Source organism: Eumetopias jubatus, unplaced genomic scaffold, assembly GCF_037043125.1.
Source record: "Eumetopias jubatus isolate StellerSeaLion01/CBP00866 unplaced genomic scaffold, mEumJub1_p1.0 scaffold_3, whole genome shotgun sequence".
NCBI lineage: Eukaryota > Metazoa > Chordata > Mammalia > Carnivora > Otariidae > Eumetopias > Eumetopias jubatus.
In genome coordinates this window covers 59,536,073-59,824,430 of record NW_028274809.1, presented here as the reverse complement: position 1 = coordinate 59,824,430, position 288,358 = coordinate 59,536,073, and the positions used below count along the sequence as shown (strand labels likewise).

The window sequence follows — 288,358 nt, the reverse complement described above, 5'->3', positions numbered from 1 at the left end:
TTTAACTTGTCCCCAAATTCCTAAATGACTGTTAGAGCTTAATTTGATTTTTGGCAGAATGTAACCAAACAACTTCTAGGCATAACATTTGTTGTGCACGCCTACCAGAGACAGGCCCAAGGGACATGTGGGGCCAACCATCCAAGTTTACCTGAGTGCCTTGGGATCTCGGCCCCCCTCCCCCAGACCCTCAAACCTCAGTTCTGCTTGTGGCTCCACTACTCCCCATTCTTAATTGTGTTTCTTTTCATCATGCAGGTGATGGAAGCCCAAGCAGCTCCTGGGTTCAAGGCCAGACTTCGGCTTATCATTCCCTCAGTCACCACTGATCACCATTCTAGCCCACTGGCTTCGCCTCCCTGCTTCCAATCATGCCTGCACTGCCTCCCCATTCCATTCCCGCCCTTCCTCACCCCTCAGGAGAAACTCTCCCCTGGATCCCACACTCGGTGACCAGTGTGGGTGTTCTCACCTCAAGCCATGGTAACCTTCCTCTTCATTCCCTTTTAAAGGGGAAACGGGAAAGGTGAGCAAAAACCGCCAGCAAGTTTTGACAACCGCTGAGGAAGACTAATGGGTTTCTAAGGAAACAGGGAGGCAGCAGCCATTTTGGTGGCAATCGCTGTATGAGAAATATATACACTGACAGCCACCCCCCCGCCCCCTCCCCACCCGTGGCGCCTTCCCTCCGTCCACGCTTCTGAGGCCCGGAGGTGAGGGGCGCGGCCCAGGTCTCCCCGAGACGTGGCGGCCACCTGTCGCAGGTGGCCGGCCACGCAGGGTCGCCCCTCGTCCCCTCTCCGCAGCGGGCGGGACCGCGGGACTCCCCACCCCCTGGGCTCCGCAGTGCAGCGGAGGGCGGGCGGCTCGGGCCCTCCGGGTCCCCGCGTCCCGCCCCTCGAGTCCCCTCCCTCGCCGCCCCCCCGCCCGGGAGGCCGCGGGAACCCGCTGGGAGGGCGGGCCCGTCGCCACCGCGCCGGTCGCGAGGCGGGCCGGGAGGAGCGGGTCCGCGCCGCGGGCTAGGCGGAGGCAGAGGCAGAGGCAGAGGCAGAGGTAGAGCGAGCGCGGGAGGTCGCCGCAGCCGGGGACACCGCGCGCCGCTGCCCAACATGGTCGCTGCGCACGCTGCCCATTCTTCCTCTTCAGCCGAGTGGATCGCCTGCCTGGATAAAAGGTAGCTCGGGCAGGGCCCCCCGCCGGGCCGGGGCTCTGCGGCGCGGCCCCTGCCCCGAGACCGCCGCGGGGACTGCAGCCCCGGCCGCGGCCCCTCACCTGGGAGCCGACTGCCCGGCCCCGCGCGGGGGAGGGGGCTGAGGAGCGGCGTCCGGGCCGGGGGGCACCCGGACCCCCGCCTCCCGTGGGCGCCACCCGCACGAGATTCTTCCACGTGGTGGAGAAAATGCAGCGCAGTGGGGTGTGGAGGCAGCGCCGGGCGCTCCAGTGTCCCCCCAGCCCTCCTTCACCTTCTCGCCCCCAGCGCGCGCCCGGCCGCCCGGCCGCCCGCCGCTCCAGGCTGCGCTCTTGGGTGGGGGATTATTTTCCCTCGGCATCACGGGACAGAATAGCTTCGTACTTTCTTCCGGCTGTTCAGGCCGTAGGGGTAAATGTATTTTAAGTTTTAAGGAGGGGTGAGGGGGAAAAAACAGGTGCGGAGTAACATTCCTTTTTTGTTCCTGAAAGCAAAGTGTTTGGGGACCCAGCGGAGCTGTCAAGTGCCTCGCTGAAATTCTCAGCTCCTGCCCCCGCAGTCGCTTGCTCAAGGTCTGTGTTAGGAAGGTCACGCGGGAGACCGCCTTCGTCTCAATACCTGCTTCTCGGGAAAAGACCCTTACTCTAAAAAATTAAAACCATAAAGCCGTGTTACTCCCGACGACAGCTCTGTATAAGGAGGGTGCCCCCGTGTAATTGCGGACTGCAATTGTTTCCAGGCTCTGACAGCATAATTTTCTGTTTGTCCAGATTGTGGGTTTAACAGTAAACATTACACAGTATGTTAGCAATTATACTTTATTACCCTGATTAAAAGGTGATGTATCTGAACTTTTAAAAACTGAGCGAGAGATCTTGCAGAGTGAACTGCCTCTGAATTTTTGAGTTTGATGCGGCAGGGCAATGATTCATGTCCTGCAGCTATCTGCATGACATCTCTATTTGCATTTGTGTGAAATATTTTGGGCTCTGCCATATTGAAATTTTTACAATTAGCAGATTCGTAACCAGATCAAACTTGAAAATCTTCAGTGTGACATGCTCTGAATATTTTACTATTATAGGCCTTCGTTGAAAAAAATTAAGTAATTTGAGAAAAGCTTAATGTGGCTCATTTGAAAAATTAATATATCTGTGAAATAATCTTTACTTTCAATTACCACACAGTAGCAAGATTTTTTGGCAGGCAGTGCCCTATTTACTCGAAAATGATATGTACTAATATTAGAAGAATTGCTTGCAATAAATAGTAAGAGAATTGAAGTGATGGTTAAATCATTCAGAATTATGTAGAGGAACTAAGAGTATATTTAAGTGAAGAGCCTGCTAATGTGATAAGTAATCTAAATTTAATAGTTTAGGGAAGATGAGTTATAAAAAAAGAGAAAATCAAGCTCTTGTGCTTGACCTATAAATAGTAGTGCTTCTTCATGAGTGAATTTTTTTATAATAGATTACATATTTCTATTTTCAGAAATGCATGGCATGCCATTTTTTTGCACAGTCGGTGATTCACTGGAAATCCTTTAGTCAATAAGTACTTATGGCAAAATCATAGAGCAATACTAACACAAGTGGGGTATATTTGATTCTGTCTTTTCATAATGTGTATCTGCCCAAATGATTTTGTTTGAAATGTGTTTTTAGAACATAGAGCCACAATCTAATGCCACCATTCATAACAGGGAAAAAGAATCTACCAGAGGTGGAAAAAAAAAGCCTCCACAAATACTGAGCCTAGCATTCATGGAGTAGAGAAAGTGGATAGATCAGTAAGTTAAGGGTTTTAGGCCCAGGACTGACAGCTCCGATCTTGGAGATGTCACTTTTATTTCCTTGAGAGTCTGAAAAATGAGGATAGAACTATCTGTCTTACCAAGAATTAGTGGACCAAACAACAACAGCAAATGGTGAAAGTACTTTGAAAACCTGAAGTGCCATGTAAATATTTTATTTTGTGGTGTTAAGATAACCGTGCATTTTCTGCAGTGTTGATGCTGGAATTCCTTTGAAGAACAGTTTAGGAGTGGCAATCTCATTTTAAAAGGGCCATGGGGTACTTGTTTTGAAGTTGCATTTTTACTTAAATTGTCTGTTAATTTTGTGGGGGAGGAGGAAGATTCAGGGTGCTGATGGAAGTTAGGACTGCTCTCAGTATTTCTGAGAATTGCAATCTTGTTACCTTATTCCAGGTACTGTGTTGGGCATTGGGGATGCATGAGCAGTGAGGGGGGCAAAAAAAAAAAAGATGATTTGCTCTTGACTTGGGGGATGGGTGGTGGGGCTGGGACAGCTGCATAATCAACTAACCACAACGCAATGACAAGTGCTTTCACGGAGATGTATGAAATGCTTTGGGAATGCAAAGGAGAGAGTCATCAGCTGTGCTTGGGAGGGATGCTTCCCACAGGTTCATGCCTGGACCTTGGAGGTTGAGGGAAATTTTATCAGAGAATTTGGGGAGGGCGTGCCAAGCAGAGGGAGCAATGTGAGCAAAGACACACAGGTGTGTCATATAAATATGCCAATTTCTTCCCAATTACAAATTCCTCTTGTGACCAAATCCAGAGCATAGGAATGTATGCTGCATTTTTCTAAAACTTTGGGTTACAGACATTTCAAGCATAAAACACACAAAAAAGAGGGAATGGCACAGTGAACCCCTGTGTACTGTTTGGGGATATGATGCTGGGACCTTTTCCATAGCTGCAAAATGTAGTTTAGGTCTATGCATCAAGCAAGTGGCACCTGTTGTGGACAGCTAGAAAAAAAGGGACCCTGTTGGAAATAATAAGAGGAGTTAAAGTAGAAAGTGCATCAGTAAAGAAGTACACAATACAAGATGAAACAAACAGAACAAGGAAAATAAAGCCTTAGAAATGTTCTGTAGTCATGCCTAGAAGGTTATCATAGACAGGCAATGCTATATAAACTTGCATGGGGGGAGAGGGCTGAAAAATATATAGATATGCAGATCAGGTTAAAGAAAGAAAACCCAAAATTTTTCATGTATCAAGTGTCCAAGTTCTTGGGCTATGGTGGGACTGAGGAGATGAGATTGTATAAATACTGATCTTACAATTGGAAAGACATTGAACATTTGGATGGATAAAAAGACATTGAAAAAAGTCTCAGCAGACATATTGTTAAAACACAACAAACTTACCTCTGTTTCATTGATCTTACAATTTTTTTGTAAGCAGGGGCGATAATTAGAAACGTCTTCCATGGTACCCACTGTTTTGGGATTTAGGATATGTAAAATGTCTTTGTGTATGCTTGGGTGTGTCTTTGTGTGCTGAGCATTGTTTAATTTTAGTGAAAATATTTTTCCCATAAGAATTTAAGTTTGCCACCTATGAATTTAAGACTCATTTATAGGTCATAATTCTCATGGTTGGTAAGGCAGTATTACAAAGATACCGCACACATTCACATATGTATAGTGAATCACTGCCGGTATTCATCACTATGGAGCAGGGGCCAGATCCACCAGCTGCTAGCGTGTCTCCTGAGCTAAGAATGGTTTTTACATTTCTGAATGTTTGGAAATAAACCAAAAAGAGATCACTGTTTTGTGACCCATTAAATTTATATAAAATCCCAATTTCAGTGTCCATAAACAAAGTTTTATTGGAACACAGCCACACTCATTTGGTTACGTGTTGTCCGTGGCTGCCTTCACACTACACTGGCAAGAGTTGAGTAGCTGTAATGGAGATTGTGTGGCCCACAAAGTTTAAGATATTTACTGGGGGGACGCCTGTGTGGCTCAATCGGTTAAGCGTCTGTCTTTGGCTCAGGTCATGATCCCAGGGTCCTGGGATCTAGCCCCACGAGAGCTCCCTACTCATCAAGGAGTCTGCTTCTCCCTTTCCCTCTGCTCCTCCCCATCCCACCCCCGCTTGTGCTCTCTCTCTCTCAAATAAATAAATAAAATCTTTAAAAAAAAATGAAGTATTTACTCTGTAGATCTTTGAAGAAAAAGTTTGCCATGTCCCATTACAGATGAAAGAATTTGGCTGATGGACAGAGAATCCACTGGAAATGAGAGAAATTGTCTTCATCTGGGAAGGAGTTCACACTATTTGGTTTCTCATTCTTCGGTTAGAAGTGTAGCTTGGGGGACATCCTCAGTTGATGGGCTTATTTGAGGATCACTGGTGATCACAGGCCAAGGCAGAAAATGAAGTTAACGTGGTATGGATATATAAAAAAACAAAACAGCTGAGGAATTTTTTAAATTACTGATGTTTCATTTTTAAAACATGCTTCTTCTACAGTGTCATTGCATCTGACAATCCCCAAATAGATGTGGAGTTAACTATATTGATGTGATTGAATGCAAGTGAAAGAAATCAAGGAACAAATTTGTTAAAAACCAGAATGTTTTGAGGCAGACATGCTGAAGAGGATGATGACTCAGAATCAAAGAAGCCTCAGACATGGCCCCACCCTTTAGGAAGACTGAAGATCAAAGAAGCATGCAGAGCAGAAGGCTGTCACTGGGGAAGGCAGGTGTTGACCCAGACCCAGGCATGTCCCAAGGGGGATGATATTATCCTGGTGAATTCCCAACGTTCAGAGCTGGTCTTGCAATCTCAGATTCCTGATTTGTCAGCACATCAAGAATTAATACATTTTTTTCAGGGGCATATACAAAGGCACCAAACTCTCAGAGACAGTAAAACCAGACAGACAGTTCATTAATTTGAAAATAAGATGAGAGGAGTGGACACTCACATCCTTTGGCTGATGTACTCCTTTTCTAGGCAAGCTGTGTGGGAGATCCACTTGTTACCAGAAGCCGGTGTTATACATTTACAGTGAGAAGCAAAGCTGCCAGGAGATTAGGACACTTACAACTTTTGGCCAGCTCACTCTCTTCCTAGAGCGACAGAGCCGGGGAATTGAATTATAATCAGAAGATAGTTCTGGGAATCCTTCAGGACAGCTTGGCTGTCCTCTCTTCCAGTTAGATGACCATTACATGTGCTCCCATAGCACACTTTGTCCAACACTATAATATCACAAGCCAGTCTCCATCACAATTTCCTATTTACTTCTCTTTTGCATCCCTTGATGTCAGTTTCTGTATTTTATTCATCATTTTATCTTCCATTTCACTGCAACACCTTGACTGTAGAAGGTGCTTATGGGATGAAGGTGAGATGGCCAGATGCATCCTCCTCCTCCAGGATGGAGTGACCTCTGCAACCTTGCAAGTAAGTCCTTGCACTGGCCCCACCTTTGTCTTGGAAAAGGCTTGGATGGGCACCATGAGCATCTGTCTCTGCTGCTCCTTTTGTGTGTCTTTGCCCGATGTGACTACTTTAAAAAAAAAAAATGACATCGCATAACTCTATTCTGATCTATTATAGAAAAAGATTATTATGGAAAATTTCAAAATATATAAAAAGAAGAGAGAACAGTATATTTCTCTTATATAGCCCCTCCGCCCTTCAACAATTACCAACTCACAGCGGATCTTGTTTGATTAATCCCTCCATTCATACCCCACTACCTCCAGGATTATTTTGGTGCAAGTCCCAGAACACAGTATTATTTCATCTGTAAATATTTTAGTATATATCTAAAAGGTAAGGATTCTTTATGATGAAAACAATACCACTATCACACATTAAAAAATTTGACATTAGTTCCTTAATATAATCAGATATCCAGACAGTGTTCAAATTTCCCCATTTATCACATAACTTTTTCTTTCTTGCAATTTGTGTTAGGATTTACATTGGTTCTATTTAGTTGATAATGTCCCTAAAGCCTTTTTTTTTTAAATTTCTGGGTTCTCTTTTTCTTCCTTAGAATAAATTTGTTGAAGAAACCAATTTTTTTTTAAAGTCTGAATTTTAATTATGCCCCCATGGTATCTTCTGATATGTCCCTTTATCCCCTGTATATCCTGTAAGTTGGTATTTGGATCTAGAGCTTGATTGGATTTAGATATGATTTTCTGGCAACAATACTTCACAGAAGTGTTATATACTTGCATCATGAGGCACATGATGTCAAGTGATCACTTTTCATGATGTTAGTGATATACTGATTTTAAAGTTTAATGCTTGGTGCATGTCTTATATGCAACTTATTGGAGGACATCTCACTGTAGCCCCAAATACATGGGAGTACATGACATATATGTATGGAGCAATTAGAGGACAACACAACCTATTATGTAATCATGGTTAAATTCTGTGGTGCTGATTCTACCTGCCCTAAGATTTTCAGAAAGGAAAGGGTCAGCAGAGCTGGACTCAGACTGGAGCACATGATGGATGGTGTGCCTATGGAGCAGTGGGCCAGGAGAAGGGTGCCCTGCAACCTGGTCTCCTGAACATAGCCTGGGAGCCCAGAAGAGTCTTCAGAGGAAGAATGGTACTCAGCAAAGCAAATTCTGCCTCCTTGGTTTAGTTTGTATTTCCCCAGATATACTCTGGCTATTCCAATGAGGGCAAGAATGGCAGATTCCTTTTAGTTCAAATTTCCTATTAATTTTCCATGAATTTTTAAGATTTAATAGCCTTTTCATAGTAGCTACTTCTTTTCCTGGACCACCTTTCCAACCTAAGGCAACTAGTTTTTCCTTAGATTTAAATCCATCTTCATGCATCTTGATCAGTGGCAGTGAAGAGTGAATTTTCCTTCCAGTACCTCCAGTTCACAGATGAGGGAAAGAGAAAGAGAGAGGAGAGAACTTGTTGGGAGTACTGAGAGCCTGAGGAAAGAGAAAGAGGATGGAAGTTCCTGGGTGGGGAGGATGACGGAGAAAGACCCACCTAAGCATACAAAAGCAAACACTCTGCCTGTAGCGGAGGGACCTGGCTACCATGTTTACTCAGCTGTACCCATGTACATCCATTTGCCTCCCCTGCACAAAAAGAGAAACAAAGTGCTGTTATTACCCTTTTTTCTTTTCATGCATGCTCTTTCCTGGAGTACCTTTCATTTCCTGTGCTTTTAGTATGCAGATTACTTAAACCCTGTATCCTTGCTTTATCTTCTAGACCAGATGCGTTTTTGTCTCTCCGTTGGATATTCCCACATCAGTGCCCCATTCATATTTTGGAGCAGACATTGTTTTTCTTTACCTGCCTCTGCTATAGGGTTGGGAAAGCAAAATACCTACCTTTTAGGCCACTGTAGAGGCTAGGTGACTGTGTGACATAGTTCTGGCCTGTGAGACATAGCAGAGTTCTACTAGAGACTTCTAGGAAAGATTTTGCTTTACTGATGAAAAACAGATGTATTTGCTACCCCCATTCTTCTTTCTGTCTGGAATTATGACCTGAGGCCTGGGCCTTTGGCACCCATACTGTAATCCCAGAAGGAAGGACCAGGAGAAACACAGACTCTAGTTCTGACTTTGTTCAGCTACTAAATTTAAATTAATCATTGCCTACCTTCAGATTTGGGGTTTATAAATCCTATTTTTATAAACCACTTTTTGTTAGGTTTTCTATTATTGCTGTCAAAACTATGCCTAACCTAAGAAAGTTGGTATTCAACTTGTCTAAAACTGACTTCATCTTCCTTAAACTTCCTCTCCATTAGTTTCTCCTCCTTACTATTTTATTGACACTAACCTAACTCTCAAAACTTTGACCTTTCCTACGTCCCTTTTTACTACTAATCAGTCACCAGTTCTCTTGGCCTTTCTATTCTACTGCATTATGTCAGGACCCTGCTATCTGAATCTGGATCCTCATTGTTTCCCTCTTCAAATTTGGAACATGTGATATATTCAGATCAGCTTTGTTTTAGGGTCAGCCAGACCTATTCAAATTCTGTCATTCTCATCCCTTAGCCATGTGATCTTGGTGAAGTTATTAATCTTTTTGAATCTCTGTTTCCAAATCATCAAATGAGACTACAGAGACCAAGTATATGGCTGTGTTGAGGTTTGTGGGCTAATGCAAGTATAGCTGCATGGTCCTCTCTAAGTAGAGAGCATAGTGTAGGGGTTAAGAGTTTGGGAACCAGACTGTATTGGTTCACATTCTAGTTTTGATTTTATTAGTGGTGTAACTTTGGGCAAGTTATTCAATCTAGTAGTTGTTTTGTAGATTCCTCAGGGTTTTCTATGTAGACCATCTTGTTGTCTGTGAATACTGGCAGTTTTACTTATTTTTTCTGATCTTTACATCTTTTATTATTTACATTTCTTGCCTTATTACATTGGTTGGGATTTCCAGGGCAAAATGGATCAGAGGGGTGAGAATGAACTTCCTTGAATCAGGAAATACTTCTTTTTCTTCTATTTTTTTTCTTTTCTTTCCTTTATTTTATTTTAAATTTTATTTATTTATTTATTTGACAGAGAGAGAGAGAGAGAGAGAGAGAGAAAGCACAAGCAGGCAGAGCGGCAGGCAGAGGGAGAGGGAGAAGCAGACTCCCCACTGAGCAGATAAACTCGCCATTGGACAGAGAGCCTGATGTGGGGCTTGATCTCAGGATGCTGGGATCATGACCAGAGCCAAAGGCATACACTTAACCGACTGAGTCACCCAGGTGCCCCTCAGTTGGTAGAGCCCGCAACTCTTTTTTTTCTTTGAGATTTTATTTATTTATTTATTTATTTGACACAGAGAGAGTGTTTCCTCTATTTTAAAAAGAGATTGGGCAATATTGGTGTTATTTCTTTTTTAAATGTTTTATAGATATCATCTGGCCAGGAGTTTTCTTTGTGGGAAGCTTTTTGATGACAAATTCAATCTCTTTAGTAGAGAGCTACTCAGATTTCCTATTTCATCTTGTATCAGTTTTGATAAGTTGTTTCAAGGCGTTTAGACATTTTATCTAAGTTATCAAGTTTATTAGCATAGACTTGTTCGTCCTATTCCCTTATTATTCTTTCAATGTCCTTAGAATATGTAGTGATGTTCTCCTTTATATCTCATATTATTAATTTCTGTCTGCTCTTTTTTTCTTAATCAGTCTTGCTAGGAGCTTCTCAATTTTGTTAATCTTTTAAAAAAAACCAACTTTTAGTTGATTTTCTCTATAGTTTGAGAAATTCATTGATTTATGCTGCCTCCCCTTTATTCTACTTTTTTTTTAAAGATTTTATTTATTTATTTGACGGAGAGAGACACAGTGAGAGAGGGAACACAAGCAAGGGGAGTGGGAGAGGGAAAAGCAGGCTTCCCGTGGAGCAGGGAGCCCGATGTGGGGCTCGATCCCGGGACCCTGGGATCATGACCTGAGCCGAAGGCAGATGCTTAACGGCTGAGCCACCCAGGCGCCCCTCCCCTTTATTCTACTTACTTTTGGGTTTAACTTGTTCTCTTTCTGGCTTCTTTAGGATGGAAATTTAAATAATTAAAAATTTTCTTTCCTAATATAAGCATTAAAGCTATGATTTCTTAAGGTCAGCACAAAGAAGGAAGCACAGTTATTTCATTATATAGCATTTATCAATGAAAACTATTTCTTCCAGAGAAGAACAATTAATCAAGAACAATTAATCAAACAATGAGAAATGCTGACCCCCTCAACCTCATGAAAAAGAAACTGGGCAATGTGGTGAATAGTATCCTCCACAGTATCCCAACAGTGAATTCAGCAGTGGGTTTCATAGGGCTTTCAATATATCATGATAGCATAATACCAAAGAGATATTAAAGGAGAGTATTTCTCCCATGGGGCCAATATAATAATACAGCTTTTTGATGGTCTGATTTAATCCCAGGATAGATTTTAGGATATTTTAGAAATGGATGGATTACTTCAATTCCAGGAAATCCTCCATAAACACTGTTTTTCACATCTGAGCTATTGATAATTAACTGAGCAGCAATGCGTTGGAAGTAATATTTCCAATAGATACCTGGAATGCAGATATTTTGTATTATTGGTTAGATGAAGAGTAATATGACTTTGAACTCAGCCAAACTAGGTGGAAAATTACATCCTCATTTGACAGCCAAATGAGGATGTATGTCTTAATTGTGGTACAGTGCTTCTTTGTCAGGATGTGGGGACAAGAGTGTATTCTCAAGGAGGAATGTTGATGCCACTCTTAAAACACAGACAAATGGTGGTCGACAACCCATGGGTTATGCCACAGAGCATGTTACCATGTTTTTTAATTGTTACCATGAAAACCAAGGAACATATGTTAATTGCAGTGAAAAAGCTTTTTTTTTTTAAAGGGTGGGAAGAGGCAGAGAGAGAGGGAGAGAGAGAATCTTAAGTAGGTTCCATGCCCAGTGCAGAGCCTGATGTGGGGCTTGATCTTATGACCCTGAGATCATGACCTGAGCTGAAATCAAGAGCTGGATGCTTAACCGAGGCACTTCTGCAGTGAAACAATCTTAAAATGGGTAGTATAATTTTCCGAAAACCCTTTCATGGAATGAAATTGTGAAATGTAAGCATATTAAATAGGATGAATTGCTCTGTAGGATTATTACCTATAAATTGGTTTAAAGTTCAAGAACCTCTCTTTTATCTAATTAAATGTGGAAATAAGTTTTAAAGGCCCTTAGAAAAGAGTTAACTGTTGGAGATGTTGAAAACAAATAGATGTTGATGGAAAGCAGACATTACTTGGAACCTAATAATTTGATTCTTTTTTTTTTAAGATTTTATTTCTTTATATGAGAGAGAGAGAGAGAGAAAGAGAGAGCATGAGAGGGGCAGAGGTAGAGGGAGAGGGATAAGCAGACTCCCTGCTGAGTGGGGACCCTTATGTGGGGCTCAACCCCAGGACCCTGGAATCACAGCCTGAGCTGAAGGCAGATGCTTAACCCACTGAACCACTCAGGCGCCCCAATAATTTGATTCTTGATATTATATATGACATTTCAATTCTGTTTAAATCCCAGATGAAGGCATGAATGTCTTGCCTTCAGACATTCAGACTCAGGCATTCAGGTGTTCAGGCTCTGACAAACTTATTCTTCTAGTCATTGATTGGTTATATATTGAACATGTTATAGAAAAAGTTGAGTTCTTGAATCTTACACATTTTCTTTATCAACTCTTTAAACAAACTTGGAATATAAGAAAGTTCTATCTTTGGCATTCCTTGTCACTCCTTTTATCACTACTCTACCTGTATCCTTCTCCCTGCTTCCTGCCCTCTTCCTCTTTCCTCAGCGCAAATGTGCTATAGGGAAAAGATCCAGTCTTAGTTTTCTACTTTTCTGCTGTTCATTCATTCATTCATTCATTCATTCAGAGATTTTATGCTCTGCTTTCCAAGTTCATATATTCTTACTGGGGATAGATTAATAATAAAAACTGACAAGGCCTGTGACCTCATGAATTTATTTTATTTATTTATTTTTAAAGATTTTATTTATTCATTTGCGAGAGAGACAGAGAGAGAACAAGCAGGGGGAGAGGCAGAGGGAGAGGGAGAAGCAGACTCCCCGCTGAGCAGGGAGCCCGATGTGGGACTCGATCCCAGGATCCTGGGATCACTACCTGAGCCGAAGGCAGACGCCTAACCATCTGAGCCACCCAGGCGCCCCTGACCTCATGAATTTAAATACTAGCTGGGAAGACATTAATTAATTCGGTCAGTCCTTAAAATTGAGTATCTACAATGTGCTGGTGTGTGGTAGGGATGGAGTAGCTATTATGTGCTACTGTTCCAGGTGATAAGGAATCCAGTGATGAAGAAAATAGGAAAAAGCAGGTGTTAATAAATGCTAGGAGGCCAAAGATAACAGGATATGGAGTGATGGAGTAAGAGCACAAACAAACGTATATGACAATGTCAGATTGTGATAAGAGCAGCAAAGGAAAACAAAGCAGAGGACAAGGGAAGAAATTCGGGCATGGTGTTATTTTTAAAAGGGTGGTGAATTCTTTCTACAAAAGCAACTTCTCATCAAAGAGCTTGAATGAACTGAGAGGCCGCCTAGTATGTATTTAAATCAGTGTAATCCGTGCTTTACTAAATAGGCAAATGAAGTATTTTAGTGCCCGATATAAGGACACAAGCTGAATAAATACGATGCCACCCTTTTGTTTGGTAGCAAGGCCTTATTTTGCAAAAGTGCTTTATATAATATATTAGTGCCTATAGTAATATTACAATATATTATACAGAAGCAATATATATACTACAAAGATAATTTCAGAAATTGGTGAAAGGGATAAATTTTGAAAGTTTGGTTTATTCCTTAAATATTATTATTTAAAGCTATTTGAGGATGTCTGGGTGGCTCAGTTGGTTAAGCAACTCCCTTCAGCTCAGGTCATGATCCTGGAGTCCCGGGATGGAGTCCCACATCAGGCTCCCTGCTCAGCAGGGAGTCTGATTCTCCCTTTGACCCTCTGCCCCTCATGTGCGCGCTCTCTCTCTCTTTCTCAAATAAATAAATTCATAAAAAACAATAAAGCTGTTTGAAATACTGTCCACTTTAGTTTTTTTTTTTTAATAATAGTAATTTTGGGGGAAAAAGAAAGCTATCCCTAGAGAACTAATGAATGTAATACAGATCAGGAAAAGTATGATTATTTAAATGAAGTTGAAAGGATTTTGTGTGTGTGCTTTTGACTGGATGCTGACAGCTGAACAGATAATGGTATCAATATCCCCATTCTACTGATGGAGTTTTGGGTTTCATAGTTAGCCAATTTAATCAGGGATGAATTTGTCTGATAACTCTGTGGGGTTAGTGTTCTCTAAAACAGGCCTCTCAGATAAATATACCAGAGTAAGAAAATGGTCCTGGATACTTAGAAATCCCAACAATTTCTCATTTTGGGGATTTGTTTGCTATCTTAAACAACTTTTCTGTCATTATTCCATCATCTGCTTTTTGATAGTGTTTTTTAATTGAATTCTTATCATATTTTCCTCACCAACTGATTAAATGATATGGCAACATGGTTGTAAGTTTTTTCATGTTAAAAATTGAAGACAGTTTGAGAATAGTCTCTGTGGTGATGCAGCACTTGTTGTAAATATTCCCTGGTGGTATTTAAAGATGTGATTTGTAGATTTAGAGCTGTCTAGTCAGTAACCAGGTTTTACATTTTATTTACTGAAAATAATTCAAATACTTAAACCAGGAGTCCCTGTTTAATTATCCAGATCATCAGAGCATAAAAGAGGAGCCCTCTATTGATACAAAAAGGCACAATTACAAAAAATAGCAAGGGGATCATATAACAAGGCAGCTTTATCTATAAGGTAGACCTCTGAAGCATGGACAAAGTTGGATGCCAACTGAATGGGAGTATAATTTTATTGTGCTTTTTCATCTCTTTGTGCTGTAACTGTACATTATCAGCTTGTGAATGTACCTTATCTTTTCCTCAATTGAATTTTACATTATCTCTGTTGCTTTGTTTCCTACCTCTTCAGTACTACATTGGATATTTATCTTAATAGCTTTAGAGGTTCATTTTAGAAGTCAACATTCAACAGATTATGGATATCAAAGTGAAAATCATTAGAAAAAAAACCCTTTGTGTTTAGATGACTAATACTTTCTGTTTCTATCACTAGAAGTCCTAACCTTGAATATCCACAGGTAAAATAAGCAACAACGCTGCTCCTCCGAGGAGCTTACAGAAATCAAATGTGGACACTGCTGAAGTCTGATACTGTTTGGAATTATCTGAAGGAGAATCAAAGATAGTCAAATTGCAAATTGAAATAATTTAAAAATATGTATATTTTATTCATCACTTTTAGGGAAAGAGTGTAAGTATTAGGGAGAAGGGAGCATAAGTAGTAATAAAATAAGATAATAGGATGGAATGACTGAAAATTTGGGAAGTATTTGAATAAGTAGAATAGCATTTGAACCTATTTCTTTTCAATCAGGACAAGCAACCCAGTCATAAAATTGATGTTGTGTGCTGAATTCTACTTATTTCTATAATTATATAGCAGAAACTTCATTGATGGGAGTTTTATCTCATAGGATTTATATTGAAGGAATTAAAAGAGATTTAAAACAATGAAAAATGAGCAAGGAAGGAAATTATAGGGGAAAAGGAAAGCATTAAGAAAATAAATGAAAGCCCACTAATGTTTACATGCTAAAACAGGTATGTGAGACAGCAGCATGGCTCCTTGACGTGACATGTGACATGCTTACTACTACACCCACCTCCACCCTCCCCTTGATCTGTGAGAGCTGTTGCTGGCTTGCCGCTGAGAGCGACAATACACACATCCCCTGCTTCTTTCTGTGTGTTCCCAGTTGACATGTATTGACGTGTATTTCTCCATCCCAGAAGAAAATGACAGGAGTTCATGGAAGGTAATGGATTATGATTTAAACTATATTTTAATTGGGGCCAAGCCAAAGAATTTCTGCCTTATAATTAACTTATTAATTTACTTTTACAAACCCTATCACCAGGAATTAAATGATCATGAAATTTTAGGGTGTTTTCCTACAGTATTTTTTTTTTAAAGATTTTATTTTTTATTTATTTGACAGAGAGAGACACAGCCAGAGAGGGAACACAAGCAGGGGGAGTGGGAGAGGGGGAAGCAGGCTTCCCGCCGAGCAGGGAGCCCCATGCGGGGCTCGATCCCAGGACCCTGGGATCATGACCTGAGCCGAGGGCAGATGCTTAACGACTGAGCCACCCAGGCTCCCCTTCCTACAGTATTTTTTCTGAGTATTTTTTAAATTGTTTGAGCTCATACTTTAAGACTTCATGCCTCTTAAAATTAACATTATAGGATGATCATTTTCAGGGGCGCCTGGGTGGCTCAGATGGTTAAGCCTCTGCCTCCAGCTCCATGTCAGGTTTCCTGCTCAGCAGGGAGTCTGCTTCTCCCTCTCCCTCTGCCTCTCCCCCTGACTGTGCTCTGTCTCTCTCTCTTTCAAAAAAATAAATGAAATCTTTAAAAAAAAGATGATCATTTTCCTAGGTTATTAAAATTCTTTATAAATATAATTTTTATTGACTGAAATGATGTGGATCATATGGCTTAAGTTTTTCCTTGTAGGACCATTAAGACATTTAAACATGACTGTTGCTGTTATCAATAATGCTATAACCTTTTATATTAAGTTTTTCTTTTAGATTATTTCCTTAGGTTAGAGATACCCATAGAACTAAATTAGTTAATGTGTGTGAAGAGATTTAAGATTTTTTATACATATTTTCAAATTACTTTTCATAAAGACAATAAGATAGCTGCTATCATCCATATTTTACAAATAAGGAAACCAAGGTTTGGAAAAGTTAAATTGTCCAGAGTCACACAGAAGGTAAGTGCCAGAGACCAACATGGGATGAAACCCCATTCCCTTTTGACTATAATGGTGTTTCAAATATGTTCCTTGGAATATTAGTAGGTAGTGCAAGGAAAAAAAGGCTCAAGATAAAAAAAAAAGGTGGGGAAATGTTGAGTTAAAATTAAGTAAGATCTTTTTAATTTTTTTAAATTAAAAAAATATTTTATTTATTTATTTACAGAGAGTGAGTGAGCAGGGGGAGGGGAAGAGACAGAGGGAGAGAGAATCTCGAGCAGAGTCCACACTGAGTGTGGAGCCCCACATGGGGCTTGATCTCACAACCCCCAAGATCAGCCAAAATCAAGAGTCCAACGCTTAACTGACTGAGCCACCCAGGTGCTCCAAGTAAGATCGTTTTATAAAAGTCCTCACAGCCCTGGACATCACCATAAAATGATCTGTGACTGTAGAACAGTGGAGAACTGTGTGCTCCAGTCTCTCTTCCTTAGCCCTATGCTTTCTTACTGCACTCTTTCTCACCTCCCTGAATCTCCTTTGAGTGTCTCAGGTGCCCTGGGGTTGCCAGGATGACAGTCTCCTCTAACTCTTACTCTTAACACTGCTCTTCCTACTCTGAGTGAGCTTCCAGGGGCCATGTAAGGAACCATTGTCAACCCACTGGATTTGCCCAGGTAATTCCTAATGGCTTGTTTCTTGTCTACCTCTCTGTCTAGTCTTTTTGGATTGACATTTCTCCCCTGATCCCTGTCTTGTACCTCTCTTGAAGGCCAATCTCTTAAATAGGACAAGTAAGACAGACACGTTGGCCCACACCTTGAGGTGGCCACGGAATGGTAGGGCAGTGCCCTATATTTCTCTTTTTTATCTTGCATCTGTTTCTTTAGAGTCTTACAGGCACAAACTCCCTAACAATTGGTAAAGTAATTTGAGCTAATGTGTTAAAGAGGTTAATGTTTAAAGGATACCAACAGACGTCAAAGCTTTAACCTAAAGGAAATTGGGATGAAACTCACACAATGAGAATATTTGCCTGGTGGCTCTTTTGGAGTCACATCGTCCAGATGTGCACCTTCCAATGTAGCCCTAATCCTAGCCTATCTACCCAGGACATACCATGTCTCAAGTGTTTTGTCCCATTAAGATTTTCTGTCCATGGCTTCTAAATTATAAGAACCTCAAGTTACTCAGAGTGCTGAAAACCTGATGAAATCTTAAAGTTGATGAGGCTGATCTGTTTTAGAATACAAGATTCATTTCTGGGTATACAACAATAAACAAACAGCTGAAAGCCAAACAGTATAGTTGTCTACAGTGAGTCTTTAGTTATCCAGCATCATAAATTTTATAAAACTTTATTTTTATTAATCCTTCAAACTTGGTGTAATTTAATGATTCTGGTAGAAATGGTCTTACTGGTATTCACAAGTGGTATTTAATATGATTGCTTTTCTAAAGTATACTGAATATAATTTTTCTTTTACTTGGTGATTGAGGCTTAGTGTACTGAAGATAAATTGGTAACCTGTGTTATAATGTGATTTTGAAGTATGTGGATGACCTGTTTCAGCATCAGATACCCCAGTGTTGCTTTTTCCCTTTTTATTATTTTTTATTTTTTTAGTCTGCTTTTGTTTCCTTTACCTAACTCTTCCTTATCGCCCAGCAGCTGTCACTCTAGGTGTCTCTGCTGTCTCCTTCCCTTGCACAAACATGATATCCTGCTTCTAAGCCTTTGGACTTAGAATTCAGGTTAACCAAGTTTATTGGAGTTGTATGTATAGTATTAGTGTATCTATTTTGCCCCTGAGGATTTCTCTTCTTAGAAAAGTATATGAATTTCAGAGTGTTGGTATTGTAAGACTGTAATTTTGGTTATACAAAGCCTTTTAAACTTATTTGCTATATGATCTCACATCTGTGATTTTTTTTCTTAATAACTGAGATTTCCAGATAAATATCTTTTGAATAGTTGAGGCATTACTTAATTCAGCAAATATTTATTGAATACTTAGGAAACACCCTTCTAGGTGCTTGGCATTCTTTAGGTAAGCAAAATAGAGGATACCTCCTCTCCTAGATCTTACATTCTAACAGAGGAAATAGATAAAAAACAATAGACATGGTAAACAAATAAGTTACGTTGTGTTTGAAAGTAATATGTGTTATGGGAAAAAACACATTGAAAATAAATAAGAGATCAGAAGTGCTAATGGGGGTGGTGAGGATTGTAATATTAAATAGGTTGGTCAGAATATGGTTCATTGGGAAAGTGTGATTTAAGCGAAGAGGCAAGGGATTTAACCAAGCCTATGTTTAGGATAAGAATATCCTGGCAATGAGAATAGCCAGTGTAAAGACCCCAGGGTTGGTCATGTATGGATTGCTCAAGGAACAGTAAGGAGGCTATTATGGCTAGACTGTAGTGATCAAGGGAAAGATTAGGAGAGAAAGTGAGCAGAGAATGAGGGCAAATCATATAGGGACTTGATAGCTATTACAAAAGCCTCGGCCTTTACTCTGAGTGAACTAGGGAGCCACTGAAGGGTTTTGAGCAGAGGAATGGTATAATCTGACTTTAATTTTTACAAGATCACTATGATCACAATGTTGAGAAGATGCTGTGGGGAAGGGAGCAATTGTGGGAAAAGGGAGATTGTTAGGAAGCTATTGTAGTAATCCAGGAGAAAGGTGATGGTGGTTTGGATCAGAATGACAGCAGTGGAGATGGTGAGAAGTAGGAGGCATTTGGGAAGTAGAACCACTAGGACATGAAATGAATGTGGGAATATGTCAGAAACAGGAGTCAAGGATACTTTGAAGGCATCTTTTTTGGCCTGGGAAATTGGAAGGATTTTAGAGTCATCTGTTATGATGGAGAAGGCTAGAGATAGGGCATATTCAAAGGAAATGAGTTCAATTTTAGACATGTTGAGTTTGAGATGCCTATTAGACATTCACCTGGAGATGGTTGAGTAAGAAATTTGACATGTGACTCTGGAGTGTAGAGGAACAGTCTGAATTGAAGATATAAATTGTAATCATTAATACATAGATGATATTTAAAGCCATGAGATTGGGGAACATTAAGGAAGTGAGTGTTAGAAGAGGACCAAGGACTAAACACTGCCATCTTCCAACAAGAATTCAGGGAGAGAGGAAACGACCAGCAAAAGAAACTGTGTGGGAGTAACCAATGAGGTAGGAGGAAAACAAGAAAATGTGGAATATTGGGGCACCTCACTGATCTCAGGGTCATGAGTTCAAGCCTCATGTTGGGTGTGGATCCTACTTAAAAAAAAAAAAAAGAAAATGTGGAATATGTCTTGAAAAGCTAGTGAAGATGTTTTCAAATATTCAGATCTTCAAACATGCGGAAGAGAAGAGACTACAACCTGGGTTTGCGTTTGAAGTTTTATATCTTACAGATGACATAGCTAATAGGTCTACTTTTCTAGCCTGGTTGACAGTTGGGAGGGTTGCAGACTCTGTGCCAGGTCTTGGAATGTTGTTGTGAGGAAGACAGAAGGACTGAAAACAAAAATAAAATACCTCTCACACAGGGTGCAGGGCAAATGCAAATCCTGTGGCCTAAACTAGAATGAGGTCATCTACCTAAAACGTGGTTAAATGGGAAAGTCCATGTAGGGAAAGATGAAACATCAAGGTACAGAGGTGTAAAAGACAAGAGGTAGGATGACATGAATACAGTTATGAAAACAAGGGTGTTATTTCTCCCTAACAGATGGAGAAAAGAACAGGGAGTCAACATCACCGTGATAAATACTGAACAGCAAGGAAGCAAACGATCACAGCTGAGGCATGCGGGCTGCTGTGAAACTCAGAAGTGATATTATCAATAAAGCCAGAGTTGGCAAGTATTTAACAAATAAACAACATATGGCTCATTGGTTGCTATGTCCCTGGAAACATCTCCTCTCAGGAGAAAGTATGCCTCTGTAAATGAGTTTCTGGTTGGTGCACATTGCTTTTGATACATATGACTGTTGTGAAATTGTAACTACCCAGTTTACCTAAACAAAAGTTCTGCTTAAAAGACAACTATACAGTTGTGGACAAAGGGACTCAATTCTTCCTATTTCTTCCATTAAATACAACTAAAAACCTTGGACATTATTTATAAAATAAACAGCAAAAGACTCTGAAAGGTGGAAAGAAGAAGGCAGACTGGCTTGGGACTTTTCTATCTGAAGAAAACATAGTAGTGAGTTCCTTGAGTTTCCTTTTTGCCTTATATATTCCGGAGTGGATGCTGGGAATAGACAGCAATCCAGAAATGCCAATGGACACGAGACCTCCCCACCCCAAAAAAAGCTTTCAGAAAAGCCTGCTGTCTTGTGGTAAGCAAAGGAGCAGCCTAGCCAGACAGAAAAAAAATTTAGACAATAACTGCTCTACATAAACAAACAAGGAGCAGCCTAGTCAGACAGAAAAAAATTTTAGACAATAACTGCTCTACATAAACAAACAAACAAATGCTCTACCAGACACCACAGAAAACACTGTAGGCTCACTTCCACCTCCATCAGTGAAGACAGTATGGAGCTTAAACTTTGACCTTTGCCTAAACTTGCAGTAATTAAGCAGCCCTTCCCACCTGGATTTTAAAGCAGCCATCATAAAAATGCTTTGGTGAGCAATTATGAACATAGTTGAAACAAATGAAAAACAATTTATAAGCAAAACAACCTAGCAAATAAATACAAGAAATAAATAAGAACCACATGGAAATTTTAGAACTGAAAAATGCAGGAACTCAAATTAAAATTTCAATGGATGGCTCTACACCAGAATGGATAAGACAGAGGGCAGAATCAGTGAACATGAAGATACAGTGAACATGAAATAGAAATTACCCAATTTGAACAACAGAGAGAAAATAGATGAAGAAAGGAAAGAGACTCAAGGGCCTGTGGAACTGTAACAAAAGATCTAACGTTCATGTCCATTGGTGTCTTAGAAGATGCGGAGTGGTGCGGAAAAGGTGCTGAAAATTTACCAAATTTGGCAAAAGAAATAAAACTACAGATTCAAGAAGATCCGAAAGAGGATGAACCAAAAGAAATCCATGCCAAGGTAATCAAACTTCTGAAAATTAAAGACCAAAAAAAAAAAAAAAAGTATTTCAAAACAGAAGAGAGAAGTGATGCATTATTTAGGGGAAAAACAATTAGAAAGACAGTGGATTTCTCATCAGAAATCATAAAGAAGTGGAAGTGGAACAGAATTTTTTCAGTGTTTAAAGAAAAAGACCTGTCAACCCAGAATTCTATACCCAGTGAAAATAGCTTTTAGGAATGAAGGGGAAATCAAGACATTCTCAGATAAAAGAAAACTAAGAGGATTTATCATTAACAGATCTACTTTAAAAGAATGACTAAAGGAAGCTGAGAAAGGAAGGAATCTTGGAATATCAGGAAGGAAGAAGGAACAATGGAAAGAGTAAAAATATGGGGCACAGGAAAGAAAGGAGATTGAATTAAGGCTGCATACCCTGCAAGACAAATGAACTTGGAGATCAGTGGATATTAGGTTGATAACTCTTAATGCAAGTGCCCTCCTGTTTGCACTGTCTTTATAAAACATACTGCTTTTTTCTAATGCATCCGAACCCCATCTTTTAAAGAAACCACCCCAAAATGTTCTTGCACCACCTACTTGGGGTACAAGAATGATGTTAAGTGATGAGTGTGTGCAACCTCTTCTGTATCCTGTCTTATATCCAGCAGTTCTCCCTCTTTAGCAATCCAGCCACCCCACATGTAAGTTTCCCTACTCAGGTATAGACTACCCTCACCTCGGCTCTTCTGTTTCATCTGCCAGACTCTGATAAGGGTCACACTTTCATCACTGAGAACTCTTTATGGAGTCTCAAAAGTGGTTAAAAATAAGTTCTTTGGTCAAGGGGTGTCTCTCCGTTCAGCCCTTGTTCTCGCATACCCTCTTCGGCTAATAATTATTAATTATTTCAATTATTTATGATGTGGGATTTTTGGAATCCCCAGAGACTGAATTTGTCTGTATAGTAAGACCTTCTGTCTGGGACTGGGGCTCCACCTGTCCCCCGTCAGAGACAGAAGACATAAGGAAAGATGGCCAACAATGGACTCTCCCAGTTGGTAGATGATAATTCCATTTCCCCCTGGCTTTAGGCTTCCCATAACTCTACTTTGCATTTGGACCCTGCCACTGTCTAACTCAAGATCATGGATAGGAATCGCATGGTGTAAATTGAGGAGTGGACATCTTTGCATGTGCATGGATCCACTGTCTTAGTTGATGTGCAGATAAAGAAGGGAGGAGTGCACCAATGACAAAACATTGGCTTTTGACCTGGGAGCTTCTGCCATGAGTGACTATAGGATACACAGTGAGGTAACAACATGCCTCTGGGACCGTGGAGGCCAGGGTGCTATTATGAGAGTTGAGTGGTAAATTCAGCCTTGTCTTCTAGTTATTAAAGAAGACAAGGCTTTAACTTATGTTTTTTTAAGCCAAGATCTCCAAGATGAGAACCTAGCAAACTAAACCTTATTCTGACTGGAGGAGCCAGTCAGTTAGAGAGATCCTGGAAGAAGATCAAGGCCTCAAATCCCAAAACCTCACTTTGGCCTCATGCCTTCCTCAGTAGTGTATACCCTCTTCTGCACCATCCTCACACTGTACAAGCCATTTTCCTTCTCTTTACTCACACAGAAACAAGGAAATAATTTTTAAGTATCCTTTATAAAATGCAATGCTTATTAATTCGTTAACCTTACATCAAGCAATACATTATGTGTGTGCAATGCATATTAATTCATTAACCTTACATCAAGCAATACATTTTCTGTGACCCAGATGCTGAGGCTCTTTCCTGAGAAAAGAACAGAGAATATACCATTATGGAAGTTGCCTGGAACACAGACAGTGAATGAGTATCAGAGGAGTGTTTAGTATAATGCTCATATTGCTATGAAGGACCAGATCAGGCAATGAGAACATCCACAGGGTGGTCCTAGGTCTGAGAGATCAGATCAGATTTCCTCAGAGTAGGTGGCATGAAAGCAGGAAACTCTATTTATCCAGGAAGACAGAAAATGTGAATTGATTATTTTGACTCAGTGATATATGGATTAGGAAAAATAGCCCTGCAAATTTCTATGGCTAGGTAATATAGGCAGATTGTTCAGAGGAATTTGTTATAAAGAATTAATGTTGACTTTTCTGGTTGTATGTGATGAAAATATTGTCTAGTTGTTCCTTTTTTTAAACCTTTGTTGATATATATTATATATAATATATATATGTTGATATATATTATAAAGTTTTGAATGTATACATATTAATATTTTTTGGTATTTTTTGATCACGCTAATAAAGAAACTCTATATACAAATTAGTGGAAATACTACTCAACTTGTGAAAACTAATACTAACTACCATTTCATGAACATTACCATTCAAGACTTCCTTGTTCACCAGTAAACACACTTTATTTCCTTACATACTTCCTAAACAAAGTAGATAAATTAAAAAAAAATTTATTTGTGAGAGAGAGAGAGAGAGCATGAGCAGGGAGAGAGGCAGAGGTAGAGAGAAAGGGAGAAGCAGACTCTGCTGAGCAGGGAGCCCAGTGAGGGGCTCCACTGGGATCGTGACCTGAGCTGAAAGCAGACACTTAACCAACTGAGCCACCCAGGTGCCCCAAAGTTGATAAATTTTTATTTGTTGGTTGAATAAACATGGAACCTGGAGAAGTACCATCCCCCAAAGCCTGTAGCCCTAGAAAGATCAGTGAGTTCCTTGCCTTTACTTTGTTTGGCTTTCCAATGGGAATTCATTCAAACGATGGTAGGTGAGATAGGTGTGGCAGAATATGGGTGGAAGATGTGATCTCACCTGCCCAATAAAAGGGCAGCAGTTAGTCCAGATCCTGTCAGATACAGCTGAGAGTCTTCACATCGTATACCTGTGGAGAAGACCTTAATTTAAGATCATCTTAAATGGCTGAACTCCAGAAAGCATTGACCTGCCCCCTTTTCAAGGACTCCTTTGGAGAGCTGTACTCTATGATGTGTGGACACAGCAACTGTCTAAGGTGCCTTCCTTTTTGGTCATGGAGACTGACATAAAGCTCAATCTGTCCAGAGTGCTTTCAGTTTTGTGGAAGAAGCAAACCCATGAAAACCCGGCACTGGGCAATACAGTCAGCCTCATCAGAGTTGGACAAGTTGGAGTCAGCAGTGAACAAGGGTCTGAGCATTTGCTCTGGAATGGTGAATTTCTATGTGACTGTGTATTCGTTTGTATAGCTGCTGCAACAATACCACAAAGTGAGTGCTCTAAAACAACAGTGTTGTCTCACAGTCCTTGAAGTTAATAGTTCAAAATCAAGATGTCTGCAGGGCTATGATTTCCCCTAAAGATTCGAGGAGAGGATCTTTCTTGCTTCTTTCTAGCTTCAGTGGGTGCTGGCAATCCTTGGCATTGCTTAACTCGTGCTGCACCACTCGTTTCTGCCTCCACTGTCACGTGGCCTTCTTCTGTCTGTGTCTGTGTTTCTTCTCTTCTTATAAGGACGTCAACCATACTGGATTTAGACTTCACCCTAGTCTAGTAATGACCTTCTCTTAACTTTACATCTGCAAAGACACTATTTCTAAATAGGGTCACATTCTGAATTCCAGGTGGACATAAATTTTTGAAAGACACTATTCAATCTAGTGCAGACAGTGATAGTAAAACTCAGAAAAGAATTGACCTGCTTCATTTGCCCAAACTATTCTGAAGAGCTCTGTTTACTATTCTGCAAACCCAACTTTTGCTTCACTTGTCTCAGGAGAGAGAACCAGGACGGTCTTTTTGTCTCCAGTGCCTTGTCATCTCTCCCATCCAGAGGATCCAGATCAACATGGCCCTGGGAGGCTGATAGCAGAGATCAAAGTGATTGTGCCCATGCTGAGTATGTAGTGTTGGCTGCTGAAGGTCTGTGTGTATGGGAGTCTGGGTCCAGCCATGGCAATGACTTCCTCATATTTTCTACTGACCTGAGGAGCATCAGATGTGGGTATATCTAGCAAAACCAACCAGAGAACCTGGAGATGTTCACGTCTACTGCTTGCATACTGGGTTCCCTTCTCTTACATTCCAGCTGCCACTGTGAGCAGGAGGAAGTGGGAGAGATAGCTGAGTGGGCTGTCGGTGTTTGTGGAGAATCTGCATATTGTTAAGAAACTTTCTGTAATCTTCAGACCTTGGATTCTGGGTTGTGAGTGTCAGAGGAGGACATGAAGTGGCTGTCACTTTTGAACCCTGTGCATAGCCAGACTTTCAGAAGGTCAGGATTTTCCTGGACTGTGATCTGAAGGCCATTTTGTGTTTTAGTGCTGTATGTGAATTAGAGTTCTTGTCCCTTATAATTTCTAATTAAAAAAGACTTTTTGCAAATTTATTATATCTTATATTTTGGTTGAATTGAGGAAGTTCTCAATTTTATTTTATATGTTTATTAGAAACAGTATTAAAGCAGAAGTTCATACAATAAAGTACACACATCTAAATTATGCAGTTTGGTAAATTTTGGCTTATGTATCACTTGTGAAACCATCGCCACAATCCAGATAGAGAACATACCCCTCACCCCTAAATTCTCCAGTGCACCTTAATATCTCCTTTGGTCACTACAGACTTGTTTGCATTTTCTAGAGTTTCATATAAGGAGAATCATTTAATAGGTAGTCTTCTGTGGATGGCTGTTTTCACTCAGCACAGTTGTTTTGAGATTTACCAATGTAGTATGTAGCAACAGCTTATATCTTTTTATTTCTTTTTTTTAAAAAAAAAAACTAAAAGTTTTATTTAGTAAGTCTAACATCTGGCTTTTTATTTTTTTAATTTTTTTTTAATTTTTTTATTGTTATGTTAATCACCATATATTACATCATTAGTTTTTGGTGCAGTGTTCCATGATTCATTGTTTGTTCATAACACCCAGTGCTCTATGCAGAACGTGCCCTCCTCAATACCCATCACCAGGCTAACCCATCCCCCTACCCCCCTCCCCTCTAGAACCCTCAGTTTGTTTTTCAGAGTCCATCATCTCTCATGGTTCGTCTCCCCCTCTGACATACTCCCCTTTTCTTCCTCTCCTGTTATCTTCTTCTTTTTCTTTTTTCTTAAAATATGTTGCGTTATTTGTTTCAGAAGTACAGATCTGTGATTCAACAGTCTTGCACAATTCACAGCGCTCACCGTAGCACATACCCTCCCCAATGTCTATCACCCAGCCACCCCATCCCTCCCACCCCCCACCACTCCAGTAACACTCAGTTTGTTTCCTGAGATTAAGAATTCCTCATATCAGTGAGGTCATGTTATATCTTTTTATTTCTGATTAGTATTCTGCTGGGTAGGATATGCACAATTGGTTTCTTCAAACATCCATTGATGGACATCTGGGTTATTCAGATGGGGGCTGATACAAATAAAACTACCAAGAACATTCATGTAAAATATATGATAGACAACTATACCATAGAGAAGTGCAAAAACTAAAGTGTTGTGTATACCTAAGGACCCATACTATTCTCACTTTTCTACAGAAGCTACTCTGGCAAAAGTTACCTGTAAGCTCGTTATTGCTGAATCCAGGTAACCTGTGTAGGTGCTTATGTTACATTCCCTCCGTAGTCTTCGACTCCTGCAGACCCCGCCACCCTCAGCTTCCGTCAATTTATCTTCTAACTCTCCTGCAGCCAGTACGAACTATTCCCTATCTTCATTCTAGCACCTGTATGTGTGGGTGGTTTTTTTTTCTTTCAGTAATTCTCTTCTTTCGTGTTTCAAACTTCTTGTCACTGACTGTTGCTTTCTTTTTCTTTTTCCCAATTTGTGTTTGATATTCATTGATAGCTGACTTTGAGATAAGATTTTAAAAATTCTTGCACCCTCCATGTCTATGGACCCTTATTTCTAAGGTGTTGAAAATTAAAAAAAAAAAGAAAACTGGCAACATGACCACTGTAATCTTTGTTTTCTGAGAAAGCAGAAAGAAAATAGCATTCTCTGGGGTTTCATTTTCAGCTTGTTTTTCTTATTAGGCAAATTTCTTTGAACCATTTCACCTTCCTCATGGATTTAACTGACGTGTCACTGGAACTCCCAAGGTCGCATCTGTAGCCCAGCTCTGCCGAAACTCAGGCTTCCTGATAGTTCTGTTGTTATCTGTCACTAAGATGTATGTTGTTGAAAATTCACAACCAAGTGTTGTTTGTTTGTTCATGTGTTTATTTTTAACCCTCGGTCACTGTTCATGTCAATGTATGTTTAATCTACCCCATTTTAGCTATTTGGGAGAAATGATTTCTGTTCCTGTTCTTATCCAACTGCTTGATAAAAAATCATGTTAACCTCTGTCTTTCAGCCAGTTCAGCCATGCGTTTTGAACATAGGTCAGTTTGTTGTTTGATGGAATTGATCATACTTCTGATAGGGGTATCTTTTCATTGTGTCTGCCTCTTTTTTGGCCAAGAAAATATTTGGACATAGCTATTGGGTAGTGTGTTTTACCCACTCTTTCCTGTCATATGGGTTTTACCTTTCAAGATGATTCAGAAACCATCCTTGAGGAAAGCTGCAAGTAATTTCTGCATTTTCTTGTTTGGTTTTGGTTTGGATTGTTTTACTTTTAGCCAAGTCTGCTGTCTTTAGCTGCAAAAAATTCTGGCAACTTTCCTTCAAAATGTGCATAATTGGATGTTGTTGTAAGAGTCACATTTCTGTATAGTTATAGCTCAGGATTTTCCCAGGGAAGATATAAAAAGGTTTGGGTTCATTTGTATCTCCACAAAGATAAAACATCTATCTGAAATAGACATATAAACACATCTTATGCTTCTTAGGTCTATTCTTGTACATACCACTAAATAACTGTCTGGGGCCTGGGTGTGCCAACATCTCACTGTCATGTTCATTGTGGAAAGCTTAAAGGGTGTCATTAGGTGCCACAGTCTTCAGTGATTCCTGTTGTTTGATGCATGAATTTTTTATTGACTTGGACAAAGTGTATGCACTCCTTGTGCACAGATGGGTCTAAATTTCTACCAGGTGAAATCTTGGAAGCTATTTCAGTCAAGGAGCTCAAGGTCATTGAAGGATGAATTCACCAACAGATAGGCATTCATACAAGAAATGCATTGCCATTCTAAGATGGAAAGAGGAAAAATAAACCCATCATTAAAAAAAAAACCTCTTTTAATTTTTATTGGTTTTGTTATATAGACACTCCCTAAAACAGAAAAGGGAGCTATTTATAATCTCGTGTTTGTAAACAGAACATTTGATTGATCACATTTTAAGCAATTCCAGTAGGAAGTTGCACTAGTTTGTGGAAGCCAGTAGATTTTTTGCAGCCAAAAGGGGGAAAAGAAAAGCTTCTATGGATTCATCAAGAAATCACACTTCCTGGCATGAACACTCGGGCGGAAGAGTGCCAGCTGTATGCGTGACGATAGCATAATCAGTTCTCGCCAAAGACATTGCTCACTGTTTCCGCACTGCAGGGTTGATTGTGGGGATCCCCGTAGAACATCAAAGTACCAAATGTGCAGTATTTTTACCACACATAAAAATATTTATGGCCTACTGGTTTTCAGGAAGAAACTTGACATTGGCCAAGATGGAAAACCAGAAATCTACTGCGTATTCATGTGATAAATTCTTAAAAAAAAAAAATCAAATCTCAAGAAATTTTTTAATTTTAAATGAATTTTAAAAATCTCAAAAATCTTTCAGTAAGATTTATGCTCTGGATAGAAGCTTCCTCTGTCCCACGCTTGTCCTTTCATTCTCAGGCAGTACTGAATACCACTAGGGATGATGAGCAAGTTCCCCGAGAAGCACACACAGCAGCGGGGAATACCCAGGCTTTGGATCTCTATTTCCATTTCCCGTGTCTGAGACCAAGGCAGTTGTCCTGGGGCACCAATCTAGAAGAGGTTCTAAAACATCAGCAGAAATAAGAGTTGGAGAAAATTGAGCTTACCTAGGTTTCCCAGATAAAACATAAGACACTCAATTAAATTTGAATTTCAGATAAATGACAAATAATTTTTAAAATATAAGTATGTTCTGGTTATTGCAATGGGACAGAGTTTTTTTCATTTTGGAGAATGCCATTTATTTATTTATTTTTATTAACATATAATGTATTATTTATTTCAGGGGTATAGGTCTGTGATTCATCAGTTGTACACAATTCACAGCGCTCACCATAGCACATACCCTCCCCAATGTCCATCACCCAGCCACCCCATCCCTCACAAGCCCCTCCACTCCAGCAGACTGCAGTTTTTTTCCTGAGATTAAGAGTGTCTTATGATTTGTCTCTCTCTCTGGTTTCATCTTGTTTCATTTTCCCCTCCCTTCCCCTCTGATCCTCTGTCTTGTTTCTCAAATTCCTCATAACAGTGAGATCATATGATAATTGTCTTTCTCTGATTGACTTATTTCGCTTAGCATAATACCCTCTAGTTCTATCCACATCGTTGCAAATGGCAAGATTTCTTTTTTGTGATGGTTACATAATATTCCATTGTGCATATATATATATGTGTATATATATATATATACATATATATATATCTCACATCTTCTTTATCCATTCATCTGTTGAAGGACATCATGGCTCTTTCCATAGTTTGACGATTGTGGACATTGCTGCTAGAAACATTGGGGTGCACATACCCCTTCGGATCACTACATTTGTATCTTTGGGGTAAATACCCAGTAGTGCAATTGCTGGGTCATAGGGTAGCTCTATTTTCAACTTTTTGAGGAACCTCCATACTGTTTTCCAGAGTGGCTGCACCAGCTTGCATTCCCACCAACGGTGTAAGAGGGTTCCCCTTTCTCTGCAACCTCGCCAACATCTGTAGTTTCCTGACTTGTTAATTTTAGCCATTCTGACTGGTGCAAGGTGGTATCTCACTGAGGTTTTGATTTGTTTTTCCCTGAGGCCAAGTGATGTTGAGCACTTTTTCATTGGCCATTTGGATGTCTTCTTTGCAAAAATGTCTGTTCATGTCTTCTGCCTATTTCTTGATTGGATTATTTGTTCTTCGGGTGTTGAGTTTGATAAGTTCTTTATAGATTTTGGATACTAGCCCTTTATCTGATATGTCATTTGCAAATATCTTCTCCCATTCTGTCAATGGTCTTTTGGTTTTGTTGACTGTTTCCTTTGCTGTGCAAAAGCTTTTTATCTTGATGAAGTCCCAGTAGTTCATTTTTGCCCTTGCTTCCCTTGCCTTTGGCGATGTGTCTATGAAGAAGTTGCTGCGGCTGAGGTTGAAGCGGTTGCTGCCTGTGTTCTCCTCAAGGATTTTGATGGATTCCTGTCTCACATTGAGGTCTTTCATCCATTTTGAGTCTATTTTTGTGTGTGGTGTAAGGAAATGGTCCAGTTTCATTCTTCTGCGTGTGGCTGTCCAGTTTTCCCAGCACCATTTTTGAAGAGACTGTCCTTTTTCCATTGGACATTCTTTCTTACTTTGTCGAAGATTAGTTGACCATAGAGTTGGGGGTCCATTTCTGGGCTCTCTATTCTGTTCCATTGATCTATGAGTCTGTTTTTGTGCTAGTACCATACTGTCTTGATGATTATAGCTTTGTAATAGAGCTTGAAGGCCGGAATTGTGATGCCACTAGCTTTGCTTTTCTTTTTTCAACATTCCTCTGGTTATTCGGGGTCTTTTCTGATTCCATACAAATTTTTGGATTATTTGTTCCATTTCTTTGAAAAAGTTGATGGTATTTTGATACGGATTCCATCGAATGTGTAGATTGCTCTAGGTAGCATAGACATTTTCACAATATTTGTTTTTCCAACCCATGAGCATGGAACGTTTTTCCATTTCTTTGTGTCTTCCTCAATTTCTTTCATGAGTATTTTATAGTTTTCTGAGTACAAATTCTTTGTCTCTTTGGTTAGATTTATTCCTAGGTATCTTATGGTTTGGGGGGCAATTGTAAATGGGATCGACTCCTTAATTTCTCTTTCTTCTGAATGTTGTTGGTGTATAGAAATGTCTGATTTCTGTGGATTGATTTTCTATCCTGCCACTTTACTGAATTCCTGTATGAGTTCTAGCAGTTTTGGGGTGGAGTCTTTTGGGTTTTCCACATAAAGTATCATATCATCTGCAAAGTGTGAGAGTTTGACTTCTTCTTTGCCGATTTGGATGCCTTTTATTTCTTTTTCTTGTCTGATTGCTGAGGCTAGGACTTCTAGTACTATGTTGAATAGCAGTGGTGATAGTTGACATCCCTGCCATGTTCCTGACCTTAGGGGAGAAGCTTTCAGTTTTTCCCCATTGAGAATGATATTCGCTGTGGGTTTTTCATAGATGGCTTTTATGATACTGAGGTATAAACCCTCTATCTCTACACTGTGAAGAGTTTTAATCAAGGAAGGATGCTGTACTTTGTCAAATGCTTTTTCTGCATCTATTGAGAGGATCATATGGTTCTTGTTCTTTCTTTTATTAATGTACCACATTGATTGATTTGCAGATGTTGAACCAACCTTGCAGCCCGGGAATAAATCCCACTTGGTCGTGATGAATAGTCCTTTTCATGTACTTTTGGATCCTATTGGCTAGTATTTTGGTGAGAATTTTTGCATCCATGTTCATCAGTGATATTGGTCTGTAATTCTCCTTTTTGATGGGGTCTTTGTCTGGTTTTGGGATCAAGGTAATGCTTGATCCCAATACCAAAAAGACTGTTCTTTTGGTTGTGTGTGGTGTAAGGAATAGGTGTTGAAAATTAAAAAAAATGAGTTTGGAAGTTTTCCTTCCGTTTCAATTTTTTGGAACATTTTCAGAAGAATAGGTATTAATTCTTTTTTAAATGTTTGGTAGAATTCCCCTGGGAAGCCATCTGGCCCTGGGCTCTTGTTTTTTGGGAGATTTTTGATGACTGCTTCAATTTCCTTACTGGTTATGGGTCTGTTCAGGTTTTCTATTTCTTCCTGAATCAGTTTTGGTGGTTTAAATGTTTCTAGGAATGCATCCATTCCTTCCAGCTTATTATTGCTGGCATATAATTGCTCATAATATGTTCTTAGAATTGTTTGTATTTCTTTGGTGTTGGTTGTGATCTCTCCTCTTTCATTCATGATTTTATTTATTTGGGTCATTTCTCTTTTCTTTTTGGTAAGTCTGGCCAGGGGGTTATCAATCTTATTAATTCTTTCAAAGAACCAGCTCCTAGTTTTGTTGATCTGTTCTACTGTTCTTTTGGTTTCTATTTCGTTGATTTCTGCTCTGATCTTTATTATTTCTCTTCTCCTGCTGGGTTTAGGCTTTATTTGCTGTTCTTTCTCCAGCTCCTTTAGGTGTAGGGTTAGGTTGTGTATTTGAAAACTTTCTTGTTTCTGGAGAAAGACTTGTATGCTATATATTTTCCTCTTAGGACCATCTTTGCTGCATCCCAAAGATTTTGAACAGTTGTGTTTTCATTTTCATTGGTTTCCATGAATTTTTTAAATTCTTCTTTAATTTCCTGGTTGACCCATTCATTCTTTAGTAGGATGCTCTTTAGCTTCCATGTATTTGAGTTCTTTCCGACTTTCCTCTTGTGATTGAGTTCTAGTTTCAAAGCATTGTGGTCTGAAAATATGCAGGGAATGATCCCAGTCTTTTGGTATTGGTTGAGACCTGATTTGTAACCCAGAATGTGATCTATTCTGGAGAATGTTCCATGTGCACTAGAGAAGAATGTGTATTCCGTTGCTTCAGGATGGAATGTTCTGAATATATCTATGAAGTCCATCTGGTCCAGTGTGTCATTTAAAGCCTTTATTTCTTTGTTGATCTTTTGCTTAGATGATCTGTCCATTTCAGTGAGGGGGGTGTTAAAGTCCCCTACTATTATTGTATTGTTGTCGATGTGTTTCTTTGATTTTGTTATTAATTGGCTTATGTAATTGGCTGCTCCCATGTTAGGGTCATAGATATTTACAATTGTTAGATCGTCTTGTTGGATAGACCCTTGAAGTATGATGTAGTGTCCTTCCTCATCTCTTATTATAGTCTTTGGTTTAAAATCTAATTTGTCTGATATAAGGATTGCCACCCCAGCTTTCTTTTGAGGTCCATTAGCAGCGTAAATGGTTTTCCACCCCCTCACTTTAAATCTGGAGGTATCTTTGGGTCTAAAATGAGTCTTTTGCAGACAGCATATTGATGAGTCTTGTTTTTTTATTCAATATGATACACTGTGTCTTTTGATTGGGGCATTTAGCCCATTTACATTCAAGATAAAAGATGTGAATTTAGTGCCATTGTATTGCCCGTGAGGTGACTGTTACTGTATATTGTCTCTGTTCCTTTCTGGTCTATGTTACTTTTAGGCTCTCTCTTTGCTTAGAGGACCCCTTTCAATATTTCTTGTAGGGCTGGTTTGGCGTTTGCAAATTCTTTTAGTTTTTGTTTGTCCTGGAAGCTTTTTATCTCTCCTTCTATTTTCAATGATTTTTCATTTTCATTTTCATTCATTTTCAATTGATATTTTCAATATCCAACTAGCTGGATATAGTACTCTTGGCTGCATATTTTTCTCGTTTAGTGCTCCTGAATATATTATGCCAGTCTTTTCTGGCCTGCCAGGTCTCCGTGGATAGGTCTGCAGCCAATTTAATGTTTCTACCATTGTAGGTTACAGACCTTTTTTCTTGAGCTGCTTTCAGGATTTTCTCTTTGTCTCTGAGACTTGTAAGTTTTACTATTAGATGTCAGGGTGTTGACCTATTTTTATTGATTTTGAGGGGGGGTTCTCTGTGCCTCCTGGATTTTGATGCCTGTTTCCTTCCCCAAATTAGGGAAGTTCTCCGCTATAATTTGCTCCAGTATACCTTCTGCCCCTCTTTCTCTCTTTCTTCTTCTTCTGGGATCCCAGTTATTCTAATATTGTTTCATCTTATGGTATCACTTATCTCTCGAATTCTGCCCTGGTGATCCAGTAGTTGTTTGTCTCTCTTTTTCTCAGCTTCTTTATTCTCCATCACTTGGTCTTCTATATCACTAATTCTGTCTTCTGCCTCATTTATCCTAGCAGTTAGAGCCTCCATTTTTTATTGCACCTCATTAATAGCCTTTTTTATTTCAACTTGGTTAGATTTTGGTTCTTTTATTTCTCTGGAAAGGGATTCTGTAGTATCTTCTAGCTCTTTTTAAGCCCAGCTGGTATCTTTATAATCATCATTCTGAAGTCTAGTTCTGACATCTTACTAATGTCCGTATTGATTAAGTCCCTGGCAGTCATTACTGCCTATTGTTCTTTTTTCTGAGGTGAACTTTTCCATTTTGTCATTTTGTCCAGGGAAGAATAGATGAGTGAGAGAACAAAATGCTAAAAGGGTAACAACAACCTCAGAAAAATATACACTAAACTAATCAGAAGAGACCCAAAACCAGGGGGAGCAGGGGGGAGGGGGAGAAAGAGAAGAAAAAAAAAGAATATGATCAGGTTGGTGAATAAAACAGAGCCACACACTAGATTTTGGGTGTATTTTGGTCTGTTAGAAGAAACTACCTCCCAAAATTTTAAAGAAAGAAAAAAATAATAAGGGTAAATATGATGAAGGGATGGAATATGACTGTAAATATGAAAATTAAAAAAGATTTTAAAAAAGGAATTGATAAGAAGTTGGTTGAAAAAAGAAAGAAGAAAAATTAGAAAAATAAAAGGAGAGAATGTGATCAGGCGGGTGACTAGAACAAAGCCATACACTGGAGATTTAGGGTATATTTTGAAAAGAAGAAACTTTATCCCAAATATATATATTTGTATAGAAGAAACTATATCCCAAAATTTTAAAGAGAGAAAAACATATATAGAAAAAATAAGGTTAACTACAATGAAGGGCTAGAGTATGACTCTAAAAGTGAAAATTAAAAAAGATTTTTAAAAAAGGAATTGATAAGATGTTGGTTGAAAAAGGGAAAAAGAAAAATTCAGAAATAATAGAAAAAGAAAAAAATAAAAATTTAAAAAATTAACTTTGAAAGACTAAAGAATCATGGGGAAAAGGCCATGAATTCTATATGCTGTATTCCCCTAGTGCTGGAGTTCTGCCGTTCTCATTGATTGGTAAACTTGGTCTTGTCTGGATGTTCTTACTGATCTTTTGGGGTAGGGGCCTGTTGCCATGGTCCCCAAATGTCTTTGCCAGAGGCAAAATTGCCCCACCCTTGCCGGGTCCAGGCTAAGTAATTTGCTCGGGTTTGCTCTCAGGAGCTTTTGTTCCCTGCAAGCTTTCCATACAGCTTTGGAGGACGACAGTGAGAATGGTGGCCTCCCAATCTCTGCCCCAGAGGAGCCGAGAACTCAGGGCCACACTCCACAGTGAGCCCCCAGAGAAAAGCAGTCAATCATTCCCGTCTCCCCAGTCTCCGGCCACACTCCATGCTCACCCGGCCTGTGACTGAGCATTTCTATCTCTGGCACACCACCCCAAGTGGAGTCTCCAAACCCAGCACGTTCCTGCAGTGCACTCCCACACCACTCCTCCCGGGGGAGGAAGGGGAGTCTCCCCGGATCTGCCACTTGTTGGGTCCCTGCTGGAAGAGCAGTGGCCCGACTGTGCCACAGATCACAGTTTATGGCAACCCTGAACTGAGAGCCCACTCCTCGGCTCCATCTCTGCAGCCGGCTTCCCTGCTCCAATACCTGGGAGCTCTGCCGCACTCAGGCACCCCTGGTCTTTCTGTGACCCTGAGGGTCCTGAGGCCACAGTATCCCAACGAGGGTTTTACCCCCCCGATTAGCTACTGGAGTGATGCCCCTCAGCAGAGCAGACTTCTAACTAAAAGTTCTGATTTTGTGCTCCTATCACTTGCCGGTACTGGCTGACGGAGGCATCCTCCCCCCGCAGTCTGTCTTCCCAAATATCACCTTGGATTCACTTATCTATACGTCCTACCTTCCAGAAAGTGGTCGCTTTTCTGTTCATAGAATTGCTGCTATTCTTTTCTCCGATCTCCTGTTGAGTTCGTAGGTGTTCAGAATAGTTTAATACCTATCTAGCTGAATTCCTGGGACCAGACGAAATTTAGGTCTCCTACTCCTCCGCCACCTTGCTCCTCCCCTGCAATGGGACATAATTATACTAAAAATTATTCATCTTTTACCTGAAATTCAAATTTAATTGGGTGTCCTGTTTTGTATTTGCAAAACCTGGCAACCCTAGGCTTACCTCACTCTTAATACAAAGAATGCTGTTTAGGGGTGGCAGATCCACTTTAATGAGGTGCTGAGAGAGTGGATTAATAAGGTGCTCGTGACTAACCACAGGTAGTTTAACTGTCTTCTAAACAAGGTGGCACTGGGGCACCTGGGTGGCTCAGTCGGTTAAGCGGCTGCCTTCGACTCAGGTCATGATCCCAGGGTCCTGGAATCAAGCCCCGTGTTGGGCACCCTGCTCAGCAGGGAGTCTGCTTCTCCCTCACCCTCTGCCTCTCTTCCCAGTTTGTGCTCTCTCTCAAATAAATAAATAAAATCTTTAAAAAAAAAATTAAAAAGGTGGCACTAATTAAATGCAGTCTTAGTTTTTGTTGGCATTGTTGGTGGTGTGTGTATGTATAGTCACTTAGTTTGGATGTTTGCTTGTATGTTCACTGAATAGGATATGCAGATCTGGGCCATGGCTGAGTTGCTTGAGGGAACACAGGAGTAGCTAAGGGTTGCCATTGGCTGGTCTTCCTATGTCTTCCCCTGCCCTGTGCTCAGCCTTTCTGCTAAGTAAACAGTGAACTAGCCAGAGAATGTCTGAAGTGGCCCCCAGTTATCAGTCTGCCTAGGGCAGTCACACATCTCTGTGGACACGATTAAAAATATGGTGGGTAAGAGTGCAGTCAATGGACCAGGTTCCAGTTCTGACTCCTTCCTCTGACTGAGAGATTGGGGGAAAGTTACTCAATACTTCCAGGCTCAGTTTTCCCATCTGCAGGATAATAATACCTACCTTAAAAGGGTATTGTGAGGATTAAATGAGTTAATTTATGTAAAGCAAGTGTTGGCCTCTAATAAGAATACAATAAATGGCAGCTGCTATTTTTACTGTTATTTTCCAAAACAATGCATGCCAGATTGTATTGAATTGGCTACCTAGGGTATTTCAATGTACCAACCTTGAGGAGAGTATCATGGTGACATACAGTAGGCACTGGATGAATGCTAAGGTGAAGAATGTTGCCATTTATCATAACCCTCACTCCCCATTGGTTCCTGAACAATCACACTTGCAGAACTGGTTCCTTAGGCCAGAACTTCCCAACTGAAGTGCAGGTCCTTAGGCCTGAGGGATTGATTCCCTCAGCCTTCGAGGTGGCCTGAGCATTAGCAGGTGGCTTGGGAACATGGATCTGTTTATCTCAGCCATTTTCCATGAGCGCCATGACTTTTAAAAAGGTTGGAAGGCTCTGTTAGGCTGTAATGTAAAATGTTCAGTGGTTACAGAGTTATATCTATAGTTTGGTACAATTTGTGAAAAGTAAAACAGGTTTTAGATTTTAGCTAGCTAGCCTGCTAGATAAAGATTGATTGGAAAGACATGCAGTAGATTGAGGCTGTTTGAGGAGGTTATAATTGTGGGTGATTTTTTCCCCTAATGATTTCCCCAAATGCATTTATGTAATTAAGAGAGGAAATAAGTGTTATTTTTAAAACTTTTTAATTTTTAGTGTTACTTTTAAAATGTTAATTTACATGTACCTGCAGGCAAGTGGACGCCTAACAATGAGGTAAAAGTACAATTGTTATATCATGAACAATAAAGCCACCTTCAGTGAGGGTTAGATAAAAGTATACATTTAATCTATGAAGAAAAATGTGTTTCTCAAGGAAAAATAAAAAACTTTGTCCATCCAGGAGAAACTAATAACTGTTGAAATTTAGACACCGATACAAAGAGAATTTTTGAATTCAAAGAATAAAAAAATCAACATATTTAAAATAGACTAAAAATTATTTTAAAATTCATTATAAAATGAATTTAGTGAGCTAAGGATTCACTAAATACTACTGTGTTTGTTGAATGAATATGTGAATAACCAAGCACCTGCTGTATGCCAGGGCTCTGCTAAGCAACCAGTGTCAGATGTGTGTGGTCCCTGTGTTAAAGTTGCCGGTGGTCTGGGAGAAGAGTCAAGTTTATTTTCTTACCAAAGCATTTTGTGTTTTTTATTTATTTGTACTGCTGGGTTATAAAGCCAGGATTACTAATTTGTCTTAAACACCTGCTTCCTGAATTTGCTAAGTACCCAGCTCTTCTAGGAAATGTCAATAACCACTTTTTGATCTCTTTCTTAAACTCATTAAATTGACTTCCATCTGAATGGCTGGAATCTTCTCCTTCTTATTTAGTATTCTTGGCCCACCCAGAAATGCAGTGCCACTCTTTGTGCATTTTCATTGCTTTTCAAAGATCATTCCTATTGGCTTGGCATTTTTTTCCCCCATAAAAGTTTATCAGTGCCTGAAGAATTCAGATCTTTTATTGTATAAGATGATGTATTAATATGAGAAGGAATCAATATTGTAAACAAGTGGTCATGCCACATGAGAAACAAACCATAATGATAAACACATATAAAAAGATTACTATTATAATCAAATAAAACCACAATAAAAATGATCTGGCACCTTTTATGATTTACATATTTGTTCTTGGACAGCAGTGTAATTAGGGACAAATGGTTCATATGATGTTCAAGTAAATGACTATAATTAGGATCACTTCCATGCAGTTAAGCCACATTTTTAGTTTTCCTCATTCCATGTACCCTTTCATCATCTTCACACACCCCCTGACACTTGCAGATGGGAAAAGACAAAGGTCTGGAATCTTACTCATCAACAGCTGGAGTGCCCTGTTGTCCATCTCTCCCTGCCTTAGCCCTGAGAGTCCCTGTGTCCTCTTGCTGTGCCTCCTCTGCCATCCCAACCCCCCTTCTCCCAACACTCAGAGCTGCATCCTGCTCTGCCCCACCATCCTGGAGTGGTGGAATGGGGCAGCAGAAGCTTGAAAGCCAGAAGAATGAAGATTGCCTAGTTACATGGGGAGGGAGACAAACTGACCCATAATCACTCATTGGTGAGTGAGGAAGGGAGAGGACTGTGAATTATACAAATTGTCTCTGCTTCCCTGATATCGAGGAGAGTACCTGCAGACAGGTGGAATGAGAGGTCATGTAAGTAAAGTACGTGTATAATTTATTGTCCAAACTAGGCTACTTTTGAGAGTGCATGGGGGAGTATTAGTAATTTCACTGGGACTATAGGTATGAGCCATGATTGTCTCAGGGAAAACTGGATTTAGAGTCACGCTATTTCTAAGTGGGCATTGGAGAGAGAAGGAGAAGAGAGTTATGATTACTGTCACACCTGAATAAACATGACATACGGAGCCCTAGGGCTCTGTCCTAATTAGTCTCTATACCTTTTGTCACTTTCTCTTTTAGTTCATTCCCTGTGAGAAGATGGGTTTTCCAAATTATGGCTCTAGTTTTTTTCAGTGTCCTTCAAATCTCCACTGGTCCCCCATGGTTAGCAGAATAAAGTCTGTACCCTCACCAGCTGGCATTCCAGCCCTGTCCCATAGGGTTCCAATCTTATTTCTCAGTTTTCCTCTTTGAGAAACCATTGGAACTTCAAACCATTGGGACTACTGACTACTCTTGGCCTTTAATTTCTTATCTCCATGTCTTTGCTTGTGCTTTCTCATCCGGTTGCCTGGAAACCTACTTTCTGTTTGTACTTACACAATTTCTGCCCACTTTCCATGACCCAGCTCAATTTTCAGCTAAAATGCTGTGGGAAGCTGAGAAGTGGAAGAAAAACATTCTCTGTGAAGCCTTCTCTACTCACTTTTGTCTTGTCTAGCTTTCAATCCCCAGGAGTTTTTATATAGGTATCTGTGTACCTTTATATGCACCCACAAGACTGCTTTCATCCTTGCATTATCATCATTTAGATAGAGGTCTTAGATCCCCTTATAGATCAGAAGTTGCTTTAGGGCATAATCAAAGTATCATTCTTCCTGTAATTCTCAAAAGCTTTGCACTTGGTCCGTACACAGCAGACTTGTTGAATGAAAGAGATTAGAGACTGAAATTCAGAATTCTAATGTTCTTTATCTTTGCTTGGGTGAAGAAAAGCTGTGGGACAAGGGTACTTCCTGTTTTGCTTGCTCAGAGACTTGGGACTGGTGTGGGTGTGAGCATCTAATTCTTGCTGGCCCTGGGAAGTGGCTCCTTGTTCCTTACAGGAGGACTAGAAGAGGTGGACCAGCTTCTGGCATTTAGGAAGGCTGTTATGACCTCTCAAACTAGAGCTACGTGTTGGGTATAGACAGAGTCACAATATCCTGTTACTAAATGGACTATACATGGCTATAGCAAGGCCTCTCTCTGATATAGGCATTGGTCAGCCACTGGCTTTGGGAACTCTGTCTCTAGGCATCTTATTGCCTGGGTAGTCATAATTTCTGGATGCAATCATTCAAACTTGACTGAAATTATATGCAAGGGTGGCTTTCTTTTTATTAAACCAGCATTCTAGACACCAGCCTACCTGGTTTGGACTATTAATTCTGATCACGTTGAAAACCAAAATGACTAACAGTATAAACAAAGACTGTCAAATTGAATCTTCGCCCCTGACTAATCATAATCCCTGCCATATGTCCTTGGCACAAATCGTGTTGCTGCCTGGGGCAGTTCATCCTCCGCAGTGAGGCGTGCTGGAAATTTGTGTTGGTGAGGACTGCTCTTGCCATTTTACACTCCAAAAGGGTACGAGAAGCTGTTTCCAAAAAGAATTAATTTCAAGGCATCTATTTTCCCTGGTATTCCTAGGGTTGGAACTATAGAAATAAGGTGTCTTAGATTTGGTGGGTATGACACAAGGTTTTAGTCTAACAAAAATCCATCAAAAAAAAAATCTATTTTCTCTACTAGCCAACTCTAGATTTATTTAACAGTTTATTCACTATTAAAGCTTAAGCAGTGTGAAAGAAAAGAGAATTTGTGTCTGTAAGAAATGCATCCTACTGTGCACTAAATAATCTTTAGTTTACTAAAACTTTAGCTGACAGGACCCTATACTACATAATCTCTAGTTTATAGGCAATAGCTAGCTATACCATATAGAAAACATTATTCCAACCAAATTCCTGAGTGTATTTTGACTTAGCAATTGATCTGGAAGCCCCAGTCCTATTGGGTCAAGGTATTTAGATTCTAAGATGCAAAGTAATTATAGAGCATAGCACCTGACTTATTTTTGTTTATTAATTATTTGTTGGCTCTCTACATAATTTCTCTAGACTTTTCTAAAGATGGACAACATCGAGAGATACTTTACCCTCATAGCTCCGTTTTAGATACGAGGAAGCCAAAAGTAGAGAGGTTCAGTAACTGCTTGAGGTAGTACAGCTTGTTAGTTGTAGTGCTAATGTGAGTGACGTAGTATCACTTCTACCACATTCCTTTGGTCACAGAGTCAGCCTAGATTCATGAGGAGGGGAAATAAGTCCCAATTCTTGACAGAGATCATGGCAAAGCATGTGTGGCCATCTTTAACATACTATACTTATTAAGTAGAAATTTTGCTTCACAACATTTTTGCAGGTATTTACTGCCTTTTAATTGAAAAAATTTTAGCCATTCCTTCTTCATTTTTTTTCTTTTCTATTTTCTCTCTCTTTTCTTTCTGAACCTTCAATTACATGTAGGTTAAACTCTTGATATTATTCCACAGGTCAATGAATCTCCATTTATTATTTTTTATCCTTTTTTTTTTTCTCTTCATGCTTTAGTTGGGATAGTTTCTACAGCCTGCCTTAAGATTCGCCGTTTTGTTTTTCTGCAGTGCCCAATCCACTCTTAAGCCCATCTAGTGAATTTTTTCCTTTTTTCATATTTATAATGGTTGTTTTAAAGTCCTTGTTTGGTATTTTCACTATGTCTGGGTCATCTCTGGATCTGTTTCTCTTGACGTTTTCTGCTTATGAGTCACATTTTTTGTTTGTTTGTTTGTTTCCATGCATATGTAGTGATTTCTGATTGTATGCTGGAGATTATGAGCTCTCATACTGAAAGTCTCGGATTTGTTACTTTCTTTTATTAAAACTTATTTTTGAGCCTTGTTAGGGTAGTTCTAGGTCTAGTTCTAGAATGGCTTTTTTGGAGTCTCAGTTGAAGGTCCAGGGTGATCAGTGAGATCTGTCTACTCTCGCTGGTTAGAGCTGCTATATCTCTCAGCACTGTGTGACCTCCAGAATCTCCATTCAGCTTCTACTCCTTAGGAACTATTGTCTACCAGGCCTCTCCATGAGTATTGACCTGCACATTTGCCGTTAATGACTCAAGAAGACCCCTATGCTGAATTTTGGAGCTCTTTCTAAGAACAGCTCCCTTCTCTTTGGTTTACTTCACTGCAGACTCCAGCCATGTCAGCATCCATCAATTGCTGCCCCACCAGCTCCATGAGACTGCCATGCTCTACTTGGGCTTTCTTTCCTTGCCTGTGTTCCAGAAAGTGACCCAGGCAAAGCCCCAGAGCTATCGTGTGGATTACCACTTGTATTCTCCTTCTTTCTGGGATCATAGTCATGTGTTACCTGTTAGCCCAACATCTGAAAGCAGTTGCTTCATGTGTTCAACTTTTACATTGTTTACTGTGGAAGGGTTAGTCTGGCACCAGTTATTCATCATAACAGAAACAGAAGTTCTCTTCTTATATTGAAACAATAGATTTTTTTTAACAAATAGGACATGTATTATATTTTATTTTATTATTATTATTTTTTTAAAGATTTTATTTATTTATTTGACAGGTAGAGACTCGGAGAGAGAGGGAACACAAGCAGGGGGAGTGGGAGAGGGAGAAGCAGGCTTCCTGAGGAGCAGGGAGCCCAATGCGGGGCTCGATCCCAGGACCCTGGGATCATGACCTGAGCCGAAGGCAGACGCTTAATGACTGAGCCACCCAGGTGCCCCAGGACATTTATTCTATTTTAAAAAACATATATTGCCATTCTACATTATGTTCAATAAATGACTCATCTGCAGCATCAAATATAGAGATGATTTTGCTAGCAAACTAAAGACACCTATAGGGCTTTCTTTGACTGTTGGCTTGAAACCCCTTGGTTTTAGGTCAAAATGGTACCTACCTTGACATGCCAAGTTCTTTATTCTGTCTTGGGTTCTTTGCTGAAAGCCCTGGAATTCTGTTATCTAGTCTTATGAGAACTGAGCACTTAAGCTTCCATAATCTCATCACTGATCTAGAGATCTGTCTTCACCCAATGGGTCCGCATACCAGTTTTTCTATTCCTATCTGTTATTTATCAATTAAGGTAAAATTTAGGCCCACTCCCCCTAATTTAAATATACTTATATCCATTACAAGTATTGTGGGGCAGGAGAGATTAATTACCACAACAAGAGCCTGAGTATCTCCATGCAATAATAATAAACTCCCTTGTAGTTGTTGCTGTTATATTGTGTATTCTAGTTTAGAACTATTTTGAATTTAATGGACTGCTCTGAGTGCATCTCTTTTGGAAAATCGTATCTGTTCTCTTTGTTTTTGGGATATGGCTTTAGAATTGCATTATTTCCATTTCCCATGTAGTTTTTACCTTCAGAAAAGGCTGAGTAATATCACATTTTTGAATATTTAGGTTTCCTTAATTGGTCATGAAAATTAGCATAGGCTCACATGAGAAAAAATAGAAATGGGTCCTCTAAGAAATCTTGGTGTATACATAGGCTGTTACTGAAGTGATTCTTTGTGCATTTTTTCACTTGAGAACACCAGTAGTCTGAGAATTCGTTATTACTCTGATTTGGTAAGGGTGGTAGAGAACAGCAAAAATTTTGTAGACAGTTTCTTATCCAAAAAGTAATCTCATTTTCTTTGAAATACTAACTTTTTAATAATAATACACTCACATATATAAATACAACAAGCACAAAAGTATATTTACTCTTCAGCAGTGTTCATTGGGCACCTACTATATGCTAGACACTGTTCCAGGTACTGGAGCTATAGCAGTAATCCAAACAGAAAAAAATCCCTGCCTTCCTGGAGCTTACATTCTAGTGGAGGCAATCACTATAATAGTAATTATTGTTACTATAAATACTATGTTAGGAAGTGTTAAGTGCTGTAGAAAAAAAAAAGAATGTTGGGTGAAAGTGGGTCAGGTACTGCTGAGAGAGCTGAGTTAAGCAGGGCGGGCAGGGCAGGCTCACTGAGAAGAGAATCTGTGCTCAGACTCGCAGTAGGCGAGGGGTGAGTCGCGCCGGCATCTGGGGACAGAGCGTCCCCGGCAGAAGGAATAGCCGTGGCAAAAGCTCTGAGGTGGCCAAAGGCCTTCAAGGTGCAGCAAAGACACCTGCGTGTCTGGAGGAGGAAGAGGGGAGTAGTGGAAGATGAGGCTCCAAAGGAAATAGGTATCAGGCTTGGGGGACAGACTATCCACTATTGTGGTACCATACCCACTTCTCTTTTAAAGCCAGAGATTTCCAACCAGCTGATCCAGTAAGGGGAGGTGTTTTCAAAACTCCCTGCTAAATAAAACCTTTAAAAGGTGGGGAGGGGCACCTGGGTGGCTCAGTCAGTTAAGCATCTGCCTTTGGCTCAGGTCACAATCCCAGCGTCCTGGGATCGAGCCCCAGTGTTGGGCTCCCTGCTCGTCCGGGAGCTTGCTTGCTTCTCCCTCTCCTCCCCGCTCATGCTCTCTATCGCTCTCTCTGTCTCTCTCTCTCAAATAAACAAATAAGTAAAATCTTAAAAAAAAAACCTCCCTGCTAAATCTTTAAAAAACAAAACAAAACAAAAACTCCCTGCTAAAAATGCTCTTCCCTCCACTGCTTCTCATGGGCTTGTTTCCTGTGCCTCAGGCGGGTTGAGAGGGATAAAAGATTGAGAATCACTCTTCTTAGGTAAAGTAAATTCCTCCTTGCCTCTGCCCCCATCCTCCCTATTCTTCCTTTCTTTCTCCTTCGAGGGTGTCCTTCTGGGCGCCCAGAAATGGAGAGCACTAAGAAAAGAGGATTATCAGAAGGCTCCAATTCAAGAGATTCCTATTTTCTAATCCTCATGACCTAAGGCCCTGAGGGCTCTCCAAATATTTACTTATAGCAGTGGCAGTTTTCTGAACAGAGTCATCTCAAATTTGAGTATAGCACTAGGTACTGTGGAGTGATTTTTGAGAGCCTCTGCTTACTATGGTGACAATTACATAGAAGAAAAAAAGCCATCATCTCAAAGTTACCTGGAAAGTATTTTAAAGAAGCATCAATTATCTGAGTCATGCCAGAAGCCATTTTAAAAATTTAACCAAAAGAAATTATTTTCAACTTAATGCTGGTAGAGCAAGTGTATTGCCTAGGGAAAATATGAAAACTTTATGTGCTCTTTGGGGTCCAGTAAGCAATTTGGCTGGGGTCCTGGACCTCTGGCTGGGGGTGTGTTGTAGAGAGACTTATGCCCAGCATGAAGATCCTGTACTGAGTTTAGATGCTCATGTACCATCAGAGAAAATTTTTTAAAAGGGTCTGTTAAAATTGGACAAGCCTGTACTTTGATTTTATATTTTCATTTTAATTGTAATAAGACAAATGGCAGCACACTGAGCCTAGTCAAAAAAGGTTTCTCTCTTTCTCTTCTCACTAACAACAGCAGGGTTGGCATTATTTAGATGTTAGCAGGGCTATTCCTGCCCTCTGCCTGAAGGCAGGCTCTTTCAACTGCCTGAATAGTCTTGGGCCCCAGACCTGGCATCTCTCACCATGGGACAGATGACAGAGTGGTCTTCCGTGAAAGGGAGGTGGCGGTATTCTGACCCCTTGTATTGCTCTGCTAGGGCCAAAATGGTAGTCCAGAGTGATCTGCAGGCACAACTCTCTTATTTGGGACACCAAGGGGGCAGTTTTTACTTTACTCTTTCATAAAGACATAAAAGCAAGCAGGCCTGATTTCTAGACAGGAAGGCATGAAGTCCAGGAATTTGCAGACTTCACGTGCTCTGTTCCCTGATGGCAGATGTGCGGGCCATATTTTGGAAGGGTCACAGAGATCTTGGTGTGCCTTGTGACAGTCAGTCTTAGCTGTGAGGATAAAAAGCTGCAGTTGTTCCTGGGTCTCAGGATCCATCAAGGGGATTTTTTTTGAGTCACCCTGAACACGGGCTGAATCAGGAGCGTAGAGATGATTTTGGCCATTGAATGAGTTGAGGGATGTGTGTGTGCGTGCGTGTGTGTGTGTGTGTGTGTGTGTGTGTGTTTAAAGAAAAAGAGATTTTCACTGGTACCTGTTAAAGATGGCAAGCAGACTTTATACAGGACAATAGGATTTTACAGTTGGGGTGGGAGATTAGGCTCAACTCTGAGTATAGCTTGGGCGAGTGGGAATTTATGGTCAAGGAGCGGGGCAGGGGCGGTGGTCAGGGGGTAGAAAATTACTAAGAGGAAACATCAGCAGTAAGGGGAGATTTGGCTAAACTGACCTAACAGGATTCTTGCTGAAGACAAGGCTGATCAGATTATCACCTGGGGGATGTTGGAGGATGAGAAACCAGATCCGATGTCAAAGTGGTCATATATGGAGGGTGGGAGGGTCTGGTTACATGGACTTGGCAGGGTTCTTGCTAAAACTGCATTTTACAAGGAAAGGCACAGATGGGCCTAAGAAAAGTTTTGGAAGTCTAAGTAAATTTGGTCAACAAACAATCTTGGTCAGCATGTATGTGTGTGTTTGTGTATGTGTGTTTGTACATTTGTGTGTGTATGTGTATCTGTGTGTGTATGCATCTCTGTATGTCTGTGTGCCTGTGTGTATGTGCCTCTGTGTGTGTGTGGTGTGTGGTGAGGGATTGGTGAGTAAGAAACTCATTCAGCCGATCTCCAGGGGAAGAGCTGTAGCAATACACTACATTTTTAGGACTAAATGACCAAACAGTGGTGGGTCTGTAGTCATAAAAAGACAAATTCAAGAAAGGACTGATTTTAGGAAGAATTTACAATAATGCCTGCATTAAGTCTTTCTAGAACTTTCATCCTTCAATGATGTCTTCTTAAGCGATCACTTCTTAAGTGATGTTCCTCTTCCTCTTCCTATTCCTTTTTCCTATTTTTTTTTAAAGATTTTATTTCTTAATCTGACAGAAAGATATAGCGAGAGAGGGAACACAAGCAGGGGGAGTGGGAGAGGGAGAAGCAGGCTTCCCACTGAGCAGGGAGCCCGATGCGGGGCTCGATCCCAGGACCCTGGGATCATGACCCGAGCTGAAGGCAGACGTTTAACCATCCGAGCCACCCAGGCGCCCCTCCCTTTTCCTATTTTAATCGTGATTCTTACCACATTTCACCTTGGTAATTGATGTACGTGTACAAATCTTCCTAATTCAGTTTTAGCTTCCTTGGTGCAGGAGCCATGCCTTGAGTGCCTTATTCTCCTCTCATATACTAAGTAAATATTTGCAGATTGAATGAATGCATTTTCAACACCTTCTTTCTGAATTTTGTTGACATTGTTGGTAAAACTTGTAATTAGTAAAGAGTAAACCTTTCAGTATTCTAAGTGGTTAATGATCATATAATTAAAATGATAACATGATAAGTGGTAAACATCTTGAGTTTCAAAGATTTTTGATATATCCATGTCATCATTGGCAGTATAAATACACATGATTTTAGTATATTAATACTCATCTAACCTCTGTGTCAAATGTTTTTGCTGGTAAAATAGGGTTCATAATACCTGCGTCATCTAACAGGGCTGTGATGATGAAAATTTTCAAAGCCCTTTGGAAAGTTAATTGTGTTACAAAAAGACCGAGATTGTCAAGCACATAGTGTTTGAGATCTTACGGTTGTTATAATAGAGAAAGAGAAAAACATACATGCACATCTCTCTATAAAAGCTTCATAAAGGCACATGAGAATAATAGTACATGTTTTTAAGTACTTTTTTCCTTGTTTTCATTGAATACTTTTTTAAAAACTTCTTTGTGGCTAATGATGATGAAGATGATGGTACTACTACTAATAATAATAGCTTCTGTAGCCTTTTATAATTTATAAAATTATAAAATTACTGCATTATCTTGGATTTAACAGTTTCTTTAGGGGAGAGGACTGGCTCTTATACCCAAAGTTACGGTTGAAGAAATGAGTCAAAACCAACCGCAGTCATTTTAATACAAATGTATTTGTTAACATTACACCCAATGTTCTGAAATACATTTACTAATTTTCACAAGACGTCTGGAAATTAAAAAAAAAATACAAACAAAGTATTTGAGGAAATAAAGCATTCCATACATTCCCACAAGATGACAGTACTACTATAGTATATGTTAGTGTTGTCCATTTCCTGGCTGAGCCTTCTGTTTATGATTGTGGGAAGGCAGCTGGGCAGAGCAGTTCTCCCGCCCCCTCTCCCATTCCCTCCTCTCTTCCCATACTTTGCACCCCCACAGTTCTGACTGTTGGGTGTTGGAATCCGCTGTCCTGGAGGTTCCCCAGAGCTTCTGCAGGTGTTAGCACTGAGGGGTTTACTTAGCAGATTGACGAGGGGGTGGCCTTCCACATGGCAAGGGGTTTACCAATATTGATTATCACGTAGCCAAACAACAGTAGTCATCTAAGGGGAGATGTTTTTGCTAATTTTGTGGTTATTGCACATTTTTTCTCACAAATGCCTATGTGTTATTATTTTGTGCTTTAATTAGTGCCTAGATAATCCTAAATTGACTGGATTAAGATTCAAGGGTATATTAAACTTTCACATTACCTAATGAAGGCAGGCAGCACTGAGAATCCAGAGCCTTTGCTATCTCTTGCACACCTAACTTTGGTGGTTCTGATGTGTGTCTTCTCTGTGCAGTAAAATAAGATCCAGACCACAATATAATGGATACCGTCATTGCAGTACTTACCATACAGTATTCTAATTTTGGTTACATGACTCCCTTCCCCAGTGGATTGTAAGCTCCTTGTGGATAGGGTTGTATCTTGTTTACCCTTGTTCTTCTAAGGAAAGGTATCTAATGTACAGCAGGAAAGCAGTAAACGAATGTGCATTCATTAAAAGATGTGTTTGGCAGAGAGTCATTTAAAATTCCATAGATTTTGATAATTCATACCGCAATGTGAAGTCTTATTTATTTGAATGCCATTAATTTGAAATCTAGATGTGATAAAAAGTTACGTGTTAAAACCACTCTTCTCAAGATCATACATGCATTCTAGGAAAATGATATTTTTTGATCCTGCTAAATAGACATTATTTACCATTACAATTTTTACAGTATTTAAAATAATTACATTTTATCAGAAATATTTTTAGTTTGTGCCTTTTGCTAACTTAGATGGGTTAACATCTGTCTCACCTTGCTATCGGAGTTAGAAAGTTTTCAATGACAGACTGAAATTCATTCTGGAAGAACCGAAGAACCACAGAAGAAAAATACCAAAACAAAGTAGGAAAACAGTGAATCGGTGGTTTATAAAAGATGAGACCCAAATAGTATATACCAAATGAATGAATAAATGAATGACAGTATCTCCAAGAAGACAAAATTTACATGCATAAAATGTGAACTATTCACATCATGAAATAAGAGACCAAAAAGCAATATTATCAATTGGATTTCAGAGAAGAGAGGCAAGGTTGTAAGGAAAAGCTCCATGAAGGAAATGAACCCTAAGCTGGTCATAAGGAAATGAGTCAATGTGAGAAAATAACTTCATATCTGCATTTTCTTTATTGCGGTGGAACACATTACCACAAACTTAGTGGCTCAGAACAGCATACGTTTATTATCTGGCCATTTCTATGGGGCAGGATCCAGGACATGCTTGTCTGAATCCTCTGCTCAGGGTCTTAAAGGCTGAAATCACGGTGCTAACGGGGTGATGTTCTTTTCTGGGGCTTGGGGACATCTTTACACGCACATAGTTGTTGGTGGAATTCAGTTCCTTGCAGCTGTAGGATGGAGATCCCTGTTTTCTTGGCTGGCTGCTAGCCAGGGGTCTCCCATACTCCCATATTCCCACCTTGCCACTCTCCTCCAACATGACAGCTTCCTTCCTCAAGGCCGCCAGCAAAAGAAGCTCCTGCTTCTTCCACCCTCTTTCAAGTGATCCACTTGATTCTGTCAGGCCCACTTGGGAAAAATCTCCCTTTTGATGAACTTGAAGCCAACTGATTAGAGACCTTCATTATATCTGCAAAATCTCTTTACCTTTGCCATATATCATAACATAATCGTGGGAGTGATAGCTTACACTTTTGCCGTGCTCTATTGACCAAAAGCAAATTACAGCTCCTGCCCACACTCAGGGGGATTGTACAAGGATGTGGGTCATTGGGAGTCACCCTACGTTCCTGCCTACCACAGTGTCTTCTTTTGTAAGAGCATGTTTTAAAAGTGAGGGTCTTTCTTTCTTTCAATCTCTCTCTCTTTCTTTCTTTCTCTCTTTCCTTCTTTAAAGATTTAAAAAAAAATGAGCCCTGGGTGTCACATGCCAGGCTAAGGAAAAGAACTTCTTTGAACTTGGAGCCTTTACTTATTTCTACTTGGGGGACCAGCTGTACATAGTTATTAAGGGAATGGAAAGGATCCTAGAGTGAGTTATAATTAGAGAAGCCCACATCATCATTTTGAAACACTGTAAGAGCTTCCTAACTGGTCTCTTACCTGCTGGTCTTTACTCCCTCACATCTGCCTTGGCTTGCCAAGGTGATCTTTTCAAATGCACATCCAACCCTGCCACTACCCTTCTTAAAACGCTTGTGCTGGCTACTAGATGGAACCAAGCTCTCCATCCTCCTAGGAAGGGGCTGCCATGCTGTTTAGCTTCATGTCCCAACACAAGCTTCATGTGCCCTTCATTCACAATCAACTGAGGCAGTGGCAGGAGAGGCTGAGAGGAGGAGATGGGTTTGAAAGGCATTGAGTAGGTAGAACTACCTGGGTATGCTGAGGTTGAGGATGAGGCTGCTCCGTGCATGCCAATAGGAGTGCGGATGCAGTAGCAAATGTAGGAGAGAAGAGTTAGTTTGAGGTCACCCTAGAACATCATCACACACTAAGGATTTGTTGCAGGCATGACCTCCACAGAGATGAGAATCCATGCGGCATTAGGAAATTGTGGAGTCACAAGAGAAGAGGGACAACAGAAGGACTCCCCCCGGTGGTAGGTTACAGAGGTGGGATAGTAAAGATGTTAGTTAACAGCTGAGTGCAGTTTTCCGCATTCCAGGAAGTACCGAGTAAAAACAATGACAGATAAAACATTGCTTTTCATTGTTTCTGTGGGCGACATTAATAGGACCTAATTTGGGGATGCCTAAAGAAAATATCAGGAAGAGAGGTTTCAAAGTTGTCCTGGTTATCTCAAATTAACTTTGTCTTTTCAAGTGTCTTTGGTCATGTGGCCTTTCACAGTCTGGTTACAAATCTTGAAGTTCTTTTATGCTTGTTTTGGACTGTATGGAAGTACCTAAGTTTTTCTTATGCTGCTTTCTATTTCTTCTGGAGGGTGTTGGCCCAAAAATGTGTTTAAGCTGTCCTGGTCTGCCTTCCTGAGATGGGACACACGCCAGGGAGAGTGCACAAAATGGGATGCTGCTTTTCTTCTTGATGGAAGATGGATTCTAATCTCCACTTACCTTTTTTCCTCTGTAACTAAGTAGAATCTACCGTATCAATGCCCTGTCAGTTTCCAGCTCATGTGGTTCTTGTGATTCCTCCCGTGGTCATTTGAATGCTGTCATTGCTTTGGGCCTGCAGACTAGTGCCAGCGCTGTGGTGGCAGCAGCCCGTGGAGTTCACACGCTGCTTGCTGGGCTGAGCGTGACTCCCTGCTGGTGCCAACACTGCTTCCCACCAAGTGTGCCCCGCTGGCATGATTCCTCACCAGGGGGCGCCTCTGCCGGTTGCCCTCACTGCCTGTGACATGCATTCTCATTGGGCACACAAGGACACTCGCTGAAAGTCGTTTGTACCCCTTGATTAACTGCTGAAGTTGTAGCCACTGTTTCAAAGCCCCTTCACTTTGGGAACATACCTTCTGGTAGGGAGTCGATAAAGCCCTCACAAAGGGCCAATGAGTGGAAGGAGGCACTGGTCCTGATGTGCTATACCTTCCCTGGTGAAGGAACTTTTACTTCGGGAACTTGGTTATCTCATAAACTGGACACTAATGCATCAGGATTTCCCCTCCTCCTCCCTGGGAAACAGGGTCCAAGTCCTTTCAGTAGAGGTTATTGGGAGGCTAGTTGTAGGCATACTCTTTGAGTCTAATTTTCTTGGGCCTGAAAGTGTCATGGGGATAGGTGAAAAGCCTCTTAAGTAAGCTTTCATGAGTTTAGGTCTTCCCCTTAGTGACAGGTCATCTTTAGGATGTCCTGTCCCAAAGATGTCTCATGTCCTCCAGAAGTGGTCATCTCTCATGGTGGGATCTGTCTTCCTCCTACAATGTCCCAAGTTCCTTGGGACTCTGGCACATCCAGTCCTGACCTCTTTGTTAGTCTAGGTGATGCTAAAGGATGGTGTGGTAACAATCCCCCAACCCTAAACACACACACACACACACACACACACACACCAAATCTCAGTAACTTCACACAATGAAGTTTTATTTGTCACTTGCACAGTCTCCATCTTGTGGCTATAGCATCTAAAACACATGTCTTCTGTATTAATTTCCTAGGACTCTCAAACAAGACACCATAAGCTAGGTGGGTTTAAAAAATAGAAATATATTCTGTCACAGTTGTGGAGACCAGAAGTCCAAAATCAAGGTGTCAGCAGGGCCCTGTTTTGAAGGCTCTAGAGGAGGACCCTTCCTTGCTTCTTTCTAACTTCTGGTAGTTTCCATCAGTCCTTGGGGTCCCTTGGCTTATAGACTCATCATTTCAGTCTCTGCCTCTACCTTCACATAGCCATCTTCCCCGTGACTCTGTGTCTCAATTTCCTTCTTTTTATAAGAACGCGAGTCCTTAGATTATGGCCCACCCTAATCAGCATGACCTCATATTAAGTTGATTATATCTGCAAAGATCTTATTTCCAAATAAGGTCCTATTCACAGGTATCAGATGTTAGGACTTCAACATATTTTATGAGAGGGACACAATTCAACCCATAACACTGCAAAGTTGTGGCTGAGGAAAAGAGAGACGGAAGACATCCCATGGCTTTTAACAGTCTCATCTCAGAAGAGATACCTGCTAGTTTTGTTCACGGCCCACTAGCCACAGCATGGCTCCAATATAACTGCAAAGGAAGATGGTAAATTTAGGGAAGCACATGGATATTTAGTGAGAATTACTGTCTCCGTCAAGTCCTTGACCAGCTCATTTCTTCTGATCCTAGAAGCCTCGGGAGCACACATGAGGCTGGATAGTTTCTGTGTAATGTGAAATATCTATCAAGGAATACCATATGATCCTGCAAAACATATTGAAGGAACAGACTTAGAAAACTGAGTAAAGGAAAGAAAAGAAACAGTTATGTAATCTGCAAAACTATCCCATATTTGTTTGGTTCTTTGGTTCATCTTAATCCAGAGAATACGAAATGGTGGGCAACAAGTTGGATCTAGTCCATAGATGTTATTTGTGTGAACTACACAATGTTTAAGGAATGTGAACAAAATATCTAGATATCTTTCCTTGAACAACTGGAAGATATGACAACATCTGGGCCCATGTTTCCACAGAAAAAAACACTAATAAGGAAAACAGCCAAAGAAGGCCTGCTCCTTTTAGACAGTCCCATCTTTGCAGTTAACTCTGCTCTCCACCATTCCCTCTAGTATTGCCCACATTGAGGCTCAGTATCAGTTCTCATTCATCTTTGTGCTTTCACCATTGTTTTCATGTAGGAGAGATTTTTTCCCCCCTTATATTTGGCTCTTTTTACCCACTTGATTTATCTGATTGGCCACTTCAGGCCAAGACTTGGACTCTGATTCCTGCTTTAGCCATCTGCAAAGGAAACACTCCTCCTGTGTTTCCTTCACTCTCTCCACTACTGTGGTAACCCAACACTCTGACACTGACCTGTGGGTTTTCCACACCAAGCAATTTTGAGACACTGGCTGGATCTCCTACAGTTCAACTCAATTCAGTTCAATTCTGACACTGTCTACCTAGAGATAGCATACAATCCCACAGGTTATGGGCTCAGTCCCACAAAACTGCCCCATTGTACATGCCTCAGATGCCAATCACAAGTTCAGATTGTCACTGTGCTTCTGATGGGCTATAAATCGAAGAGGTTCCTACCATTTCCTCCTCCGATTTGATTAATTTGCTAGAGTTGCTCACCAGAACCCAGGAGAACAGTTTACTTATTAGATTGCTTTTATATATATATATATATATATATATATATATATATATATATATATATATATATGGATATAATTTAGGAACAGCCAGACAGAAGAGATGCATAGGGCAAGGTATGGGATGGAGTACAGGAGCTTCCATGCTCTTTCTGAGCATGCCATGTCCCAAATCTTCACATGTTCACCAACCTGGAAGTTCTCTGAATCCCATAGTTCAGGAATTTTTATGGAGGCTTCATTATGTAGGCATGATTGATTAAATCATGGACCTTCAGTGATTGACTCAATCTCCAGACTTCTCCCCGGAGGTTAGGAAGTGGAGCTGAAAGTTCCAACCCTCTAATCACGTGGTTGGTTCCTTTGGCAACAAGCCTCCCTCCTTAGGTTACTAAGGGTTTTCCAAAGGTTACCTTAGTAACATAAATGCAGTTGTAAAGAGAGGGTCTTGTTATGAATAGCAAGACACCCATTTTACCTTTATGTCTCTGAAATACTTCAGGAACTAAGGACAAAAGATCAACTATTGTAACAAAAGATGCTCCTATGGCTTTTATATAGGAAATCACAAGACTTTTAGGAGCTGTGTGTCTATCCACAGTGGATAGAGACCAAATATGCATTCCTTACTCTAAATCAGAGTATCGCACCATCTGCAATAGTTGTGACTTAAGGTGAATGGTTGACAAAAGCCTGGAAATACCTGTGATGGGGATAGGTGTATAAATGTTTGCAATGAAATACTTGCAATTGGGATGGTTGCATAAATTTGAATATAATTAACATAATGAGTGTTGACTGAAGTAAATCCTTATTGATACAGCTTTTTGTGCCTTTTCTCCCCTTTATAGACCATTGGAACGATCCAGTGAAGATGTGGATATAATCTTCACAAGGCTGAAAGAAGTTAAAGCTTTTGAGAAATTTCACCCAAATCTCCTTCATCAGATTTGTTTATGTGGTTATTATGAGAATCTGGAAAAAGGAATAACATGTAAGAAATGTAACTCCAGTGGTGTATTTTCATGTATGGTTTGTGATCATTTGTAGTTATCCCATGGAGATAGATTTCTTTGACTTTTCACAGCATGTAAATGTTCTTCCAGGGTAGCCTGGAAGATGGAACTGGAAGGATGTACTGATTCATATATTCAGCTAAATCCTTAGAAACTCAAATAGTTATTTTCTTTACCCCAAGAAATATGTGAGTCAGTAGGATATTAAATAAAGATAAAAGGACTCTTAATGAATGTTAATAGTAATGTTTTGAATCAACCTGAGTGATATCATCTATTTCACGTGTGAATAATGGGCACGGAAAGAGAACAAGAGGGTGGCAGCTGCATTAAAGTTTTTTTTCATTAAAAAATAATGCCTTTCCATCTGTTGGGACACTTTTATGATACAATAACAGAAAGCTCCCACCCAACTGGCTTGAATATCGATTACTCCTACAAGGAGGGAAAAAATCAGTTACTCATATTCAAGGAAGTCTTGAGATAGGATGGCTTCAGAGTTGGTTAATTAAGTGACTTGAAGACATTACTAAGGTCACATGTCTCTCCCATTTTGTTTTTGTATATGTTTTGCTATGCATCCTCAGGTGTTGGCTTTTGTTGTCAGACTTGACCCAAGTGATTCTAAGACACCTATAGCAATTAGAGGCATTACATGTGTTAGGAGGGGAAAATTTCCCCCTACCCCTCGTAGTTCTTTTGGCTGGGCTAATAAACTGACAAGAGACAGACTAATGGGAGAAAAAAAAATCAAATTAAATTTTATACATTATTCATACATATGGTCATCTCATAGGTATGGGACCTAAGAAGCAGGCTGTTTATATGCTTTTTAGATAAAGAAACAATAAGTTTGTGGAAAACCAACAAGACAAAGAAACTTAAACTTGGGTACTAATTAGTGAAGAAACTAAGCAGAGTTTGTTTATATAGCTTCTCAGCCCTGAATTCTCTATGTCTGGTGATAATGATGTCTACATCTTGGTGCAGGAAGGGTTCCTTTCACATGGGAGACTTACTTCCTGCTCTCCAGGGGACAGAGAGGAGGGTCAGAGTGTCCTTGCACTGGCTGTTTCTCAAGTAACTTTAATTCAAAATAATCAATACACCACTTTGGCATATTTTGGGGTAACTTGCCCTGAGCCTCATCACATGACAATACAAAGATACCCTGCTGAAGGACTATTTCATCTTGTGTCTATTTTCAGAAGTCCCCCAGCAGACTTCCTATTTCATTAGCCAGAATTGCATCACATACCTGCATCTAAACCAGTCACTGTCAAAGATAATGGGATCACCATGGTTGATTTGGACCAATCCTGATTACTCCACTGGAGCTAGGGAAGAAACTCTATGCTCTGAGCTCTTAGTCCTGTGGAGGAGGGTGGAAACTTGATAAAATCTATGTTAACTTAGATAAGAGGAGGGGGGTGTGTGATTCTGAGTGGGAGACCAGCAGGGTCTGTCAAATATAATTGTAGAAAATTTGGAAGACAAGCAAAAGAAAAATGATGTACAATCCCCAAATGCAGAAATTGCTATTAACACCTTGTATCCTTCAAGATGTCTTCCTACATTCCTACATGTGTACACACATAGTCATACTTATATTTAAAAATCATCCATACATATTGTTTTCAAACCAGTATATATTTTTTTCTTACTGACATCAGAAACTTCATTCTTTTGGGGGTGAGACTCTTACTTTCTGTTTCTTAAGGCCATTTTCAAAATGAATCTTCCATGATTCATTTTGTAATGTAAAATTGATTGGCAGGTGATGATGTCTTTTGGGGCCAAGAAGTTCACGAAAGGCAAAACCCTAACTCTAAACTAAGTCACTTACAAAGGCTAGGAATAGCAGAGTTACTGGAGAGGCCAGCTATAAACGCATCAGTCTCTCATCTTAAGCTTATTACTGCACCTGTGTGGGATGCCATTGTTCTTCTTGCCTTTTCACAGCACGTCTTGGGGAGTTTAGAGCAGCTTGTCGTCATTATTGTGCTCCTAGAAGCTTGCTCTTATGCAGGGAGCACTAGCCCTGCCAGAATTCAACTGTTTCACTGGGTTGTCATGTGATTTTATATTGAGTCTCTTGATCTCTGACTCTAATTGTGAAAAGAATTTTAAAATATTAGATCATTCAATCTATTTATTTAGCCAGGATATTTAAAAGGATATTCGGATTTGTATGAGAGTTTTGAGCCAGTGTTTCAGAATGATTTTCCAAAGTACTGGTCTTAACATGATATGAGAACTAAGGTTCTCTCTAAATACCTAAATGTTTTCTCTCTGAGATTACCAAAGTGAAGCAAAGTCAGGTTCAGAAATTTCTGATGAGAGTCGTTTCCAAAGAGTAGTTAACTCTTAAGGCCTAAAAGCAATGAATTTATAAAACAAATAAGAAAAAGGACAGTGATAATACTGGTTAAAATTTTTAAAACAGATTTTATTTTTCTTACTCATTTATTGATGAGCTTAAAAGGGGACATTCTATTCTAAAAATACATTGCTTTTAATATAAGTAGATTTAGGAAATTGGGGTGGTAGACTAGTATTTTGTTGAATCAAATAACCTCGTTAATATGTACCCCATCTAGAGTAATTACTTTCTAAGAATCACAATACTATGAAATATATTTAAGGTAAATTACATAAAACATCAGTGAATTCTTCTTAAATTCAAAGGATCTTATAGCATTTAGGGTTATCATCCCTTATTACTACTCTGTAAATATAAAAGAGTTCCCTTTAATAGAGTTCCACTTCATAGAATAAATAGGATATAGCTTTGTTGACAGAGGGGAAAAGAGAAATATGTCATGCTTTTATGGAAACAGATAGAGGAAAGGTGGAGAGCTTTGCTAGAGCTTTGCTAGATCTTCTAATGACCAGTGGTCATACGGTAAAACCAACTTATATTTGGTGTATTTACCTTACTGTTTCTTTTTCAGTATTTCGCCAGGGTGATATTGGAACAAACTGGTATGCTGTCCTGGCGGGGTCTTTGGATGTTAAAGTGTCTGAGACCAGCAGTCACCAGGTAAGATAACGTATTCTTTTTTTTTTTTTTTAAAGTAGGATTTATAATTATTATTTTTACAGACACATTAGGTCTATATCTTTTATGCCATCAAAATTACATTTTCAAACTCCTCTCCTCTTTCCATAGGAAGGAGTTAGACAAGTGTTTGTTGAATTCTTTTATTAAGTTACTCAACAAACATACATACTGCATGTCTCCCATGGTTTGAGTATGGTGACAGGTGTTGGAACACGACGCCTGCCTTCCAGGAGCTTGCTATCTCTTGGGAAATGCAAACGATTCAATTGCAATGTGATAAATTGCTGTTGCGTAAATTGAAATGTGAGCAAAGGGGACAGAGAATCAAGTTTTTCTAGGTTTGTCCTCAGATCCTTCCTCCATCTGGTATCCTGTCTGACTTTTCTTTGTTGTCGAAGTGGTCCCCTTGTCAGCCTTGTAGGCACTACAGTGATGCAGGGGCAGTGTGGTTGATGCAGTCTCCCTATAAATCGCGCTCTCTCACTGTTTCTCTGCCTCATCTTATCACATGTGGAAGGGCCAATAATATCTTTTCTTTCTAAAGTGTGGAACTTGCTTGCTTGATCTTCATTAGTGACCTCTGAGGAGCTTAGCATCCTAGTAGATAAAACTCATTTTGTCTCCTTTCTCCTTCCCCCACCCACAATATTTGTGACTATTTAAAATTGGACCCAGACTCTCCTTTCACATCGGCAGTGAACCTTGCTTATCCTTATTCCATGGGGCCCAAATGTTTGGAGCCAAAAACCTTGAATCTCAAAAGGACAGCCCCTAAACACCACCTTCAAGCCTCAGTATGAAAATGGCCCAAGCTTTCTATCTGCATATTCAGGATTCATATAAAAACTGCAGGAATGGAATTGGCTAATTGTAACATCAGAAAGAATTATCAAGAAAAATTTATAAATCAGTTAAAGGGACAAATAAATAGCCTGCAGCCAAACACCATGTTTAAGGCAGTGCTTCTGAGCCTTCTTCATATGTAACACACTTCAAATGTGAGAAACATTTATAATGCCCTAAATTTGAGATTTAAATTTTGTAGGAACGTGTGTGCATATTGAAGTTATGGGAAGCCAACCATCTAAAAATGGAAAAGTATCCTAAAAATGGTTGGTAAGTGGGCATTTGGAATTTGGAATATAGTTGCCAATGTTATTCCCATGGTTATGGATGGTTAGAGTGCCCAAGTCCAAATAACCTATAGGTACTTTTTCTGTGGATCACTGCATAGAAAGTCCCATTAAAAACTACCTGGGACCTGTGCCTTTCAACCTTGTTGGGACGACCCCTCTTCTTCTCTCTCACAGAGCCAGTTTTCTCCTGGAGTTCAGAGGGCCAAGGTAAGAAGTGAGTTTTTTATTCTTGTAAGCTGCCTTAGTTTCTCAATGGAACTGAGAACAAGCTAGCATTTCTTGGGTATCTGCCATGTGCTGGGCGGTGTTCTAAGCACCTAATAGGTATTTATTTACTCCTTTATTCCTCACAACAACCCTACAGGGTAGGTCAACTTACTGTTCTTGTCTTACAGGTAAGGAAGTAAGGCCCTGACTGGTTAAGTAACTTGCCCCAAATAACCTAGAAATTAGGGGAACCAAGATTCAAACCCAAGAAGTCAGTCACCTGAACATAGGCTGTCAGGCACTACTTCTGTGCTTTTGACTCAAAAGAAATATGGTGACTCCTGCACCTTCCCTCTCTCTGCTATTCGTCATCTTTTCAGATTTCACCATGTCTCTTATCTCTGCACACACCTTCCATCTGCAGACTGCTATCCTGGTGGGGACCCTTGGGCTCCTTGCTCAGAGCTGTTCCTGATGCTCACTGTAACCAGGTCTCACCTGTGTGGAGGTGTGGAGGGGACAGGGCCCTAGTAGAGGATGGTGCTCCTCACTCCTCCGGGTGGTCCTGAATGAGTGATGATGGAGAGAGGGGAGGAACTGAAAAGAGAAGGTGAGGAAAGGGAGGAAAGGGGAGGAAGATGAGAACTAAAGGGGAGAGAAGGGAGAAGGGAAGGAAAACACAGGGAGGAAAGAGAAGAAGAAAGGCAGAGCAGATGTACCTAAGGGATGATAAATAACATCAGCATAAATGTGCTGAGACATCAGATGTTCAAAGCTGGCCTGAGATTTTGATGGCATTAAAATAGGATTTGGCCAGGGGCTCCTGGAATATTGCCCTGGACCAGTTCTCTCTCACCACAGTGTCCAAGCAGAGAATAGCTGAGTAACACTTTGTTATTAGCTGTGGGGTTTTTAAAATCTTAACAAACCTTTAACTTCAGCTGTAGTTTTGACCTCAAACCCATGCCAAGAACTTTCCTAAGCTGAGCTTGGTCTTGTCTTAAGTTGTCAGGAATTTTAGCTTTATATCAAAGCTGGCTTACTGCCTTCTCTGTGTACATCACCCCACATTGTCCAACCAGGGTTTTCTGGACTGATTTACATCACTAAGCCATAGAGAAGAGAAAGCTCATTGACTTCTATATCCTCCAACCCTCCAGAGAGGAGTCTGAGAAATACAGAGGGCCCAGCCGTCCAACCAGCTCAGACAGTCACCTGCAAAACATGGTTGCCACCCCCTGGGAGGAAGAAGCTAAAGAGAATGAGCAAGATGGCTGAATCTCCTCCCATGGCAGGCTGTTTGACAGGGAGAAACAAAAAAAGCCATTTCCACCTGTGCTGGCCTTGTAATGGGCTCTGGATCTCTGCCCACTATTGACGTGGCCAAATCAGGGTGATGAGTTAGCCAATCAGAATAGTACTGTCTCTAAGTCAGAGTTCTCCAGAGAAATAGAACAAATAGAAGATGGATAGATAGGTAGATAGATAGGTAGGTAGGTAGGTAGATAGATAGATAGATAGATAGATAGATAGATAGATAGATAGATAGATATTTTAAGGAATTGACTTATGTGATTATGGGGGCTGGTAAGTTTGAAATCCATATGGTGCAGGGTGAAGATCAGGCAAAACTTGATGCTGCAGTCTTGAGTCTGAAAGCTGGAAACCCAGGCAGAATTCCTGTGTTGCAATCTGGAAGCAGAATTCCATCTTCTTTGGGAAACCTCAAGGGAAACATGTTTGCTCTTAAGTAAGTCCTTTGATTGGATGAAACCGACCCACATTATGGAGGATAATCTGCTTTGCTTAAAGTCTACTGATTGTAAATGTTAAACAGTATCTTTAGATTACAACAAAATGTAGGCTAATGTTTGACTAAGCAACTGGTTATCCTGGTTAAGCCAAGTTGACCATAAAATTAACCATGAGTTACCCCAATGGGGAGTGAAATGAGCTTGGGCCATGGGAAGAGAAGCAAGGGAAGGCCTACAATTGCTACCCCTGGAGACCGGCAGCAACTTTGCTAAGAGCCTTCATTGTAGCTTACTCGCTAGGGATTCTGTGTGCATCATCTTTAGGCATTCATGCCCTATTTTACAACTGGGCTTGAAAACAAGGCTCAGCGACATTAGGTGAAACTTTCCCGGGGCCACACAAATGTACTTAGCCAAATGAAGACTTAAATTCAGGTCTGACATACTCCAAATTTCATGTTCTTCCTACTGCTCACACAGGAAAAACGGTAAGCAGGGCAGGAAAAGAAAAAGAAGAAAAGTTAGAAGAGACTAAGAGCAAATTAAGGAAAGAGAAAAGAGGTAACGGCGCAGAAGAGTGAAATCTTTAAGTGAGTAGGGCGGTTGCTAGCCTGCCCCTCCATTTTCATTCAGGTCTCTCCCTGACCTGTGTGCCTTTCTTCTCATCTGAGAGTCAGAAGTCAGAGATGGGAGTGATAAATTCCCAAACTTACCTCTGAGTTTCTGAGATACCCTCTGCCACCCTCGGTGGGGTGTTAGTTGAGCAGGAATGGTGGGAATAAGAGCAGACGTAGAGCATGGTAATGGAGCGCCCACTACAGGTAGCTGTGTGAAAAGCACTTTCCATGCATTATTTCATTGACTGCTCAACTACAGGGCCCTTCCTCGATTAGTGCTATTATAAGTGTCATTTTACAGGTAGATGCTAAATAAAGATCACACAGCCATTAGGTATCAGAGGAGTTCTTTGCGGTTCTGGGGCTCAGGTTCTTGACTATTACGGTTGTACAGGTGCCAACCAGCAGTAATAATGAATGTGGGGAGAAGATTTTCCCCTATAGCTCCCGAAACCACCTGCCCGGTTCCAGCTCAGAGCTCCACACGTCTTACCTCCAAGCCCATCTTGCAGGTGTTTGCTCCACCTTAGACAAGCTCTGCTGGGATGCGGGGCCCTCTTTACACCACCTTTCAGATCATCAGTTAAATGAGCATGGCTCATCTCTTCAAAAAGTTTTCTGGGTTTGAGGGTGGGATAGATACGTATGGATGCTAAGGGAGGGAGATTAAGGCCCTATGTAGAAGGCGGAGGTGACAGGATTGGAGTTTGTGTTGATGGGATGTATGGGGGCTGAGGGAAAGTGGGGATCCTGACTCAGAGGAAGAGGTAGGGGGTGATGCCAATAATTGAAATAAGGAGCACATAAGAAAGAAAACCCTTCACAGATTCTGATATAGTATTTTTATGTCATACATTTATTAGGCATTACTGATTTGATGGAATTTTTTTCTGAACAAAATCACCCTATTTCTTTTATATGGCGAGAGGAAGATAAAACTACACATAAATTTGAAGAATACAAAGAGCACAAATACTTTATTTGGCTCATAAATTTATATTACCTTTCTGCCTGCTTTAATATAATACTACTTTTTCTCCTTTTCCATCATTCCCTTATACTTTTTTGCTCACCAGCTTAAAAAAAACACAGCTTCTTGCCTTCTTTATGATTGGTTTGCCAGATTCTTCTTGAATTCTTTGGACGGTAGGTTGAGGGTCATACTTACTTCTCACCGGTGACATGCTAGAAGCATAGTGGTAGTAACTCTCAGCGTTTAGAAAGCATTTCACTTACCTTGTTTTGTCTGAGCCATCTATTAGGCAGACCCAACTGTGTTGTATCTTGCTCCAGCCCCAGGTGAATGAGTGGTCTGCTCAGGATGACATAGTGGTGACCCACAGAGCTGGAGATCACCATGCCTTCCTTACCCAATCCATGACCTGCGCTTGCCATCCTTACATTTAGCCAGCATGTGTGGCCATTTGCCTGGGTGCCTGTAAGGGGTCTTCAGAGGGCACTTGCTCCCGAGAGCCTCTAGTGTCTGTGGGTGATGGTGGTGGCGTGTAGATCCTTCTTTGCCCCCCTTAGATCACTGGTGCCTAAGATTCTGACAAAGAAAGCTGTTGATTCCACGTTTGGGAAAAGTATCAAAATATAAACACTCCACTAAATGGTACTAAAAACTTCAGGCCCTTTCCTGGGAGGGGAGGATAGAGACAAAAAAGCCATTGGACTCTGGGGAGTGAGGATGTCTCACCTCCCAGTTTTGCTTGGAGCTGGCCCACCCAGTCAGTTTAGACACCACAAGTCTGCCAGCTGGGGAGGCATGACCTAGCAGACAGACTCCGTCTCACCCTGTGGGTCTGCTCCTGACTCAGGACATATCAGACAGTGGTATCAAATCCTACTGAGTGCTGGTTGGAACCAACTTCTCTCTCTCTCACACATGCCTTTTCCGCCAGAGCCCCAAGCCAACACTGTCCTGCCTCCCAGTTTCCCTCCACGTGAGTCCCTCCCCCCCCCCAGTCTGGGGTTCGAGCGTGGACTGGAGGGGAGAGACAAAAGTCTCTGGATGAAGAAAGAGAGAATGGGCCCTACCTCTCAGAGACCTTCCTTGAGGAGCTGGTGCTACATTGCTTTCATTTCTTTTGCTGTGGCCTTGAAACTGTGTTTGTGCTGAGAATTCTGGGAAAAACATGGACTGTTCTGTTCCTGTCATTTTGATGAACTTTAGAGGCTGCTGTCCTTGGAAATATCTTCCAATAAATTATATTGCTTCCACTACTCCATAAACAAAACCTACTCCCCAAACACTCGTACCCCATGTCCATGTGTAATTGTCAGAAGCACCTCTTCCAGCTTTCCGGGTACTTTTTCTGCCTTGGCCATTCTTTGTCTTACCCCTTGAAATTCAGAGTGCTCAGCAAGGGGACCTGCTGACAGACCTCGCCACCAACCCACGGCATCCCAACTGGCTCACATGCTCATGTAGATTTCCACTTGGCAACACAAATCCTACCAAGGATTAATCCTCCCCATTCCCACTGATACCTGTCCCCGCACTCGGTCTCTTACCTAAGCCTAACTGGGACACAAACGCCTTCAGACGCCCACAGCTGAACTCTGGTGCTCCAGAACCTGCCTGTCTTGGGTACCTATTTAACTTAATGGCCTAAAAGTTAGAGATTTTACGTTCCCACTAGAATGAATAATGCTGTGGGTGTACTTTTATCTCATTAATATTTGAATGGATTCAGGGTGAGAAGTGAGCATTGGAACAAGTGGTAGTAAGTAGTAAACTTAAAAGCAATAAATAGGCAACCATACTTAACTCTGTGTGTATGTATATTTCAGAAAGAGAGAGAGAGACAGGGTCCTGTTTTTCTCTGCAGATTTTATAAATGAATGGCTTTTTTTTGGCATGGGGTAAATATTTAAATCCTAGAAATATATCAGATTTAATAATTAATCTTTGCACCCAAAAAGTATATGTTTCCAGTCACGTGAGAGGAGAATTTCTCATGGCTGCTTAGTGACTAGGAGTCCATGCTACGAAACAGAGAATAAGATGGTTTATTAATTCATTAAAACTTCTACATCTCTGTAATAGATGCTTATTTAAAATGTGTTTACCTAATGCAACATAGTGGTTAAAATCAAACCTCTTCTCAAATCCTCTCTGCTACTTCATTGCTGTGTGACCTAGGCAAGCTAGATTACCTGTAAGTTGGGGATAATAATTCCTACCGTAATGAGTTAAAGTCTATAAACCACTAAATGCAAAGCTTGCCACAGAGCAGGGGTTCTGGTACTTTTTTCTTACTAATTCCAGAAGGAAAAATTTGTTGCTAGAGTGGAGCGCCACTGTTCCAATGCCTGCAATGCTCTCCTTTTATCACAAGAGGGCAGTGCTAGCATAGAGAAAGCAGGAAATGTACCCGGTATTGGAATGGCCAACTTCAACTGTCAATATTGTTCAGCCGTTCCGTGGGATCAGACAGTCCTGGCTGCTGTAGGCACTTGTATGTTATCCACCCTCTCATCTGTTTCTGTGACATTATCTGGCAATTTTTAGTCCAGTTTTGGAAAACACTCTCTCACTGGTACGTTCCCCCAAAGTAAAATGTGCTTTTATTTACCCTCTCTTTGTCTCTCCATCAAAGATGTTTGTAAAATGTTGGATTTTTGTTTATGAAATTTGAAGGACAGGCATGTCTCTCTGTCATGTGGCTCTCTCTGTCCTTTTCTGTCTTTCTGTCTTAGCCTGTCTGATGCTCTCATTTACTCTCATTTCACCCCATTATTTTCAGACAGAGAACATTGCTGTCACCGGGGAACATTTTCTGAACACATTTAATGAGCCCCTGAAACGTGAAAGCTGCCAACTCTATAGTGGTTGTTTGGCATCTCCTGTGACTTGTCTGCTCAGATCATGCTATTGGTTAGGAACCGATCAGAAGGTTGTCTAGCATCCTGCGTGTGGCACCCACACACTGTAGTTAGTTTTGTTGCCATGTAATTCTTTGTTTGGGTGGATGCAGGACCGGCTCTGCTGCAGGGAGGCCAGCCTCTCTGATTCAGTTACCAGAATGCTAATGCTAGTCCGTTCTCAGCGCAACTTCCTCAGCCAGCTTGAATGATCTTGTTGAGCTGTGTCTAACACTCTGATGCTAGCGAAGTGCTGTCACAGTGACAAACCTGTCTTTGCTGTCTGTTAGGAAAGAACACATGTGACTTAGAAGTATTTTGCGTCTGCGCTTGGCCGTAAATTCTTCAGACAGCTCATACAATTTTAAATGTCTTGACAAATTCAGAGATTAGGTACTGTTACATTTTTATTTCTTAAAAGGACTTGGAGCACTCAGTAAATTCCAGTACTGAATTTGAGCTCGTGAAATAAACCCAGGCACTACCAAACTTAATGGCAAGTATTGCCTATAGTCCTAAAATAAGAATCATCAAAATATGTGCTTTGTAAGAATTTATGTTTCAGGGTCTACGCACTTAAAGGACCAACTTGTTCCTTGATGTTAAACCCAACGGGTGGTCAAAACAGTAGATATGCTATGAGACAGTTAATTTTTCTTGAACCATTAATAGAAATGATTTAAATATGCTTACTAAAAAATCTGATATCCCTTGAAGGTACAGGACAGTTAAGAAAAAATCTTGATGTACTTATCACAGAGAATTCTTACACCCGTTTTGATGATTGTTAGTTATTTCAAATTTCATCCGATTGTCTGTAACTCGTGTGAGTTGGATTTCAGCGGATGTGTATAGACATTTGCAAGACACGTTTATTACCTCAGTTATCAGTGATACATAGCCATTGGCTTTCTTAACGCCATTCCTATTTTCTTAGTGTAGCTATGTTTATAATGCAACAAACAAATAAAATGCTTTCATATGAGAACGCCTACTTTAAGAAAACCTAATATATCATAATTCAGATGTACAAAGCAGACAAATTAAGGGGTGATTAGTAGCAGCACAAAAGGATTCTTTGATTTACAGCAGGATTCGTCAGAAGGGTTCCTTTGAATACAAGCTCCCCCAGAGAGCTGAAGTGTTTTGCAGATCATTCAAACCACTTGACATCCAGACCGGGAGACAGAGAAACTTGGATTTTAAGTGTTGAAAAACCATCATCAGTTGAAGATTAACACAAAGTGAACGTAGAAATTCTCTGTTCTTTGAATAATAGAAAAAATATAATTTGCTTTTTAAGAACGTAGTTAACCTATACATGTATATCAACATGACTAAGTCAGAAATAATCTTTTCCATGTATGGAGCATCTACTATGTGCCAGGAACCATACCAAACTCCGTCTATATATTATTTGTATTGAGTCCTGCTAATAATCTTATAAGAAAGATTATACCCATTTCATAAATGAGGATATGGAGCTTCCTGGGATCATTCTACCCAAAGCTACAAGACTAGGAATTGGCAGAGAAGAGTTTTGAATGCTCTACAAGGCTATGCTTTCTTTACCGCACTGCCTGGAGCGGATTTTCCCCACCATGGACAAAGTGTTCTGACTCTGGGCGCTTCCAGGTGTGTGCTTTGCCCAGTGTTCCCTGCCTTCCATCAGGGAGGCTTTGTTGACATGTTTGCTAACTTACTTGACACCAACCTTTATGAATGGAGATAACCAGACCCGGCTTATCTCACTGAAACACATACGGTGCCAAGAGAGTGTTCAGGATTTCAATCGGTGCTTAGCTGGGTAGAGGAGGAGAGCCTGGAAACTGGACGCCACTCATGATGGAGGTAGGAGCTGTCTCGAGGGCATGTTCAGGCACGCGGGGCAGGGCATGGGAGGATGCTGAACACTGGAGCAGCATGGCCCCCAGGTTACTAGGGTAATGGGCTGAGTAGGTCTAACTAGTGGTCACATGATGGGCAGGGAATCAGGAAGCAGGTCCAGTGATGGAAGCAGGCAGCCAGGTGTGCTGATGAACAGGCCTGGCTGCAGAAGGGTGCTGGAGAGGGACTGGGGCCCAGGGAGGGCTGTCAGAACCAGGCAGTTGGCCATGTTGAAAAGAATTAAGATACCCAGCAGGTAACCAAAGGAGAGTCGTAGAAAGACAGAAACTCCGTTTCTCCAACTGAGGTAGGAACTCTGTTATTAGAACTGGGGCACAGGATCAGAGTGGGAAAAACTAATGATTGTTTACATTTCTTCTAATGAGAAAGAGGGTTGGTGCCCCAGCCTGCACTGGATTTGATCCACTAGGTGAGGGTCAAGCAGACCCCAGTATTGGAATTGGAGTTAGAGGGGGAGCAGTGCTGTTTTCTATTTTCCTGGAGACTTGGACTTAATATATATAGATAAATATATATAAATAAATATATAGATTGGCTGATTGAAAAAAAAACCTATGTGGGTTTAATTATTACTTTAATTGATTTCCCTATTCAACCTGGGCAAGCAGTACTTCAATTTCCTTTGATAATTGAAGAGGTATATGGAGAGGTGATTAAACTGACTAGTTCTAGTCTTAACTCTTCTGCTTGCTAGCCATGCTCCTGCACAGGTACCTGAACATCTCTGGGCCTGATTTTCCTCAACCTATGAAATAGCAATAATGTTGCAGGATTGTTTTAATATTACCATCGATAAGAATATCCACAATTTATTAAGCATTTCTTTTGAGCCAGGCTCTGTGTGAAGCAGTTTAAATAAATTATCTCATTTAACTGTTTTGAGGAATAAATAAGGCATCATAGTCAAGACACCTGACCCAGTGCGTGGCGCACGGTACTCCACTCACACACACGGAGATCCACTTGCATGCTGACGCACCGTAGAATGTTTACTCTTAAGGGTAAGGGGGTGATTAAGTGTTCTAGAGGATAGGAGGAGTGATCAGGTTGGCTGACAGGTGAGAGAGTCGCATCAGGTAGGAGGAAGAAACCAGATGATATGTCAGTGACACGCCACAGGTCACTCTTTTCTTGAGCGCCCTCACCCCTTTATGGAGTAGAATTGGCCTCCAAGACCCAGTGTACTTTACTAACACAAGGAAGTCTTTCCATGTGTCACCCAAGGGATATTACACTTACTGTGTGTCTGCTGCAAAGCAGGAAGTGAAAAGCTGGGGTCTGTCCCTCTTACAGAAGTCCCTTTGAGAATGCTGGGGCAGCCCAGCACCTCCCCAGAGGTCTCAGGGTAACCTAGGACTCACATAGCCATGTCTGGCTAACCCACTCTCTTGGTTTGGGTTTCCCTAGAAGCTGACCTAGAGACTAGTATTGAGTTGCAAGTGGGTTTTTTGAAGATGCCCCCAGGAAGCCTTGTAAGGGCGTGGGCACTGAGACAAGGAGGAAGGAAAGCCAATAAAAATGTGGTGAGAAGGTTTCAGCTGGGCTCACTCTTTCAGGCAACTGTCTAAGAAACCGTGGAGGGTTAGGAAGCCGGCGTACTTTTCTCCCTACTCTCCTGCCTCTTTGGTGGAGGTTGCCCCTTCCAGGCCTTGACTGCCCAGCACTCTGCCCTCAGGTGGAGCAATGCAGATGCCTGAGAGAGGAAGCTGCACGTGCGTGTGGCAACTGTCCAGCAAGCTGTGATGACTCTGGGGGTGGGGTGAGGTCAAGAGTGGGGGGAGTCTGGCAGGACTCCAGCAGCATCTGCCACATCTACCATCCTCTGCTGCAGACATTCAAGGTTCTAAATCTACATTTCATGTTTGCAAACCCTTAAAATAAATTGCCATCTTATCACAAAGTAGAACCTTTCTTTGCTGTTGTTATGGTCCCTGCTCAGGGAATATAAAATATTTCTTCAGCCTCTGTGTCACTGTAAATATTTTCTGACAGGTGGCCTTTCTGCACCTTCATCTGCGAATGAGCAGAAAATAAAACAGCCTGAGTAGTCTCTATTAAATAAGTACGGAGACATGAGAAGGTCTCTAGAGTATGTGTAAACTTTAAAGAAACAGTAATATTACATTGAGAAATGGACACTTTCAGCCCCAGGCAAAGGCATGCATTGAGCCTACGTGCAGGGCTTCCAGCTTGGAATTCTGACCGTAGGGATCTGGTCAGATGTTAGTGTGGACCGAAGTAAGAGTGCTTCCGCCACACGGACTCACATTCATCCTGCCTTTCAGTGTACATACTGAGCAACCTATCTTGGTTCTGCTAAATGAGAGAACACTGGAATGCAAATTTCTCTTTTTGATAATTCTCTTCTTAGCACATTGCAATGCCCTGTCTGGGATTCAGAAAATAGCACCCATGGACTCTAAAGGTACTGATTGATCTTTAGAGTGAAAATGTTCTTCTTAGGACCTTCTTCTTCCCAGTGCCCAATCCATACTTCCCAAATCCATTCAGCTTTCTAAGTGCATTTGTCTTAAAAATACTGAGTCTGCTGAAAGTTAAGTTTGGACTTAGAAGCAATACTCCTTTCAGGTGAGGTTTTCCAGTCCTAATTTCAAGATCCTCTCTTGTATTTATAACTCCCTGTGTCCTTAAACTGAAGAGGATCACGTATGAAGGAGGAAACATGGGAAGGACGGATCCCACATTCAGTTATGGTGGGAGAGCGAGGGACACTGGAAATGAGCCGAGGTGCTCGATCAAAGGGCCGAGGCTGGGACTGTCCCCTTGAAGAGGTCCTGACCCGTGACTTGCGCTGACAGTACTAACAGGACTAATGTTAGCTATGGAAGGCACAGGGAATGTTAAATTCTCCAGGGGACAGTCAAGAATACTTTCCATTTTTTGTCCATCACAAGAGCTGTTCACGAGCAAGAAGCTGGGCTCATGTGACTTTCACAGCCTACGTCTTTCTTTGTATACCTTTTGGTGACAAACTACGTAGTCAGGGATAGGAGGTGAGAGAGGAGAAGATAGTTCAATCCAAAAAAGTCTATAACTCGCTCACAAATAACAGATCTTCTTAGTTCCTTTGCATTATGCTTTGCGGATAACCTTAGATATTTAAGCCATGTGGAGGGTGGCAGGACTAATATTAATGGTGCATCCCTGTCAAGTTTTAAAATAGACTTTTACACTGAAAAGTATAAAATAGGCAAAAGAATCCTTTCTGAGGGGTTCAGATGAGAAAGTAGGCAAGTGGGACTGATAGTCTAGAGAATTTATGGAAGTCTGTGATTTATCATAATCCCTTTTGTGCTTTTACTAGAATTTTAAAATTACTCAGAGGTAACTAAGTCACTGAATATTGATATTTCGGTTCTGGGGATATTTTTCTGACTGAATTTGTTTGCACCTGCCTCTCTGGAAAATTTATTAACAGGCTATTCTTATACTTCCCCCCATTCATTCTTCCTTTTCTGAGTCATTATTGATTTTATTTTCCTGAACACAATTTTATATGGTAATATCTGGGCAGAAGAAATTTGCTATGGTTCAAGGAACTGGATTCTTACGGGCATTTGTCTTAGTAATATGATTACGGAGTCACTAACTTGATCTTAATAACATTTGCCTATTATCGTCTATTAGATGCATGAAAGGAAAACTATGCTTTCTCAGAGGATTACCCTTGTGTATCTCCGTTAGTTGATAATGCCCTGCAAAATTAATGGCCAGGTGATTTTGAGGAGCTATTTGCATTATTTGAAATTAGTTAGGATTAAATACAAATACTATCACCAATGTCACATGCAGATTGGAAATTACTTTTTTTAGTATACCTTGAGAAACGTTTATATCATTGATTCACGGTATTTTATAAACTAGCCACACTGCGCCTCATCTGAAGCTGTTTTGACTCTGTTGTGGCTGCAGGAGGCAGCACGATACAAAAAGCTTGGAATCTACAGTCACCCGTGGTTAGACTCTTGACTGCATCCCTTACTGTGTGCGTGGACTAGGGCCGTGTTACTTGACCACCCTACCCTCAGTTTCCTCATCTCTTCAAGACAGGCTGACGGGGCAGCATCCCAATTCCAGTTACCTATTGAAATATCATAACTGCATCCCCTCACTAAAAAACTCTGTTCATTTTCAAAAGATTCCCTCCTTTTTTTCTTAATAGTAGTCATATAAAAAGATAATCCTGTCCACAGAAAGACTTGAACAAGGGTACCGCTAGCAGCTTTATTCATAATATCCCTAAACTAGGATCAACCCAAATGTTCACCTGTAGGACAACGGATAAGCAAATTGTGGCATATCCATGCAATGGAAAATTACTTGTCAGTAAGAGGAAAAAAATTACTGATCCATGCGACAATGTGGATGAATCTTACAGACATTATGTTGAGCAAAAGAAGCCAGACACCAAAGAAGGCATATTGTCTGACTCTTTTTTTTTTTAAGATTTTATTTATTTATTTGAGAGAGAGAGAGAGAGAGCACGAGCAGAGGGGAGAGGCAGAGGGAGAAGCAGACTCCATCCTGAGCAGAGAGCCCAATGTTGGGCTCCATCCCAGGACCCTGGGATCACAATGTGAGCCGAAGGCAGACGCTTAACTGGGACTGAGCCACTCAGGTGCTCCTTATTTGACTCCTTTTACATGAAATTTTAAAACCAGCCAAACTCCAGGCACCTGGGTGGCTCAGTCAGTTAAGTGTCTGCCTTTGGCTTAGGTCGTGATCCCAGGGTCCTGGGATCGAGTCACACATCAGTCTCCCTGCTCATGGGGAGTCTGCTCCTCCCTCTACCCCTCCCTCCTACTCGTGATCTCTGTCTCTGTCTCTCTCTCTCTCTCTCTCAGATAAATAAATGAAATCTTAAGAAAAAAATAAAACCAGCCAAACTCCTTTATGGTGATAGAAATCAGAACACTGATTATCTCTGATGGGAGGTTCTTGACTAGAAAAGGGTACGCGGGGAATTTCGGGGTGATAGGAATGTTGTATGCCTTGATTTTGTTGGTGATTACACCGGAGTATATATTTGTCAAAACTTGTCAGACTGTGCAATTGAATCGAGCGCTTTATTTTGTATAAATTATGCTTAAATTCAAAGAAAAGACAACTCACGCATATCAGTTCAATGTTTAATTTTCTAATGACCAATTTTGGGGATTCTCAGGATGCAGTGACCATCTGTACTCTGGGAATTGGGACAGCCTTCGGAGAGTCCATTCTGGACAACACACCCCGCCATGCGACCATCGTTACTAGGGAGAGCAGTGAACTGCTCCGCATCGAGCAGAAGGACTTCAAGGCTCTATGGGAGGTGAGCCCCAAGGCTTCTTTGTCAATTAATGTAGTTGCAGAAAAGAAAGGGAGCTGCCACATGGATAATGGCATTACAGTCAAGCCTTAATGCGTTCTGTTCTGAGCCGGTGGATGGAATTTAATTTTCGAAACTTGTTTTTGAAATGAGTGAGTGAAAAAGCCATTTTGACACAAGACATCCCCCCTTTTTTTTAATTTAGTGCTTGCTCAATTTTCTGTAGTTTGACATACCTTATAATTATTTCTTGAATGACCATAGAGTTTTTTATGTATTTCCTCCCTCCTATTCCACAGATGTATTCTTAACCAGGGAACAAAATACTTTGACATTTTCTTTTGCATTTTAAAAATCATCGTTGACATGTTCCCTGGTAAAGTGGAATGAATGGGGTTAACATCTGCTTCGGTTAAATGCTTTTAAAAATGATGGGCCCTGTAATAAGGTATGGGAAATGAGGGACATAAAAATGTCTGGTTACTTGCCAACCTCAAAATGCATAGGTGGCACAGCAGTGGATGGATCCAACGGGTGCTGGTGGCTTTTGCATTTACCGCTGCTTACCAGCGCCCCTTAGGGTACTGCACTCATTTACAAGAAGTAGGGGGAATAAATCATCTTATATGCAGTAATGGCAAGTGGAGCACTTAGAAAGGCCCAGCTAAGCCTTGCATCTTTCACGCTCATTCCTTTTCAGTTCTGCAAGCTTCTGATTTTAACCTGTGGTTGTTCCTTATCTTTGTCCTTGACTCAGTATGTCCAAGTGTTAACCCATCGAGCTGGCAGGCTTTGCAACTTGTCCCGGTGTGGCTAAGATTTTAAACTTGATCTAAAAAGAATTTTATGTAATCAAATAGTTTCCTCCAGAGCCAAACAAATGACAGATGCATTAAGGGAGCAAACCTGCAGGTGAATGAGTGATGCTTTGCCTTAAAAGTCCTGCAAAGCCTTGGAAGGCCTTGGTGGTGAAACCTGTTACTTTTATTCTTGGCAGTAGTGAATAAATTGCAGGGTTGCTTGTTTGAAATGTTCCTCTTAGAAAATATTAAAGAGCTCCAACTGCTCTGTAAAGTTCAGAGACAAAAGCTAGTTTTAGGAAGGCAAAGTCAAAGTAGGTTTGCATGAGGTGTGTGCGGAGAGGTTTTCTGTCAATTAAAAGGGACCAAGCTTGAGGCAAATAAGTCTTTTTTTTTTTTTTGGATCTTTCATGTTTAAAAGGTAAACTGAAAAAGTCTTTTCCAAAAAAGAAAATTTGGAAAACTGGTTTAAGAACAAAAATGATTTCCACCTGTGATGTATGTCATTATAACTGCTTTTGTCTGTTATGACTTTTTCAAGTTGCTCATTGAGGATGGTTTGTGGAAATATTTAAAGTTTTATTTTAATTAGGAGCCCTCAGTACTATGAAGGAAGTTCCTGAGAAGTTGCTACCTGTGAACATTTAAAAAAAATTTGTTATTAGAAAAATTGTCAAACATACAGAAAATCCAAAAGGATAGATAATACAGTGAACACCCAAACATCCCCACTTACTTTGGCAGTTGCTAACATATAGCCATATTTGTTTCATCTTTGGGTTTTTTTTGCTGAACCACTTCAAGGTCAATGACAGACATTATGACATTTCATCGTAAATATTCAGCATAATCTCCAAAAAGTTAGAATACCCTGCTACATACCCATAATACCATTATTTCACTTAACAAAACTAAAGATAATATCCTAATATCTAATACCGAGTCCACAGTTCAAACTTCCCCATAAATACCCATAAATAAATAAATATTTATTCAATAAATATCCTTTATTTCTGTTTTATTTCAAACCAGGTTCAAATAAAGAACCACGTATTACATTTGGTTGTTATAGCTCCGTCAATCGGTCTCTCTCTCTCTCTCTCTCTGTCTCCTTCCCTCTCTCTCTCTCTCTCCCTCCTTCCCTCCTTACCCCTCTCTGTCTCTTCTCTTTCTCCCCATGACATTGACTTGTTAAAAAGGCCAAATCAGTTTCTCCTAAATTCAAGATTTGTTTGATTGTTTTCTCATGGTATCTTTTTGTACCCCTACCCCAGGGCTTCCTATAAATGGAAGTTAGAGCTAAAAGCTTGATGAGATCAAATCAAACATTTTTTGGCAAGAAAACGTCAAAGGTGATACTGAGTACACCAGGAGGCTCATCCCGTCTGGATGCTTTACTGATGGGTGACGTGTTAGTTTGATTAGTGTGATCCTGTCGTTAGATTGCATTTGAGTACATTTTAGGGCTGTTTTCCACAGATATTTCCCTTAAAGGAAAATTACTAAATGGGGGTGTTGATATTGAGGGTGGTCTTTGGTATCCCAAACCTTGTCATGTGGTTCTCCAGCTTGGTGGGTCCAACCCTTCATCTGTGACCTCAGAGCAGACTTCTGATCTCCCCTGTCAGTGACTTAAGTGAGCTGAAAAGACGGAACAGAGTTTTTGTCTGACTTATTTTACAGGTGGAGGACTGAACCTCACAGTGAGTAAGAGATTAGTCAGATACTTCATTTTATTTGCCTGTTCGTGGAACTAAATGCAGAGTGCAAACTACATGCTCAGTCAACATTTTAACTGGCTAAAATGAAAATGCAAGAAACTCCATTATCTAGCAATCTCTTTTGAGTCAGAACTTTATTAATGGGCACAATTGTGCACCTACACTACGTGATAATCCTAAAACCTCATAAAATTCTAAATTACCTTCTAAATAAAAAAGATGGACTTAAGTTTATTCTACCATTCGTTTTTCAACAAATATTCATTGAGTATCTCCTGTGTGTCAGGTGTGGATGTAGCAGCAAATAAGATTGGCCAAGTTCCTGCTCTCCAGCAAAGGCTTCCGTTCTACTTGGAGAATACAGAAAATAACCTACCAAGTCATAATATTATTTCAGAGTATAATATATCATTATCATTAAATAGATTTTATTTCTATCTGAATGAGTGGTCCATTGATGACATATATAGCACTGATCTGCTAGCAAAATATCTGATATTCAGAATACCTGTTCCTTGATTATGTCAGGTAATAGAGTTTATGAGTCAGCCATTTATTACACTAGTAAATAATACTCATTAGCAAAATTAAAATTCAAGCTCACACTGTCAGCTGAAACCTAAGTTAGATCTGCCTGCCAAACATTAAAAGGAAAGGATTATGTCAGGAAGGGTTCAGGTAGGAGCCTCACTGAACTGTGAGATAGTGGGAAGAAAGCAGCAGAAAGGTTAGCTGGATAATGCCTCTCTTGTTGGCAACGTAAGGAGCTCAGTGTTGGGCTATAGGTTAGAAATAGTAAAAATTAGATAACCTGAATCAAGCATCTAAATTTGCTACTTATTTGTTCATCTCATTTGACTACTTACTTCTGAAGGATGTTACGGGTGGGTCCATTGTATATCAAGCACCCTCTTGTTTAGCTTTGTCTCCTTATCTATGCCCTGTTGTCACATAAAGGGGCCAAAAGATAAAACACGAGGGCCAGAATTCTGAGTTACTTCTTCTAACTCAAAAATTAAAGATCTGTAGCCACTATCAGGTAGCACAGTCTAAAAGTAGCTCTTTAATAGGCTGAGCAAATAGTTTATTTTAAATCTTCCACTTGGGACTTTAATGGCAACACAAAGCTAGGGAACCCTGCTCCCTTTCCTGACCAAAGGCAAGTTTCATCGGCTCTCTGCAGGAAGAGAACATACTCAGAGAACTACATGTGAGATTTTGAAATCCTATTCAATCTCATCCCAGAAACCTCTTGCTTTATATTGTCTATTATGTTGAAAGTTAAATTGGTAGCACCCAGTGTATTTAAAAAAGTTATTCCCATAAATGTAACCAGAAGCATTATTCAATAGCCTCTACAAATACATCAAAGAAAGTATTCCCCAAGCTGAGGTAGCAGCTTGATGCTTTTCTTTGCATTCTGTGTCTTTCCTAATGAAAGCTGCTTTCTTTCCTCCTCTCCTTCCATGTTTCAGTTGCTAATTTATGGTCAGATTTGAGAGCATTGTGTTGCTCCATCTTAAAACAAAGTCATGTTTTCTTAACATAAGTGAATTATGGTAAATTTATTCAGAGTTGGTCAATAATGCATCCCCCTTCTTACACCTCTGTGGTATTGGAACTTAATAAAATATATGAACCAGGGTATAAAACATCTCATTTTTCAGTAGCATATGGGGGATGGAGAGAGAAGGAAGAGGAGAGGAGAAAGGAGATAGTTCTGTTTCTGAATTTCATGGAAGAAAATTAATTGAAAAGTCTTGAAATACCATGTTTAATTCTTTTTTTAAATTCTTTTTTTTTTTTTAAGATTTTTATTTAGTTATTTGACAGAGAAAGAGAGAGAGACACAAGCAGGGGGAGAGGCAGAGGGAGAAGCAGGGAGCCTGATGTGGAACTCCATCCCAGGACCCTGGGATCATGACCTGAGCAGAAGGCAGACATTTAACTGACTGAGCCACCCAGGCGCCCCCAGCATGTTTAGTTCTGGAGACAGCTGTGATTTCAACTCTTTGGCATTAGTGGCATTGCATACCCTCAGTGAGAAAGTTAAATGGCAGAGTAGTGGAAGGTAGGTTTGCGAGTTTTAAGCCAGTTATTAATATTTGATCCAAGATTGTGGGCATTTATGACTGCTGGTAGCTCTTGGACTAAATAAAGAACTGATTTACTATCCAAATCCATGAATTTCTTCACAGCACATATAGGATAAGGTTTCCAGTAGTTACAAATGACTACAACAAGGGGTTTTTTGGCTTTTCTTGTTGACCTTCTATCTAACGTCATGTGTGTATGAAGATGCTTTCAGCTTTGCAGCATGTTTTGACATCTGTACATCGACTATTCCAAATACATGAAATTGAATGATGAGGTGAGTCCAGTGTATTCAGAGAAGTAAATTCAAGAGGAACTCTCAATCGAATTCATAAGAGACACTACTGAGAGGTCCTTGAAATAGTGGTCTACCATCTGCCTAGCTGTGTTTCAATTGCATGAACATCATCTGGCCAAAAGTTTTCCTTCCTTGTGAGCCATGTTTGAGCATGTTCAAAGTAATGATACGTATTTATGAATAAATCATTTGAAATTTAAAGACAGCAATAAAACTACAGAGCCTAAAAATAAAAGCAATATTTTAAATTTATAGTCTGACCCATTCCATAATAAAAGTGATTTCTTAGCTGTAATTGTTACCTTCTTGGCATACATTGTGATTTTGTTCTAACCAGGGGATCCCATGACACAGAGAACCATTGCTCAGATGTAATGATTGATACAGGAGCGTTTATTCCCCGAATGTGTCTGTGGCCTCAGTAAATATCATTAAGTAACCAAAAATCTGTTTCATGCTTTATGGGATATAAAACTGAATGGTAAAATGAGGAAATAAGTGCATGTTCTGTCTTAGCAAAAGAATGCAATTTGTAAACAGGAATATTTCTTTTCTTTTTTTTTTTTAGATTATTTATTTATTTATTTGTGACAGAGAGACACAGAGAGAGAGGGAACACAAGCAGGGGGAGTGGGAGAGGGCTCCGCAGGCTTCCCGCGGAGCAGGGAGCCCGATATGGGGCTCCATCCCAGGACCCTGGGATCATGACCTGAGCCGAAGCCAGATGCTTAACCAACTGAGCCACCCAGGTGCCCCAAAACAAGAATATTTCTAAGAGTATGAATATTGTTGCAGAAATATTTTTACATCTGTCTCTACTCCCTGATTTTCAGAGTGTTTTATTTCTCTATTCTATCAGATATGTTGGCAATTGTGGGACTGAAAAGCTTTTTAATTATTTCCATTCACTGCCTCTTCTTGGACTATTCAGGGAAAAAAAGTTCTTTTCCATTAATAATCTTTCAGGTCACTGTGAGAATAGGAAGTATTGAAATAACAGCAGCTTAGTCTTTGTTGATGTGCTTTAAAATCCTTATTAGAATAATATACTTCTCAGAGGCATCCTCTCCTGCTTGAATAGACTTGATGTTCCTGTCTGTCTCGGGCTGTCAGAAAAATTAAAGCCAAATCTTAAAACATAATATCAGAACATAAAAATCTCCGAAGTCCTTTTGGTGGTTTTATTACTCTATTTAGCATGCACACAATTTCAAATTGTTTCACTTTTACTTTAATGGGAGGCTTCCAAGGTGGGCTGGTATCTCAGGTAAATGTTTTAGTGGCCCTGGGCAGTGAGGCAGGACTGCATGACCCATCCTCAGACAGGCAGCCCCTTGCCTGCCTGTTAGTGCACAGGGACCCACACTCTCATCTGAGGACTGGCTGGAACCTAAAAGCCAAGGGACGTGCTTTCTCCCAAGTCAGAAGTCTGTGCTTACTTTTGGCAACTTTGGAGCTTATACCGTAGGGTTATTTCCCAGGCCAGAAATTTGCATCAAAGAGCTAAGAAAAATACATCCAAAAATAAACATGAAAGCCAAGATTTCATGCCAGGAACTCCAGCCACACACATCCTGTTGGCTGGTTCTCTTGACTCTCCTCGCAGTTGTGATTCTTTTAAACCAAGCGGAAGCCTGCTCTGATGACTTGGACCTTATGTCTGCTCCAGGGTCTCACTCCTCTGTCCTCAAATCCAGAAAGGAAGGGAGTGAAGTTATTAGGAGGTAACTAAGTTAAATATATGTGTATGTATATAGGAAGTCTTTTCCTATTGTCTTTGGCTGCCTGAGCTTTTCTAGAGAACCACCAGCACCGGACTGAGATCCTTTTAACACTAATAGATACAAACAAGGAATTATCGGTGATGAAGGTGTATTTTGCTGTTCAAATAAAGGACAGATATTCACTGGATATTCGGGAACTTTGAGAGACAGGAAAAGAAGGACATATGCCCTACAAGGTCAGAATGGTTCTTTTTCTATTCTTTGGTGGGGAAATGTTATATGTCACAGTTTGCATTTTGGTTTGAGGAATTATACTGTGAAACATCTCTGGCTTTTCTAATTATGTTCCACCAGACCTAAATATATACAACGGGACTGACATAATTTGATTTCATCTTTATTTGTGATGCGTGTGTGTGGAGGGAGGAATGGCGGCTCATCTTTTTCTGATTGTGAAGGGTATGTTTGTTTAGCCTGATGATCTTAAATATGTTTCTGTATAAACAAAGATAGTTGTTCATAACTAGTCAGTTACATTTATCACATTAATATTAAATGTATGTATTTATCTGATGACATATTTGAATGGCACATATTAAAAATGAATTTGGGGCAAGGAAACAGATCGGAAGTGATGGTATTTCATCCCCTGGCCGCTCAGTGGGTATCTTGCCTGCAGCTCTGACTATATGAATTCCTTAGTGTTTATGGGAACTCTGTTACATTATTGATGACTTGAAGTCATACCAGCTCCACAAGCTATGATTTCACTATTTCTCAGAAGATGATCAGGGGGTCTGAGCAGATCAAGGCTTGGCTGGCAGGTGCCAGCAATGTCCAGATGCTGCGGGTAGGCCTGTTGGCCCCATGCTGTAAGCAGTAGTCAGCACTTCCTAAGTGGTGCTCTTCTGGGTGTTCATTTCAGGAGTGTGCACTGGATACTAGGATCTTGTAGAAGCTGTTGTTAGCAGAGATTCTGAAATGCCTCGCATGGCCGTGCATTTGCCAGTCACCTTTGACCCCTCACTGCCTCCCACCACCCACCCCACCCCATACTTTTATCTTGCAGTGGCCCTCATTACTCTCCCAGTGAACCTACCACTCTGTGTGGCTGCTAAGGAGCTTCTCAACTCCATGTTAATTGATGCCACTTTGAAAATTTCATCTTTTAGAAACTCCTGTCTTATTCAACAAACATATACTTCGTTTCCACCACGAGGAGGTGCAAAATGTATCATGTCTGTCCTGGTTTACAATCTAGTGGAGAAAACAGACAAGCATAAATACAAATCACCCTAATGTAAGACAAACTGGAAAGTACTCTAAGGAAGATCCAGTGTGCCGGAGGACATCCGGGGGAGGGCAGAGAGAGATTCATTTCCATCCAGAGTATCATTTCCAACGAAGACAAAGAAATCGGGGTCTGAATTCTTCTGTGGCTAACAGGGCTGTTTTTCAGCATCCCTAAAGGATTGGGGTCAGTTAACCAAATTATAGCATTTGAGGCTGTTGTGTCCCAAGGGGCTGACCGCACAGTAGAGGCAGGGCTTCTTCACTCCTATTGTGCTCTGTGTTCTGTCTTCTCCTCCTGTGATAGGCCCCTGGGCAGGCTTGGATAGGGGTCGGCCTGCCCTCTGAGGGTGTCATGTGTTGCATTCCCAAATGCCTTTGTGTTTTGTTTGTTGTTCAGTCATCATCTGGAGAAATCCGCTCTGAGGTTTAATGCGTCCCGCAGGCAAAGGCAGTTCTAGCTGGGAAAACTTTAAGAACTTGAGACTCAGAAGGAACTCGTGGTATGGACTGGGGGATATTGTTAAGCTCTTTATGTGTAGGAAGCCCTGTGGTCATGGGACTTTTCTGTTCTCACTGGGCCGAATTCCACTCCTGCGTAGTCTCCAGGCTGCTGCGGAGAGGTTAGAGCCCAGTCACTGGGGCAGGGTGTCTGACACCGAGGAAGGAGCAGCAGGAAATCCTGTCACAAAGTCAGCCTCTCCGAATTCCTGTAGGTTTGCCTGTCGTTGATCTTACTAACCTCAGGGTCCTGAGCTGTCTGGCCCAAACCTTAAATGCAAGACAGACCTTCTGAAGGTTCTTGATGTGGTCAGGTGGTTTGGCCCGAAATTCTGATCTATTCCTGGTTTAACCCAGCTCTGCTAGATAACTTTTTGGAAAGCTCTCCAGCTCCTGGGCCACCTATTTGTAAATGTAAAGATAGGTTTACTTAAATCCTGCCTTGCTGTCAGGAGTGCTCCAAGTTAATGTTAATTGATAACTGAGGTGCCTTATGAATTGGAAAATTTAGTGCCCCCCTCCTTCCCTTTTGGTTTGCAAATTCAAGAAGGCAAAGCCACAAATTATGTGACTGTAAAGTATAAAGTATAGGCAACAGTTCATACTGAATCAAATGATATCATTAGAAAGGCAAGAACTTTTTGGTATCTTTCATTTACAGTTGTCATTCTTAAAACTAGTTCTACATTAGAATTACCTGGAAAGCTAGTTAAAAATTCCCATGTGTGGGCCCTCCCTAGAACTATGAAACCAGAATCTCTAGAAGACTGGCCCTGGGCATCAGTGGCTTCTTCAAGCTCGCCAGAGGGGCTGGCTGAGGGCCTGCCAGGGCTAAGAACCTCTGTCTTCCAGCAGTGGGCTTTGCTAAATGGGCACCGTGCCCCTTTGCATCTGCTTCTGCATTTACCTGCCTGGAATTTTTTTCTGTGCTAAGGCTCTGTGATTGAACAATATGCTTATTCCTTATTTGTGTTAAATCTCCTAGTGTAATTTTTCCTTCTCTCATATAGACATTCTACTTCCAAATTGGGGTTCCTGCCAGATTTAAGTAATAATGGCAATCAGTACTTTAGAGATACAGTTAGTGGTGTTTTTTGTTTGAGTGTTTGTGTTTAGAGGTTGCCTGTGTGGTCTGGTTATTGAAAGTGTGAGAATCAAGCGCAAACCCCCCCCCCAAATTCCACCATCCTACAAGCACACATTCTCTTATCTGTCAGAACAATCTTGTCGTTACACATCATGTAGCTCCTGGAAAATTCCACACTGTACCTTTGTGAGAGAATGAGAGTGAAAAAGGCAAATAATATAGCACTATTTTGAAGAGAGTTTTGAGCTCATGGGCCCCCTGAGAATGTTAAGATCCCTGACCTGTCCCTGGACTATACTTTGAGAATCACTTCTCTAAGATAAATTCCCAGAAAAAGAATACTAAGTTGAAGGGTATGAAAACATTTATGTCTCTTGATAAATATGACCACATTTATTTTCAGTAGCTTTTATTCTGCCACCAGGAGTAGTTGAGCATGCCTATTATATCCAGCCATGGCCAGCATGACCGTTACATATTTTCCTCCATTATAATAGACATTTTATTGTCATTGTGTTTCTTTGATTACTGCTGGGATGGTTGAGATTTTCTTATATATTTCTTTTCTGATTATATTTCCTCTTTCAGCGACCATGTTACTCACCCATACATTGGCATTTATTTATCAGTTTATATGAATGCTTTATTTGGCCAAGACATTAACCCTTTGTTGTAATTCCTGCAAATATTTTATCTTGGTCTTTTGACTTCTCATTTTTCATGAATTTAAAGTACATAAATTCTAAATCCATTAAATCACCAACAAAAAGGCTATTTTGTGGCTTAAAAATTTTTTAATTTGTTTTATAAAGATATTATCTTTCATTTGTAGATGATTTGAAAAATCACATGATACAGGCAATAATAGCGTTTAGTCAGTGGTGCTGTCTGCATGAATTGAATGAGTTTTAAAAATTTTTTTTATTGCTTCTCACTTCTGCTTCAAAACATTTATAAATGCTCTTACAAATTCATATATTGGCTCCAAGTGTTTCTTATAACATCTATGTCATAACCTATTTCTTATAACTTTATTTTAGCAACTGCAACAAAATTTTCTTAAGATTTCTTTTCTGGATATTTGTACCATTTGTTCCACTGCTCTCCTGCTTCAGTTTCTATGAAGATCTCAGTGATTTGATGGTGGGCACTGTGATCCTCCATCCTTAGATCCCACTGTCCCACCCCCCCCACACATACACTCCCTAAACACTGCTCTAAGCTTTGAGTCTGAGTGAAACATGAGTGTTACTGGGATACCTTCTGAAGTTAGTGAAGTGAGTGCTCTTTTTTATTTCTATTCTATTTATTTATTTATTGGGGGGTAGGCAGAGGGAGAAGGAAAGAATCTCACGATGACTCCCCCTGCTGAGCATGGAGCTCGACTTTGGGGCTCAATCTCATGACCCTAAGATCATAACCTGAGCCGAAACCAGGAATCGGATGCTTCACTGACTGAGCCACGCAGACACCCCAAGTGAGTCCTGTTTTTTGAGCATCTGTAACTGTTTGTTTTCTTTTCTTCACTGTCCAGAATTGTACCTACCTCTTTAATAGTTCTGGGGCAAGCACAGCTCTTAGCAATAAGTGTTAATGAAAATGGCTTTTCATTTTTAGGTCTTTGCTATTTGTTGAGGGTTTTACTTTATTTGTTGTTGAAGCATTTTTGCCTGTGCTTCACTTTGTCTAAAATTCATACAATTGCCTAGTACAAATATACTGAAAAAGGAAAAAAACCTCCCTATAAAAACTTACATTGTATCTAATCCCCGTTAAAAGCATAACAGAACTCGGAAAAGGGAAAATGTAGTAAAATTATCAGATATGGCATTTAATAAAAGATCTACCTAGTCAGGGTGCCTGGGTGGCTCAGTTGGTTAAGTGTCTGACTCTGGATTTCGGCTCAGGTCGTGATCTCAGGGTCGTGAGATCCTTCCCCACGTCAGGCTCCACGCTGAGCATGGAAACCACTTCAGTTTCTCTCTCCCTCTCCTTCTGCCTCTCCCCCCTCTCAAATAAATAAATCTTCAAAAAGAGAAAAGATCCACCTACTCAGGAACATATACAACTTTGTGAACAACACTGTAAAAAGTACTTACTGAAAAGTTCTAAGTTTTAGGATAGCTTTAAAAATGTTAGTGTTCTACTTCTCTGAAAACTGTATTGCAGATCACACTGTCCATCGACATTTTCGTTCCTTAATTATAATCAAAGGTTTTGTCATACATAGCAGATGGCACATTCAATGAGGTGATAATTAATAAATGAAAATTAATAAATTAAAATCATTGCATGACTTCCTGATAGTAATAATTGCAAGCATGTGCATAATAGTCTAAACTATTATGAGTCCTGGCATGGTTAAGAAATTTTTAGAGACGTTTCAGTAGAGTTGGCATTCCATCTTCCTGAAATTCTCTTTCTTGCTTTCTGCCTGTGGCTTTATACTTTCTTCTCCCTCATCCTAGCCCCTTCTCCAGACTTCATTTAGGTCTGAAATGTCAGACTTAGCTTTTTTTCCATCCAACTTTTTATTCAAACTTTTAAACATTCAGAAAAACTGAAAAAGACTAGTAGGAAATCCCAAGTTTACTTGAATATTTTAGGTTGATTTCTTTCTCCCTGCTTCTCCCTGTCCTTGCCAGCCTCCTTTTATAATCAATTGTGTGTTTACCTCTTCCCCATCCGTTCCATCCCACCATCGCTGGGACCTACCTCCCTTTTCTCTCCTCACATCTAGCCAGTGTTAAGGGAGGCAGGCGTGGTTTTTAAAGACCAGGGACTGGAATCAGCCAGATCAGGGTGACAGTCTAGCCTTTCATTCATTCTGTGTCCTCGGGCAAGTTACTTTACTGCCTAAACCCGTTTCCTCATTTGTAAAAGGAGGTTAACAATAATCTTATCACAAATGGTTGGGAGGAAGAAATGGTATAATGCCAGCAATCCCTTAGGCCCCAGGAAGCACCAAGAAAAGGTGCAGAGGGTAGAGACGCATAGATAGGCCGGGGGAGTTGGGGTACACGAGTGCCTGCTCAGACACCTAGTGCTGCTGTCTCTGCTGCCCAAGGATAATGTTTGGACTCTCTATGTTGGCATCCAGAGCTTCCTAAATGTGCCCATACATCCTTTTCCAGCCATATTGCCTCTATTAATTTATCCGACTATTTTTCTCAACCTAAATCCTGTCAGCAAGCACTAGTCGGGCGCTGGCGAAATGCCAGGTGCTGTGCTAGGCACTGGGCACACAGATGCGAACAGCGTGTAGCCCTCAAGGAGCTCACAGTCAATTGGAGATAAATACGGGACAATAAATTTTAAAAGCGCGTGATATGCACTGTCGCGGAGGTGCGTGCAGGGGCTGGAAGTGGGAGGAGGAGATGGTAACTGCCAGGGAGAGTCAGAGGAGTTTCCAGAGAAAGTCCCCTTGTGTGTCTTGTCCTCCTAAGGCTGACAGGAAGGTGACTGACAGAAAGAAGTCACCAGACACGAGCAGAGGATTCAAGTGCTACCGTGGGAACATGTCTGTTGTGGTGGAACATGGAGGAGGGGTCATAACAACCCTCTAGTTCCACGGCAAGCTTGCCTCCTTGGGTTCTTCATGGAAGGAAGAGCCTGTCAGAGCTGCCTAGCCTTTCCTGGGAACAGCGCAGGATTTTTATCTCCTTTCCCCTCCCTGGAGCCCCCCTCCCCCCAGGTCTTCTGGACACTAGCACCATGCCCACTTGCTCCCTGGAGCAAAAACACGTAACAAGCCCAAAAGTGTTAAGGTCCCTTTACCTCCAGTCACCTCCTTTCTCCACCTGTCCCAAGACCCAGCCCAACTGCTGTCTCCCCTAACACCTCCTGGTCTCCTGATCGGGTGAATAACACCAGGGAGGAACAATGGCAGCCCCTTCACGTAGGTGTTACCAGATCTGTCTGTGAATGAAAAGCCAAGAAGAGGCTGGTTGCCTTCTGAGGAGATGAGGGTCCAGATGATGAAAAAGAGCATGACTGTAAGACAGGTTGAGATCAGGTTGAGGGGATGGGGAAGATCTAACACCTGGGATGGCCAAGATTCAGGGAAAATGGAGGCCCAGAGCACCGCTATTCCTCTAAACAGACTGAGAAACCTGGAAGCTGAGAGGTTCTGGGGCTGAGAGAGCCCCGAGCAAGAGGCAGAACATGGCTTCAAAACCAGAGGAAACTAAGGACTGTTAATAGACACACTCTGGGAATCCATATGGTTTCTCCCAGATTTGGAGGCCATATAAGTCTTTATCAGTTGGGGCTTTCAGTGGAGGCTGTGCTGATGCTGGTGCAGTCAGGGTTCCTAGTAGCCATTAGGCCTGGGTCCTTGGGTCACAGAAGGCACAGAGCACTCTGGGTCACTCTTTTTAATCTCTCTGTTTCTGTGGGGCTTGGCAGGGTCTTCTCTGTTCTGATAGAGAAGGAAGGTGAGCTCCCTACAGTATCCCATTTGTGGTAATCCATGACATGATCTAAGACCAGATCTGATTAAGAATCATTGTGGTCATTTGGACTTTACATTCACATGATGGGTCTCTGCATGTGAATAATAACTAATAGTAAAAGATGAATTGTACTGACTACAAACTAAGAGCCAGAAGTCATTCTTATCTTTTCACATATATTAGTTCTTTAGTCATAAGTTATTACCAGCTTAGTCTCAAGAATGTATTTTAAGTATCCAGAATTCAGTTTTGGGAGCTTTTGAAGTAAAAAGAGCACCGCCCCCTTTTTTTTTATTTAGGAAGAATTCAAGATTAGACCCAAATGTTAGCATTTTTCCCTGTAGTAACAGGATATCTTACTTGGTCCATTGTCAGATGAGTTTATGTGTAGTGTCAGAAAAGAGGACTCGTCCACAACAGGTGACTGATCTAATCCAGATTTCATGAGCTCTGGGGAGTTCACAGATCAGCTACTGAGAAACCTGCCAATCTCTGATAATTTTTATGTGTGTGAGTTTTCTGAAAAGAGAACTTTCATCCTAATTTGAAAGGGTCCCATTGCCCCCCCTAAATGATTAAGGACCATTTTCTATAGAATCAGGATACAGATCAGACCATATAGTCTGTACCGCCTTTATGTGGGAGAATACTGAACATTTACTCTGAAAAAATCTTTACAGAATTTGTGATGTGAAAATGGAGATGGTGGATAATTTTCATTGTGGCTTTCAGGCTGAGACATTGGTATCCAGAAATTCTTCTTGTAGTGAAAAGAAATCATTAGGAAAAATGCCAAGTTCCAGCCTCGAAACAGAAATGCTTTGCAATAAGAGGTTCTACCAAAGCCTGTTTTAAAATAAGTATTTCTAATTCATGGATCCATCGCTCCTCTAAATAGAGCACATCTGAGTATTTTGTATCCAGTTCCAAAACGATTGGACTTTAATAATAAGTTTTCATGGAAGTGTGGTTTTGTATTTTCAGTTCCATACCTCTCCCCCAAAACCACCCACATATAATAATGTCCACACTGCTAACTGGACACCTTCAGACAATGGTACTTCTAAAAATTAGCTATAGCATGGCCCATCATGCAGAACAATAATTGTCTTTGTTTTTTATTTAAAGAAATTTAGTTTATTGAGACTAGGTAATACATACACATGGTAACTAAATTGGCTAATTGAATTTAAATTTTAAAAAAACTACAACAGAATATATATAATGAAAAACATGCTTTTCTCTCACCCCTGCCCTAACCACCAGGCCCCTTGCCAGAAGCAACCCACCATTACTGGCTTCTTCTGTAGACTATTTTACGCACAATATTCTCTTTGGTTGGTTATTGGGCAGGACTTCCAAAACTTACATTTGATTCTTTTTCTCAACCTCTTGAGAAAGAAAAAAAAAAAAGCTTTAAAATTTCTAAAAAATCAAGACATTTTGAATCACAGTCTTCACACAAATTGACAAATTTAGGTTACTTTTTCCTTTTCCTTTACTATTTGTTTAAATTCCAACAACTTGAATCTCCTGTCGGCATGGTGTGGTGTTGCAAATCTGAAAACATTGCAAAATGTGACTGTGTTTCAAATAGAAAACTTGTAGGAGACTTTTTAGTATAATTCGTTTTAATTTTTAGTTATTACAAACTAGTAAGTTTGTTGAAAATTCAAATATACATGATGAGTAATATTGAAAGTATAAGAGGTAAATGAAGAGGTAATACCTCCCTCAATTTGAATAGAGGTGTTTAATCATCTTAGCTATGGTATTATCACATTGATACCATGCTAGTAAATAAAAAATGGGAAATTCTTTTGGCATTAATTTTCCAAGAAGTTCTCCCTGTAAATAACCTCTACATATCTTTTACATTTTCTGAGTTGATGTATATGTACCAATCAAGACAGGCATCCCTTGTGGTGTAGATGACCTTGCATCCATGGCCCTTGAGAGAATAAATATGTATGTTGACAGTGCAGCTGTCATGAATTGAGTTCATAAAATTGGATTTGTTTTTTTTTAATATGACATATTATTCTTGCTTAATTTCATTGTGCTGACCATGGTTTCAGTGCTATAAATCAGGGAGAATGTTTGCCCACAAAAAAAATAAAAAAGAGAGAGAGCAGCAATAACAATATGAAATATTGCCTTTGTTTTAATAAAAATGTTTCTTCTTTGGGGTACCTGTCTTCTTTCAGCTGTGTTCCCTGGGTCTTATTATTATTTTTTATAAGTTTTTTCTTTAAATAAATCTGTGTTGACTTGATGTAAGGAGTAACATAAAGCTCATAAAACTTAAATGTGAAATAAAAGAGTGGGTGAGGTATGGTAGAAAGAAACCTATTTTTTAATGCAGAAAAGCAGGACGTGTATATACATGTTCAAACAGTGCAAAGTCGACTACATAATTTGTGGGGCCCAGTGCAAAATAAAAATGTAACATCCCTTATTCTCCCCGGAGGAAGAAAGTGTCACTAATGGTGCTAAAATACAAAGCTTTTTCGTTTCTTCTGCATTTTCTATCTCAGCTCATCATGTTTCTTATTTGCTCTTTAATGTTCTAAGGAAAAATTAAATTATTAGCACAAATTTTCTGTTTGTCTTTCTATGGTGCAATGCCAATTTTAAATGCAAATGTAAGGACATTTAACTTGTATGTGGAATCACCAAAGTGATAATAATTTCTGTTTCCTGGCTTGTACATGCACATGTATTATATTCTTACTGGAACAGTAGAAACCATGCACAAAACTAATTCAACTGTTTTTATTTCAGTTCTTGATGCACACAGCTTCTACCCATACTCTCGATCTGCAGCTGACAGATCGCTAAGGCAGGGCTCAGGAAGAGGAACTATGAGTTGCCCTAGCTTTCTTTTCCCTTTATGTCATTATTTTCTGTGTAAGTGGTTGGCTCACTGTGCTCAAAGCAAACTCTGATTAGCATGGGAAATGGGGCCTCTGGGGCTGTCAGCACCTGGACTTGCTCTTTGGAAGATGTAACATGCTCACCGTGTACTTGCGTTGAGTTGTGTTGAGCTCCCATGCTTTACAGTTGCACCTGAATCCTGTTCTCACGAGGCATCGTGAATGCTCTGTGTGAAAGGGATGTCAAGGAACAGTGGACGTGCACATGGCCTGTCTCTGCTCACATACCTGTTCCACTGTTCCATTGCACTTCACTTACAGAACACAAGCTCAAAGATAAAATTACTAAGAATTTCAAGATTGTGATAGCAGAGCATTACACTGAGGGCTCAGAGCCCTTGAGCATGGGGCCCTATGTGCCTGCACAGGTCTCCCGCCTGTGAAGCCAGCCCTGAGTATAGAAATGCATTAACTGAATGCCGCTCACATTCCCAGCTCCTTTCCCAAGGGGAATTATTTCAATAGCTTTTTCAATAACATTTCTGATGGATAGAGCTATAGAGAGGTAGATATGTACATATATAAGGTGGTAGATTAAATATGGTCACAAATTCGGCCAAATTTGTTTTTCCAACTGAGAGGTGGAGTCTGCTTTCCTCCTCTTGAATCCAGACTGGCCCTGAGACGTGCTTTCATCACGAGAATACAATAGGAATGACTGTGTTTGACTTGGAGTGTTAGCTTACAGAGGCCTTGCAGTTTTAATCTTGCCCAAGGGGAGCGCTTCCTCTATCGTGTGAAGACACCTGAGAGGAGGAACCATGTGGTCATTCCAGTCATTTCAGCCATACCAGTTGAGGGCCCAGAGAGGTGAGTCCATTCAATCCCAGCTAACTCCCAGCTGGCTGCAGCCACCTGAGTAAGCCCAGGTGATACCAACAGAAGAACTGCTCAGGAAACCCACAGAATCGTGAGAAATAATAACAGTCACGGTCTTACGCCACTAAGCTTTGGGGTGTTTTGTTATAAGCAATAACTATATAATGGTATTTGCATTAAAAACATTTAAACCTATATACTTCCCACAAATGAGATTACATCATTCATATCATCTGTATCTTGCTTTTTTCCATTTAGTGGATCCTAGAGATCCTTCTGCTCAGTGCATTTGGATTAGCCACATTATGCTAAGAGTTTTTCATTGGCTGGATTGCCATAGTTTATTTAACCTATTCCCCTGTTCATGGACGGTTACATTGGTTTTTGTTGTTGTAAACAGTGCTGCAGTGAACATTCTTCTACATATATCTTAATGTATTTTTATGGAGTAAGTCCTTACCTATGGTCATTTTGTGAAATTTACAAGTTGATGAATATTTTCCAATTACACTTTAGAAAGTTGGCACCAATTTATACTTCACTGTGTATTTATTTCAACAATGTGTAATTTCAAACTTTGAAAATTTTGCCAGGAAAAAAATTGGTATCTTATTATTATTTTGTTTACCTAATCATGAGTGAGGTTAAGCATCTTTAAAAATATTTCTTGGCAGTTGTGGTGTTTTGTTGTTGTTGTTGTTGTTTTGGTCTGTGAGTGAGTGACCAGTTTATATCTTTCGTCCAGTAGTCTACTGGGTTGTATCTGCAGTTTATAAGATTATAAGAGCTCTTTGTAAATTAAATGTGCCTCCTTTTTACCATATGTATTAAAATATCTTCCAAGTTTTTTGTTCAAGATGCATTTTGTGACCAGGCACTTAGGACTAGAGAGACATTTTCTGACTTGCTTTATGATTTTTTTTCCTCAAGACATTTCATTCATTAATTTTTTTCTTCTAATCTCTTTCCCTTGAACTATGCCCCAGTTGCACATCCTAAGGATATATTACTATAAAACAAAACTTTTAGAAGACATTTTGTTGTCTATCACTTCCCTTGGAAATTATTTTAATTTATCCATTTAATGTTTTTATCCTTTTGCTACTTCAGGGAAGTATGCTTCTTCAGGAGGTTAATCCTGAATTCGTTGGTTGCTAGGTCTGTTGACTGCAAAATACAGTTCCCAGCAATGATTCATCCTTATCTCTTTGGGGGAAACCAAAGCGAAGAATGCCTTTTAAATTATATCACATACTGTTTTTGTTGGCCAGATCAATGGCTTAGCCGTTTCAGTACATGGTCCCTTGTTCTCTTTACAGATCAGATACTTCCAGTGGGACTATCTTACAGGGCTGGAGCTAAAGAACCCTGGATGCAGAGACGAAGTAATTCCACCTTCATGTCTGGATCTGATCATTCCCATACCCAATGCATTGCTCGTCACTGGTTCTAGAAAAATGGGATAGAGTCATTTATGGAAAATAGCAGAGGCAGCTCCAAAAACCTTAGGGGAGGAGATTGATAGGAATGTCTATCATTTGGGTGCATGTTATGAAGGAAGAGGAAGAGAACTACTCTTAATTAAAAACTTGATTTGGCAAGGCAAGCTAAAATGGTGGTGAAAAGTGCTGGAAAACAGTAAAGCAGAGCTAGTGAGCTCCTCTTCCGGAAAAGCTTGGAGACCTCTCTTAATACACAGCAATCCCCTTGGAAATAGATAAGATGTTTATTTGTCAAAACCAAACATACATTCAAAGCTTTCTCTTTGAGAAATGAGAAGCCTGTCTTAAAGATTGGTTTTCAATAAAGGGAAATATTCTTCCTTTAAACATCAAAATATTTGGCAGGGGCGCTTGGGTGGCAGTCAGTTAAGAGACTGACTTTTGATTTTGGCTCAGGTCATGATCTCAGGGTCATGACATTGAGCCCCGCGGAAGGCTCCACGCTGGGCTTAGAGTCCATTTAGGATTCTCTCTCTCCCTCTTCCTCTGGCCCTCCCCCTCTAACTTAAAAAAATATATTTTTGGAAGAAATTTTTATAAATTATAATCTCCTCCCATTTTGTCTTAGGTAAAATACTACATTTTGTTTTCCTCTATCATAATGACTGTGTCATCCTGGTAAGTTTATGATCTTGTACTGTACTTCAGTTGGCTGGTAGAAGCCCTCAGGGGCTTCTAAGCTATGTAGTTTTTGCCCCCACACTGGATGGCACCACTATGTAACAGAATTCTATAGTTTTTCTGTTTTCCCCCTTGCTCCAAATTCCTGGCTCTCACTCTTCATAGCAATCAATATTCTTGTCTGTAGAAACCCCCTTTATTACCTGGCCCTGGTGTTTTTTCTCTGGTAAGTGTTGGGAAACAACAACAGCCACGCTTTCAGCACGATGTCTAAAGCAGGAGTGAACAGACCTTGAAGAAGTGAGCTGTTCACGCTTGTAGCAGTGTCATCTACCAGCTCTGATGCGTAAAATACATGTCACATTTGGTTTGGTGGCTTAGGTGACTTATTCGCAGCTCTTAATTATGTTCAGATTGATTAGGAGATCTGTACAAGGGACCTCTGGATTAGTGACGTGTGGCTGAAGGGATTTAAATCTTTATAAAACATTATTTCTAAATTATGTGTCAACCTGTAAACATTATTCTATGAATATATATATATTCTATGAATATATTCATATTCTATGAATATATCTATTCTATGAATATATAGGATTATATATTCATTAATACATAGAGGGGGGAATTTCTAGGGTGGAAAGTACATGGCCTGGCTGTCATATAGACTTGAGTCAAAATGAGATTTTACTGCTTCCTAGCTGTGTGATATTGGGCCAAGGGTTTGTACCCTAGTTTTCTCATCTATAAAATAAGATAAAATATACTTGCATGGTTGTAGAGTATCTGAGTGTCTAGCACATAGGTGGACATTGAGTGAAAGAATTTCATTAAATGATAACAAAAATTATCTTTTATAAATGTAAATCATTAGAGTACATTCTCAATATTAATGATAAACTAGTCTGTTACCCTTATTAATAAATAAATATACAGTTAGAAATCACCAGAACAAGACTCCACACAATTGTATAATAATAATAAACTCTCTTAACAATTATCCATTTCTAATTCAGAAGTCAAATTATCAATGGCCGTGAAAGACTGAAGTCATGAAAGAGCTCAGGCTAGCCAGTTTTTCATTCCTCTAAAGTTTCCATTTCCAGATTGGAATGTCAGTCTAGGGTGAAAAGAGGATGAGATTGAGTATCACTCTTCCAAACTCTCCCTGACCTTGAATGAAGGTGGTATAAATTGAATGAAGGTGGTATAAATTCAATAAAGGGAAATATTCTTCCTTTAAACATCAAAATATTTGGCAGGGGGCGCTTGGGTGGCAGTCAGTTAAGAGACTGACTTTTGATTTTGGCTCAGGTCATGATCTCAGGGTCATGACATTGAGCCCCGCGGAAGGCAACTCCAAATCTTCTGAATAGAAGTGGGAGGCAAGGTAACTCCTGACCCATTTATAACAGAAGTAGACTCTCCATGCAATTAAAGATGTCACATCTCAGTGTAGATGCCAGGCTTATTTTGAAAAATGCAAATTGATAAATAGCAAACAATCTTGGCACCAAAAAATTTCACAGTGGCTTCCTTTGGGTGCCAAAACTTTCTCATGTATAGACATGTAGGCTTGCATAAGTATGTGTAAAACACACCCACTTCTATCTACCTACATTTAGTTCTGTTCTGTGCCAAGAAGGCTTAGGTCTCAGTGCTTTGAGGTTAGAGGTTTGGTGCTTTGGAACCACCAGAAGTCAGCTGGGTAGGGGGTCAGTGGAACAGCCTTTTGGTTGTAGCTCTTGGTCACATGATGTCTCAGATGTGAAACATGAGCATAAACTCATAACCCTGATCTTCCTTTCTGTTGATGTGATAAAACAGGCTGTGTTTGGGTGTTGCCTGGTAGATGAGAATAATAACACTGTTTGAGTAAGAACAGTGTTGTCCTGAGGCGTGGCGTCCTTTTGACTTCCTCCCCCAAATGGAGCACTTCCTGCTTTCCAGCTGAATGGTGAGTCATGTGAAGAGACTTGAGGATGTGACACAGGAGATGGGTCAGGCCCTAATTATCTGAATGGTATGAATGACAAATCTGCGCATATCCCATCCAGGTAAAGCCAGGAAATGCAAGAAGGGCTGGAAATAGCTCATGGCTACATGGCAGCATCTCCCGAGGCTAGTCGTTTAGTGCTTTCAGCGTCCCAAAGTGCCACATCGAAGTAGTAGCATTTACCAGCATTCTCATTGCAAATATGAACATTCTGATGCTTATTTCTATTTCTTGCGATTTCTGGTCACTGGGAAGCATTTTTTGAGTTAATTCAGAGTGACAGATTTGTGAAGTGTTGGTATACCTGAGCTAGACCTATGTCTGTGTTCTAATAGCAACATGTGGCCAGAAGAACCATCATGCAAGAACACTCCCTGGGGTGTGTAAGGAAGATGGCTCATACTGCCTATTAAATCATGTTCTTCTAGAACATAAGCATTAGCATTTGTTGTCTGTCAAGAGGCACTTATATATATTATTTTGTTTTATCCTAATTATGACTTAATGAGGTAATAATAATAACAAAATTAATGATATGCCTAATGCTTACTGTGGGCTTGTCATTATGCTAAGTAGCCATTTGTCTCATCTAATCCTCCTAACAACCTTGGCCAGTAGGGATTACTGTCCCACTTTATAAATTAGAAAACTGAGACTTAGACTGAGGAATTAGATGGCTAATAAAGTGAAGGAGTTAGGACTTAAACCAATCTTGTCTGACTTCAAACATCGTGATTTGTACCATGTTGTTTCTCTCTTACTGTCCTAAGATCAAGAGGATCAGTAACAAGCTAGCCAACCAACCAAACAAGGCAATAACCAAATAAGCAAACAAACAAACAAACAAAACCAGTTTCAACCTCCTTTAATGGAATATATATGAGCAAAATGCTTATATTCAGTGGGAGAGCAGTAGCCCAATATAGCATAGGGTACTGTTCTCACTGACACTGAGAAGAAAATGGAATCTGTAACATTGAGTTAAATTCAACAAATATGAAATGCCTACTGTGTTGGTCATGCTTCTTATGAGACCCTGAGGTGAAAAATCAAGAGATACTTAAGAAAAAAACATCCTCTTATATAAGAAAGCTACTGTTCTTATTTTATCCCCTCATGCTATTACATAGCATTTCCTACAAGAAGTGGCCTGTTGGAGGGTATTGCCTCTGGTTTGCTGAGAAACGAGACATGTTTATTGTTCTGTATATATCATAATATGAAAGAACAGCCTTCTAAAAAATGGCTTCCCCATTTCAATCTCAGCGCACATCACAGAGAGAGTCATGTTGATGGCCCATCATGCTAAGATGATCAAATAGTCCAACCTCTAATGCACTGGGAAATCTGGGTGAAAGGTAATCTACCATTTCCCACCTTTGTTTTCCCTGCAACTTGATTTTTGTTGTGATCGACTTAGAGAAAATGAATTATGATATATTATATGAGTCAGCCTTTGGATATTTGATTTATGACCAAAAGTAAAGAAGAATCCAGGGACAGTTTTGTCTAAGGAACTCTCATGTATTGTATAAAGTGAATATCTTCAATAAATGTAAGATCTTTCTAAGCATGCCAATGATGAAAAGTTTAGCTCCAGAGCGCCTGGGTGTCTCATTCGGTTAAGCGTCTGCCTTCTGCTCAGGTCATGATCCCAGGGTCCTGGGATTGAGCCCCATGTCAGTGGGACCCAGCCCCATGTCGGGCTCCTTGCTCAGTCGGTGGTCTGTTTCTCCCTCTGCCTCTGCCCCTCCACCTGCCCATGCCCTCTCTATCTCTGTCTCTCAAAGAAATAAAATCTTAAAAAAAGAAAAAGAAAAGTTTAGCTCCTTTTACCACATAGGCATATTTTTTATTGTGGGAGCTCTCTTTGGAGATGATTCCAGAGGACTTTGTATGTACATTTTGATACAGTTTGAAGATACTGTACACACCAAACATTTTGCTGCCCTATGCATTTTGTTTACACATGTGCAAATTTATCTAAAGTCCAGAATGGTATGGCACATACACAGTACACCAAACACACAGTCATGGGAGAGGTCAGGAGGAAGAATTACATGAACCATGTATTGGAGAAAATCAAACCCCATTTACTTGTACCATATATTGTTCTTTACTACTCTTACTTTTTTCTTAAGTGCCACAAATTATGCCAGTTTCCAAATATGGGCAATTAAATAAGATTTTCTCCTTACCCTCCCCTGATCCCCATACACCAGAGAACAGCCCCCTCCTAATATAGATCTCCATGTCCCCAACTCCAAATTATCAGCAACAAATTGAGATCTCCATTTATACTTTTATTTTCATGAAAGAAATATATTATGGAAATAATTTGGTGAGTTAGAAGAGATTATTCAGTTTCCTTATAAAGTCAGTCTTTTCCACCATCTTAAGCTTTAAGGAGAAATTTCCGTTTATTCATTCATAGAATACTTACTGAATATTTAGTAGGGGCACATCATCGTTCAAATGACCTTCAAAAACTATAACATATGTGCATTGGGCCCAAGGAGGTGACTGTCTAATTCAAGAGATAACTCACATATATATGAAAAGTTGAATATTAATATAAAAATTAAAAGTACTAACATTAGGGGGGAAATTAATGGTCCACAGAATGATGAAATGATCTATGTCATACTTTCCATCTTCTTAAGTGCTGAATACCTGTTTTCTTTCTAGCACTTTGTCTTGTGTTTCATCTGTAATTCAAAGCCTGCATAAAATCTCACTTCTTCCATTGAAAACTTTGAGCATGAGGAGAACTATGGTCAGATTATCCTTGAGTCCAAAGTACTCATTATGTGCCTTCTTTTCCATTAAAGCATTTGTGTTTACTTGCTTTTTGCTTGTTTATGACTCCATTCATGTGAGAACTGGTTCAGAGATCCTGAGCGGGAGTGTAGCTACTTCCACATCTTTAAAGAAAGATTTTCCTCTAGGGAAAAAAAAGCTATGCTTTTAACTGAGCATGCAGTTCTGGAAGGCAAAGGAGCAAGTGGGCATCACCTGACAGAACAGATCAGCCAAATCAGCCTGGCTATCAATGGAGTACTACTATGTTTCTGGTTGATCTCCTACACAACACTTACTCTACCCACTTAGTGATGAATCACTTGTTCTTTGGTCCTCTGTGCCTTTCTCTTCATTGTTGGTACTTTTACTGTCCACTTTGTACTTCCTGGCATTCTGTTCAGTGGTGGGGTGGACTACTCAGTAATGGTCAAGTCTGAAAGGACTGAGTGGACTGTCCATAGCCAGTGATTGTCAAATCATGGGCACTCAGTTAATATTTGCTAAATAAATAACTGTAAACACTTAGATGTAAATTTTAACCAAAATTAATGTTATAGTTCTTTTATAGGAAAGAAAATCCAATGGAAAAACACCAGGTGAAGTAGCCCTTTCCTTCCTCTTTACGCCGTTTCAGGGAAACTATCTTGAGATGTCTTGGTAGTGCATCCTCCTGTTTTCATAGTTGAGAGGTCCAGAAGCAGCTCCAGAGAGCTAATAAGGATTTCCCCAAGGCTGCCATGCAAGGAAGTGGCACAGCCAGACCAGCCTTGGTATTTCCCCATTGCTGGCCCACACCTTGTCCCTTTAGCAGAATCTCTGAATAGGAGTTAAAAGTACATGTGATAAGGTAAAGCTTTGAATTAACTGTGTTTCCAAAACTATTTTGAGAATCTGATGAGAGTCATAGACTCTCCCTCTCCTTAGAAAAATGCATACATACAAAACTTTGTATATAATTTTAGGCATGAACTTCATGAGTCTCATCCAATGACAACCATCTAGGTAGGGTTCGTGATGCCCATTTCAAGAAGTCCTGATATGGATAGTATTTGACAGGAAACATTCTGCCTATTTCTAAACTTTCCTATACTCTAATTACACTTGAGTAATTATAAGACCATACAATGTGGATGGTTACTACCACTTCTCAAAATGCCCATTTAGAATTTAATTATTAACGAGGGAACAGTTCCCAACGCAGACATCCATATCTACGTGTTGGCCGAAAACATCCCCCCCCACACACACACCCACTCCTGAACATAAACTATTAATTTAAAAAGCATCTACTTTACTCAATATAAAGGCAATTTAATGACTTGAAATTTTGGATTTCCTATTAGTACCTAATCCTCCATTTAGAATTTTTTATTGTCCCTCTCTTTCTATCATTTTTTATATTAATCACCTGTCCTAGTGTGTATCATTTATTAAGTACCTACTCTGGAGGCTAGAACATTAGTTATGCAGCAAGTATATATAGACCATCTGTTATGTGTAAGATATCCTGAGAGATGATGGGAACGGGTTCCCCAGAAGATACAGGCGTGGTCTTTTTCTCAAGGAGCTTATGTAGGTCTTAGGTCTTTATTAAGTGCTATTTGAACTTCAAGCAAGAAAGACAGAGACAAAAATCACTTTTAGGTGAGGTTAACAACATGAAGGAAGTGAGGGGTCTGTATTGGGCTTTGGAAGGTAAGTGGGATTTTAGAAGGCCAAAAAGAAGGGGAGTGTATTTTAGTTGATTCCAGTTATCTGTTGCTACATAACAAACTACCCTAAAACTAGTCACTTAAAACAACCACACTTTTTTTATTATTTAAATTCAATTTAGTTAACATATAGTGTATTATTAGTTTCAGGGGTAGAATTTAGTGATTCATCAGTTGCATGTAACACCCAGTGCTCATTCCATCAAGTGCCCTCCTTAATGTCCATCACCCAGTTACCCCATCCCCACCCCCCCCCCCGCAGCAACCCTCGTTTGTTTCCTAGAGTTAAGAGTCTCTTATGGTTTGCCTCCTTCTCTGTTTTTATCTTATTTTATTTTTCCTTCCCTTCCCCTATGTTCATCTGTTTTGTTTCTTAAATTCCACATCTGAGTGAAATCGTATGGTATCTGTCTTTCTCTGACTGCCTTATTTCGCTTAGCATAATAGCCTCTAGTTCCATCCGCATCGTTGCAGATGGCAAGATTTCATTCTTTTTGATGGCTGATGCAGAGAAAGGGGAACCCTATGACAGTGTTGGTGGGAATGCAAACTGGTGTAGCCTCTGTGGAAAACAGTATGGAGGTTCCTCAGAAAGTTAAAAATAGAACTACCCTATGATCCAGCAATTGCACTACTAAGTATTTATCCAAAGGATACAAAAATAGTGATTCAAGGGGCATATGCACCCCAAGGTTTATAGCAGCAATGTCCACAATAGCCAAAATGTGGAGAGAGCCCGGATGTCCATCAACAGATAAATGGATAAAAAAGATGTAATATACAAAACAACCACACTCTTATTTTGCTCACAAATGTGCAATTTGGATAGGGCATGGCAGGGGGTAGGGGTGGGAGAGAACAGCTTATCTCTATTCCACTTGGGTTCGTTTGGGGCAGCCTAGAGGATAGCTAGGGGCTGGAATCAGCTGAAGGCTCGCTGCTGGCATGTCTGTTGGTTGACGCTGGCTGTCCACTGGCCTTTCCGCATGTCTGCGTGGCTTTCCCCTAGCAAGGAGGCTAGTAAGTAACAAGAGCCAGTGTCCTGAGAGAAACAGGCAGAAGCTCCTTCAATTTTATGACCTACCTTGTAAGTCATCCATTGCCTCTTTGATCATATTCACAGGTACACCCAGATTCCAGGAGAGGGAACATAGGCCCAACCTTTAACTGATTAATGTCACATTGTAGGAAGAGCATGTGGGATGGGAGATATTGTTGTGGTCCTTCTGGAAAACACAGTCTCCCACATAGGCCATGGAGTTATAGCAGTGAGGTTTTAGAGGTGGTGAAGTTAAAGGTGCTGGGGCATCAGTTTGGGTGGAACAAGAGAATCTGGGGATAGGAGCCTGGGAAAATGGATAGGAATCTAAGCCAAAGAATCTGGACTTGGATCTCTTGACACGAGTGAGGCTTTAGAGTTTTTGCTAGGATCACAATGACAACAAGAATGCTCAGTTGTATGAGGGGAGATTGAAGGTGGCACAGTAACCAGGCATTTATCACTGCAGTCTAGATACACTGTGATAAGGCCATGCCTAGGGTAAGTATGGTCTAGAAAAAGCGAACAGGTATGAGAGATGTTGTCAGGAACATAGGATGTTAAAAATAATTGGATAAGAGGAGTAAAGAAAGAGAAAAAGAGATAATGTCACTCTTTAGAGCTAAGTAGAAATATAGACCCTATTCTTGAGGACATGAGGATATTTATCATCCCTGTTCCATTTGTGAATATTCATATTTATATATTTCATTGCAGCCATTTTGATTTTGACTTTGAGATTGTGGGCCTGAATCCCCATTTATAGAGGAGAAAATAATTACCCAAGTGTCCTATACTAGGATCTCTTCTCTGTAAAGGCTAATCTGTGAAGGCCTTCTCTGTGACCACCAGCTAAATCTTGAAATCTGTACACATTTAATATTTACAGAAATAGATCTTGTTCTGACACCAGGTGGCTGGCTAGCTTATACCTGACAGCAGCTAGTACTTTTGCTATTAAATTGTTAATCCTTTTAAGGCAGGGGTTCGTGTAGTGTTTGTGTTAATTGCCTCACACATAGAAGAAGCTTCATCTTTGAGGTTGAATGCAATTGATATATATGTAAAGCAAAGACTCTTCTTGTACATACAAGTTAGGCTGTATTTTCTGATTGGTCGGTATATGCTGCTAAGTAAGTCTGCGTGCTCCATCTTGCCCAGCCCCCAGGGAGACTTGGAGCAGGCACAGCCTCCCAAGGGCACAATGGCTGTGGCCCTGTCCTCTCTTGGAAATCTCATCTCAACGTCCTAGGCTGGGGTTGTGAGACCTGGGGCAGAGGCTGGGGTTCAGTCTGTAATGCGTGTTGATAGTTTTCAGATGCCACGTGGGAGAATGGATCTGGAGAATAAGCACTTCCATCTCAGGCTTTTCTACTGTGAAGGCAGTCTCTGCTTCTCATGGAGTGAAAATTACTTCTGGACTTCTCACCTCCTCTTATTTGCCTCCTTCCTCTCCTACACCCCATGGTGAATCAGCTGTATGTTCTTAAGCATGAGATTCAATTACTTTTATTGTTAGGCTTGGCTATGATTGTCTTTAATAGTCAGAAAATTATCCAGCATCTAAAAAGCCCAATTAAAAAATTCAGCCACAGTGTGTCCCTGTGAGTTTTGGCTGGCAGCAAGGAAGTAATTCTTCTGAGGAGTTCTTCTAGACACTTGGCATTTAGTACTTGCTCTCCAAATTTTATTTTACAAATGGAAGCCTGAGGTTTTGTTTCTTTTTTTCCACTCCATTCAATTGCAGGCATATTTTAACCAATCTCAAAATGAAAGTATCAGTTTAAAGTCATCTGTGAGGTAGAAAATATTTTGTAGCTGATAATCCTTACTTTCTATGTACACCACCAATCAAACATACGAATACTGAATGTTCAGACCCTGGTTCTAGCCCTAAATAAATTTGCATCTTTGGGATACTTACTTAATTTGCTAGCAACTTGTCTTCTTATTGGGAAGAAGGAAAGAACATTTTAACCAGCCTTATAGATAGTCTGATAGGAATACTAGTGCAAATGATATTGGTGAAAACACTTTAGGAATCATCGTGGATGATAGTGACTTAGGGCATTTGCAGAGGGATCATGTGGAAGTCATTCCAGGCCAGGCTAGAGCTGCTTTGGATTATATGGGAACAGGGAGTCTTAGAGCTTTATGGACCTAAAGTATTTCTGACAGCAAGTGTTTCTCGTAATATGCCATGGCTCAATCCGTGACAGGAGAAGTCATTGCCTCCTACACTTTCAGGGAGCAGGAACCCATGGTAGCAACACTTAATGAATGGCCTGACAGCTCAGGGAACGTCCCTGCCTGTGTTGTTTTGAATGATGCCAACCAGTTTCAAATGGGCAGGATTAACAATACAAACCAAGCCCAGATTTTTTTTAAATTAACATCTGATGTTTGCCAATCAGAGGAAAGGTAATAGAGTACAGCAATCTTAGAGCTATGCCGTCACCTGAACTAAGACATCCTGCCATGAGATAGCTAGGGACAGCAGCCGGCCCCCCTGTGGCTACCAGGGAATGGATCTGGCAAATGAAAGGGAAATGTGGAAATATTCCTCAGACATGGCAAAATGCATAAACATAAAACTGACCATTTTAGCCATTTTAAGTGCCACAACTCAGTGGCATTAAGTACATTCATAATGTTTTGCAACCATTACGACTATCTCCTTCCAGAACTTTTTCATCACCCCATAAGGAAATCACATATCCATTTAGCAGTCATTCCCCGTTTCCCCCTCCTTCCAGCCTTGGCAACCACTGAGCAGGTTCTTTAGGAAGGGCCCTGAAGTTGGGAATTAGGAGATGGCGGTTCTTTTCAACTCTAAGCTGACTCCTATCTTTGTGTTTTCCAACAACATAGCAGTCCCCTCATAACAGCGTGATGGCAGACCTATAATTTATGACTCCCTTTGCAAAGCTTTTAAAACAACTGTAGTGAGGTGTATTTATGTATCATAAAATTCACCCATTTCAAGTGTATAATTCACTGAGAATCTTTACAAGGTGGTGCAACTATTACCACTGTCTGGTTTTAGAACAGTTGCATCCTCCTGCTTAGATCCCTCATGGCTTTTTATAGTTAATCATATCCCACCCCCATCCCCGGGCAATCACAGATCTACTTTCCATCTCTATAAATTTGCCTTTCCTGGACATTTCTTACCAATGTAATCATGTGATGTGTGGTCTCTATTTCTGGCTCCTTTCACTGAATATCATGTTTCTGAAATTCATCCATGATGTAGTATATGTCAGAAGATGTTTTTTTCATTGCAGTATTCCATTGACTGTGCCACCTTTTATCTACCCATTCACTTGCAAGCATTTTATGGACCCGGCATACTTTCTTTGTACAATTCTGCGACTCTGTGCAAACATTTTAGAGGAAGTTTCTTGTCTGCAAATTCTAGAGGGTTAGGTTGTTGGATGTCCTCTAATATGCCACTCGCTAAGGTTCTGTCCAACAAAAGTCCCCAGGGCAGTTCCAAATTCTTAGATCATTCATTTATTCAGCAAATATATGTTGAGACCGCACAGCATGCCATGCTCTGACACAAGGGATATGTTCCTGCACTCTGGAAATTTTTGCTCTAAGTCGAGAGACAAAGCTCTCTTCACACCGTGCACAGCTCCCCTTCTGGTGGGTGAAAGGAGCGGACACATTCTATTGGGACAGATGTTTAGTCACTGGCAACTTTCTCTGTTTCCCCCCTTGAACTTCTCATTCCTCAAATACTCAATGCTCCTCTGCGGGGCTCCCATTTCACCCTGCATTTCCAGCACATTTTGTTTGATGTCTCTTCTATCTCTGGAATGTGAGCAACTTGGGGATAGAATGGTGTCTCTGTATATGCCTTGAGCGTAGAAATGAATGATGAATGAATGACTCTTACTGATGAATGCATGAAGGAGCAAATAGAAGAATTAGGGACACACTGGCCTCTTCAGATCTCTTGACTTCTAGACATCCTTCCTCCCTCTCTAGTTGGGGTCAGCAGTTACATGGTTGCCTCTCCAGAATGAAGGCATGAGTATACAAGAGAAAACACAGTAATCTGGAGGTCTCTCTGCTCCTTGGAACACAGGCTTGGCATAAACTTCTTACCCCTGTCATTGATATTTTAATAGTATCCCTAGGGTCTCTCTCCAGGCAGACTATTTAGGGAAACAATATGAAAATGATCGTGCATGCCAGGGTGATCGGCCCCAGATGCCAAAGGTAGTGACTTAGAATGGCTTCTCCAGCCTGTCTCCAGGCCCCTCCCTGCTCTGTTCTGCCACCACTGGGCTCCCACGCTTAGCTTCCTCCATGACTCCTGCCCTGGGTCATCCTGCCTGACCAGAAAGCCAGGAGTGGAGGGGACAGGACACATCGTGTGTATTCCTGCGGGACACTGGGCTGAAGGTGGAAGAAGGAAGACCCAGGAGGCTCCACCAGGCAAGGTGTTTCGTGTGGAGAAGAGAAGAGGTGGTTCTTAAGGGCTCTACTGCTTGCCAGTTCTGGTGGCTGGGGTCTAATCAGAGTCCCATTAAAATTGCTGGGATAAAACATTAAAAAGGGAAGAGACATGGAAATGTCTAGTCTTGGAGATTAATTAAGGTTATTTGAAGCTTTAAAAATAGGCTATAATTATTTTTAAGATTATGTTATTTTGTAGAACTAAATACATATGTGTTATCTACTTTAATAGGACCACGTTTTAGCCTTGTCCATCTCAGGATAACTGTGGAGATTTTCCTTTATTTGCATGACCATTGGTTGGGGCCCATTGGTTTAGTCCATCATACAAACGTACTTCATGGCTGGTGACCATTATACTACTGGGGAGGGTCTACTATGGGCTACTATGTCCCTCCACCCATTACAGAAGGACTCTTCATCCCTGGATGAACCATAGCCTGCTGGGTTCCATTTCTTATTGGCAGAGAAAGATTGAGATGCTAGTTGGAGAGAAATTACCTTGGGTTTGGGTTGATTCTATTTTGCTTACCATCTTTGCCATTTAAATTGTGCTCATGCTTGAGGCACCCCAAATACATTTGATCAATTCTAAATTCATATACAGAGATACTTCTCTCTGAGTCAGCGCTAGTGAAAATGCAGTGACACCTGGTACTAATCTTGTGAATCAAAAGTCAAAGTGTACATTCTTTTTTTTTCCTTCTTGACACTTTGCTTTTAATTCGCACTGGATCCTTTCTGTTGAGTTAGCAATTTCATTTTAAGTATAGAAATCAAGTTTAATTAAAGCTTTCTTGCCATTTAAAATAATAATTTGTTTATTTAGCATTCTTAATTACCTTGAGTAAATTGCCTATAGAAGCTCACCTAATTCATTTGTTTGTTCAAATTATTACTGTCATTTGCATATTTTGAAAGACACCACTTTAATGAAACACTGGGGTGAAGTCAGGGCAGATGATACTTTCTGTGGCAAATGCTAAGGCAATGGTCTTTCTGCTCTAGTCTGTTTGTTCAGCTGGAAGGTTTGCATCATCCTACTGAGTTTTCACAAAAGATCAAAGTTTTAAAAAGCTTCAGTACTGGAAAATCATTAGTAATGAAATGCCTGGGGGGGGGCAATATAATGAATGTGAGCAGCATTCAAGTCCAGTTAGGAACTGCCACTTATGCATCTCCCTTTACCTTCTTATAATGAATTCTTGCAGACTTGAAGGTATATATAACATTTCTAATGCATTTGAGGAACTTAAAATAATTTATTGAAGGGCCTTCTGTTAATAGTGAAAAAATATGATGTTGAATAAAGGCAACAATTTTATTCTGAGGGTATTATAACCATTTATCAGTGTTAATAAATGACCACCTACAGGAGACTTTAGAGAATTTACATTGATAAATAGGTAAGAATGATTTTTTATTTGCTTATCAATTACTTTAGGTTTTAAGAATGGGTCTTAGCTCATAATCTTTGGGAGTGCTATTTTGACTGTTCTTTGGGAGCTTTTCTTTCTTTTTCTTTTTTTTTAGCATGGAGGAATAAGGGATTTCTTCATAGTTCTGCACAAGTTTGCAGGATAATTTGATTGAATCAGTTTCTGATTTATTGACTTTAAGTAAATCCCAAGCCTCCTAAACTTTAGAAACTGACTCATAGTTCCCACTATAAAAAACCCAATTTGATAGAGCATACTAGAACACATTGCATTAATTTAAGTATCTCCAGGTTTCCTATTGCCTATAACCAAAATGTGGAAAACATTCTAACAAAAGCCCTTCATTAGTGTTAGTTATATACTAAGAGCATCTCTGAATGATGTGACCAGAAGGCATATCTCAAATAGGAAACATTCTCTCTTATGTACTAATGGATTATTTGTAGAGAAAGCACATATGCATCTTATGGAACACTAGTAATGAAAGTAAATGAATAACAGAGCCAGTTTTTGATGTTTGCACTCCACTTTAAAGGTCTATGATAAAGGCAGGAAGATTGCTCTTTTCTGAGCCTGGTTGAGCCTTCATCCTACTCTTCTTTCTTTGTTCATGAAGGCACAGCCCCTGGTCTGCCATTAATAGGGCATGCACTTTTAGACCTTCTCCCTGTTGTAACAGAAAGGATGCTATCCTGATGCTCAAGAGTCCTGCTGTGGTGACTTAGTAACCCCATGACCTTGGGCAAGTTACTTCCCTGGACTTATTTCCTTATGTGGAAAGCAGCTGTCTATGGATGAATTAGACATTTTTTTTTTAAGGTCATTCTAATTAAAATTCTGTGCTTCCAGTGGTAATGGATTATCTCTGATCCATATTCCTACCCATGGTCTCCATCAACTGGGTACAGGTGTGGGAGTTGGAGAAGCCAATTCCTGGAGTCCAGGTAGAGTGTGATGGTATGAATTAGGGTGAAGCAGGTCGGCTGATTGGGGCATCAAGCCTACTGCCTTATCACGCTCTCAGTCCTGATGAGCCCGCCTATGCCCACACACTGAAACTTTGACCTCACCTGGGTTTGTAACTCTCCCCACTCCCCACTTGGGGTAGAGGGAGGTGGGGACACTGGGAAGGATGTTAGAGATGCAAATATCTGGAATATGCTCTTGATGTCTAAAATAAAACTCTACCTTTATTTAAAGAACACAAAAGAAGAATTCTTTTCCTTTTGTTTGACTTAGAAAACAAAAGGACTCTAAACATTGTGACTTGTAAATGTTGATTTTTTTTTGCATTAGGGGATTTTATTTTATTTTTAAAGTTACAAAAGAAAAATATCAATAAATATCATTAAAAATTCAAACCATATACAAAAGATGTTAAGTAAAAAAATGAAAGTCCTTTCTACTTCCACTATCAAGGGGCTATCCACTATTAACACTTCTTTTGGATAGTTCCCAGATACTTTCCTATGCACACATCAATGCAATTATCATATATACCTATCTTTTTGCCTTAAAAATTGAATTATACTGTAAATACAATTGCCAACTCCTTTTTTTACTTAAATGTCTTTCATAGATATTCTGCTGTGAGAATACTTATAGATCACAGCAAGGTATGTGTTCATTAAAAACAGCTGGACTTGTTTGTATAACTATGTAGACATAGTTATAAAAGCAGTAACTCAGTAGACAGTGTCAAACTATAACATACTTCATCTTTCTGTTTTAGGAATGTTAGTGAGAATTGGCCAATCTCTAGGTAGCCTGGTGTTACTTGCCCTGAACTTTGTCATAACCTGGTTCCCAGAATGAAGATAACGTTATTCCTTAAAGTAGTTCTCTATTAGCTATTCTGATGAATAAATATATGCTCATTGTCAATAAGCTAATATATAGCCTTTCCAGATTTTATATTTAGGTATATGCATTTTTAAATTTTGCTTAATGCTTATGCAGTGCTTACTGTGTGTCAGGTACAATTCTAAACACATTTCAAATTTAAACTCATTTGATTCTTTTAACAACTATATGAGGTAGGTACCATTATCCCATTTTAGTTTCCTTGTGATTTTTCCATCTAAACAATTATGTTATCTGCGGAAAATGGGAGTCTTATTTCTTTCTCTCCAAGCTTTATGTCTTTTATTGATCTTTCCTGACTTGTGCTGGTTAGGACCTCCAGCACCAGGTGAATAGAATTGGTGAGAGTAGACATCCTTTTCTTGTTACTCATCTTCAGGAAAAGCATTCAATATATCACCATTAAATAAGATTATAACTGAAGATTGAAGAAATCCCCCTTCCATTTTTAATTTACTGAGAGTTTTGATCATGAATTGGTATTGAACTTTGTCAGATGCTTTTCTGAGTATATTAAAATTCTATATGGTTTTTCTCTTTTATTCTGGTAGTACATCTATTATAATAATTGATTTTTAAATGTTAAAACTGTGTTACATTCCTAAGATAAACCCTAGTTGGTCATGATGTGAAACAGGATAATTATCTTTGTATATTACTAAATTTTATTTGGTAATATTTGTTAAGGAATTTTTGTATCTATATTCATAGATACTGAGCTGTAATTTTCTTTTCTCATTGTATCAGATTTGGTATCAGGATTAAGCTGGCCTCATAAAATGAGTTGGGGAAGCTTCCATCCTGCTCCATTTTCTGAAAAAAAAAAAAACGATTTGTGTAAGATTTTTAATATTATCTTTTCCTTAAATGTTTGATAGAAGTCACCATGAAACTATTTGTCCTGGAGTTTTCTTCATGGGAAGGATTTTGATAGTGTATTCAATTACTTTGAGATTGAGCTATTAAGATTTTTAATTTCATCTTGTGTTGATTTTGGTAAATTCTATTTTTTAGAAAACTTGTCCATTTTATCTAAGTTTCCAAGTTCATTGACACAAAGTTGTTTATTATAGTTATTTATTATCCCTTCAATATATTCAGATCTCTGGAGACATCTTTTTCATTCCTGATACTGGTAATTTTTATTCCCTCATTTTAATTTTTCTTGATCAGTCTAGCTAGGAATTTGTGAAATTTGTTGATCTTGTAAAGAACTAACTTTTGGTTTTCTTGATTTTCTCTATTGTTTTTGTGTTCTTTTTCATTGATTTATGCTCTTTTAAAAGAATCATTATTTCCTTCCTTCTGTTTCCTTTGGATTTAATTTGCTTTCTTCTAGCTTCTCAGGTAGAAACTTGAGTCACTGCTTTTATGCCTTTATCCTTTTCTACTATAAACATTTATAGCTATAAATTTCCTTCTCATTACTTAACTATGGCACACAAATTTTGATATGCTGCATTTTCATTACTCTTTACTTCAAAATACTTTCCCTGTGATTTCTTCTTCCGTTCACAAGTTCTTTAAAAGTGTGTTCTCAATTTCCACATATTTGGGGTTTTCTAGATATCTTGTTACTGTTTTTTGGTTTAATTGAATTACGGTCAGAAAACATATTTGGTAGAATTTCAGACATTTGTAATTGATTGAGATTCTGTTTATAGCACACCAAATTGTCTGTGTTGGTGAATGTACCATGTACCCTTGAAAAGAATGTGTATTCTGCAGTTGTGGGGTGCAGTGTACTATAAATGTCAGATAAGCCAGTGTAGTTGATGGTGATATTCAGGTCTTCCATGTTCTCACTGTGTTTTGTGTGTGTGTGTGTGTTTTTGTCTTGTTCTTCTATTAATTACTGAGAAAACAGCCTTAAAATCTCTTACTATGATTTTGGATTTGTCTATTTATTCAGTTATTCTGTCAGTTTTGTTTCAAAATGTTCTGTTATTAGGCACATATCCATTTATTATTTTTAACTCTTTCAGGTGAATTGCCTTTTTTGTCGTTATGAAGTGTCTCTATGTCTGGTAATACTCTTTGCCTTAAAATCTAGTTTGTATGATATTAATATAGTCACTCCAACTTTCTTATGCTTTCTCTTTTTCCATGCTTTTATTTTCAGACTATCTATTCCACGTATTTAAAGGATATGGAGAACACATAGATGAGTTTTAATTTTTTACCCATTCTGGCAGTTTCCATTTTTAACTGGAGTGTTTAGTCTGTTTACATTTAATATAATTATTTATATGTTTGGATTTAGATTTACCAGTTTGCTATTTGTTTTCCCTTCATCCCATCTACTTCTTTGTTCCTCTTCCTTCCTTTCCTGCCTTATTTTGATTTAATGAATATATTTTAGAAATCTGCATTAGTTTGGTTCTTCAGGAAGCAGGTACCAAGATGAAGTTATCTGTGCAAGAAGAAGAGGAGAGAGACAGGCATCTGTGAAAGGAGGGAGGATAAGGTAGAAAGAGCCTCAAACTGCATTATGACTTTGAGAAAGTCTCTGCCAGCCTGATGGAGGATTTTGGTCAAAGACTGTTGATAGGTGAGTGTTGCACTGGGCAGAATTGGCCAAGTGCGCATATCCCTGTCATATTCAGTCATTGACTAGCTGCAAAGAACATAGCTTTGAGTCACTTACAGTGGATCCCAAAGGTGCTGCCGTGGGATGCTGTCAGCTAACTGCACTCCTCACAGCTGACTGTCAAGTTTCTTCTAGAAGGGAAATCCAAGTGAGGCATCTTCATGGCTAACACAAATTCCATTTTAATTTTTCTATTGGCTTTTTAATTGTCTCTCTTTTCGTTAATTTTTAGTGGTTGCTCTAGAGATTACCATATACATTTTTAGCTTTTCCCGTTCTACTTAGAGGTAATACTATACTGCTTCATGGCAAACATTGGAACATTGCAACTGCATCGTTTCATTTACTGACTCCTCCATCCTCTGTGCTGTTGTTGCCATGTATTTATGTTACATCTATGTGTGTTACAAACCCCACAATATAGTGTTATAATTTTTTAAAAAAGAATAATTGTATGTCTTTTAAATAATTTCAAAGGAGTGTGTGTGTATGTTTGGGTGTGTGTTTTATACCACTCACATATTTACCATTCACCATTTTCAGTGATCTTCATTCCTTTCTGTAGACCCAAATAACCATTTGTAGAGTTTATTTTTGTCCCGTAGAACTTTCTTCAACCTTTCAAGTAGTGCAGATCTGTTGGCAATTAACTCTTTTAGGTTTTGTTTTTCTTTTTTTTTTTTTTAAAGATTTTATTTATTTATTTGAGAGAGCGAGAATGAGAGAGAGAGAGAGCACATGAGAGGGGGGAGGGTCAGAGGGAGAAACAGACTCCCCGCTGAGCAGGGAGCCCGATGTGGGACTTGATCCCGGGACTCCAGGATCATGACCTGAGCCGAAGGCAGTCGCTTAACCAACTGAGCCACCCAGGCGCCCCTAGGTTTTGTTTTTCTGAAAATGTCTTCATTTAGCCTTCGTTGACTAAGAATATTTTTGCCAGATATAAAATTCCGGCTTGACTGTTTTTGCTCCTGTTGGCAGTTATAAAGATGTCATTCTTCTACATCCTAGCCTACATTACTTTTGATGAAAATTAGTATAGTTTTATCCCATATATAATATGCCATTTTTTCCCCTGGTTGCTTTCAAGATTTTCTCTTTGTCTTTGAATTTTAGCAGTTTGAATATGTGCCCTGGCATGGGTTTATATTTTGTTTTGTTTTTATTTATCCTGTTTGGGGTTTGCAGAGATTTTTAAATTTGTAAATTTATATCTTTGTTTTTATCAAATTTTGGCAAATTTGGATTATTATTTTTTCAAAATTTTTTTTCTTGCCCATTCTCTCTTCACCTACCATTCTGGGATTTCAATTATACATGTGTTATACATGCTATTATATCCCACTGGACCCTGAGGCTGTGTTCATTCTTAAAGTTCTTTTCTCTCACAAATTGGATAATTTATATTGTTCTATCTTCTAGTTCACTGATAACATTTTGTTACCTTTTTCCTAATCTGCTGTTAGATCATCCAGTGAATTTTCAGACTTTTTGGTTAGTTTTGGAATTTCCAATTGGTTCTTTTTTTTTTTTTATAATTTGTCCTTCTCCACTGAAATTTCTTTTATATCCTTTAGCATAGTTAATAATAACTGCTTTAAAAATACTTGTGTGCTAATTCCAGTGTCTGCATCATCTCCGAGTTGTTCTCTATGGATTATCTTTTCTTTTGAGGATGGGTTTTCCTGTTTCTTTGCATATCTAGTAATTTTGGAATGTACCTTGGACATGGTGAGTGACATGTTATAGAGATTCCAAATTGTGTCACATACCTTTGAAGAGTATTGATTTGCTGTTTTAGTAGGCAGTTAATTTAATGGAAGTCAAATTCCAAGTTTGTCTTCCCTGTGATGGACAGCAGCAAAAATCTATTTGGTTTTTGTCATCTTAGCTGGTCTACTTGAAGTCCGCTCCACACATGTATAGTATTGGGAGGAGTCAGAAATTTGCTCAGATTGTATGTACTCAGTTTGGGGCTTTCCTTCTGTGGCTATCTTCTTTCTGGGGTTTCCTCCCACATTTTATAGCTGCTGTCATCTCTAATTTCTCAGCTAGTAAGATGGCAGAGACCTAGCTACCATGTGGAACTGACTGACTGGGTCTCCCCTTAGATAAAAAGCTATAAAACATGAATAATTTTATCAAGAGCCATTCTTCCGAGTGTTATCCTCCTCCCCTACCCCTGCCATTAGCTCTTGCCTGATCTTGATCACTCTCCAGTGCCTTCAGATAGCTATTGTTTTTTAATATTTTATCCAGAGTTTATGATTGTTGTCTGTGAGAAGGTTGGTCTGATATGAGTTACTTTTATGACCAAAAGCAGAAGTCTATTATCCCACTTTATAGATGAATTTGAAAGACACATTACATTAAGTTTAAGTACCTTACCCAAGGTCATACAGTTGGTAAGTGGCAGGGCTGTGATTTGAACACAGGCAGTTTGGTTCCAGAGTCTTAGGATTTCTTCCAAGGGTAGAATTTAATAGCATGAATTTTCAGGACAATGGCAGGAAGTATAGGAAATAACTCTTGGACTTGTGGGACCTTACAGTGTTAATCCCTTATGCATTGGGCCATTCTCAAGATGTTACTACTCAGTGGATACTTCTTATATATTTGGATGTTTACATTATTTTATGTATATGTTTACACACAAGTCGTATTAAAGGATTATGTTGTTCTTGGTTAATATGTTGTCTTTGGTTATGAGAAATCTCATACTTTCAGGATCTTGTGATGTGCTCCTGGGCCATCTTACTTAGAAACTGGTGAGCTTTATCATGTGGTTCTTTTAGTGCTTAAAATAAAGAGAACTTTTGAAGGAAAGTAATATAAACAGTAATATAATGAATGTATAGAAATTATTTATTGAAGAAACTCAGGACCACAATGATGGGGTAGTTGGCTTTTAAAAATGTAAATCTGAGATTAATTTAGCTGATGCAAACCATAGACCTTGGAAGCCTAACAATAGGACCAAGCTTGAGTATAACTTGTTTTAGAGTTTCTGCTCCTTCCCCCTTGTTTCCCTTTCCCTCCTCTGGCCTAAGTCAGTTTCAGTTAACATTCATGAAATGATTCATTTCATCTTATTCCTCTAACCCTTGATTTTATCTTCACTTTGCATTTTCGAATCTGGCTTGCTTCATGTTCATTTCACCATAGTTTGTAAGCTGATGTGTAGTGATATCTTATTCATGGATGTTACTTTCAAACTAAAGGAAAAGACCTATGTAATTTGCTTTTGGAATTTTCTCACATCCCACACCAGTGCTCGGATACCATACTCACGCTGACTGGCCAATAAAGAACAGGCGTTCAATTATCAATTGATGGTTCTGAATCCCAGCCAGTCAGTTCTGGGAAGGTGGGCTTATCTTCTGAGTTTAATAAAACTGAGTCCTTGAAGGCCATGATAAAGATTTTGGCTTTCATCCTAAGACTAACTGGAAGCGATGCAGAGTTTTAAGCAGTAGAGTGGCAAGCCCAGATTTAAATTTTTTAAATAATTACTCTGGATGTTTGTGGAGCAGTTCAGTATAACCAAGTTGTAGAGGATAGAAATTAATATAAATGATTAAAGTTTCACGCAAGGATATAATCCAGAGGAACGGATACCCCAGATAGTCTTCAAGCAGAACTCCCAAGTTTATTTCTCTCAACTGCAATGTTGAAGAATGTTGAGAAGCAGAAAGTTAGAGACTGATTTTCTTTTTTTTGGTCAAGGGCCTGGAATGTGAGTATTTTTCATTTCTGAACAGAGACATTTTATTTTTATAATGAAAAAATAAAGCAGTGCAAATATCAAGGAATTAGGGAATTGAATATCAAAAAGCTACTAAAAATAGCAAGTCTATATTTTATGCCCATATAAAATAGATGTCATAATTTATTAATTTTAAAAAAGCAAAATTAGAGATGTAAAATACGTGTTTATAATTATGGAAACAATCGTGTTTTCTCTTAACAAAAATACACAAAATAAAGACAAAACTTGTTATACTTTATTATCCACCAAATTCTATTGCTTAACACCTGTTAAAAAGTTATGCTGCTTAAAATGAGAAAACAAACCTAATATTATTTCAGTAATCATGAAAATCTGGGCTAAAGGCTTTGAGGTGCCACTAAGAGAGCAAAATTTTCGAGAGATTAAAAACTTTCATATGAAAATGTACTCTGATGTGTTTCTTCTTCCCAAACATTTGTGGGGATTGAGAAAATTCTAAATGTGTCTTAAAGCAAGGAATTGACAACTCCTGAAATAAATACAGTCTGGCTTCTGCTTCAGCCGCTACTTATTGACGGGTTATAACAAGGTTAATAACGATTTGTTGATTGATTCCCCCAAATTTTTGTAGATTTTTGTGCTTCTTGTATGTAACTTGCTAGATCATAGCACTCACATTCCTCATTAAAATTCACATTAAAGGGTGCATATGTAAAACGATCATGGATGGGGAAAAAAAAGATTTCTCAGAAAAAAAAGCCAGCAAAAGGTGCACTGCACTGTGGGCAGTAAGTGGGGTATCAAGTTACTCTGTTTTTGTAAACAGTGTCAAGTCTGTATTCTGGGCTGAAAAACTGGCAAATGACAGCTCTCCCTCGTACTTCCTGAGGTCATTTGTACCATTTTAAAGGATAAATCATAAATAGACCTTTGAACTAAGACAGTCTCGCTGGACCTATCCTTTTGCGACTGACTTCCAGTCTCAATGGGATATTGAAGGGGAGGCTCGATAGAATAAACAGTGGAATCCTTGTCCGGGAATGACTGCCTGGCAATTGTTTCATGGAAAACAGGGAGGGGTGGGGGACAACAACCCTGCTCTGTTCACTGGCTCTTTAATTTAGATTACCAATGATAAAGCCGGGGCTCCGGCTAAAGAAAGGTAGGATGCATACGCAGAAACATTAGTGCTAATATGCTGCAGAAAGACAAGATAAATCAGCCCAGCTCTCATACATCACTGAGGGAGAAGCTGATTGCAACTTGACCATGTGCCTGAGTAGTCCCATCAGTGAGAAGAACAGAAACATGGATTAAAAAAAACTAGAATGTACCCTTAGGGCTACTGCCGTGCTGGACCTGGAGGAAGTATCTGGTGTAAGTTTCAGCTTGTTTTATCCACGTATTTACCAGTGTGTTCCCACGCAGGGAGCTTGTTTCTCTTTCTGGGTTTTCATGAAAGCTTCAAGCATGTTTATTTACAGTCGTAGACTTCATTTCGCATGGATGTAATATCAACCTAATAAAGTTCTTAACAGAGGACAGTTTAGCCCAGTGTTTATCCAGGAGAGAGAGAAACGTGAAAAAGTGATGGTTATCTTTACTGTCTATAGGAAGCCTGTGGGTGAGTTTTGTTTTTTTGTTTTTTGTTTTGTGGGGAGGTGAGGGGTTAGAGAGGTGGATTTTAAACTAAAAACTCAGTTCTTTTGCCATTCACTTAAAAAAAAAATACGTATTGGTAACCCAGCATTTCGTTCCTCCTGTGGTCTTTTGTTTTGGGAAGAACTGTGTTTGAATATGTAAGCCAGACTGCTCGGAACGCATTATATTTTATGACTGGGATGTTTGTATTGTTTCATATCTGTTATTAGACAAAATAATCATAAAGGGTGTTTTCTATGGACCTTTTTATATTCCAAAATTAAATACAGATGGTAATTTCCAGCAGTTTTAAAAATTTGTCAATTATTTAATTTAGCATCACTTAAGCATCTGCACAGGGAGAAAGCTGAGATGGTACAGAAGCTGAATAAGCATTGATTGCTCGTCTGAATTGCATCTTTAAAGTTTTTGCCTCAAATCTCTGATTTCACAGTTTATTTTTACCAAATTAGATTATCATATTTCATTATCAAGACTGCAAATGGGTGGAACTCTCTCAGATATCCTACATTTCCCGTTAAAACAGGGCGTAAAGCGCCTGCTGATTGTTACTCTGAGGGAAATTCTCATGCCGGCTCCCCGGGAAGATGGCTTAAATAATGCATGGGCAAGAGTGAAGCAAGATGGAATTTATGGCCCAGACACTGAGGTCGGGCTTTTGTTCAGAGGAAAGAGTACATAAGTGTGAGCATATAACATACTCCCAGGCTCCAGGGGAAGGGTGTAACTGAATGAAATTAGTGGCCACATGGTGCTGTCCACATGTTATTCAAAACAAGCCTTAAAACAGTCCACTGAGCCTAAAGTGTGGTTTGAGGAGGGGAGGTGGGGGAAACTGGAAGTGTCAGCGGCAAACAGAATCCCCTGACTGAAAATTCCATGGGACAGACACAGGAAGTGAATTTTCTGTAGGAGGCAGGGTGGCCCTAGAGAGAATGGATGTGTGACTGATGAAAAGCAGCATGGCAGTCTTGTTAGGAAAGAATAAACCTTGACCAAACTGCAGCATTCTATATATTATATCTTCCATCTTGTCCTAATTAGAGGAATATGTCTGCTGAATCCTAATCTCTTTAATTGTTGATAGAGCAGGCATGCGATTTGCTATAAATACTCATGAGCATTCATTTCTGAAATAATGGCTGTTGCCAAATATATTAGACCGACAGGAGTGCTGGACTAGGGAAGGCTGTGCTGAATGGTTGAGTTTTGGAGGTAATGGACCAGTTGAGAATCATTGCACAGCTGGGCCAGCAGCTGCACCCAGTGCTCTGTCAAGTTTGGCCTCCAATTTCCTTGAACTTGTCCTTGTTTGCCAAAATGATGAACATAGCAAGAGCTCATTTCAGATGAGCCTGCCGCGAGCAAAAAAGACCCTTTCCGAGGAGTCTTTGTCAAGGTATGTAGTCAACAGCAGCAGTGGGCAAATGAGGTATTGATTAGGGAATGGGAAGTTTGAATGGTCATAAAAACAAAAAGCAAAGGAGAAGTGGTAGCATGAGGTAAGCTGGCAGAAGACCAGAGTACATTAAAACGCTGCATTGGGTCATCACTGTCCTAACTAAAGGACATATGGAAAAATCCCATAATAATATCCAGCAATAATTATCTTGTAGTTAGGAAAAAATAAATAGGCCCATGGGTTGGAAGGCAGCCCAGTAATCTCAACGCCTTTTTTCCTAACATTGTATTGTTCTGATATTCCTTGGGACCGGGTCAAGAGGAAGTGTCATAGAGAGCATTTTATATTAAGAAGCGTCCAGTGACTAAACAATGCGATTAGTGGCAAGCCAAAATAAGAGTAGCAAGGACTCTCCTTCCATTTCTTGGTCCTGGCTTGAGCAAGTATTTATTTAGCACGTGCTATGTATCCAGCATGTTCTAGATACATACTCTAACCAAGTAGATTATAAACTCTTTGAGAACAGACTAGTGGATTATACTTCTCTTGTATAAAGCCCATTTCTTGAAAACCATTGCCTTGATATGGTAATAATTGCAAGTCTGTCTACTTCCTTGACTTTGAAGAGATTAAATATCAAATCTTTGCCATGCAAATGCTTTATTTTCCTGCTCCAACAAAGATGACTCTCCTCTCTTCAGATTTGAGAGCTAGTGACTTGAGCACTTACAAGATAGGTGATTTGGGACAAAATACTTAACCTCTGGGAGAGTCTGTTTCCTCATGTGTGAAATGAAAAAAGTAACACTCATCAGGCAGGACTGTGAGGAGGAGAGGTGCCTAGTGCAGAGGTAGTGCTCTCCTCCTTCAGAGGGTATAAGCAGGATAAGTTACCGTATGGACTGAGTGGCTGCTGGGTGTGGAGGTGGGCATGGGGAGAGGATGAGGAGGGCAGCAGGAAAGCTGGCTAGGAGTCTGTAACAGAACCTTTGATGAGAATATGACCTGAGGCAGGACGGTGCCAGTGGAAACACCGAGCAAAAGGATGAATCTGAAATATGTTTTAAAGGGAAGCTGATTATATTAAAGTAGGGTGGAAATAACCATGGTGCTAAGGGAAAAGATTATGGGTTTGTGATAATGGCAAGGTTGGGTGTGTGTGCATGTGCGTGTGTGTGTGTGTGTGTGGTATTTGTTTGTTCTCCAAACCCAAAAAGCTGAAACAATACAGTTCTTCAGGGACTTATAAACCAAGAAAACCTAAGAAGAGAGAAGAGGAAGTTGGAGTGCCTAGTTAACTTATGTAAAGGGAAAGAAAAAAATCAATAATAAACCAATAATATAAGACTGTTGCTGACAATAGAGTGAGAATTCAAAAGAATTGCTTAAAATGGCAAATCTATGTTTGGAGTTTTTCCCAGACAAGACCCACAATCATCAAATAATAAGGATCTTCTGCAATCTTGGAACTTATTTAAGTTTTCCTGAGTTAAAAAAAATGCCACCGAGAGGATACAAATAGTGTCAGGGTTGGGAAGAAAAAGAGCATGAGGAATGGAAATTCTCAAAATAGCTTGGTTCTAAAGAGGAGATGGAAGCCAAAAGATAGCTGGTTGACCTTTCAGAACTTAACCATTCATTATGACTTGTCAGAAAGTGTCAGGAAGTATGACAACCGTTATTTCTTAAGTAATTTATTGTGATTTTTCAGGAAATTCAAACAGGAATCAAAACTACGCCAAACCAAATGGTTGTGGACTGGCAAATAGGTTGTGGTCCAAATGCTCATTTCAAATCCTTTATCGGAACAATGTTGTAAACGTCTTTGGATTACTTTTCAAAAGTCTACCCAACTCATCCTATAGTAGAAGTCCTGTACATTTGCAATAAAACATTGATAGCAAAAAGACTTTATGTTAATAATTAAAACACAAGCAATACCATAAGAATGGAAAATGTTTTGAATGCCAGTAATTGGAGAAGTGCAGCTTAATTACAAGATGGTATGGGATGTAGCTATTTTTTTTTTATTTTATTTATTTGAGAGAGAGAGTGAGAAAGAGAGAGCACAAGAGGGGATAGGGTCAGAGGGAGAAGCAGACTCCCTGCTGAGTAGGGAGCCCGATGTGGGACTCGATCCCAGGACTCTGGGATCATAACCTGAGCCTAAGGCAGTCGCTTAACCAACTGAGCCACCCAGGCGCCTGGGATGTGACTATTTAAAAACTTATGTCCACTTTCACTGGCTTTAAGAGACTTTGATTTCTTGAATTTTGAAATGTAGGGATTTTCTTGTCCTCGTTTCATGAATTTTACCTTTAATAATACCTGCCACGATCAGGATTGTTTTTCACCCATTGAAAAAAGAAGGGGAATGAGGATGAAATAAAAAGGGGGGAAGGAAAGAAGGATGTACCTAAGGTAGATGGGACAAAAGTTAAAAGAAAGAGGAGAAAGAGCAAGTTTGAAGAATGGGTGAGAATGATATTGCATGAAGGAAAATTAAGGGAGTTCTGACATTGAGAAGAGTGTGTGAGAATGCACTTGTCGCTCTTAAGGAGTAAAAAATAAGGGAGACCATTGGGCCTAATAGCTTGCTGGATCAGCCACCAGGGGGTGCTTAAGACTCAGAGAAGTTCTTTTTGAGTAGGTGATTCCACTCATGTGACTGGTAGACCTGAGGCTAGGAACCTTTGGTCCCCTTAAGCTTCCCCTTTTAACCACCTCTTGTTGTCGATGCCTTCCCTATTTGATGTGGATACGATGGCCTTCGTTTCAACCACCCTCTTAGCAATATTTTCAGTTCTCCCATTCATCCATTCAGTAGAGATGTTACTGAGTGATTCCTATTTGTCAGGCATTGTAGTTTAGGTACTTAGAAATGAACAAAACAGATCTGTGCCAGCCCTTGGTCCCTACCAGGCCAAATAAATACCATCCCTTAATCAATGCAGTTGTGTGCTTTCTCCTGCCTACAACCAGACTGCCAAGCACTGCTTGAGAAAATCATACCACTGTCCAGATTGATGCTGTGATACACTTATGACCTCCAATCTCAATTGGATCCCTCAGTATAGCTCAGTGATCCTTATATGTTTTCCTAATATATTTCTGACATTCTCTCCAACACCTGTTTGAAGACTTTTCAACTTTTCTCCAGTCTTTGACCAAACCACGTCAGTACATAGCCTCACATCTCAGCATGCAGGATTTCAACTTCCTGCCACCGGATCAATTACCTGCATAACCCAAATGAAACCAATTGACGTGAAAACTGTTCAGCATGGTGAAAGTCAAATCTGACTCCAGAAAGCCTTGGAAGACAATGGAGATCTTTACTGAAAGTTTGTTCAAGAGTCAACCAAGACCAAAGGGGAACTAATCCCAGAACATATAGCCAGATTTCCTAAAAATTGTTCTTATACGTCTTTCTCTCTGAAGTCTGACTCCTCATGGCAGCTCTCAGTTTATAGATGATCCCTGACTTAAGGTGGTTTGACTTAACGATTCTGTGACTTTACAGTGATGTGAAAGCAATATGCATTCAGTAGAAACCAAACTTTGAATTGTGAATTTTGATTGTTTCCCAGGCTAGGGATATGTGGTACCACATTCTCCTGTGACACTGGGCTCCCAGTTGCTATGTGATCACAAGGGTAAATAATCAACACACTTAACAGGCATTCTGTGTTTCACTTTCAGTGCAGGAGTCCATAAATTATATGAGATGTTCAACACTTTATTACAAGAAAGGCTTTGTGGTAGATGATTTTGCCCAACTATAAGCTAATGTAAGTGTTCTGAGCACGTTTAAGGTAGGCTAAGCTAAGCTATGATGTCTGGTAGATTCGGTGTGTTAAATGCATTTTTGACTTACGGTATTTTCAACTTCCAGTGGGTTTATTAAGACGTAACCCCATCATAAGCCGAGAACGATATATATCCTCTTTTTCTGTCCTACTTCCTGGCCTCCTCCCCTGCCCCCGTATTAATTCACCTTATCTTACTCCTGTCTGTCTGATCTCATTCCTTCATGGGTAGAACAAACTAGACTATCCGGGTGTCTGCCATTTTCCTCCCACCCTTAACCTCAGTCAGCGCAAGTCCTAGACAGTTCAGCAAGCAAATTATCCTTTTTCTGAGTGAGAGCAAAGCATTGCGAATATTGGTGACTTAATACACACATATTTTTAAATTGTCCATTTGTGTTCATGCATTCCACCTCTCCCCAGGTTCAAATAGAAGAGGTCTTCCCTCTTCTGATTTCTCCACCTGTGTTCTGCATTTCATTCACCTCCATACTTTGGGGGTGCTTGCTTTATGCACACTTTGCTCTATTTCCTATATCCTTCACCTTTTCATCTCTAGTAGATCCTTCTCATCAGAGTGTCCAGGGATGCTAGCTGCTCCAATCTTAAAAAAAATAAGACACAACAAAACCTTCATCTTCCCTACATACTCTTTCATCTCCTCTCCTAACTTTTCCTCCCCTTTTCTAGCTAAACTTCTCAAAGAGTTTGTCTACATTTGTTGGGTCCTTCCTTCTCAAACAGTCCTCAGCCCACTATGATTTAAATTCTACCCCAGCCACTTCGTGGAAGCCCCTCTAGCTAAAGGCATTCACTGCCTATTTGTTCTGAATGTGAAGAGGATTCTTTAGTCCTTAATCTTTCTACAGCATTTGACACTGTAGATCACCATCTTCTCTGAAATATAGTTTTCCTGTAGCTTCTTTGTGCTCTCCTGTGTCTTGGTCTCTGTGGGCTTATCTTTCTTTACATACTATCAAAATATAGATGATATTCAGGGGCACTGTTCTTTTCTGACTTTGGGAGGAGTAGGGTGGGAGTTCCATTCATTCCCATGCCTTCTGTTAATATTTACATGCTATTGACTTCTGTGCTTGCATGACACCTGCCCTCACCTCGCGAAGCAAGATACAGATTTCTGCTTGGAGATCTCCTCCACACTAGGGATTTGACCCCAGAATGGGGCATTCAGGAGGTAGGCAATGATTTGCTAAATGACTCTTCTCTCCCAAAACTCATCCCCCAAAGACACCCCACCGCCATTATTTTTTCTGTTACCTTGATCTCCTTTGGAGGCTGAAACACTAACTCTGAAATCTTCTTACATGCTTTCTTACTCTATTATTTATAGATAAACTTGATGGAATTTGTCCCTTTTATTAAACCAAAGTTTTGGAACTCAAAAACCTTTTTTGTCCCCAAACTGGTTATTAAAATAAAAAGTGCTTAGACTTTCTGTACTTTGGATTTAAAAAAAAAAGTCTAGGTAGACACTCAGTTGGTGTTTTTGTTTCCTTCAGGTCTTTTTGTGTCCATGAGGTAATTGAGTGATCCTGAAGCAATGTAGGGGGTCAGCAGGGCAGAATGTCAGAGGAGCAATGAGACACAAACTCTTTAATAGTTTAACCTACACTGGAAAGAAGGTAAATGAGTTGGTTTTACTTATGGTCTGAGGCATCATCCAAGAGAAAAGACTTTTGAGCCTAAACATGAAGGTTCATGAAAGTACCCTTTTGCTTATCTAAACAGATTCCTCATCATTTGAAATTGTACCTATATCACTTTATAACCAGAAATGAGTGGATGATTCTAATTTTCAGCACTTTATGAGTAAAATGGATTTACAAGTGAGGACATGGCTACGTGTTGGGTCTTTATAATAAATTATGGTGAAAGAGAGAACTAAATCGACTGGCCTAGCCCGGCTTCACCCTGATCACATGGGCACAGACTAATGTTCATCCAGGCCAATCTATAAAGGCCAGGGGGTAAAGGGTTAAGAAACTGTCTTGAACCTTTGAGCTTCAACTACATTTTGGAAAGGTTTCATGGGACATGGAAGAAGTCTAGTGACTTAGGACAGAAAAATAAATTTGTACACTGCTTGTTTAACATTTAAAGCTATTTTGTTGAAGAATATAAAGGAAGTGGAATACCTTTCATAAATTCACATCGTGTCATACCTAAGTTAATCCAAATTTTAACTGTCAATCAATGACTGAGAAACTGGAGAAGGTGGGACATTCTTCAGTTGTTGAGCTCTTATCATCCAGGCATGCGATTGCAATTTGAACAGATTGGAATCAGATGAACAGATTATTGGACCACCTAACAAAACGGGCATCCCAGTAATCAATATCTGAAATAATAAAAGCATGAATTAAATGGTTTTTGATCAATATTATTCACACAACTCATATCCTTAATGATAATGCTTAACTGAAAGAAAGACCTTTGCTTCAAGGTTCATTTGCAATCCTCACAGAACTCTAAATTTGTTTTGACATCCCAGTGCTTCTGGAAAATATGAGCCCTGTATTTCATTTTGTGGAATTAGAGCAGACTGCATAATAACATGCTCTTACATAACACAGACCATCTCTACTTTTTCATTCTAAGTTTTAAAAAGAGAGATGTAGAGGGGTGCCTGGGTGACTCAGTCTGTTAAGCCTCCAGCTCTTGGTTTCAGATCAGGTCGTGATCTCATGGGTGGTGAGATCGAGCCCCCTATGGAGCCCCACATCGAGCTCTGCGCTCAGCGGGGAGTCTGCTTAATGATTCTCTCCCTCTGCCTAACCCCCCCACCCCATCTCTCTCTAAAATAAATAAATAAATCTTTAAAAATACAAAACAAAACAAACAACAGAAGGAAAAATGTAGGGTTGCAGGCAGAGCAGAGGAAACTTGGGGGAGGGGGGGAAGAGCCATGTGTATAATTCTCTCCGGATCATTGTGCTCACACCTTCTTTAAAGGTATGCCTCTTGCACAGAGATCCAGACATTGCAGGCAGCTATTTGTCTGAAGCTGACCCTCCCTGTTAATTTAGAGGACAGAATTACAGTTCAGCTTCACCATAACTAGGCTTCACCATAACTTAGAACTGAGAGTTCTATAGTTTTTTCTAACCTAAAAAGAGAATGTAGGAAGGGCTTCGAACTCTTAAAAAATACATAAATGAAATAAACTAAATTCTAAAATTCAGTGTTGGAACAGATATAAGTTTCTATGAGGTCACATTTGGAGCACTGCAGAAGGAGAGGTCCGTGGATGTGGTCTTCTGAAAATACTAGTGTCAGGGCAGGTCTTTCGGCATCCTCAGCTCACTCTGCACACAGAGCTACAAAGACAGGCAACTCATCTCCACCACTTACTGTTTCCAGCAAAATTTAGCAGGTTGCAGAATGAGTTCTGTGGTATTCAGGCCATCCTAGGCCTCTGGTAAGGATGGTAATTCCTCCAGAGACCTGAACAATGCTGTACTCCTTCACGTATGTCATTTTGCCGTGAGAACTAACTGATCTTCCATGGGAGTTTCTGATGTTTGTTCAGAAATCGGAGGGCAGGTGGCTGGAGAACCATCCTGGCAACTCCATACAACAGTTGAGAGCTGGTCCTAAGTTGGAATAAGACAGAGGCGACCTTACACTGCCCCTGATCAACTAGAGTTCACAGCATCAAACTAAGATTTTTTATTTCTTTTGTCACTTTTGAGACATAACAAACACTGCAGTCCCCAGCTAATAGTTTTAGCCAACTAATTTCTTGCAGGGAGAAGTTATAGAATATTTGTTCTCTGAGATGTTCCTCAGTCTTGGAGGAGCTGGCTTAGAGGGATTGACACTTTACCCCATGTCCCTTTTGGTTATTCGTGTGCTTGTTTCCACTCATGCACTGACTCCTATTCTGTACTGGGCATTATTCTAGGCACAGTCTTTAGAGCAGTGAGCAAGAAGATTTATGATGATGGTAAAATGTTCACCCAAGAAAGCCTCTTCAAAAGGCACTTTTATTAGCACAAGAGCTCAGTAACCTCACTTTTTATTGTCCATAGCTCATGCGGAAAAGGAAAATTTTCTTTGTCTAAGTCACATGAGGCTTGGGGTCCTTTGTTTATAAAATCCCAGGAATGCCTCTTCAACTTGAGGCTATACAAGGACATTTAAGTGACACAACCCAGGTCTCATCTTCACAACTCAGTCTTTAATATGAACAACACTTGAAAGAGCTGAAAGTAACCTACATGAAGAAGTAGAGCTCTTAAGATAATTTTTTCTAGAAGCAGAGGCATCTACTTTTGACCCAACTGAATGCCATGACTCCTAAGTTTTTGCACACTCTAGAAAGGCTTGACTTCCTGCAAAGTGTTTGCCAAAAGATGAAAAGTAACACAAAGAAAAACACCCCAGTCAAGGGCCTGACATCTTGTAGGTGCTTAGAAAGTGTTTGTGGTACAGAATCTGAAGCTAACTAAAATCTAAATCAGATGCCAAAGGTGGGGTTACAAAACAAAACTGGCTTTCTTCTCCTCTAAATGAATCTCTAGAATGATTCATTTCCTTTTCTGTAAAACATGAATACTAATCCTCACCTCATGGGATTTTTAGGGGGCAAAAAAGATAACACGAGAAAACTCTTCAAAAACTTTAGATTCTATTCAAATAGAAAGTTTACTATGGAAAAACGCAAAAACAAAGCCCGAGGCCTTGATAAATTCTTATGTATTGTGTCTTTGTTAAATAGCAACAAGTTAAAAAGCAAACAACCAATATGTACTATTTTGAGCCTTTCCAATGAAAATATTCAAAAATCTTTTTGTTAAATAGCAACAAGTTAAAAAGCAAACAACTAATATGTACTATTTTGAGCTTTCCAATGAAAATATTAAAAATCTTTTTGTTAAAAGTTCTTTCCCTATGGGTAATTCTATACCTATATATTTTGAGGAAAGTAGGAGGAAATAAAGGAAGTCCAACATCTGGAATAGAGTTAATGCAAGATTTTGTGTATCAAAAATCACAGAAAATTGGTTTCTGATACCTGGATATCTTCACTTATGTTGCTGTGTAGAGTTTATGGGGCTAGGGAGTGTATTCAAAAGAACCTGACTCAATCTTCGGGTTGTCAGCCCAATCGCTAGGCCATTTGGCCCCTCTCTGCATTTGGTGATTTTTATTAAGTTGAACCATACCAAATTCCAGATATTCAACAACCTTGGGCCTACAAAAATGACAATTTCACCTATTCAGCCTAATATCATTATATTTCTGTTACTGAATGGGAATTCCTTTGTTTATCTGTTCAGTCTGATATAAACATCTAGAGGGCAGGGATTGTGTCCAATGTCTAAATTGAAGTCTGGACGCCTGAGCTCAGACAAAGTAAAATATGAAAAGAATGCATAAAAATGTCTTTTCCTGTGAGCTGCAGGTACCATTTCTGGCACCCTTCATGGTGACAGTGCAATGGAAATCATAGGTGCTTAATCACTGGGGATGCCCTAGAGGTGAGCTCCTCACTCCCAGGGAATGTTCAGCTCAAACTAGGAGCCATTCCAGCAGCTCTGGTACCGCGGATGCTGCACAAGCCCAGAGTCCCCTCCTCCTTCCTATTCCCACTTCCTTCCTTCCTGGCCTCACCATGCCGTCTCTGCTGCTTTTGCCTACAGCTTACCCAATTAGTAACCGCTGCACTGCTTTTTAAGCCTTTTTTTATGGTATCCCGGAGAATGGCAACCCGTAGTAGGAATGCATTTTACATCATGACCCTGTACACTACGCTGTATTACAAATGTATGTAGCTGATGTATCTGTATCTAATATTTCTTGTACACATGTTACCAAGCCAATTCTCAGTTTTGAGAAGCTGTCCAGCTTGTCCTTTTTGAAATGAGGGTCCAATTAAACTTGTGGAGACTTTAAAGCTTCATGGGAGAGAGAAAAAAATGCCAGCTCAAATCTTTAAGCTTTTTATCCCCCTTAAGCAGCTGTGGTCTGTATCGGTTTATGTCAGGATTTGTTTTCCTATTCCTGTTTTTGAGAGGCCACAACCTTGCAGATGAGCCCTCAGATGAGGCTGTGACTTCAGTAACAAAGTTCTGAAACCCATATAATTAATTCTAGATGGCAGTGGCTCATTTCAGTTGCCGTGGAATATTTTAGAATGACCAGGAATATCACCAGCAATCTGCTTCTATATGCATGGATATAGCCAGGTGAGGTTATTTATCTTTATGCCTATTTCTTATTCCTAAAATGACTTTATGATTTTAGCCTATCTATAAGTTGAGATTTAAGTTTATAAAAATCCTATGGAAAGCTATCTAACTGTATACTAAGGATTATGCTATTTGGATGAGCAGCTTGGGAATATTTAGGTTTTGATCCAAACCTTTGAAATGTTTTTAAAAGAGCCATAGCACCATTAGGTCAGTTTAAAAATTTGGTACAAAACTTGTATGTCTATTAGAAAATAAACACCACTTGCTTACCTCAGGGTTCAGATAATTTACTTAAATGTGGCTTGGCCAGTGGCCCACTGCTTTTAATTCACAGAAAGTCGTATATGTTTTCTTGGGGGCGGGGAGAAAAGAGGCAGTTACTTCTCCCTATATGGCTCCATCATTATCAAACTATGTGGTCATATCTGAAACCCTGCTAATTTGCAGGGATGAGAGACATGAATAAGACTTTTCTTATTTGGGTGACTTCAGAATGGATTCGGAATGTTGCTTAGAAGGGAAACTTGTGAATTCACTTGCTTTCCATTTGTCCTGATTTTTGAGGTGTCGAGGCTCTTGGCAGATTGTTTTGATGAGTATTGGCATGCTGTCTACCAGTGAGAGAGCTGACTCAAGTGAAATGTGGCAATCATTGGAAATTTCTTTTTAAGAACTTGGAGAAATGCCTTGCAGAGTTCAGGGTTAGATGGAGTGTAGTGGAGGGCAAGGCACAAAATCTAGATGATTTATCTCAGCTTCTGACCCATTTTATATCCTTGAGTAAATCACTTAACCCTTCTGTGCCTGGGCTTTCACTTGTAAAAGAGAAATAAGGACCCCATTTCCTAGACCTCATTTGAAGGGATATTATACATTTTGACAAAAGGAGGAAACCAATTGCTTTTGGCACCGAAGGAAATTCTAAAGGGGGAGTTGCAACAATATTTTGAGATGATAACTTTGTTGAGATAAGCGAATGACCATCCAAGGCAAATATATATTAAAACCAGGGTAAGTCCTTCGGATCCAAAAAAACATTCATTAGGAAGTTACTATATTCCACACACTTTCCCATTTACTCTTCCATGGTTGTTTAATCCTCCCAGCAGTGCTGGGTGGCAGTTGGTTACTGTCCTATTTATGGCTTTATGAATAAAGAAAGTGAGGCTTAAGGAAGTTAACCAACCTGTTTGAGCCACACAGCAGGGAAGTAGCAGAGCTCAGGATGGTCCTTCTTGTGCCAGGTCCTTCTCGTGGTACACCACCAGCCTTGCACGTGACATTGAAAGACAACAGAACTAAATAGAATAAATCTAAAATTTGATTTCTAAGAAAACCGGGTAATTAAAATACCTGTATTTAGTCTCTAAATTGTATCTCAGTTTCCACATTTTTGTCCTTCTCTCCTGGAGTCAACTATTTCTCTTTAAAGTGTAGATAATCAAATTGTTTCAACTTTATTGTTTCTACCAAATACATTTGTTAATTGCTAATGATTTTGACTGGTACTTCTAACCCCTATTAATAAAACTCTTCAGAAGCATACATGTACAAGACTTACCATTCTTTTTTAAAATATATGGCTGACCGGCTTCTGATGAGTAATCTTAGCAGCATTGTTATACCTGTCTTTATAATTTACAACTTTTAGGTTAAGGAAATTTCTAAGCCAACTGGATGGACTGCCAGTTGCCAAGCCCTGGTGGTATATTTTTATGATATATGACTTAATACTTCTGGGGGTTCTGTTGCAATCATACTGTCCTGCACAAGCATATAAAAGCTGTTGTTTCACCAAATGTGCCCTTCCTTTGCCATGAGTTAGGTATCATGTTTTTGAAATCTTGTCCAAGGCGATGAAAAGCCGAGCAAATACTTGCTTTTCTTTCCAGTTTCCCAAGCAGCAGTGGCATTGCAAACCCCGTCTCACTTAGGCTCTCTTTGTCTATGAACAGTTCAGACTGACTGGAACACATTTATTGAATGCCCATTACTTGGGTGCATTAGTCAAATGCAATTGATTGTTATAATACACCACCGGCTCAGGGGAGGTAATGGGGCTCTTTAATTGAAGATGCTACTTTAGAGGACAGAGTGTAAATCATTGAATACAAAATCCAATGATTTTTTTCACAGTAAATACAATGTGTCTATGATTGCATCCTCAATACAGCCAGACAGAAGAGGGATGGCTGATATTCAAGACTAGGCATTAGGAGATTCCTAAGAATCTTTTCTAAGATTCATCCTATTTTCATCTTGTCTTGAAATATTCTTATGTTTCCTACTGAAACCTTGATTGAGAGGGATGCCACTATGTATATGCATACATGCATATTTAAGATTACAATTAAAATGGAAGAGAATTTATTAGAGAATACTTTGGAAGCCAAGACATCTCAACCGTCTTCCATTCATTACAACCTTGGCATAGTCTTAGGACCATATTTTTAGAAAATATCAGAGCAGCTCCAAGTCTTTCCTCCTTGGCCCTTCAGCTGCTACCTTTCTTTCCTAATCCAACAATTACACAGAATCATTTAGCACAAACTAAAGATATATACAAGAGCAGTGATTTAAATAAAGATTTCCTTGCTGCCACTGAGTTTAAATAAAAGAGTTTAGGGGCTCCTGGGTGGCTCAGTGGGTTAAGCGTCTGCATTCAGCTCAGGTTATGATCCCAGGGTGCTGGGATGGAGCCCCATGTCAGGCTCCCTGCTCAGTGGAGAGTCTGCTTCTCCTTCTCCCTCTCCCTCTCCTCCTCCCCGCTGCTGTTGTGCCTCACACACACAGAGAAAGAGCTTGAGGGGGGTGGGGAGGCAGAGGGAGAAGCAGAGTCCCGGCTAAGCAGGGAGCCTGATGTGGGGATCGATCCCGGGATCCCAAGATCATGACCTGAGCCAAATGCAGATGCTTTAACTGACTGAGCCACCCAGGCACCAAATAAATAAACAAAATCTGAAAGAAAGAAAGAAAGAAAGAAAGAAAGAAAGAAAGAAAGAAAGAAAGAAAGAAAGAAAGAAAGAAAGAGAGAAGATGGGAGGAGGAAGGAAGGAAGGAAGGAAGGAAGGAAGGAAGGAAGGAAGGAAGGAAGGAAGGAAGGAAGGAAGGGAAAAAAGAGAGTTTAAAGACTTGGAAGACAAGCCACTCCCTACTCCAGCCAAACGTTTTTCTTCCAAGCTTCTTTTTATACCTTGTAGGACTGTGGCACCAACTAGACCCAACCCCCTCGCACACTCGGGACTGACCTATCAGAGTGAAGACCCCTCTCTTCTGCCATTCCTGCCTGCACCCTGGAAAACACCCAGCCAAGGGCTGGTCTGAAGCTCTTCCTTAACTGCTCTTAAGACCCTGGAGAGCATTAGGTATGAGGGACCATCTGTCTTGGGAGAGCAGTGAATCTCCTAACTATTGAAAAGATAGTGCTGTGTGATTCCAAACATACTAAAAGCCTGCAATGTGAACAGATCCTCATTATTTTTTGTTCTCTTACTCTAAGATGATTCCTAAGAATAGAGGCAAATAGACTAAGAAACCTTGTCTGTGACCCCTCTGTGACTCAGCCAGCATTACAAATTGGCTGTGGGAGTTGGGCTTTGAATCTGTTAGAACAAATTACTGAAGTTGGTGCTCTTTGCATTAGAATCTGCACTTCCCATGAATTAATTCTGCACCCACCTTGTGTGAAAAACAAAGCATAAAGTTAGAGAGCCTGCAGCACATAGCTCAAGATGGAGAGGTGGTGACGCTGGGGCTTGTTTTCCTCTATCCCTTTTGTCTAGGTCCCTCCTTCCCAGTCTCCCCGCTCATTTTCTTTTCTCTTTGTCCTGCTCTCCCGCAAAGTGATGATGAATGGCTGCTGATGTGTCCATTCACGTTCTCATCTCTCCCTTCCCTCCAGACATTCTCATGTCCATGTGAGGTTGGACCCACAAGGATTCAGTGTGTGCCAGCTGCAGGACACCTATTTCTAATTTGTTCATTTCTGGGAAGGACTAAAACCACAGCTGGGGTACATGGCGACTTTCCGTCCTTTAACTTTTTTACAATGAGAATGTATTATTTGTGAAATTCATTAAACATATATAAAAATAGGAAAGTTGCAACCAAGTTTTCTGGGAAGGACACACTGAATTGCTTCCCAAGGAGACTGTTCAGGAAACCAAAGGTGGGCGTAATGGAAGTTTTTCTTTTTTTATTTTGGTAGTGGTTGGTCTATTTATATGATGAATCAGGAGAGGTTTTTTTCCATACTTTTTGGGAAACATACCTGCTTAGGTTGCAGATGAGGCAAGAATTGTACCTAGCTGGCCAAGGCAACCACTTACCTGCAGATTGAAGAGAGTGGGGGAATCTCATGCCCACTTGCTGACTGGACTCAGAGAGTCCATCATTAAAGATGTGTAAACATAACATGTTACTCAGGTCCTACTGACCACATCCCTTCCCTGCTGCCTCCAGAGCTTTGGTGGACTTAGAGCTCAGGGTAGCTTAGGGAGGCTCAGGGGTCAGGGCTATTCTTAGTTTCCATGAGATCGTGTGCTCTATAAAAAGCACTTCTCTAGGCTACTAACCACCAGGCATGGCACTGTATCTTCCTTGACACCACGGTTACCTTCCACAAATGCAGGTTTTACAGTAATTAATTGTTTATATGTTAGTCTCCCTTTTATTCTGTTAGCTCATTCAGGGCGGGAGTTGCGTTTTGTTCATCTCTGTATCTCCAGCACCAATACAGTGCCTGACCGTTGATGCTCAAGAAATGACTATTGAATGAATGACGTAAGGTCTGAACTTCAAACAACTGATTTATAAATAAACTTTTGAGAACAGGGGTTTTCCTGTGGTTGGATAGAAGGGAAAGAGGAACACAACAGGTAAAAACTGGTACAGTTAAATCCAGATAGCTAATTGGTTCAGGGTTTTGGCTTTGGAACAAACAGCTGATGTTCAAATCCTGGCACCTCTGTTTACTGGCTGATGACTTGAGCAAGTTCCTTAACGTTCCTCTTCCTCAGTTCCCTCATCCGTAAAATGCAGATACCAAAATTATCTACCTCCTGGTCTGGTTGTTAGGATTCAGTGAGACAATTAATGCAAACCTCTAACAGCAGGGCACACAGACAAGTTCATTCATTGTTCATTCTTAGCAATTGTTATTATCCAGAACCTTTAAAATATGAGTCATTCTAGTTGGTCAAGTTTTCTGAATACCCCTTTAAACACCAAAGTGTTTCTTATCGAACTAATTTTGAGATAGAGCTTTTAAAAATGGCTTCTCTTTCCTGAAACAATATAATGAATATCTTAATCTTTAAGTCAGGAGTATTATCATAAGCAATCATTATTGTCCTGCACCTGACACAGAAATACTGCCCCAGCGTGTAGGCATGTGTACGGTTGACAGGCTTTCCAGCTTCTCTGCATCTTGCATTCTTCTGTCTGATCTTCCGGAATAGTCAGCTGACTACTCTCAATGGCTTGCTTTTACTATCTTCTCTCACCTTTAGAATTTTTCTTTTCTAACATGCTATCCTCTTGGGAATCAGACAACCAAGCACGTTTTAATTGTATATAAAATAGGAGTGACTTGATGAGGCTCTCAATGAGCTCTCTAATGAATAAAAGTGAGTGATTTTTGCAGTTTCCATACTGGTGATCTCCTATTTGCCATCAATATTCCATATATTTATGAGAGATGAAGTCTTACCATACATGAAACTTTTTGTTCTATTTTCTCTTCTACAGTTGTTGTTTTTTAAAGATTTTATTTATTTATTTTAGAGCGAGAGCGAGTGGGGGGAGGGACAGAAGGAGAGGGAGAAAATCTCAAGCAGACTCCATGCTGAGCGTGGAGCCTGACACAGGGCTTGATCTCATGACCCCAGATCATGACCTGAGCCAAAATCAGAGTTGGATGCTTAACTGACTGAGCCACACCCAGGCTCCCCAGTTTTTTGTTCTACAGTTTTTACTGGAACTCAACATAATGCCCTTGGACTGGGCTAGAGTTTTTAGCACATTTCCTAAATAGAAAGAAGCAGCCTGTGCTACTGGGTTCAAGTCCTAGATCAGCTACTTGATTTCTTTAAGACTGACTCTCAGTTGTCAGTAGGGCTTAATGAGATAGCACTTTCACTTATGTTAACATATACTTTGTTACTGTAAAGTGCTAAAATTGTATTATTAGCGTTAGTGGTACTCCACCATGTTTGCAGTTTTGTTTATTGTATTTCCATGGATCTGGAATGAGAGAGAATACTATATATGCCTCATCAGAGAAATTCATCAGTGGCCTTTAAATGAAGTACCTTCCTTTAAAACATGTAATAAAACCACTGTGAAGCTCCTGTCTGATGGATGACAGAGGAAGGGGTGGGGGAATGTGTAATGAAAATGCCACCCTGTGGTGTTCAGTAGGCAAGAAGAGGAAGAGAAATCCCTTTTTCTAATAGATTTTGCCTGTAAGCTCTTTTGTACATACAGATGGGAAAGTGTTAAAATACGTATGTGGCATGTTTATGGATTTTAATCAGGAGCTGTTGATAATTAAATAGATCTAATAATTTTTTCTAAATTTATATTTAACTTCTCAAATTAAATTTATTAAGCTTATTTCTGGACTAACCTGTCCTGGTGTGCACAGTATGAAATGCTTAGAGATTATTTAGCTAATGTTCTCTTTCTCAATTTTGAATTTGTTTTGCTGACACTTTTCTCTCCCTCTCTCTCTCTCCTATATTCACTTCCTAATCTCTTTAAACCTCTGTGAGTATCCACCTAAAATGAATTCCTCTTTGCAGTCCTGTGTCCTCTGGGGCTAGCTAACCCTGTGGTTGCCTTCAGTATGGACCCACTTTTGCCTTTATTATATAGTTCATGGGCCCCACTCAGGGCCTGTTTTACTCTGTTGTTTAATAGAGTGCAGGAAATTTAAAGAGAGGTTTAGGACTAAAATTCATGTATCCAAAAGACAAGGAAGCTTAATTTAAACCACAAAGAATTTCAGAATATACTATGAGAAGCCACTGGAGGAGGAGGGGGGAGTCTGTGTGCTGTGAGGGAAGCATATGGAATTCAGAATCTCAAGGTCTGCCCTTATATCTTGGTCCTGCAATTTGTAACTGTGTGAGTCACTTCAGCTCAGAGACTCAGTTTCTTCGTTAGTGAATGTGGGGATAATATCTGTTCTATCTGTATTGTAAGGCTGAGTAGAGTTTAAGTGAGCTGCAACACCGTTGTTAGGAAGACATATGCTAGATCCAAGAATTCTGAAATGCTGGCTACTTGGAGCATTGGGCCATTTTCCTACTTTTAATTGCTTCAAGTCGAATGATTGCACTTACCCATGTTATATCATTAAATTTTAACTTCTGATCGTCCACTGATTTGGAAGGTTGGAGAGGGGCAGGGAAGCAGATGACCAGGCACATGGTGAGACATCAGGCCTAGGCTTGTTTTAAAGCAGTGAGTTTTGGGGTGTCTGGGTGGCTCAGTTGGTTAAGCATCTGCCTTCGGCTCAGGTCATGATCCTGGGGTCCTGGGATCGAGCCCCACATTGGGCTCCCTGCTCAGCAGGAAGCCTGCTTCTCCCTCTCTCTCCCTCTCCCACTTCCCCTGCTTGTGTTCCCTCTCTTACTGTCTCTCTCTCTGTCAAATAAATAAATAAAATCTTAAAAAAAAAAGCAATGAGTTTTATATGTATAAAAAAGAAGCTACCCCAGCTTCAAGGACCTTAAGGCCACATCCTTTCTGCTAAGAGGTGAAAAACATTCAAATCAGAGATGGAGGAAGACTCTTTAAGAGAAAGATCAGCTCTTGGTCAGACATGTGATAGAAGAAGGAAAATAGGGCCTGTCATGAAGAAAAAGTCTACTGGGTAAATACCTGATAAAGTTTTTACCCAGAAGATGTTCTTACTCTCCTAGAAGATGTCTTTGGAAAAGGTGGTTTGGTTGGAAGCCTACTCCAGTTAGCAGTGTCTAAGGGAGGACTTTAGCCACAGAATCAATGCACTCATGATTCTCAGGACCACAGAAAGCCCAACCCAACTCTAACTTCAGGCAGTGTAAAATGAGATGCAAAATATGGTGTGGAAGAAGGCTGGGGTATCCAGTCCTTCCTTAACTTGTATTTAGGACAGTGAAAAGAACAAGCCATGTCTAAGAGTAAGTTTTGAGTAGAGAAGGGGAGTGATATATATCGTCAGTGAAGTAATTGGACACATGGTGTTGGGACAACAGCTGGTCCCAGACCAATTTTTGTCTTCATCGATTAGGCATCTTCTAGTAACTAAACTGCTACCATAGCAATTTTGTTACAACAGTGACCTGTGATCACAGTGTTTAAATTCTACTCTACCCATGTAACTCCACCCCAGGACCAGGGAGCCAGCAGTGAGCTGTTAAAATGTATAAAGCCGTTCCTTGCTGGGAGGCCACTATGATAACAGTGTCTCCAAGTTGGAAGCCATGAAAATGGTTTGGAATATTTTACCTTCAGATACAAGACCTTAATCTCATGTTGACCTTGGACTGTAATTTGGATAACTAGCACTTGTATTCCCCATTTGCAGTGGGGAGGTAGATTGGTTAGCAAACCTGTGTTTGCATTCAGTATATGGTGTTCATGCATTGGAACCTACATTCCTGTCTTGGACTAATGTTTGTCATGTCAATGCTGAGTTTGCCCAGAGATATGCTTTTTCTTGAACGAGCTCATCCAAGATCGCTCTGTCTTCCTCATGCCACTGTGTCAGGCAGCACTTTTTTTTTTTTTTAAGATTTTATTTATTTGAGAGAGAGAGAGACAGAGAACACAAGCCAGGGAGGAGAGGGAGAAGCAGACTCCCCAACTCCCCAACGCAGGGCTCCATCCCAGGACCCTGGGATGATGACCTGAGCCGAAGGCAGATGCTTAACCGACTGAGCCACCCAGGCACCGCCCCTAGGCAGCAAGCTTTACCTAGCTGCAGATCCAAAAACATTCCCCCTTACATAAAAAGTCTACATTTGCATTTGAGCCTTTCCTGGTCCATCGCTACCATACTCCAGAAGCACTTTTCGAAATATGGCAGGGCCGGTGTTCAGCTGGTCCATACCTTATAGGCCCTGAAAGAGTTTTTAAGGTCAACTTCCATTTGGAATGGTCAGTGCGTTTGCTGTTTCATTTGTTAAGTATTTTGAGTATTGTCCCTGTGATACGGCATTAATTTTATCAGGTAAAATATATAGCCAACATACTTCAGCTTAGCAGACTTCAGTTTTGTTTTATTTTGTTTTGTTTGTAAGATTTTATTCATTAATTTGAGAGAGAGAGAATGAGAGAGAGAGCACATGAGAGGGGGGAGGGTCAGAGGGAGAAGCAGACTCCCTGCCGAGCAGGGAGCCCAATGCGGGACTCGATCCTGGGACTCCAGGATCGTGACCTGAGCCGAAGGCAGTTGCTTAACCAACTGAGCCGTCCAGGTGCCCTAGACTTCAGTTTTTGATAAGAAGGGGGACATTTATTTAGGAAATTTTATGGAATTTGAAAAATCATTTGTATTTTTCTTGCTTTATCTACTCTCCAGTGAAACGGAACAGTAATTTTGTAGCAAACCCTATTGTTGCCCAATTCCATATACTTTGGCCTATTTCCTAACTCATCTGCAGCGGCAGTAGCCTGTCCCTCTGCACTTGGGCATTGAGCTTCTGTATCTCTCTACTTCTGTCTGCTGTTTTTCTTTGGTGCTCAGGGATCGTCACAGCCAATGAGCCAACTAAAAATTATCAGAGATTGATGCCTGGGGGTCAACATCCAACAGATGAAGGGGAAGGGTGGGTGGATAAATGCCCCAGGCTCCTCATCCCTCCCCAAGACAATGTTGAGGTGTATTCTACTCTCTTCCTCGGTGGGTCCCCAGGGGCATGGAGCTCCAGTTACCCTCGGCAGTAATCCACTCATTAATGCACCCATTATCCCCATTATTGGCTTTTCTCTCTTCCCTGCCTCACTTTCCCCACTTTCTTCCATGTGTTTCCTCAGATCACCTCCCAAATACACTCTCTGAACCCAAGACCTTATCTCAGGATCTGTTCTCAGTGGAAGCCAGTCTAAGATACAATTTTTCCCTGCTATACCAGTTCCAGGTTCCAGCTTCTGGCCACCAACACCTCTCAATCTGTTAGAAATGCAGATTGATCAAGTCCTGCCTGAGCTCCAAACCCTAAATGGTTTTCCCTTGCTTCAGAATAGAACCCAAGATTGCTGCCGCAGCTTAGCACCCTTGAGTGGCCTGGCTGCTTCTGCACTCGAGCTGCATCTGAGACATACTATGTAAAGTGTTATGCAGATGCTTCCACCAAAGGTTTCTCTTCATTTCTCATTCCCCGCCACCCTCTTGTCTCTCCTTCCCTGCACTGCTGTTCCTCCATCTGGGCTGTTCTTTCCCGCTGTCTGGCTCACGCATTCCTTCACACCCTCAGCTTCACAGGAACCTTCTTGGACCTTTCCAGCTTAGTCCAGTCCCTCTAACCTGTCCCTAGACTGTGCCACTCCTTCAAGAGCTTTGCATATTTGCAATGGTGTGACGTATTTTCGATGATGTATTTAATGTCTTTCTCTAGACTGGGGACCTGCAAACGATTACAGCTTTATTGAACACAGCCACACCCATTTGTCTTCATTTTATCTGTGGGTACTTTGGGGCTACAATCAGAGAATTGAATATTTGCAGCAGAGACCATACAGATCGCCAAAATTCTCAAATATTTGCTCTCTAGATCTTCACAAAAATGTTTGCTGACCCCTCCCCTAGACTATGAACTCTGAGGGTGAAGTCTCTTGCTCATTTTTGTGACCTGGCACCCAGCACAGCTCCTGACAAAAAACAGCCATAAGTAAATATTTTTTTTACTATGTGACTTGAAACAGTTTCTGAGAACGTTGCTTTTTTCCCTTCCTATTATTTTGCCCTTCTTTTGTGAATTTTGCATATGCAGTGTGACAGTGCTGTTCATAGCAGGTAAAACACTTCCAGACCTGTAGACGATGATGTAGTTCCACCTTATATCAGATAGAAGTCAGATGCCCATCTCCTTTGTAATGTTTACTAGTTTTATAGGCAATGCTCTTACTAAAGAGATAAAGATTTTACTATCTTTTTTTTTTCAGCCAGGTGTTTCAGACCAAGTGGGACACGATGTGTACTATATAAAGTGTTTTCCAGATGCCTACTTGGTTAAAAAGAATCCCACTCCTATATTTTTTGGAGGAAAGCATGCCCTAGCTAGATTTAATTTTAGAATATCAGTGTATAATGAAGTAAAGAAAGATAATAGCTTTTATTTTAATGTTATGGGGTGTGAAAATGTACATGTTCCATGCTGCTATTATCATTTTTCACATACAAATTTTATCATCTCACTCTTTTACTTAAAAAAAAAAAAGTAATATTTTCCCAAGCATCTCTGTGATGCCCAGAGGAATTTCTTGATTCTGGTTTATAATTTGCCTTTATAATATTATCTCCTGTTATGCTCTACACTAGGGGATGTAAAACTAAGGCCTGTGGGCCCAGTCGACACTGCTGCCTGTTTTGTAAGTAAAGTTTTATTGGAACACAGCCACACTCATTTATTCAAGTATTTTCCATGGCTGCTTTCAGGTATAAGGGAGTGGTTGTGAAAGACTGTGGCTTGCAAAGCCTCATGTATTTACTCTCTGTCCCTTCAAAGAAGAAAATTTGCTGGTCCTGCTCTAGGAAACTTTTTATATTAACCATGACTATCTGCTCTCACCATTTCCTCTGCTTATCAAACTTTTTCATGTCTCTGAGCCTTTGCACATACTATGCCCTCTGCCTGGAAAAGCATTCTTCCCTTTCCTGCTTAGAAAACTCATGCAAGGGATGCCTGAGTGGCTCAGTCGGTTAATCGCCTGCCTTTGGCTCAGGTCGTGATCCCAGGGTCCTGGGATCGAGTCCTGCTTTGGGCTCCTTTCTCAGCCTGCTGCTCCCCCTGCTTGTGCTCTCTCTTTCTCTGGCAAATAAATAAATAAAATCTTTAAAAAAAGAAAAGAAAAGAAAACTCATGCAAGCTATCCATGCCCTGCTTTGGTTTTCATCTCCTTTCTAAAACTTATGAATTTCCCCAAATGCATTTTTTTTCCTTTTCTAAGTTCCCATAGCACTTTGAACAGATGTGTGTTAAAGCACTTGTCATTGCTATTTGTATCATAATTCCTAATTTTTTCTTTATCTCCTACTAGAGTATAAGCTGTAGGGGATAAGATTCTATTATCTTTGTTCAGGGTGTTCCCCCAGGTGCTTAGCACCAAGTAGATACCAAGAAGTGACTGATTAATGTCAGATGGTTGCATGTTATTAACCAGTGCACAGGAAAGGTATAGTGTTAAAACAGAGACATATAGAGCCATTGGAGGAATTAGGGAATTTTTTAAAAGATTTTATTTATTTATTTGAGAGAGAGAGAGCATGAGCAGGGGGAGGGGCAAAGGCAGAGGGAGAAGCAGACTCCCTGCTGAGGATGGAGTCTGACTCTGGGCTCGATCCCAGGACCCCAGGATCATGACCTGAGCTGAAGGCAGACACTTAACTGACTGAGCCACCCAGGCGCCCCTAGAATTTTTAACTGTGAAGTATTTAAGAATTATTTTTGCTCTACTTTCCCCTGGTCCTGCCTTACAGATGGAAAAAAAAACAAAAAAAAGAGGGGTCTTGCCCAAGCCAACTCAGTGGCACCACTTCACAGAGAACCTTGGTGAGGTTTGACTAGACACAGTGTGTTAGTTGGAGAGTTAACTGCTTAGTAAAATTGTTAATACTTATTTCCATGGTCAAAGAAGCAGGAAATTTGTTGGTGGGCAGGAAGTATAGAATTTTAGTATTAGCTCCATCTTTCATTTGCAGACAAATAAGATGATTTTCTATCTCCCTTAGTTTGTATTTTTTGGTAAATAAGGATGATTCTCATTCCTTGATATTGTTTCTACCTTTATCTGTTAAGTGTTGAACTCAGTTTTTAAACTTGCTTTGAATCCATCATGGCCTTTGCAATAGCAGCTTTGATGACCTGGCTTGCTACGACCAACTTAATAGTTTTCTTCTCTTCTGTGAAAGATCGAATTCAAAATGGAAAGCAGCTTTTTTCAAGAGCTTCCCACATTTGTCTGAGTGATGGTGATTTCATGTTGCTAGATCCAGTTACCTACTGGATGCTTCATACTCTCTAACTGCCTAATGGGGGGAATTTGATCTGGCGAAGAGCCCAGTCGTCCATCTTCCTAGGGCTGGTAACCATTTATGGGGTGATAAGGATGAACTTTAATTGACTTCCTAGACACCCCTTCACTAAGGGAAAGAAGAGGAAAAGACGAAAGGAAAGAGTGAGTGCTGACAAGCAATTTCAGAGATTGATAGTCAGTTTGGACCTAATTTTAAATACCAGTAAAATCATATTTGTCATGTCAAACATCTATTTGAATGAGAACTCACAAACTAAAATCTCTTTTCTAATATTTATAGAGTTACGTTTTAAGAGTTGTGGCACTCACTTTTTTTTCCTTACTACTTAGTGGAAGAGGTCACATGACATTGTCCACTTTCAAGTTAATGGGCTTTTAACATCTTTTGGGCATGTTTTTATAATGAAAGAAATCCATTTTTGCTGCATTTCCATTGTTAAAGCTTTGGCAGTAATACTTATGCATGGTAATAATGTCAGTAGAGAGGTCTTGTTTGCTTACAAACAGATTTCAATTGTTGAGAGACCAAATTATGTCCTGTTGCTATAAACATGGGCAGTATTTGGTCTCTGTTCATCAAGCTACTTTGTAATTAGGATTGCATCCAAATAACAAGTGCCTCTTCTCCCACGGAGGTCATTTCAACTTGCAATTTTCACTGACGGAACAAGGTTTCATGAGAGGACATGTCTATGCACAAGGATGAGCTTAAATAAAAAATATACGTGTATACATACATTCAGGCTAACCAGTGCATCTCTGATTGTGTCTGGCTTATTACTTTTTAGTGTCAGTCAGCAAGAAAGTTTTTAAAATATGGATAGACATTTTGTAAAATTGAGGTCGAAACCAATACTTAAACTTCCAGATAATAATTGAATTCTCTCAGCAGCTTTTCTCAAGAAAAACTTACTATAGTTTACAAAACTGTTCTGTATATCTGGAGTTCTATCTACTAGGTTTTTTTGGAGAATGCCCCAGGGTGTGCTGGGTATTTCTCTGTAGCCCTAAAAGAAAGAAGAATATATGCTCTAATATTTTACAGCTGTCAAGCTAAAAATCCACCAGGGCCAACTCCTACAGGATTGAAAGCAAGACTTGAACAACCATCATGATGGTAAACAGTGAACAGAGAACATGTAAGGCAGGAACTGAAAATAATTTAGAGGGTTTTTATTTTGGCAGCTGAGGTTCTGACGCCAAATCCCTGATTTTGTCCTTAGGAAAGCTGGTGGTGACATTTGCAGTGGCTCTATTTAAGGAGAGGAAGTTTGATGACTGATAAGAATCAAGGCTTAGAGTCAGGAATTGGATGACTGGCGACAGCCATTTCCACAGCTGTCCTTGGGGACCACTGGGAGACCTTTTGTTGCTTCTTCTGCCCTGTTTTAGGAAAGTAGATTTCTAGTCAGGCTGCCCTACAGGAGCCCCTCAAAGCATTTTCTTCACAATGAAGTTAGGCTCTATGTAAGTGAATCTTACTTTGAAGCATGACCAATGGTTATTTTTTGAGGTATTATTCCACCACTTCTGTAAATAAGGAAAGCAGTGAAGGGGATTTAGAATAGCATGCATTTGGAACTTCATCTGTAAGACTTCCTATTCTCAGGGCTACCCTACCAGGGTACCGATTCTCTCCTCCATCTCCCCTACCCCACATGTCAGTTCACTGGATGCATGTGACAAGGCACATGAAAATCTGACATTCTGAGCATCTTTAAACCAAAAGAGAACACTTACCATGAGTCAGTGAGAAGCAGGGAGTAAGTGCTCTGAGAATATCCCTGCAAATCCTTCCTTGCTCTGCTTTAGCCTACAAAGGAGCGATCTTGTCTCACATTTCCTATCCTTTTACTCGGGACCGGATACATAATTTGTCCAGCACAATGAAATGAAAACATGGGGCCTTTGTTTAAAAATTATTAAGAATTCTGAGCCCATAGCAGCAAGCATTAAACTAAGCACAGGGCCCTTCTGAACGTGGGGCTTGGCGTGGCTGCATGGGTCACCAAGCCAGCCTGGATTTTATATCTTCTCTTTCTTATTTAAGACCTTACCTGAACTTTAAAAATATCAGCCTATGACATCTGACAGATAGTACATTTCAGGCATGTGTCCCTTGGTGTTTTCTTTTTTTTTTAATTTTTATTTATTTTTGTTATGTTCAATTAGCCAACATCTGATGGTATTTTGTTTCAAGCATTGAGATTTTTTTAAATTTTATTTTATTATGTTAATCACCATACATTACATCATTAGTTTTTGATGCAGTGTTCCATGATTCATTGTTTGCGTATAACACCCAGTGCTCCGTTCAATACGTGCCCTCCTTAACACCCATCACCAGGCTAACCCATCCCCCCACCCCCCTCTCCTCTAGATCCCTCAGTTGGTGTTTTCTGATCTCTCTCAATCTCTTGATGCATATTTTGTGCCCCTTTCCTCCTATTCCTTCTCCTCTTTTTCCCCTACTTATTAATTTTTAAAAGTACACTTTATGTTTTAGAGCAGTTTTAGCTTCACAACCAAACTGAGGGGAACATTCAGAGATCTCTCAGATCTCCCCTGTCCACAGCCCACACACAGCCTCCCCATTATCAACATTCCCCAGCCAGAGTGGTAACATCTGTTACCACTAATGGACCCTCACTGGCACATCATCATCACCCAGAATCCCTAGTTTATATCAGAGTTCACTGTTGCTGTCGTACATCCCATGAATTTGGACAAATGTATTCACCCTTATGGTATCATACAGAATATTTCCACTACCCTGAACATCCTCTGTGCTCCTCCGTAAAAGACATTTCTTCAGAAGCCAGCTTTGATTTCTGATTTTATGTCCCTTTTCCTCATCTCACTGCCATGACATCTGTGTATCTCAAAATTCCGGGCCAGTATGAAGCTAAAAGGCTCATGTTGGAAAAGTGAGACTGATTGCAAGAAACAAAGGGCCAAATTTATTGACAGTTGTTCTGCGTGGTGGGAGCAGAGCAGATGGGGCGCGTCAATGGAGAGTGCACGTGCACAGAGGGGCGGAGGGGGGGACGCCTGACATCATCCTTTCCCTATAAAGAAACTGTAGTACAGAGGTTCAGGTAAAAAAATAGCAAAAACTCTGCAGTTGGTCTGTCTTTTTTCCCACTGGCATAGAAAATTCTGTCAATTCTGACAATGAATGCAAGAAGCTTTATCAAATATACTTGGAGAAAGCCAAGTAGTGTAAGTTTGCTGTCATTTGTCATAGGTTCCCCCAACATGGAAGGTGGATAGGAATTCCTCCCAACCAATTATCAGAGCCTGAGAGAGGAGAGGGGAAGCTATCTTTAAATGTTGGAACTTATTCGGATCAGCAGGGCCCTCCTTCTTTCGTCACTCGTTTTTATAAAATGACCGCCAAGACCGATTTACAGGGTAAAAAGAAATCACAGGGAGTGAGAAAGGATGTATGGCAATTGTCCTCCCTTTGTTTGCCCTGTGAATGGTGGGGGATGGAAGGGAAGATAGAGGGTGGGAATCAGGGCTGTTTGGGGGGCTGAGGGTTATTCCTGAGTATAAGCTGGCAAAATCACCTGGTCGCCTGGGAACTCTCCTCAAGGTCTAGCCAGGACATCCACATCATCCCATGAAGCACTTTCTTTTTATGGATTAATGGATTGTGTTTTGGAATCAAGTTATTTATTTAGCTGCAAAATCCTGGAAAAGATGATGTAAGACCTTATTTAGTTACTTTAGTTAAATGTGTTTGTGGCCTACCTTCCATTTCAGCTGCAGCTGGGATGGACAGCTCCCGCGAACGTCAGTGCCCCACCGAAACTATTCCCAGCCTCGGCACCTCAGGACTTCTTTCTAAACCACAAGAGCTTGCGCAACCTAAACTCAGGATAGTTAGGAAGTTTAGGAGGAGTTAGTGCGCTGGAGGTACCCCTCAAATAATGCGGGATGAGAGTCCATAGATGAACCTCCAGACTCCTGTGCTTTGGAGGCAGAACTCTGGGATGCATTCTCCAAGGGTCTCCAGTAAGGAAACCAGCTCAGTAACAGCTGTGCCTGTCCTTCCCTCCTTCCTTGCCTCAGTTTTCCTGCCCTTCACTCCTGCTTCCTGGGTTCACCTCCCAAAAAAGCTACATCCAAGTCCCAGTTTCAAGCTCTTCTTTCAGGGGAATACAAATTAAATGCCAGGCTAGCATGCATTTCTGTCAGCCTTCTGTGTGTCTTGGTTCAGCTGTGGCATTCTTTCGTGTACAGGTCTTCAAACTTTGAACTGGTAACTGATAAAAGAGAAAATCAGAAAATTAAAAATATTTTTATGTTGAAAAATTTTCCAGATGTTGATAGCATCTCATTATATATATTCATCTACGCAGTAAACTTTATCAAGGTCCCGCTCTTTGTCAGGAACCATGGTGCAGGCTGGGGTTAGAAAGAGAAGTAAGATGTGCTTCCTGCCTAATGGGAGTATAGGGTCTACTGGAGAGAGATGATGCTAGAAATCTGCACAGAGCATAATGAGAGCACAATGGCAGCGGTCAGTTACACATCTGTGGTTAGGGGTTGTGAAGGGTGAGTGGTGAGAGCCAGCAGCACAGAGTGAGGAAGGCCTTGACAGGACGGGGGAAGCTGAGCAAAGACACACTTGCCTGGAGGTGTGAGCAGGTCAGTCCTGGGGGAGCACCACAGGGGCTGGGGCACAGTTTGAGGTTCACTTAGAACCAAGAGATGAAAGCGACCACCTGATATCCTGTGTGAAAGACAGTGGAAGCTGACGAGAGGCTCAGGAGCATGCCGGAAACATCATGAAACAAATAGCACTTTGCAAAGCAACTCCACAGATGACGCCCCTAACCATGGGAGTGTAACACAAGGCTTCTGACTCAAGCAGGATTCTAAGCTCTTTTTTTTTTTTAATGTTATGACAACTGTATTTCTATTTTTCCAAAATGAGTTTCTTGATTTAGTTAGGGCCTCAAGGGCACAGGGTATTAGCCACTGCCCTGTTCTGTAGGATGCATTTGTTCAGGGCAGATCTTCACTTTCTTTGTCTTCTTCAGAAGAAAGGGCTCCAGGATTGCCTGAAAGGCTTGAAGAAATGTGAAGCTAAAGCAACTTTACTGAAACTTGAGTCTTTTCAGACACAGTTGCCAAATTCTACCAGCATGCTTTTCACTTCCAAATGCACCACCAGTTTGAGCCCTGCTCGTTGGAACATTGATATTTACAGTGCTATGGTCTGATCCTATAGGTCCAAGCCAGCAGAAGATTCTGCCCCCATCCTTGGTAAAGATGCTACTTGAAAGTCCCTGCTTTACTTCATTACTCCAAAGACCTCTTTTATACGCTTGAATTTAAAGACATGAAGAATCAGAGAAAACATCTGTGTGCACCCGAAGGACGCACCATGGGCAGAACCTGTCACAGTTGTCAGTTCTCTGTAATTACCAGGGTAATCCCTAGCCTCACCCATAAACCACTACGCCATCCACCTTTTTTGTCACTTCTTCCTCTGCTTCAAGGAACTTGCTCACTACCTATTTGATGTGGAGTAGTCTGTGGAGAACATTAGAGTCTGAAGGGTACCTGTACAGATCTGTATAAAGGCCTTTTTAAGTTCATTTGCAACTTCATCATGGACGCTTTAATGTAAAAACGGTTGCTTCACAGTGGTACGTGTCTGCCCAGGGATTCCAGATTCTTTGCACTTTGTAGTATTGCTTTCTTATAACGACTTCCAAATTTTAAGCCCCCTTTTACTGCAAGGCTTATAGTAGACAATCAGAGATAAGCTTTATAAAAGTTCCAATTCTGGTCCTTACATTTCTCCTTCTTTCTCTTTTTATTCCAGGGGAAAGGGTTTAGCGGGAGAGAGTAGAAAAGTTATTTGTAAAAAATGGAAAAACAACAACAACAAGAATAACAACAAAGGTTTATTTTGGAAGCACAGATAAGTGACCGGAGAAGTAGGAAAAAAAAATGATACATTCATTTCAATCTGAATAGGAATTTAGTCTGCCATGAGCTATTAGACTGACTGCAAGAATGAGGATTTAATGAGAAGAGGAAACTCATCTGTGACTTTGTGAAGCAGGTGCTGAAATCTGTCATTGCTTTGAGGGGGCATTTCAGAGAAATCCAAAATAATGGTATCGATGTCTTGCCATCTGTTTTCTTATTCCGGTTTGTAACAACCTTTTTAAAAACACTCATTCTTACACAGGCATCTGCACACACTATTTTGGCCTTTGAAGTGGGCAATGAACATTGCATAACAATTATCATAAAATTGGACTTGAACTGTCTTGAACTTTCTGCGTGTTCATTGGCTGATTGATGCTTTGTACATTGAGTTGTCTTCAAAGAATACCAAACAGAAGAACTGTGTTTTGAATTTTCTCTAGAGAGCTCCCTATAGCTTCTGGTATGTGAGCAAAGGTAGGGGAGAGGAGTGATTTGTTGTTACTTTCTGGGTCTGTTTTAAATGCTCTGTGGTAGCATCCCTGCAGCCCTGTGGCTTTCATCTTTGTTTTTAATCTTTTAGAGACAACAGCTGGATTCTGCTTTAGTACTTACTCTTGGTTCCTGTCCTGTTGCAAGCCATTCTGGTGGTTTTTTTTTTTTTTTTTTTGGTTGGTTGGTTAGGGGTGTTTTTGGCATGTGGCATGCTACTTTTCCATAGTATTTAATTAAAAGTTTGGTTTTTTGGAACTTGCCATTGGTAGACTGCTAGAAAACGGAGCCAGCGGATCTTTGCAAAGAGTCTGAGATCCCGTTTTACCCTCCCCATCCAAGGGTCAAGTGCTTTCTACCAACTCTGCTTTTGGTAAAAGTCCACAGTGCACGCTTCACTTGAGATAAACCACATGTGTTGATTTGTAACTTACATGAACAGGCCAAAAAAAAAGACGTATTTCCTGAGGTTTTGTTCACAATTTTCTGTGATTTTAGTTACTACTAATATGGTTTAATTTTAAACACAGCAGATCTACTTCTAACTTGGTTCTCTGAGACTGCCAATTTTGAACTTTATGCTGACATAATTTGTCCCCAAAATATATATGCTTGGGTCACCAAGGGCATTCAGGGATGATTATCTCATTTTTGTATACGGAAAGGAAGTGGTTGGGGAGAGGAGGAATAAAAATAACACTCCGCCCCCAATAAAAGAAAAAAGCCAACAAGAATTTGCCCCAAAGTAATTCAGAATGATTGTCTTGTCCAGATTATGAATTTATAGGATAAGCTATATATTTATGACATTTTTAAAAAATTAATCCACTTTTGATCGGAATTCTCACCTTTCCCATTGCCATGATATCCTCTTCTATCACAGATTCATTTTGGAAAATTATAGTGAAAAAGGAGCCTTTTCTGGGAAATAATGCAGCAATGAGAAAGAGATGCCATTAAGACATTTTCTGAGAAATCAAAGTTTTAAACTTTTTTTTAATCTTCCATTTTTATGCCAGATTATGTGAACTGCTGAACTTCATGCAAGTCTTAACATACAATAAGAAAACAGAACCTACAGAAGCTGTCAAGATTTATTAACCTCCTTTTGAGGTCTTTGATTCTCAATGTCCTTGTTGAGATAGGACAAAATGAAATTACCCAGCGAATGAAGCATTTTAGGATTTGTGAGAAAAGTTATCTTAATCAGTTTTTAATGTTTTTTTTTGAGATAACATATTTTCAGGATAGATCATTATGGCACACTGAATTATAATCTACAAATTAGAATATAATTGTGCAATTTGTGTTTAATTCTCTTGCTCACATTTTATATTAGGCTTATTTCTTTGCAGACTTACAGTATTGTGAGTTTTTCATAAACAGCTATTTAAAGCCATTCACATAATCAAAATAATATTTATAGATATTCAGAAAATGATTAATCTCAGGATTGTGGCAAAGCAGAAAACCTTACTATGTGGGTTTACCACCTCCCCCAACAACAACAACAAAAATCCAAGTTCTGGTTAAGTTCCCTGAATGAGCGTAGTGAAAATTAGTTTCTTTTGGAAAGATCATACAATTGAAAGACTAATTTAAATTAGGAGGGCACACTGGGCTTGGCAGAGGGCATTGTGAGAAAGCAAAGCGTAATTTTCCTCCAAACAAAGACAAGCTTGTTGGAGAGCATGCTTTATTGCCTGGAAATTCTATATATATGCAAAGTTGCTCATCAATTCACTGTTGGGTTTTATGTGCTTGGTTTCTCCTTTTGTTTGGAAAAAATCAAATGCTGAAAAAAGTAGGCGTAGCTCTGCATGCTATAGGCACAGAGAAACCTACACAGGCCAATTCTCCTGGTGTGCGGTGTTCCTGTGTGGGGAGCTGCCTGTGGGAGGGATGGCCAGACTCGGCTTCCTGCAGGTAAAATCAGGGTGTGTGCGTCTGCAGAGCCCACCCAGAATCTCCAGAAAATGACTTCCCTGCATCTTTTTCTGATCCCTCCCTCTGGCAGCCAGGTGGATAGATCCGGTGGGTTAGGTTCACATCCTGAAGTCCACAGAGTGTTTTCTCTCTTTTTTTTAAACAGCTTTATTGAGGCATAATTCACATACCATACAATTTGCCCGCTTAAAGTGTACAATTCAATAGCTTTTAGTTGGTTGTGTCACCATCACCACAATCAATTTTAGAACATTTTTATCACCCCAAGAAGACAAACCACACCCCGGTTAGTGGTCTCTTGAGAACCAGATTGGGCTAAATTAATTCAGTGAAACAAAGGTGAACATTCATTTCAATGGGAGGCTTTCAAATGAGAGTTATCTTTAGAATTGCCTTCTTCATTCTGTGTCCTAGCCTCCTGGTGTAGCAACTACATTTGATACTTATAAATAGCATGTGTACTGAACTTTACAGTGTGCAAAGTGCTGTCTGTCAAACTGCAGGTAAGAGGCTTCACTGGTAGCATGAAAGGTTGGGCGTGAGAGGCCCCCCGGCCACCGCCCTCGGGCAGAGGAGCTGTGTTATTTGGCAACATCGGAGGGCCAGCCTACAGGCTGGAACCTGGGCATCTGAGCAACCTACAAACAAGCGTGTGGAGTCTAGTCTGGGGAAGTAGACCCAAGCTGAGAAGAGGGCTGTGGGTACCAATATGATGCCCATATAAGAATTGTGGGTTTGAGGGTCAAACATCAAGATGAAAGATGCAGGAGACAAAGATCTGAAAGGGAGCTGGCGATCATGGTCAACATCCACATGGGGATGAGGTCCACATTTGAGGAAGGAGGAGCTGGAGTGGACACAGGAGAGCCAGGAAGAAGTGCCATATGTGGCTGCCGAATCCTGCACCCTGCGAATGAATTCCCCTGGCCAACACTGCATGCACCTTACACTTGGTATCCCCCAGGCCACCACCTCTTTGCTCTGTTGATGTAGCACTAGTTCTTCCTTTCTTCTCTCCAACCTCTCCACCACCCCCATCCCTTCCTCAGGGCTGCCTCACTCTGTGGGCCCATTTGGACAGGCTCTGGTAAACATACTCTCTTAGACTCAAGTCCTTCCCTTTGGCCAGCTCCTTACACCCATAGATGAGGCCAAGAGGCACTTTGGCCAGGCATTTCAGCTCCCTTGGATGCAGAGAGGCCAGAGCAGCCCACTTCCCCTTGAAGGAGAGCGCAAAGGATGAACCAGAATGTCATCACTTGGAGGGGTTAGGGGGTGGGTGGAAGCTAGTGTCCATATTTCGAGTCCTTCACCTCGCTGCCCTCCTCCTGGGCTGTCCCCATGTACGTCCTTAAAGGTGTCATTTTCAGCTTGACACTTTCACTGAAGGAAGGAGAATCCTTTTTGTCTGGATTAGCTGTATACCGTGCAGGAAAGCGGTTGGCAATATTTCCTTTCCCAGTGAGGCCGCTAAGAAATTTTTAATAAGGCACTTCTCTGTTCCCTAAAGTTTTCTCTGCTTAAGATTGTTCTCTCTGATGCAATATGCTATGATTTTTCCCTAAAGTTTAAATATACATCACTGTATTCAGTAGATGTTACTTATAAGCTATAGATACATTGATTTGGGGGGAAATGTAATACTATTTTAAAAACGTCAGGAATTTTATTTAAATCTGCAATAAAATCAAGAATATCTGTACATTGCAAATATTGGAAAACACACCTTCATGTTTTATGCTTTGGGTCTTCAGAAGCATTGCACGCCTGTATCATCTTGTTTAGATGTTTGTGTTGACTGGTAGAAAGGTTGTTTCTCTCCTTCTAGCACTATAGAGATCGTTTATAGGAAAGTCCCGTGTAGGCATATTCTGAAAGGAGAACTGACATTTGAAGTTGAGTTTCTAGATTGCAGCAGAAATCTGTTTTTGTGTGTGATCAAAGGTTAATCGGTGTGGGTCAGTTAGACTCTTCAGCTCTGTTAACATTAGAGATGGGACATCGGTGTCCTTGGGCGTCATGGAAGCGGAATGCACTTCCCAGAAAAGCTAGTTACAAAAGCTGTAAGGGCAGTGGCCAACAACCAGCATGACTGCTAAAAGATCCTAGAAAATTCCAACTTTAGATAGAAGATGGCACTGAGACCGAGGGGATCCTCTGGTCTGGTGAGTAGGGCCTGGGGAAAAGGCTTGCCAACAGTGAAAGAACAAAAAAATTGAGCTTAGGTGAGTGCGTCACAGCTTTGGGTCATCTGTAAAGTGTAGGCAGTATTTCAAGCTAGAACTAGCAGTGTAAGCGACTAGAAATAGCCCTTAGGGAAGAGAGGCAGACAAGGGCAAGGCAGGCTGTGGACTGCATTGAGAGCCAGCAAAAAAAAAAAATGAACATATATTCCTCAAGGAGTAAAGGCAGAAAGAAGTCCAGGTATGGGGGCCATGTGAGGAAGGACTCGGGGAAGGCTGTGGCTTTGTAGCCCTGAGGTGTTGTCTTTCCACCCTCGGCACCCCTCTGTCCACATGCCAGATACGTATGTGGACACCTTGTGCTCAGGCGCTGCTCTGGACCTTCCCAGCCAGTGGGGACAGAGTTTCCCCTCCAAAGAGGACTTGCAGTTGGACCTACGACATGCAGGCAGAGCCTGTGACTGAGCCGAATGGGGGAAGGCAGATGTTGACAGAATAAATGCATTAAAAGTAATCCTTTCAAGTTTCAACTCCCAACTCCTTTTCATTTTTTGGTAACTTACAATTTTGACATAATTTAAAGTATACCCAGGAAAGTTGGAAGAATAGTACAAAGAACTCTCCTAGACTACTCTGCTTCTGCCATTTACATCTTGCCTCATTTGCTTTAGTATGCTCTTTCTTCCTCTCTCTCTCTGTTTTTTTCTGAATCATTTGTAAGTTAAGACATCGTACTCCTTTACCCCCAAATACTAAATATTTCGGGGCATGTTTCCTTAGAACAAGGACATTTTCTTATATAACCACAACACAATTATCAAAAGCTGTAAATCTGGAATCCTTTTAACACTAATAATATTCAAACACCACCTATAATGTTCTACAATTTCTGTTCTATTCTTCTTAAACTGACAGAGATTGAAATTTAATTAAATTTCTTTTTTCTTCTGACAGTGTTAAAGGAGAGAACACATGCAATATTTTTTCTTCAGCTGTATTACATGGGAAGCCTTTACCAAGGTTACATATATACAGTTGACAATCAGTGGAATTACAACATAATGCCGCCAATTAGCTAAAGCCATCAGAGAGATCAAAGAAATTTTCTGAGTGATATGCTTGCATATTTGTTTGCCTTGGATTAAATTTTTACAGTGCTATCTCATTTTCATGAATATAACTGAAATCACCACTTGATAAGACTTGTGTATATGATCTTTATCTTTTTGCTTTACATCAGGGAAGATATTTTGATGATGCAAATTCAATACATTTTCCAGATTTCCCCCAATTGGGTTAAATGGGGAAATGGCCCAAAAATGAGGTATCTAACAAAAAAGCAATAGGGAAATGTGTTCTGATCGCAAAAGCCATCCAAAATACATTATTAGAGGGAGAGAGAAAGGATAAAACATCATGTAACAAATGATTTCATAGGTAGATAGATAGGTAGATAGATAGATGATAGATAGATAGATAGATAGATAGATAGATAGATAGATAGATAGATAATGGTGTGTGTATAGAAACATTCTGGACATTACAGAAGAAATGAGTATCAGCGGTGATTAATAGGACAGTGGGACTAGATAGGTCAGTAGTTAGGTGGAGGGTTACAAAGGGAGAGAATTATTTTTTTCCATTTTACACACCTTGTAGTTTAACTTTTTATCATGTGCTCTATTTTATAGAAGTAAAAATTTATTTTTATAAATTTGTGTAAAGGGGAGGAGGGTGGAATATAAAGAGAGACAGGAAGGGAGAGAGAGAGTGAGAGAGGGAGAGAGAGAGGGAAGAGAACAGTAGTTAGAACAAAACTAAAGGGCAAACTTATTAAAAAATGATGTGCCTTAGAAAGTAACAGCAATAGGCAGAATTTTGAAAAAAAAAAGTTGGATATGCAAAATGAGTCATTTTCTACCTTCAGCTATTTATAATATAGCTGCCAGTTTTTTCAGCCAAGATTCATGCCTGGGTCTCTTAAAACTAAATTTTCACTAGTGAGTGTGTTTTGGTGCTAATTCTGGTGGAGCAGACTGGCCACTCTAACCCTCTGTACTTCCTTTTAAATTACAAAATTGATTAGTATCATGGATTTTGATGAGTTAAATTTAGGTTTTGTTTTTATCAACATCAACTGATCTTCATGCTCCCACTGTCGCTTCTCTGAAAGCAAGAAGCTTATTCATAAAGAGCAAACAAACATCACAGAGATATTTGACCATGTACATCATATGATTTCAAGTAGCTTCTTTCATCGTATCTTCAAATCATTAGATTTGCTTTTGTAGATCTTCATGCATTAGATGTGCTTTTCTTCCAAGCCTTAGTTTTTTAATTTTTTTATTATTTTGTTAAGATTTTATTGATTTATTTGACAGAGAGAGAGAGCACAAGCAGGGAGAGCAGCAGAGGGAGAGGGAGAAGCAGGCTCCCTGCTGAGCAGGGAGCCCGATGCGGGGCTCGATCCCAGCACCCTGGGACCACGACCCGAGCTGAAGGCAGACGCTCAACCGGCTGAGCCACCCATGTGCCCCAAGCCTTAGTTTTTTTAAATGGAAATGTACCCCTTAGCAGAATTGGTGTGAGAAAACAATCATGATGTAGAGGACATGGGAGCCAATATTTATCGTGTGCCCAGGCTGCGAGGAGCTTTACGCAGATTATGTCATCCAGTCCTTCCATCAACTGTGAGGGGTATGTGGTAATAGTTCTGGTTTATTATTGAGGAACCTGAGCCTCAGAGTGGTTAACAAATTCTGTCAATAATTCATTCACTCAACAAATATTCCCTTAAAGCCTGCTGTGTTGTAGTAGGCTCTGTGCTCGGTTCAGAGTATGCAGGGAGAGAGAGCGTAGTTGTGGTCCCTGCCCTTGACTAGCCTATAGCGGAGCCGAGGAGAAAGGCATCGAGCCAGCACACACTCACATACGGACATAACCGCACATTACCTGGGCACACCGACAGCAAAGACATGGTGCCAGGAGAGGGGGTAACAGGAGACTCCCATAAGCTGGGGGCTCCGGGAGGGCCATTCTGAAGAGGCCATATGTAAGCGCAGGTGAGGAGATGTTGGCAAGGCCAGTGGTGGGAAGGGCTTTCCAGAGAGCAGGAAGATGCAGGAGGCCCTGAGGGGGAAAGCTGATCATACTGGAGCATCTGAAAGGGGCCAATGTGGTTGGGAAATGGAAGTGTGGGAACTGAGGCTGGAAGGGCAGGTGGGGGGCTGGGTTGGGTGCTGCCTCGCAGGTCTCGTTAGCACCAGCGGAGGTTTGCAGAACTAAGATGAAGTACCACACTTGCCTGGATCTTAAGGCTTGTATCCCCCCAACTCTTTCAGGCCCCCACTCTCATACCCCCTCAGACACATGGCACTGTACTTTTCTCTTCCACACTGTTTTCCAGAATGGCTAGAGCACTACCCCCATTATTGACACTTCCTGGTGTTCCTGCTAGGAGACTTGGGGCCTAATCTGTTATTTGAGGATATAGAAGGGAATTAGGAAGTGTAGGGCCTGGGTGAGGCCCCTGCAAACACACTCTGCAGGGGAAACAGAGTTCAGATTATCTAAAGTGGAGAGGTGATAGAAACCAGGAGCCACTCAAAGGATTCAAGGCATACAATATTGCACACTGATCAGAAGCTTCCAAGATTCCCAGATATGTGCAGTAGAGATATATTGGATTGGACTGACAGGGATGCTCCAAGGTTGTGTATGGTGGCTTGAAGCAGAAATCATAGAAATGATGAAAATGAAGGGGGATGAAGAAAGTAAGTGCAAAAATGTGTGTGTGGGAGGAGAAGCTGCAGGAGTTGGGAACGAATCAATGTAGACAGTCTCCAAAAGTCAAGAATAGTTGAAGCTGAGAAGTGGCCTACTCCAGGCTATGGAGCTCCATCAGTGTGCAAAACAGATAAAAGTCACTGTCCTTGTGTAGTTTCCATTCTAGTGACCAACGTGCATGCATATGGCAAAAGCTGGGATACTGTATGCCCCCAGGGGTCACAGGTAGGTAGGATTGAAGTTAAGGAGGTAAGATGTATGGATGCTTCTAGAAAAACTTGCTCAGAAACTAACCAGAGAAATACATAGTGCCTATGCTCCCATGGTTTCAGGTTTTGAGAGATAATGCCAGAAACTAAGGAAATGTCTCTAAAGTGAGATGTTCCGATACCTACTTGGGCCAGAAAGTCTTCCTACTCCCCTTTCTTAGTCCATTTGGGCTATTATGAAACCATGTGGCTTTTAAACAACAGAAATTTATTTCTCACAGCTCTGGAGGCTGAAAGTTTGAGGTCAAAGTGCCAGCCGGGCATTTCTCACTGTGTCCTCACTCGGGGTGGGGGGGGCAGGGGAGCTCTATGGGACCTCTCATAAGACCCCATTTGTGAGGGTCTCATGATTTAAGAACCCCCCAAAGTCCCCACCATCACATTAGGTGTTAGGATTTCAACTTACAAATTTGGGGGGATATATCCAGACCATAGCACCCCCTGAATCACGACTCACCGTCTCGTCTCCCTCCTGCTCTACTACCATCCCTTGGGCAGTATTATAGAGCCAGAAAGCAAAAGCAAAATGGTCGTGCTTTGCTCTAATGGAATGATAGTCATGGGCTATTTCTGTGAAATAATCCTTTATTTTAGGTTTTGAAGTGATCAATGCATCCTAATTTTGTATGATCAAGCACTTAAATAGCACTTCCTTAGAATTTGCATATTTCCATGATATGTATTACTGACAGTCCTGTTAGTTTCATAAATGCTGGGCTCGATGGTTCTAATTCAGAATAACTATATTAATATCCATCACCCTTAAAGATTGATATGGTTAAATAAAATGTCAATCAACTTTTTTTTCTATGCACAAGGAGGCAGAAGCTATTTGTTTCAAGGTGCATAGTCACATTTATACATTAGATGGACTACAGCAGGTGCAGGCTTAGTGAAAGGAGAGCTGTGAGGATTGCCTATTATGCAATTCCAGCTCTAGAGCAAATTAGTGTATAACTCAAGTAGCATTGCCCAACTGTGTATGTGTGTGTCTTAGCATTGACCTACTGTGTGTGTGTGTGTCTTAGCATTGATCAACTGTGTGTGTGTGTGTCTTAGCATTGATCAACTGTGTGTGTGTGTGTGTCTTAACATTGACCAACTGTGTGTGTGTCTTAGCATTGACCTACTGTGTGTGTGTGTGTGTGTGTGTGTGTTGCATTCAATTTGAGTTTTCCTAAGAGAAGCTCATGGCTAATTTAATTTACTGGAATATGCGGAGTACGTACTCACTGAAATCATAATCATTCCAGGGAACCCCCAGAAGTCTCCAAACTTTTTAGTCATATTAAAAGTATAGATGTGTTGAGTGTGCTTCAGCAAGAAATCTGAGCCTTTAATATCATTCCCTGTAGGTCGTTGGAGATTGTTTCACCTCTAGGAATAAAGTACCTTTACCTCCTACTTCATATCCCCCTCTCTCACCTCTTCTCCAGGTTCAGGCTGCCTCCCCTTTAAGGTCCCAATGCCTTCCTTGTTTTCCCATCAAAACCATTCTCCAGGCAGCAGCCAAAATGATCTTTTTGTGTGTGTGTTATGTTAATCACCATACATTACATCATTAGTTTTTGATGTAGTGTTCCAGGATTCATTGTTTGTGTATAACACCCAGTGCTCCATGCAGAATGTACCCTCCTTAATACCCATCACTGGGCTAATCCATCCCCCCACTCCCCTCCCCTCTAGAACCCTCAGTTTGTTTTCAAAGGGGAACCCTCCTACACTGTTGGTGGGAATGCAAGCTGGTGCAACCACTCTGGAAAACAGTATGGAGGTTCCTCAAAAAGTTGAAAATAGAGCTACCATACGATCCAGCAATTGCACTACTGGGTATTTACCACAAAGATACAAATGTAGGGATCTGAAGGGGTATGTGCACCCCGATGTTTATAGCAGCAATGTCCACAATAGCCAAACTGTGGAAAGAGCCTAGATGTCCATCGACAGATGAATGAATAAAGAAGATGTGAGATATATATATATATATATATATATATATATATATAAAATGGAATATTATGCAGCCATCAAAAGGAATGAAATCTTGCCATTTGCGACGATGTGGTTGGAACTGGAGGGTATTATGCTGAGCGAAATAAGTCAATCAGAGAAAGACATGTATCATATGACCTCACTGATATAAGGAATTCTTAATCTCAGGAAACAAAGTGAGGGTTGCTAGAGTGGTGGGGGGTGGGAGGGATGGGGTGCCTGGGTGACTATGGACTCCAAAATGATCTTGTAAAAATACTTATCTGGGAGCGCCTGGGTGGCTCAGTTGTTTAAGCGACTGCCTTCGGCTCAGGTCATGATCCTGGAGTCCTGAGATCGAGTCCCACATCGCACTGAGCTCCCTGCTCAGCGGGGAGTCTGCTTCTCCCTCTGACCCTCCCCCCTCTCATGCTCTCTCTCTCTCAAATAAATAAATAAAATCTTAAAAAAAAATACTTATCTGTTCTTGTCACTTCTCTACTTAACACTTCCTCCTGTTGCACGAGGGTGACGTTCAGAATCCTCACTGTGACCCGCAAGGCCTTACCTGTCCTGCCCCTGCACCACTCGGCCTCACTGCCTTCCCCTCCCCCCAGCACCCTTGTCCCAATTCCCCTGACAGACTTCCCTCATCTCTAACATTTACACCTCTTCCCCCTCTACCTGGAAGGCTGTTCTCTTTGCCCCCTGCCCTGTACCCCCAAGGCTCCCCAGCCTCAGATTCCCTGCCTTGCCCTGACTCTCGAATCTGAAATTGCCTCACCCTCCACCACCCGCTCCTTAGGAGAGAGAATTTCTAATAGGTGCTGTTTGCTTACCTGCAGGGTCATCTTTCTTGGGCTTTAGCCTAGAGCTCTTAAAGAACTCAGGGTTGGAAAACTTCCTCGATTAGAGCTGTTGTTGTGATTATCATGCTCCAAACTACTGCTCCTGGCAGGTTAGTCATGAATTAAAAATGGCCAGGAGTTGGCAAGCAGAATTTGCCTCTATTTAGAAATATCTATCTTAGGACCAAAGGATATAATTAAATATCATTGAAGACGCAGCAATGGAAGTTCTTTGAGCCCTATTATGCGGATGCTATAGAAATCGAGAAACAAGGAAACAGAATAACTTGGCATAAGAGGTAAACTCAGGCCAGCCAGGGATCTGCTGTGAGAGAAGCGGTACATATGGCTTTAAAAGAGTAAACAGAAGAATTCTGCTTGAAGGTTTCCATTTACAACTGCTTTACTTCTCCCCTTCTTTCCTATTCTTCTACACATGGTTGAGAATTCTCTGGCTCTCTGAGATTTTAGAGCAATGTGCCATGTCCATTTTCACATTACCCGTTACACATCATACAGAAGTTACAAAAAAACTCTTGCCAAGAAACAGGGAAAAAAAGGGGGGGACCTAAATGTTAGATCTCTACTCTAAGCTCTTCTCTGAAATAATCCTAATGCTTTCAGAGAAAGTACAGATGACCTGTTTGCCATTACATTTTATGAACTCAGCTTTAATAAGTTGGAAGAAGCTAGTGCAGGTATAATGAGTGGGACATTGTGACAAGGTACCGCCTCAGACCCCAGAGCAGCTGTCTTCTGTTCTGCCCCAATCCTGGCCACTCCCTGCCATGAGCTCTCATTAGTGCATCCCTGTTCTGAGCATATCCCCTCACCTCGGGTGTTCACAGCAATGCCTTCCCATCATCCTTGTGGCTTCCTGTTTTTAATGCTTTTCTAGCCCTCATATCCCAGCCTAAGGATGCTACCTATGCTTTCCTTGCAACCTGATGATCTCCTAGGCAAGAGAGGTGGGGAGCAGGGGGGCGTTGTTGGGAAGGGCTGTGCCCAAAGCTCACGGCTGGGCCTGGCTGCTTCTGGCCAGACAGGAATGTAGTAGTGACAGTCATGTTCTGCCCTGGCTCCCCCCGTGGAGGCTCCCACTTGCAGCCTGGAGAGGTCTTGGCAGCAGGCAGCAGCTTGAAGAACACTCAGAAAAGGCCTCACCGTGTGTCCGGAAGACCTTCACCTCCAGGGTAGGGAATCTTGCTCCACCAGAACCCCATTTTCTTTTGTCATACACGGTCCAGCTAGGGTACAACCTGCCAGCCTTCCTTTATTCTCTGTTAGTCCTGCTTTGTAAACTGAGACTGGCCTTTCAGAAGGGGACCTATCTCTGGTATGCCTCCTCCCCCAGCAGATGCCACCCAGCTTTAGTATTCTGGCTCCTGGACTACAGCTGGGTCATATGGAGCCTTTGTGCAAATTAGAGAAAAGCAGCCCTAGCTCTGGGTGGGAGCAGCCTTACGCTGGGGCTCAAGGCCTGTGGCACAGAGCTGGATTTACCCCCGGCACCCTTCCCCCCAGATGGTTGCTCTGCCAGCCTCCCAGCCAGCCTTCTTCAGTGTGGGGGCCATGAGTCAGCTGAGAGACACACCAGATTTTAACCTTCCTGGAGACTGTCATGTTTGTCTCTTCTTCAATATTATTAGTATAGCCAGTAGCACATCTCCACCTGGATTTAGGGACAGGCATCTGGCCTCACGAGCCCAAGCATGCCGTCCCTCCCCTCTACTGCATCCCACACCCCTCATACTGCTTTCCCTCTTCCCTCTGTTCTGAGCCACAGACACTGACTTGGCTTTACCAACTGACCCATTGTAATTCACAGATGCATTTAAAAAAATATATTCTTTGAATATTTTGCAGTTCTGGTGGCTGAAAGGCTTTACTTATTGTTGTGAAATTATTTTTGAGCTTACTGTCTCGTGTCCTTCCTTTCTCGTTGGACAGTTTTACCTTGTGGATATAAAAACAGGCAGTATACTATAAAATTATTTAAGAAAGTCTATTACTTAAATTCCTATTTAAGCCTCATTTAACAGACAGGTCAATAGATGTATTATGGGTCTTTACATTGTGTAGGTCTTTACATAGCCTCGGGAATCGTCATGCGGAGAATGTTCTTTCCTACAGCTGAAGGCTATCTGCTTGGGAAACTCATCAAATGTAGTGTGATTATCTTGATTAATCCTTGGTTGTTTATTATTATTATCGGCAACTATTTATTAAGTGCCTAATATGTGCAGGGCACTTTTATAGATTTTATTTCTCATCTTCCCAATGGTTCTGAAAGATGGGACTCTTTATCCAGGAAACTGAGGTGACCAACTTACTCAAGTTCACATAGGTAGCAAATGGTGGGATCAGAATTAAGACCCTGTTCTTGTGAGGTTCAGATGTCTGCACGCTTTTCATAACATCAGAGTTCTTGGTTTTTTTCCAGTAAAGTTCTCCGAATGCATAGGAAATCAATATATCCTGCCCGGGGTCTAGACCCTTTGTAGCTAGAAGTAGCCAGCAGCAAGCTCAAAATTTCTTTGAAGTTTCATGCTTTAATCTTTAAAATTTATGCAAATTTAGCTTTCTACTCAGTAATATGAAAGCATAAAAGTAATCCTTTAAACTACTTGACATAGAATAAAATTTAAGCTCCAGGAAGAGCTTCTATTAACCCCTCTCGCATCCCCTTCTGCCCTGCTGTGTGCCACTCCAGGGATCTGCACACCTCAGTTGGAGAAGGTCAGCATTGTGCTGCGGTACATCTCAGTTAAATTCTCCATGCCAGTTTTGTTGAGAAACCTTTCAGGTACAGAGCAAACTGTCACCTGGCCAATTCTCAACCATAGAGGTCTTTCTAACAGAGAGTAGAATCCTTATTCCTTCACAGACAAATCCTAAATTGGTCTGTGTTGATTCTTCAAGGAGATCTTTGAGTGACATCTGTCTGGCTAGAAGTTCAGGGATTGGTCTTGTGATTTGTAAATTTTTATTTTTTAGAAGCAAAAGTCATCTTTCAGATGAAATTGCTCTTGGAACTCTAATTTATAAAAACAGTTAAAAGGGAAGACACTCTTGTTGCCGTAGGGGTAGAGAGTCTGCGTGCATGGTGCCCTTGCCTGAGGGTCCACCACGCAACCCAGAGTTCTGCTCAAGGAGCCCTGGACCTCATTCAGAGCACCCATTTTATGGATGAGGAGATTGAAGTCAGAGAGCTCAGAAGACTTGTCTGAGTTGACCCAGCTGACTAGTGACAAAGCCAGGAGTAGATCCTAAGAACGAAGCCTACCAAATTCTTTGAAGACCCTTGAAGGCCTTTGTGGTTTTCTTGTCGTGTGAACGGATTTCCTAACTGCTCTCAGAGGTCGTGAAGGGTTAGGGAGTGGGAATGGTGCAGAGCCCTCCTGCCAGGGGCCCGGCACAGTGAGGATAAGTGTCTGTGGCAGCTAAAGGCACAGCTCTTTCCCAGGTGCATATGGTGATTTAAAAATGATTAATGAAGCCATTTAAACTATTGATGTGTTAGGATGCGTTGGGATCCAGGGAAAGCCTTTGTGGGGAGAGGTCCACCAGGGCCCCAGTCAGACCACTGCACACCCCGGCAGCCAAGGTATGGGAGGCATGTGGGACTGATACCACGTAACCACCATGAAAATATGCCGGGTTGCCTCTGCAGAACTGCTGGCTCAGATGAAAGCTGGCCTTGTGCTGACTTTCATACTGGAGCCTTGGCGCATTCCCTTTAGTTTTGTTCTGTTTCTCAGAAAGCTTGGAGTGGCTTTTAAACTTCAATGGAGATATGAACCGCTCCACAATCTAGGTTTACTAATACAGTCGTCTCTCGTTTTTCAATTCATCACTGTAGCAGCAATAAACTCTATTACAAGGCAGCCCAGTATCTAATGCTACAGTTCCCCTACTCTGGAGGATTTTATGGTCAAAGGGAATTACTCCCACCTCCACGTGTTTAAGAGAGAAGGGCTGTCTGTTCACTCCACTGCCATCATCATCCCATGCTGCCAGGCCATCCACACTCTGATGACTGATACTGAATGCCATTGCAAGCCAGTGCCACTGGTTCAGCCCCAGGCAGGCAGCCACAGTGGGTGATGAACGGGGACAACTAAGTCTCTCTCCCACATAATCCTCAGCCACCTAGCTCTCTTTCCCAGAGGCAGTCTTTGTTACAACTTTCTTGTGTATGTGTCCAGAGATAGTCTATGCATTTACAAATCTTTATGAATATTCACATACACACATCTGTTCTTTTATCCCCACAAAATGGTAGCATACTCTACATTCGGGGCTGTGGTTTGCCTTTTTTTAATTGCACAATATATTGTGGAGCTAGTTCTATGTCAGCAGGTAGTGCTGCTTCATTCATGGCTGCATAATATTCCAATATCATCTCTTCATCAGGAAGTAGCCCGGGTGCCATCTACTTGTGGACAATTGGGTAATTTCCTGTTTGATGTTGCTGTTGTTTCGTTTGCTGTTACAGACAGATACGCATGTTTGCATGTGTATTCGGGTATTTCAGGAGCTCTAAGGTTCTTTGCTCAGTGGAAGGGAAGAGACATTTAATGTGAGGGCTACTTGCAAATTACCTTCCACCGAGGTTGTCTCATTTTACAGAAGCAATGTATGAGATAACCAGTTGCGTGTTAGTAAATTTTTTGAAACTTTGCCAACCTGACAAGTGAGAAATGACATTGCACAATAAGTTTAATGTGCCTTTTTATTAAAGATTTCATTTATTTGTGCCTTTCTGTCATAAGTGAGCTTCTGCATCTTTTCATATGATATATTCTTTTATAGACTGTTTTTTAACTGGTGTTTGGAAGATGAGATGCTGCCCAAAGATCAAGCAGTATGCAAGTTATTTAGGAATCCCAATTTTCTGATATAGGTTTTATTTCAGTTAGTTGTTTTTATCCTAACTAATATAGGGTTCTCTGTATGGTGCTACATAAGAAATCAATTTTCCTGTTTTAGTGAATGTTTTCTAAAAAATATCCCATCGATTTTAAAAGGTTGACTTTTTACTTGTAGGTGTTAAAATTTTTTGAAAGATGTATTCATTCATTCATTCATTCATTCATTCATTCATTTTAGAGAGCCAGAGAGAGAGATGTGTGCATGTGTGCATGTGGTGGGGTAGGGGCAGAGGGAGAGAGAGAATCTCAAGCAGACTCACAGGGCTCAATCCCACAACCCCGAGATCATGACCTAAGCTGAAATCAAGGGTCAGATGCTTAACCAACTGAGCTACCCAGGCACCACCCCTATTTATAGGTGTTAAAATTTCAACCCTGTTTTTGCAATCTCTCCTATACCCAAAGTTATTCTGCTGAAACCAATGTTGTCTTATTAAATAAAGTACTTTATACAATTAAAGTATCTAATTAAATTCAGCAATGACATTTATGAAACAGAAATTTGAACATCAAATGGAAATCGTGGAAATGTTACATTTCTTAGTTGTGATAGTGGTATTGTGGTTTTTTGGGGAAAAAAAGAGTCCTTGTCTTTTAGAGATAACTACTGAAATATTTATTGATCAAATAATATGATATCTGGGATTCGCTTCAAAATAATTCTGGAAAGGGCAGGTGGAAAGGAGTGTAGAGGGAACAGCATTGGTCATGAGTTCATAATTTTTGAGGCTGGACGTTAGGTATCTGTTATTCTGTTTTTATACATGTTTGACATTCTCCATAAAAATTCTAAAATTCAACAGATAAATATTAAGTTCATCTTACGTGCAAGCCTTGGTGCTCTCTGGGGCAGAGATAGACACTTCACAAGTGCGTAGGGCCTGTGTGCTTGTTCTCTGCAATGAGCCTAGTGCCTAGGACGTTGCCTGCACATAGTAGGTGTTCAGTACATACATGCCCTGAAACCTGGCCCTCCTCCTACTTGCCCAAGGGCTGCTCTATTTTCTGTTCCCAGAGCACAGCCCTGATGCTGCACTCCATGAACGGGCAACAGACCCAGTGCTACGGGGCTAAAGGAAGGCGAAGGCCCATTCATTTAGAGTCAGGAAGGTACTTCTGTGGAGCTCATGGGAACTGGCATTGGGGTGCCTGAGACAAAGAACATCCGCCCCATCCGAAACATTTCTAAGCAAAGCAAAATTGCTCCTTTAATTTAACATAGGTTATTTCATTTAGGAGCCTGGTAAGGAGTTGCTAACAGTAAGAAGAATAACTCAAAAGGCTGTAGGGGGTCACAAAACCTTCTCAGAACACATCCCAGTCCCCATCTGCTTTCTATGAACCTGTTTTGTTCAGAGTCCGGCATAACAGCATGCCCAGTAATGTGCTTAATCAGTGCTCTCTCGTGAGGAAGATGAGTAGATGGTGTCATAAGAAAGAAGGGAATCAGAACTGGGGCGCTATCAAAGGAAATGTCAGGAACTCAGGGTGATAGATTAGTCCTGTGGGTATGTTTGAGTGATTAGTTAACTCAGAGGCAGGGAAAATCATGATTTTTAATGTTTACATGCAGGTGTTAGTATAGTTGCCTCAGAATGAGAAGAAAAAAAGGATTAGAAAAAAAAAAGCTAGTCACATCTTGACTGGAAGAAGGCTCTTTTGAGAAACCGTCAATGTTACATTACAAACACCATTCAAATCTACCAAATGGGCCAGATGTTTGCTCAAACACTGCATGTCTCCAGCTGCCCATTGCTACAGATGAAGGCTTTTCTGCTGACGTCTGTGTAACCCACAAGCACATTATAGAGTGTTGATTCTTTTGATGCCATTTAACATTTATGTGTCATCATAATTATAAACCATAAATATACATGACACCATGCAATAAATAAAATTGCCTGGCTTTCGTTCTAAGAGGGGAGGAGGCTGTATTTATTACCTGAGAAGACAGGATGTCTAATATCCATTTTGCATTCTTTGTAAACATCGTCCCGCTCTCGGTGGTTGCTCTAGATGGCTTTATGCTCACCAAGCCTTATCCCCTCAAAACAGCACAGACTTTGGGGGCTAATAGATATTGCTGAGCCCCAGGTTTTAAGGCATCCCTGGACCAAAAATCAGGGGGATACAATTCAGAGGAATCCAAATAGTTCTAAATGAAGTCAAACCATTCTATTTGACAACAGACCAAAAGTTCTTTAGAGGTCACGTAACGGGCAGGTGTAAGTGTAAAAGGAAGTAGTTAAATGGAAGCGAATCAGCTTCTTTCAAACAGACATTTTTCAGAGATGCATTTCTTTTTCCTTTGAAAGAAAGCTGATTCAGTGCCATTCACCTATTAAGAAGGCAGCACAATTATTTGTATCTGCATCTATAAAAACCAAGTGTCTCTGCCTTCCACAAAAACCTGAGCATGTGTTTGCCGGAGTGAAAAGCAGGGCAAGAGGTAGAGGGAGGGGGAAAGCCCACGCAGTTGGGTTCTTCAGTCACGAGTACCTAAATGAACTGGCTGGCGTATTACCCCCTCCCTGGGCAGGGGCAAGGGGCCCTTCCAGTCTTATACACGAGGACCCCTTCTAACACAGCATCTTTATTTCAGAGCACAGATCCCAGACAGCACATTTCATGGCTTTGTAAATACTAGAGTCAGATGCTTCCTGACACCCAACGTTTCTGCTTTTTAGTGTGTAAATAAACGAGTGCTCCAAGTGAGTAAATCTCTGTGCATTGAGTTTACAATCTTGTCTTTCAGAAATATCGACAGTACATGGCAGGACTTCTGGCTCCTCCTTATGGTGTTATGGAAACGGGCTCTAACAATGACAGTAAGTGAAAAATGTGAACATTTTCTATCTAAAAATTTGTCATGCAGTATGCGTTTTCACGTGACAAAAAATATGTCCCACACCAGCTTGACAGAGTAAATCTCCAGATTCTTTTGTGGATAAACATACCTGCCAGCCCACACTTGAATTATTTTTAAAAATTGTTAACAGTATTATTTTGTGGTCCTAGCTGATAGAGGGAGGGATGCTCTGGTGTCAGTTGGAACTTCATACTTAAAATGCTCTCTCAAAATCTCTTTATGGTGAAATCTGGTGTTTCTGTGCTCTTTTAAAAATGGGATTTATGAATTGTATTAGTCTCAGTCACATCCAGACACCTGAGAGCCCCACCTCTTGCTATTTTGATGCTATTGGTCGAGGAGGGAAGCAGCGTGAGTCATTATTCTTCACAAATCATGGCCTCATCTAATTCCAGGCCTTTTATGTGACCAGTCTCTTGCTGTGTTTGTAAAAGACAGGAAGTTTTCCTCTGTGATACTCTTTTCTCATGGATGCCCACTAGAGTCAAAGAAATCCTGCATCCTGAGTCTGTCTGTCTGCTCACGGGTGTCAGGAGCGTCTTCTTATTGCTCATGACTGGCTCTGGGAGTTGCTTGTTGCTGAGTCCCCTTATTCGGGTCTTAGACGTATACGGGTGGCAGGGTGCTCAGTGCTGGGGTTTTTGGAGCAGCTAGACAGCGTGATGAACTAACCAGGCAGTGCCTCCATGCCAGGGTCTTCTGAGCAAGAGTCACCCTTCACATCCTCTCTCTAGCTCCTTCGGTTGCCACTCACTACCAGACTCGCCACTCCAAGGTGACTCTCCTCCCTGCAAGGTCTTAAGTGAGCTTCCTCACATTCTCTGCCCTCCATGTCATAGTTTCTGTGTAGCCTCAGCCGGGGAAGACAGGTCTTCCTTTCCTGCCCTCCCGTGTTCTTGAATTTTCTTTTCTGGCTGATGTAGGAATGACCGGCCCACGAAGAGTCCTTGAGTTGAAATCCCAGCTGTGCTGTCTCCTATCTGTATGACCTCAGGCAAGGCACTTAATCTCTCTCTGCCTCGGTTTCCTCACAAGATTGTTGTGAGGATTAAATAAAGCAAAACAGGTCAAGTGTTTAGAGGGTGCCAGGCATAGAGTAAGCACCCCAGTGGTGTTAGCTATCATTTCCTCACCACTGGTCACTCTTAACCCCTCCAAGTCTGGCTCCTGCCCCATACCTCTTGACTCAAACCATCTCCAGTGACCAACCAACACCGGCCTTCATTATTACCGTTCCCCATCTCTCTGACTTTGAGTAAGGCTTTCCATGTTCAGACTCCATTTTCCCTGAGTCCCAGGCTCCACTGCATTATCCTGGTTTTCTGGTATCTCTCTGGCCACGTTCATTTGGTCTCTTCCACGGGTACCTCTTCCTCTCAGCCAGAAGCTTAGGTATTACCCAAGAGTCCAGTCTTGGCTGTTTTTCTCCTTTGTTCTTTATACTTTCCCCATGACCATCGTTTGTTACACTGGATATGAACTTCCTGAACCAATACCTCTGTTTGATTCTTCCCATGATGGATTAGCTTTTCAGAGGACTGCTGGTTCTCTTTTCACCTGGATGTTCTGCTGGTCTCTTAAACTCACAGTTTCAGCAACAGAACACATCCCAATTCCCACAAAACCCCTGAAAGCCACATTTCCATTCCTATCTGCCCTGTTCTTCTCCCATACCAGCCTCTAAACCTCAACCATTTTATTATTTTTTAAACATTTTATTTATTTATCTGTCGGGGGTGGGGAGGAAGAAGGAGAGAGGGAGAGAGAGAGAGCACAAGCAGGGGGAGCAGCAGGAGAGAGAGAGAAGAAGGCTCCCCGCTGAGCAGGGAGCCCGATGCGGGGCTCAATCCCAGGACCCCAGGATCATGACCTGAGCCGAAGGCAGATGCTTATCTGACTGAGCCACCCAGGCATCCCTAAACCTTAACCATTTTAGAGTCCTCCCTTTTGTCACCTCCATGCACTGAGGTTAATCACCCATCCGGTTCTTTGTTCCTTCCTTTGCAGGGTTCATGTTTTTTCCTTTCTGTTCCTTCTGCAGCCACTTGGCCAAGGACCTCATCACTCTTGACCTAAGGGCAAGAATGACTCAGCTGGCTCTGAGCCTTTAGGATCTCACCCTTGGTCCACCCTACACCTGACTTACACCCGACTTACGCAGAACTTTTTTAAATTTACTTTGTATTGTGAAAAATTTCAAACATACAGAATGACATAGTTAACACCCATGTCTTCATCACTTTAATTACCATTAGTATTTTAATACTTAAATATGATTTGTTTATTAATAGCAATATGCACTTTAATATTTTAATTTTAATATTTGCCTTCTTTCCTTCTTCTACTCACATACACACATTTCACCTCAAATACTTTGGCAGATAGTTTTGAAAATAAAGACTTTTCCATACACCTAATAAACTGGTATGACTTTCCTTAATCATATCATCTACTAAGTCCATACGCAGATTTTCCCCACTGAATGTCTTTATAGCTCTTTGCTCAAACTGGACCTCAAGGATCATGCTCTTGCATCTGACTTTTATGTTTTAAGGGTCTTCATTTTGAACAGACCCGTCTCCCCCTCCCCTTTATCCTGGTCATATCACTCTGTTGCTCAAAACATCTTAATGATTGCCCATTGCCTGCCATGGAAGGTGAATTTCCAAGATTGCTAATGCCTTAGCCCAACTTTCAAGTTCCTAGGTGGCCCCAAATCATCTTTTCAGTGTTATTTCTCTACGGACACCCTAGTCTCCAGCCACTCAGATATGGTGATTTGAGCTGCTATGTATTTATCTTACCAAACTCCTAGAAAGGAAGTTTCTGTTACACCCCTGTATCTCCTCATACAATCAACTCCAGTCTTTTCAAATGGCCGTTGAACAAATGGATGGAATAATGAATGGATAGCTTGGATTCAAAGTTTCAGAGTGCTGATATTAGGCCACCCTTACTCCTGACAGATTTGGGAAGTGATGGCAAACATGCCCATTAATATTCTGTCACCCTGCTTTCTGCCTAGGCTTTTTATGTACTGGTACTATCCCAATGTGGGGGGCAGAGTTTTAATTAGAGAATGTTTCCAGATAGTCTCTTCCATTGTTACCCTTTCTGTGTATTTTACTGCTGCCTATTAAAATGGGCGCTCAATTCTTTTAAAGCCAGTAGTAGACATCCTGTGTACCCCCTTATTAAACACAGAATGTGCTGTTTACTCAGAATTTGGAAGTACTGTATTTGTATGTTGCAAACCACCTCAGACTGCCCTAGGGGTGAGCCGCACATACAAACCACCTGTTTGTATCTCTCAATCTCTCAAAAGAAGGCCACTTGGGTCCACTGTACTGGAGGCATTAAATTTTGCTGGGGCTATGGGCCTTCCTATCTAGCCACCCTGATCATGTCTGTCAGAGTCAACAACCCCAAAGGAAATACAGAGGACCAGGGCCTGTTATAGCTCACGAAATGTTTGTAAATGAATGAACAAATGCATAAATGGATGAACGATGAACTTTTTCACAGAAAACTGGGACACCCCTGGAAACAGACACGGCCAGGCTCAGACCTGACTTCGGAGGCAGCAGGAATTTGCTTTGCCCCAAATGGAGGCTGTGTTCTGGTGGTTCTTATGTGGGACTTGAAGCTAGGTCCACAGCCCTGGAGCATGGTGAGGTGGTCTGAAATGTAAAAAATACAGTATGTGTAACTTAAGATTTGACTTGTCTGTCCCTAATTCTGAGTGTCCTGTGCCCAGCAGAGAGGAATTAGTTGTTCGCATGGTGTAAATGAATCAGAGATGGATTTTTACCTTTGGCAAAGTAAAGCATATGGTAGAAAAGCAAAATAAGCATGAGATTTTGTTATCTGGCACACAGCCCTGCTCCTGATTCATTGATTTATTTATGTTACAGATTTTGGTGGGTGCTGCTATTTTTCTAAGCAGCATTATGTAAGTTTTGATAGAGACACAAATCAGAAACACCAGAAATTTACTTTGTTTGATTCAGCAAAGGATTTCAGTTCCATTTTACAGATTCATCTTACAATTCATGCTCTCTCTCTATTTTTCTTCTTCTAGGGATTCCTGACAAGGAGAATGTGAGTAGCACTCTCTCTGCCTCTCCTCTAAAAACTGTCATAAGGTAAAAAAAAATAATAATCATGGTAACCCTACCAGCAAAGAGAGCTCTTCATTCACATTCAACAGAGCAATAAATATTTTCTAATCTTATTCTGGCATCTTGGTCTGTCCCTTTGAAATATGAGGGGGAGAAGGTTGATTGCTCTGACATGGTCATCACATGTCCTTGATATTAACTAGTCTGCAGAAGGTTATTCTAGGGGCAAACAGTACAATTGCTAAGGGTTTTTCTTTTTCCCACGATGTATATAGGCAGGTGAGCAAATCATTATTTTAATGACATACAAAAAATTAGTTGTTTTTCCTTAGTGGAGTACAAAATATGAAATACAGGGTCAGTTGATTTTATAGTTGTATCCAAGCTTCATGAAAGTCAATGTTTCTCTTTGGAAGCTGAAAATAAGTAATTACTCTAATTGTTTAGCACAGTCAGGTGAGAGAGTAGGTTTAGGACAAACTTTTCACCAAGAACCAGTGCCAAGTGCAGGTTCCAAAGATGGTAGTGGTGTAGTGGCATTGCTTTGCATGCAAATAATAAGAATATGAATTACATATCAACCAGAATCTCAATCTATTCAACAACCTAGAAGGGTTAATGGTGCAAGAGTATATAGTGATTAATTTGAAGGAGTGCTTTGTGACTCTCAGATGCGTCCCCTTTCGTTATGTTCCTCAATTGCTGTACCCAAGTGGCAACATTACAGAATCATTACAGAATATTCTCCTTTCCTTTCCCTGCTTTTGGTCCTATGTCTGTGGACAGAGATATCATCTTCATTCAATTCAGATTATTTCTGTATCCCTTTCAAGAGATCTAACTCTAGCTTTCTTTAGGTCTTCTTTTCATAACGTTGGCTTCAAGGGCTGGTTGGGATTCTGGCCCGTTGTTACACCACCACAAATTTGAGTTCCAGACCCAGCAATGTCACTTCGAACGTCACACCAAAATTTCACTTGGCTTGGCTTGGCAGAGGATTTCAGTTCTTGGCTGTGGGCCTTCACAAGCTACTTGGCTTCTCGAAACATCCTTGCATGAGCTCATCTTTAAATGTGGATGTTAGTCGTGACCACCTTAAGAGGCCATGATGAATGTTGAATGGAATAATCTGTGGAAAGCATAGAGACTAGTTCAACGGAGCTCAGTAAATGTTAAGACTATTACTGTAATTATTATTTTGTCAAGACTTGTATCATTTTCTTGAGATCTTTCCTCCTCTGAAAAATGCCCTACCCTTTTATGAAGTAACTATCCTTTTGCCATTTATGGTTCTCATCAAAATACCTTTCTTCAATGAACCTTTCCATTGATATTTTGCCCTTAAAAACTACCTTTGTGTGTTGAGCAAAGCTCTAGATAATCAGGTTCATGGAAAGCCACAGCTTTAGAGTCTACAGTAACAGACTCATCCTGCCACAATTTTGGATACGGATGTCCCAAAGCACTCCAAAACAAATAATATGCAGATCACTAGCCAAGTCAAGAGGATAAAAGAGCCTGGTGCTTCCTCATCAAGGAACCATCAGTGATGTGGAGGGCACACACAGAATGGCCAAGCCCTAGGAGGTCTAAAATGTTCTAATCTTCAAAAGAAAGCTCTGTCTCTCTTAGGTCCCTCGTGACCTTTAGGTTGGACCTCCCTGCCGAGGGACAACATAAGCAGAGACCTACCAGCTGTCATCCTGTGGCTCACTTTGTGACAAAATAGGAATCTGAAGTTTACAGAAAGTTAGATATGTTGAGTTGTTATCAGCATGTTGCCCTGTAAGATTTGTGGGGAGGGGGGCAAGCTGTCTCCCCTATATTATTCATCATGTATGTTCATTTGTATTTGTTTGGGTCACTCATTCTGTGTCAGATTCTCTAGCAAACAGAAAAGTACCCTTTTTCTCTATCAGCAAATAGAGTGGATATAATGTCACCATGTGCTATTAAGAAAGTTCTCCAATGCCATCAGTCAAAGTAAAGCAAATGAGATGAAAGACATTCGTGAATAGAGTTGAAGCTGTAGAAAGATAAAAAGAATCCTAAGAGCCTTAAAGTGGGTGTTAATTGGAAATTTTCCTTTAGAAGAGACAAGTTGTGTTATGATGATTTCTTTTATCCTTTACCTTCTTTAACTACACGCTGGGCAATCTTATATTCCCTTTATGTTTCTAAATAGCAATAATATGCCTGTGGACTGAAATAAAAGCACTTAGACTATTGTTTCAGCGTCCAAACAGCTTCTTTGTGGAGAGACTATATTCTCCTCTCCAGCTCCTACTCTTGATTTCGTTAATCACCATGTTTAACTTTTAACCAAATATGCAGGCATCAGTAAGTGGTGTTTTTAGCTTAGCCTTGCCAGCTCTCTTTTATTTCCAGATGCAGCCTCACCTTGCAAAAAAGGAACTTTCTTTTCATAAATTGCACTTTCATAGAAACAAATGGGCTGGCAGTTAACTTGCTACATTATTTTGTTTACTACTTACTGTAATTGATAGAGTCATCATTTAACTTGATATGACACAGGAGACTGGAACCTATAACTAATTGGTAAGATATTAGAAAAATGACTATTGCACCAATAAAGCAAGTTTTGATAGGGTTATGATTGTTTGGGGCTGTTGGTTGTACAAATAAATTATTCTCTTTGATCTTTTCAAGTTGTATTTTTTCCATCTTCTGTATATGCCCTATCAGATGACCATGTTTAACACAAAAGCTAAAAATCACAATTACAAGAAAGCTTCATAGTTGCATGTTACAGTTGCCCTTTGGAGGAATGAGCTTGTCTATAATTTTCTGCTACTTATGTAGATTTTGTTCCTTGTTGTGCTCCATCCTTTTGACAAACCATTGCTATGAAGTTGTGTAGTTTTAGAAGTCTATCCTTTTCTTCCTCAATGTAGAAGGGCCAGAAAATAGGCTTAGGAAGATACTACAAAATAATCCCATTTCCTTATTTATAAACATCTAGTTTCCAAAAGGATCATTTGAGGTCCCCTTTTTTTAAGGCAGTTATAGTATTGACAATGTGATTAGGTTCCTACTAAATGTGGAAGAGTACTTTCCCAATATAAAACACTAATCAATGCAATAATTCAATCAGTTATGGAAACAGCCCAAGTGTTCATGGACTGATGAATACATAAAGATGTGGTGTGTGTATACACACACACACACACACACACACACACACACACACTGGAATATTACTCAGCCATAAAAGGGAATGAAATCTTGCCAGTTGCAACATGGATGGAGCTAGAGTATAATGCTAAGTGAGATTAAGTCAGAGAAAGACAAATACCATGTGATTTCACTCATATGTGGAATTTAAGAAACAAAAGAAATAAAGGGAAAAAGAGAGAGAGAGAGAAATAAAAAAAAAACAGACTCTTACTTAGAGAGAAAAACTGATGGTTACCAGAGAGGCAGTGGGTGGGGGGATGGGTCAAAGAGGCTACGGGGACCAAGGAGCGCACTTGCTGTGATGAGCACCGGCTGTTGTACGGAAGTATTCAATCACTATATTGTACTCCTGAAACTAATATTACACTGCATGTTAACTAACTGGAATTTAAATAAAAACTTATATCAATTCAGAGCTCCAAGTTTTCCCAAGCACTAGAAGAACTGGATGCTACCAATTAGTAATGAGCAAGCTTGGGAATCTTATAAAACTATTTGGTAGGTCTTATTTTAAGAAGATGCCTTAAATCAGCGTTTGTCAAACTTTTAAAAATCATAGGTCATTTATATAAAGACAAATTTTTAGAAATTATTATAAAGACACAGATTTTAAACGGCAAATGGGGAGGAAATAATTTACACAGCTTGAAAATTCTCATTAAGGAAAAGACAATAGAAAAAGAAGAAAATAACTATCAGAGTCAAAAGGTTAGGAATGTTAGGCATTTTTAGGAAATATAATAACATTTATTGCTGCTCTTTTTTTTTCAAGATTAAAGAAAACAAATTAAAATATTTCCCACCTATTAAATAACAACATCTTATTTTACTCTTATACATTGGCTATGATTCTGGGCCAGAGGAAGGAAATGTAAATTGTGTGTCCTCAAACAAATATAAAATATAAAAAAAACTTAGATAAACCCATAAAAACCCCGTAAAACCTTTTAACTCCAGCTTTAGAACACCTACTGAATTCAAACCAACAGTTTCTGTGAAACAGTTCTTAAAATCCTGCTTTTAAAACATGACTGATACACGTCCAGAGCTTATCAAGACGTGTTGGCCAGAGTTCACAGGCTTAGCCCTGGCAGCTTGTCCCGTGTGTTGTAGGGTAAGAATGGCTAGCTAGCCCTGTCACCGTGATGCAACAGCTCGTACGAAGCCAGCCGAAGGCGCGAACCTCAACAGGCGAGGGCAAATCAACCCAGTGTGAAGGACAGAAAATCCTAAGCCTGCTCATTTTGATTTTACAGGACACACTGCTTATTGCCTGGGTGAGGATTAGGTTTGGCAGTGTGGCTGGCTCCGTCCCTCCTGTTGGGTAGAGTGTCAACACTGGTTTCTTTAGCAGGCCTATGGGAGCACGTAACTCAATGAGACAACACTTTGCCCCACCTCCTGGAGAACACCAGCGACTTAATGTCGAAGGTGCCAAGGACAACATCGGCTCAGTCTCTGAAGAAATATTTGTTTTTGTGTTTGTGAGTTATGTATTTTATGGGGCAGAATGCCCTTGCTGAATCTCTTCCTGCTTTTTATTCCATCTGTTCCCCTGCTCTGTTATAAAAGCTGACGGTGCCATCTCTCTCTCTCTCTCTCTCTCTCTCTCTCTCTCTCTCTCTCTCTTTAGCTCCTGCAGTGGTATATTGATTGAATTTTTAAGATGAGGTATAGTTGCCCTTAATCTAAATCGTGAATAGTAAATGTGGGTAACAGTCTAAAAACCTGATCCCTCGGGTGTCAGTTAAGCCATGTGGTTGTTGCCTCTGAATGTTCTCGGCAATGTTCCCAAGATCTGCTTACCGTGAGTTCGCTGGGTGAAATGGCACATATTGGGTGTGTTGGGGTAGTGGTTCATTAGTATATTTTAGAATTACTTTCATAAAATTATGAATTACACTTGCTGATTATCTCGGTACTCTCCTTTTGGTTTCTCTACAGTTTTTAGATTTTTTTAATGGAGTAGAACTTTTTACTGTTGTTGCAGTGCTGATGGTTTTCCAGGGTTGCATGAGTTTTTCCACATTTTACCCAGCTTGGCATATATATGTCCTCTCAGGCTTCTGTGTAATCAGAGTTTGACTTGAGCAAGATATCACAGAGAACATGGGAGTGTTTAATTGTTAAAAATAGTGATAATAGAAGAAACGAGATTTCCCAGTCTCTCTAGCCAACAGCTTCTCTCCTGCTCTCACTTGAAAAAATGACGTGGCCTTGAGGTAAGGCAGCTCCATACGGGCCCTGCTGTTGAGAATTAGTTCCACTGGTAGCAGGGGCAAGGAATACAATGTCATGTTAATGGTAATGTACCAGAGTGCTGATTTCAAAGTCATGGGAGAGTAGATTGCTGTCGCCAGAAATATTTTATCCTGTGCTGCAGACAATTATGTTCATCACCAGTAACTTTGGGCTGCAAGCATGTTATCTCAGTTGACAGTGAGAATAAATTAGATAGTATCATTTATGTTTGATGTATCTGAATTTTTATTGTTCTTGTTTGGAGAAATTGGAACCAAATTATTTGCAAATATGTCTTATGTTTAGGAGAGCAATCTGTGGTGTTCGCGGATTGGATAAATTAATATAGTGATTACATGTCATTTAGGATTTGGATTCTTTTCTAATAACAGTTCTGTGTTAGACAGCCTCCCCTGAGTCCATCGATATTAAAATATTCTGTAGTCATTCTCTTTACCTTTAGATAAAATTACTTTGCAGATAGATGATTGATAGATGCACATATATACATACATAAACACATACATATGTACGCATGCATGCATATATATTTAACTGTTGATTCTTTAAAATTTCTAGAAAATGAAATGAAAAAATGATTACACTATATGATCTGGCATTGTTCAGAATTCTTATTGCCAGCTTTTATAAATGTTTAAATTCTGTTTACTTGAACTTAGTTTTATTTTTTATTCTCCTTCAAAGGATGACTCAGAAATACCCACAGAATATGCCATATGTTTGGTTGAAAATCTTTAATTTAACAAACATATAGTGATTGATCCCAAGCCCCATGTGGGGCCACAAAAATAAATAAAGCATGGTCGCTTCCTTCAGGGAGTTAAAGCCACTGGACAGAGGCAGACATGAGAACACAAGTGCATAAGTACAAGTCATGGGCACACGTGGTTGGGAGAGTGTGGCATGAGGAGGTGAGCTTAGGAGTTCTTCAGTCTTGAGTTACAGTCCCAGCTCTGCCACTGACTCACCATGTGAAGGTGGACACATTAGTTAAGCTTCCTCCTCTGTTTCCCTCTACAGAGCGAAGGTAATAGTAGTGTCTTACCCCAGGGGCTTCCAGAAGGCTTAATGAAAAGATTTATCCCAAGTGCTTAGCCAGTGCTAAGTACCTGGTATGTACTCTGAGGGGACACATGGGGGGGGTCTGTGCAGTTCTCCTTGGGGAGAAGGGGAGGGGTTCAGAGCCAGCCTCGCAGAGGAAGAAATGCCTGTGTGCACTCCTGATGGAAAGAAGGTGTTACCCAGGTGGAAGGGAAAGAATATTCCAGGCGAAGAGCATTGCATACATTAAGAAACAGAGTACCAGAATTTTCTCTTTTGAGGCTAATTTCATCAGATCTGAAATTAAAAAAAAAAAAACTTTTCATTATTTTTAAAACTATACTTTGTAGGATCCCTTTCAAAGTTATCAAAACCTGGCTTCCAAGCTCCAGGTATTTTGGGGACCCAACAAACATCATATTTTTTTTCTCTAAAACTTGATCTTTTTAAAAATGTAGATGGGGAATTAGTTTGAATTTACCCCTATTGGTACCTCCCAGTATCGTGCCTTCTTTTTTAAAAAATGACACATCTAGATTGCTAATGTCTTTAGAGTCTATTGTTCACTCTGATCTCCAGCTCCTTTTCTGCTGTAATTGCCCAGTCAGTGCTCTCACATTTCTGTGGTTCTCCTTTGTTTCCGCCCCAACCCTCTACACACACACCCTTCTCTTGAATGAATCACTCTGCAAGGCTTTCTATTGAATTTTGTCCTTTTACCTTTTTCATTTGTCAAGGTCATTTTCAGTTTTATTCCACTTCTCCTAAGAGCCAGCCATCCCAACTCAATTGGATATCTTTGTCAAATTTATAACGAACGCTTTTGAGTCCATATTCAAGGCATTAATAAGCATGTTAAATCTAGCAGCATTCAGCAGAGGACCTAACCTTGTGGAATTTAATTTGTTTGTGCTAATTTATTTGTATACATCATAAAATTATCCCATCTGGACATGAAAAAATAACTTAGGAGAGCATACCATAAAAATACTGGGTAAAACAAGAGCTAAGTCGCTAAATTACTATCTGTGATGCTTTTCATTTGCTTGTAAGTGAGAGAAAAGGAAGGTGATAATTTTCTATCTCAGAAGACATTAGTATGACTGAATTGGTACTTACTCATGGTTATGTCCGTGTCCCCAGATGTGCATCAGTTTCTGCCCCTGACACTTGATAGCCCGAGACTCGACACAAGTACATCACTTACCTCCATGACTTGGTTTCCTCATCAAGGACATGGTGATTCCTGGGGTGCCTGGGTGGCTCAGTCGTTAAGCGTCTGCCTTCAGCTCAGGTCATGATCCCGGGGTCCTGGGATCGAGCCCCGCATCGGGCTCCCTGCTCCACGGGAAGCCTGCTTATCCCTCTCCCACTCCCCCTGCCTGTGTTCCCTCTCTCGCTGTGTCTTTCTCTGTCAAATAAATAAATAAAATCTTAAAAAAAAAAAAAAGAACATGGTAATTCCTGACCTACTAGAGTAAAAGGATTGTTGGGAGATCGAATAAGATAAGGCACGGGAAAAATTCCAAAACTCCATAGTGCTCAAATCTAAAACAGATTAAGTTTCCCTGGAGTTTGATTCTAAACAAGATCACACCCTCGTCTGTAGTCTCAGCTCCAAGACATCTCTCCAGGCTGGATGGGGGATCTCTGAGGTTGGCCAGTGGGTTCTGATTTGTTTTTGTTTTGTTTTTTAATATTTTACTTGTTCACGTAGTCATTCATTCATTTATTTATTTAGAGAGTGCAACAGGGGAGGGACAGAGGGAGAGGGAGAGAGAGAATCCCAAGCAGACTCCACCCTGAGCGTAGAGCTCCAAGGGGGGCTCGATCTCATGACCCTGATATCATTACCCAAGCCGAAATCACGAGTGGGACGCCCAACCGACTGAGCCACCCAGGAGCCCCCAGTGGGTTCTGGTTTAAGTGGAGCTTGGTTCTGGGGAAGCATTATAGAGGTCCTCTTGAATCCTGTTAGGACTTAGTCCAGTCCTCAGTTCTAGGAAGACTTTAGGATGCCAAATGGAAAGTCATTCATCTTAATATCAATATAATTTGGCTCAGCCAGGAGAATGAAAAATTCCCATGTCACACCACGTGCTCACTCAGTGCTGTAATTTGATAGCCTGGTTCCAAACAAAGTGAGGAAACCACACCCAGAGTTGACTACAAAGATGGACCAGGATAGAGTAAGAACAGGAACGTGAAGATAAGCTGGAGAAGAGGCCTGGCCTGTTTGGGGGCAAAGCGGAGCATCATGGCTGTTTTCATGACCACTTATCCTGGACCTTCTAGTTTTAGGGTATGTGAAGTTTTTAAATATGTTTCACCAATTCTCCTACAAGTGTCAAAGTATTGCAATGTACGACTGCCTAGTAAAGGAATTTGTAACATAAATGCAAAAATAGCTCTGTCATTCGACAAGAAATTTTTTTAAGTGACTGAAACAGGTAATGATGGGCCTTCTCGCCCCCCGCCCCCTTTAGGTTTTGTGTTTTCTCTGTGCTATCTGGTTTATTCCGAAAAACACTTGGGCTCCCTCTGGTGGCCATCCCCGTGTTTGGGCACGTCTAGCCTGAGAGCTGAAGTTTCAGTGGCATGGCATGAAATGTTTGGATGAAAGCGGAAGTGGAAATATTAATAGCAGATGTTATTTTCTTTTGTAAAATGACTAGCACTTGGAAACCTCCAAATTAGTCGGCGTATCCAATTCATTCATTCATCCATTTATGTCTCCTCATCTAATATGTTGTTGATACTTGACTTTCTTGAAAGAAGGGGTATCTGGGCTGCAAGTCCATAGAAAGATACTGAGTTCCAATCCTGTACGTCAAACAGATTTTCCCAAGAAGTGATTCTATGAGGTAGCAAGTTTTTATGGAATGCTTACTGTGTCTTAGACCAGAGTTAGGCTTTGTGGAAAACAATTTGCTACTCACCATTTTTTAAAAACTATGAGCACACTCTTCTTTAACTGTTAGCTATATTATTTCTTTTTCTCCTTTAAATCATATTCCCATTATATTTTGCTCACAGAATTTTATCCTATTGTAATGTATTTTTTTCCAGACCAGTTTACCTCTTAATTGTCTCAATGTGTTAGTTAATATACAGATTCAACCACAGTAACAAAGGCTCCCACGTAACGGTGTCTTAAGAAGATAATTTTTCTTCATGTTAACTATCCCAGTGTGAGCTGTCCAGGGTTAAATGGCACCTCTATGTTGTAATGTATTTTATGATCGAAAGTCTCTTATTAATTACCTTTTTATGCTTTCATGTATCAAAAAGAAATATATAAATTTAAATTTTAGTATTTTAAAATTTCTTATGACTGTCTATTAAAATTTTTCTTTTGGCTTGAGTTATGACAGTAGTTGTACACATCTGTCAAAATTAAATATTTTATAGATTTTTTATAAACAATTATTAAATATTAAAGTAAATTATTGGAAAGACTTCATTGAATGACTTAGATGCTTTTTAAAAAATGAATTCGCTATCTGTCTGCAGTGGGTTTAACATCAATTCTGTTCTTCTTCTTGGATATTATATACATAAGAGCTGGGGAAGCTCATTCACATAAATCAGTCGGTGAAAAGGAAATAGTTTTACATAGCAAGGTCCCTGAATTCTTCGACTCCTAGGCTGCTAGTGTGGTACCTCCTAGAGAGAGGGAGATGATGGGGTCGTCACAAGAGGGATTTGGGGACTGTTGCATTCTGGATGGATTTCAAAAATAAGAGTGATGGATTAAATGGGAGGTGAGAGAGAAGGAGAGGAGTTACGGATGACTTCAGGGTTTATGGTCTGACCGTGTGGAAGTATGCAGTCACCAACAACTCCCAAAAGGGAAAGCTGAGGATAAAGGGAGCTTGGAGACCCAGTTTGAAAGTCACTGTCACTAGAAAGCACCCAGGATTCTAGTTAGGCTTTTGTTCTGTCCAGTCAATAGTCAATGATAATAAACATCAGAGAGTGAAAATGAGATTAGATGTTGGGTATTTATACTGAGTAGCATGTGCCTGGGGCATGAATAAAATTAGAATGTGTCTAAAAAATAAAAATAATGAGACAAAAATCAGCAAGCGTTTTATTAAGTTCATCTTCCCCCCTCTGTTATATTTTGTAGATTTTAAGAGAATTTATGTTTGTAAGTAAACTCTGTGTACAACTGCAGATATCACCTTTCAAATTAATAAAAGGTTGATTTATGGGCTATATCAAGTACAAATACTAAATGAATCAAGCTAACAAAGCGTCGCTTAATAAGCATCCTCGGGGACCTAATTTAATGAATAGGTAGAGGGATGTTATTTGTAACTGAGCCCACAAATTATTTCTATATGAATCAGTGATTTTAAATGGCTATGGCCTGCTTAAAACAATTTGTTTTCTTAATTAGTTTAATCATTCTCTTTTTAGTTTCTTATACCACTAAATGAGTTAATAACCCCTTTTTCTTAAATAAATTAATCTTTCCAGCCTAGCCACAAATATCCAATTAATAAAGCTTGAAGAATTGAAATAATACCATAATAGGAGGAAAATGATCATATTTTATGTAATCCTTTTAAAATCAACTAACATTTATTAAGTGCCTACTATGTGCCATGCAGGCACATGCTTTGGCTCTAGAGATATGAAGTCCAGTAAAACTAATTCTTTTTTTTTTTAAAGATTTTATTTATTTATTTATTTGAGAGAGAGAATGAGAGAGAGAGAGAGCATGAGAGGGGGGAGGATCAGAGGGAGAAGCAGAGTCCCCGCTGAGCAAGGAGCCCGATGTGGGACTCGATCCCGGGACTCCAGGATCATGACCTGAGCCGAAGGCAGTCGCTCAACCAACTGAGCCACCCAGGCGCCCCAGTAAAACTAATTCTTGACTTCAAAGAGCAAACAGCCCAACAGCTTAAACAGCTTAGGAGCGATATAGGTAAATAGATAATTATATCAGAATGTGGTACTGAGAGAGATGAGAGTTAGGCGCTAAAATTCTCTGTGCATTCTAAGAGCCATGTCACTTGAACACAAGGATTTCCGAGAAAATATTTCATTATTCACCCCTCAACATTCCCCCTCTTCACTAGAATGCAGTTACTAAATTACTGTCTGACTCCAGACTAGGTAAATTACAGGTGACAGAAATCCACATCAAGCCACCTCAAAAGCAAACAAGGGGAAGCGGAAGACTCACATCCCCAGTACACAGGAGGACAAATGTAGAGCTGACCCTCCGCTAATAGAAGCCAAAGGCTCTACTTCTTTCTGCTTTTCCCCAAGCCTGGAAACATGGCCTCCCCGGGTCCTGAGTTCTTCCCCAGCAGTTACAGTTAGAAAACCTCGGGGAAAGACACTGACTGATCTAGTGTGGGTAGGGTAGCCCCTCCACCCCAACTCTGAGCCAGTGTGGATGAGATACCACTGTGGGCTCAGGTCTGAAGATGGGGAGAAGTTCTGCGCCCAGAAGAAGCGAGGAACAGGAAACACTAGCTGTTCACCTCTCCTCCTCGGGGAGGCACATTCAGCTGACTGCTAAAAAATTAGTCCCCTTCCTCTAGTGTCCTCAGATAACAACATAATGCAATCAATATCTCATTTGGGGTTAGTCTTCATCCCTTGTTTATGTAGAAATAGGACAGAAGCACTTACGAGAATAATGTTGACATCACATTTTGCAATAGCTTTGATTGCAATGAGTATTGTGCTTTAGAAATTCCATGCATTCCATTCAGTCAGAAGCATAATTTCTTTTTCACTGCCTTCTTAACATGTATGATGTGGAAATTAACAAGATTTGATCTTGTTAAGTCTTTTGAGCTACTTAGATGTGGGTTCTGAACCAGTAGATGACATAAGCAATCCCATTTGTCCTAGAATATTACAGAGATTCTTCTTTTTCTTTATCTATTTGATTTTAAGTCTTTAAACCCTATGAGCCAAATTTACATTCAGATGAGTCATTAAAGCTTATATTGTGTGCCTAAAAGGAAATGTTTATGCCAAGAGTCTCAAATGAAGTCTAGTGAGACAGTGAATTTTTTAAATAATGGTTATCTTTTACTGATCATAAACGTAATAATGCTTATGTTGAATATTTGGAAACATAAAAGTATTTTTAAAAATTTCCCATAGATGCCACCAGCCAGAGTTCTGTGTGTTTCTATATTTAACATACAGAAACAAATATACATATAGAAACAAAATTTAGTTCATACCGCATAGTTTCATATTCTACTTTTTTTAATCAAGTTTTTTAACAGATTTTTTTATTATCTAACATTGTCTCAACCATATTGGGAATGAATTTCCTCTACAATGATTTTTTTTTCAATTATCTATATCTTGTCAAGGTTAGGTTTCATACCATCCCCTTCCTGTTTCTGGAATTATTTTTAGTTATCTTGCTGTTGTTCTTCTTTCATTTTTGACGTTCTAAGATTCCCTCTGGTATTATTTCCCTTCTGTCTGAAGAACTTCCTTTAGAAATTCTTATAGAACAGGTCTGCTGAATATGAATTCTCCTAGATTTTCCTTCATCTGAGAATGTCTTTATTTTACCTTAATTCCTAAAGGATATTTTCACTGGATAGAGAATTACAGGTTGACAGTTTTTAATCTTTCAGCATTTTTTTCATGAACCAATATTGTTACATTTGCATCAACCAAAGTCCATTGTTTACGTATCTCCTTTGTTTTTGTGGGGTTTTTTTTTTAAAGATTTTATTTATTTGACAGAGAGAGAGATAGCGAGAGCCAGGAACACAAGCAGGGGGAGTGGGAGAGGGAGAAGCAGGCTCCCCGCTGAGCAGGGAGCCCGATGCGGGGCTCGATCCCAGGACCCCGGGATCATGACCTGAGCCGAAGGCAGACACTTAACGACTGAGCCACCTATGCGCCCCTCTCCTTTGTTTTTATGTGGTGTCCTCTTTCTGTTCCAGGATCCCATCCCAGATATCACTTTACATTTAGTGATTATATCTCCTTAGGCTCTTTTTGGCTGCTATGGTCTCTCAAACTTTCCTTGCTGTTGATGACTCTGACAGATCTGAGGGATAATGATCGGGTATTTTAGAGAATGTCCCTCAATTGGGATTTGCCTGATATTTTTTTCAAGATTGACTTTGATTATGGATTTTTGGGGAAAGACCACAGAGGTATAGTCCATTTTCATCACATCATATTAAGAATACATACTGTCAATTTGATTTACCATTGGCTTTGATTACCTAGTTAAAGTGGTATTTCCCAAATTTCTCCACTGTAAAGTCACTCTCGCCCCACCCCCTTTCCATACTGAACTCTTTGGAAGGAAGTCATCATGCACAGCCCACACTGTAGTGTAAGGAGTTATGCCCTACCTCCTTGATAGTGAATACCTACATAAATTATTTGGAATTGTTCTGCATGGAACATTTGTTTCTCCTCTCACATTAATTAATTAATTAATTAAGTCAGTCAGTCATTTATTTATATCAGTGTGGACTCATGAGTATCTATTTTATACTTTGGGTTATAATCCAATACTATTTATTTTGTTTCTCGAATTGTTTCAGTTTTGGCCATTGGGAGATCTTTTGGTTGGCTCCTGTGTTTCCTTAACGTACTCCCATGATTGTGTTTTGTTTTGTGTTTTTAAACACTTCCTTACTTTCTGACACAGCTAGATGCTTGTATATTCCCTGCGCCATCTTAGCAATTGCCATTGTGCCAAAGATTCTTGGTTCCTTTTATTGAAGAATGGTATTAGAAACCAAGATCTGGGTGGTAGGTGTTCTTGTTGCTACTGAGATGCCATTGCTTTTACACCCCTTCAGCCAAGACAGCAAGGAAATATATGTGGATATACTAACCTGTGCATATACACAAATCTATAAATATTTGTGTATATACCTATATCTAGCTATTTAGAGTTCACACTCATTTCTTTAATTCTAATCCATTAGCGCATGGATCAGTCCAGTCTCCTCTCCTTGCTTATCTGTAACTTCCCACTCCAACAATGAGAAATTTGACTCCCACTATCTGCCATCTATTTTTCTAATTCCAGTATATATATATATATATAGTGGTTTCAGACTGATTACCTGTAACCCATGAAAAACATACTTTATAAACTAGAATAGAGTGCTCATGTACAGATTATTTTGCCTTTAGTCTTACATAATCCATTCATTTTGAAATTATTTAAGTCAACACCTTCCCCACCTCCCTCACCCCACTCCCTTCAGTAAGGTTATTTCATGCATTTGTAAGATTGTCAAATTCTTTTTGCCACAGTCTGCATTCTATCCTGGGATTCCTAACTTCCTGATGATTTAATTTTTTTTACTCTGAATATATTGTTTTACTCTGAATATATTGTGCTGTAAAGTTCTGTGGGTTTTGACAAATGCGTAATGTCATGTATCCTACAGAATAGTTTCACTGCTCTAAGAAATTTCCCATGCTTCACCTGTCTATCACTCCATATCTGAAGCTCTGGCTATCACTAATTTGTTTATTCTCTGTATAATTTCACCTTTTTCAGAAAGTCAAATAAATGGCACGATATAGTAGGTAGCCTTTTCAGACTGGGCTCTTTCACTTAGCAATATACATTTAAGAGTCCATATTTTTGCATGGTTTGATAGTTCATTTCTTTTATCACTGAATAGCATTTTTTAATTTTTTCTTGCCTTGTTGCACTAGCTAGAACATCCAGTATGGTGTTGAATAGAGTGGTGAAAAAGGACATCTCTGTGGTTAGGTTTTTAGTGTAATCATTTTTACCATATATTTTAACTCTTCCATGACATTATTTGGCTGTAAGTATGTGTGTGTGTGTGTGTGTATATATATATATATATATATATACACACACATATATATATATGTATATAGGCTGCAAAATATCCCCTAATTCGGATGTATCATCACTTATTTTTAACCATTTATATAGTGTTGGATATTTTGGTTGTTTCTAATTTCTCTGTTTAGTTTTATTATCTTTAGTTTCTCTGTTTAGTTTTATTATCTTTGAAATAGAGAAGAAAACTATCCAATTCATGTAAATTATTGTGTCAAACAAATAAAATAATCCATGGAAAATTCTTATGGCCATATCTGTTAAAAAATTTAAAAAATTAAAAAATAAAAAAAAATCTGTTAAAAAATTAACACTTGATAAAATGCTTTTTCAGTTATACTTATTATTAAAGCTTATGAAAAATATGTGATTAAGGGAATTAAGGTAGAGCCTGTGTTTAGGAGCAGAGATTCTCCTTATACTTTATGGAAGCTGGACTTTGGTGCTATACCATAGGAGTAAACCAACAAGGAGCCTGGAGCCAGACTGCTTTGAATTCAGAGGCTGGCTTTGCCATTTCCTAGTTATATGGCCTTGAGCGTTACTTACCGTCTCTATGACTCAGGTTCATCATCCAAAGAATGGGTTGATAACAACAGTACCTACTTCCTAAGCTCATCATGATGAAATAAAAACATACATATAAAATTTACACAGCACTGTACTTGGCACATAGTGTGCACTCAGCAAATGTTATATTCTTTTGATTATAAACAAGATAAAGTTGATTTGCCTCATTTATATTTCTGGTAATATATTTTTAAATTTTCTTCACCCAAACTCATCACTACCATCTCCCTTCTTCCTTTCTAATATCAAGATTCAAGGGCCACATTCACATTTTGTTCTAAAGGAGATAATATTTTTTCTGCTCTCCTTTTTCCCAATGATCCCCACCTTCATTATGTCAACAATTCAACTTAAGCATGCTATGCCAGCTTCTGTTCTCAGCACTGGGGAATAAAACAGAGATGGCCCTCCCTCAAATAAAAAAAAAAATAAGAAAGTAAACAATTTATTACAACTAAAAGGAAGTGCAAGATGCCCTGAAGCAACACTGTCCAATAGAAATATAATGCTAGCCACATATGTCATTTAAAGTTTTCTGGCAGCCACATTTTTTTTTAAGATTTTATTTATTTATTTGACAGAGAGAGACACAGCGAGAGAGGGAACACAAGTGGGGAAGAGGAAGAAGCAGGCTTTCTGCTGAGCAGGGAGCCCGATGCAGGGCTCCATCCCAGGACCCCGGGATCATGACCTGAGCCGAAGGCAGACGCTTAACGACTGAGCCACCCAGGCGCCCCTGGCAGCCACATTTTAAAAAGTAAAAACAAACAGGTGAAATTAGCTTTGATAATATATTTTCTTTATTCCAAGACATCTGAAATATTCCCTTTTCAACATGCAACCAATATAAAACATTATCAGCTATATATTTTACACATTTTTTTTCTTGTACCTGGTCTTCAAACTTCAGCAAGTGTTTCACACTCCCATCTAAAGTCAGACTAGTCACATTTCAAGGGCTCAGTGGTCACCTGTAGGACCAGCTAACAGCTCTACCAGCACCTCATAGAAGGCCTGGCACATCTTGCTGAGATTGAAGGATGAGGAAGTCAGGAAAAGGGAAGAGAATGCATGTTAAAGGCAGAGGGAATGGATTGGGCAAAACCTCCAAAATGGAAGAGTTTGATGTATTTGAGGGATTGGAGAACATTCTTAGCAACTGGAGCAAGGGGGAGAATGGTAGAAATGAGGCTGGAGAGGTAGGCTAGAGGCAAAAGTAGGAAGAGGCTTTTAAACAGCATTAGGAAGTCTGGATTTGTTCCAAGAAGAATGGGGAGCCATTAAATGTTTTAAATAGAAAAGCGACATGATCAAGATTGGCTCTTTTTAAAAAATCACCGTAATTCACAGGGCAGATGGGCAAGGGCGTGTTCCCCAGAAGACAGTGTAGGGTAGTGGCTAACCGGAGGGCTCATGTACCAGAGTTGCCACCTGCCAGCCATATGACCCTTAGCCTCAGTTTCATTACCTGTGAAATGGGAATGATAAGAGTATATTCTTCAAAGGGTCATTGTAAGTATTCCATAAGATAATTTGTGTGACTGACTTATTTTACTTGGCCTAATACTCTCTAGCTCCATCCATGTTGTTGGCAATTGGCAAGATTTCATAAGTCAGTCAGAGAAAGACAATACCACATGATTTCACTCATATGTGGAATTTAAGAAACAAAACAACAAGCAAAAGGGGAAAAAAGAGAGGGAGGCAAACCAAGAAACAGATTCTTAACTATAGAGAACAAACTGATGGTTACCAGAGGGGAGGTTGGTGGGGAGATCGGTAAAAACTTAAAAAATAAATAAATAAATAAATAAATAAATAAACTTAACTATTACCATATGACCTCCCCCCAAAATAGATAATTCATGTGAAGCACTTAGCACATAGCATTCAATAAATACTTATTCTTATCCTCCCCTGAGATTGGAATAGTCTCTTGTAGGATGAATCCCCAAACCTTCCTTCTTTCTCTTCTTTTCTGTACTCCTATTCTGGAGGACCCTAAGCAGATGAGAAGAGAAGAGAATGGAACAGCTACCCTTACCCCACAACCCCAGGTCAGAAAAGAAAACCACTTTCACTATCTTGTCCTTCACCCCAGTTTGTGATTGCTTTTATATCCTGAGAACAGTTTTCATATGAATTGTATAGTCTCAGAGTTTTCTCTGCTCTATACCTTCATAAAGATTTCCCATGGGTTCCTTCTTTAAAAATATTGTAAGATCACAGAGGTTTAAACTCCTAATGATAATTAGAGAAAAGTAATTCTCAAAGTGGCTATCTAAGTAAGAAAAAGCAATGATACTACCAACTAGTAACAGATCAGTTATTTATGGTGTTTTCAGGCATAGTGAACCACCCAGGACATTTGACTTAAAAAGTTTTGAAATAAGATAATTTAGTACAATATTAAATCACATGGAGAGTGTTTCCCTCACTTTTAGCCAAAACATGTCCCCTTCCTCCCTCCCTTCCTTCCTTCCTTCCTTCCTTCCTTCCTTCCTTCCTTCCTTCCTTCCTTCCTTCTTTCCTTCCTCCCTTCCCTCCCTTTCCTGGTACTACATCCTCCTCTACATTCTGGAGGGAACCCCACCATGTAAAAAGAATGAAACTTTCAGTATTTACTCAGAAGAGATCTACTTTAAAATGCAGTCTACCGGGGCATCTCGCTGGCTCAGTCAGTTAAGCGTCGGACTCTTGCTTTCGGCTCAGTTCATGATCCCAGGGTCTGAGATCAAGCCCCCGTAGGCTCCTGTGCTCAGCGGGAAGACTGCTTGAGATTCTCTCTCTCTCCCTCCCCCTCTGCCCTTCCCCGCCCCGCACTCTCTCTCTCTCTCTCTCTAAAATAAATACATCTTTAAAATGCAGCCTACCATTTCTTTAATTTTAAGCTGCACCAAGCAGAGATTTGTAGTGATTCTAATGCCAGCTAGAAGTTGAGACAAGAAACCAGGTAAGCAGTGGAGTCCTCCCTTACTGTCTTGGGTGGGTGCCCAGAGCAGGCCTGTGTGTGCCCCCTATAGCAAGTCGTGACTACAGTCCCACACTTAGGCTGTCCTATGTCATGGCTGCAAAATGACCCTTCCAGAATCTGGACCCTCATGTACGGGAAGCAGATGGAAATGAGATACTTGGTGTTTTCTCTAAAAACAGCCTGTTAATCACCAAATTGACTAACTGACTAAATGACTAACCCCAGTCTGGCTGAAAGCTTTAATCAAGGGGCTGCAGTAGCTTTGCTATGTGCACCCAAACATTTCACCTTCCAAGAGGTACTGTGAAAATAAGTCCAGAGGGGGAGCTAGAATCCTCATCTTACTTCCAAAAAAAAAAAAAATTATGTCCACAGTTTAAGTTTCTAGTCAATAAAAGAACACAATAACATTTGATTCCTTCTCATTGTACTTGCAGATGTTTCAAGTATTTCTAAAGCCTTTCAAATTACTTTGAATAAAAAGCTGCCGACCCTGAGGTAGAAATGCCAGGTTTCTAAAGTATGATTAAGCCTCCATCAGCTTATTACTTCTCCAGTAATGGTAAGGCTTTAAAATTTGGGTTTCTTCTTCTTATGCACACTCCAGAAAATTAGAAAAATACAGAAAGGGAAAGGAAGAAAAATATGAGTGTAATGAAATGTTAAAGGTTTCATTTATTACGCTACTTATTTCTTTGGCCTTTTAAGATGTACAGTTTGTGTGTCTTGACACCATCATCTGCACTACTGCAGCTTGATGATTAAAGAGAAAAAGAAAGAAGACTGTGTTTAGGGAATCTGGTGTATAAGCCAGCTGTGGAATGAACTGGTATCTTCACGTAGTACGTATGCTTTCCCGGCTTGTTTTCCTATTCTATAGGATAGGCTTTTCAGGACTTTGATGGTTTTTGTTTTGATGAGCTTTGTAAAGGCTCAAAAGTTTTCTCGAAAACATTAATAGGTTTTTGCTATTCCAGGAATTTTGCATAACATATGATTATGTTATGTTTGCATAACATATGATTTATGATAGCAACAAAGGTACTGCTGCTATCAGGTTCCTGAGCCCTTAAAGGTTATCAAAATCATTTGTATGTTCCTGGCCTGTATGGGTACTAAAATTGTGTTTATTATAGCTTTAACCTACTGGGTTGCTTGAGACAGAAAAAGAAATCTTTTAAAATTTCCAATCAATACCGACAAATACACCTACATGCAGAAGACTGTGTAAAAAGTCAATTTAGTGCATGATTTTCAATTCCAAGTGTAGGACAAAGAACTCTTTTTTTTTTTTTCATGGTAATTATTTTACCTTTCCCAACTGGGAGTTACTATACTATTAAAATAATGGCTTGGGGCATTTTGCAAAGCATGCATTTAAAAGCCAAGAAAACGTATTTGTGTTTTCCTGTTGAAAATATTTGTCCTAATTAATTAATTTGTTCCCCATTAATATTTATTAGTTTTAATACAGAAACCAATGACTATGTTCATATTTCTAGGACAGACTGCTTTCTAGACCTTCCTTGATGTAAAGGAAATACAAAGGTCAACTTGAATGTTTCTCCCTTCCAACCTGAAACACCTTACTTTAGATTTTGAACCGAAGAGAAATGTCATTCCCGGGAAGGAAGAAGCAAAAGGAAAATGGTCCATAAATTGATTGCCGACAGCCAATAATATTATTAGTCTTTCCGTGTTTAACCCTGAAGAACAAAACTGGAATTTGAGAAATGAAAAGAAGAAAAATTATTTCTGTTCTTTTCATACTGCTGCCCGGTGAAAGCTCCACAGAGATTTCTCCACGTAGTAATCAAATAAATATTTAATGAATAATCTCTATGAACAGAGCACCACAGAGATTCCAAGAGGACAAGGACACATTTTTTTATGTTAAGGAGCTCATGTTATACTTGGAGAAACAGATATGTACATAACTCTGGCCAAACAGTCAGATGTTTGCAGTCCTGGGGATTCAGGACATGCAGAGAAGCCCAAAGGTCAACTCAGGACACAGGTGACGTCTGTAGGAAATGTACTCCACAGAGTCCCTCAAAATCAAGAAATTCAGGAACACTTTTACCTGATCAGGAATCTCCCCAGATGGTCATTTCAGTTGTTTCATCTAACACATTGATTATAAATCTTCAAAGCACAAAGAATGAGAAAAATCACCTGTAGTGGGCTCATTTGTTTTTTAAGTGGTTTCTGTACCTTCTTAGATTGTATCAGAGGGTGTCTCTAATTGGGCCAATCTCATTTTTTAAAATATTTTGTAATCCAAACTTAGGATAATTTACCAGAATAATTTCCTTTGGATTCTAATGCATCACCTTAGCACAGTACAGAGGACATTCTCAAATATCCATGGAATAAATTGATATTTACATGTTTTTATTCAAAATGGAAATACATAACGTGGTAGTTTGTTACATTATATGTTATTATAAGTATGTTATTATGTTACATAATTTTAAGGATTAATTTATACTAAATGGGTTTGTAAGAATTATTGTTTGAAAATAGTTCCAAATTTTTAAGAGATGGGAATTTTGCCTTTTTTTCAGGATAGGTAAGATAGATGTAATTTTGTTTATATATTACATAAATATACATGTTTATATGTATAACTCTCTTCTCTACATTTAGGTTTTAACAACCCAGGTTAGTAGCCATTTTTCCTGGGGTTTTTTGTTGTTTTTGGTTTTGTTTTTTGTTTTTTGTTTTTTGTTTTTTTTGGTGGGAAGAGGATGCAAACCTTGGAGTTTATCAAAGTTCAGTTTTTAGAAGTTTCATGCCACAAATTAAAGCTCAAACATGTGACCCAAACTCTGCCAGTCTTTGCAGAATCCATTTCTTTTGTTGAGGGTAGCAGGGGAAAGTCTGGGTCTTAGGGTGAATGGCAGAGTTTCTGGGATCCACTGTGTACACTTGGTGAGTCTCGGTGATGCCCCATGGCAGAGGCCATGAGGCTGGGCCGAGGGAATGTGCAGTGTGGTTTGGGCCTGGTTCCTGGCAGGGTTGTCTCTCAGCTTGTCTCTTAGGTCTTCCAGAGATTCTCTGAATTTTTTACTATCCCTTAATAAATTCCTTTTCTGCCTCAACCATCTAGAATAAGGACAGAGACTGAGATAAAGCAAATTCTGAAACTACTCTATGCCATTGATATTTAGATTCATATTGTAAACACTCCTTCATTTTCAAATACTAATTTCATAAATATTGAATACAATTACTTTTCACCTTATTCCCTGAGGAGGATAATATAAGGATTATGTTGTGTTACACCTATGCTTGGAAACCTTATTAAGTGTTTATGTAATGAATTTGGTTGAGATGAGTTATTTGTAATTTATAAATTTTAAATGTGTTATTTGTGAATGTTAAGTATATTATTCAAATACCCCTAGAGACCAGATGCATTTTCTTTAATAAATTGTAAGCATTTAATTTTCTTGGAAGGTCCTTGAGTACTTAAAAAAAAAAGTAAATAAAAGTGGTTTGTAAATTATGCCATTTAACTAGAAAACATATTGGGTAATATAAATGTTATTAGGGTGATGACCTTATAATTGCATCAACTAGACCCAATCTTTAGGAAGCACTCCTAAAATTTTATAAGGGATTATGACATTATGGATTCAAAGGGTGCCACTGGTAGTCATCTAATTCCTGGATGCTCTAAATGTGGTTCACAGCCCAGGAGCATCAACATCATTTGGCAGAAATGGAGAATTTCAGGTCACACCCCAGACCAATGGAATTAAAGTCTGTATTTTAATGAGACCCCCATGTGATTCATACAGATATTAAAATTTGAGAAGCACTGATTTTTATCCTCATTTTATCAGACACAAAACCCAGCCCGTTGAGAAAACTAAAGGCAGTGGGGGGAGAGGCATAACTTAATGGTCCTCTCCATCAGGAAGTTTCTACTCAATTGTGAGTCCTTGAACCCACTTCTTCACGCCACAGTGGCAAAGGAAGCAGCCAGTCATTTTCTTCTCAACACTCCGTCTACCTGAACACATAAGTTACCCCTTACCAACTCCTCGCAAACTCCCCACCTGAACATAAATTACCCTTTCCCATCTCTCACAGAGTTTTCTCTTCACTCACCTACAAACAGAATCTCCTGGAAAGAATGAATCAATGAAGAAATTCTTCCCTTCATTCCATAAATACTTGTTGAGTAGCTGTCAAGAGCTGGGGGATAGAACAGTGAGCAAAACCAAGTTCTTGTCCTTATGGAGCTAACATTTCAGTGGAGAAGACAGATAGGAAACAAGTGTATAAAATGCCAAGTGTGTAAGTGCTATAGGAAGAGGGACAAAGAGTGCCAGATGTGGGGCGGGGATGCTGTATACTATGGAACGGGCAGGGCATGACAAGATGTGCCAGCCTCACCTTACACATTCCCTGCCCCTGGAATCAGCCATTTCTCCCAAGAAGACTTGATTTCCAAACTCAAGATGTTCATTGTTAATTGGTTTGGTCATTGTTTTGAAGCCTAATATATCTCATTTCTTCCACAGTGAGAATTCTGGGTTTTCAAAGACAAAAGGGTGATAAATTTAGATAACTCATAATTTCTTATGTGCTTTATACTTCATTATGCATACAGTAGATTCAGGTTAACAATGCTACATGTCTATCAATAAATTATTGTTAAATATATTATCTATCGTATGTATGCAATGGCATACCCAAAAGTGCATGTAGGAACACCAAAAAAATGGTGAAGTAGCTTTTAATGTTCTGATATGAAAAGATCTTTTAAGACACAGTAAGTGAAAAAGAGCAGGGTCAGGCCAATAAGTATACCATTTGGAAGACTAGGGGACAGAATATATATTTATATTGGCCTGTGTGTGTCAATTAATTGAGCAACTTCAACACAAGAGATTTTTCTAAAATGTGTTATGCAAACTTTTCTCCTGCTTTTGGATTGTCCCCAGCAAGATCCTGACCCCCTGTCTTCAGGGAAAGTAGAGTTTCAATCATGGCGTTTCTATGTCATTCTATTTTTTTTAGGGATGGGGAGGGGCAGAGGGAGAGGGAGCAAGAGAATCTTAGGCAGGCTCCATGCCCAGCATGGTGTCTGATGCTGGGCTTGATCTCACAACCCTGAGATCATGATCTGAGCCGAAATCAAGAGTCGGACACTTAACCGACTGAGACACCCAGGCGCCCCATATTCATTCTATTTTAAACTATTAAATAAATGTTAACTTCCAGTACACACCATGCCCAGATTTAAATTTGAGGTTATAAAAGGAATTGTCAGGGTGTTTTAGATCTTTTATTAATGAGCACTAATCCCATAAAAGTTTTGAGAATTGAACCATGTCTCTAAATCTTACATTCACTTTATTTCCCAAAAGTGCTCAACATCCTATTCCCAAATTTGGGATAGGCATCTAGACAGTGCTTAATTCTGACTTTTCTGACAGAATTTCTTGTAATGAAAGAGAGGGCAAAAGATGAACAAGGCTTAAATTTGTAGAGAGAGGAGGAAAAGGAAGTGTAATACCCCATAAGTTTATATTTTCATGAAAATCACAGTTGTGAGGGTAAACAGGATGGAATATTATGTTTGACTTATTTTGCATCTCTTTGCTCCTATTACTGAAATGAAGATTTACTAGTAATATGTTGGTGTTATCACTATAAGAAAATCTGGGCCTAATCAAGTCAATTCATAAGGAAAAAAATGAACCATTTTCTGTACGATCTCAAAGAGAACAATTCCAACTGATAAAAATGGTGCCTCTCCAGAAAGTTAGCATTTCATTTTTTGCCTCCAAATACCTGGCTTAGGAATATCTAATAGACATGTAGACACACCTCCTAGAAAGCAAACACTCAGAAGATCCTATATGTGAGAAGAAAGATTGGTAGCCAATTGAGGTTCTCTCCCACTACTAGGAGAAATTAGAAACAATCTTTATTGTAGATTAGAGCTTGACAGAATCATTCTAAAAACATATCTTGCCGCATTGCATTAGGATATGCTGGAGAGAAACTTGAACCAGTTGCTAGCACCTGCTAGAGAATAGCACTCCCAGACTAGTTAATACAACAAGCACCTGGACAACCTTTTCCTGTAGGCACTTCTTTGTTCCAGTTTCATGGACTCACCAAGAAGCCTTCGGTATACTTGAAGTCTCTTCTGATCTGCAAACCTGACCAAATAGACTATAACCTGAGGCTAAACTATAGACTTCACTTTCCACAATTTAAAAGCCACTTTTTAAAAACATGAATATGCATATTGATTTGGTTGGATTGAGGAGTCTCAACTCAGTGAGATATACACATGAAATAATCCCCTCTTTACAATAACCACTCTTTACTGTTGAGTGGAATACTTTCTTTCTCACTGGTACTTGGCAACCATAAAAATACCTCAGTCTTAACCCATAAATTCTCTTGTTTCTTTGGTCCCTAAAAATATTTCAAAATTATTACGGATTGGTCATGTCCATTTTTTATATTAAGACCTTATTTTTTGGAGCAGTTTAAGGTTCACAGAAAAATTGAGGAAAAGGCACAGAGATTTACCATATACCTTCTGCCTCTACACATGCATAACCTCCCCCATTATCATTTCCCACCAGAGTGGTACATTTGTTGTAAGTGATGAACCTGCATTGATACATCATAATCACCCAAAGTCCATAACATATATTATGGTCCACTCTCGGTGTTGTACATTCTAATGGGTTTGAACTCATAGATAGATATATATAGATACATAGATATATAATGACATATATCTATCATTATGGTATCATACAAAGTATTTTCACTGCCCTAAAAATCCTCTGTGCTTGCCTATCATCGCTCCCCCCAATCCCTGACAACCACCGATCTTTTTTTTTTTTTTTAATTAATCTCTGTATCCAACGTGGGGCTTGAACTCACAACCCCGAGATCAAGTGTTGCATACTCTATCCATTGGGAAAGTCAGGCACTCCTGATATTTTTAACATAGTCTTCATGGTTTTGCCTTTTCCAGGATGTCATATAGTTGGAATAATATATCGTATAGCCTTTTCAGATGGCTTATTTCACTTTGTGTGTGTGAGGACATTAGCTTTCATTTCCTTTGGGTAATTACCAAGGAGCATAACTGCTAGATCACGTGATAAGAGTATGTTTAGTTTTGTAAGAAAATGCCAAACTTTCGAAGTGGCTGTCAAAATCTTTCAAAGTGGCCACACCATTTTGCATTCCCCCCAGCAGAGGATGAGAATTCCTGTTGCTGCACATCCTTGCTGCCATTTGGTGTTGTCAGTGTTCTGGAGGTTGTCCATTCTAATTTGCATTTCCCTGATGACATATGATGAGGAACATCTTTTCTGATGCCTATTTGCTATCTGTGTATCTTCTTTGGTGAGGTTTCTGTTAAAGTCTTTGGTACATTTTTAAATCAGTTTGTTTGTTTTCTTACTGTTCAGTTTTAAGAGTTCTTTGTATATTTTGGCTTATAGTCCTTTATCAGATATGTCTTTTGCAAATATTTTCTTCCAGTCTGTGACTTGTCTTCTCATTCTTAACATTGTCCTTCACAGAACAGAAGTTTTTCATTTTAATGAATCCAGTTTATCAATTTTTTTTTCATTATTCTGCTTTTGGTGTATCCAAAAAGTCATTCCCCTTACCCAAGGTCACCTAGGTTTTCTCCTGTGTCACCTTCTGGGAGGTTTATAGTTTCGCATTTTACATTCAGATCTGTTTTGAGTTACTTTTTGGCAGGGTGTAAGGTCTGTGTCCACATTCTTTTTTTTTTTTTGCGTGTGGATGTCCAGTTGTTCCAGCACCATTTGTTGAAAAGACTATCTTTGCGCCACTGTATTGCCTTGGCTCCTTTGTCAAAGATCAGTTGACTATATTTATGTGGATCCATTTCTGAGCTAACTGTTCTGTTCCACTGAGCTATTTGTCCATTGTTTTGCTAACACCACACTATCTTGATTACTGTAGCTTTATAGTAAATCTTATAAAGGCAGACAGTGTCAGTCCTCCGACTTTGTTCCTCTTCTTCAATATCGTGTTGGCTATTCTGGGTCTTTTGCCTTCCCACATGAACTTTAATATCCATTTGTCAATAGCTACAAAATAACTTACTGGATTCATTTTTTTAAAACGGCTAGGTTTTGTCGACATTAGAGCCGCATCAGTCTAAAGCTTTCTCTTTTAACTGAACATCATTTGAGGATTCCTACCAGTCTGTGGCTTCTGTTCCAAGTGGGCAAATCTCAAGTTTGACCCTGGATTCCCTTGTCTCTCCAGATTTGGGGGCAGCAGTTTGCCCTGGATCTCCATTCTCTGACCGGCCCAACAAAAGTCATTTTCACCTTGTTTAAAACAGCTTTTTCTTGTCGTAGGGACAGGAGTAGCAACTTTCAATCTTTTTACATGTAGAAGCTGAAACTGGAAATCTTTAACCCAATTTTGAACTAAGAACTTTAAGAAAGACTTGAAAAGAAAAAATATGGCCTACAGATGGAAGCCAAAGAGCTCTATAGATGATTTTTCCATTATTCAACAAGTGGAAAAACTTACGTAGTTATTTCAGACTGGTGAAATCTGTTTATAAGTCTGACTTAGTTCTTTCTTTAATTTCGTCTAGTGAGCCAAAGAGTGCTGACACAGATGATAATTATTATAAGAATGAGACGTACATTTCTAAGGGGCCTTAGTTGTATTATTCCAAAATGCCAAGGAATGTAACTCTAAGAGTATATCGTTTTCACTAAAAAGTTGAATATTATTTTCCCCAGCTCCTGGAGCTTTCCTCGCTTGAAATTGGAAAGGGAATTTGAAATCCAGAATGTCATTGCTTTTATTCATTGACTCATATTGCCTCCCTCATTTTTTAACCCACAGAAGTTTTGCTTCCCATCAAGATCAAGAGCTCATTCAGACCAGGTACTTTATCAGCCTCTGCTTTAGCCTAGCCTGTTGCTCTGCACACAACACACCTTCAGTAAATACTTGCATTAAATTGGATGTAGACTTATGTGACTTTCTACTGCACTGGGTTGCCAGTTTGCCATGAGCTTTGTGTCCCAATCTAGCTTGTTATTCTTATCTCTTGGCTTAAAATATTGTGCCTTGCAAAAGCCTTCTGTGAGCAAACACTTGAGTAAAATGAATTACCCCCTTTCAAAAGGGCCTGAATATGGTTTTTCACAAGACCTATTACCATGCCTTATACCTCATTATAATCTACTGGGGAGTTATTGTGCATTTTGTAATGGAGGCTAAATTCCTATTTTTCATCACCTGATTAGTATTTCTGAATTGGCTCTGGTGCCAAAAGGAATATTTTCCCTTACTGTTTCTCCTTTTCAGTAGTGATCGAAATATAATAAAAAGCAGTAGAATGCATCCCTTCTCCAGAAACAAACAAAAACCAATTACGGCCAATCCTGAGGGAAGTCTTCGGTGAAGAAAGCCAAGAAAAGCAGAGAGAAAGCTGAATACCTCTGCCTTTATCTGTTCTCTCTGCCTAGCTTTTTAGGATCATATTTTCACAGACTAATTTGGATTCTTTCATGCCCAGGTGGAGAAGAAGAATTTTTATCCTCAACACATGATTGATGTGTTGAAATGTATGCAATTTAATCGGAGAGGGGTCCGTTCCTTTTAGGGCTTATTTGTGATGTGTGTTATCTGGCTGTAGGACAAAACTTTGGGCAGCCCTAGGAAGCCAACCAAGGAGGCATTAATGTAGGCTCAGCCTGCTAGCTCCCTGTCCATCTTCTTTGCCTGCAGTCTGACAGGAAGAGGGCCTGGGAGGATGTGGAATCGCGGAAGGGAGATTCCCTGCCCCCTCTCTGTGGCCACTGTCACCACCCTGCTCTGCATGTCCCGGGTCCCCCTGTCCTTAAAGCAGTTCTTGCCTCCCTGCACTCAGCTGTGCATCACAAGGAGGCCAACTTCTGCGGAGAGTGTTTCCCAGGCTCCTCCGGTTTTGCTTTTAAGGCTGGTTTTCTTGCTTTGATCATCTCACTAATACCACCGTGCTAAATGAAATTCTTTTCCTTCTTTCTCTGGCTTCTGGCTGGAGGGAGATTGAAGGCAGGAGGGTTCTTGCCTCCCTCTTGGCACTGGGAAGGAGGGCAGCATTTCTAGCAGTGGCTCTCCCACTAGGACGTGGTGGGGGGCCCCCCAGGGTTCCAGCTTCCACCATGATGCCCGACTCAGGCTCTGGTCCCTCTGTCCCCCTGCCGGAGGGCTTCCTGCTTTGCTGACATCTGGTTTTGGCTTCTTAGTGCCCTGTTGGCCTTCACAGCTCCTCCACCATCCATAAAGCCAGTTCCCAGCATTGAATTCCCTCTGTGGGAGATCCTGAGTGGTTTCATTATCCTGCTTACCCTTTGACTACTACCTAGGTCCTTGGTATATTTGTCTTAGCCCTGGTAGGACAGCTCCTTGATGCCAAATGTTTTATTGTCACAAACATGCTTTTTAAAAAGCTAATTCAGACCAAGCATGATGCATTAATGCTAATATGTCATCTCAGTGGGTCACTGTGAATACTTATTGCCAAAAACTCATAGGGTCAAGTCTGATACCTAATCACTTAGAAGGACTTAGATGCACTTTTCTCAACGGACTTGAATCAAGCAGAACATTTTCTCTTCAAAGGGTGAGCAAAGATGTCTCTCGAAGAAAAATGCAGGTGGGATGAGGTCATTGTACCTGTAGCATAGGCACAGGAGTGGGGTAGACCTGGATGCCACCCCCAGATCTTCCAGGTATTAGCTGACTGAACCCAGGCCCTCTGTGCCTCTGGCCTTAGTGTTCTCAAGGGAAAATGAGATAGCACAGATAGAGGTGCACGTGTGCACGACACATGTAAAAAGCCTGACGTAGGAAATGCTTGGTCTTGCCTTTAGGGCTGCTTTTCTTGCTTTGATTCTCACTAATATTACCGTGCTACTTCTTTCCCTCTCCTATTTAACCTAATCATTTGTAAAATGAAATTCCTTTCCTGTGCTTTCTCTAAAGCACAGCTAAGGTGAAATTCTTAAAAGGAACTTCACTTGAAAGCCAAGGGAAAACAAACAGGAAGTAAGCAGATCCAAAAGCAATAAAGCCATGCTTATAATGGAGGGGTCCCTGAAAGGCACTGGCCAGTGATTTTGTTTCTCAGGGACCTGGACTGCCTGTGTCACAGATGCCCTCTGTCTCACCACGTCTGGCTGCTAGGCATAGAATATGAATTCTCGCTTAACTGGGTGTAGTGTCCCCTTTCAAAGACAAATTTTTATTCCCCCAAAATAAAACTTTCCCTGCTTTCACCCTGCATGGGTTCCTTGGAGGTTTTATTTAAATAAAAGGACTGTCCCCTTCTCAAAGCCATCCATTCATTGTGTTATCCCTAAACCTACAATCTTTGAGCCAGAAAAGGCTCTGAGAACGCTGCCTTTCAACAGATTAAACAGCCTCTGGTCCTGGAACCAGTACTAGGATTATCAGACTGAATGGCAACCTTGCGTACATTTTATCTCTTTAGAAGTTGCAAATCAAAGGAACAATTGTGGTTGAAGCCTGATGCTTCCCTTGCTTTCGTAATACTTTTCTTTTGAGGGGTCCAAGGAATCAAAAAGGGAACTATACAAATTAACTAACCTAGGGACCACTTTTCGCATTTTGTTCAAATATAGCCACTTTTGTAGAAACAAATGAAAAGATTCAATCTTCAAATAGTGTTTTATTGCACCTACCAAAGAATAAATATTCATCAGTAATCCTCAAGCATGGACATCTTCTTGACCTCTCTCCCAGCCAGGCTCTCAAATAGTACGGCAAAGGAAAGTTCACTTTTTCCTAGGAAAGAAAAGGTTACCTCAGAAGCTAATCCCACATCCATCTACTGTAGACCACATATACCTGCACCTCTTTCTTCTAAGACAAGAAGAAGAAATGGGTTTCTATTATCTTCAAGAATAACCAGAAGCTTCTACAACTTACCTACATAACCAGGCATAGTCCTAGACATATAAACCAACCTGTGTAATGTAAAGAAGTGGGATACGTGACTAATGGGAACTCACAACTCGGAAATAATCAGCATGTTTTAACCACACACATTTCCAGGGCCCTGGTGCACGCTGGTCTGGTGCTTTTGAACACTTTTTCCGGTGACTTGGGATCACACAACTCCGTCTTCTTTGAGGAAGTAGTACAAACACAGGGCACGGTCACTCTCCCAGCTAAAGGTCTGCCCTAAGGGGATGTGGGCTATTTCTGGGCAAAGTCAGTCTCTGTTTAAAGCTCCTATTGAATTGAATCAGATTGATATTCCTTGGTCTATGCTGGTTGTAAACAGTGTGCTGCTAAAATACTACAATATTGCTTGACACCTGTGCTTTAGTGATTTCAAGAGGAGAAAAAAAAGTCTCCTTGATGCCCCCGGAGGTGAGGGAAATGTTTAAGTAAGTCAGTGAGATTTCAGTCATTCAGAGTAAATAGGCATCTCATCTATGCTTTTCTTAAAGCTTTGTATTTCGTCCCCTATTTCCTTAATTCTATTGTAATGTCAAAACAGCAGCTCATCTTAAATTTGCTGTAGATAAAAAGGAAAACATATATTTATACATGTGTATTTGTATTTAGGTGCATAAAGTATTTTAAATTAATATTGACTTTTATTTCCTCCATTGATTCTATTTTTTTTAATTAGGACCAGAGGGAAAATCTACCAACTCATTTTCAGTGTAATGGCTTGATGTTGCAAAAAGTAGGGTTTTTAGTATAAATAGTGTAATAATGTCTGTATTAGGGGTTTTTTGTTTGCTTTTTTACTGTTGTACCAAATTACCACAAGCTTAGTGGCTTAAAACAACACAAATTAATAATTCTACAGTGCTGTAGGTTAGAAGTCTGAAATGGGTCTCACTGGGTTAAAAATAAAGGTGTTGGCAGCCAATTCCTTCTGGAGGTTCTAGGGGAAAATCCATATATTGCTGCACCTTTTCCATCTTCTAGAGGCTGTCTTCCTTCCTTAGCTCTCAGTCTCTTCCATCAGCAAAGCCATCAAAATCAGGCCAAGTCTGACTCACGCTGCTGTCTCTCTGGTTATAACACTTTTGCTTCCCTCTTCCATCTTTTAAGAGCCCATATCATCACACTGGACCCACTGGGAAACACCAGGATAATCTTCCTATTTTGAGCCTTAATCACATCTACAGAGTCCCTTTGTCATGTAATCTAATATAGTCACAGGTTCTGGAGATAAGGATATGGACATCTTGGGGTAGGGGGATGCATTATTCTGCCTATCACAATCTCATAACTAAACATGCCATCATCTCCTACCTTCTGGTATTGATGGTCCTACCACCATCTTTGACCACACCTATCTTTCTCCTCCGTCTGGAAATGCCATTGCCAGATATTACAGAGAACTATCGGGAGGGGTTTGGGAGGACTAACGGACCTACCTATGTAGCTGTGTACCAAGGGATTTTCCTGGGATCCCAATTCAGCAGCTTCATCTGAAGAATGTGGATAATGGTGGGAGCTTCATGTAGATCCTAGAGCTGTTCTGACAGGCATGGAATCCTGAAAACTGTACGGCACTTTGCAAATGAAAGAGATGGTACACTAGCTGTCCCTGTGGGTTCTAGGAACTTGAGTACATAAAACCACCAAGAAGGATCATTTAGAAATTAAAACTTTTTTTTTCCAAAAGTACAAATTGCAGAAAAAGAATCTTAACTACATGACAGAGGATGAAATCGCTCATTTCCATTCTAAATCAATACTTTATCCCCATCCCCTGAGATAGGTCATTTTAATCTCCATACATGTTTATCTTGTTTCGCTTTTTCTTCTGCTCTGATGTTTGTTATGGTTTGCATAGATATTGATTCCCTTCTCATTAAGCCTGCAAACATCTAATCATTCCTATCTGTTTGGTTTTTTCATTTTTAATAATTTATATTTAAATGTTGGCAAATTGAAGGTCTAATTTTGCCCTTTGAATGCCTCTGCATTCAAGTTATTCAGGCAGATTTTATCTCTTGTTTTTTTAATTCTATTTTGAGTTTTATAAAAATGGATGTTTCTTATTATCCCCCCAACCCATAATTTTCTTTAGCGAACTTTTTTGTTTAATTTTCTTTCGCCTTAACATTTTATTTTTCAGACACCTCTCATTGAACCTCACGTTCCTCTTCGTCCTGCTAACACCATTAGCAAGGTAATGGGATGTAGGTGGGGTGATGAGCTGTCAGAGCTAGCTTCTTAGGTAACCACTGGAGGTGGTCAGTATGTCAGAGCATCACATCAGGAAACCTTGGATACATTTTCTAGACACAGTAAATATTCAGTGTGTTTCAGTTCTTAAATAAAACAGCGACATGTCAGACAAATGAACAATGTAAATGTGTGAATGAGTTGTATTTGTTCAAGCCAGAGTCAGAAAGTGATTTAAGTATTCATCTGGTTTGCTTTCCTTCTATAAATTCTCCTTCTTCCTCTGCTCTCACCTGATTAAAATCCAGGTCCCTTCAGAGAAGATCCTCAGGGCTGGAAAAATTTTACGAAATGCCATTCTTTCTCGAGCACCTCACATGATAAGAGATAGAAAATATCACCTAAAGACATACAGGTATGTGCAATAATCCTAAAGGCTCTGGCCCCCTCAGATTCATGTGTAGTGAAATGGAACAAACTTGCGTTTTCTTGTTTTCCATCCATGGGCAGCTTGTTTTATAATCCTCCAGGTTCTGGAAGATCTAAGCTTGTCTTTGATCCCTGCTTAACTTTAATTATCCTTAATATTCCCAGCAGTTATTCCTAAACTAATTTGCTTGGACATTGGTTTAATTGTGATAAACAAAGAGAAGAAAAAAATTTTTTATTTGTTTGCTAGTGTTTTTTTAAGGAAATTATTAGATTTAGATGAGATTCAACTAACATTTACTGAGCATTTATTTGTGCTTGAAGCCCTCTGCCAGGCCATTTTCCATATGTTATCTTATTTTACCCTCACCACAACCCTGCTGGGTAGGTGTTAGGCCATTTTTCAGATGATAAAACTGAGGCTCAGAGAGATTAAATAGTTTTCCTTGTCCAAGTCACAAGTCTAGTGATTGGCAGAGCCAGGATTTAAACCAACCAAACTTGGTTGATTTCCAAGTGCAATGATCTTTTCATTCATTCTATCATTCATTAATTCCACAACTGTATTAAGTACTTACTGGGCACCAGATGCTATTGTGTTCCAAGCCCCAAGGATACAGGAGTAAACAAAATTATACAATGTTCTTTACAGAGTTTACTTTCTACTGTAGGATTTCATTCTAGTATGCATATAGTGAGACATACAACTCTGTATCACATCTGTAATCATTTAGATTAAGGACTCATAGCTGTCACTGGAGTTCAGAAAGTATTTAGTTGAATCTTCTGGGATGACTGAACAGTGGTAGGTCAACTGAAGATCCATGTTTGATTTGGCTTTTGATTATTTTTCAATTCAACAAGGATTTAGGAACTGGAATGGCCTATGTATGGCACACAAGCCTTCACTCTCTCCTCACACCCATGGATCACCCTCATAACCCTCTTTCAGCAATCACTCAACTCTCCCATTTAGCCTAGACATGACCTCAGAACCCATCAGACTTGGCATGAGTGAAAACCCATTTGATTCACATGAACCAAATTCATAAGGCCCAAGGAAAAGCTAGATTACAAATTTTAAAGTTATCCTGAAAGATACATATCTTTCTAGGGAATCAACTATGATAGAACCTATAAAATTCGACCTGATTCACCCTATAGCAAAGCTTCGAGTACATGTGCTTCAAGATCCAGTCTCTTTCCCAAGGACAGAGATGGGAAAACATGGCAAACTCTTCCTCTTTGGATCACTTTTTCCGTACTCCATACAACCAAACACTCTTATGCTTGTGCTTGTCATGAATATGTTTACAAGACCCAAACTGACAGTATATTTGTTACATTAGCTGGCCTCTTCTTGGATAGAATTTTGGAAATGAGCTGGGATTTGAGAAACACTTTAGTCTTATCAACAAGACACCTTCCATTTCTTAAGACAGATGGTTCATCTAGCCCTTTTAATGTTGATATTTACTAACTACCATTTTGGATGTCTGCATTTGGAACTCTCCAACCCTGGAAGTTCATTCTTTTGGGAGTCTGTGGTCTCTACACACTGCTATAATTTTAAAGGAAGGAAAGGTTAAAAAAAAATAATCATGTGTCACCTGTTCCCAGAGAGAGTTAGAACACTTTAACTCATTAAGTGAATCTCAAAATCTAATATGGCTGAAGGACCTTTTTCTTTCTAAGTCTTTATTATTTTTTCCCCTGACTTAAGATGTGACTATGCTTTTCCAAATGTTGACTTGCATTAGGGAAATTCCATTAAAATATGTCATCTTTGTGACGAAATGGAAACCAGGAGTCAGAAACCATAAACCCTTTCTTGCTCCATAGTACTGACATTTTAAATCCCTGAAATATAGGTGTCATGTCTATTCCACACCCTATGACACAAATTAATGACCTGTTGGTAATAACCCATGCACTCAACTGGACGCCGAAGGGATGACTTCCTTTTTCTGCATCCCAGTTTGAGTTCCTTGCCCCACACCTTGTACTTCCCAGTTCCATCTCTCTCCTTCCTCCTCCCCACCCACTTACATCATTGCTGCAGTAGTAGAGCACTGAAGTCTCCCCAGATGCAGTATCATCCCCAGTGGTCTGCTGTCGATTCTAAAGTGGCTAGAGATCATTAATGCAGAGGAAACGCAGTGATTCCATCAGCCGCAAGTGGTACAGCTATGTGTCTTTGTTCTGTATTCTGACGGCAGGATTCTCATACCCTGTACAAGGGCCCAGGTGCTCTGGGATCATCTCAATTCCTTTTAGTAAAGATAACCATTGGACTAAAAGCCACATGGAATTAATTTTTTATTCTTTTATATGACTTTTCCCATTAAGAAATTCTCAAATTAGAAGAGGCATGTTTTGACAGGTCATGTGTTCAGAATGAATAGTAACTAGGTGCCTCCTTTGCTCATTGAAGTTCTTTATGGGGGTATAGACTGTTTTCAGAGCAGCCCTGGAAACCTGATGGTCTTCTCAGTACATCTTCCTTGTGAAATATTCCAGGCCGGACCTGAATCAGGGCATCCCAGGAGCTTGGACAGATCTCTAGAATATTAGAACTGGAAGTGGCCTTAGAGGCCATCTTTTCCTCCTTGTTTTTTTACAGATGAGAAAACTGAGAACCAGAGGGTTTCAACGATATGGCCACAGTCACATAGCTACTAACTAGCAGGCCCGGTGCTGTATCTCATGACCCCTCCCAGGCTAAGCCTCTTCCTAAAGTGCACAGCACCAGGAAACTCCTCCAGTTTAAACTAGAGAGGAGCTCCCTGAGCTCGACCCCAGAGATGGTGCCATCCTTAGGAGGGGAGGGGAGGCCACGAATGACACAGACCCAGCTGCTCTGTGACATCCTGTGTTGTCCCCTGGGATCCCGTCCTAAGGCTTCAAGATTCCATTTCCGCCTTTGAGCCATCATGCCACAAACACCTGCCCTTCCCTCTCACCCCACCTCAGTGTTCCCTCGTGTGTGTGTGTGTGTGTGTGTGTGTGTGTGTGTGTGTGTAATTATATGTTTCCTAACTAATACATGTGGTCTGCCCATCCTGACGGACTTATACAGAGGGGCAACTTGGGGGTGAATGTGTGACTATTACAGAAAGAGTGTGGAGCTCCTCAGATGACGGGCTCTGCAGCAGTGCTCATGCTCATTACATAGGACTTTTTTCAAAGAGATTTGCATCGCTAATTGCTTGTTTCTCCCAACACCCCTCTGAGGAAGATCAGTAGTATTACTTGAAAATATAAAGTGCTATATAATTTTGCACTTATACAGCGCCTTTCATGGAGCACCTCCAAGTGCCTCACAAACATTAACTCATTCCTCACAAGGCTCAGGTGAAGGAAGTCAGAATTTTGCTTTGCCTTCATTTTACACTGAGATTTTCTGGGACCGGCTCAGGGCAAAAGAGTTTCTGGCCCTGGGATTAGCTTGCTAAAATAATGTTCCACATCTCATGGCCCTTCAGTCTCCCCCCGAGCTGCAGTTTGTAATGCTTTTTCATTGCCTGGAAGGTTCCCTCATGAGCTGAGTGGTTCTGCTGGTTTGTACAAAAGTTTGAGAACTGGAGGCCACATCATGCCATGCTTTGTTGGCCCTGAGACCTCATATGGTGGAAGAGCAGGCCCAGTGCTGTATCTCATGACCCCTCCCAGGCTAAGCCTCTTCCTAAAGTGCACAGCACCAGGAAACTCCTCCAGTTTAAACTAGAGAGGAGCTCCCTGAGCTCGACTCCAGAGATGGTGCCATCCTTAGAAGGGCACAAGCATTTCGGGAAGGTCTTTCAAAAGCCATCTCCCAGCCTTCATTTGCAAAGGGGTGACTTCCCACCATTTGTGTCCCCGCTCTCCTTAGGCAATGCTGTGTGGGAACCGAGCTGGTGGACTGGATGCTGCAGCAGACTTCGTGCGTTCACTCCCGAACTCAGGCTGTTGGCATGTGGCAGGTGCTGGTGGAGGACAGCGTTCTCAACCACGGTAAGACGAGCCACAGTCCCCGGAAAGCCCTCTGGAAATGCTAAGTGCATTTCCCCGGTAAATTGTTGCTATACTCCCACATGGGAAAGAAAGAATTATGATCCCTTTAGAGGCCCGCAGAGCCAGCATCTTCATTTAGCAATACAAATGCAGTGAGTGGAGGCTATCAGTTGCTATGTTCCCCCATTGTGCCTTCCTAACTTGGGAGAACGTATGAAGGGAAAATGAAATGGCAACTCGAGTGCATGAGATCCAATTATGTTTATTAGTTTGCATTCACGGTTCATTGATAGTGTGATTATACTCTGAGCATAGCAATCCCGATGTGGGGGCAGAATGAAGAGCAATGAAATGTGTGGCCAGGCTGATGGCATGAAAGAAAGTAATGAAATTAGAAGCTGCCTTTTAACTGTGGTGTGATCTGGGAGAGCCAGTTTGGATACACACAGGATGACCATATTGAAGATCGGGAATGTGCTCGACAGTTGAGGTCCCTGATTGCTGCAGGGGCGATCATTGGGCAGGGTAGCTGGTCAGGACTGGAGTGGAACTGTGGTTGAACTGCTTGTGCCATTTGCTTTCAGACCGCTTTTCCAAACTGACAAACTACTAAAATCATTCATTTAATTTAACAACACCTGAGAGTCTAATGATGGCTTCACCAGTGTTTCTCAGACTTTAATGTGAATACGAATCACCTGGGACTCTTGTTAAAATGCAGATTCTGATTCAGCAGCTTTGGGATGGCTCTTGAGGGTCTGTATCTCCAACATGTTTCTAGATGATGCTGATGCTGATGCTGCTGTTTGGGATCATGTTTTGAGCAGCAAGAATCTACTATTTCTCTTCATCTTTTGGCAGTGTTGGTGCTCCATCTGAAAAGGGGCTTAAAAGCTTTCAGATATAAAAGTGAGAGATTCTGAGCCAAGTTCACTGACTATCCTACCGAAATCTAAATATTTTTCTTTAAAAGGAACAAGAGACCATGAGAGACGATGGACTCTGAGAAACAAACTGAGGGTTCTAGAGGAGAGGGGGTGGGGGGATGGGTTAGCCTGGTGATGGGTATTAAAGAGGGCACGTTCTGCATGGAGCACTGGGTGTTTTATGCAAACAATGAATCATGGAACACTACATCGAAAACTAATGATGTAATATATGGTGATTAACATAACACAATAATAAAAAAAGGAAAAAAAAACAGAAGATGTCCTTAGATTAAAAAAAATCATAATAAAAAGTAAAAATAAATATAAAAAAGGAACAAGAGAAAAAAACTTTTAAAAATCAGAACTGTCCCTTCTAGGGTTATATGACCTAGAAGCTTGGTCTAGTCAGTTTTGTTCAAACAATTAATTTTACTCTAACTTTTTTTTTCATAGCAGCCGGACACGTTTACAAACAGAACATACAGAAAGAAAGACATTAATCCTGATCCCTATAAAGTAGGGTTGTTTTAAGTCTGTACTCAAAAACCATTATAGAGCATGATCTGGCAGTTGGTTATTTTCCTGTTTGGGACACGTGTCCCACATGCTAGAAAATGTCACCAAGGCAATTTTTGCTGGTCAGAGTGCTCATCTCAGAAAAGTTGGCAGGCTCTCATAAGAAAGTGGTAGGGCAAGCCAGAGGCGGGCGGGTCTGAGAGAGCTGCGAGGTGCCTGGCCGCAGTGGGGAAGTCATGTCTTCCAGCTGCACGGCCCTGGGCGAGGTGGAGTGAGGGGGGTGAGGAGTCTCACCACTTTGCTGTCACTTGGCTCTCTTGCCCGACCCCGTCCATTTGCTTCTGGTAAACGCAGCTGTGAGGCCGAGGGACAACAGCTGACGCTCGTCTTCATGTTTCGCGTAGTGGACCAGGAGCACCATTTCCAAGACAAATATTTATTTTATCGATTTCTGGATGACGAGCACGAGGATGCCCCTTTGCCTACTGAGGAGGAGAAGAAGGAGTGTGATGAGGAGCTGCAGGACACCATGCTGCTGCTGTCGCAGATGGGCCCGGACGCCCACATGAGGATGATCCTCCGCAAGCCGTGAGTGAGAGCACGGCGGCGCCCCCTGCGGGTCCCCGGGGCCACGGGGGTGCGCAAGCACGCTCGCGGGGGCCACCGGGAACGAGGCCGATTTCAAAAGTCCCGGCCTTCACCAAGGGCCGAAGGAGAGGCTCTGAAGGGGTGACACAGCAGTGTTTGTCTCCCCTGTATTTTATTTTTGAGCCAGATAATTCCATTTCCCTTTTGCATGAGTGAAAACTGTACAGATTTTTAGCGGTGGGTTCAGGATGTCAACACTGATTCCGCCTATTAAATGACCTTTGGGCAATGACAAACAGAAACTGCTCGGTTTCTGTGCCGGACTGCGACAGCCCCTTTCTTTCTAATGCAAGAGGACGGAGGTCATCAGAACCATAGACGTCATGCCAATGCTTGCGTTCATTCATTCATTCAACACATCCTTTCCCGCGGTTCTGAACCTTCTTCTCTTCAGCTTTGAGACCCGTTCCTAGGAGAATACCACCGCTCCATTAGCGCTTCCAGGCCTCCTTTCTGCCTGTGCGATGCTCTCCCCCTTCCATCTCAGCCGAAACCTCCTCACCTCCAGTAACAACCCATCAGCTATGCTGGAGGGTTCTGAAGTGTTTAATCAGATGGATTCAGAAAGAATGTACTGAGCCCCTGTTTCACTCAGGGAGCTCTCCTGGTTCCTCTGGGCCATACAGAGTAGCATATACCACGGCCCCAAGCTCGGGGAAACCTTTTCAATAAGGGATGACTTGGCACTTGGTTCTGAGGCCACCACACACAGGCTTATGTTTTCCTTCTGGGAATAAAATGGCCCTCCACCCTGCGACCGGGGCCAGCAGCCGTGGATGTTGACTCTGAGTCATGGGCCTGGCCAACCCCCATTTATTAGCAGGTCTTGACAAGAGTATTAAACTTTACATGTCTTGTGTGTCCACTGGGCACATTCCAAAAATGCCATGTCCCTCAGACCAACTTCCCCAAAATCTGCCCCTCAGACCAACCTACGGTACTTCTCAGTGCTTCTGTTTCCTTCCTTCAACGTATTTCATTTTTTGTCATGTTATGTTCTCTTTGTCAAAACTTTTTTTGGGGTTTTAATGTCCACCACCATGTGTATCAAAGGCCTGCCCTGATTCCAGTTAGCACCATCGTTTTTAGCTCTAGAACATTCATTCTAGTTCGGCCCCTTTAGCCTCAAAACCCTTTATTCAAACAAAAGTTTTCAGAAAAATCCAAACTATCAAACAGAAAAGCCATCACTTCACTGACCTAATTATGGGTAGCATCTGAGAACTTTACCCAGCCAATCTATGCTCTGTCTGCCCTGAAGGATCACAGGGGTGGGTGGCTGAGGGGACACGAGAGAATCATCAGGGCATGGAGAACTCAGAGGAACCCCATTCTAAACCATGCTTTCTTTCACATCAGCCTGCTTTTCTCTCTCCCTTCTCCATACACCTTTGTCCCATTGTCCGGATCCATCCCATTTTTGCTGTCACTTTTACTCAAGCCAACACCATATAGTGGTTCTGGATCGGAAGTGGGACAGCCTCCTAAGGGGTATTTGGAAATGTGGGAAGATGTTTTGGTTGCATCAGTGCATGAGGGGGCACACTTTTGCCATTCACTGGGCAGTGGTTTGGACCAAGGGATGCTAAACCCACCCAACAATACCTAGGACCCTACAAAATAATGAGCTGCCCTGAAACTAATGCTCCTGTTGAGAAACACTGCTGTAAGCTGTGAGTTTCTGAAAGGCAAGGACACGTCTCATTTTACTTCATTCATTCATTCATTTAACCAATATTTGATAAACACCTATTTTGTTCTAGATACTATGTTTAGTTGTTAAGGTTGAAGCAGCAAACAAGAAGGTTGCTCCTCCTTCCTGGAGCTTTCTGCCTAGTCCAAGAGACAGACCTTAAACAGTTATGCAAGGAATCATTTTATCATAGCTGTAGTACATTCTAGTACAAAGGAAAATGTAGTGTCTATTAATGGAGTATAATATGGAAAGGGGGATTTAATCTGGCGTAGAAGTTAGAGAAAGCCATATTCCTAGCTCCATGCATTCCACCCAATAGACCATCAGTAAACCCTTGCTGAGTGAATTCATGATCAAATGAATATATAGTCCCAGCTAATGTGCCCTCAGCTCTTAGTTGCTTCAAGAGAAGCAGAAATGCCATTTGATTTACAAAAATTTTTGAGCATGGGCCAAAGGGGTTCTTTAAAAAATGTAATAAAATTGTTCCTGCCTTTGGAAATTTTATAATCCAGTAGGGGAGGCACTCCCAAATTAGATTCTGATGCAACAAACATTTATTGAGTGCCTGCTGTGTGCAAGAAACATTCATGCCAATTGCTTGATTCATCCTCACAAGAGCCTGAGAGCTGGTTTCATGAGTGACCCGTAGAAATAGGAGCCTATGCTTGTGCTTTTTTTCTTCCATACAGCACTGAATTGCGTGGTCCTTGGCAGCCCAAAGGTTGTTCAGAGAAAACTACATTCCAAAGGTCGGATTTTTCTAGTCAATCACTGGAAAGTACAGGTTTCACCAGTATTCCAAGACACATCATTTGGGTGTCCTTGGGCCTTCCCCATCTTTCCAGGTTTTATGAAACTACAAAATTGGAATCGAGCTGGTAATTCTTCTGACTCAGTACTCTTTTTCTTTCTGTTGGAATGACAGCCCTGAAGAAATAGGAAAGTGAAGAAGAAAGAATCTAATTTGGGGGGACAGACTTTCAAATTCTACACATACACATACACACTTTTTGGGGGGTGGGGAGAGTCCGATAATAACTGTTGGAGCTTTGACTTTATTTTATTTGAGTGGAAAGAGAATACACTTAGTTGATCAAGAATTGCCAGGATCACTGCTATCCTTAAAGAGACCAGCTGAGCACTTTGCTCCTGGAAACTTGAGGGCATGTTTAAAGGTCCTGGAAATGTTGACTTTTTACTGCCCAGACAGCCAAGTCATTAGGAAATGTGGAGGCATGAGATGCATTGGCTCCATATCGACCGGGGCAGGACCCCCCAATTTTTTTAATTCAGCACAGCTGCATTTTATAATAGTCACCACTGCCAGAGAGGCTGCAGAACTCTGATAATTACTGGGAAAGAAATAACACAATATTCTTTGATGAGAAGATTACTTTGAGAATTTGATTGTATAATGAAGATGTTGCTTTGAAAGGTACTTCCCATTGTTCTGAATCTGAGACTCGCTAGCGAAAAAAAAAAAGTGTCACTTGTTTTGACAGGCTACTTAGAAAAATTCTCTGTTTATTACATTAACTGCAGCATTTTAACTGTCAAACTATGAAAGAATGTTCTGTAGTTTAAAAAACAGAATAGAGCTTCAGGGGAAATTTTTTGGCATACTCTTGTTGCTATTGGTATTGAAAAAAAAACATACATTCTGAATGTGAAATTAGCTTTTTATGTGGTGGCAGGCAGAGTGACTCACAATGCCCATCCTGGTTTCACAGGTGCAGACCTGGATGGCACTGGGGGGCAAGTACCATAGAACAATGACAGTTTGACAGTGTTGCTGTCGCAGCTCGCAGGCAGGGCCATCAAACCTCAAATGAGCTCTTGGAGCTAATTGTTTTGATTCAGCTTTGTTTATAAGTCTAAAAACAAGAGGTTACCCTACAGCAAGTAGATACAGTGGAGCCCCTTGCCAATAGAAATGTTCCTTCTGCTTACCTTTGAGCAGAGACTTTGGATAGGGGGCCAAGGGAAAAAGATGTAGAGTGACCAGGTGAGCGGGATCTTATAAGCTCAGGGGAGCCAGCTGGATAAAGAGGCTTCAAGAACATGAAGGGTTCTGATCATATGTACATGCCTCTCAACCTCTTCTTCCAAGAAAAGTGAGATATGATGTCCCACTGTTTAGCATGGTCTGTCCGAAACCAGCCTAAAGATGGGAGGGAAATGAAGTGGATGCCATTTGCCAAATCTAGTTCTAGTTAGGTCTGCAATTCTGAAATTCCCCAAAAGCCTGGAAGCTTAACTAGTTGAGAAAGGGATAAGTTAGTTGGCCTAAGCAGAAGGGGGGGAATATATAGATACATAAAACAAAGAAATAGTATATAAATATGTAAAATACGTATAACAAAGATATGACATATGAATATATATACGTGTATATATACATACACAATATTCTATGCACACACACATATATATACACACACAATACACACACACACACACACACACACAGAATTCTTGGCAGATTCTGGAATCTTCCAAATGAGCGAGAAACTCAGAAAGTTGAGTTCATTTATTTCATGTGATAAATGAATACTTCCTAACATATGCTATAGGGCATAAGTTTAAAAGGAAACAATTTAGATGATTAAGTGATATGAGAAAACACGCAGTGAGAGTGGGTTGTTAATTGGGTCAGTTGGCTGCATTAAGGCAGCCCCCACCTGCTGTTCCACACACTTGCTCTAGAGGGCATTTGAGAGGCTGTCTATTTTCTCCATATTAATAGAGCCTCTTTTAATAGGGTCTTTATCTGTCCAAACTGTTTTTGAGGGTGTGAAAGTTGAAATCCTGATAATTACAGGGAAATTTGCTTCCTCAGGGGAACCCAGATTAGCAAGCCTAAAACCAGTGGTGCCTAGGGTTTTGATTTCTGTTGGGATATGCCAAGAAATGTTCAAAGTTATGAAATTCATCCTCAAATGCAAATCAGATGAAAAGAGAAACATGACTTAAAGATCCTAATCTTTATGAAATAAGAAATTCATTGTGAATCTTTTCTTTCACTGCATGACAAACTTTGCCTTTGTTTTTTTCTGGAAAGATTGCTGTGCCCTAAGTGAAAGCTTGTAGAATTTACCAGAAGAAATGATTGCATTAAGTGGGCCATTTCTTGGGTTTGGATTTGTTGCCTCTCCCCTGTGAAGGCAATTTACTGCTTACCCCTCATGTTTACGTGCCCAAGTAGCCAACCACTGGATTACTGCCACTGAGATTCAGATTTGGGAGAGGGGAAGACGGATGTACTGCCCATTTACAGTGTAGGGTTCATTATAAGATTACCTCAAGATTTTAATGACTTTTTATTGTTAAAGTCAATGTGTTCATTGTAGAAAATTTGGAAACTACTGAAAAGAGTTAAAGAAAAAATAAATAACACCTGCAATCACATCTCCCAGAGATAATTATCAGTATTTTGGTGCATGTTCCTCTGGTTATTTTTCACTTCCCAACTTTTTGCCCCTAATAGTATATTGTGGTATTCTCCCTTAATCTTAAATATTCTTCAAGGATAGGATTTTTAATAGGTGCATAGTAGTCAACCCTCTGAATGTCCCTGATATATTCAGTTAGTCCTTGTTGGATGTTAGGTTCATTCTCAAGCCCTTTCTTAACAGCAGCAAAAAATAATATTTTAGTGCTCTTTTTCCCGGAACAAAGAAAGAACTCCTAGCCTGACAGGAGTGCAGGGGTGGGACTGGAGCCAGAAAGATGTCAGGAAAGTTCCATCAGGGAACAATAAGCTATTTCACACTAAATGAATGCCCAGACCAAGCGTGCTAGTAAATGTGACTGGAGAGTTAGACCCAGGTCAGATTGAGGGGGTTCTGCTATGCACTCTCTGTGCACTGGATATTATTTTATAGCCATTGGGGCACCATTGAAGAACCTTATGGGAGGTTTGGATGGTCAACTTTGCAGTAGTAGGTTTCTCTGCTATCTATGGAGAATGCTGAGACTAAGGACACAATGCCAGATATTGAGTTCTTTGAGATTAAAAATTAATTCTATTTTGAGAATTTTAAAAAATATTTTATTGTTATGTTAATCACCATACATTACATCATTAGTTTTTGATGTAGTGTTCCATGATTCATTGTTTGTATATAACACCCAGTGCTCCATGCAGAACGTGCCCTCTTTAATACCCATCACCAGGCTAACCCATCCTCCTAGCCCCTCCCCTCTAGAACCCTCAGTTTGTTTTTCAGAGTCCATCATCTCTCATGGTTCGTCTGCCCCTCCGGTTTCCCCCGCTTCATTCTTCCCCTCCTGCTATCTTCTTCTTTTTTTTTTTTTTAAACATATATTGTATTATTTGTTTCAGAGGTACAGGGCTGTGATTCAAGAGTCTTGCACAATTCACAGCGCTCACCATAACACATACCCTCCCAAATGTCTATCACCCAGCCACCCCATCCCTCCCACCCCCCACCACTCCAGCAACCCTCAGTTTATTTCCTGAGATTAAGAATTCCTCATATCAGTGAGGTCATATGATACATGTCTTCCTCTGAAAATTTAATGACAGCATTTGAGATACATGCATTTGACCCAAGAGACTGCTAAATAAAGTGAAGGTAAGACTGAGCTCCAGAGCCCTGGATTCTAGTCTTACTAAATCACTAAAAAGTACCCAACATCTCCAGATTACAAATCTCTTAAATTATAAAGCAAGTTTAATTACCCTGCTTACCCTCTCCCAACTTCACAAACAGATTGTAAACAGAAAAGGAAATGCAATTTTATTTAATCACAGCCAACATTTATTGAGCCACATATACTAGGGACTATGTTCAACAATGATCTAATTCAATTTTTCCAATAGAACTGTGAGGTGGTTATTAATATCGTCCCCGTTTTATGGATTAGGAAACAGGCATAGGTTAAATCACCTGCCTGTGTTGGACTCAGGATTTGGTACAGGTCTGTCTGGCTCCAGAATCTGTGTTCTTTACTGTGGTCTACCCCCTTTCTTGGGCCTAAAAGGATTCAAAATGGCCTCCTGGGTTTATTCTTAGAGTATCAATGAGGAAAGATGTCATGGGTACTTGATTTAAAAATAATTATTACACACTAATCTCATCTTACTCAATTATTACTTATAGACCTGAATGGAATACAGGTGTTATCATCTACTTAGAAAAATATTCACATCAACTCACTAGCCAGGATTACAAACAAAACTTAATCATTAATAGTTGAATCACACTATATAGTTTATACGGTGACCTTCTATACCTCCCATCCTTGAACCTCAAAACAACTCTATGAAACGAGCAGGACTTACGTTATTATCCACCATTTACATGTGAAGAACTTGAGCTTAGTAGATGTCAAGTTCCTTCCTCAACATCGCACAGAAGTATATGTGGCTGAACTAGGTGCTGAGTCCACATGTCTGCTTACTCCAAATCCAGTTTCATTCCTTTTTTTTTTCCACAAAGAATATTCTTTCCTCTATTAGTTTGCTTCAACTTCGTCCTCTCTAGTGTGTTTACTGAATGAGGAGTGAAATCCAAAGAAATATGGATAATCCCTCTGTCTCTGATTAATTAAGAATTAATTTTTGCAAGGAAAAAGCAATAATCCATCTACACAGCACCTCCTCAAAAAACTTCTGCATTTTCTATGTGATATATATATATGTCACACACAAAGGCAAGCAAGTAGCTCTCCTATCTGATGCCATCCAGAGTTGTTTTTCTCAACTTGCTGCTTAGGTGTTTTAAAGGAAAATATTTCTACTTGCACCTTTTCACAGGTTTAACTTTAAACTTCTAGCGTGTCCCTGGAGTAACCACTTGTGCTGGAAGAATGTTGGGCATATTGAGTTTCTTTGGCGGGGGGCATATTCAGTTTCTAAAAATGAAAAACCTTAAGTTACATTGTCCTAAAAACACTTAGCACTCAGGGGCTTTAATTATGGAAACTTACCCCATATCCTGATGGGGATGAATTCGTTTCTCAGAAATATTCATAAAGCATCTGCCCTTGACTGCAGTGGTAGACTGTATTCATTTCTAACCTCACAAAGAAGGAAAGAATCCCCATGTACCCAGGCATTGCTATCACAACTAAAAAACGCCTACTTTCATCTGAAGTAAACTTAAAATGTTCTTTTCTGGGTTAAAGATAAAGTGAAAGGGCGGTGGTGTGGCAGGAAAGTGAGTAGACGGAGCAGGACAGGACACTTTAAATGTCCAGTCACCAGGTTCCTGGAATGGCTCTAACACTGAGTATCTCACTCTTGAGCAAGGGTCCTGGGAGGTGAAGAAAAGAAGCACGTTCCATTGGTTTATTAGACAAGAGGGTGGGTAGTGACACCAAACTTCCTTTAAGGGAAGTGGAAGAGGTGAGATCTCAAGATCTTAAGAGTGTTGGAACATGATCCAAGTTTGAGAAATGACTTACGAGCTGGACAGTCAGGTGGAATGAAGTGGAGTGTTGCAAGAAAAATAAAGCGTTCCCACCCCACCCCTCAGAAAAAAAATAATAAAGCATTTCCTTTATTTTGAAGCATGACCATGGCTTACTAGATATTTATAACATTGACTTTTCTGGGTATTTTCCCCCATGCACCAGGGACGAGGTCTACTAGACAACAGGTCTAGAAGAACTGGGTTATTTACTTTCTCTCCGGCGTATTTTACCACGGCCACACCAAAATGCAGCTTGGTGTCTGGACGAATCCCTCATTTTATCCACATTCCAATAACCGAGGAGCTCTGTCTCTGACCTTGATAAATTCCTTGATAAAACTGTATTTACCAGCAGCTTCCAATATCACCTGAGCCCTCCCATCCTTTAATGTATAAACTGCTTCTCCATCCATCCCCGTTTATTATCTTGTCTGTAACTAGACATTGCTGCCAGAATGCATCCCCTGCAGAAACTAGGCCTTTCCACAGCAGGATCCGACAAATCCACATCAATGTGGCACCACGCAGATTTGTAAAGAAGCAGGGATGCCTAATATCTCTCCCTGTGACATCTGGAGAAGGACAAGTAAAGACCAGGTACATTCACCGGCTGCCACTCAGAGCAGCTAGAGAGTCAATTCACTTCCCCAGCCTCATAGGTTACTCTGTGAAGGTGCATGGGAGTTCCCTCCTCCTGCTTGGGGCACAGTGTTCCCTTGACTCTTGAAAGCCAAATTGCCTTCAGTCCTTGGGACCCTTTCATTACTGTTTGAACAGGCTGGGGTCTGATTTGCAGGATCTCTTCTCCATTTTCTTCCCTGTCACCCCCGTAAAGACCAAAGCATGAGAGGTGCTTAATGCCACTGTTTGCCATGAGAAACCCGCTTTTAAAATGTGACTTTGTTCAGTGATTGTGGTGGGGAAGGCTCACTTGTAGTTGTTATCAGGTGCCCTTTGGTGGTGGGGGGGAGGGCTGCAGATCAAGATCAAGAGTAGAGAGGTGAGTCTTTCCTGAGACACTAGATGGCACAGCAGCTCTGAGCTGGCGGCCTTGGGAGAGGTGGGCTGGCTCTCCCTCCTCGCTGCCACAAACTCAAGATCTACCTGGGGCGGGAGAGGGGCTCATACTGTGATTCACTCTGATGGGCAGAGGTTGGCCGCTTGTGCTGCCGCTGACCTCCTCCCTGGGACTTCCCTCCACTTGCAGTCCTGACGATAGGCTGAGGCCCCGGGAACATCAGTGAGTTTGCTTGCAGCAAACCTCTCACAAATGCTTTTGTGGCTTTGCAAACTGGGAAAATACTCATTTTTTAGAGTAAGTCCGCTCACACCTTGCAGTCCTGACTTCTGTCACCTCATTAAAACATTTGCTATAAACAGGACCGAAAAGTTCACAGCTACCTGGGTGGATGGCCAAATGACAGTGGCTTGCCCTGTGATTACATTGACCACGTTAGACCATGGGGTTGTGTCTTTCTTTTCTTTCTTTTTTTCTTCTTCTTCTTCTTCTTTTTTTTCCCCCCTTTCATTTTGAATGTTATTTAGGACTCGGAGGCTAAACTGTTTTGAGGCTTTGTTCCATTCGGCTTCAGATAGCTGCCATGGGATTCTCCACAGCCCCCAGCAAGTTCCCGTGGAAGTGCTTGCTTCTCTCTAGTGGTTACTGATGAATGGAGGCGCAGGGGGTCGAATAAGCCGCCACGTGGATTTCTGCGCAGGTGCGGTTCGCCTCCCCAGCAGAGCCGCCCCTGGAAGGCGGCAGGGGCCGTGCTTCCAGGCAGGCTTTGCTGTACGAGAGGCACACGCGGGAGCAGGCCAGCCGAAGCCACCTCCCTTCCTCCCACTCGTTGCCAGACTGAGGAGGACTTCCCAGGAATGGAGCCTTTCTGGATATTTCGCTCCTGGGAGAGCTGCTGCTCCTTTTCATCCTCTGTGCCCCGTAGGAGGGCCCAGGGCTTCTCTCTCGGGCTCCTCCCCGGGCACTTGTCTTGCAGAGCAGGTCTCAAGTTTGAGCCTGGCTGGAAACTCTGCACTGCCTCGTGCCCCGTGTGGGGCGTGGGAAAGAGAGCCGGTGGCCCGCGGACCCGAGAGAGGCCTCTGTGGGTGAACCACTCTGACCCTCTCCTGCCCTTGTCTTGTCTGTTGTCTTCCTCCCGTGGTAGTTTTCTGTGAGGATGGAGCTGTGGCGGCTTCCAGTCATTTCTCAGACATTTTATTCCTCTCTGATTTCTGTCATCCAAGAATTCCTAAAACTCTCTGATCTGGCCATAGTACTATTTTGTGGTTTGTGGTGATGGTGATGCGTGTTTGTTTTCAGTGCTCTTTTGGATTTTAAAATACCTTTCCCATCAGACCGTTAGTGTGGCAGATAAAAATATGGCCAAAAAAGGACTGAGCCCCACAAGGGCTGCTTCGTCTTCGATGGTTACCTCTCTCCAGGCTACCACTGATCTTGATTTAGTTAGACTGAATGACTTCCGCTGGTCTAACATGGAATTTCCTCCTCACAACTGGATGAATGAAATCTATAATCCTATAGAAAATACGTCTTTTCTATCATCTTAGGGGATTTGGAGTAAGAGGTGAGGTTTGATATTCTCATCCTGTCTCCTTCCTCCATTATTAATTAACTATCTGCCATGACACAAACGTGCCAAATCAAAAGTGAACTGTGTCATGGGCACCTCATCTGACTTGACCTTCATTAGGAAGGACAGCAGAGCACAAGCCCCTATTTCCCTCAGGCCACAGAACAAGAACTAATCCATGATACTGCTGCCTTCTTCCTTGGGCAGACCCTGAATTCAGCATGAATTGTAAGAACATGTGTGTTCATTCATCTGATGAGCTGGTAATAATGCCATCCTGCGCTTGGGCTATATTTCCAGTGTATCAGTACTTTGTGTATATTAACTCATTCGATCTTTATGACAACCCTGTATTATTCCCATTTTACAGATGCAGAAACAAGGCATTACACCAAACACATCCCTAGGAAGTTCCTGATTTAGATCTCCAATCCAGTGCCCTTTGCACGACCAGATGCTGCTTCTCTTGAGAAGAGCAGACTAGAGTTATGGATATTTTAAGCATTCTTGACAGTTTGTTGTAATTACCACAGCAGCAGGACCATGTGTCATGGAAGAATAAGGGTGGGAGGACCAATTTTAGCTAGGAGAGATGACATCTGAGTTGGGCTTGTAGCAGAACAAAATATAGCAAAGAGAAACATGTGGAAGGTCATGGAGGCACAAAAAAGCCTCACATGTGGGAGGAATGCAGAGGTGTCTGGTATGGCTGGAGCAGAGAGCAGAGCCGTGAGGTAAGGAGTGAAGAGAGGGGAGACCGAGGAGTCTGGAAAAGTAGATTGAGATTTGCCTTCACAGAGCCTTGTGGGATGATGAGGGAGGCTTTCTGGACCGACTGAGCTTGTGGTACCTGTGGCTTATCTGGGAGGAGATGGTCAGGAAGCTCTTGGAGCTTAGGAACAGCATCTGTTTGAAGATAAAGATATAGGTCTCGGCATTACATAGATGAAAGTTGGGGGGTTTTCCCCAGGGAGAGAAGGGAGAACACGCTGAGCACAGAGCTGACAGCAGAACCTTGGAGCATAGCACAACTCAGGAAACGAACGAAAGAACAGACCAGAGAAGGCACAAGAAGAAACACTTAGAAAAGCAGGGGGGTAGGGTGGATACAGAAGAAGGGAGCTCCAGGCAGTGCTCAGCGGCTGGTGTGGAGCAGCAGGGAGTTGAAGAAATTGCAAAAATTCTTTAAATGCTTTACCATCTTCACTTCTCCTCTCCCACACTCCAGTGCAGATCCTAAGATGACCCAGAATGGCTCAAAGGCAGCCTTGAACCACTGTGTCCAATGCTGCATCGAGGATCTGACAGCGTTCTTCATCATAGGTTTTAACTCTTGGACGAAATAGAACTATTTTCATTTTATTTTTTATTGAAGTATAGTTGGCATACATAATCGGTTCTAATATATGGGATTTATAGATTCTAAAGGCAGCGCTTTTTTTTTTTAATCTGTAGGAGTTGATCAGTATGGAGTTCACATCAATAATATTGTAAACACTCCTCCTAAACTCAGAGATCTCCCAAAACTTTGAATCTGTCAAGATTTTAGAGCTAAATTCCAACCTTTTCTTTTCCCAGCTGAGTTTTCTTCTTCCGCATGGTGGTGAGAATGAGACTTGGCAACTGTTTTCCCTTTTAGCCAGGCTCATAGGAGGGTCCTTGCTATTTGCAGCTGATGTCAAGTAGCAGGAACCGCAGGGCTGCTCCCCGTGCTGAAGAGCCATAATCCTATTATGCCGACCTGAGACTTTCACATTAGCTGCCTCTATCCTGGTAGATGGACTGAGGTGACTCAATTGACTTTTAAATCCCCAAAGGTCCCAGTTTCAAAATCCCCAGGTCTAAGTCAAGTAGTAGATTAGGCCCCTTACTAAGAAGGCCTGGCTCCCCGAGAGCTAGGCCATAGCTTTAGCTTTCTCTTCGGTGTCTTTGGGTCCCATACTTCCTGAGTTCCATCCATAAGCACTGGATTGGTGCACAGTTGTGTCCTTCAGTAGTGATCCTTCACAGGAGGTGAAGCTGCCGGGCATCCCCCTGGGTCATGGATTTAATACCTGTTCCTTTGAATAGTCAGGATTAGGAAACATCCTCTGTTGTTGCTCTAAAAGAAAGATCACATTCTTTTCTTCACGTCAAAGCTGCCCTTGAGAAGGTAATGTGCAAGGTATGCAAAGAGCTTTCTTCCTCCAGTTAGCCACACTTGATCTGTCAAGTCCCTCATATTATATATATAATATGGTTGCAAAATTATTTAATCCTGTCAATTATTTTAGAATGTTTACAACTCAGTTTTGATTGCTCAGACTACTTATCCAATAACTCACAAAGTTTCAGATGTAATTTGCTGGCCCAAATTTCATACTTTATCTGTAAGTTTGTTTAACTTCTTAAACAAGGGTTTGAGCTTTGAATATCACTTTGCCGGGTTTTTTTTTTTTTTTCACTTAAATAAATATGCAGGTACCTTCACATTCACTACTTCTTTAGCTTTCACACATCTCTCAGGAAGGTATTGTCCCCATTTTACAGATGAGACTGACACTAATGTCACATGGCTGGTGAGTGGTTGCACTGAGGTTAAAATTTGATCTTTGGACTCAAAATCCAGTGCTCTGTTCAGCACACCAACACCCCCAAATTTATTTGAACACGGAACACTTTTTAAAATGTAACGTAATTGGGGCGCCTCAGTGGGTCAGTCGTTAAGCATCTGCCTTCGGCTCAGGTCATGATCCCAGGGTCCTGGGATTGAGCCCCGCTTCTCCCTCTCCCTCTGCTGCTCCCCCTGCTTGTGTTCCTGCTCTTGCTGTCCCTCTCTCTGTCAAATAAATAAATAAAATCTTTTTTAAAAATAAAAATAAATAAAATGTAACATAATTAAAGATGAAACACCATCATTAGCTCATTAAGGTTTAAATGTTTAACATACAGTAACATTAAGGAATATCATAAATTATTGAAATTTTAGGACAAAATACATCAAATGGACTGATGGTTATATAATAGGTAACATATATGACTGCCCCAATTAGCTGAGAGTAATTGCTGCCTGTCCATCCACATAGCACTTTGAGAATTAATAGCCCGTTTGTTTGTTTTTAAGTTTCAAAAACGTATTTGCCAGGGCTTCAAATTATATTGCAGAGAGCAGTAAAAAACCCAAATTATTGACCAATCATATTAATTATCATTGGTGTATAATTAAACACTATTAGCGATTGCAGAATAATCACAGACAAGAAAGATGATTAGGAATCCTCTCAGTCCTCCCATGCCAAAATGTCCATAACACCCTCATATCCTATCCTTAGAGGTAGGTTATTAGAAATTAGTTTTATAATAATTTATAGAAAAAAACTTTTGATACAACACTGATTGACATCTCATGGAAGACTGGTCATCCATGGAACAGATTTTGGAAAATGAGAGTGTATACCTTCCTTCTCTCCCTTTCTTACTAATCCCAGACACAACTATTTGCCTTCTGCTCATCTCATGCCCTCATTTCCTCAGGGACAGGTGAGAAAATGTTGAGTCTATATTAACCTTCTATTTGAGCCTTATGCTAGAAGCAGATGACATAACCCAAAACAATAGTGACAGGAGCTTTATTCTGTTAGGCTAAGACATCACACAGGATCCCAAGGAATTTGGATCAATCATCCAGTTGATGAAATCAGTTGTTCCTAGTTTGTTAAAAGACAAGTTTTGTAGTTATTGATTCACATGACAATGAAAAGCAGTTTTTAGAGCAATCATCACCAAGTGAGAGATAAGTTTACCAACTATAATGTGAGTGGAATTGTTCTTCCCTCAGATTGAAAGGGAAGGGTACTGTATGCACATCCTTCCATCAAGGAACACATTCATTTCAAAAATTCCTTTAGGGATTATAATGGCATGATCTTTCCCTTTGTCAGTATCTTTTTGCAGAGATTTCTCCTAAGAAATCCCCTAAACACATTACTGATCCCTGAATCCATTTCTATATTTCAAGCTTTTGCAATGACTTTTTTCTCACGGTTTTCTTTTTACTTTTTTTCTTTGTAGACCTGGCCAGAGGACTGTGGATGACCTAGAGATTATCTATGAAGAGCTCATTCACATTAAGGCCTTATCCCATCTTTCTACCACAGTAGGTTGTTTCCTAGTTGAGCGTGGTCAGGGAGGTGGGAGTGGTAAATGCACTGTTAGCAGTGGAGAAGAGTATTATGGTATGGGGGTGGTGGTGAAGGAATGCCTGAATTCTACCTCGTAAATCACCCCTACTCTCCCTCATCAGATGCTAAGGACGTTATACCCAAGAACAATCCCAAAATGGGATCAAGTATTATCACGTTGTTAGTAGTTGTCCATGTGCCCCAAACCCTAAAGCAGTATGAGTGAGTGGGACTGAAGAATGTACTTCATCCTTCCAAACCTGAATCTTGGTTAGACAAGAGAACTAGGCCTTAAGAGGAGCTCTGAGACCCTTCCATGAAATAGAGAGCCAGAAGGAGGAAAGGGAGACATCAAGATGGCCTGTCTTGGCCCACAGGGTCAGCTTTGCCCGGGTTTGCTGCCCTATTGAGAGGAAGCAGAAGGTTCGAGAGAACATTGCTTCAGATATGTTAGAGCCCAGTAGCAGTACCCACTAGTGAAAAATGCCCTCATTGCTATATCAGACTCTGAACATTTACATGATTAAGTTATTTAGGAAGGCATTGGACAGAAACTTGGCCTCTGAATAGGAACAGAAACACCTCCTCCCATAGAAGGAATACAGGAATGTGATTTCCAGGTAACCCAAGTCTCCTATATGCTAGTAATTCAATAACAATGGTAAATAGAAGTTGTTTCAATATTCACAGATCATTATCTAAGGCCCCTTGGCAGTATCTCCATGCTTAATCGGCCTTTCATTCCCAGCTCACTAGGTGGCGTTATGCTATCACTTGGTTGCAGTGCCTGTGGTATTGGGTGGGGGGAGGGGGGGCTGTCAGGTCTCCTGAGAGCCGTGAGGAACTTGCTTTGCCACAGCTCCAAGCAAAGGGCTCCAAACCCTTCCCGCTTCAACTCAGATGGAGCCGCCTTCCCATTCCTCTCCTGCTGCACTACTGGGGGTCTAGAAGCTTGCTTCCCACACACCATCACCCTTGTCATCCTCACTCTGTGCATTAGGGTGGGGATAGGTCTAATGCCTGCGTGCCTCAGCTGGGGTGCCCCTGCCCGTGTAGGCATCATGAGTTCATGCTGTAGAGGGAAGGGAGGGGAGACTCCTTTTCCCTACCTGTGCTCCAGGTTCCCAGCATGCTCCTGCTGTGACTTGCCCAGCTTGGTGGAATTGAGAGGGCTGTGGGGAGTGTCCTCTTCTAGCTCAAACCCTGGGGCCCCAGGCACTGTGGGAAATTCTCAGGTCACTTCGTTCTTAGGAAGATAGAAAAAAAAAATTGGGGACCATAATTTAGAATTTTAAAATAACTAGCTATGTAGGAATATAAATCTGCTCACACATTTAGGCTTAATTATTCACCTCTGAGATATTGACTTTTCCAACACGTGGGTAGCAATGCATTATGTGTGATGTAAGGAAGAGCCTCTCTTAGCAACAGAGTCCTGTGATATTGTAGATTTTTCTCACATTCTCACCAAGACGGACGTGACTGGCAGAGAAACTTGCTAGTTCATACATGGGAGGCCATGTTTTAAATGGCTTCTGGGGAGATTGTCTTGTATGAGTTAGCCTACAAAATAGCTTTTGTCAGAGCTGTAAGAATCTGGTGGCAAATTTAGTGAAAGTGGTTCTAGACGAGAGTAGCTGCCAGCAAAGTGGGGATGGCTGCGTGGGCAGAAGGGTACAGTCGGTACTGCTTGGAAAGAGAACAAGTCCCCCTGCCCAAATCTGCCCTTTCCAAATTCTTTCTCTTTTTCCCCTAGGTTAAACGGGAGTTAGCAGGTGTTCTCATTTTTGAGTCTCATGCCAAAGGAGGAACTGTGTGTAAGTAAACGTAATGAACATTGTGCCTGGCGAGCCTCTCGCAAGCCCAGGCCATGAGAACCTGAGTGCAAATGCTTTCCTTTTTTGGGCCCAGGTCACACTTAGCGGGATGTCATGTGGCGGTTTAGTTTCTCGGGGACCTGCGTTTCTTCTCAGCATGTGTCCGTTCCGTGGCTTCACGGGGGTTTTCTGGTACCAGCTTGGTAACTCTTGCCAGCCTGAGTCCCCGCTTGCTCCCTGCTGACTCAAGGCAGTGTTTAAAGGGGGGGGGCAGCGACTTCATCAGGGAAGGACCCTATGCAGGACCTTTGCATAATGACTTCAGTTTGGTTTTCAGAGAACAAGTCTGTCTCTCAAGATCCCTAGTTAGAGCGATAAACGACCCTGCTTGCTTTTTCTTCTCTCACTTCCACTATCAGCTCCAAGCCTGAGAGAATTTCTTTGCCCCAGATACTAAGACAGTGCTAGTGTATCATTATCTCTCCAGAATCCAAGTTGTTTAGTTCTATGCTGGTATTCGGAAGCAGGAAATTGAAATTTGATATTAATAAATGTGAACAAAATTGTTTAGGCCATCATCTTCCCCAAGCTCTACAAAATCACTCTTGACAAACATGGTTCATGATCTACTCAAGTCAGGAAATGCCACCTTCTCTAATCTCCCGTGGAGAATCAGAAGACACATCAGCTCGCTAAAGTTCTCAGAAGTTCTGCAATAAAGAAAAATGTTCGCTTCATTTAAACTGACACTTTTTAAACTTAGTGAAACATAGGACACCTTTTTAAATGGACACCTGTTAACTTTTCAAGAGATATTCTTTGGAAACCCTTGCCCTTTCTTCAGACTGTGTTAGTCAAATAAGCAGGAACATGAATCGTAAAAGCAAAAAGTTATAAAAATTACATTTCAAAATGTTTTACTTTCAGTCATCAAAAGTGGTATCCCTAACATGGATATTTATTTTAGTAAGAATGTTTTTTCTTTACATTTTAAAGGTTCACTTTAATATTTTTTATTTTTATCATCCCTGATGACTTACAACTTCTCATTTATTTTTTTTCATTCAAACTCCTGATTGTTTTCATTTTATTAAAAATAAAACATTTAAGTATGGCATCTGGGTGGCTCAGTTGTGTGTCTGACTCTTGGTTTTGGCTCAGGTCATGATCTCAAGGTTGTGAGATCGAGCCTTGCATCAGAACTCCACACTCAGCATAGAGTCTGCTTGAGATTCTCTCTCTCCCTCTCCCTCTGCCCTCCCCCGTCGCTTGCTCTCTCTCGCTCTCTCCTAAATAAATAAAATCTTTAAAAAGAATAGAGATTACAAGCACCTTTTTCATCTTCATCAAACACTAACATTATACCATTTTTTCATATTTTCTAAAGAATGAAATTATCCCTATAATTATAATAAAAGTGCCTGGGCGGCTCAGTCGTTAAGCATCTGCCTTCGGCTCAGGTCATGATCCCAGGGTCCTGAGATCGAGCCCCGCGTCAGGATCCCTGCTCAGCGGGAAGCCTGCTTCTCCCTCTCCCACTCCCCCTGCTTGTGTTCCCTCTCTCGCTGTGTCTCTCTCTGTCAAATACATAAATAAAATCTTTAAAAAAAAAAAAGAATGAAATTATAGGTACAATTGAAGACCCCTTGTTCCTTCCTTTATCTCATTCTTTTCTTCCCTCCCCAATGTACTCCTACCCTTATGTAGTGGGTATCATTCCAACCCATTTTTAAATAATATTTAGATATGTATCCATAAACAATATGTAGTGCTGATTCGCATGTTTTCAAACTTCACATTTGTGGTCAGATTACTTTTAAAAACTATTTTCTCTAGCATAATAAGTTTTGATGAACTGTGGGGAAAAGTGTATTTATTGCTCTAAGAAATGGATTGCTGGTGCATTGATCTCTAGTAAATTCATATCTTTTAGAGCATAGCAAATAGTGCAGTATTTCTGTTCCTTTCACGTTCTATAGAAAAGGCGATACTATTCCACCTGAATAAGTATTTGCCAGTAATTTTTTTTCCTTCTGGAATAAATGCATAATTCTGAGGACTTAAAAATGATGATTTGATAAGCTGTAATTTATATTGATGTGCTTCTGTTCTTGTCATAAGTCTTTTCATCTTTTTGTGTCTAGTGTTTAACCAGGGGGAAGAAGGCACCTCCTGGTACATTATTCTAAAAGGATCAGTGAATGTAGTAATTTATGGCAAGGTATATATATCTTTTTCTTTTTGGAACTTTATTATGCTCCATTTACTAGTGTGGCTCTAAGTATTAACAATGCAGTGCTACAATTAAACTTGCAACAACATTGTTACTCAACGTGGAAAAGACATTATAGCATCTCTAATCATAAATTATCTAATTTATACTCAGTAGAATTGAACTGTCTGGGGCTCGTCTCCTTAGAGATGTATACATTTACTATAAATACATAAAATGTATACATTTAAGTTAGGCCATAACCCATATTATTCAATGAAAAAATAAAACATTATAATATAATTATATAATTCTCCCTGGCATCCCTGGGTGCAGCCCATTTATATATACAGTGTGTGGGGGAAAGGGCATTTTGTGGTATGAGGTGAGTGGGTGTTTGCTCAGATTCAGGGACCCTCTTCATCAGAATGTTCTGCTCCCTCCAGGGTGTGGTCTGTACCCTGCATGAAGGGGATGACTTTGGCAAGTTAGCACTAGTGAATGATGCTCCAAGAGCTGCTTCTATTGTCTTGAGAGAAGATAATTGCCACTTCTTAAGAGTAGACAAGGAGGATTTCAACCGGATCCTGAGGGTGAGTCCAAGGCAAAATGTGGTGGAGGGGCATCTCCTTTTTCCTTTTGCCAGACAAGTGAAGATTGGAGTGTGGTGTTCATTGAGCAGTGCTGTAACTACTGAATGCTCTAGGAACAAAGAGCCTTGGTTACAGACCTGGTATGGTCAATGTGCTGGTGTGCGTTCTGTGACCCAAAAGGAGTATTCCAGTAAAGCTGCAAATGTGTGCATGCTGAGCCAGATAATTGCACACACCCCTACCGGCCCATAAGAATTAAAGAAAAATAGGGATTGCTTTGGCCAAATGTCAAAGTCTGAGACATTTCTCTTTGGCAATTCTAGCTTTGCCATTTTGTGTCTTTCCCCACCTCACTCTCCAGCCCTTTCTCCATCCTGGAACTTCTTAGTCTCCCGCTCCTGTCTCTTCCCAAATTTGAACCTTTTCCATATCATCACACCCTCTCCTGATTTATTGAGTGATTACATGTTAGTGGGAATTACCATCAGTCATGGTTACTCCAACCAGGCATTTTCATTTCAAGTGCTTTATGTCAAATTGATTCGTACTAAAGGAATTTCAGACTTCAGCAGGTAAGTGAAGAATAATTGGGGTGATGGAGACATGAAATTACACTTAGAGTTGGCTCTGCAGATGGGCCTAATCTAAGCTTGTTAAAGTATTTGTGAGCATGGGTGATGTTGAGAAGAGATGGTCCCTGGTCTTCCCCACTCCACCACCCCCCCCCCCCACACACACAACCCCTGGTCCCTTGGCTGATAAGGCTGATTGTGGCCTGCTGGGGATGATGAGGATGTCCTACTACCCTTGGCCTCTCAGGTGGCCTGCAGTCCACCCCGCCCGTGCTTGAGGTTGGGCTGAAAGACTGTTCCCTCTAGGATCAATTTGCTCTTCTCCCTCCCTGCCTCTCCCAGCCTTAGCATCTTTCTCTATCCTGCCCTGAAGTCCTAAATGCAGTTTCTGTGCTTTCTGGTACATTTGGCATTACTTCATGTTGATTTACAATGTCATTCTCCATTCCTTATGTATGAACACCTATTCATAAACAGCCTTAAGCATTTGCCTTTGGCGGCAAAATTTCTGACAACAGAGTTTGTCTTAGGAATGCATTCTCTTAATGCAAAGAAAGTTAAATTTAAAATTATCCCATCGAATAATATAGAGAAAAATGCCTCATGGAATTTGACATGGTTCTTAACTGATTTCTTTTAACATGGGGACCAAATGATGAGAAAAAGCACATTCAGATTTTTAATTTAATTGTTTAAATGACATCGAAATTTAGAGGTAAACTTTTGTAACTCTTTGAAGTTTACACACACAAAATTTCCACTCAGCCAAAAATAATTCTTGGAAAGAATCAGATCAGGATCATTTTTGATACAGTTTATAAAATTGGCCAAAATAACCAAAAATGGTTTCTGATACATTTCAAAGAGATTTAAAAAAAAAAATAAACAGAGCCTTTTGATGAGAGAGAAAAGTGCACATGTGTGAAAATGACACACCCTCAGAAGAAAGTCAGAATGCAAACCCGCCATATATTTTTGTAAGGATGAGTGCACTTGCTCTCCTGTCTTCCCGCTATGCCACCCTCTTCGAAAGGTTTCTCAGAACGCAACCACAATCCTCTCTCCTCAGCTGTTTTTTCTGAATCTGGGGTAAAAACCGAGTTTTAAAAACCACACGCCTCAAACCTCATCTGGTCCTCTCTCTGACCATTCCAGCCCTGACTTTGAAAATGACTTAATTTGTAGATGCAACAATTAGCATCACAAGCACCAAATGAGTTTCTGAAGCATTTGAAATTTTTTTCATTGTCTGAGAAAACAGCAGCATCTGTATGTGGTGTAATTTGTATTTACAGGACGTTGAGGCGAATACAGTCAGACTTAAAGAACATGACCAAGATGTCTTGGTGCTGGAGAAGGTCCCAGCAGGGAACAGGGCTTCTAATCAAGGAAACTCACAGCCTCAGCAAAAGTAGGTTTGCATCCAACACTGCAATTGCCAGACTATGATTAACCTTTTCACATGGTATCATCATTTCTACAATAGCATGCTCTCCTTTTTTGTGGAAGACGGCAGTGTGTGTGACTTTTTTCTCTCTATTGACTAATCACACATCTTGTGGAATATAATGTATCCATTTCTGGCACTGTGTTGAGCATGGTGCTGCCTGGAGTAATTCAGAGGAGACTGTTTCCCTACTCTACAGATGCTCTCTATATACTGTGTTCAACTGGAATAGCTTTGGAACAGAAGACGGGGAGAACAATGAAAATAGGAATGCCAGGCAGTGCAAAGGATGGGTAGGCCCCGAGGTGATGAGAACCTTTCTTTGGTATTTGAATTTCACGGGTAGGATTTCCCAAGAAGTGTTTTCATCTTATCAGAATGAGCATCTTTGCCAGAAACCCAGACTTCAGATATAAGACAGTCTATTGATTGTAGCCCAGAAGCATCCATTTGGCCTTCACCATACTCAGTCCTGCTAACATCAAAAGGAGATTTGCTTCCCATGTCTCAGGTTCCCTGTCTAACTTGAACCTTTTTCAGATGTCTATGCTCAGTTCCATCTTTTGTTGCAACTTCTCGAATGAGGCTGTTTTCCCCGTCAAACATACCAACATTCAAATAGGAAGACAGGAGAACAAGGAAGTGTGGCTTTAAGAAATTGTAGAAGATTGCAGAATCTTGTTTTTAAAGTAAAGATTAATCTTCAATCTTGGAATAATAAAAACACCAATTCTGTAGCTAAAGAAGTGTCACCAAATAATATGTTGAAAAAGAATGCCTCCCAAGTAATTTTCCTTTGTTTGCAACAAAAATGGGGTGTTCCCTTTAATCAGGCTACTCACAGTAACTGATGAATTTTTACTGTTTAGACTAAAAAAGCCCAAAGCTCAGACATTTTCATCTGGATGAATCAACATATTTTCAAAGAAGGTGGGAAAAAATAGAATATTATTGAATAGCCATAATGTTTTATATAATCCTTACAACAATCCCCTTTTAACAGATGGGAAAAACTTAGGCTCAGAGAAGCAAGTTACTTGCCCAAGATTACAAAGTTTGTCATGGTAGAGTGGGCATCAGGTCTGGCTTGACCACTTCAATGCTTTTGTGCCTTCAGCCATGAAGCTTACTGTAATCACATACAGTATGTAGGGGCGCCTGGGTGGCTCAGTCGCTAAATGTCTGCCTTTGACTTGGGTCATGATCCCAGGGTCCTGGGATAGAGCCCCACATCGGGCTCCCTGCTCAGCAGGAAGCCTGCTTCTCCCTCTCCCACTCCCCCTGCTTGTGTTCCCTCTCTCGCTGTGCCTCTCTCTGTCAAATAAATGGGAACAGGCTTCAGCGGGAAACCTGTTTCTCCCTCTGCCACTCTCCCTGCTTGTGTTCCTTCTCTCGCTTTGTCTCTGTCAAATAAATAAATAAAATCTTCAAAAAAAAATACAGTACGTAAATACTGTATCCTCAACACTATCACCTAAACACTGCAGACCAATACATTTCAAAAGGACTGACATAAAACAGACTATATGTTAAAAAAACTACCCTTTCACTTACAAACCTATAAATTGCCATCGAGAATTTTTTATTTTTTTTCATTTTTCACTACTATCCATTCTTAAAAATGTTCTTACACAAATGTTTTCAACAGTCTTCCTTTCAGCCCACAAGTGATCAAAATGAGAACATTTTTTATGTGAAGGTTAGGGCCCTCCCCACTGATTTTCCTTAGTGGGCTTAAATATATCTAGACCATTTTATAGTGGTAATCTGCATTCTTTAATAATGCCTCAGATGTCTCAGGAAAAGTTTGCTACCGGAAAAAGGAAGCCTTGGAAATTCTCCATAACCTTGAAACATTTGACCAAGAAGTCCCCTGGAGGCCCGCTTCCTTCACCTCTTCATACCATGGGGGAATGATCAAAAGCGTTTGCTTGTTACAACATAGTCCATTCAGAGCACCTTCCAAATATAGATTTTTTTTTATGAAATCAAACTAAAGGGAACAGAAGAGGAGAAGCCCATGTATTCAATTTATTTTAGGCCTGGATCTGATTTCCGTTATATCTCCTTTTTTGTGTTCTGTAGACCAATCCAGATTTCTTATATAATTCAAAAACATGTGCATGTTCACAGCAAACCATTTAAGAAATATCAGTCAGCACAAAATAATGCACTAGGCAAGATCAGCTCTCTGAAGAGGAAAAAACCATTCTCTCAAGGGGTCGTTTCCCATGTTGGGCTTTCTGAAGCCAGACCAGAGTTAAAAGGGGACACCATGTAAGTGAATTTTGGCCTGATGTTCTGGATAACTTTGATAATAGACCAACAATGATGTCTATGGATGGACTTACAACTTAGGAACTTTTAGGGCCTCTGTCTTTTCAGAAACCATCCTTTTTGAGCTCAGAGGGGGTCACCACATTGGTGCCGATAGTAATGTTATTTTTCTGATTTACTTTTCCCCTGAGAAATCCAGAACAGTTATTATGTATACATTTTAAACTTTCAAAACTGCCTGACTGCCCAAGCCACTCAACGCTGAGGGTGCTATTAAAACATCAATAGCAGGACAGTGTTTTTCATGATGAATAAACTATCTGAGGCTCTCAGAGGCTTACCATTTTGGATATCTTCTGCTCTATGGATACATGATTTTAGGGGGAAAGAGATTTTGAAGTGACTATTCCTGTTTTAGTTACTGTGTTGCTTTTTCCTTAGACTATCCACCACCCAATTGCTGAGCTCCACCCTGTTTGCAGAAAGATAGTCTCTTTTAGGCTCTCCTTCCTCCCCATCTTTTATTGTTGTTGTTCTAGGTGCAGATAGAAGTGGCCTCATTTCCAAACTTGACGTTTGGAAAAGATTTTCTGTCATGGCCTTAAAAGCCCCCGGCTTGGATAATGTAACCAATTGGGGTTCTCTTTAACTTGGGCTAGAGTAGCTCCTTCATGCAATAAACTGAAGAGAGCCATGCTGTCTGGTATTTAAGTCCCTCATTTAAACAGAGGTCAAGCAGAGGGCATCTGGCAGATTCCAGCGTGAAACAACGCAATAACATGATGTTTCAGCCAAGCCCAGAGCTGCAAGATCACAGATGACCACGTCTGGCCAGAAGCTCCCTGGCCATCCCTCTCGAGAGTTCCCTGCCCTAGGAGAGTGTCCACACCTGCCCAGCCGCCTGTGGAGCTGGGGAGGCAGAGGATGGGCTAAGGCAGCCCCCAGCTTTACCACTAGAGGGAGCCATTGATAGCAAAAACAAGATCCCCTGGGTCTGAGATTGACCAGGCCGACAGTTACAGGCGTTTCTTCTCTAATGAGGTGATAGTTTCCTATCTTGGCTTGCCCCCCCCCCCCGCCCCCTCCACACACATCTTTATTCTTTTTGACCAGACATAATCCTCTAGCTAAGGGAAGTGCAAACCAAGAACACCAGAATGTGAAGCCAACCTGGCAGAGTTTAACTTTTGAGGCAGGAACAGATGTCAAACTGATGTATCCGTTCTGTAGCGAGCTTTAGAGCTTGCAGCCTACTAGCAATAGCTGCCCGGTACCCTGTCAAATCCAAGTAACTGGTGTTTGATCTAATGTATTTATACTCTTATTTAAACAAAACTGGTTTTCAGAAACAAAAAAGCTCCCGTTCAGAATGAGCTCCAGGTACCTAGACATAGGCTCGGCCCTGGCACTGCCTACAAGAGGAAAAAACCATGTCTTTTGCCTTCTTTATTTCGAGAAAGGAGTATTATTTTTGAGATTAAATTTGATTATATTTGATTATTTATTTTTCTATTCCCCCTTTCCTCCTCTAGGCTCCAAAGCCAGGTTTCCTCAAAGATGTAACTCTTCACCTTCTTTCTGGTCCTGAGTGCACGCACACACTCGCATACACGGAGTAGTTTTGACTAATGGTCACCTTACCTTCCAGGGAGCCTGCATTTGCTAGCTTGTTCACTCCCAGGCTCACTCCACTCAGTCTGTGTTTTCTCATGCACAGGGTCATATGTTGGATTGCTTCTTCTATACTCCTTCAGGCAGGAGGTAAAGACCTTGAGAATTACTACATTACAGATATTCTTGGGATCTCAGCACACTTCCTGCCAGGTCTCAAACAGGCAAAGAAAGGGTGTTGGTGAGGAGACAAAGAAATCTGGGTTCTCCTGGAACCGAATTATACCACTGCTTTCTGAACATACTCAAGTTTTATTTTCATTGTCATTTTTCTTCCCATCACTTTGCTCTAAGTGAAATCCCAAGCAGAAAAGCAAAGTCTGAGTTTTAGAACAGGATCACTCAGATCATCTTAATGTACTTTGGCTATAGTTTTCATTCACTGTTTTGTTGCCATCTTCAAAATGACTTTGAAATAACCCACATTCAGTTTAAAACATAAATCCTGTCCTGTGGATTGATGAAACCCATGGATGGATCTTCTGAAATAATGACCCAACACCCCCACCCCAAAATTATAGATATTTGACAGTAAAATAAATTCTATAGATTTTCTACCATTGATTTATTTCCTATTCCGATGCTACTGGAATTTGTTTGCTCATTGGTGTTTAGGGTTTTGTTTTCCTTTCTCTTGTTTTATTCTTAGCTGTGTTTCCAAAGCACATACCAGTGTACAGTTGGGAAAGACAGAGCATTCCAGAAATAGGCAGGAGAATCCAATGTGGGACTGAGATTTTGCTACAAATAACCCATATATGGATAACCTAGTTTACTGTCACTTCCCTTCACCATCTCCCCCTGCCTGACCTGAACTGCCCTGTGATTTACATGTTCCTTTCCATTCCCCTTGGAGTAAGGCTGAAGTTTCTCAGTTCCCAGCCTGCGAGAGCCACTTTCCAAGTTTTCTTTAGTTCCATGTAGGGAAAAAAGAATAATGTTTTAGTAACTATTTCAATTTGTGGGGGTTTTCTTCATTGCCTTCCCATGTGGCTTCGGCAAGGTACGTGGTCTCTCTTACCATAAGGAGAATATGAGCCGTAAGTTAGGTCATTATGGTTCTCTGGGACTCCAAACATGAACAAATATGTGAAAACCAAATAAAATAGAAAACACAAAAACCTTAGATATGTAAAAAGTTATTCATTAATGATTTGCCCACTTCTGAAAAACTAATGATGTTTTTATTTCTTATCCAGGTATACTGTGATGTCAGGAACACCTGAAAAAATTTTAGAGCATTTTCTAGAAACAATACGCCTTGAGCCAGCTTTAAATGAAGCAACAGGTAAACACGAGAACAGTTTTGTGTGTCCATTAAATCCATGCAGAGCACTGTAAAAAAAATCCTGAATTCATTCTCAGTGTGTGTAGCCACACAGTTTCAGAGGGGAGTTATGTGTATCAACATTAGAGAGTATTTCCTGTGTGGCCAAGTCAGGGAGCAATCCTTCTGACCCTCCTCTGCCCGCTCCAGTTCTGGCTGTCCTTTGTACATGGCACAGTCTAGTTCATGCATATTAGGATTAGCCTTCCATAGACATTATTAGGTTATCATTTAAATCCTATGTATTTTCATAAAGGATTTGAAGCTGTCTGCATGAAAAGCACCACCTTGTTCCAGCTGAGAGTAAAATGGTTCTGTCTGCGGTTGTAGATCCTCAGGCTGCCTCAGGGTGTCACTGAACACCCCAGCCTGTGGTAGTCTGCTAGGGCTGTCATAACAAAGGACCGCAAACTGGGTGGTTTAAACAATAGAGATGTATTGTCTGAGAGTGCCAAAGGCTAAAAGTCCAGGATCAAGGTGACAGCAGGGTTGGCTCCTTCTGATGGCTACAAGGGAGAATCGTGCCACTCTCTTAGCTTCTGGTGGCTTGCCAGCAACCCTTGGCATTCCTCGTTCTATAGATTCTTCATTTTGATCTCTGCCTTCATGTTCACATGGCGTTTCCCCTGCTTTTCACATAGCCTTCCCTCTGTACATCTGTCTCTGTGTCCAAATTTCCCCTTTTCATAAAGGATACCACTCATATTGGATTAGGGCTCACACTAATGACCTCTTCTGAACTACATCTGCAAAGACCCTATTTCCAAATAAGATCACATCTTAGGTAGTGAGAGTTACGATTTCAACATATCTTTTTCAGGGGGGAAGCATTCAACTCATAATACCGTCTCACAGTGAACCAGTCCTCTTGACTAAGACTCAGAGATTTGAGGATGAATGAGATGAATTTCACCACTGAACTACATGTTCAGAGTTACGATATTGTTCTCCATTTCAGTTACCATCTTGTACATGACTTTGGAACAGCACATATTCAACTTTAAAAAAAAAATCCTATGTTACTGGCCCGCCTCAGAATAATAGGTTATTATTTTAAGCACTCCGAGCCCGTAGATGAACATTTATCACTAAAAGAAGTTCAAAGATTTATCTCAAATACTTAGTAATAGTTCAGAGCCCAGTTCCATCACCTTTGCAATATAATCAAGGTAAAGTCATCATCATTATTATATACTTCCAAAAAGTATTTTGCCACTGGTTGACTTATTTTATCTCCTCATTCCAGCTTCTCATTTTATAAACAGGTTACCAGATCTGTTCTCACGTAGCAAATTAATTGGGGAGTAGTCTATATAAAAGCCAGAATCTCTGACTCCAGAGCAGTCATTTTCGGTTCAGTATGTGTTGAATATTCTGTTGGGCAGACACAAAGCTGGGGGCTTTGGACTAGGCAAGGTGAACCAAAAAAACCACCCTCCTGTCCTCAGAAAGTTTATAACCTGCTAAAGGACATAGAGGGATGTGCAAATAACGTGAACATAAGGCAGAATGTGGCCAGTGCTTCAGGAGGGGACTAGCTGAGGGGACCAGGCAAAGTGTCATGGAGAATAAATATAGCCTTTGAAGTGGCCCTCAGGAAGGCAGGAGGCTAGTAACAAGAGACTGGGGACAAAGCCTGCCATATTGAAGGACGTTAGTACTGACCTAGAAATAGGCAAGGAGGACCAAGTGGTCTGGTTCTGCCCGACTAGTGTATATATAAGTGGGGGAGGAAGGTAAGGTCTAAGAATTTGACTACAGATCTTACAGGCTCTTTAGTGCAAAGCTAAGTAAGCACTGGGGAACGGTTGAAGATGTCTGAGCAAGAAGAATGTGAGAAAAACTTTTCTTGAGAAAGGAAACCCTCAGTGGACCCATTAGAAGGGGAGTCCTTGCTTCTCGGAGGCATACATAACCCCAAATAAACGAAATTTCTAGAACCTGGTGTCAGGAAAAAATATAACTGGTCTTTCCCCTCTGATTAACTATTTGCCCAGAATGTGTGATTGCCTAGTGCAAGAAACAGCATGTTCTGTAAAGTGAATATTGATTGAAAAGGAAGATTCTGGTACATGAGAGACTATGGCATCTAAGGAAAGATCTGTAAGATCTTTGCTACCCATGAAGAACAAATATATCCTAACTTTTAAAGTCACATCTAAAAGAGGTGGGGACTAGATTATTGCTTCTTCAGAAATCGAAGCCTAGAAATCAGTGTGTTCTGTGGCTGGCATGGAGAATGTGATTCCTGAGCCTTCCATTTTTGTTGTTGGAACTAGGTTAACGTCATAATTTAATATTGAACTTCATTCTCTGCATTTTTTTTCTGATTCTATTCTTCTTACAAGTAATGTTCGTGGCTTGGAGAGAAAGAACAAATGAGTATCTTTCTCATCATCAAGAATGTAAATGTTCTACACAGTCATCCTGGACACTCAAAGTAACCCAAGTACAGGCCCACAAAACACAGATGCAGAAGAGTGGGAGACCTTGGCATTTTTGGGTTTATAATACAGTGAAAAATGTCACAGTTAACAGTGAAACAGGTTTTCATCATAGAAAGGAACACCCCTGGGTCTGACAGTACATTCTCTTAATTTACCAAAACATCTGTTTTGGACCTATTAGTTTCCTAAACTTTTTACTTCTATGACCAGCATTAGTCACTGAGTGACTTGAGAAATTATTTTCTAGTAGGAAATGATTTTTTAAATCAGTTCTCAAGAGTTACTGCCTATGAGCAGAGAACAGGAAAGCCACATTGAAATGTGGGTGCTGGGTGGTTACTGTGCTAGGTGACCAGCTCGCCAGCCTTGGAGTCCCCTACTCAAACCTCTGCTTTAGCAAAATTTAAACTACTCTGTAGCATAGTTATTTGGGGACTTTTATAAGCAAGCATTACCCCCCATCTTCAGGGAATACCTAAAATTTATATAAAGGTGACCCTAGAGGTTAAACTTAGACAAAGCCAAAGTCCTTTTGTACTTAAGGGGAAAAGTTCCATACAGCTCATCTGGCACCTTCTCTGCTTCTTCTCTGAGACCGAATAATGGGACTAAAATAGCGGGTAACACCAAATGACAACAGGGTGGGATTACACTCATGAGTGTAACGAGTCTAATGGCATCACGTGACTTGATAGGTATGTTAGCGAACGGGACGGTGGTGATCGTATTGTCATATGTAAATGTATCAGATCAACATGTTGTACACCTTAAATTTACACAGTGGTACACATCAGTTATAGCTTAATTTTTAAAACATAAGTTCATTTAAAACGTAGACAATGGAAATCTAATATATTCAATTAAAATGCTTACATTTCTTACCATTTTCTATTTGAAAAGTGACATGTATTTCACAAAATCTCAGCGACCGTCTTAATATACCAGAGGGCTTTTGTTTTGTTTTGCTTCAGTTATGGCTCCTAGACTTCATGTTGTCCTTTTCTCCCCACTTTTGTTTCCCTCACCAACTTTCTGCTCTTATCACCTCCTTTCTCTAGAATTCCATTGTCCGCTCATCTTTCATTGCTCTCTAGGGAAACAAGGGGTGGAAAAGACACAAAGGAAAACAGATGTTGACATAAGATATATGGTGTAAGGTAGACAAAGAAATGACCATATGTGAATCCTGCACACGTGGAAATGCCCATGGGTAGCTCTTTAATTATAGGTATTTTTTAATATACATGTGGCTAAGGTGACCAGTGCTGTTGGTAAAAGCTGTCTCTTTTTAAAAAACTATACTTTTGGTTCACTGTCCTAAGACATTGAGTTTTGGTCTCAAGCTTGTGAACATTATTATTTTTATTTGCAGTGCCTCTATGTACAGTCAAACCACAATCCCTCAAGCTGATGCAGAAGACCATCAACCAAGAACAAACAAATAGATACTCTTGCTTTTCTAAAGACTTCTGCAAAAAACCTGATTTCTTTTTCTGCTTTGCTTTTCTCTCCCTGCAGATTCTGTTTTAAATGACTTTGTTATGATGCACTGTGTTTTTATGCCAAATACCCAGCTTTGCCCCGCCCTGGTGGCCCAATATCCTTTTGTGGTTTGAAGTCTCTATTCCCTTGAAGACGCCCCACATCTATATGGTCATTATCTCATTCTCTGAAGGTAAGTCACAGCCCAGGCAGGGTCATGCCCTCCACCTTTGTCAAACTGAAACACCCGCAGTTTTCCCCCCAGCGTAGACTCCAAGTCCTCTCTAATAGGTTTTGTCGTGCCGCATGTAAGGATCTCCTCCTCGTTACCTGTGTAGAGAAATGTGAGCCAAGTTACCTCAGGAAGGTGATACATACCTGGGAGGTAGGCTAAAGAAATTTATGAGGAAGAGTATTCTTAGAGAGTATTCGTAGGGACAGTTCCCTAACCTTGGAGACAGACTCTGTGCCTCTGCAGGATACCTGACAGCATGGCCCCAGGCCTGCCTGCGTTCTTCCTCCAGGCCCCGGTGTTAATCCCTTTGCGCATAAATCCAAAAAAAGTGACCATCATGGGGTAGCTTTACTTTCATATCTGTCCTAGCCCATCCTCTCCTCCAGATACAAAATGGATTTCTTCATTGCTATTTTTATTACTCTCACACTGACTGAAGTCACACAGAACTGGAAATTCTAATGACAGTTCCCCTGGGCAGCTGGAGGGCTGAGTTTGTCTGGAGCGGCTTTTCAATAGTCTATTGAATTGACCAGTTGGTACACGGTATCTGGCACAGAGAGGGCATTCAGAAAATCAAGTTGAATAAAAAACGGTGAATGTTATTGAGTTACACCCTCAACTTCAGGGGTCATGTGAAAGTATATTTTCCAGGTCTGCTTTATTTTTAAAGCAACAAAAATGTAGACCCCAAAACACTTTGGCTTTCTGAGTAGTGAAATCTATTGAAGGAGAATGGCTTTCTTTTTCTCTGAGCAATCCAATCAATGTTGCATGTTTTTCTTTTTCAGAATTATAATTCTCATTTTCTTGTTCACTCATAATTCTCTTTGAAGTCAACGGAATGTGTGAGGATGGGAGATTTGGGTTGAATGTGTTATTCAGAAGGAACTGCAAGAGTGAGATTTGGGTGTTTATTTGCCTGGAAACTATCTTTCCAAGTAATGACAGCTTAATGAGACTCACATACATTATATATTCTTTCTGGCTTATGTTCAGTTTTTCTCAAGTAAAGTTAACACATTCAGGATCTCTCTGTGCTCTTTTAATTCCATGCATGGTAATCGTTATTAGACCTTTGAGACTTGTTAGAAGGAAAAATAAAAACCACCACTGAGTTCAGACTTATTTTTTTCCAACAGTTAGCATGTCAATAAGGTTAAGGCAAACAAAATGCAAAGAAGAGCGAGGGAGTATAGCGGGCTGTGCCATACCATCTTTACAAGTAGAAACCCCAAGCACCAGGCTTCTGTGTTTTTGCAAATTCAGATTTCTTCATTTATTAGCTTGTTCTCCTTTAGAGCTGATTGAGAACATTCATATCATTGACCTCTGTTTTTAAAATAGAAGCTTCTAGAGGGAAAGTCCATGCTATGTCCAGATCGGGAGGTGTAGGGAAAATGGTAGTGGGAGGAGGAGAGGAAGTCAGGAAGGTGAACAGTGGAATCAAGGGAGGCCTGTGATTTCCGATCCTGATTCTTTTCTCAGTAGACAGAGGGAATCCAGGATGGCTGGGTGTCATCTAAACTACCTAGTGCCCTCAGATCACCTCCTTCATACTTGGCCCTACGAGAAGTTAGATTCTCTTCATTGCTCTATTTTGAATCAACTCTCTGTGTGTCAGGCACCTTGCTAATAGCATTGACCCGTATTATACTCCTTTATCCTTACAGGTGTCTGTTGGGTTAGTATTAGCTTTATTTTATGAACGAGGATTCTGGGACTCAAAAACAGTGGAGTGACATGCCCAAGGCAAGTGACAGAGTCAGGATTCATCCAGGTCATAGGATTCCAAGCCTGGAGTGTGTCACTTTTTTTCTTCACAGACTATTTCTTTAAGAGCTTATCCTTGAGAGTTAAGAACATTTCTTGACAACGGATTGCAGGATACATGTTTATCTGTGTTTCTTTTGACTAAAAGCAAAGTAGGCCTAACTTATTGAAACTGAATAAATGAAGCATTCAGTAGAACTTTTCTCAATCATAGAAATACTGTGTTTCTGTGCTAGACCAGTATCTGCTAGCCTTGAAATTCACTACTATGACTGAGGAACTGATTTTGTAATTTTACTTAATTTTCATTAATTTAAATTTAAATAGCCATGTGTGGCTTGTGGCTGCCAGATTGGACATCAGTCTAGTCCTTAGATACTGGGAACGAGAGCCTCAAACAAGAAATGCTGTTCTGTGATGCCTAGGGAGGGCATCCCAGGGATGCCAGGGGCTTACCCTGCTACAGGAGAGCAAACAGAAGATGCTGAGGACTCAATTTTTAGTTCCCCTTTCTCTTGAGGAACATGTTATGTGAGCTTCTTTTATAGGCTATGTTTTTTTGGTCATTAGTAGCATAAACCAACCGTGACTGTCTTAAGGAATATAGGAATGCCTCAGAGGGATGTGGGGTCACTCAGAGAATTGAAGGAATCCTAGAAGAGCCCAGACTTTCAAAAGGGGCCTCAGCGGCAACAAGTAAAGACCTTGCCTTGGGGGCAAATCTGCTCCAAGCATCCTGGGCCCTCACCTGATTCCCACATCCCTAGGAAGGAGGGTTTCGTTGGCCTAGCTTGGGTCCCTGCTGACGTGTTGGTCAAAGGAAGGCAAAGCATTTTCCCAGACAGCCCCCCAGAGACCGCCTGTGAAGAAAAACAGAGAAAGTGGAGGAAAAGGTGATAAGCAGACAAAACAACAAATATACATAAACTGCTTAACGCCTCTTGCACAAGCAACGGGGAGAAATTGTGTAAAGCTGAGCGAGTGGGTTATCCCCCATTATTAACATGAGAGAAGGGACACACTTAACCCCGTTCCAGTAAAGCACTCACATTAAAGTGAGTTGCTTTGGCTGAGTGTTTTCAAAGTACTTAATATCTGTGACTGTGCCTAGCAGCCCTATGAAGAAGTCCGTACTTTCACTACTCTTTTTCCAAATCAATAAACGAGTATAATGAAAAATTATGATTTGCTCAGAGAAAGGTAATTACTAGTACAGAAAAGATTTGAGCCCTGAGCCACTGACACCTATTTCTGTCCTTAATCCACATTGTATGTCACCTCCAATTTTGCTTTTAGCACAGAGGAAGATGGTAGAACTCTGTTTAACATTAATATTTCAGGTCTTTTATGTGCTAATGAGAGAAAATCTCTATTCATTAGATATGCTTGGAACACGATTTCACCTGATGAATACAAGTGCTTTCTAATGAGTTTTTTTAATTATATTTGTTCAATTTCTGTACTTTTCATCTTCAGTTTCTTTAATCTTTTTTAAAATTTGCATGTAAAATTCAGCTCAGTTTTCCACTGGTCTTTAAAAAGAAAAGTAAAACCACCTATAACCCTATCAGGTAATACCATTGTTAACATTTTGGTATGTATCCTTCCAGTCTTTTTTTCTTCACATGTAGGTCTATATTTTTAAATATAACAATGGAATCATACTGTAAGTAATTTTGTATGCTTTGTCACTAAAAAATATTTTATGAATATCTTTCTCTGCCATTAAATACTTCTCCACAGTTTTTTTCAAAGTATAGATATTTTATATAAGTGAGATTATGTTGTATATGCTTTTTTGTAATATGTTCTTCTTCACTTAATAGTATGCTGTGGCTATCTTTTCAGACATATATATGTCTGTTTATATATATATATATATGAAACTACATCTTTTTTTCAGTTAATTCCATAAACTCTTATTAAACACAATGTGTCATATAGTGCTGGGCAAGAAGGTGACACAAATGCATGAGAAAAACATGCTATCATTTTCATTAACTCACAATATTATATGGTAGATATGTCATAATTTATTTTCTTAGCCTCTTCCTATTGGATATTTACTTTTTTTTTTTCAAAATTTTTTCCTGTGACAGACACAATGGGATGAATCAACATCCTTGCAGCTAAATCTTTGCCCACACATATGATCATTTCCTTACTTTAAAAGTAGACAAGGAGTATGTAATATTTTAATGCTTTTGATGTTTACTACAGCATTGCTCCCCTGTTGTCTTAATTTTGTGTTTTATGATTAAACTCTAGCATACTTTTATTTGCACAAATGCATGCAGGCCTTTCAGTTCAGTAAGTGATCACAACTAAGTTAATGTTATTTTGAATTTTAGTAACTACATCCTTGATTTAGAGCCTTTTCACGTCATTTACTTTATCTTTGCAGCACCCAGCCCCCACCTGTGAGGCATAAAAAGGACTGGCATGATATTTATTTCATTTTACATGTGGGAGAAATCAAGGCACATGGAGCCAAGTGAGCACCTAAGATTACACATATTCTGGCAAATGTTTGGAGAAACTCCATGTAGCACTAAATAATTCCGGTTGCAGTGGACATTGTCCTTGTCATCAGTGGGTCAGCCTAGCTACTCAATAGTTGGCTGCCCTTGGTCATGGTTTGTTCTCATACTGCAGGCCCAAAGTAGAATGAGATTCAAAGAGAGGCTTCCTGGGGCTTCTGGGTCAAAAGCTCTCTCAACCTTTAAGAAAGAGAGCAGGAAGCCTATAGCCCCAATTACCAGTGATGGCCTTCCTACGATGACTAGGGAAATAAGTCCTATGACAAAGCTGAAATGCATGGAGAGTCAGGAAAAAAAAAATGGGTCTATGATAGCATCATTGCACTTGTACCAATCCTGAAGCTTACCCTGCCGAAGATTCTTTGTTATGTCAACAAATACAGGTCTTTGTCATTCAGGACAGATTGTCATTATGGCTGAAAGAATCTTAAGGGATCAATGGCTTATATAAAATTTATAAAAAATGTAAATACAGCAATAATTTTGGCCAAATATTTTTTTCTTAGCATCTTAACTTCTTTTGGCTTAGTATACACAAACTCTATGCTTTGGGCATGGGAAGAATTTATGTCATTTCTTGAAGCACAGAGGAAAAAACAGAATACAGATTTGCCACTAAGTTTTAGCTAAAACTACCTTTATATATACTGTATCCCTTATACAGAGACAAAGCAAACACAACAGCTTCCTTTACTGAAAAGGCAGGGCCTCCATCATTTATTTCTCTGTAAAATTGACCTGGGGTGTTCTCTTTATAAGTTGACTGGGGTTCCCTAGGAGGAACTTTTATCAAAATTTGCTTTTCTTGATGATTTACAAAACAGCATCAGGTTCTTACTCTCTAGATTAAGCCAAATTTTTAGGAATATTATTTAGATGTCTAAGGAAAATTGTCAGCTTAAATTTTGTTGAAGCCAAATTTTACCCTTGTAGTCACCCAATTGTTTCTGTAAGCGTTCAATCCATATGTTGCTATGAGAGCAATTTACTTCTGCAGATATGCAACTTGAGACTTTATTTCCAATAAGGAAGACTTGGTTTGATGATGATATGATGTGATCATGGTGTCTTCTTTCTCAAAAAATGACCGTGTTATCAGATATTCTACAAAGTACTTTATATACATTTTCTCCGCCTCATATCAACACCGTGGGATGTGTACTCTTTTTACATTAGGGGAGTGAGACTGAGCAGATATGTCATTTTCCCCAAGTTCCTTAGCTAGTAAGTGTTAAAACAGTAGTGGGTTGAACCCAGCAATGGGTTGTTAGTCCACATCCTACATCTCTACTGGGAATACTAGCCCCTGAGTTAAGACTAAAAAGAATAGCCAAGAACTAGAGGCTTCTAAAAATGCAGAGAATTCTGAAAATTAGTGAGAGAGAAAAAATTCTGAGCAAGAAAATGGGAGGCACATAAAGAAAAATGACAGCGCAGAAAGCAGACCTGGGAGCTTCAAGTTCATAGGCTCTCACAAACACGGGAGCAGCTGTGTGATGGGAATAGCATCACAGTCAAACCCAGAGAGGCCAGGTCTTATGGAAAGTTCCCAAACTGCCCATTTAAAAGATTTCACATTATTTCCAGGGGGCAGATCAATAATAATGATGGTAGCTAACACTCGCTGAGCACTTAATATGTCTCCGATACCGTTCTACATGTTTTACCAATATTGTCTCATCTCATCTTTAACAGAAATCCTCTGACTTTACTGATGAAGAGACTGAGGCTCTAAATGGTCAATTAACTAACAAAGGGTCTCAGGGTTTGTAAGTAGGGAAGCCAGGATGTGAACCCAGGTGGCCTAATTCAAGAACTTGCCTTCCAAGCACATGCTGCATGAAGGAAGGGATAGATTTGGTGCTCAGGATGTTAGGATGCTCCACGAAGGCAAGCAGGGTAGTAAAGAGGCCCCATAACACAGTGGGAAAAGCCCAAGTTCTGAAGTCAGAAGACCTGTGTTTAAGACCTGAGTCTTAGAAACTGTATTACTCAGCAATTATCCTTAACCTTTCTGAACCCCGTCTGTATCATAGGGGTAATTATACCTGTCTTGCCCAGTTCATCAGGTTGATGTGAGGATCAAATGAGGCTATGTGTGTGAAAGCACATTATAAACCTTTAAGCCCCATATAAAATAGTGCCCCCTATAAATACATATTGTACCATCATGAAAGGAATATAGCGTAATGTAATGAATATAACAAAGCTTTGTCTAGTCAGTGGGCAGATGACCCACAAAGTTTGTTTTCAGCTGCAAGCAGAGATCCTGTATGCAAAGCAGAGCTTTAAAAACAACAACACTGAAGAGTATCAGTTTGAATGTTGATAAGTGTTTTATAAATAGCTGCATAATTAGCATGTACTTACTGCAAAAAGTATACATAATATTTTATTCCCTGTTGTAGGCTGTAATGAATCTGCTGCCTCTCCGTCCTAGGAGGTTTTCACTTACTTTCCCCATGATAATTTTAATATGTGGAACCATTATTAGCTGAATTAAGAATAAGTAAATGAGCAGTAAAAAAAAAAATACAGAAAAATTACAGGTGCCTGTGGTGAGTAAGATAATAACTAGGTAAAAATATATGAAATAATTACAGTGTTTGAACGGCAGAGCCCGCATGAGGAAAATGACTCGATGGAATATTAAACCTGGGTAGAAAGACTGTAGCCTACACTGTGGCCTTCACCTCTTCGGATCCTCGGCCCTGATCCTCACTGAAAACAGATCTAGTTTGTCCTCAGTCACGTTTGTGTGATGCTGAAGGAACTGGTCCAATTCGACAAACATTTAGTCATTCTGAAAGGCTGTGCTCCTATAGATTAATACCCAGTAACTAAAAGATTCAGTTTCAAAGATGCCCCCAATGTTTGGTACTTGTGTGGACTTAGTCCTCCTGATGACATTGAATATAAACTTCCTTAGAATGTATCCATGATCTGTATTTGACATCTTGACAAAACAGAATTTCAGATAATTTAGATAAAGGTTTTAAAGAGCTGTGATGTTTGTTTGTTTGTTTGTTTGTTTTTGAAAACTGTATTATATATATAGTACTCCAAACAGTGTAATTGAATTAAGGTAACCAGTCAATCAACAAACATTTGAGGCTTTTTATGTTTCCTGTTCCTGCTGTTAAGGATTCTGATTTAATGCTCCCAGGTGGTGACAAATCTTATTATCATAACAAGAGAAACCTCAAGTTAGGATTTGAATCCTCACGAATGTTTGGTGAATAGTGGTGAGTCACTGCTTTTTTTTTTTTTTTTGGAAGTAAGCTCTATGCCTAATGTGGGGCTTGAACTCACATTAGGCATAGAGCTTACTATGCCTAATCAGGAGATCGGGAGTGACATGCTCCACCTCCTGAGCCAGCCAGGCACCCCCAAGCCCACTGCTTTCTAAATCAGCAGGTACTGAACAAGAACACTGGTTGAAACTATAGCAGAGATACTCTAGTTCAGACATGCCTTCCTGGCGATCAGATTGTCAGAGCTGCAGCAATTAATGCTTGATTTTCTGTATGGTCTTTGTCTTCTTTGAGGACTTTCTGGGATCAATTTCTGCATCTCGGACTGATTGCCCCACTATCCAATAAACTTCAAATCACCTAATTCTGCTGCATAATACATGTTAGCATAAAGGAATATTAATATCAGACAAAAGATGCCAACAGAGACAGGTAAACAATGTGCTGGAGAGAGAGATAAGAGAACTGAGTTCTAATCCCAAGAATTCCATTGATAGATTTGGAAAAATCACTTAAGCTCATTCTACCTCAGTTTCCTTACTTCTGAAATGGTGGAGTTGGAGATATAATCAAAGGGCTTTTGCAACTCACAGATTCTATGATTCTGTGAATCATCTGAAATCCACTCAGTGTGTCAGTGATGACTTTGGCCATTTTGACTATTAAGGCCTTTTCTTAATTGTGTTTAAAATAAGAATTCAGTGAATAATTCTAGATTCTCTTACGGACTTTTATCTAGCACTTTATGAGACACCAGAATTGTGTTATCTCTCTGTGTCTTTTTCGTCATGAATTCAAGCAGCCATATTGCTTCTTACCTGAACCCAACTGTCATGACATCAGGAGTCATGACCATACTTAATACATGTATTTCCTTATCATTTGACAAAAATCACTGGATTATGATGTATTTTATTTTCTCTGCTAACTGCACTTAACATAGACATTAGCCAAGTATATATTTCAGAGTGTTGTTAAAAGTATCTTATGTGGGAGGGAAAAAAAGTATCTTATGTATGTGGTATCCATTGATCATCCTTTCTAAATTGTTGCTTGTCCTGGAGAAGAGCTAGGTTTGTATTCCCATAAGAATACATCTTTCTCCATCAAGTGGTTAATGCATTGTTTTGGTTTTAGCGCCAAAGAAGGTAACGGTTTCTGCAACCTTCCTGATGTGTTTGAATTTATGAACAAACTATATTTGAAATGTCACTCTTTTGGGGTTTAAATGTTTTACATCATATTGAGATAAGGGACCTGGTGGGGTGTTGTTTCCCACCCCTCGCTTGCTGCTTTCTGAAGGGAATATAGTTTTTTTCCCCTCTTTTCCACCTTTTTTGTAAGAGTTTAATAAAATCTAAAAGTAAATCATATAAATCTTCTAAAAGCCTGGGGAAAGTATTATGGGAATCAATAGAAGCCCCAATACCTCATCTATAACCATTTCAAGTATCATCAATTACATAAAGTCTTCTTTGTGTCCCTTGAGATTCTGATTCAACAGACTGTTCAGGAATGGAACGATATGTTGCCTATGGAAGGGCAGAATACTTGAGCATATGCCTGGATTCAACTTATAAAAGTACTGTTACCACCACTCCAATAACATCTGTAAGGGGAAAGGGAGACTTGGTGAAATAAATCAGTGCTTCCTTTTATTTTTCCAGAGGCAAAAACACTTAACTTTCATGAGAAAAGAAAGCAAGCTTTATTCTAGTCCCTCTGGATTTGGTCATTGCTGGATCCCAGGAGCCTGGGGAGCTATTCATTAAGAGCAGAGGACACTCAGCTCTGGTTTAGGTACTCTTCAGCTCTGGGAAACTTAGAACTTAGGCAAAAGAAAAAAAAAAGAAAGGAAAGAAACAGGAAAAAAAAAGAATTCTCATCAGGATTTTTGCTTCCCAGATTTAATCATTCTCAATAATTTCATGAACCCAAGCACTACTAACATCCAGTCACTGTTGGGGGGCTGGGGGTGACGACAATGGAAAGAGCCCTGTCTGGATTTATAAGCCCTACCATTTATTCACTGAACAACCTTGGGCAGATCTCTTCTCTCTGTTTCATCTGTAAGTATTTATAGAGAGCGTTATATGATCATGTGAGCACATGGAGCATATTTATTATAAACTATAAAGCTCCACACACATTTATAGTGTTAGCATGTTAATCCTTCCAATCATATGTTCTGTCTTTCATTGTAGAAAAAAGACAGATTTCCCCCGTAGGAAAGAAGTCAAGAAAAATCTTTATCCTGACCCCTAGAGATAATGTAAATTTAATATCCTGTCCTAAGGCCTTATAGATTAGCCACAGGTGTGCTGCTGATATCACTGTATCCAAGTCACAAGTGTTTGCATTGCTTCCTGAGTCCAAGTCAAGATAACCTGGAGGGGCGCCTGGGTGGCTCAGTCAGTGAAACCTCCGACTCTTGGTTTCGGCTCAGGTCATGATCTCAGCATCTTGAGATCAAGTCCCACATCAGGCTCTGCACTCAGCACAGAGTCTGCTTGAGATTCTTTCCCCTCCCTCCCCTACCTCCTCTGCTCCTCCCCCTACTCTCTCTCTCTCTAAAAATAAATAAGTAAAATCTTAAAAAAAAAAAAGATAATCTGGAAAGTTAGCATTATATCTGCTTGACAGCAAATTTGATAGTTCAAACCATCTCCATCTTGTGCAAGTAAGAAAGACTCAATCTCTCTCTCTCTTACTGACTCTTAGGTGAATCAGTACATATTTTTCATTAAAGAATAACTCATTTGGTGCCCACCAAGTGCCAGACTGTGTTGCTAGGTCCCATAAAAATAGTGATAAAATGTTGTGCCTGCATTGCAATTCTTTGGAAAGAAAAACTGAGTTATGTGTGCATACAAGCAAGGGGCCTAAGGGTTAATCAGAAAAGAAATAATTTTCACATAAAGCGAACTTTCTTCCCTTTTTTTTATTGTAAGCTCAGAGAGAATTGTAGCAATATGGGTTGAGCAATTTTCTTTTTTATGAATCCCGTGCTCAATTTATGAAAGCCATTTTGCAACCCATTTACATGCAGTAAACCTTTGCTTTAAGGTTCTGTCATTTGCCTTGATCATGATTATTTATAGTCCCTTTAGGAAAGGCCCTTTACGGGTTTAGCTGTCAAGCACAGCACTGCCACAAGGCAGTTTTCTACTGAGACTTTGAGGTCATGGTCGTAAGCTAAGGTACAGCTAGGCTTGTAGCCAACTATGAGGCAGAGGGAGGGGTGCTGTGTAATGGGGAAGAAAACTAGTTGGAGTTAGGAGTCTTTTTCAAAACCAACTCCATACTCTCACCATGTGATCCTGGCCATTTGTGCGCCTTTGCAGTCAGTTTGCTCACTGGTAGGAAGGGAAGGATGCTTTTATCACAAGACTATAAAGTAGAACTTAACTAAGGTACTCTAGTGCAAGATACAGTGTAAGTTATAAAGAGGGAAATGTTCCCTGAACTAATTGTCTACAGTATGATCTGCTATAAATCACTGAAAAAGGAGTGGTATGTCTCCTCTAAAATCTTTCTTGATCACATACTATATTCCCTCTACTGTAATACACACACGAATGTAAACTGAGAGCAGAAGCCTTTACCTGACACATCAGAAGGCACTCAACTAAGTATTTATTGTACTAATGGATAAATACAATTGCCAGCTGAAAGTCACTGTGCTGGGCATGGTACAGAATACAAGGCAAGTAATATATCATCAGAGGCCTCCAGGAGCTTATAGTTTCGTTAAGATGTCTAGCCATAAAGGCACAAAAAGCCAGCATGAGTTAAGTTGTGGTTTGAGGCAGGAGAAGACGTTATGATATAGTGTGTCGAAATCCCTCACCAGATCCATATAGCAGGAACCTTTGCTCTTCTTAACTCTAGGTGAGCCTGTCTTCCTCCAGGCCCATGCATTCTTGGCATCAGTCCAGCAGAATTTAGATGCCCACTCAGAAGGGTTTCGCTGAAATGTACACAATGAAGTGGTTCTATAGACATATGTGCAGAATCATAGGAACCAAAAAGGGTTGGCAAGGCCCCGAGAGATAAGCAACAGCAGGAAACACTGCCTCCCCCAAGGAGTGAAGGGCCAGGCAGAGGGAAGCCAGGGAGTGTGATGGGGGCTGGAGCAAGGCACAATAGGAACCCTTGTCAACACACAAGTCCAAGTGGAGCCATGCGAGTCTTATTCCTGGGACGACTACCCTGTCAGAGTCAGCAGACATGAACAAGGCTTTCTAGGCACTTGGTCCAGGATCTTTTTGTGGGTGGGGCTTTTCTTAGGGCCTGAGGAAGGGGTCCCATCAGTCCAAAAGGCTGGCTTTCTGAAACTGGGATAGATCATTCTCTGCCTTTGCAAGTGGCTCAGTGCAGTGAGTGTGAAATGACCAGATGTCTTCCTTGACTCCGCGGCACTTACCACGCGCAGGCTTCACAAGGTACAGAGCAGGAGAAAATGGATTACGCCCTCAACAATAAGAGGCGAGTCATCCGCCTGGTGTTGCAGTGGGCCACTGTGTATGGAGACGCCCTACAGGAGGATGACGTGGCCGTGGCTTTCCTTGAGGTACGCGGAGTCCTCCCTTCTGAGAATACATCTTTGTCCTGCTGTACCAGGACTCCCCAGCAGCACACAGCTTCCCCAGAGAGATTGTGATTGCAAATTCTGTTCTTTGTTAACATGTTCATCAGAAAGGTACTATGAGAGAAGTAAACAACATCATCCAGCCCCCTGCCCTTCTAATTCAATAACTGGTAGCCTTGTAATGTATTTTCACTTGCTCTCTTTTTCTTTGCAGTTTTTCTATGGTCATAATCACATAGTACCCATCATTTTGTAGGCTGCTTTTTCCACTTTATATAAGGACTTTTCAATGTCAGTGCCGTTTTTCTAGTAAAAATTCCTGATGACCTTTGAGTAGCTCTGCCACATATATGCTTATTTTTTATCGTGTTGAATATCTACATCATTTCCAGTTTCTACGTTCCTCGAATAATAGTACAGGGAACATTTTTGTGTAAGTAGGTCTGTCCTTGATCATATTCCTAGAAGTGGGATTGCTAGATCCAATGGTACCTATTTTTGAGTGGACTGAAATTTTATTGAGATAATTTTGTGGAGGACTTTCTAGGACCATAAGGTAGTTCCAGAGGGACATGATTTATGTCATCAACAGTATTTTAAGCTGAACTTCCCTTTTCCTTCCCATGGCTCCAGCCCCCCATTGCAGCATGGGCCCTGGCATCCAGTCCTTGATGATTCACTCTGTCCTCCCAAATGTAGATGAGGATCTTCAGTGCAGGCAAAAGGCAATGTGGCTTCTATTTCAAACCTTAATTCAAGAATGAATTATCCAAAAGAAAGGAGCCCCCTTTCCCCCTTTTAATCATATAATTTGGCAGGCAGAGAGGTGGGGAAGGGAGGAGAGGGGACTGTGAGTGACCCTCAAGGCTGTGGAGTGAAGTATTTTGAAACTCTAAAGGAACGATCGTAGCTTGGGTCATGCATTGACTCCTGGCTGCTACCAGTTGAAAAAAGGACTGTCTTGCAGAGGAACCAGAGTGGTGGTTAAGTTGGTACCACCACAGCTGTCATCTTCCGCTGTGGAGGCCACTGCTCCTGAGCAAAAAGCAGGCCCAGCTGCTGCTGCCTGGCGGTCAGGATCGGCCCCAGGGCATCCATAAAGAGTCCTGAGTTGTTACCAAACTCAGCAGAACGTCAGTCCAGTCCTGAAGACCATGCCTGCATTTTACCACCAAAAATCAACCACTCCTAGTGGGAAATAGTAAATAAACAACAAATGCTAAAATAATATTCAGAATAAATGTTAAAATTTCCCTGAAAAAAATATTGAGGTGAAAAAGTGCTCTTGAAGTGTAAGCTATAAAATGACCCATTCTAAAACATTGCATTACATCGCCTTTCATATAAATATCCTATGAACAGTTCATCTGCAATTTAAAAAAATTTTTTTGAGTTTTTTCATTGTTGTGAAATACATCAAACATAAAATTTGCCCTTTTAACCATCCTCAAGGATACAATTCAGTGGTATTAATTAATTCACAATGTTATGCCACCATCACCACTATCTATTTCCAAAACCTTTTCTCACTTGCAGTTTTGAATCTAGACATATTGTAACATTTTCTTTTTCTTTTTTGGTCTCCAATCCATGCAACCATGGTCTGGAGATGCTAAAAAAGCAGATGACGTAGGGACACATCTTTGTTGCTCTTGACAGAATTGTGTACCTCGGCAATTGTTATTAAAAGCCTGTGACCTTTGCCAATTACAGGAGTTTTATGTGTCTGTATCAGATGATGCCCGGATGATTGCTGCCCTCAAGGACCAACTGCCCGAGCTAGAGAAGATTGTCAAGCAAATGTAAGGAAGGGCCTGGCTTGGGGGTGTGTTTTCATCAAGTAAGTGCCTGCTTCTCCATCAAAACATCTTCCAAAAAGCTGGTTTTTCATCAGCCACACGGTGTTCTGGTTTGAGTGGATGGGGCGTCGGGCTTGGGTGATGGGATAAGGCCAGGTGAAGCGGGGAGATTCTGCTCTGCTCCTTTTGTGCCAGGTGGCTGCCAAGAAAAAGCCTGGCACAAGGCGGATATCCTCCTGTGGGGCGTCTCACTTAGTAAACTCGGGTCCCTTTGGTTTGAGGCAGTGAATCCAGTAATAAAATAGTGGCATTTAAAGAAAGATGAGGGGGAATTACTTATATGGAAAATTCGCTTTCTGCCACCAAAGCTGTTGCTGGTGAATGTTTACGTTCCCTCAGTGAAAACATGGAAGGTTTCACATGCTGTACTTTGAGCCTACAGTAAATACCAGAGAGAGTGTATGCTAGTAGAAAGACCCTGAAAGCTAGACATCTTGGCTTTCAACATCAGTTCTGCCAGGAGTCTGCCTGGGATGCGAGCTGATCTCTTCGTGTGTCCTCTGTGTATTAATATGAGGGTTGCTCAAGGATTGCTGTCATTTCCTTTTGTAATTTAAGATTAAAGTGCTGTACAAGTGAACCAATTCAAAATAACAGTACCAATGGTATTAATTAATGTGCTTTCTCTGTTTCTCATAGTTCAGAAGATGCAAAGGCTCCACAAAAGAAGGTAAGTGACCACAGATTAGGATTCTCTAATTGTGCCCTGTTGGGTAACAGTTCTCCAGAAATATTATAGTGCAATGTATGAAAGGGATGTGTTTGTAAACACAAAATATGTTTTCTCATTTCTTGACTCTGCTTCTCAAGTGTGTTTCCTCTGAGTTGCAAGTGTGCATCAGTCATTCTCCCCTTATGGTGGTTGCTGTGGTTATTTTTACAGCACAAAGTTCTTTTGCAACAATTCAACACAGGTGATGAGAGAGCCCAAAAGCGCCAGCCTATCCGTGGCTCGGATGAAGGTGAGAATTCTCTTCTAACTCATGGTTGTGTAGATTACTCAAAATCAATAAAATCCCTCCCCTGGGAACCCTTGGGCCCACTGAAGAGCTTTTCTTGGACTATCTCTTTGCACCCCAAAAGGTTTGCTTGAAGGTGCCCTTTTGCATTCCAGTTATTTATCCTCTTGAACTCTGGGCCTGGAGCGGAGGTGCTTGTCCACACTTCCCTGATTCTGCCTCTCCCTCACTACCACCGTTGCCTGCAGGAAGGAAAGAGGATCCCAGGAAGTAGTTGTCAAGTTCGCCCACCTCCGGGAAGAGCTGACAGGCAGATGGCTAGCACTTTGCAATGCCAAGCAGAGGGGCAGCGCTGGGGTCCCCTGAAGAGCAGGACTCCCGCCCAGAGAAGGCACTCTGGCCCCGAGCACTGCGTTGTTAGCTGCCAGGAGGGAGGGGGCACATGCTGACAATTACCATTTGGTTCTTTAAGATTTGTCTCAAGAATCGCAACCGAAATAGAATGAATAATAATGACAAAATGTTCATTTTAAGCCCACAACTGAATCTTGTCATTTAGGAGCGCCTCTAAACCCACGGATTACAGTAGCTGGAATTGCTCCCAGGGTTTGTGTTCAGAGGTGAGCCTGTAGGTGCCATATATGGGTTTGCTGAGCTCGATGCTGGCCCAGCCCCAAAGTACACAAACTGGTGAACAAGTGAGCAGGAACATCAGTGTGTGTTCATGCCCTGGGCAGAAGCGCTCCTGTTGGCAGACGTGTTAGCTTTGGCTTCCCCACCAACCCGCCAGGCAGCAGCCATCTAGCAATCAGCCTACTGCCCATCACTGCCTGGATTATGAAAAAGAAACTCTCATAGGCAAGGGTAGACCCAGCAGACAGGCCTAAACATACTTCCTCTGTTCCCCATCTCTTATAAATGGGTTTTCCACAAATATCTGCCGTGGTTCTTTGAGTTGGAGATGGCAGCCATGTGTGTACCTATCCTTAGACCCATGTGAAGGTCAGGAGTTTTGGAAGTGGGCAGGCACAGGCATAGCTGACTGCAGACAGGTACAGTAGTAAGAGTGATGAGATGGTGCAAATTTGGGGGGTTATCTAAACATGCCCCACCGCTGATGGTTTTCTTAAGAACTCCCAAGACCAACTTACCATATCGTTACTGCCTTCCCAATAGTTCTGTTTAAAGTCTACTGCATGGACCACACCTACACAACCATTCGGGTACCGGTGGCTGCCTCGGTGAAGGAAGTCATCAGTGCAGTTGCTGACAAACTGGGCTCTGGGGAAGGCCTGATCATCGTCAAGATGAGCTCCGGAGGAGGTAACAGCTTTAATTAGCACATTGGGCTTCTGCAAAATGGAATATCCCATTCAAACAGAAACCCTGCCAGGAGTTAGCATGGGCCTTCCAAGAAGATCCAAGGGACAAATTGGTGCTCTGTGTGCTCCCACAAATAACAAAATAATATGGTTAGAAGTGGGCTGGGTGAATGTCTAATATGCCCTATTTTGTAGGTACCCACTATAAAGCAGGAGGAGGTGAAGCAATATATCTGAGGCAGCTGGAGCTGAGGACTCTGGTGTGGATGTCAGCTTGGAGCTCTTTCTATATAAACCCTAAACAAAAAAGCTTAAGGTCTCGGAGCTCTGCGACATATGGACCCTAAGACGGCTTGACAAGCATAGGCCATAGGTTTCCAAAAGTCTAGAAGTTGGAGGCGATCATAGGCTAGTTCTTTCCAGCTGATGATGGTTCCCCTCCTTACCTTGTAGAGAGGGCAGGAACCCAACTCATCGAATAAAATGAGGAGTAGTCTTCCCATGGGATTACTTAATTGCCTTACGCTTTCTTGAAATGTCATTTATTCATTCGCCATATATATTCACTGGCCACTTAGTATGACTGGGACGGGAGAAATGTGTTGGGTGCAGCCGTGTCCCCAGGCTGTTGCCAGGCCAGCACGGAGGTAGACAATAATAAGTGAATAATTATAATCCATGCTGGCTAGAGTTTTGGAACTAGTCTAGTCAGCATGTGTTGCCGTGAGAGCCCAAAGAATGAGCAGTAAGGCTCATTTATCTGGAAATGATTTAACAGCAGGGGGATCCTTCAGGATCGGGTAAGCCATTTTTGCCACGTTTGAAGGCAAATGGTTCTACCAATGCAGGATTTTTAAATGCATCCTGGATTCCCAAGATACCCCTCCCATTTCTGTCCCAGGCACACGGGACCCAGGATGCCTGCCTTCACCGATCCCTGTGGCAAAGTCTTTCCACAGCTGTCCAGGGCCCCTCCTTCGCCTCCTTCGGGTTTTCACCCGAATGTCCGCGTCCACCTGAGGCCCCCTCCTTCCTTTCTTTGATTCCCCTTCTCAAATTGTATCCTCTCCTGCTTACGTATACTTCCTAGCCTCTTTCCCCGCTGGTTTTTCTCCCCGTGGCTGCTCACTCTCTCATATATTTGTCTTGTTCACTGTCTGCATCCCTCACTGTGATGCAAGCTCTTTTTGGATCAGGATTTTTTTTTTCCCCTGTGTTGTTTCCTTCTGTGTCCTCAATGCCTGGAGCAGTGTCCAGCATATAATACATGTTAAATAAATATTTGTTGAATGAATTAATTTTTAAAATATAGGAGGCTTAATCTAAAGGTCATGCCACTGCCCTCCAAATTAGGGAATCCGTGAAAAAATAATTTTATATCTAAAGTCATTTGGGCTCTCAGAAACCCCCTAAGTTTTCTAAAAGTGATCTTTCCATCTCCACAGTGCTGGGCATTATTACCATCTGGAAACATAATTTGTCATATAAATAGTAAGTGCGGTTTTTGTAGATAATTACAGTTGCAGCACAGAACTGGGTGAATTGACCCTCGGCTACTTGCATTCCTGTTTTGTGGTCATTTTCTGATGGCATCCTGAGTGTCCTGTGCCTGCCTGAATGCTACGTCTTTTTTATTCAGTGGGCCCCTTCGGTCCTGTATTTTATGCAGTCGCTCTGCGTGTTCCGGTAATTCACCAAGCTGACAATTTGTTGGTGTGATTAGGGCAGTGCAGCAAATCTCAGATGCATTTAATAGGCAATCTCATGCTTTTTATGTTCACAGAAAAGGTGGTGCTCAAACCTAATGATGTTTCAGTATTTACGACGCTCACCATTAATGGACGCCTATTTGCTTGCCCGCGAGAGCAATTCGATTCACTGGTAGGTGTGGATGGCCTCCTCAGAGCAGTGTCTGCAATCAGAAAAACTTGTCTGGAGCTGAATTTTGCTGTTACGTTGAACCGAGTTGCTAAAAACTCTTGAATGCTCCTTGGCTTTTTCTTTTTCTGTGCTCCATTAGGTAAGCCTCAGGTGTCCATTTGATATGCTCTGAGCTTTAGATTTTCTTTTGTGGAAATTAGCCAAGTAGCACCACTATTGGGGCGTAATTCAGCTTTTAGACCTCTCTGTAGTAAATGACCTCCTTGAAATCCCCCCAATTTAGACAGTAATATTAAAAATGAATCTGAATGCTTAGACCAGGAGAGAAAAAAATGTTTTAAGACCAGACACTGCGAAGTATCACGCTCCTTCATGGGATGTAGAAAGGCATCAGGGAAAAGCCACTCTCAGGTCTAAGAAAAATGCAGTTCCCCGAAAGGGCCCCAACTTGGGTGGGAAATACCAGAGGCCAGCAGTTTCTTCCCTAAGTCCCCCAAACCCTTGTTGCCAGCCCACACAGAGCTGTCTTCGAGTAAAGGATTAAGCAGCCCATCCTAACAGTTGAGTAGCCTCCCGTCTTTTATGTAGATGGTAAGGTTCATTTCTGGTTATCCTATAAAAATTAGACATGTAGGTGAGTAGCTCTCAAGCTACCTTGGAAAGCCTGCAGGGCCAGTGCAGAGGATGGGGAAGCAGTTTTCTCCATCTTGGGACACACGGGGCTGAGTTTACTAAGAAAAGTGCAACAAGAGCAAGAGGTAAACAACCTCACATTTCAGGGGAGAGTTTAGCCACGTGGGTGCTGCATAAAAATATCCAAGTGTCATCAAATCAGACCTTAGAAGTAAATCAAGATTCCTCTCCTCCTGAGAACTGTTTTAGAGCTTGTTTTGGCCTCATGCTAATTCTTTGTTCGAGTTGGGGGAGAGCCATTTTGGGCGCTCTGGTGCAGTTAAGTGGATTGTTGCCATCTTCTGAATCCCTCTAGAGGAGAATTTAGCAAATGTGGCCTTCGTTCTCTCACTGTCCCTCATCCATCGCTGCCCATGAGCACCCTTGCTTGCCTCAGCCACGGGTGCTAGAAGATCTGTCTGCACACAGTCCTTTCATTTATATTTTTTAGTCATCCACATTCACTGCTTTCTAAAAGATCAATATTTCCCAACACTGAGGGATTGGGGGGAAAACGGCATACATGAGTCGTGCTGCCCTCTCCTGGAAATGAACACCATCAAAAACCAGGTTAGCTTAGCCCTGTTACAGGTGCTGGGCGATGTGTTTGCCACACGGCCATTTGGCCTCTCTTGCCAACCGGTTCTTGGCCGCAGCGAAAGATGACATGGTGTGTGGATGGAGTGTGTGGATTGTTTCCAGCTCCCTGTCAGGCAGACACTAACGCTTTAAGCCTCTGTTTATTTGCACATCATCCTGCAGCCTTACGAATTCTTAGTCCTTGCTAGTCTTCCATGTTAAGGCCTGGGTAATTGAAAGGCATTTACTTTGCCACAAGTACTGGGGAATGAGAGCTTGTTAACTTCCTCCATGTGGTGCTCCGCCATTCACTGGGCGGCGAGTTATGTCATCGTACTAAGGAGTGGTCGAACCCTACCTGTCTCACAAAACTGGAGACATGGAGCCTTTTCCAGCTTTCTGAAGATTTCCCTGAGGACAGTCTTTCTAGGAAGAATCGCACACAGGATGACTCTGCAGTACAGAATGTTGGCCAAACCCTTTGATCTATCAGCACATACTTATGAAGTGTCTGCTTTGTACTCAGTGCTATGCTGGCTTCTGTGGGACACTAGACCAGTCGTCCCAGAGACTCTGTCCTTATGACAGTTACAGTCACACTAGGGAGATGAGACTAACACGAACAGCCTGGAACAGAACACATTGTAGGGCTATACTGTGTTGTCTAGAAATAGCAGAGTGCCAGTGATTTATCCTAGTTGTTTGGATTCTGGAGCTTTATCTCTGGACATTTTATTTGAGCATAAATGTTAGTGCAGAGCAAATTATAATAAAACCCCATTGTACTGTAATTTGGTTTTGCTCTTACCCATTTTCTACCCTTAGACTTTATGTATGATTATCATTCCAGGCATTGTGGGTGGTTCTGGCTCTGGAATGGTCTTGAAGACAAATCTTTCATGTGCCTTCAGGAACCCACAGTGTAGTGAGGGATTCCAGGGTGTAAGGAGAAGATGGTGTGATAAATGCCATTGCAGAGCTAGGCACAGAGGGGGAAAGAGGGATGCTGGGATGGTGGCTGCCTTTAGCCATCTCTTTGTCACTGACGATCACTGTACCCTTTCTATGTCTTGGGTTCTTGAGTTGGAAATTGGAGGGTAACAATGCTGTTCTTCCAGAGGGAGACTACATGGGAGTTCTGTGCCTCTGGATAGGCAGTGTTCAGACCTGCCTGTGTACTGCAGACCCTCCGTAAGCTCTCTTGCTCCTCATCTGATGGGAAATGTCCACAGGACTGTCTATGAGAAAGTGGAGCCAGGGGATGATGCTTCCTGGGGGGCCCCGGGGTCAGCATGTGAATTCCCCACTTCAGATAGAAGAGCCACTTTGGCCACTCAGCTTGCCTCTTTGGTGGTTCATGGAGGGAAGGGGCCAGCCTGCCCTTTGTCAAGGAGGGAGGAGGCTTTGGTGAGCCCTGCCCACTCAAAAAAGGAACAAACAAACAAAAAAATAGAGATTCTATTACTCTCTCAAAAGGGATGCAGGAATGATAGACCAGCATCCATGACTTAAAGAATTTTATGTATTTCTTAACACTGGTACGTTCCCTGTAGTTGCTGGGTTTATCCCCTCTATGAAAAGCCGTAAGGCATCAAGGAAAAGAGATGGGAGCTGGGGAGGCTGGGGAGGAAGAGAGCAAGAGGGCAGCTGCGTGGAGCAGAGGGCTGGGCACATAGCAGCAGCTGCAAGCGGGGGCGGAGAGTGTGCAGAGCCTGTCTGCGCCTGACAGGACTACCCTGCTTGAAACAGTTCTCCGTACTTGTTTCCATAAGCTACTTGCCCATAGCTTCAGGTTGGTTCCCTAAGTTTCACAACTTCGGAATAAATGTTTTTGTTTCCTACTCTCTGTGCCCCACATCGGGCGCATCAGGAACAACGGTGCTTAGCTCTTATGTCCCATACTTTCCCGTGCATTTGCATCGCTGTGGCACATGTGGGGAGGGGACTCATTTGGAGGGGGGGGGGCCTCCTCTGTGCCAAGCACTTTGCTTATGTGATACACTGACATTATTCCCAGTCAATCCTGTTAAGCCTACATACCCAGTACTGCAACACCAAGTTCCCAGAGCTGGAAACAGACATTCAAGAGAGGAGGGAATCGATCCCAGTCTTTGTAGTTAGAGTAGGGTTTGCATTTGGAGTCTGTTGCCCTCCAAAGCTGCCCTATTGCAAAACCCCAGCTCTTCATCTGGAACTCACAGACTTTCTAAAGCTGTTTGAGCTGTCTGTTTGGTTCCCGAGGCTCTCTGTTTCCAACAAACAGGTCTCCTGACAGCTTTCTAGCCTTGCTGTGTCTCTAGCCATCCTTCAACAGACCAGCCTGGGTGCTCAGAGGAAACCTTGCTGTTTTAACCCACCCAAGTTTGTCTCTTTAATCTTTTATAGCCTGGCTTCTTTCTCCAAGAACCTCTAAGGGCTGCGTGCATTCATTTGAAATGCCCACTAACTCTCAAAAAGCCCATTCCTGTTCTTCCATGCGTTTATCCATGTATCTGGGCATCAGGTGTGTGTTGATGCTTCTGTCTGTCCTTCATACCCACACATGAATGCCAGCAGCTGACTGTTGATTGAGTGTCGAGAGGGACTCTCTGGTCAGAGCTGACCCTCCCTTAGACTGTAAATTTGTAGGGATCACTTATATCCTGAATGTGTCATTTCTTTTTTTCTTTTTTTTAAAGATTTTATTTATTTATTTTACAGAGAGAGAGAGAGACAGAGACAGAGCATGAGCAGGGGGGAGGAGGAGGCAGAGGGAGAGGGAGAAGCAGACTCCCCACTGAGCAGGGAGCCCCATGTGGGGCTCAATCCCAGGCCCCTGGGATCATGACTTGAGCTGAAGGCAGATGCTTAATGACTGAGCCACCCAGGCACCCCCTGAATGTGTCATTTCTTTAGTGCCCAGAATGCAGTGAGCATTTATGGAATATAATGGTTATGGCTGCTGCTGATGATGATGATGATAGAACTTGCACAATATTAGCATTTCCAACGTAAATATCGAATATCCCAATGTGGCTAGCATGACATTAGAGAAATGGGCCTTTTGTAACTTTGGACATATATTACAGATCCATAAATGTCCATATAGTATACATAAGTTTCCAAGGCATACAAATCATTCGTTTTACTAAGGAAAGGCAAATGAGATCAGTGAGTCAGGTAGAAAGTTTTGAATGAGAGCCTTCCGGAGAGTAGCAGAGTTTGGTTTCCTGGAGCCCTAGCCCAGAACACCGTGACCATATGGCTATGATTTCTAGCTCAGCATCTCTCATCCGAGAGTGGAGGGATGGGCCAGCATGTGTAATGTCAGCACACAGAGCCCTCGGTGAGCCAGTAAGCTCGGGCCGTGTGTTACACGAGCTGGATAAGCAGCAATGTCATCACCACGATCACCAGCCCCCGCAACAGTAAGTGGTGCTGTGGTTAAATGTCCAAAATTGCCATCCCAGTACCTGCTCCGGAACAGCTGCAGTGGAAAATAGGAGGAAAACCTCTCCAAAGACTTCTTATACCTTTACCAGAGAAAAGGAATTGTTTCCAGGGATCTCCTGGGCCCAAGCGCAAGGGGACCTCCATAGGTCACTCCTCACCAAATCTTATTTGCCATGGTCCACGTTTTTCAGTCAGTGGAACTGATGATAGTGATGATGATGACTCTAAGGATGGTGCTGAGTCAAGTGAGCATTAAGAGCAAAGACATCTTTCTCCTTCGGGTAAAACCAAAGTTTCGAGATATTCCTGAAAGCGTCTCCAGAATCCTTTACCCTCAGAAACTCCTTAAAGCATTCAGCCTGAAGTACTTATCTGTTCTGAGATTCTGATATATTTTTGCATTATTATTCATAGACTCCCTTGCCAGAGCAGGAAGGCCCAACTGTCGGAACAGTGGGAACCTTTGAACTAATGAGCTCCAAAGATTTAGCATACCAGATGACAATTTATGATTGGGAACTCTTCAACTGTGTGCATGAGGTAAGGTGCTTGGTGGAGAGCATGAGCAGGTACCATTGCAACTCTGGATGAAGCCTGCCAGTTGGCTCAGCTGCAAATGTTGATGTGTGCTGCAAGATGGAGACCACTTGATCGTTTGTGCAAATATTGAGCTTATTAATAAGGCCTGTTACAAAGTCTTTGGGTCTTAAAGAAAAATCGTAATGATTTATAGTAGTCTTCCTGAGTATGTTAAACCAATAGTACTCGTTGATAGTTCTCTATTTAAGAGGCCCCACCGAAGCCCCCTCGCTCTGTAGGTACAGCTTGAATCCTGGCCAGTGATTGGATTCACATTTGCTGACCAGCGTCAACTCGTCTTGACAAATAGAGAAGCCTCGTTGGTGTTTTGATTGAGAAACAAAGAAATAAAATTGTTTTCTTTTCTTTTCTAGCTGGAGCTAATCTATCACACATTTGGAAGGCATAATTTTAAAAAGACCACAGCAAACTTGGATTTGTTCCTGAGGAGATTTAATGAAATTCAGTTTTGGGTCGTCACTGAGATTTGCCTTTGTTCCCAGCCCAGCAAACGCGTTCAGCTCTTAAAAAAATTTATTAAGATAGCAGCCCAGTAAGTATCATTAGCTTAGGAAGAGAAAAATCTTTGAGCTGCATTTTCATTTTGTTCCATTAGGCTACATCTTAAAAAATAAATAAATAAAAAGCAAGATACAGGATCTCCTTATACACAAGGAACAATGACAGGGGCTTAAGAATAACTGAACTCTTATAAAAGATTAATTTCATCTGGCTTTTGTAATACTGGACATCAGTATATAATAAATTAACATCTTACAGCATGGATGCCAGAGTCAAAATCATGACCTCTTTTGTCCTGGACTGCCCTGGCTTTGTGCCTCCCCCAGTTTAAAGAGTCCTTCTGCAAACAAAGTTCTGTTGTAGAAAAGTTGTGTTGAGAAGGCCCTTCAAGTCAATGTCCCACATGACACCTTCAAGCCAGTAGAGGGCAGTGGAAACATGCATGTACGGCGGCACATCCAACTCAGCCAGAATGAAATCAGTAAAATGCATAAATAAAGGCGAGCTAACCTGGGACATGAAAATCATCTCCATCGACATCAGAAAAAGCAAGCAACTTATAAATATTCTATTTAGTAGCACTTCATGGGAAACAATTTATCTACTGCCGGGGCCAGTTAGATTTCTCCCTGACATGAATTTAATCTTCTCCTGCTATTTAGATATGCCTGACAACCTCCTGTTTACTTCCATGTTTTTGGTATCAACACAAGGCTAAAAATAAAATGCTAAATGTGGCCCATGGCTGGGAGACTTCTTTCTAAATGCAGGGAGCTCTCGCATAGGAAGGTGGGGAGCACAAGTGACCCCAGCTAGCAATTTTCTTGGGCCAAATAGTTTAGATCCCATACAGAGTCTGATTTCCAGAGCTAAACAAAGAAGTAAATGCTGCTTGACATTTCATATGTATCAGCTTGCCGAATGCTTCAAATTATTTTGCCAAAAATTTGAGGGTTCAACAGGATATCCAAATCCTCAGATTCAAATGCTGGTATCTCTTAATTTGGAAAAGCTGCCTTTTTGAAGAAAGATTTGGTAAAATGTTGCTTATGAATTTCTGGTTCAAAGGATAGCCACTTTTTCTAGGAGACTGAACAGCCTTGTTCAAGGGACAGGTGCCTTCGAATATTTGGAAGGAGGGGATTACGGAAACTGTGACCATATGTGCTTTCCTGCTATAAAGAGCACATTCTCTCTTCCCCTTAGCCCAGCAGTGCTAAACGCAACAAGGAGAAGAGAATGGCAATCTGCACACTAATGTGGGAGATCAGCAAACCTTTGGGGGCCTGATCCTGTTATTTGACAGTGGCAACTGAAAGAGTTTTGAAAGAGAGCCTTTCAAAAACTCGGGAACTTTTTAAATGTTTTTGCCTTTTTATCTTTCTTCCTTTTGATTATGGGAATGAGTAGGTGGCTTTGGCCTTTGGTATAAATTGGCTTGTGTTATTTAACCTTTACTAAGCTGGTGCTGTCCTGCAGTGGAGCTGTTTGCATGGCCCTGCTGGAGAAGACTGTAGACTCTCCTAGACCAAGGTCTACAAGAATGAGATCTACACCCAGTGTTTTTAGAGAACTTCAGCAAGTTCCATGTAAGCTCTCCGACCTGCCCAGAGTTTTATGAAATTGGGGGTTCGAGTGTTATTATCTCCTTCTGAAGATGAGGAGACTGAAGCATGGGGGTAGATCATGACTTACCGAGGGTGATGAAGTTAGTTGGTAACAGTGACCAGAGCAGTGACCAGAAAGGCAGGTCTGTATTCCTGCATGTCCTTCCAAGAGCACATGGATAGGACAAAGGCAGACACGAGTACATGATCATGCTCCCTGCCTTCAGCCCCAGGGGGTCTCTGAAACTGCTTTCAGCCCCTGACCTGAGAGCCACTGCCCCAGCACAGCAAAGGCCTTGCTTGCTTTAGCACTGGTGGGATAAGACACCTGATATCGTCTCTGAAATCTATATTCCTCTTTCCACACAGACCATTTAAGAATCACTCATTGCTTCCTCTGCAAAGAAGACACAGGCAGCAAAAACAAAAATTTCATTAGCCTTTCGCAAAAATGTTCATCCAAACAGGATTTAATTATGATGAAGTTGACTTAGATAACCATATTGATTTGGGGTAAAGGATTTGCACTTGTTGCAAAATTAATTCTTTCCCTTTTCGAGGAACTGGTATGAAGAAGTTGGGGATTCCCTTCTTTTTTCTTTTTTTTTTTTTTAAGTTAAATCAAGTACCTGGGCTAAATATTGCCATTCTAATAAGAATCTTTGATCTTCTTCCATAACATTCTTATTCCCAAATACATCTTCATAAAGGCTAATAGTTGCCTTAGTACACATTCAAAGTGATCAGCCTCATCGACATCAGTAAAACACAGAGACAATAAGGCTACTTTTTGGTCAATTGTTTAGGCTCTTTGTCAGCTTTATAGGGATCATGACTTGTAAGTTGGTATTTCTCAACAAATCAGAAGCATTCGCATGGCAGGCAGACATTTCGGCAGCTGCAGCAATCGGACTTCCTCGTTCCCTCTCAGGCTGACAGAGGAGGTGTCCGGCCTCCGGCTCAACGTCCAAAAGTCTTCAAGGACATTTTGCTTCCCTCTCTTATCCCATGAGCTGTTTCCTTCCAGGTTCAACAAGGCTTTTAGGAAACTCTGAGATCATCCTAACAATCCCTAGGGTAGGGGTTTTTAAATTCCTTCTCAAAACCTGAACCTAGATAGCTGGAACCATCACCTTTCTAAAATTACCGTGGGAAGTCAGATGGCTGAACGTGGTCACCCAAGTGGAACTTATACAGTGCATTAAATCTATCATTGCCTGTTCTCGTAACAAGTCCTGACGAATATTAATGGCTATCAGAAAATAGAACACTAATTTTTTTCTTCAAATCGCACTCAAAAGTGGCTATTTACTCAGCCATGTGCTTCTTGTGTTTCAGCTGTAAGGAGTACAAAAATCTGAATTCCTTTTTTGCCATCGTCATGGGACTAAGTAATGTTGCTGTGAGCCGCTTGGCACTCACATGGGAGGTAAGCTTCTGCTGAGATCCAGCTGTGACTTTTGCCTTAAGAATAAAAACACAGGCTCACCAGTGAGCTTTTTTAATAGAAATATCACTCACACTGGTATAACAATGGAAAAGGTGGGACCTTTGAGGGAAGTGACCTGTCTCCTTTTTCCAGTTGCCTGAGAGTGTGAATTTAAAAAGATATTGTCCTTTCATGGTAGGGGGGGCGTTATGCGGGGGGGGGGGAGGTGTCTCAGCTTCTTGGTCTGTACAAGGTAAATAATAATAATACATCTAGTTCCTAGGTAAAACATGAATCGACAGCATTGCTTGGATGATTTCAAAGGTTTTGCTCATGGATTCTGGTGTTTTCTGGAATGTCTGCTTATTGCCTTATCTGTAATTAAAAGAGGACAGAAGATCCATTTTTATCCAAGTAGTCATTTTGCTCCAGGGAAAATTAGCCAGAAGGCCAACTGTTTGGCCCAGCTGAGTACTAAGTATCTCTTAACTGCCTGGCCGACCTCTCTGTGTATGGAGGAACAAGAGTTGGCTAATATTCAGGTTGGGGCAAAAGTAATGTAGGTGTGTTGTGGATTTCTGGAGCCAATATCATTAGTGGTTTGTTGACAGTTGGTTATTTGTGCTAAACATCTTCATTTTTCATCAGCTAAGTACTCAAAATGTGCCCGACCCCTTACATGTGGTATATAGTTGAAGAAATACTAATCTCTCATAGAACATACACACAAAAATAGACTCTTACTAAAAATAAAAAAGTATGTGTAAGTGGGACACAAAAAGAGGTCAAGGAGTAGATAACAGAGACTTGATTTGCAAGAGTGCTTTAAAAGGCACCAAAGGCAGCTGTTTGCATCTCTAAATATTTTCCTTAAAACATTTCCTTCCCTGCTTCCCTCTTGAAACTGTTTCCTTTCTCTGTCCCTCCTAAAATGCTTCCATTGTTTATAGGACAGGTCCTCACAAGTTCTTCTGTCTTGGGTTTCTCTTAGAATTCCAGGCAGATGCAGCACACGGCAGCTCATCCCCTGAATATAGGAATGAGGGAATTGGTGAGGCCTGCGGGCCACGCCGCTGTATCACCTTCCAGCTGGTAAACAGACAGAGTTAGGGCTGCCATGAGATCGAAGCGAGGAAGCCATAGAGCAGTCTCCCCTGTCTTGTAGCCCAAGGCTCTGGAAACCTAGGGTTCCCTCGCAGAGAGTCTGCCTTCCCAAGCCTGTTTCCAGCTTCGAATGTCCCCATGGAGTCCAAATGATTTGGTGGGGAAGATCAAAGAAGGTATAAGGCCTTCCAGGGGTCCCGGGAGGACAGGTGCCAGTAGCACATAAAATAGCTGCCGGACGTTAAGGCCATAGCATGAGAGGGGGCACTATCAGAGTCTCCTTTCTTGGTCTAAAGAGAAAAATTGGAGGCTGCTTAGGGGGCGGAGGGTGCAGTCTGTAGAAGGAGAGAGTTAACTGACCAGTCCTTCATTTTCACGGGGACTGTGAAGAAGCACATCAGTCTGCGAGCTACTGTTCTCATCCTTGCATGTTGCTGAAAGAGAAGATGAGCCCTTCCTCATTTATAAGTCTCTGTTCTTTAAGGTGAAATGTAATTATGTCATCCTGTAGGAAGCACTTTCATTCGTAAGCACTTTTAATTGGGTTTCTCAACCTGTACTTGCGGAGAACCTCCCGGGCTGCCCAACGGCTCGGGCAGAAAGCAGGAGGGCCCGGACGTGAGCAGGGTGAGAAATGCTGCCTGACCTCCTGGAACTACAGAACACTTGAAACTGTCAGTGAACAAAACAGGGGGAAAAAGTTACACCACATGGCAAAGGCAATGGTTCAGTCTGGGAATGAAAGACCAATCTGACATCAAGCAAATGGGAGTAAAATACTGGAGCGGTTTCTTGGCCTTCGCAGTGTTAACACTGTGGGCTGGATAATTCTTCATTGTGGGGCTGTCCCCTGTAGCTTAGCAACCTCCCTGGCCTCCACCTACTATCAGTAGCACCTCTCTGCTCCACCGCAGTTGTGACAATAAAAAATGTCTGCAGACATTACCAAATGTCCCCTGGTGGATGTGGGGTCAGGGGTGCAAAATTGACCCCAGTTGAGAACCGTCACTCTGGAAGCACCGGGTTACATAGATTATAGTATTAAGACCCACAAAAATTTGGATGACCGTATGCCATCCTGTCTTTGACCCAAAAGCCAGCTAAGTAAAGAAAGAGAGGTAGAGTGACAGATCTAACCAAAAATGTAATTCACTTATCATTTTTAAAGTGGTCTATGTCCATGGCAAGTTATCATCTAATGAGGTGATTTGGATACTCCATGTGGACTGAGATCCTTGCATCCCTGGATACACATCCCGGCTCTCATCCCTTTGGACTTTGCCTCTGAGCAAAGATATCAGCTTTCCCCGAAACCTAACTTGGAAAGCAGTACTAGGAAAATGAGCTTGGAGGACATGCGGGAGACTAGTCCTAGAAACAAAATCAGATTTTTTACAGATTTTTAAATGGGAATATGACAAACTAATTCAGACATGAGAGAGAAGGAAGAGAGAGGTGCTCTTCTGTGAGTACAGAGGCCTAATTGGTGAATCCATTGTTGCCGGTAGACTTCCGTGCCGGAAGCAGAGCTGAGCTGGGAATCTCTGAGGCCTAGGACTCGCTCAAAGCTTCCACAGTCTCGGGAGCAGACACGCATCACGCCGCTCTGCCTTGGTGTGGCCTATCAGAAGAGAACAGTTCAGGATTTCTAAGATCTCAGGAACCAAGCAAAGAGAGAACCAATAGATTGAAAGGTGGCTCGATAATGGCCGACTGGCCTTGGTATGTGGGTACAGTCAGCGGCGCTGAATCGGGAACCACAGCCGTAGAACCGTCCATGTTCCTATGACAGCAGGGTGGAGAAATAACGTGGGGAGATGCTTGTGTGGAAAAGCATTGAGCATGTGAGAGAGGTGTAGAAAGGAGGCAGGTGATGCGAATTCCAGAGGCTCGACCGTCATCAGCTGTGCAACTTGGGGCATGTCACAAACTGTGAGACCTAATTTCTTCCATCTATAAAACACAGGTTTGATCTATTCAAATAAATATTTATGGAGCAGTGACTATGTACCTGACACTCGTCCAGGCACTGGGGATAGAGAAAGAAACACAACTGATAAAAATTTCTATTCCCGTGTAGTTTACATTGTAAGGTTAGAGGAGGATTGAATAGGTAGTTTCTAAAACTTGTAATCCCACTATTCTCTGGTCTAAAGTCCTAATTGTGGGAATCAGAGAGTTTAAAAGGTGTGGGAGGAGGTAATTCCAAACCACTTGTGGTCTGAGAATGCAGTCCTCTGTATGAATAATTAGAAAACATTATAAAAACAGTAAGACCAAAGCATCTGTAGTTAACTTTTGTTTCAACGAAGTTAAGAGTTTTAAAAGGTAAGTTCTTTATATTCCAGATGATGCTCAAATGCTAAAACAGATTATAGCCTGGCGTTTTTTAGAGATGTTTGATTAAGAGCCAGAGAAATACATTTCCCCTAGTAATGGTAACACATGATACATACCTAGATATCGAATCTGACATATGAGTGTGGCATTTTCGTTTCATTAACAGAAACTGCCAAGCAAGTTCAAGAAGTTCTATGCGGAGTTTGAAAGTTTAATGGTAAGTGACAGTGACTCCTTTATTCTGTTCACTGTCTGCATTAATCCAATTTCTGATTAGCTGAATTGAAGTTCTCATTTCAGAAATTTTACCTGTCCTTGTATGACTTTAAGAAGTTTATGATCCCGTTTTAGTGCTGCTAAAACAAGCATGTCTGACTAATGAACGGCACCCTCAGGAGCTAACTTAAAGAGGACTTATGTCCCACATAAGGTCAATTTGTGTAACTAAGAAAAGCAGTGTAATAGGGTCCTTTCCGCCTAGCGCAGGTGGGCTCTGGGTTGGAAGCTGCATTTTCCTTGCCTTGCCAAAATTACTGTTCCCCATTGGCTGGGAGGTGTTCACAGACAGAAAAGAAGTGAGTGGGATCTGGTAGGAATGATGGGATGGTTTCAGAGAGGGCACAGGGGGCTGGCGGGGCAAGGCGGAGAGGAGCTGACGGAGTCAGAACTCCCAGGAAGGGGGCGGTGCTTCAGGAGAAGGGGTCCCAGGAAAGAGGCGGTGCTTCTTGGGGGGCGGTTCCCAGGAAAGAGGCAATGCTTCTGGGGGAGAGGGTTCCCAGGAAGGAGGCGGTGCTTCGGGGGGGGAGGGTTTCCAGGAAGGAGGCGGTGCTTCGGGCGGGGTGGGGGTGGGGGTCCCAGGAAGGAGGTGGTACTTCGGGAGAGCGGGGGGGGGGGGGGGGGGAGGGTTCCCAGGGAGGAGGCGGTGCTTGGGGGTGCGTGTTCCCAGGAAGGAGTTGGTGCTTCGGGAGAGGGCGATCTTGGTGGGGGATGGTTTTACACATGTGTTTGCTCGCAAAGGGAATCTCTCCCCTCAATCCCTGCAGGCAAATCTCCCTCTCAAGCAAAAAAAGGAAACACAAAGCAAATAATTTTCATGTCAGACGGGAAGTTGTTTTAAAACAAAAATCAATTTAACTATCTTTCTTTTATAGCTACGTTTCGTTGAAAACTATGTGATTGGGGGGTAACAAGTCTAGGTGTGTTAGGAAGTAGAGGGGGTGGGATATGTGTCATTAATCATTAACCAGCATCTCTCTTTCTCTAAAGGATCCTTCTAGAAACCACAGAGCCTACAGGCTGACAGTAGCTAAGCTGGAGCCTCCTCTCATCCCCTTCATGCCTTTGCTCATTAAAGGTAATTCTAAGGAAACGCACAGGTCAAGCCAGGGAGGAATATGTGGGGAAGAAAATGAACAAGAGCCTAATCAGGCTGAGCTCTTTGGAAAAAATGGTCCCCTCCTTCCCCCTTCTTCATCACCTCCTCTCCCCCTTGACTTTTTGGAAAGGGTTGGGAAGATTATCAGAGGAGCAAGGATCTATGATTTGGAAAACTTGATAGCGAAACAGAGGGTTAGTTTGGAAATTTTACTAATCTCAGGTAAAGTGCTTTCAAAAAAGTTAAACAGCCAATATAAAAGGAACTATTATCAGCTTTTTTCACCTGCAGTGTTATGCAAATCCTCCAGCATAATCTAATGGTGCTATTGTGGTTTCTTGGTATGACATATTTCTGTTAGTAATTAGAATGTGACTTTTATTTCTGTGCAGATATGACATTTACTCATGAGGGGAACAAGACGTTCATTGACAATCTAGTAAACTTTGAAAAAATGGTACGTACGGTATTATAACCTTAACCACAATGTTGTTTTCTTTAAAATAAAATCTGCGTTTGTACTAATAAAGGAAATACTTTCCATATACGGCGCCACATTAAAAAGGTAGTTATGCATAAAGGAGTTTTGAAAGATTTGGTTCAAATTGGCTACCTATTTTAGCCTGTCAGTTCTCTTTTGTAAAAGTGAGCAGTATTTGTGCCGCAGCTCACAGCAGCCGCTGGCTTTTATGCTCTGTGCTTGGTCCTGGACTGCCTGTTGCTAAAATGCGTGAATGTTCCAGAGTGACTTCCATGTTGTTGTTTTGTTGTAAGGTTCCTAGAGCTAGACTTCCCCAGGATGCCTTTGAGTTGTTTATCTGCTGGGCCTGACTTTAGTGCATGTAGGTAAAAGGCAACTCCATTGCAGATCCTTTTCACGGAGTATTCACCTAAATGTATAAATAAATAAAGTTTGCCCAAGTTCAGAGAAGGAACTTGGGACTCTTCATAACCAAAAACAAATTTTTAAAAAAGTAACAGATGTGGAACTGGCATATATTTGGTAGTTTGCAGCTCCCCTCATCAAGAAAAAGCTGTGATGTGGCAGGACTTACTTCGCCATTTATTTTCTTATCTTCTGTGAAGCAATAAAGCAGGTCATGCCAAAACCTATCTTTAGCTACACAGTGCATGTTCATGGAATGCTCCATTGTCTTCTAAATCCTCTGGCTGCGGCCTGGATGGCTGGGGTGTTTAGGTGTTATCTCTGTGTGGGTAAGCATCTGCCCCGGGTTATGGTTTGCAGTGGGGAATATGGATCTGCAGGAAAAGCTCAGGCCTGGGGAGTTCAGGAGACATGAGGCTCGGTTCTCAGCTTCATTCCTTTGTAGCAATCTCTTAACTTCTCTGTGGGTCAGTTTCCCCAAGAGAAAACGGGGGTCCTGCCTGCTCCATCTATGTCTGGAGATTGTTGATCAGTCCAGAGTATATAAGTATTCTTTAAGCCATACGTAGTGCTACAGAATTCTTCTCAGAAAATGGTTCCTCTAATTGTTTCTTGAAATTCAGCTGGTATACACAACTCCAGGAGAGCTGGAAACATCCTGCAGTGATCTGTAAGGATCACACCATCCAGCTTTGGGAATGAGCTTAATGCAAGCCCGGCTTGGTGAAGAAGTCCAGCAATTGCGGGGGAATTGGTTTCCATGCCTTAAGCTTGTTAGGAAAGAGCATAGGAGTCCACACTCTTCAAAGACACCCTGTGCTAGAGAGCAAATATTTCCTCAGCAGTGTTCCCCTCCAGGGGCAGAATACGAGCATCTCTAATACTGTCAGTTTAATAATTCTTTGATCAAAGTAAAAAAACATTCTTTGTTCACTTATTAGTATGGAGAATTAAACATATTTCCCTGATGTCTGAAAACCTGTTTTCCAGAAATGAAAGATTTAGCAAATAGGTAAAGAACCTTCCAGATCACTTATGCAGAAATGCAGACTACGGGATAGCTAAGCCAACTATTTGGCTATAAAATATACATGTGCACAGAGGCGTAGAAGGCAGAGTTTCCTAAAGAGTTGACTGAGCTTTAGAACTTTTGATCATTAAAGTGAACGGAACAGGACAAACAAGATAGCAAAAATATCTGTCAAGGAGAATGAAAGTTGTTTCCTCTGGGCTTTTAGATATTGGTGTGGCATCCATAACCTTCAAAGGAAGAGTCGTATCTGATGGCTGTTGAGAGAGTTCCCCTCCCCCATTTCTCCACTCCATGCCTACAGCTTTGGGCTCTTACACGCCTCACTGTGAGGAGAGACCCTTCATACCCTGCTTCTCACACCTCACTCTCAGATTACACTTTAACTTAAAAGCAACTGAATGGCTGAGATAGCAGTTCCACTGTGATAGCAGAAACCTGATTTAACAATGGCTTACCCAAGCTCAGTGTATTTCTTTCTCATGTGAATGTCCGAGCGAGTGTGGTGGCTCCCGAAGAGGTCAAGTTTCCAGGCTTCTCCTCTCTTGCCATTTCTCTATCCACACGGTTCAAGATGGTAGACCAACATCATGCCATGTCAGGTGGAGGGAAGGGAAGGGGAGAGGGAGAAGGTGAGGACACACTTCTTACCTCTAAGGACGTGAGCCGGAGTGGCACTCACCATTTGGTTCACGTTTGACTGGCCAGAAACTTAGTCACATGAAAGGAAAATTAGGATATGTGGCCCTTATTTGTGGTAGTCACGTACCCCACTAAAAATTAGGGCGTTCTACTACTATGAAAGAGAAGAGGGAAAGGATACTGAAAGAGAACTCTTAGTGCTCCCCTCCAGCAAATATAAACTTTATTTCATTTGGTAAGACACACCGTGAGAAAGTTTAATTTCACAATTGCCTTTTTGTGAGTTCGATGTTACTGGAAAATGACATAGAATTTCAAAAAGACTTGACTGTGTTTTTTAAACCTGTCTTGGACCGACCTGGCATGTGTCAGCTTTCCAACCTTATCTCCCCGTAAATGAGCCCACGCCCCGCCCCCAGAGTGCCACCACTGCCCACGCCCCGCCCCAGAGGGCCACCACTGCCCACGCCCTGCCCCCAGAGGGCCACCACTGCCCACGCCCCGCCCCGAGAGCGTCACCACTGCCCCGCCCCGCCCCCAGAGAGCCACCACTGCCCACGCCCTGTCCCAGAGGGCCACCACTGCCCACGCCCCACCCCCAGAGCGCCACCACTGCCCACGCCCCGCCCCCAGAGGGCCACCACTGCCCACGCCCCGCCCCCAGAGCCCCACCACTGCCACTTAAAACTCCCACCAGTGGCTGCTGCTGCCCCCGTGTGTCTCGGGGAAGGAGACAGCTCTCTTCAAGTTGGTGCCCACGCCATTTCCCAGTCATTCATCGCCAGGCCAAGGTGGTGAGCTGAGCTGGCCGCCTTTGTGGGGATGGGAGGCGGTCTCCCCAGGGGCAGCCCCTGCCAGGGACAGGAGTCACCGGGGTAGCCAGGAACACAGATGCCTGTTCTTGGTGGCAACACTATACAGACACCGCGAGCCACTGTGCCAGCCCTAAGTATTTTTATTTTGAACCTTTTTACCCTTGAGGTATGAAATGAGGATTAGAGAATTTGTTGCATATTGGTTTTCAGGATTTATGAGTACGAACAAAAGAGAATTCACACTCTGATCCTTATGCAAAGGAAAAAAAAGCAGACATTCTTTCATTTGGGGAAAACATAAAGGAGTATTCAAAAAAATGTTTGAATAAAGCCCTTTGTAGCTTTCTATGGCATACATGAATATTTATAACATTTCGGAGGTAGACTAGCAATGGATTAGAGGATAATATGCTGGCTGGCTGCCACTATCCCAGGCTGCATAAAGCATGCTGATAGCCACGGTTGCTACTGTATTAGGAGGTTGGTTCTGTTTCAAACATACCCATATTTAGGTGTATTTATTTATGAACATTATTTTAAGATGGTCATTTTATTTGGAATGAGAAGCATGGGGCAAGCTTCTACACTTCTGGAAACATTAATAGAAGCTAATTCATTGAGGAAAGAGAAATGCCTTGAATCCTTTTATTTCTGTGTCACTAATTATGGCATTACATAATTAACAACGGTATGTTTTCTATCACCAATAATATTATTACAAGATCCATGGAGAAAGCACTAGGCTTATATCAAGCAATGGAAAAAAGAATCTCCAAGTAAAAATTGCAATGTTCAGATACATCCAATTCGCAGAACTTTCCAGCACAATAGAAATCTACAAGAGGACTTTGAAAGTTTACTTCTTTATATAGAACTCACAAAGCGGGCTAAATGCAGATTTTTCCAAAAGATATGTTTCAAAGCAATGCAATCTCTGTTGACTGTTTAGGCAAAGGATTTTGCTAGGAAATACAAAGAAATCCAATAAGTAATCCTTGGCCTTTAGAAGATTATATACTGTTAAGAAGGTAAAAGCATAAACACATGAAATATTAAAAGCAAAAAAAGATATAAGAACTAGTTCACAATAATAATAAAAGAGATGTCCAAAAGCAAAATGCAAAGAAGTAACTTCACACAGCTATATCAGAAGGAAAACAAAACCATGTTAAATACAACAACATAATATAATCAAATCCAGACTTGTTACCCTGAGCACCATCCAGCCTCACCTCACACTTCATCTCCTCTGTACTCAGTCCAAGTTGGCAAGACCAACCTTCTTTTTTTTTTCCGGCCTCAGGGCCTTTGCACTAGCTGTTACCTTTGCCTGAAACTGTCTCCCTGCTAGTCTTCACCTGTCTGACTCTTTCTCATCATTTAGGTCTCAGCTCATGTGTCTGCTCCCCCCGAGTGGTCTTTCCTGACTATCCTTTGAACTTCTTCTATCTTCCACACGCAGCATTCTCAGAGAGATAACCTTGCCCTGACAGCCGGCTTCATAATCTGAGACAACCTTTACTTGCCTCTTCATTGTCTGTCTTCCCCACTAGAATGTAAGTGTCCTAGACCAGGTATTTTATCTGTTTTGTTCACTGATATTTCTCCAGCACTCAAAAAGGTGTCTGGCACATCGTAAGTATGCAAGAAATATTTGTTGAATAAAAGAATAACCCAGTCATATTCCAGCATTGGACCTAGTGAGATAGGACAACACTGAAGCATTTTTTTTTTCCTCTGAAGCATTTTTAAAGGATTTTATATAGGGGCGCCCGGGTGGTGCAGTTGTTTAAGCCTCTGCCTTTGGCTCAGGTCATGATTCCAGTGTCCTGGGATCGAGTCCTGCGTCAGGCTCCTGCTTCTCCTTCCCCCTACTCTTGTGCTCTTGCTCACTCTCTCTCTCTCCCCTTCTTAAATAAATAAATTAAAATCTTTTTTTAAAAATAAAGGATTTTGTATAACAAAGATTTAAGTGTTTTCTATTTTATTAGAAAATTTGATTAAGCAGAATGTTCCAGGCATTTTGCATTTTGCATTACTGGTAGTTTATGCAAGATGACTCCCTTAGCCTTCTGTTCCAGACTGGACATTATTCTGTCTCCCCTGCTCTCTGTGGTGCTGTGTCTGCCCTTCATTGTCCTTTTCTGAATGCAGAGATGTGCAATACTCTGCATGTGCCTGGACAGGCACCTGAGCCACGATGTCCTGTGGCTGCAAGATGTACAATATACCACGAGCATCATGCACATTACATGTGTATATCTGTATGTCACATACCTCTTGGATATTAAAGATTCATAGCCAGGGAACAGGGCTCAGGGTTCTTTCTCAGTGATGCATATAGCGGAGGCTAGCTGAGCTCCTGGGCCTTTTTGTCTCTTATCTCTGGTCCTTACTGTGCACTTAATTCTACTCGGTTGCTATCATGGGCACAATCTTTGTATGTGAGAGACTGTATATATTTCTAGATCTTGTGGAAAAAAACTGCTGTCCTAAATATATGAGGATCTGAATGAAATAATCAAGTGATATAGGTGTGGTTTTATACATGCTCAGCAAGAAATAATTGACTGAGATTCTTTACTTGATAGGCATACAGATGGGGGCAGAGTCAAATCAGTAGGGGCAGAAATAAGAAGAGGCAATGTGGGAAACGTGAAGAACATGGTTGGCAAAGATCTCAAGGGGCAAGAGAAGGAAAGACAAAAACTGTTCAGGGTAGGCATTTAGAGGAGGCCTGAAGTCCAGGAGCAACTTCTCAAAGGCCTCAGAGCAGGGAGGCAGCATGGCCTCAGAAGAAGAGAGGCTGTTCTGGCAGCTGTCTGCGTGTGGGAGGGAGGTCACAAAGTGTAACAGGGCAAGATGGTGTTGCCTGCAGGGCCTGCTGGTCTGAACTTGAAAAACAGACATGAAAGTCTGCTCCTCTTCGGGGAGAGGAGAGCTCAGGGAACTCCTGGACAGGGGGACAGAAGTCAGTGCAGAGGTGGCCAGAGAAGCTGGAGACAGCTGTAAAGGCCTGCTAGGCTATCGACTTATCTGGATAGGCGTGAAGGTGTAAGTTGGCCAGCCCACTCCTGCAGGCAGGGTCCTACAGAAAGGTAAACAGCGAGGCCCAGGCTCAAGGGCCCAGTCTGAGAAGAAGCCCCTTGGACCCTTCATTGGTTCAAGGGGAATTACTTACGTCAGAGCTGGAGGGAAATTTGTGTTTGGGACCATAGCCTCAAGGTCTGTGCCAGGCTGGAATATAGACAGCCTCTTCCTGTGGACAGGCTCTTTGTACTGGTCATTCTGTAAGCCAGGCCCCAAGAAGGACATTTGCTTTTGGTTTCAGCTAAAGAAATAAACACATGAGGGTAGGTACAGAGTCCTTTGCTTGCTACCTCCTTTTTTCTTCCTGAGCTTCCCTCCATGAGTTCATGTCCTGAGGGAGATTCATCAGCCTTCATTTGAGCCCATCTCCCAGCCTCATAGGTGAAGAACTGCATGAACATACTAATTTGTGCAAATAAACTCTGAAGACCTGGACCTAGAATGGGTATCTGGAAAAACGGTGGCTATGTGGGATTTAAAACATTTTGCAAGGTTCTAACTGTGGACTGCTTTCTTGGTGAGGGCCATTGCGGGCCATCTGCTGAACAGACTCTAAGGTGGTGATTCCCAGTAGGGGCAGGGGCCCATGGAAATCAGTTCCGGTGTGGAGAGTGGGGTTCACACTGTCTACCTACACTGGTTCAGAGCACCTTCTAAAGGGTTGTATTCTCCTCACTTTGCCCCCCAGATTACAAACTGCTGTTCTCATAAGCCACTTGCTAAAGGGAGTATGTCATAAACCTCAGGTTTGCTGAGATGGGGAAAAAAGATGGGAAGCTCTGCCTTGGAGTAATCAAGTATTTTCCCACTGGCCCAGCATCATAGCAAAGCTGCCTGGCCTGCTCCAGGCAGGCCAACCAGCTATGGCAGGATCATGAAACCTAGGGTATAATCTTTGGCTTCATCCCTGCTGTGGCAGTTGGATAACCAACCTTGTGTCTCTTTAACCTTCGTTCCTGCCAACCTTAACTGAGAACACCAGTGAATAAATGGCTGTCTGCCGTCAAAAACAACATGTAAGGCTTAAGTCTATGGAAGGAGTGAAAGACTCTAACTAGATAAATGCAAAATCCTCCACTTTGGTCCAAGAAAGCAACTGCACGTCGACAGAGAGGGAGGTTTCATCCAAACAGCAGCTCAGTGAAATAGGCTCAGAGGTTTAATTCACTAGTAGTTCAACAGATGTCCGCAACGTGACTTTTTTTTTACGTCGTGGACTCAGATGTGTAGCATCATCTAGACCAAGGAAGGAAAATAATCATTCTTCTGCACTCTGATTTGCTTAATCTAGGGCACCATGCTAGAGACTGCCCTAAAGAGACCCTAACCTGTCAAATTGTTAAACTGAAAATTGTTAAAGAAATTGGCAATATTTAGACCGAACCAGAAAAGACTCGGGGGGTGGGAAGATGTCCACAATGGTTGTCTTCAAGTGTTTGAAGAACTGTCCTGATAAGAAGAAACTAAACGTGTTTGCTGTGCCTCCAGAGCTCACAACTAGGATCTGTGGGAGAAAAGCAAAGGGAGACCGGCTTTGACTCAGAATGATAAAGAAATTTCTAATAGTCAAGAGATGTGTAAAAATGAAAGGGCCTGTCCTTGGCAGGAATGAGTAGCTCTCAGTGGATCTATCCAAACAGTGGGAAGCTGCTGTTGATAGGCTCTAAAAGGCATTATGCACTTTGCAGACACTTGAAGAAGGGGACCTCTGAAGCTTCTTTCAGCAACCACCGCCCCCCCCCCCCGCCCCCTGGGAGTGCCTTGTAGGTGCAGGTGTCAATGGGTGCAAAAGTGGGTGGAGTTCCAGTGTCCAGTTAACCCTTCTTCAGCCGTGTGAAAGCATTCTGCAAGCATGCGTCCCCTGGCAATGCCAGTAGGGTTCATGCATGCTCAGGCACTGTTGCCAGGGTTTACGTGGGGCAGCTGGGATGGCGTGACCATGCAGACTTCACAAAGGAGAACAATGGGCCTCATCGCAAAGCCAGATTTGGATTTCAAAGTTATACTAAAGTTACCTTTGAGTACAATTAAAAAGGATACGTCAAAATTAAAACCATTGTTAAAATTAATCAAAGATTTAGAAAGGTAGAATGAACTCCAGAGCTGGAAATTACTGATTTAAACAATGGTTCTCACATTTTAAACCACATAATGAGCTAAAAATTATGAAGCCTCAGAGTATAGCTGTAAAGAGTAGTCTAAAACCAAAGTCAGAATGAAATGTTTTAGCTTTCAAAACTAAAAAACAGAACAATTACTCCCTGCAAAATGGTATAGGAAGAGGTTTCTGACCCCTGCTAATTGTTTTATTATTCTTCAGAGGGGCACACTGGCGACATTTCCCAGGGTTTTCAGTAATTACACTCCATTCAATATCTGAAGAATTACAATAATTCTACACGGAATATACTTGTGCCCTTTGGATGCAAAGCCTAGAGAAGTGAAAAAACAACTTAAAGTAAATTAGCAGGAAAATTATCATGGTTCCTGTTTATTTCAGGGCTCCATATAGCAGAGGCTAATTATACATTGTATGTTACGATTTCTTGGAGGTATTTGTACTATATTTCTCATGCTGATCGACGGACATGCTGGTTTTTAGGACCCTTTATGAAAACGAAGTTCAAACTTTTCCGATTGCCTCTTTGTGTATGAGAAATTATCCGGTGCAGACACATGTCACGTAATGCTTCCAGAGTCCTCAGAGCAGTAGTATTCAGCAAGGTATTATCGGTGTTCACATGTACATATTTGTGAAGCTTCAACTCTTCTATGAATTTCTTTTCCTGCCAAACAAACTGGAGTTTTTTGTTTGTTTGTTTTTTGTTTTGTTTTTTAACATTACAGAAGCTTTCTCGAAGTCATTTTCTATACTTTGGCAAGCCAAGGGTCCATGAGAGAAGAAAGCAAGGACTGGAATTACATAGGCACTCAGAGATAAGAAAATCTCTTTTCCTGGCTGGAGCCTTATCAATTTTCTGCTAGTGTTAGAATTGATCCACCATCTCTGCGGGACCCCCTTTAGAGTCCAAGCAGCAAAGGTGTCCTGAGACAATACACAGAGCCTGGGGGGCCCAGCTACTGTTAAAATATCCTGACCAAGAAATGTACATCCTGGCTGAGAAATGGTGGGTGGGTCTCACTGATGTTTTTCCTCATGTTTCTGTCCTTCCTATTTTTCCTCCTTTCTTCTTTTGTCTTTTTTTTCTTTTATTTTTCTTCTTTTGTCTTAAACTAAGTTGAGTACAGTGTAAAAAACTCCCTTATAAGTATTTATGGCAACCAAAACATTACCAAGAAACTAAGAGGATCACTTAATGACGATATTAACAAAGGTTAAATAAATTATGATCCATCCATAAGACTGAATACCAACTCATTTTTTTAAATGTTTTAAAATGCAGGTGGCATGGAAAACAGTCACAATGCCATGTGAAAAAATTTCTATCAGAACAGAAAGATGTGTGTAAAATATGACTTCAGTTGTCTGAAAAACTGAATGTTTTTTACATATTTATTTTTATAGTATATATATACACATATATATGCTTTTACATATTTATTTTTAAAGCATTAGAAGGAAATGTACCAAAATATTAATGAAGTGACCCTGTGAAGTGATAGTCTCAGTGATTTTTACTGTGCTCTTAACATTTTCTGCATTTTCCTACTTTTCTAAAATGTGCACGTTAGTGTGACAATCAGAAAGGAAGAAAAAGGAAGGAAGGAGGGAGGAAGTAAAATAATTAAGATTAATACTAAAACACATTCGCTGGAAGTTTAGAAGTGTCTGTAATGCAGTGTTTACAAAAATGTAGAGGTAGAATAGTTTGATTGCATTCAGTCAGTCGAATTTAATACCTCATTACAAAGTCCTGTTTACTGGGAGGAACTTGACAAGCTAACCCTTCTCCAAATCCCGGATAGTTAAAAAGTTTACCGTGACCTCCAGAAGGGATGGTGAAAACTAGTCCCAAGGGGTAAGATACAGTCTCAGAAACGACAGACTGATGTTTATGTCAGAGGCACAAGCAAACAGTTGGACTAGAATTATGCCATGAGTATTCCTCATCTGAGAAGTGCCTTGTTCGTGTGACTGTCTGTGCCTCTTTCAAGTCATTAAACCAGTTATACATCAGCCAGTTGCCTCCAGATAGTCAGTATCTCAGAACAGGCTGTTTTTCATGGTCCCAGGTATTACTGAGATAAATAATGGTTTGTTTTCCTTTATGGATTATATGCTAAGCATACCTACATTTCACTCTTTCTTTTTTTTCTTTATTCTTTTTAGCGCATGATTGCAAATACTGCCAGAACAGTGAGATACTGCAGGAGCCAAGCCTTCAGTAAGTTAAATGCCGCTGTGTGCTGTAATCTAGATCTGGGTGATTGAGTCCTCTTTAATGAGGTTACGGAAATATTCTAGAAGTCTGGACAATATCTGATCGTGTCAGGGACAGTTTGGACCGTGAATTGCCATGGGATAGGGGCCCTGAGTTGAAGGATTTTCTAGTTGTAAAACTAGAAACTAACCATAGGAATATTATTTTATGAATGAACTTAAACAGAATAAATGTGCTCTTTCTAGTGTGGCTAGAGGCAACTAAGACACAATAGCCAGCAAATCCCACCTCAAACCAACTCTCTTTATGACTCACTGCTTAATGTTGAGAAACTCACATCCAATTCCTGATGACTCAGTTCTATCGTTTATAAACCAGGAAAGATAATATTTATTGTCTCTTGGGGTGTTGCAAGAATGCATTCATATGTGTAACACATTTGCAAAAGTTCCCATAGCAGGAATTCATATTATATTTCTAGTATTCCCAGGTGAATTTAAGATGTTCTCCCTAAATCTGAATGTACAGCACAATAACGGGTACCGTACAATGCTTTAATATAAAACTATTACTACTAACAAATAGCAGTCTTAAACTGGTGGGGATTAAGTTGCATCACAGCACCAAATCATCGTGCCCCACCAGTGCTACCATCTCCTGGGCTGGGACTTGGGGTGCGGATGGAGCTTTGGCTCCCTCAAGCTGGGCTGGGAGTCAGAAGGTGGCCCCTATAAAGTTCTTCGCTAAATTCATTGTATGAGTCACTTGAAGTCATTTGGCTTATTAAGCCAACGTGATAATTTGAGATGGACGTGACTGTGGGCCTACCGGTAACATGCCCCCCCCGCCCCGCCCCCGGTAAACCTTGTGCTAAGAGACTAAAAGTTTCTCAGCTCACGAATCAGAGCTATCTTTACCCTTCCTAGCCCAGGACTGGCCCAAAGTGAGGGTTTGCTAACACAGGATGCCAGACCTGCTAAATGTTCATTTGTTAATGTATGGGGCGGGGGGGGGGGAGGACTCTAGTAGGAAAAATAATCTTTACTTGGGGATCAACTAGACCTTTAAAATTTTTATTCAAATGATTATGCCTCCTCTTCCTTCCAAAGTGAGAATAGTCTTGTACATTGTCAACTATTGCTGTGTGGATTCTAGAAGAATTGAGGTGTCTCACATCTCTTCATCTCGTAATTTACTGTCTATGTAAAGACATGGCCTTCAAGCCGTTATAAAGTGAATATAATTTTGAAGTGATGTCAGTCTACAACGAGGCCTGGTGAATCCAGGGCCCTTCAGGGGGTCCAGGAAATTCCTGAAATTAAACACAAAAGTTTTTGTGCCTGAGAGGGTTCGTAGCCTTGAGAAGGTTCTCAATGCGATCTAAGAGCAGAACTGCCACAGACTCTGTTTTGTTCCATCAGCCTCTTGGGAAGTACATCCTACATTCACCTACATCTTCTCCTAGAGAAGTCGGCAGGGATGGGATGGGGAATTATATATCTAGACATAAAATACCCACTGCATTTGTTGAAGTTATCAGTAACTGCTGGTAAACAACAGCTGCTCAGCGCTGAAGTCAACAGTCTATAGATAAAGCTATAGGAATAGATTCGTAAACATTGTGGGGATATGTACAATGTAATTACAGTATATTGTACATGTAGAGTACACTGCCAGGGAAAAGCGAGGAATTAAACACTGTGGTATTATTTATATGTGATAATTATACTGATGAGTTTCTTCTTAGAGTGAGTAGGGGCCTTTGTATCTTCTCTCTGCTTTTCTGTGTTCAGACCTGCACCACTACCCTGCCACTGATGCAGATGGCATTCCAACTGTCTTTGGGAGTGATGTGTGGATCTAAGCAGAAGGCGGTGTGTTAGGAGGGAAAGAACCCTGGTCTGGAGTCTAGACTCCGGCTCCGGCCACTCCCAGTGCCCTGCTAGATGAGAGCCCCCCACCACAGGGTGATCGGGGGGCAGAGGTGGCCCGTGGCCCACAGCACAGGTGCTGGGTCTAACCAGAGCATTTTCCCCCTCTTGTTTGGAAACAATGTTAAGAAATGGAGAGAGTTCCCAGGAAAGAAATCCAGACCTCTCATTTCTCTAGAAAAGTAGGAAGATCTGGCAACTCGGGGTGCAGATTGGCACGTACGTGGCCACAGCGTGCGGGAGCTGAGGAGTCACTTCCAAAGGGAGCTGTGTTTCTAGTTCACCACTGTCAGATTTGGCCTTCCTCATTCACGTAGATTCTCTGCGGAGGGCTCTGGGCACTTGATTCTTCTTTCAGCCCAGTTTTAGAGAAAGCTGTTAACTTCCGATCGCTCCCATGCTCACATGCGTTGGGGAAGTAGGTGAGAATAGAATAGTAACTGGGATTTCAGAACAAGTAGAATCAGGGAATTGAAGGTCTAGCAGAAGTTACGACTTCAGCCCACGTGCGCAGGCTTGCTGGAGTGGTGGGGGGTGGGAGGGATGGGGTGGCTGGGTGATGGGCATTGGGGAGGGTATGTGCTATGGTGAGCGCTGTGAATTGTGTAAGACTGATGAATCACAGACCCGTACCTCTGAAACAAATAATGCATTATATGTTAATTTAAAAAATTAAAAAAAAGTTTTTAAAAAAGCACACATCGATGCAGGAATGCTGTATACCAGACGCAAGTAATGAGGAGAGTCGGACTTGCTAATCTCACTGGCTTGTTTCAGTTCGGCCCAGGTGTTAAGTGCTTTTGTTAGGAGCTAACGAAAAACTACATCAGTCTTGTCTGTAACAAAGGGGGCAGAGAGCTGAGTGTGAGACCCTGGTGCGATGGAAAGAGGAAGCAATTTTAATGTATAACCAGGGGCCATCAAGTGATGCTTTCACTTTTATTTGGTGCCTTTTTTTTTTTTTTTTACAACATGCAATACAAAGGAAAATGATCAAAATAGGTGATTCCAGGGAAGAAAAGGGTGGGAGAGAGGAGAGGGAATATCCACGTGGACATATTTCAATGAATATGGTATGTTGAAAGGTTGCGATGGAACCTTGGAATCCATGATAAATGTAATAAGTAATTGGAGGAAATAAAGCTGTATCTTATATGCATATATTACACAAGCTAATTTGCTCTTTTTTCCTTCAACAGATCCTGATGCAGCTCAAGCTAATAAGAACCATCAGGATGTCCGGAGTTATGTACGGCAATTAAATGTGATTGACAACCAGAGAACTTTATCACAGATGTCACACAGATTAGAGCCTCGTCGACCATAGACATTTAAAGTGCCCAGAACAATGGTTTGCCTCCAGTCCACCAGTTTTCAAAAATGCCATTTACGTTACTACTGACTGTCTTGTCACTAGAAAATTCTACAAAACAAGCAGAAACGCACCCTGAGACATCTCAGGGCCACAGCTTACCAGCGTCCCGACAAGAGAAGAAATTCTTTGACTTGCATAAAGCGTTCGCACTCTAGCTTAGGACTCCCCAGTTTGTAGTCATCCTATTTTGTTTCCCGTTGTGCCATCCTCTTTGCTGAAACACAAATTAAGTCCCACATGAAGAGTTTGGTAGAAATACCATTGTCAAGAGACACAGAAGCCCCTGACGGTTTTCCTCAGAGAGTTGGTAGGGGGAGATATGCTACAAATAGGGTTTACTTGGCTACATCCGTGGTGATCTAGTTTCACAGTTCTTATCTCAACACCTTGGTTTGGAGCAGGGAGTTCTTGGAAGGTGGTAAGGAATCATGAAAATCCAAATCACAAGCTGTATTCTAGCATCTTCATAGTCTTACCTCTGAAGGAATTAAACCCCACCACATTACTATAAAACATTATGGCTATTTATGTAATTTAGGGAGGACTGGTCTATAATTTCTGAATGATATACAGAATAATATTTATGTTTACAATGTAACTTTTTTAAACTTACACATCAGAATTACATACATAAGAATTCCACTGAGAAACTCCAAGTTTCTAAAAATTGCCAGCGTTAAGATAAAAAAAAAAAAGAACATTTCAAAAGAGCACAATATGCACAAAACATTTTTCAAAATTAAAATATTTTCCTGGGCATTAAAAACCTTTACTATTGGCTAATTATTGTTACTGATTAAAAAAAAAAAACACATATTTTCTGGACTTAAATGTTATTACAAATATCTTAATTTTCAGCATTTGTTTTGCACTTTCAAATAGAT

At 40.9% G+C, this 288,358-nt stretch overlaps 1 protein-coding gene across 8 annotated transcripts; it reads left to right on the top strand.

The window, feature by feature from the left end:
• Positions 1 to 166,708: 166,708 nt before the first annotated feature.
• Positions 166,709 to 288,005, top strand: RAPGEF4 (Rap guanine nucleotide exchange factor 4). 8 transcript variants are annotated; one of them, XM_028122801.2, is made up of 27 exons: positions 166,709 to 166,787; positions 170,910 to 170,929; positions 204,013 to 204,066; positions 204,371 to 204,477; positions 208,363 to 208,484; positions 210,334 to 210,517; positions 225,355 to 225,439; positions 227,221 to 227,281; positions 229,426 to 229,502; positions 229,940 to 230,086; positions 231,954 to 232,069; positions 237,253 to 237,341; positions 241,346 to 241,424; positions 253,534 to 253,684; positions 255,416 to 255,504; positions 256,201 to 256,231; positions 256,445 to 256,523; positions 257,697 to 257,843; positions 259,626 to 259,723; positions 264,821 to 264,946; positions 265,360 to 265,538; positions 268,453 to 268,543; positions 272,154 to 272,204; positions 273,254 to 273,341; positions 273,755 to 273,819; positions 284,117 to 284,171; positions 287,299 to 288,005. In XM_028122801.2, exons 1-27 carry the CDS (start codon positions 166,730 to 166,732, stop codon positions 287,424 to 287,426), a joined length of 2,577 nt encoding a protein of 858 aa, XP_027978602.2. In that variant the 5' UTR covers positions 166,709 to 166,729; the 3' UTR covers positions 287,427 to 288,005. The 8 variants fall into 8 exon arrangements, with proteins under 8 accessions (XP_027978602.2, XP_087878230.1, XP_027978610.2 ...); XM_088022104.1 differs by having other exon boundaries at positions 166,715 to 166,787; positions 259,659 to 259,723; XM_028122809.2 differs by lacking the exon at positions 204,013 to 204,066 and having other exon boundaries at positions 166,715 to 166,787.
• Positions 288,006 to 288,358: the final 353 nt, after the last annotated feature.

What these genes read in the sequence shown, in the direction of transcription:
- RAPGEF4 (XM_028122801.2), top strand. Translation starts at nt 166,730, where the DNA reads ATGGCAGGACTTCTGGCTCCTCCTTATGGTGTTATGGAAACGGGCTCT. An exon ending in TATCACCTAAAGACATACAG is followed by an intron (nt 204,478 to 208,362) that starts GTATGTGCAATA and finishes CGCTCTCCTTAG; the next exon opens with GCAATGCTGTGTGGGAACCG. An exon ending in AGGATGATCCTCCGCAAGCC is followed by an intron (nt 210,518 to 225,354) that starts GTGAGTGAGAGC and finishes TTTTCTTTGTAG; the next exon opens with ACCTGGCCAGAGGACTGTGG.